The 281157-nt window shown below is 51.2% G+C and overlaps 9 protein-coding genes across 12 annotated transcripts; 5 read left to right on the top strand and 4 right to left on the bottom strand.

Annotated features, from left to right (window-relative positions):
• The first annotated feature begins 8852 nt into the window (after positions 1 to 8852).
• DMBT1L1 (scavenger receptor cysteine-rich domain-containing protein DMBT1) lies at positions 8853 to 65179 on the top strand. Its single transcript, XM_053922669.1, has 55 exons — positions 8853 to 8949; positions 11294 to 11359; positions 11741 to 11800; positions 13184 to 13213; positions 15547 to 15858; positions 17081 to 17125; positions 19055 to 19096; positions 20150 to 20530; positions 21142 to 21157; positions 21738 to 21788; positions 22359 to 22906; positions 23518 to 23533; positions 24113 to 24163; positions 24734 to 25246; positions 26747 to 26796; positions 27276 to 27605; positions 27795 to 27803; positions 29666 to 30031; positions 30642 to 30657; positions 31236 to 31286; positions 31857 to 32384; positions 33608 to 33658; positions 34229 to 34741; positions 36241 to 36290; positions 36770 to 37150; positions 37762 to 37777; positions 38358 to 38408; positions 38979 to 39526; positions 40139 to 40154; positions 40734 to 40784; positions 41355 to 41902; positions 42514 to 42529; positions 43109 to 43159; positions 43730 to 44277; positions 44890 to 44905; positions 45485 to 45535; positions 46106 to 46653; positions 47263 to 47278; positions 47860 to 47910; positions 48481 to 49028; positions 49638 to 49653; positions 50237 to 50287; positions 50858 to 51405; positions 52016 to 52031; positions 52614 to 52664; positions 53235 to 53731; positions 54144 to 54170; positions 54782 to 54814; positions 56016 to 56045; positions 56274 to 56424; positions 57779 to 57987; positions 58872 to 59056; positions 60626 to 61014; positions 62801 to 63072; positions 64508 to 65179. The coding sequence occupies exons 1-55, from the start codon at positions 8892 to 8894 to the stop codon at positions 64519 to 64521; spliced, it is 10098 nt and encodes a 3365-aa protein (XP_053778644.1). The 5' UTR covers positions 8853 to 8891; the 3' UTR covers positions 64522 to 65179.
• Positions 65180 to 91219: 26040 nt separating this feature from the next.
• LOC123479290 (scavenger receptor cysteine-rich domain-containing protein DMBT1-like) lies at positions 91220 to 112197 on the top strand. The gene is made up of 9 exons (XM_053922667.1): positions 91220 to 91329; positions 94517 to 94849; positions 97383 to 97712; positions 100224 to 100553; positions 103062 to 103391; positions 105915 to 106244; positions 108768 to 109097; positions 111619 to 111948; positions 112175 to 112197. Exons 1-9 carry the CDS (start codon positions 91272 to 91274, stop codon positions 112195 to 112197), a joined length of 2394 nt encoding a protein of 797 aa, XP_053778642.1. The 5' UTR covers positions 91220 to 91271.
• Positions 112198 to 112757: 560 nt separating this feature from the next.
• LOC112300168 (scavenger receptor cysteine-rich domain-containing protein DMBT1) lies at positions 112758 to 145956 on the top strand. 4 transcript variants are annotated; one of them, XM_053922489.1, is made up of 22 exons: positions 112758 to 112781; positions 113366 to 113392; positions 114563 to 114886; positions 117428 to 117757; positions 120280 to 120609; positions 121413 to 121442; positions 122026 to 122052; positions 123223 to 123546; positions 126092 to 126421; positions 128944 to 129273; positions 130077 to 130106; positions 130690 to 130716; positions 131883 to 132206; positions 134953 to 134979; positions 135590 to 135622; positions 136813 to 136842; positions 137071 to 137221; positions 138558 to 138766; positions 139651 to 139835; positions 141406 to 141791; positions 143578 to 143849; positions 145285 to 145956. In XM_053922489.1, the coding sequence occupies exons 1-22, from the start codon at positions 112775 to 112777 to the stop codon at positions 145296 to 145298; spliced, it is 3747 nt and encodes a 1248-aa protein (XP_053778464.1). In that variant the 5' UTR covers positions 112758 to 112774; the 3' UTR covers positions 145299 to 145956. The 4 variants fall into 4 exon arrangements, with proteins under 4 accessions (XP_053778464.1, XP_053778465.1, XP_053778466.1 ...); XM_053922490.1 differs by lacking the exon at positions 113366 to 113392; XM_053922491.1 differs by lacking the exon at positions 122026 to 122052.
• Positions 145957 to 146729: 773 nt separating this feature from the next.
• Positions 146730 to 155887, bottom strand: C4H10orf120 (chromosome 4 C10orf120 homolog). The gene is given in 3 exon segments (XM_053922666.1): positions 146730 to 147470; positions 148158 to 148233; positions 155802 to 155887. Coding segments are annotated over 3 exon segments (903 nt in total).
• Positions 155888 to 165139: 9252 nt separating this feature from the next.
• On the bottom strand, positions 165140 to 184272 carry LOC139440873 (uncharacterized protein DDB_G0290685-like). Its single transcript, XM_071221344.1, has 4 exons — positions 184214 to 184272; positions 177572 to 179675; positions 165463 to 165600; positions 165140 to 165349 (listed from the first exon to the last, which is right to left on the bottom strand). Exons 1-4 carry the CDS (start codon positions 184270 to 184272, stop codon positions 165140 to 165142), a joined length of 2511 nt encoding a protein of 836 aa, XP_071077445.1.
• A 120-nt stretch (positions 184273 to 184392) lies between these two features.
• Positions 184393 to 234893, top strand: LOC112300433 (scavenger receptor cysteine-rich domain-containing protein DMBT1). Its single transcript, XM_053922665.1, has 40 exons — positions 184393 to 184435; positions 185230 to 185547; positions 186843 to 186881; positions 186998 to 187145; positions 188282 to 188472; positions 189644 to 189673; positions 190310 to 190351; positions 193937 to 194254; positions 194810 to 194842; positions 196037 to 196069; positions 197524 to 197677; positions 199245 to 199462; positions 200334 to 200651; positions 201002 to 201043; positions 201452 to 201478; positions 201949 to 202102; positions 205345 to 205562; positions 206284 to 206595; positions 207384 to 207416; positions 208601 to 208754; positions 209554 to 209771; positions 210408 to 210719; positions 212479 to 212517; positions 213355 to 213666; positions 214207 to 214236; positions 214864 to 214908; positions 216644 to 216688; positions 217266 to 217580; positions 217862 to 217891; positions 220553 to 220585; positions 220745 to 220783; positions 220965 to 221003; positions 221452 to 221490; positions 223346 to 223384; positions 224113 to 224151; positions 225806 to 226117; positions 227658 to 227690; positions 228302 to 228477; positions 230845 to 231227; positions 234430 to 234893. The coding sequence occupies exons 1-40, from the start codon at positions 184393 to 184395 to the stop codon at positions 234716 to 234718; spliced, it is 5592 nt and encodes a 1863-aa protein (XP_053778640.1). The 3' UTR covers positions 234719 to 234893.
• Positions 234894 to 240145: 5252 nt separating this feature from the next.
• Positions 240146 to 251893, bottom strand: CUZD1 (CUB and zona pellucida like domains 1). The gene is made up of 9 exons (XM_024555340.3): positions 251555 to 251893; positions 249426 to 249576; positions 247088 to 247299; positions 245517 to 245667; positions 244946 to 245163; positions 244272 to 244444; positions 242868 to 243259; positions 241838 to 242106; positions 240146 to 240318 (listed from the first exon to the last, which is right to left on the bottom strand). The coding sequence occupies exons 1-9, from the start codon at positions 251634 to 251636 to the stop codon at positions 240146 to 240148; spliced, it is 1821 nt and encodes a 606-aa protein (XP_024411108.2). The 5' UTR covers positions 251637 to 251893.
• Positions 251894 to 254574: 2681 nt separating this feature from the next.
• On the bottom strand, positions 254575 to 256849 carry FAM24B (family with sequence similarity 24 member B). Its single transcript, XM_053923560.1, has 3 exons — positions 256586 to 256849; positions 255782 to 255908; positions 254575 to 254774 (listed from the first exon to the last, which is right to left on the bottom strand). Exons 1-3 carry the CDS (start codon positions 256665 to 256667, stop codon positions 254585 to 254587), a joined length of 399 nt encoding a protein of 132 aa, XP_053779535.1. The 5' UTR covers positions 256668 to 256849; the 3' UTR covers positions 254575 to 254584.
• A 5430-nt stretch (positions 256850 to 262279) lies between these two features.
• On the top strand, positions 262280 to 280249 carry C4H10orf88 (chromosome 4 C10orf88 homolog). Its single transcript, XM_053922857.2, has 6 exons — positions 262280 to 262879; positions 263678 to 263881; positions 264245 to 264314; positions 266370 to 266576; positions 267759 to 268213; positions 274143 to 280249. The coding sequence occupies exons 1-6, from the start codon at positions 262716 to 262718 to the stop codon at positions 274375 to 274377; spliced, it is 1335 nt and encodes a 444-aa protein (XP_053778832.1). The 5' UTR covers positions 262280 to 262715; the 3' UTR covers positions 274378 to 280249.
• The last annotated feature ends 908 nt before the right edge of the window (positions 280250 to 281157 follow it).

Here is a 281157-nt window from a genome sequence, read left to right as displayed (position 1 = left end):
CCCATCAGAGAATCTCAGAGAGGAGGAGCGGTGAGCATCATCGGGGGCTTTTATAGGGTCTGAGTCGTGGGCTTGTCCACAGCCCTCCTCACTCTCCTCTTACTTGCCGTGATCTTGGGCGTAAGCACCTCCCCTCCAAGAGCCTCAGTTGTCTCTTTACCTGTGAAGCGGGGGTAGCAATGGCTGTTTGTTGCAGCCAAGCCTCACCTGGACGGTGTGTGTGTCACCCTGGTGTCAGGTAGACACAGGGAGAGAGAGTGTGAAGCTGAGAGTGAGAGTCCTGTGTTACGTCCTCACGTGCGGGTTGCAACCTGGCTGGGTGTGCAGTGCTGGGGGGTAGAAGCTGTGGTCCCTGATTTCACATGAGGACACATGACGGTCATGCACAAAACACCTCGAACTCACCCCAGCCTGGCACGTGAGCTCGAAGGAGACGCGGAGTGAGTGGGGTGATGGCGGTGCAGCACTGGCCATGGTCAGAGAGGAACGGCTTCATGGAGGGAGGCTAGACAGAGAAGGGAAAGAGGTCTGAGTAAGTGTCTTTGGGTTAAAGGAGTTAGGGTTCCAGCCCTTCCCATGCCCCGGCACTTTCGGCAGGAGGAAAGGAGTGGATGCTGGCATGTGTCCCAGTCTGGGGCCCCTCTCCCTGCTGGGCCCAAGCCACCAATGTCTCCAGAGTGACCCCGAGGGGGCGGGGTGGGCAAGGCTGCTCCACTCTGAGCTTGGGTAGGAGAGGCTCCTCCAGGGGCTGGCTCTCCCAGCCTGGGGCCCCTCTCCCTGCTGGGCCAACTCCCAGTGCTTATCTCTCAGCCTGATGACAAGTACCCTGCCAAGCTGTGAAAATAATGTTCATCCAATTCTGACACCCAAAAGGTCGGCCGGGAACTTCCTGGGGGGCGCATGTGCCCGCCCAAGTGCATTCACACGCTGGCTCCCTGGGCCTCATGTCCTACAAGGAAGAAGGAAGTGTGAACAAAATGTTTCTCACTCAAGGAACTGGGGTGAGAGTCAGTGGCAGCTCTGTGAGGCCACAGCGGTTTCCTCCTTCTCAGGTCCTGCATAAGGAGCTCATTATGGCCACCTCGCTCCTGAGCCCCAAGGACCCTGGGAGCACTTTGTTTTCCTTGGTGTGGCTGAGCGTTGGACGCTTGTCACTGGCCTGTATGCATTTAAGACCCTTCCTTTGTTCCGGTTTCCTTGGACTGAGAGTGTTGTTGTGGTTTTCAACATCACCTGTCAAGGCCATGGCAAAGACTCACTAGGGGGTTGTTGGTGAACAAAGCAGAGGATTTGAATCACTTCAGGAAACCCGGTGTGACCCAGCTCTCCAGACTGGGGGGCCATGGTGACAGCCTCCAGGTCCTTGGGGCCATACCTGCCACCTGAGTTCACTCTGGGACTCCAGCAAGCTCTTCAGTAGCTGGGCAACATGATTCTTCATTTTTTGTCTTTTTGTTGTTGTTGTTGTTTTAAGAAAAGCTTTCCTTAAACGGTGATGGGTGTCCTTTGGGTTTCTCCACTTGGCCCATGCTGCCTGTAGTTCAGAGCCACTGCCCCCGTCCTCAGAGTCAAAATGAAGCCTGGGCAGAGTTGGCGTCTCCAAGGGGGATAACAGGTGGCTTGGGCCTGGAGGCCCGATGGGGACCCTCCTGGACTTCTACTAAAAGCTGAGTTCTCATGCTTTTCCATCAGTTTGCGGCACAGTGAAGTGTGAGGGTCCTCAGCACCGGGGATAGTCAGACTGGGTCGGAATCTGGGTCATTTATCACTGGTTTCCGTCACCCTACGGAGCCCACGCTGCTTTCCTGTGTGCTCCGGTTTTCTCTTCTGCTCTTCTGTTGTTTCAGGGGCTTGAAAGGCTCATAGTCCTTGCTGAAGGAAGGAGAGCGAAGTTGGTGGTCAGACTTCCAGATCCCGAGGGAAAAGGGGGTGTGATGCCCTTGAGCACAGGCAGAAAGGCCAGGCAGGCCAGCCACGCTGGAAGCTGGAGGGCAGGGGCCAGATGTGGATCGGTAATGGCTTTTGGGGAAGATGATACATGATGTCATCCCTGTGGGACTATGGAGAAGGGGCAGGATATTTCAGAAATCAGGCCCAGAGGTACGAAGTAAGACACAGGATTGTCTCAGGACAACTGGACACCTGTTCCCTACCTATAGGATCTGGTGCAGAGCTTGGTCTTTGGATGGAGTACACGAGGCTTACCCCTGGAGGCTCTGGGCAGGCAGACAATGGATCTGCTTTGGGGTTTCTAAAGCTCACTCCATCTCTGTGTGGATGGAAAATAGGAGAGGGGGAAAGGAGCTATGAGACAGGCCTGGCATGGGCAGGGCGCTGAGCCTGGGGCTGCCCAGTGAGGGAAGAAGGGCCTCCCATGGCTGACACCCCGGCCTGGCTTTGCTGGGAGTGCTCCTGTTGGTGACAGCCGCTGACCCCCTGCCACTGGCCATGGACAGCACACTAGGGTGGAGGTGGGTCTGTTTGTGGCAAAAAGAGATAAAAGGCCCCTTTTTTGGGAAGACTGTCCTGGAATCTTATCTTCTGTCCCCCCACCTCTTGTGGTTAACATGGCCAGTAGTTTATGAAGTGAAGGTGACAAAAATTGCACTTTAAAAACATCTTTATTTTTACCAAATTAAAGATGGCAGCCCATGTTAGTGCCCCATGTAGAATTTGTTTGAAAAATTAATGGGTCATAAAGTCAGATGTTTGGAAACAACAGGTCGTCCTCATGCCCAAAGGGCAGCGCCCAGCATACAGCTCAGATCACCCTTTGGGGAGACTCTGACCTCAGGACCCCGAGATTTCTAAAGTAACTGAGCTCCAGTCTCTTGATTTAGCAGGAAGACCACCGAAGGCCGCCCTTCTGAGACAACTTGAATCAACTCTGAATGATTATGAAATAAACCGGAGTGGCTCTGGCCCACGTTCAGCCGTGCTCTGGTTTGTTGGTGGCCTATTTAACAGTCTCCTGTGTCTCTTACCTGCCAGGGGTCCCACGTCTGTGATTTGGGAGGACAGTCATGAGGACAAGCACTCAGAGGTGCCCAGGGCAGTCCTTTATGAAGAGACTTCCCAAGAAAGGACAAGGGCATGCTTCAAAATCCTGACAAGTTTCTTTTGGACACCACTCAGCTTCCCTGTTCTCATTCTTTGCTTCCCCCCCAAAAAACTATTGGTATATAACCTGATCTCTCAAGCAGACTAATTCTGGGGCCAAAGTATACACCTATTGTAAATGAATAAACCTCCTGGCTTACCAATTAGTGTCACGTGAGTATACGTGGTGTAACTGGATTTCTTGAACCTGATCCCCCAGGTGAACTGAACTGGAAGAGGCTAACATTCCACCATACTGCCAACCCTCATGAGGCCCCTCATGTGGCCACCCTCCCCCAGACACCCCCCCTCAGGTGCCCTTCACTTTGTCATGGGGCCTCCCCTCTAGGGGTCCCTGCTCAGCCACAGTAACCCCCGGGGAGAGGCAGTGTGCTGGGCTTCACCGACATTATGTGCCTTATTGGGAAAGAGTTGTAACTGCACTGGGGATGTTGGGTTTTGGTGGAAAAGCAGATCCCGGGCATCTGAGGGTGAGGAGCAGAAGGGGCCCAGAGAGCATCATCACTTTTAGCATGTGGTCTGCGCCCAAAAATGTAGGAGTTAGCCCTGTGTGAACAGGTTGGGTCCTCTTCTTCCAGATCTGCTCACATTCATTCTGTCAAGTAAATATTTCTTGAGCACCTACTATGTGCTGAGCATTTTTCTAGGTTCTGGGGATACAGCAGAGAGCAAACAGATACAAACCCCTGCCTCACAGAGCTTGCATTTTAGTGGGAGCAGACAGCCAAAAGAACGAGGAAGTTGGACATATGAGGCCAGATGGGAAGATGTGCTATGGAGAATGTGAGCCAGGAAGGGCCCGGGGGTGTGGGGGAGGTGTGGTCAGGAAAGGCTACACAGAGGAGAGGATGGGTCAGAAAATCTAAGGAGGGGAGGGAGTGAACCTGCAGATTTCTGGGGAAAATTCTTCTGGGCAAAATAACCCCCAGCAAGTGCAAAGGCCCCAAGGCTGGACTGTTGCTAGAGTGAGCTCAGGGGGAGAGAAGCTGTGGGGACGGACATGTGGGGCCTGGTAAGCCTTGGTGAGGCCCTCGGCCCTAGTCTGAGAAAAATGAGAGGGGATCAGGCTTCTGGCTCTCCAGGGTTGTGAGAGGCTGAGTTTGTGCTGTTGGCTGTGCCCTGATAAAGGGCAGCTCTCTCAGCCCTCCTGCTCTCCCCCCTTCTGATGGGAGGCAGTGTCTGCTGAGAATGCTGCCTGGACATGGGCCGGCTCTGTGTGTCCCTTCCCCTCTCTGGACCTGAGGGTCCCCAGCCCAAGGCCACATGTTAGTAGCCCTGGGACACAGGGCTGGACCTTGCTGTCCACACCCATCTTCAACTGCCTAGAGCATCTGCTCTGCTGGCGACACTGATCACTGGGAGCAGGGGGACAGGGATGAGACTCAGCTTTGGCCTTAAAACATGGAGGGGTGGGGGTCCTAGTGAACTTGTGTTTTTAATGTAATTAATTCATTATGTTTTTTAAAGTGTATTTATTGATTATGCTATTATAGTTGTCCCATATTTTCCTCTCCTTTATTCCCCTCCACCCTGCACCCTGTCCACTAGCATTTCTCCTCTCTTAGTTCATGTCCATGGGTCATACTTATAACCTCTCCAGCTTCTCCATTTCCTATACTGTTCTTAACCTCTGTCTATTGTGTGCCTACCAATTATGCTTCTTGTTCCATGTACATCCCCCTCCCCCTCGCCCGATAACCCTCCATGCGATCTCCATTTCTGTGATTCTGTTCCGGTTCTAGTTGTTTGCTTAGTTTGTTTTTTAGGTTCAGTTGTTCATAGTTGTGAATTTGTTGTCATTTTACTGTTCATATTTTTGATCTTCTTTTTCTTAGATAGGTCCCTTTAACATTTCATGTAAGGGCTTGGTGATAATGAACTCCTTTAATTTGACCTTATCTGGGAAGCACTTTTTCTACCCTTCCATTCCAAATGATAGCTTTGCTGGATAGAAGAATCTTGGGTGCAGGTCCTTGCCTTTCATGACTTCAAATACTTCTTTCCAGCCCCTTCTTGCCTGCAAAGTTTCTTCTGAGAAATCAGCTGATAGTCCTATGGGAACTCTTTTGTAGGTAACTCCTTTTCTCTTGCTGCTTTTAAGGTCCTCCCCTTATCTTACTCTTGGATAATGTAATTATGATGTGCCTTGGTGTGTGCTTCCTTGGTTCCAACTTCTTTGGGACTCTCTGGGCTTTTGGACTTTCTGGAAGCCTATTTCCTTTGCCAGATCAGGGAAGTTCTCCTTTATTATGTTTCCAAATAAGTTTTCAATTTCTTACTCTTCCTCTTGTCCTTCTAGCACCCCTATAATTTGGATATTGGGACGTTTAAAGTTGTCCTGGAGATTCCTAAGCCTCTCTTTATTTTTTTGAATTCCTGTTTCTTCCTTCTGTTCTGGTTGAGTGTTTATTTCTTCCTTCTGGTCCAAATCATTGATTTAAACCTGGTTTCCTTCCCTTCACTGTCGATTCCCTGTATATTTTTTCTATATTTCACTTTGCATACCATTCACTTTTCCTCTACTTTGTCAGCATACTCAGCCATTTTTGTGAGCATCCTTATTACCAGTGTTTTGAACTCAGCATCTGATTGGTTGGCTATTTCTTAGTTACTAAGTTATTTTTCTGGAACTTTGATCCGTTCTTTCATTTGGGCCATATTTTGTTGACTCTGCACACCTATTATGTAATATGGGTCAGAACCTTAGGTAGTCATTCACCAGGGCGGGGCAACCATGTTGCTGCGTTGTGGCACGGGATGTAGAGGAGGGTCCGAGAGGGAACAATGCCACCTGCTTGGTTCTTGACAGGCTTTCAGTCACTTCCACCACTACCCACAAGCCAATTGGGCCATTCTGGTGCTGATACCCAAGTGGGAGGGACCTGTTCCTTCTAGGAACCTGTGGGTCCCTCCAACAAACTCTTCTGTGAGGCTGGGAGTTTATTCTGGCACCTCAACCCCCACAGATTTTTACCACCAGAGGTTTTGAGGCCTTATTTCCCCATGCTGGAACCCTGGGTTGCATGGTCTGCCTCACTCCTCAATTATTCCTCCTATTTATCTGCATGCAGATATGGGACCACCCGGCCTCCCAGCCACCAACTTGCTGCACTGCTCTCAACCGTGGCTGCCCATCTCCACCCCTCCTACCAGTCTGGATGAGTGTTTCTTCTTTAACTCCTTGGTTGTTGGACTTCCATGTAGTTCAATTTTCTGGCAGTTTTCATTGTTCTTTTGTTCTTAAATTTGTTGTTGTCCTTCTTTTGATTGTGCAAGGAGGCAAAGTGTGTCTACCTAGGGCTTCATCTTGGCCAGAACTCAAATTTATTTCTTAAATAATGGACACAACTTCAAAGTCCAGAGATCCCATGTGAAAACTAAGCTTTTCAGCTTTTGGTGAGTCAGGAGGCTCCCAGCTCCTCTGCTGGTTGTTTCCTGTTGTTGTTAATGGCAGTTTCTGTTGTAAGTGGAGCCCAGTAGCCCTGGCCTGCCACCTAGATGTGCTGTTGACACAGATGCCTCTAGCCAGGGGCAGGGAAAAGGGGGGCCTGCTGGGAGAGAGCTGACGCTGCTGGAGGGGTGGGTTCCTCCCGAATCTGCTTCTCCACACCAGAGGAAGACCTCTCTGAACAGGGTTTATGAACCACCTTGGGACAGGTCGGGCTCAGGTGGCCCATGGGCCCATCGTGTTCTCCCTGCACGTCTAAGACCTCCCTGCTCCAGTGACATCACCTGTTTCCCATCTGGGGCACATCCCCAGGCAGCTTTGAAATGACAGGAAGGTTCCCTCCACTTCCTTCTCTCTGGTGTCTTCTGAACAAAAGCTCACAAGCCCTTGTTGTCTTGGGACCTGTACTGCTAACCACAGGGGGAAAGGTCAGGCTGACCAAAAAGACAAAAATGGGGAAGTCATGCCAGTGGGGAAATCTCACCGAGCTCCGCAGCAGGATGTTCCTGGTCTGAGCTGAGCTATTGACGGGACTGACTCTGCGGTCCCCTGGCAAGGGCTCTCCATGTCTCCATTCACACTGTCCTGGACAGTCAATCCTGTTTCTCATCCAGTCTTCCCATGCTTGGTTGCAAATGGCTCCTGTTTATGTTTCAGGACTCTGTGTAAGAAGTCACCTTCTCTGAGCTATTACCCCTGCCATCAGATTTGGGTGTTTTTCCTGTATGTTTCCATAGAAAGTTGTCTTAATACGTACTACCCCCTGTTACAGTTGTCACCGTACAGGTCTGTCTCTCAGCCCAGGCAGTGGTTTCTGTGGGGGAAGAACACATTCTACCACACAGATATTTAGTATTCCTATAGCACTTTTCTAGTTGTGCTCAAGGCAGACATGACTAATCTGTTACAGCTCTCTCTTTTTGATGATCCCAGACCTAGCTCCATAATCACTCTCAGCCCAGCACTTCTGGGACCAATCATCGCCCCTGGCAAGAGGAATCCATTGTGTTGTCTGGTCTGGGGCATTCCCTGGCATGTGTGTATCTTGTCACCTGACACTTACCAATTGTTGGAGAGATGGGAGAAGAGTGAAAAACAAGGAGCCTGTCCTGGAAAAGTGTCCATTCTCATCAAGGGGGGAGGGGAATTGGGAACAAGAGGGAGAGCTGTAGGATTAGAAAAGATATCCAAGGGTGAATGCATTTCATCTGGATGAAGCCAAATGCAGATAGATGTTCAGCCCTAAATCCTGACTGGGGGCTGATGGAAGCCTGGGCTCATGGTATCCTTCCAGAATGAGGCACTAGGAGACTGAATTCACAGCTCATGGCAAGGAAGCCCAGGTGGCACCTGATAGCCTCAGGACCTCACAACATTGCTCATCCAGGCTAGCACAACAGAAGCAAGTCCCGCAAAGCCATATGTTCCTAAGCAAGAGCCACCAACCACTGAGAGTGTTTTGATAAAAATAAATGACTGGCAACCTTCTTGGTAGATGGTGGGGGCTTTACCAGAGTCTGGTTGTGAAGACTGGGGTCTCAAAGGGCAAAGCGGTAACTACAAAACAAAACCAAGGAGCGGGATTGTGTGCAAGGCAGGAAGAGATCAGGGCTGGCGTTGAGGGTCTGCCAAGCTCCAAGCCTCCTGCAATGTGGATGCCAAGAGCAAGATATTAAACCTGTGAAGTGGGTGGAGGTGGTTCAGTCTGAGGCCCCACGTTTCTCAGTTCCTGGGCTACGGAACTAAGGTGGCACCCAGAAGTTGTGGCTCAGGGTAGCACGGGCCTGTGGACTCCATGGTCTCATCCCACTGCCTTCCACTCAGCAGCTGTATCTGCATGAAGGCCACCCTCCTCTTTCCAAGTCCAGGGGCCAAGGAGAGGGTGCCCTGCCAGGACAACTCAGCCCAAAGAGATGCTTTTCACATTGGCACCAGGTCCTGTATTTGCCCAGCAGCCCACATCCTGCTCTGCCCCAACCCTTGGGGCTGACTTCCCACCTGTGAATTCAGATTCTCCAGGAGTAAAATGAAGCCTATGTTCAAGGAACATTTGAGAATCTTGGAGGCTCACCTAGAAGGAAGTTGGAAATTGTCTCACGAATGTCAGTGCTTTTGCAGTTGGGGAGTAGCCAGATTATTCATACAGCAATCAATCTAACACACCTAAATTGTTCCCACAGATTAGCTATTGACTGTTAGCAAAGTCCCTCACTTCCTTTCTATTGATTTATGGCAGTGATGGGATAGGAGACACGCCTCCTTTCAGCTAGGAATCTATAAATACCAAGGTATTTTTTATTCAATGTGAGAAGAGCCCAGCAAAATGGGGATCTCCAGAGTCATCCTTGAAATGTGCCTATTGGGTCAAGTTCTGTCTTCAGGTATTGTATCTAATTGCTATGTTTTTGCTAATTTCACTCCTGCCACTCCAAGTCATGGCAAATTCTATCTCCTTGTTTGTGGGTGCCAGACTTTCGTTTTCGAGGGGGGTTTTATATCAGGGAGGAGGCAGATCTTTGCTGATGGTTGTCATTGCAAGTCTAGAAAAGGAATGGCTCTTTTCACTTTGTTTCTGGCTGTGAAGGGCAATGGTTGTGGTGGGAAAAGGCCAATCACTAAGTCAGTATTTTCAGTGAGGCACGCAGCCCTACAATCGATCAACTGGTCTTAGAAAAATTCCTGAGGTGGTCGTGTACTATTAGGAGGCCCTAAAACTTTGCCATACATTTGGGTCCTGTGGAAACGGGCAGGATAGATGGCCTCTGTCAATGCTCGTTATGTGACTTCTTTCTGCAGGTGTGTCTGGCTTCATGATTTTCTGAGCAAAAGTGGATGCAGAGCACAGACAAGATCACTAAGGGTCTGAGTGTGTGTCTGTTGCCCACTGCTTTGGATAAGTGACTTGAACTTGGTAGCTCAGCATGTCTTTGTGTTCTTAGAGCGTCAAGGTGTAAAACGTACGTGAAAGAGTCATGAGCAAATCAGAGGGACCGTAGTAGCTTAGTGTCATTTTGCGGAGAAATTAAGTGAACAGGGTGATTACCAGCCGGCCTGTTATCTCTCTCCCTGCCTCTTGGTTCCTCCTACTCTCCTCATCTCTTGGCATCTATTCTCTCCTCCCTTCCTTTCCTCACTTTTTCCCTCTGTTTCTTCCTTCTTTTTCATTCTCTTTCCTCCTTCTTTCTCTGCCTCCCTCCCTCCCTTCATTCATTCATTTTTTCCTTCCTTCTTCTCTTCCACTAACCCCCCACCTTGATGTCCCTTTTGCTACATTCATGAATTTCAGAAACCAAGGCAAAAATATTCTAATTTCCAGAAAACTTCTAGAACTCTCCCTCCAAACCCCAGGCTTCTAGAGGACACTCTAAACATGAAGTTTCATTTGGGGAATTGCTTTCATGAAAGCAGGACCCCAAACCCAGCCCTCAGGGCCCTGGAGTTGGCCACATGGTGTGACATGTGTGCACCACATGGTGACACCAGCTGGGCAGCTAGAGAACGCCACCTTCCCTTCCTGTCAGGAGGACCTGAGGGGGTGCTGGGTCTCTGCAGCCTGGGGCTGGAGGTCGTGTTTCCATGGGAACATTTGAAAACAGGTGGCAGTGTTCTTAGCTCTGGATTTATTGGCACAAAGTTCGTCCCTGGATTTGTACTGAGTCTGGAAAGGGACACAGGATGCATGTCAGCCCCTAAAGGGCAGGGAGAGAGTTGCCCGTCCTCATCCACAAAGGGGTGGAAGCTGGCGGTGCTCTTGGGTGGAGGCAGCCCGGGGTTTTACCATGAAGTTTTGGGTGCTGCACACACAGACATGCACACATGTGCACACATGTGCTTGTGTTTGCGGTCCAGAGGTGGACTTAACCCTCTGCAGTGCACTCACTTTGCACCAGGCACTCAGGTAGACAATGCACCCATATCTCTTGTCTAAAATCTGCTAACAACTCCCAACTTCGGTCTCTTTATTTCCACATCGCAGCAGAGGAATCTGAGGCTCAGAAAGGCTCTGTGGCTCGTCCAAGGTCAGCAGCTGGTGGGGGAGGGTGGGAGGGTGGCAGCTGAGAACTTGCGTTTTTGACAAGTTCCAGGGCCTGGCTGATGCTACTGCTTCATGGAACCCACTTTGAGAACCATTGCTCTACAAGAAATCTTTTCTAACGTGACTGGGACAGCTAGTTTGGTTACTCAACAAATGTTGTCTAAAATAGGATACATACCCATTTAAAATATTCCGCTTTAGCTGAAAACATACAAACACACTTTGATTCCCCCGCTCCTTGCTGGAGAGGCCCCTCTACAGAGTCTGCACTGGGTTCCCAGTCTGGCTGCCAGAGCCTCCGAGCTCCAGAGCACGGAGCCTTACTCCCTGTGGCCGGTCCCTCCTTTCTCCCCGACTTTCAGCGCAGTGCCTCATGTGTAGTCAGAGATCAGCCCCTGGTCCCTGAGTGAATTAATGTGGCAGTCCCAGCCTTAGGTTGCGGGTTTGATCCCTGGTCAGGGCGTGTACTGGAGGCCACCAATTGATATATCTCTCTCACATCGATGTCTCTCTCTCTAAAATCAATAAATATATCCTTGGGTGAGGATTTAAAATAAGTAATAAAAAATAATGTGACAGGCCCTGCTAACCCTCCAAGTGTACCCCCCACCCCTGCTCTGACCAGCAAGGCGGTCAGATTGAATGCTCACTTTTAGAGGCACTCTCGTTTGGCCTTCTTTTCCTTGTAGCTTTTGTAACACCAACAAGAGAAGACAGCCCGGAAACCACTTTTGGAAAGACACGTGCATCACCTGGTAACTCTAAACCCTGGGACTGTGTGGTTGTGGGGCCCAAGGCCACCCACAAGGACTCGGGGTCGGGGACTGCTGCAGAGAATCCTGCTGGGTCTGAGATGTAGGACAGGAAGGACGTCCTCTGATGGGGTCCCCCTGGGCCTTCAGCTTCTTCCTCTAGATGTTCCATGCTGACCAGAACACAGACTGAGTCTCCACGCTGGCCTCTGCCTAGCTACACCTTTTTTCCTAAGATCTCTGCCCTCCTCACCCTTACGCTGCCTCACTGGGTGTGCAGCAGGGGTTCTAGCTGGTCAGCAGGGAAGCAGAGGCAGGTGGGGACAGTAGCACCCAAATGGGGCTCTCTGGTATAATCACTTATTTTTTTCTCTTCTTTTCTAGTTTTCTTTACACGTCTTTGGGAAGTGTCGAATGCCTCTGCTTCGGTCGATGCGTCAAGTGGTAACTTCTCAATAGTTCCTATCTGATTATACTCCTGCCAGCCTGTGCAAAAGTGCAGATCGTAATTTGGACCAAAAATACGTACCAGGAGGCAGAACAGTGACATGGTTAAGAGCAGCTGCCTGCCCCTGGCACTCACCAGTCAGTCGGCCTTGGGTCACCCCCCTGAGCTGCAGTTCCCCCCACAGGCCTGTTTTGAGGATGAGCTGAGGTAATACACATAAAACTCTTGGACAGGATATGAGGTTCCCATGTCAGGGGAACATCAAAGTCACCTGCCATGATTAAGCTTTAAAAGTTGACACCCTTGGCTGTGTGTGAGGGAGAAGAGAGGTCACAATGTAGAATTTTGAGGGGCAGGGACATAGGAATCTTAGAAGCTTGCTGCGTGGAGGGTAATTCCACCACAGTGCACATACTGGGCACTCCCCCTGGATGGGGGCAGGGGTGGACCATGGGCACAACCAGCTTGTCATGATCAGAACTGGACTTGAGTGCTCAGGCCAGAGGCGTAAGTGGTCCTAAAAGTGACGTTTCCACAAAGGTCCCCCCAAACACAAGTTTGGCCGAACTCCACTGAAGACGCAGGAAAGTTTAGCCCGTTATGTTGAGACCCTAAAACATGCTGAGGAATCGGTTTCATTGCTCTGTCTTTTCTGAATCCTCAGTCACTGTGAAGGGCTCTCTACCTCACATGGGTCTGACACCTTGTCCCTCGGAAGGGACAGACGGGGACATCTCTGTGCCTCCCTCTAGACTGGGCCTTGAGACCGGTGAAAGGAGGCAGCTGTTGTCAGGGTGCGGGGTGGTTGTGCCAGGTGGCACATTGCTTACCGCTGTCACACACAGTGCCCCAGGGCCCTGGGGACAGGGGGCTCTAGCATTCGGTGTTCTTCAAGGCAGCATCAAGACTTCTTGGGGTTTGAGGAGACGGACCAGGATATCTGATGTCAAAACATTAAGCTATTGAGGGGGCCTCTGAGTGGCTGTTCCCATTGCTGACCCGACTGCATTTCAGCCTGGAAGGTGCAGTCAGCTGCCTCCTGGAACCCCGGACACTCAGTGTGCACTGCCTTCTCTTGTCCAGCCCTCCTCTCCGAGCACAGATAACCTCCTGAGCCTGTCGACTGTAGCATTGAGGGACCTGGAAAAGAGACAGGTCTTTTATTACATCTAACATAATTGCACATCCCATATCCAACACATTGAAATTTAGTATTGCAAACCCCCAAACACTTTAGTGAGAACACAGGGGACACGCAAACCCAAGGTGGAAACCACAGCGCCCCCTGGTGGAACTGGAGGTGAAGCTCAAGCCAGTGTCTGTAGATGATCTATAAAAAGCAGAACCTCCTTTCTAAGAAGCAATTGGTTTCTTTCTAGGTCAGTGGACCACCCAGACTACAGACTATGGTAAGACCCTTTTAAAAAAAAACTTATATTCCCAGGGTGTTGCTCACTGCCTGGGTCCACTAGTTCTGCTGCTGCAGCTGGTGGCTAGTTGAGACTGATGCCGTCTTGGATACAGAGCCAGTGCCTGCCGGCCCTTTAGAATGTAGGGGTGGGGAGGGAGAGGTCACAGAGTGCCTGAGACCTTAGGCATGTCCCACCTGTCATTCTCCTTCATTTGCTCTGCCTCTCGGTCACTCATTGCAGGAGGTTGGTTACCTTAGTTTGGTGTTAGGAGAGGTGGTGGTGGTTGGGGTGGAGGGGTCAGTGTCTGCTGTCACAGTTAATGAAACTATCTTGAAGATACCTAACATGCCCCAGGCACTTGCTGTGTATGCTGCACAAAATTGTCTTCATACACCCAGTCAGTTACTATATAAAAAGCATTTGGAATACTGCCTGGCACATAGTATGTGCCCAACTAATGCACACAGTAAGTCCTGTTATCATGAGATCATCCCAACAACACTTTGAGGGAGTAAGTTGTACCATGGCCTCCATTTTGCAGATGGGTAAAACAGGGCATCGTTAGGTACCTTGTCAACAGTTCCATGTTTAGGGTCACAGGGTGGGTAAGTGGCTGGGCAGAGATTTGAGTCCAGAACAGATGCTTTTGCTTCTGTCCATGATTCTTACTAAATGCGTCCTCCTCTCCTCATTCTCTGCAGTGAGGATGTGCACCCTTTGCACCAAATTTGACGGGTCAGGGTCCTTTCTGTGCTCACTTGGGTCAGCTGACCCCGCCATTGAGTTCCTGGCTCTGTTGAGGACCCTGTTCCGCCCTTTTGGAGCATGCCCTCACAGTCTGGAAGTGGCCTGGGAGGGGCTGCTTGAGGGGCAGCTTCCTGGTGATTGATGCCCAGCAAGGGGCAGGCTGAGGCTGAGAGACTGAGAGCTCTTTGGCAGGGACCATTCACAGGAGTGACCAGAAAGGGGCAGCAAGAAGGGTGGGGAGGCCTAGAGTGCACCCTAGGAATTCCCTAGACACAGCCCAGTTGGCCTTTCCTTACCCTTTCGCTGACCCCTCCCCTTAACAGCCACCGCAGCAACCACCCGCCTCTACCTTCCACCCCGTTCCAGCCTCTCTGGTCACTCCCTGACCACAAAGTTCTCATAGCCTCGCACTAAACATTGAGAAGCCACACCCAGCACTGGGCTCCTGCAGTCAGTACGCTGGGCTGGATCCCTTGGGACCCGCTGCCTGCTTCCCTTGTACAATCTGTGTGGGGGGTTAGCAGGATCGTGTCGGGCAGGAACGGGGCACCTACAGACTCCCAGTCAACATCATCTTTATGGTGAGATGCATCTTTATGGTACAAATCTCTAAGCCCCTCACAGGAGGCTTGAAATGTATCTGGAGACCCACTCTTGCACAAATGCGACCTTGGACTTGATCCAAATGGAAGTAGAGTACATTGAGGAATTCTGAGCAGTGACATGAACCTGGCTGTACATTATCAGGATAATGTACAGCCTGGGTGAGTCAGATCCCATCAGCACAGGGGTGAGCACAGAGTGGGCACTCCATGAATTCTGGTTGAATTAATGAACGTGCATGGCTTAGAGAAAGGAGGAGAGCTGCAGGGAGGTCCACTGGGAGGCTGCTGGAGGAGGCCGGGCTCCAGAGAAGGAAGATCTAACCTAGCGCAAAGGTGGTGGGGATAACAGAAAAAATGACCTTGGCCGTAAGTTGAATATAAGAGGTGAAGAAAGGGAGGAGTTAACTATGGCAACCACATTTCCAGCACAGTTGTTGTGGAGCATGGTGATCCCTTTAACTCAGGTGGAGGAGAGACACTGTGTTGAGTCTGGGGGTGCGGTGGGGTACCCAGGAGGCCACTGAAATGTCTGCAGGGGTATCCAACCCACAGCCAAGGCCATATGTGGCCAAGGATGGCTATGAATGTGGCCCAACGCAAAATTGTAAATTTACTTAAAACCGTATTTTGCTCATCAGTTTTTGTTAGTGTTTGTGTATTTAATGTGTGGCCCAAGACAACTCCTCTTCTTCCAGTGTGGCCCAGAGACGCCGAAAGGTTGGACACCCGTGGTAGAGTCTGGGGCTGGGGTCGTCTGGCTGATCAGCACTGGAGAGCTGGATTTGGGGCTGTTTCTGCAAAGCTCCTCAGGGGGTTGAGACAGAACTTGGGAGAGCAGCGATGTCAGGACCCCAAAGAGGAACAGAATCCATGAAGGAGACGGGGCAGTGCTCAGAGAGAGGAGGACATGGAGAGCTGGGTGGTGGCAGCCAGTGGGGCTGAGAGTGAACACAATGGTTCTCCACTGTGTCCACGCAGGTTTGCCTGTGCGGCTGGTGAATGGAGGTGACCAGTGTCGGGGCCGGGTGGAGCTCCTGTACCAAGGCTACTGGGGGACTGTGTGCGACGACAGCTGGGACACCCAGGATGCGGACGTCGTCTGTCGGCAGCTCGGCTGTGGCCATGCGGTGTCGGCCCCAGGAGGGGCCCTCTTTGGTCAGGGCTCCGGGAACATTCTCTTGGGCACAGTGGACTGCTCGGGATGGGAGTCCTCCCTGTCCAGCTGCCCCAATGGCGGCTGGTACCACCACGAATGTGGACACAGGGAAGACGCGGGAGTCGTGTGCTCAGGTAGTGCAGACATCGCCTCACACTGTCACCTGTGCTACTCTGGGGACAGGGGCTCCTGTGGTCCCTAACATCATGGTGCATGCTGGGATGCTTTGCAGTTTACCTGCTCTACTCTAAGTCATATCTTCTTTGATGTTAGAGGGCAGATATTGTGGTACCTTTTCAAGCTAAAGAAATGGAGGCTGACAGAGGGCAAGTGACTTGGCTGAAGTCCTAAAGCTGGGATATAGTGGGGGTGGGATTCGATCTCAGGCTCCTCCAGAGCTAGCTGATGCAATCACCCCATGGGCTCATTCTGATGGGCAGCATCATAACTGTCCCTGGCTTAGGATGAGCAAATACTTTCTCGAGTGGCCCTTTCTCTTCCTTTTCAAGGTGGGGATGAGGAATCAAATTGAGGAGTCAGTAATGTGGTCTCTTTACTGGGGATTAAATGACAAGCAAAATATATTTGCACCTTCAGTGGGAAAGGAAAACTGTCCCTGGCCCGACCTAGCAAATGTCAATGCTGCAAGTCACCTGCTCACAGCGCGCAGGTAGCTGTTCTCCCCAAAGAGCCCTCTGCAGAGACTGCCCACCGTGTGTCCCCCAGAGGGGAGCTTCTAGTTAATTGTCACCTTTAGAGCATCCTCTGGCATTTGCTATGTGGCCTGGTGTGTGCACATGCCACCACGCAGAGGATGTGACCCTGATGATCTGACCACCTCACGAGAAAGGCTTCCCCAGGAGAGTGGGGCACTTGGAGCGGTCACTCTGGGGCGGGTTTTTTCAGCGTGTGGGGATGCATCATGAGAAACAGCTTTTCTTCTGGTTGGGGCTACCTTCTGAGGAATCTCTCAGTGGTGATGGATATTTGACATTTGAGGGTATGTGGGAGCTGCAGAAACAGGCAGTTGGTGTTTGATGTCCGACCTTGTGGCTAGGGGGATGTTAATCAACTGGGTGATTTTGTGGAAGGAGACTGTGGAAGCTCAGGAGGGGAGGGACGGTGACAGGGGCAAGGGATGTCCCTAGTGGCATCCCAGCATTGAAAGGAGGCCGGCAAAAGGGCAGAGAGATGAATTCTGCTTCACAAGGAGGAAACATAGGCATTTAGCAGTGGGCGGGCTTCTCGATCTCTGCCTCCAGCCCCTGTTTCAGGGCAGGGCTGACGTGGCTGAAGGACAGCCCTCCTCAAATGAGGGCTAGCATCAAATGACCTCTTCTTCTCTCCGCTCTGTAGCTTCTTTGCTTTCCACGGAGGAGCCCCTGATGACAGCTGTAGAAGGTAATGTTTGTTACGTGGGATCCCTGTGGGCTCTTTACCCCACTGCACCCTGATCCAGGAGAGGGACAGAAGGCGTGAGAGATGGGGGTGCTCAGCTCCAGAGAGGGATCCTCTGAACACGGCCTCAGGCCTGAATGGGTATCCTTTGTATGGACCGTATGCATGAGATGAAGGAGGAATGAACCTGCCAGGTGTCTCCAAGGAGCTCCAAGTTGGAGCTAGGTGTCCTATCTTCACAGGTCCTGTTGTCCATGCTCAGGGCCCACTCCTGTGGTTCTCACCAAACTTGCTGCATCCTGCCCAGGCTGAGGTGCTGGGTTTCTAGCTGCAGGACCTGGAGAGACAGCATGCTGAGCAGTGTCCTTGCCTGTGTCCTCTTCTCAGCCCATATCAGGACACTCGGTTCCATCTCAGTATAGAAGGACCACAGTCCTTTACCTTGTGGGCAGCAGAGGTCCCATGCATCCCTCTGCAGGGCCTCTAGTGGGAGAGCTGGGAGGTGTACTCCATGGAGCCTGAGGTCCTGGCAGCCTGGGCTTTGAGAAGGAAAGTCACTGCCCATTTTCCATGGGAAACTTTGACCCTAGAAACTCTGACCAAGGCCCCTGAAAGAACCCAGCGTGGATCAGCTGGGAATCCTAATGGTACATGCATCAGGCATTTCTGTCCCTAAGGCCCATGGAGCAAGGCCTGACTTTTCCTTCTCTTTCTGTTCCCTCTGATTAAGGACACAGATGTCACTAGAGCTGAGGATGAGACGTTGTATTCTATGTGAGCCATGTCTCTGCCCAAAATTCTTATTTGCAGCAGCTGTAACAGAAGAGCCCCTTCCCTCTGTAACGATTTCCCCTGTGAATCCTGCTGTGTGTTAGGAATACCGGCCAGGCCTGGCAAGATTTGGTACAACTCGTAGGGCCAGGAGGGCAAACGAGGGGCCAGAGGGGTTTGGCCATCTGCCTATGGCACAGGACAGCCAACAAGACTTATCTAGTGCTGTTAGAGCCTCCAGTGAGGGTGGAGCTGGGGCAGGGGGAAGTCACACTTCTTCTACCTCCAAAAAGACCTCATGTAGCAGCCCAATAGATGACAATTCAGACAAAAAATGAGGGATCTGGTTGCAGTGGGTTAAGATTAGCTCTCAGGTCATCTTCTCTCCAAGTCCTAGCACCAAGTAGGCTCTTGCTGGGGCCTTGGACAAGCACCAGAGCTCCTTGAAGCAATTCGAAAACCACAAGCTTAAAGCTAGAATCCTACCTAAAGGGGAAACATTAGAAGCATTTCTACTAGAGTAAAAAGCAAAACAAGTATGCCCTTCAGCACCCTCCCCCCAACTGTTCAACATTGTATTAAAGAAGCTAGCCAATGCAATTAGATAAGAGAAATGATAAGAAGCACAAAGATGTGGACATTATTTTTGCATTCATTTCCTGGAACCCTGCATAAGTCATATGTGGGAAGGTTGAAATGAGGCTCCAGTAGGTTGATACAGAGATACCCCTCTTCCCTCAAATAGCCTTTTAAAACAGAGTTTTATTTCTTTTTAGAGTGGAAAAGAGGGAGAAAGAGAGGGACAGTAAACATCGATGTGTGAGAAAAACGTTGATTGGTTGCCTCTTGCATGTTCCCAAATGGGGACCTGGCCTGCAACTCAGGCATGTACCCTGACTGGGTATTGAACCGGCAACATTTCAGTTGGCAGGCTGTCACTCGATCCACTGAGACACACCAGCCAGGGACCAAATAGCCTTTTAAAGGGAAACAACTCAAGGCTAGATAGCTTTGTTGACTTTTCCAACATCACACGGGAAGACAAAATCCAGATCAGAAATGACATTGTGTACCAGATTCAAGTTTACTTTTAATCATTTATTCTTCTCAGAGGAAAGCTAACTATATATTTCCATTTCTTCCCTGTTCTGCAATCTGTAGCAGAGACGACTACAACAAATACCAAGACTACTTCTGCAATAGGTAATGAACAATTTTCTATGGGTCCTTCTCTGCAGGTCATGGTACCAAGTATACCATGGGTGTGACTCTTACACAGGAGAATGTTAGGGGTAGGGAGAGAGGGAATGCTGTAAGCATGCGGTGCAAAGGGAGATCTTTGAGACAGAGGACCCGGCTTGGGTGGTAGCCTCCTTTGTCATCCATGTCCCAGTGGGTGGGGAGGAGTCAGGGGTTTCCAGGACTCTCTGTGCTTTGGCTCAGAGAACACAGACATCAATGTCAAGACCACAGAGCCAGCTCTGTCATCTCCTCAACTCTGTGCTGGCCCCAGACACCTTAGCCCCAATGACCTGGAGGAGGACGGGAAGGAGCATGTGCAAAATGCTCTCAAATAGCAGATCCCCAGATAAACGTCCGGGCTGCTCCCAGGAGAGGCAGGTCTCATCAGAGTTCTCTCCAGCATGGGGTGGTCAGGGGACACATGGGACATGACAGGGAATCTCTGCCCTGCCCGCAGTCTTCAGAGAGATGAAACATGTGGATGGTCTCCAACCCTCCCGGGGTAGTCACCCGAGGAACATTCTCTTCTCACTAAATTTCAAGTAGCTTGGGGGGAGGGCGGTCATTGTAATCTCACCGTGAAGAACTCTGATTAAAACATGTTCATAGTAGAGCCCAGGTAGAGACACTCTTAGGGAACTTTGCTTATGTGAAGCACGCCAAATGGCCTCAAGCATTGAGACCTCATGAGACCTCAACAGGAATGTGTAAGAGGAAAGCTGGAACTACAACGTAGGGTAGAATTACATTGCCACATGTAGGGTCCCAGTGGTACTCCCACACACCTCCTGCTGGGGGTGTCATGGGTCCTCCCATACATGGCAGCGGCCGTACCCTGGCCAGATAGGACGTCCATGCTCCTTTCCCGTGATGAAGGTGAACCGGTACACGTGTCCAAAGCTGACTGCTTCCCCGGGTGGTCGGGCCATCAGGGCGTCCCAGGGACCTGGGACCTGCCTGGGGCCTGGTGGCTCAAGAAGGTCCCAGAGAACATGTTCCTGTGCCTTCCTCTAGGATTCGGGACCGAAGGCACCTTGGACCTGAGGCTGGTGAACGGAGGTGACCGGTGTCAGGGCCGTGTGGAGGTTCTCCACCAAGGCTCCTGGGGGACCGTGTGTGACGACAGTTGGGACACCAACGACGCCAACGTGGTGTGCAGGCAGCTGGGCTGTGGCTGGGCCACGTCGGCTCCGGGAAGTGCCCGTTTCGGCCAGGGCTCGGGGCCCATTGTCCTGGACGACGTGGGCTGCTCAGGGCACGAGTCCTACCTGTGGAGCTGCCCGCACCGAGGCTGGAACTCGCACAACTGCAACCACGGGGAGGACGCCGGCGTCATCTGCTCAGGTGGGCCTCACCCCTGGTGGGTCTCCCTTTCGTGGGGTGATGTTGCTCAGAGCTGACGAGATTGCCACGGCGGCGCCCCTGCCCGAGCCTCGTAACGTTGGCCTTGGCGCTGAACTTCATTGCAGGTCAGCGGGTACCCAAGGGGTTGTGTCACCTGCGTTGGTTGGGAAAGCAGCTTGGTGCGAACAGGACCCAGGAGTTCTCTAGGAATTGCCTGCAGGCTGTTGGAGGGGACTGGGCCACCAGATTCCTGCTCACGGTCAAGGTTCCTGAGGCCAGAGCGGGAGGGTGTGGGGGGGGGGGGGCCTTTTCCTTCGCCCTCCACAACACGGGCTGACGTCCCACCTCAGGTCCTCCTACGGCGAAGCTCTTAGGCAGAGCACTTTGTGGGGAGTGCGGGTGGGTAGGAAGCTGTTTTCTCTGAGGAGCACTGTGCCTGGGGCTCTGCCAGAATGTGACTCCGAGGAAGGGACCCATGGGCACAGAGCTCCTTGTGAACTACACAGGGGGTGGTGGCCGGGGGCGGGGCGAGGGGTGAGACAGCTGGAGGCCAGTGAATAAACGCTGGCGAGCCAGGCAGGGAGGGCTTTTGGGCACGGTGGCACGCTGCATGGGGTAGCTCTGGAAACTGCAACAGGGGGACACCGTCATCACGCCTCAAGGCGAGACCATTGGCAGGTACCGCAACCCAGTCCTTAGGACTAGGGTCAACCCCTGCTGGGTGTCAGCCAAGGCCAGGGTGGCCTGTTTCGGGCATGGCCCTGGCTCTGAAAAACAGGAAGGTCAGCCCTCGGGCCCCGTGAGGCAGCTGATGGGAAAGACACAGAGGATCGGGGCAGCCAGCGGGCAGTGTCCACAGCGAGGGCACGTGCGAGGGGTCCGCTCGGCGGGGGGGGGGGGGGGGGGGTGTAACACCAGGGTCATCAACCTTGGATGTGGGTCGGGTAATGGCGTGCTCCTCGGCTACCGTTTTCCTTCTGTTCCTCCCAGCTGCCCAGTCCCATCCGGCACTGTGGCCAGGTGACTGGCCAGCGACCTCCGTCATTTGTGTCTTCTCTTGCTGCACCGCCATGCATGTCTGGGGGATTTCTAACGGGGCCTTGGACCCCACAGGCCTAGCAGCAAAAGAGGCTTGTGCGCATTTAGGCGGGAAGCAGCGGGATGCACATGGGCAGTCGTCCTGATGCCCCCACAGAGATGCAAAAGGGTCAGTATTGGTGACCCCTAACTGTGGCTTTCCCTCTGTTGTCACTTGTAGACACGTGGCCAAGCACTTCTGCGCCTACACCTCTCGCAAGCACAGACCCAGGTACATATTCCTGTCACCCACTGCTCCCGGGGCCCTGCCTCTGCTACAGATTCAAGGCTGGGGTGGAAGGTGACGGGAGGAGGTTCCTCGTGGGCCGTTGGCCCCCTCGGTCCTTATGGTGGGGCTTGCAAAGGAAAGAAATAGCGTGTGCGGACAGGTCCTACGTGTGATGTAGTGGCACCAGACCCACTCTCCAGTCAGATGGTAGGCAGAGGCCCAGCAGAGACCCCCTTCCACGGCTGAGTGTCTGTGCCGGGGGCCTGGCCAGTCTGTCCCGCTGAGGCAGGGGTGCGGGGTCAGGCCTCTGGCTGCTGTCCCGACAAGAGGGGGAGAAGGTGCACGTGTGACCCCTCTCAGGCAGACTTCCCATGAGCTCCTGGGGCCGTGGCTTGGTCACCCGGGAGCATGGGGGAGCCCGCGGGTGCCGAGCAGGGGGAACGGCCCCCACAGCTATGGAGCTTTGCTCAGGGTGGGGGCCTCATGTGGGGCATGGATGCGGTCCTACTCACCTCCCTGGTTGCCCTCCCGGAGGCTCCCGGACATGGCAGCGGCCTTGCCCTGGCCCCATAGGACATCCCTGCTCCTTTCCCGTGATGAAGGTGAACCGGTACACGTGTCCAAAGCTGACTGCTTCCCCGGGTGGTCGGGCCATCAGGGCGTCCCAGGGACCTGGGACCTGCCTGGGGCCTGGTGGCTCAAGAAGGTCCCAGAGAACATGTTCCTGTGCCTTCCTCTAGGATTCGGGACCGAAGGCACCTTGGACCTGAGGCTGGTGAACGGAGGTGACCGGTGTCAGGGCCGTGTGGAGGTTCTCCACCAAGGCTCCTGGGGGACCGTGTGTGACGACAGTTGGGACACCAACGACGCCAACGTGGTGTGCAGGCAGCTGGGCTGTGGCTGGGCCACGTCGGCTCCGGGAAGTGCCCGTTTCGGCCAGGGCTCGGGGCCCATTGTCCTGGACGACGTGGGCTGCTCAGGGCACGAGTCCTACCTGTGGAGCTGCCCGCACCGAGGCTGGAACTCGCACAACTGCAACCACGGGGAGGACGCCGGCGTCATCTGCTCAGGTGGGCCTCACCCCTGGTGGGTCTCCCTTTCGTGGGGTGATGTTGCTCAGAGCTGACGAGATTGCCACGGCGGCGCCCCTGCCCGAGCCTCGTAACGTTGGCCTTGGCGCTGAACTTCATTGCAGGTCAGCGGGTACCCAAGGGGTTGTGTCACCTGCGTTGGTTGGGAAAGCAGCTTGGTGCGAACAGGACCCAGGAGTTCTCTAGGAATTGCCTGCAGGCTGTTGGAGGGGACTGGGCCACCAGATTCCTGCTCACGGTCAAGGTTCCTGAGGCCAGAGCGGGAGGGTGTGGGGGGGGGGGGGCCTTTTCCTTCGCCCTCCACAACACGGGCTGACGTCCCACCTCAGGTCCTCCTACGGCGAAGCTCTTAGGCAGAGCACTTTGTGGGGAGTGCGGGTGGGTAGGAAGCTGTTTTCTCTGAGGAGCACTGTGCCTGGGGCTCTGCCAGAATGTGACTCCGAGGAAGGGACCCATGGGCACAGAGCTCCTTGTGAACTACACAGGGGGTGGTGGCCGGGGGCGGGGCGAGGGGTGAGACAGCTGGAGGCCAGTGAATAAACGCTGGCGAGCCAGGCAGGGAGGGCTTTTGGGCACGGTGGCACGCTGCATGGGGTAGCTCTGGAAACTGCAACAGGGGGACACCGTCATCACGCCTCAAGGCGAGACCATTGGCAGGTACCGCAACCCAGTCCTTAGGACTAGGGTCAACCCCTGCTGGGTGTCAGCCAAGGCCAGGGTGGCCTGTTTCGGGCATGGCCCTGGCTCTGAAAAACAGGAAGGTCAGCCCTCGGGCCCCGTGAGGCAGCTGATGGGAAAGACACAGAGGATCGGGGCAGCCAGCGGGCAGTGTCCACAGCGAGGGCACGTGCGAGGGGTCCGCTCGGCGGGGGGGGGGGGGGGGGGTGTAACACCAGGGTCATCAACCTTGGATGTGGGTCGGGTAATGGCGTGCTCCTCGGCTACCGTTTTCCTTCTGTTCCTCCCAGCTGCCCAGTCCCATCCGGCACTGTGGCCAGGTGACTGGCCAGCGACCTCCGTCATTTGTGTCTTCTCTTGCTGCACCGCCATGCATGTCTGGGGGATTTCTAACGGGGCCTTGGACCCCACAGGCCTAGCAGCAAAAGAGGCTTGTGCGCATTTAGGCGGGAAGCAGCGGGATGCACATGGGCAGTCGTCCTGATGCCCCCACAGAGATGCAAAAGGGTCAGTATTGGTGACCCCTAACTGTGGCTTTCCCTCTGTTGTCACTTGTAGACACGTGGCCAAGCACTTCTGCGCCTACACCTCTCGCAAGCACAGACCCAGGTACATATTCCTGTCACCCACTGCTCCCGGGGCCCTGCCTCTGCTACAGATTCAAGGCTGGGGTGGAAGGTGACGGGAGGAGGTTCCTCGTGGGCCGTTGGCCCCCTCGGTCCTTATGGTGGGGCTTGCAAAGGAAAGAAATAGCGTGTGCGGACAGGTCCTACGTGTGATGTAGTGGCACCAGACCCACTCTCCAGTCAGATGGTAGGCAGAGGCCCAGCAGAGACCCCCTTCCACGGCTGAGTGTCTGTGCCGGGGGCCTGGCCAGTCTGTCCCGCTGAGGCAGGGGTGCGGGGTCAGGCCTCTGGCTGCTGTCCCGACAAGAGGGGGAGAAGGTGCACGTGTGACCCCTCTCAGGCAGACTTCCCATGAGCTCCTGGGGCCGTGGCTTGGTCACCCGGGAGCATGGGGGAGCCCGCGGGTGCCGAGCAGGGGGAACGGCCCCCACAGCTATGGAGCTTTGCTCAGGGTGGGGGCCTCATGTGGGGCATGGATGCGGTCCTACTCACCTCCCTGGTTGCCCTCCCGGAGGCTCCCGGACATGGCAGCGGCCTTGCCCTGGCCCCATAGGACATCCCTGCTCCTTTCCCGTGATGAAGGTGAACCGGTACACGTGTCCAAAGCTGACTGCTTCCCCGGGTGGTCGGGCCATCAGGGCGTCCCAGGGACCTGGGACCTGCCTGGGGCCTGGTGGCTCAAGAAGGTCCCAGAGAACATGTTCCTGTGCCTTCCTCTAGGATTCGGGACCGAAGGCACCTTGGACCTGAGGCTGGTGAACGGAGGTGACCGGTGTCAGGGCCGTGTGGAGGTTCTCCACCAAGGCTCCTGGGGGACCGTGTGTGACGACAGTTGGGACACCAACGACGCCAACGTGGTGTGCAGGCAGCTGGGCTGTGGCTGGGCCACGTCGGCTCCGGGAAGTGCCCGTTTCGGCCAGGGCTCGGGGCCCATTGTCCTGGACGACGTGGGCTGCTCAGGGCACGAGTCCTACCTGTGGAGCTGCCCGCACCGAGGCTGGAACTCGCACAACTGCAACCACGGGGAGGACGCCGGCGTCATCTGCTCAGGTGGGCCTCACCCCTGGTGGGTCTCCCTTTCGTGGGGTGATGTTGCTCAGAGCTGACGAGATTGCCACGGCGGCGCCCCTGCCCGAGCCTCGTAACGTTGGCCTTGGCGCTGAACTTCATTGCAGGTCAGCGGGTACCCAAGGGGTTGTGTCACCTGCGTTGGTTGGGAAAGCAGCTTGGTGCGAACAGGACCCAGGAGTTCTCTAGGAATTGCCTGCAGGCTGTTGGAGGGGACTGGGCCACCAGATTCCTGCTCACGGTCAAGGTTCCTGAGGCCAGAGCGGGAGGGTGTGGGGGGGGGGGGGCCTTTTCCTTCGCCCTCCACAACACGGGCTGACGTCCCACCTCAGGTCCTCCTACGGCGAAGCTCTTAGGCAGAGCACTTTGTGGGGAGTGCGGGTGGGTAGGAAGCTGTTTTCTCTGAGGAGCACTGTGCCTGGGGCTCTGCCAGAATGTGACTCCGAGGAAGGGACCCATGGGCACAGAGCTCCTTGTGAACTACACAGGGGGTGGTGGCCGGGGGCGGGGCGAGGGGTGAGACAGCTGGAGGCCAGTGAATAAACGCTGGCGAGCCAGGCAGGGAGGGCTTTTGGGCACGGTGGCACGCTGCATGGGGTAGCTCTGGAAACTGCAACAGGGGGACACCGTCATCACGCCTCAAGGCGAGACCATTGGCAGGTACCGCAACCCAGTCCTTAGGACTAGGGTCAACCCCTGCTGGGTGTCAGCCAAGGCCAGGGTGGCCTGTTTCGGGCATGGCCCTGGCTCTGAAAAACAGGAAGGTCAGCCCTCGGGCCCCGTGAGGCAGCTGATGGGAAAGACACAGAGGATCGGGGCAGCCAGCGGGCAGTGTCCACAGCGAGGGCACGTGCGAGGGGTCCGCTCGGCGGGGGGGGGGGGGGGGGGTGTAACACCAGGGTCATCAACCTTGGATGTGGGTCGGGTAATGGCGTGCTCCTCGGCTACCGTTTTCCTTCTGTTCCTCCCAGCTGCCCAGTCCCATCCGGCACTGTGGCCAGGTGACTGGCCAGCGACCTCCGTCATTTGTGTCTTCTCTTGCTGCACCGCCATGCATGTCTGGGGGATTTCTAACGGGGCCTTGGACCCCACAGGCCTAGCAGCAAAAGAGGCTTGTGCGCATTTAGGCGGGAAGCAGCGGGATGCACATGGGCAGTCGTCCTGATGCCCCCACAGAGATGCAAAAGGGTCAGTATTGGTGACCCCTAACTGTGGCTTTCCCTCTGTTGTCACTTGTAGACACGTGGCCAAGCACTTCTGCGCCTACACCTCTCGCAAGCACAGACCCAGGTACATATTCCTGTCACCCACTGCTCCCGGGGCCCTGCCTCTGCTACAGATTCAAGGCTGGGGTGGAAGGTGACGGGAGGAGGTTCCTCGTGGGCCGTTGGCCCCCTCGGTCCTTATGGTGGGGCTTGCAAAGGAAAGAAATAGCGTGTGCGGACAGGTCCTACGTGTGATGTAGTGGCACCAGACCCACTCTCCAGTCAGATGGTAGGCAGAGGCCCAGCAGAGACCCCCTTCCACGGCTGAGTGTCTGTGCCGGGGGCCTGGCCAGTCTGTCCCGCTGAGGCAGGGGTGCGGGGTCAGGCCTCTGGCTGCTGTCCCGACAAGAGGGGGAGAAGGTGCACGTGTGACCCCTCTCAGGCAGACTTCCCATGAGCTCCTGGGGCCGTGGCTTGGTCACCCGGGAGCATGGGGGAGCCCGCGGGTGCCGAGCAGGGGGAACGGCCCCCACAGCTATGGAGCTTTGCTCAGGGTGGGGGCCTCATGTGGGGCATGGATGCGGTCCTACTCACCTCCCTGGTTGCCCTCCCGGAGGCTCCCGGACATGGCAGCGGCCTTGCCCTGGCCCCATAGGACATCCCTGCTCCTTTCCCGTGATGAAGGTGAACCGGTACACGTGTCCAAAGCTGACTGCTTCCCCGGGTGGTCGGGCCATCAGGGCGTCCCAGGGACCTGGGACCTGCCTGGGGCCTGGTGGCTCAAGAAGGTCCCAGAGAACATGTTCCTGTGCCTTCCTCTAGGATTCGGGACCGAAGGCACCTTGGACCTGAGGCTGGTGAACGGAGGTGACCGGTGTCAGGGCCGTGTGGAGGTTCTCCACCAAGGCTCCTGGGGGACCGTGTGTGACGACAGTTGGGACACCAACGACGCCAACGTGGTGTGCAGGCAGCTGGGCTGTGGCTGGGCCACGTCGGCTCCGGGAAGTGCCCGTTTCGGCCAGGGCTCGGGGCCCATTGTCCTGGACGACGTGGGCTGCTCAGGGCACGAGTCCTACCTGTGGAGCTGCCCGCACCGAGGCTGGAACTCGCACAACTGCAACCACGGGGAGGACGCCGGCGTCATCTGCTCAGGTGGGCCTCACCCCTGGTGGGTCTCCCTTTCGTGGGGTGATGTTGCTCAGAGCTGACGAGATTGCCACGGCGGCGCCCCTGCCCGAGCCTCGTAACGTTGGCCTTGGCGCTGAACTTCATTGCAGGTCAGCGGGTACCCAAGGGGTTGTGTCACCTGCGTTGGTTGGGAAAGCAGCTTGGTGCGAACAGGACCCAGGAGTTCTCTAGGAATTGCCTGCAGGCTGTTGGAGGGGACTGGGCCACCAGATTCCTGCTCACGGTCAAGGTTCCTGAGGCCAGAGCGGGAGGGTGTGGGGGGGGGGGGGCCTTTTCCTTCGCCCTCCACAACACGGGCTGACGTCCCACCTCAGGTCCTCCTACGGCGAAGCTCTTAGGCAGAGCACTTTGTGGGGAGTGCGGGTGGGTAGGAAGCTGTTTTCTCTGAGGAGCACTGTGCCTGGGGCTCTGCCAGAATGTGACTCCGAGGAAGGGACCCATGGGCACAGAGCTCCTTGTGAACTACACAGGGGGTGGTGGCCGGGGGCGGGGCGAGGGGTGAGACAGCTGGAGGCCAGTGAATAAACGCTGGCGAGCCAGGCAGGGAGGGCTTTTGGGCACGGTGGCACGCTGCATGGGGTAGCTCTGGAAACTGCAACAGGGGGACACCGTCATCACGCCTCAAGGCGAGACCATTGGCAGGTACCGCAACCCAGTCCTTAGGACTAGGGTCAACCCCTGCTGGGTGTCAGCCAAGGCCAGGGTGGCCTGTTTCGGGCATGGCCCTGGCTCTGAAAAACAGGAAGGTCAGCCCTCGGGCCCCGTGAGGCAGCTGATGGGAAAGACACAGAGGATCGGGGCAGCCAGCGGGCAGTGTCCACAGCGAGGGCACGTGCGAGGGGTCCGCTCGGCGGGGGGGGGGGGGGGGGGTGTAACACCAGGGTCATCAACCTTGGATGTGGGTCGGGTAATGGCGTGCTCCTCGGCTACCGTTTTCCTTCTGTTCCTCCCAGCTGCCCAGTCCCATCCGGCACTGTGGCCAGGTGACTGGCCAGCGACCTCCGTCATTTGTGTCTTCTCTTGCTGCACCGCCATGCATGTCTGGGGGATTTCTAACGGGGCCTTGGACCCCACAGGCCTAGCAGCAAAAGAGGCTTGTGCGCATTTAGGCGGGAAGCAGCGGGATGCACATGGGCAGTCGTCCTGATGCCCCCACAGAGATGCAAAAGGGTCAGTATTGGTGACCCCTAACTGTGGCTTTCCCTCTGTTGTCACTTGTAGACACGTGGCCAAGCACTTCTGCGCCTACACCTCTCGCAAGCACAGACCCAGGTACATATTCCTGTCACCCACTGCTCCCGGGGCCCTGCCTCTGCTACAGATTCAAGGCTGGGGTGGAAGGTGACGGGAGGAGGTTCCTCGTGGGCCGTTGGCCCCCTCGGTCCTTATGGTGGGGCTTGCAAAGGAAAGAAATAGCGTGTGCGGACAGGTCCTACGTGTGATGTAGTGGCACCAGACCCACTCTCCAGTCAGATGGTAGGCAGAGGCCCAGCAGAGACCCCCTTCCACGGCTGAGTGTCTGTGCCGGGGGCCTGGCCAGTCTGTCCCGCTGAGGCAGGGGTGCGGGGTCAGGCCTCTGGCTGCTGTCCCGACAAGAGGGGGAGAAGGTGCACGTGTGACCCCTCTCAGGCAGACTTCCCATGAGCTCCTGGGGCCGTGGCTTGGTCACCCGGGAGCATGGGGGAGCCCGCGGGTGCCGAGCAGGGGGAACGGCCCCCACAGCTATGGAGCTTTGCTCAGGGTGGGGGCCTCATGTGGGGCATGGATGCGGTCCTACTCACCTCCCTGGTTGCCCTCCCGGAGGCTCCCGGACATGGCAGCGGCCTTGCCCTGGCCCCATAGGACATCCCTGCTCCTTTCCCGTGATGAAGGTGAACCGGTACACGTGTCCAAAGCTGACTGCTTCCCCGGGTGGTCGGGCCATCAGGGCGTCCCAGGGACCTGGGACCTGCCTGGGGCCTGGTGGCTCAAGAAGGTCCCAGAGAACATGTTCCTGTGCCTTCCTCTAGGATTCGGGACCGAAGGCACCTTGGACCTGAGGCTGGTGAACGGAGGTGACCGGTGTCAGGGCCGTGTGGAGGTTCTCCACCAAGGCTCCTGGGGGACCGTGTGTGACGACAGTTGGGACACCAACGACGCCAACGTGGTGTGCAGGCAGCTGGGCTGTGGCTGGGCCACGTCGGCTCCGGGAAGTGCCCGTTTCGGCCAGGGCTCGGGGCCCATTGTCCTGGACGACGTGGGCTGCTCAGGGCACGAGTCCTACCTGTGGAGCTGCCCGCACCGAGGCTGGAACTCGCACAACTGCAACCACGGGGAGGACGCCGGCGTCATCTGCTCAGGTGGGCCTCACCCCTGGTGGGTCTCCCTTTCGTGGGGTGATGTTGCTCAGAGCTGACGAGATTGCCACGGCGGCGCCCCTGCCCGAGCCTCGTAACGTTGGCCTTGGCGCTGAACTTCATTGCAGGTCAGCGGGTACCCAAGGGGTTGTGTCACCTGCGTTGGTTGGGAAAGCAGCTTGGTGCGAACAGGACCCAGGAGTTCTCTAGGAATTGCCTGCAGGCTGTTGGAGGGGACTGGGCCACCAGATTCCTGCTCACGGTCAAGGTTCCTGAGGCCAGAGCGGGAGGGTGTGGGGGGGGGGGGCCTTTTCCTTCGCCCTCCACAACACGGGCTGACGTCCCACCTCAGGTCCTCCTACGGCGAAGCTCTTAGGCAGAGCACTTTGTGGGGAGTGCGGGTGGGTAGGAAGCTGTTTTCTCTGAGGAGCACTGTGCCTGGGGCTCTGCCAGAATGTGACTCCGAGGAAGGGACCCATGGGCACAGAGCTCCTTGTGAACTACACAGGGGGTGGTGGCCGGGGGCGGGGCGAGGGGTGAGACAGCTGGAGGCCAGTGAATAAACGCTGGCGAGCCAGGCAGGGAGGGCTTTTGGGCACGGTGGCACGCTGCATGGGGTAGCTCTGGAAACTGCAACAGGGGGACACCGTCATCACGCCTCAAGGCGAGACCATTGGCAGGTACCGCAACCCAGTCCTTAGGACTAGGGTCAACCCCTGCTGGGTGTCAGCCAAGGCCAGGGTGGCCTGTTTCGGGCATGGCCCTGGCTCTGAAAAACAGGAAGGTCAGCCCTCGGGCCCCGTGAGGCAGCTGATGGGAAAGACACAGAGGATCGGGGCAGCCAGCGGGCAGTGTCCACAGCGAGGGCACGTGCGAGGGGTCCGCTCGGCGGGGGGGGGGGGGGGGGTGTAACACCAGGGTCATCAACCTTGGATGTGGGTCGGGTAATGGCGTGCTCCTCGGCTACCGTTTTCCTTCTGTTCCTCCCAGCTGCCCAGTCCCATCCGGCACTGTGGCCAGGTGACTGGCCAGCGACCTCCGTCATTTGTGTCTTCTCTTGCTGCACCGCCATGCATGTCTGGGGGATTTCTAACGGGGCCTTGGACCCCACAGGCCTAGCAGCAAAAGAGGCTTGTGCGCATTTAGGCGGGAAGCAGCGGGATGCACATGGGCAGTCGTCCTGATGCCCCCACAGAGATGCAAAAGGGTCAGTATTGGTGACCCCTAACTGTGGCTTTCCCTCTGTTGTCACTTGTAGACACGTGGCCAAGCACTTCTGCGCCTACACCTCTCGCAAGCACAGACCCAGGTACATATTCCTGTCACCCACTGCTCCCGGGGCCCTGCCTCTGCTACAGATTCAAGGCTGGGGTGGAAGGTGACGGGAGGAGGTTCCTCGTGGGCCGTTGGCCCCCTCGGTCCTTATGGTGGGGCTTGCAAAGGAAAGAAATAGCGTGTGCGGACAGGTCCTACGTGTGATGTAGTGGCACCAGACCCACTCTCCAGTCAGATGGTAGGCAGAGGCCCAGCAGAGACCCCCTTCCACGGCTGAGTGTCTGTGCCGGGGGCCTGGCCAGTCTGTCCCGCTGAGGCAGGGGTGCGGGGTCAGGCCTCTGGCTGCTGTCCCGACAAGAGGGGGAGAAGGTGCACGTGTGACCCCTCTCAGGCAGACTTCCCATGAGCTCCTGGGGCCGTGGCTTAGTCACCCGGGAGCATGGGGGAGCCCGCGGGTGCCGAGCAGGGGGAACGGCCCCCACAGCTATGGAGCTTTGCTCAGGGTGGGGGCCTCATGTGGGGCATGGATGCGGTCCTACTCACCTCCCTGGTTGCCCTCCCGGAGGCTCCCGGACATGGCAGCGGCCTTGCCCTGGCCCCATAGGACATCCCTGCTCCTTTCCCGTGATGAAGGTGAACCGGTACACGTGTCCAAAGCTGACTGCTTCCCCGGGTGGTCGGGCCATCAGGGCGTCCCAGGGACCTGGGACCTGCCTGGGGCCTGGTGGCTCAAGAAGGTCCCAGAGAACATGTTCCTGTGCCTTCCTCTAGGATTCGGGACCGAAGGCACCTTGGACCTGAGGCTGGTGAACGGAGGTGACCGGTGTCAGGGCCGTGTGGAGGTTCTCCACCAAGGCTCCTGGGGGACCGTGTGTGACGACAGTTGGGACACCAACGACGCCAACGTGGTGTGCAGGCAGCTGGGCTGTGGCTGGGCCACGTCGGCTCCGGGAAGTGCCCGTTTCGGCCAGGGCTCGGGGCCCATTGTCCTGGACGACGTGGGCTGCTCAGGGCACGAGTCCTACCTGTGGAGCTGCCCGCACCGAGGCTGGAACTCGCACAACTGCAACCACGGGGAGGACGCCGGCGTCATCTGCTCAGGTGTGCCTCACCCCTGGTGGGTCTCCCTTTCGTGGGGTGATGTTGCTCAGAGCTGACGAGATTGCCACGGCGGCGCCCCTGCCCGAGCCTCGTAACGTTGGCCTTGGCGCTGAACTTCATTGCAGGTCAGCGGGTACCCAAGGGGTTGTGTCACCTGCGTTGGTTGGGAAAGCAGCTTGGTGCGAACAGGACCCAGGAGTTCTCTAGGAATTGCCTGCAGGCTGTTGGAGGGGACTGGGCCACCAGATTCCTGCTCACGGTCAAGGTTCCTGAGGCCAGAGCGGGAGGGTGTGGGGGGGGGGGGCCTTTTCCTTCGCCCTCCACAACACGGGCTGACGTCCCACCTCAGGTCCTCCTACGGCGAAGCTCTTAGGCAGAGCACTTTGTGGGGAGTGCGGGTGGGTAGGAAGCTGTTTTCTCTGAGGAGCACTGTGCCTGGGGCTCTGCCAGAATGTGACTCCGAGGAAGGGACCCATGGGCACAGAGCTCCTTGTGAACTACACAGGGGGTGGTGGCCGGGGGCGGGGCGAGGGGTGAGACGGCTGGAGGCCAGTGAATAAACGCTGGCGAGCCAGGCAGGGAGGGCTTTTGGGCACGGTGGCACGCTGCATGGGGTAGCTCTGGAAACTGCAACAGGGGGACACCGTCATCACGCCTCAAGGCGAGACCATTGGCAGGTACCGCAACCCAGTCCTTAGGACTAGGGTCAACCCCTGCTGGGTGTCAGCCAAGGCCAGGGTGGCCTGTTTCGGGCATGGCCCTGGCTCTGAAAAACAGGAAGGTCAGCCCTCGGGCCCCGTGAGGCAGCTGATGGGAAAGACACAGAGGATCGGGGCAGCCAGCGGGCAGTGTCCACAGCGAGGGCACGTGCGAGGGGTCCGCTCGGCGGGGGGGGGGGGGGGGTGTAACACCAGGGTCATCAACCTTGGATGTGGGTCGGGTAATGGCGTGCTCCTCGGCTACCGTTTTCCTTCTGTTCCTCCCAGCTGCCCAGTCCCATCCGGCACTGTGGCCAGGTGACTGGCCAGCGACCTCCGTCATTTGTGTCTTCTCTTGCTGCACCGCCATGCATGTCTGGGGGATTTCTAACGGGGCCTTGGACCCCACAGGCCTAGCAGCAAAAGAGGCTTGTGCGCATTTAGGCGGGAAGCAGCGGGATGCACATGGGCAGTCGTCCTGATGCCCCCACAGAGATGCAAAAGGGTCAGTATTGGTGACCCCTAACTGTGGCTTTCCCTCTGTTGTCACTTGTAGACACGTGGCCAAGCACTTCTGCGCCTACACCTCTCGCAAGCACAGACCCAGGTACATATTCCTGTCACCCACTGCTCCCGGGGCCCTGCCTCTGCTACAGATTCAAGGCTGGGGTGGAAGGTGACGGGAGGAGGTTCCTCGTGGGCCGTTGGCCCCCTCGGTCCTTATGGTGGGGCTTGCAAAGGAAAGAAATAGCGTGTGCGGACAGGTCCTACGTGTGATGTAGTGGCACCAGACCCACTCTCCAGTCAGATGGTAGGCAGAGGCCCAGCAGAGACCCCCTTCCACGGCTGAGTGTCTGTGCCGGGGGCCTGGCCAGTCTGTCCCGCTGAGGCAGGGGTGCGGGGTCAGGCCTCTGGCTGCTGTCCCGACAAGAGGGGGAGAAGGTGCACGTGTGACCCCTCTCAGGCAGACTTCCCATGAGCTCCTGGGGCCGTGGCTTGGTCACCCGGGAGCATGGGGGAGCCCGCGGGTGCCGAGCAGGGGGAACGGCCCCCACAGCTATGGAGCTTTGCTCAGGGTGGGGGCCTCATGTGGGGCATGGATGCGGTCCTACTCACCTCCCTGGTTGCCCTCCCGGAGGCTCCCGGACATGGCAGCGGCCTTGCCCTGGCCCCATAGGACATCCCTGCTCCTTTCCCGTGATGAAGGTGAACCGGTACACGTGTCCAAAGCTGACTGCTTCCCCGGGTGGTCGGGCCATCAGGGCGTCCCAGGGACCTGGGACCTGCCTGGGGCCTGGTGGCTCAAGAAGGTCCCAGAGAACATGTTCCTGTGCCTTCCTCTAGGATTCGGGACCGAAGGCACCTTGGACCTGAGGCTGGTGAACGGAGGTGACCGGTGTCAGGGCCGTGTGGAGGTTCTCCACCAAGGCTCCTGGGGGACCGTGTGTGACGACAGTTGGGACACCAACGACGCCAACGTGGTGTGCAGGCAGCTGGGCTGTGGCTGGGCCACGTCGGCTCCGGGAAGTGCCCGTTTCGGCCAGGGCTCGGGGCCCATTGTCCTGGACGACGTGGGCTGCTCAGGGCACGAGTCCTACCTGTGGAGCTGCCCGCACCGAGGCTGGAACTCGCACAACTGCAACCACGGGGAGGACGCCGGCGTCATCTGCTCAGGTGGGCCTCACCCCTGGTGGGTCTCCCTTTCGTGGGGTGATGTTGCTCAGAGCTGACGAGATTGCCACGGCGGCGCCCCTGCCCGAGCCTCGTAACGTTGGCCTTGGCGCTGAACTTCATTGCAGGTCAGCGGGTACCCAAGGGGTTGTGTCACCTGCGTTGGTTGGGAAAGCAGCTTGGTGCGAACAGGACCCAGGAGTTCTCTAGGAATTGCCTGCAGGCTGTTGGAGGGGACTGGGCCACCAGATTCCTGCTCACGGTCAAGGTTCCTGAGGCCAGAGCGGGAGGGTGTGGGGGGGGGGGGCCTTTTCCTTCGCCCTCCACAACACGGGCTGACGTCCCACCTCAGGTCCTCCTACGGCGAAGCTCTTAGGCAGAGCACTTTGTGGGGAGTGCGGGTGGGTAGGAAGCTGTTTTCTCTGAGGAGCACTGTGCCTGGGGCTCTGCCAGAATGTGACTCCGAGGAAGGGACCCATGGGCACAGAGCTCCTTGTGAACTACACAGGGGGTGGTGGCCGGGGGCGGGGCGAGGGGTGAGACAGCTGGAGGCCAGTGAATAAACGCTGGCGAGCCAGGCAGGGAGGGCTTTTGGGCACGGTGGCACGCTGCATGGGGTAGCTCTGGAAACTGCAACAGGGGGACACCGTCATCACGCCTCAAGGCGAGACCATTGGCAGGTACCGCAACCCAGTCCTTAGGACTAGGGTCAACCCCTGCTGGGTGTCAGCCAAGGCCAGGGTGGCCTGTTTCGGGCATGGCCCTGGCTCTGAAAAACAGGAAGGTCAGCCCTCGGGCCCCGTGAGGCAGCTGATGGGAAAGACACAGAGGATCGGGGCAGCCAGCGGGCAGTGTCCACAGCGAGGGCACGTGCGAGGGGTCCGCTCGGCGGGGGGGGGGGGGGGGGGTGTAACACCAGGGTCATCAACCTTGGATGTGGGTCGGGTAATGGCGTGCTCCTCGGCTACCGTTTTCCTTCTGTTCCTCCCAGCTGCCCAGTCCCATCCGGCACTGTGGCCAGGTGACTGGCCAGCGACCTCCGTCATTTGTGTCTTCTCTTGCTGCACCGCCATGCATGTCTGGGGGATTTCTAACGGGGCCTTGGACCCCACAGGCCTAGCAGCAAAAGAGGCTTGTGCGCATTTAGGCGGGAAGCAGCGGGATGCACATGGGCAGTCGTCCTGATGCCCCCACAGAGATGCAAAAGGGTCAGTATTGGTGACCCCTAACTGTGGCTTTCCCTCTGTTGTCACTTGTAGACACGTGGCCAAGCACTTCTGCGCCTACACCTCTCGCAAGCACAGACCCAGGTACATATTCCTGTCACCCACTGCTCCCGGGGCCCTGCCTCTGCTACAGATTCAAGGCTGGGGTGGAAGGTGACGGGAGGAGGTTCCTCGTGGGCCGTTGGCCCCCTCGGTCCTTATGGTGGGGCTTGCAAAGGAAAGAAATAGCGTGTGCGGACAGGTCCTACGTGTGATGTAGTGGCACCAGACCCACTCTCCAGTCAGATGGTAGGCAGAGGCCCAGCAGAGACCCCCTTCCACGGCTGAGTGTCTGTGCCGGGGGCCTGGCCAGTCTGTCCCGCTGAGGCAGGGGTGCGGGGTCAGGCCTCTGGCTGCTGTCCCGACAAGAGGGGGAGAAGGTGCACGTGTGACCCCTCTCAGGCAGACTTCCCATGAGCTCCTGGGGCCGTGGCTTAGTCACCCGGGAGCATGGGGGAGCCCGCGGGTGCCGAGCAGGGGGAACGGCCCCCACAGCTATGGAGCTTTGCTCAGGGTGGGGGCCTCATGTGGGGCATGGATGCGGTCCTACTCACCTCCCTGGTTGCCCTCCCGGAGGCTCCCGGACATGGCAGCGGCCTTGCCCTGGCCCCATAGGACATCCCTGCTCCTTTCCCGTGATGAAGGTGAACCGGTACACGTGTCCAAAGCTGACTGCTTCCCCGGGTGGTCGGGCCATCAGGGCATCCCAGGGACCTGGGACCTGCCTCCGGCCTGGTGGCTCAAGAAGGTCCCAGAGAACATGTTCCTGTGCCTTCCTCTAGGATTCGGGACCGAAGGCACCTTGGACCTGAGGCTGGTGAACGGAGGTGACCGGTGTCAGGGCCGTGTGGAGGTTCTCCACCAAGGCTCCTGGGGGACCGTGTGTGACGACAGTTGGGACACCAACGACGCCAACGTGGTGTGCAGGCAGCTGGGCTGTGGCTGGGCCACGTCGGCTCCGGGAAGTGCCCGTTTCGGCCAGGGCTCGGGGCCCATTGTCCTGGACGACGTGGGCTGCTCAGGGCACGAGTCCTACCTGTGGAGCTGCCCGCACCGAGGCTGGAACTCGCACAACTGCAACCACGGGGAGGACGCCGGCGTCATCTGCTCAGGTGGGCCTCACCCCTGGTGGGTCTCCCTTTCGTGGGGTGATGTTGCTCAGAGCTGACGAGATTGCCACGGCGGCGCCCCTGCCCGAGCCTCGTAACGTTGGCCTTGGCGCTGAACTTCATTGCAGGTCAGCGGGTACCCAAGGGGTTGTGTCACCTGCGTTGGTTGGGAAAGCAGCTTGGTGCGAACAGGACCCAGGAGTTCTCTAGGAATTGCCTGCAGGCTGTTGGAGGGGACTGGGCCACCAGATTCCTGCTCACGGTCAAGGTTCCTGAGGCCAGAGCGGGAGGGTGTGGGGGGGGGGGGGCCTTTTCCTTCGCCCTCCACAACACGGGCTGACGTCCCACCTCAGGTCCTCCTACGGCGAAGCTCTTAGGCAGAGCACTTTGTGGGGAGTGCGGGTGGGTAGGAAGCTGTTTTCTCTGAGGAGCACTGTGCCTGGGGCTCTGCCAGAATGTGACTCCGAGGAAGGGACCCATGGGCACAGAGCTCCTTGTGAACTACACAGGGGGTGGTGGCCGGGGGCGGGGCGAGGGGTGAGACGGCTGGAGGCCAGTGAATAAACGCTGGCGAGCCAGGCAGGGAGGGCTTTTGGGCACGGTGGCACGCTGCATGGGGTAGCTCTGGAAACTGCAACAGGGGGACACCGTCATCACGCCTCAAGGCGAGACCATTGGCAGGTACCGCAACCCAGTCCTTAGGACTAGGGTCAACCCCTGCTGGGTGTCAGCCAAGGCCAGGGTGGCCTGTTTCGGGCATGGCCCTGGCTCTGAAAAACAGGAAGGTCAGCCCTCGGGCCCCGTGAGGCAGCTGATGGGAAAGACACAGAGGATCGGGGCAGCCAGCGGGCAGTGTCCACAGCGAGGGCACGTGCGAGGGGTCCGCTCGGCGGGGGGGGGGGGGGGGGGGTGTAACACCAGGGTCATCAACCTTGGATGTGGGTCGGGTAATGGCGTGCTCCTCGGCTACCGTTTTCCTTCTGTTCCTCCCAGCTGCCCAGTCCCATCCGGCACTGTGGCCAGGTGACTGGCCAGCGACCTCCGTCATTTGTGTCTTCTCTTGCTGCACCGCCATGCATGTCTGGGGGATTTCTAACGGGGCCTTGGACCCCACAGGCCTAGCAGCAAAAGAGGCTTGTGCGCATTTAGGCGGGAAGCAGCGGGATGCACATGGGCAGTCGTCCTGATGCCCCCACAGAGATGCAAAAGGGTCAGTATTGGTGACCCCTAACTGTGGCTTTCCCTCTGTTGTCACTTGTAGACACGTGGCCAAGCACTTCTGCGCCTACACCTCTCGCAAGCACAGACCCAGGTACATATTCCTGTCACCCACTGCTCCCGGGGCCCTGCCTCTGCTACAGATTCAAGGCTGGGGTGGAAGGTGACGGGAGGAGGTTCCTCGTGGGCCGTTGGCCCCCTCGGTCCTTATGGTGGGGCTTGCAAAGGAAAGAAATAGCGTGTGCGGACAGGTCCTACGTGTGATGTAGTGGCACCAGACCCACTCTCCAGTCAGATGGTAGGCAGAGGCCCAGCAGAGACCCCCTTCCACGGCTGAGTGTCTGTGCCGGGGGCCTGGCCAGTCTGTCCCGCTGAGGCAGGGGTGCGGGGTCAGGCCTCTGGCTGCTGTCCCGACAAGAGGGGGAGAAGGTGCACGTGTGACCCCTCTCAGGCAGACTTCCCATGAGCTCCTGGGGCCGTGGCTTGGTCACCCGGGAGCATGGGGGAGCCCGCGGGTGCCGAGCAGGGGGAACGGCCCCCACAGCTATGGAGCTTTGCTCAGGGTGGGGGCCTCATGTGGGGCATGGATGCGGTCCTACTCACCTCCCTGGTTGCCCTCCCGGAGGCTCCCGGACATGGCAGCGGCCTTGCCCTGGCCCCATAGGACATCCCTGCTCCTTTCCCGTGATGAAGGTGAACCGGTACACGTGTCCAAAGCTGACTGCTTCCCCGGGTGGTCGGGCCATCAGGGCGTCCCAGGGACCTGGGACCTGCCTCCGGCCTGGTGGCTCAAGAAGGTCCCAGAGAACATGTTCCTGTGCCTTCCTCTAGGATTCGGGACCGAAGGCACCTTGGACCTGAGGCTGGTGAACGGAGGTGACCGGTGTCAGGGCCGTGTGGAGGTTCTCCACCAAGGCTCCTGGGGGACCGTGTGTGACGACAGTTGGGACACCAACGACGCCAACGTGGTGTGCAGGCAGCTGGGCTGTGGCTGGGCCACGTCGGCTCCGGGAAGTGCCCGTTTCGGCCAGGGCTCGGGGCCCATTGTCCTGGACGACGTGGGCTGCTCAGGGCACGAGTCCTACCTGTGGAGCTGCCCGCACCGAGGCTGGAACTCGCACAACTGCAACCACGGGGAGGACGCCGGCGTCATCTGCTCAGGTGGGCCTCACCCCTGGTGGGTCTCCCTTTCGTGGGGTGATGTTGCTCAGAGCTGACGAGATTGCCACGGCGGCGCCCCTGCCCGAGCCTCGTAACGTTGGCCTTGGCGCTGAACTTCATTGCAGGTCAGCGGGTACCCAAGGGGTTGTGTCACCTGCGTTGGTTGGGAAAGCAGCTTGGTGCGAACAGGACCCAGGAGTTCTCTAGGAATTGCCTGCAGGCTGTTGGAGGGGACTGGGCCACCAGATTCCTGCTCACGGTCAAGGTTCCTGAGGCCAGAGCGGGAGGGTGTGGGGGGGGGGGGGGCCTTTTCCTTCGCCCTCCACAACACGGGCTGACGTCCCACCTCAGGTCCTCCTACGGCGAAGCTCTTAGGCAGAGCACTTTGTGGGGAGTGCGGGTGGGTAGGAAGCTGTTTTCTCTGAGGAGCACTGTGCCTGGGGCTCTGCCAGAATGTGACTCCGAGGAAGGGACCCATGGGCACAGAGCTCCTTGTGAACTACACAGGGGGTGGTGGCCGGGGGCGGGGCGAGGGGTGAGACAGCTGGAGGCCAGTGAATAAACGCTGGCGAGCCAGGCAGGGAGGGCTTTTGGGCACGGTGGCACGCTGCATGGGGTAGCTCTGGAAACTGCAACAGGGGGACACCGTCATCACGCCTCAAGGCGAGACCATTGGCAGGTACCGCAACCCAGTCCTTAGGACTAGGGTCAACCCCTGCTGGGTGTCAGCCAAGGCCAGGGTGGCCTGTTTCGGGCATGGCCCTGGCTCTGAAAAACAGGAAGGTCAGCCCTCGGGCCCCGTGAGGCAGCTGATGGGAAAGACACAGAGGATCGGGGCAGCCAGCGGGCAGTGTCCACAGCGAGGGCACGTGCGAGGGGTCCGCTCGGCAGGGGGGGGGGGGGGGGGTGTAACACCAGGGTCATCAACCTTGGATGTGGGTCGGGTAATGGCGTGCTCCTCGGCTACCGTTTTCCTTCTGTTCCTCCCAGCTGCCCAGTCCCATCCGGCACTGTGGCCAGGTGACTGGCCAGCGACCTCCGTCATTTGTGTCTTCTCTTGCTGCACCGCCATGCATGTCTGGGGGATTTCTAACGGGGCCTTGGACCCCACAGGCCTAGCAGCAAAAGAGGCTTGTGCGCATTTAGGCGGGAAGCAGCGGGATGCACATGGGCAGTCGTCCTGATGCCCCCACAGAGATGCAAAAGGGTCAGTATTGGTGACCCCTAACTGTGGCTTTCCCTCTGTTGTCACTTGTAGACACGTGGCCAAGCACTTCTGCGCCTACACCTCTCGCAAGCACAGACCCAGGTACATATTCCTGTCACCCACTGCTCCCGGGGCCCTGCCTCTGCTACAGATTCAAGGCTGGGGTGGAAGGTGACGGGAGGAGGTTCCTCGTGGGCCGTTGGCCCCCTCGGTCCTTATGGTGGGGCTTGCAAAGGAAAGAAATAGCGTGTGCGGACAGGTCCTACGTGTGATGTAGTGGCACCAGACCCACTCTCCAGTCAGATGGTAGGCAGAGGCCCAGCAGAGACCCCCTTCCACGGCTGAGTGTCTGTGCCGGGGGCCTGGCCAGTCTGTCCCGCTGAGGCAGGGGTGCGGGGTCAGGCCTCTGGCTGCTGTCCCGACAAGAGGGGGAGAAGGTGCACGTGTGACCCCTCTCAGGCAGACTTCCCATGAGCTCCTGGGGCCGTGGCTTGGTCACCCGGGAGCATGGGGGAGCCCGCGGGTGCCGAGCAGGGGGAACGGCCCCCACAGCTATGGAGCTTTGCTCAGGGTGGGGGCCTCATGTGGGGCATGGATGCGGTCCTACTCACCTCCCTGGTTGCCCTCCCGGAGGCTCCCGGACATGGCAGCGGCCTTGCCCTGGCCCCATAGGACATCCCTGCTCCTTTCCCGTGATGAAGGTGAACCGGTACACGTGTCCAAAGCTGACTCCTTCCCCGGGTGGTCGGGCCATCAGGGCGTCCCAGGGACCTGGGACCTGCCTCCGGCCTGGTGGCTCAAGAAGGTCCCAGAGAACATGTTCCTGTGCCTTCCTCTAGGATTCGGGACCGAAGGCACCTTGGACCTGAGGCTGGTGAACGGAGGTGACCGGTGTCAGGGCCGTGTGGAGGTTCTCCACCAAGGCTCCTGGGGGACCGTGTGTGACGACAGTTGGGACACCAACGACGCCAACGTGGTGTGCAGGCAGCTGGGCTGTGGCTGGGCCACGTCGGCTCCGGGAAGTGCCCGTTTCGGCCAGGGCTCGGGGCCCATTGTCCTGGACGACGTGGGCTGCTCAGGGCACGAGTCCTACCTGTGGAGCTGCCCGCACCGAGGCTGGAACTCGCACAACTGCAACCACGGGGAGGACGCCGGCGTCATCTGCTCAGGTGGGCCTCACCCCTGGTGGGTCTCCCTTTCGTGGGGTGATGTTGCTCAGAGCTGACGAGATTGCCACGGCGGCGCCCCTGCCCGAGCCTCGTAACGTTGGCCTTGGCGCTGAACTTCATTGCAGGTCAGCGGGTACCCAAGGGGTTGTGTCACCTGCGTTGGTTGGGAAAGCAGCTTGGTGCGAACAGGACCCAGGAGTTCTCTAGGAATTGCCTGCAGGCTGTTGGAGGGGACTGGGCCACCAGATTCCTGCTCACGGTCAAGGTTCCTGAGGCCAGAGCGGGAGGGTGTGGGGGGGGGGGGGCCTTTTCCTTCGCCCTCCACAACACGGGCTGACGTCCCACCTCAGGTCCTCCTACGGCGAAGCTCTTAGGCAGAGCACTTTGTGGGGAGTGCGGGTGGGTAGGAAGCTGTTTTCTCTGAGGAGCACTGTGCCTGGGGCTCTGCCAGAATGTGACTCCGAGGAAGGGACCCATGGGCACAGAGCTCCTTGTGAACTACACAGGGGGTGGTGGCCGGGGGCGGGGCGAGGGGTGAGACAGCTGGAGGCCAGTGAATAAACGCTGGCGAGCCAGGCAGGGAGGGCTTTTGGGCACGGTGGCACGCTGCATGGGGTAGCTCTGGAAACTGCAACAGGGGGACACCGTCATCACGCCTCAAGGCGAGACCACTGGCAGGTACCGCAACCCAGTCCTTAGGACTAGGGTCAACCCCTGCTGGGTGTCAGCCAAGGCCAGGGTGGCCTGTTTCGGGCATGGCCCTGGCTCTGAAAAACAGGAAGGTCAGCCCTCGGGCCCCGTGAGGCAGCTGATGGGAAAGACACAGAGGATCGGGGCAGCCAGCGGGCAGTGTCCACAGCGAGGGCACGTGCGAGGGGTCCGCTCGGCGGGGGGGGGGGGGGGGGGTGTAACACCAGGGTCATCAACCTTGGATGTGGGTCGGGTAATGGCGTGCTCCTCGGCTACCGTTTTCCTTCTGTTCCTCCCAGCTGCCCAGTCCCATCCGGCACTGTGGCCAGGTGACTGGCCAGCGACCTCCGTCATTTGTGTCTTCTCTTGCTGCACCGCCATGCATGTCTGGGGGATTTCTAACGGGGCCTTGGACCCCATAGGCCTAGCAGCAAAAGAGGCTTGTGCGCATTTAGGCGGGAAGCAGCGGGATGCACATGGGCAGTCGTCCTGATGCCCCCACAGAGATGCAAAAGGGTCAGTATTGGTGACCCCTAACTGTGGCTTTCCCTCTGTTGTCACTTGTAGACACGTGGCCAAGCACTTCTGCGCCTACACCTCTCGCAAGCACAGACCCAGGTACATATTCCTGTCACCCACTGCTCCCGGGGCCCTGCCTCTGCTACAGATTCAAGGCTGGGGTGGAAGGTGACGGGAGGAGGTTCCTCGTGGGCCGTTGGCCCCCTCGGTCCTTATGGTGGGGCTTGCAAAGGAAAGAAATAGCGTGTGCGGACAGGTCCTACGTGTGATGTAGTGGCACCAGACCCACTCTCCAGTCAGATGGTAGGCAGAGGCCCAGCAGAGACCCCCTTCCACGGCTGAGTGTCTGTGCCGGGGGCCTGGCCAGTCTGTCCCGCTGAGGCAGGGGTGCGGGGTCAGGCCTCTGGCTGCTGTCCCGACAAGAGGGGGAGAAGGTGCACGTGTGACCCCTCTCAGGCAGACTTCCCATGAGCTCCTGGGGCCGTGGCTTGGTCACCCGGGAGCATGGGGGAGCCCGCGGGTGCCGAGCAGGGGGAACGGCCCCCACAGCTATGGAGCTTTGCTCAGGGTGGGGGCCTCATGTGGGGCATGGATGCGGTCCTACTCACCTCCCTGGTTGCCCTCCCGGAGGCTCCCGGACATGGCAGCGGCCTTGCCCTGGCCCCATAGGACATCCCTGCTCCTTTCCCGTGATGAAGGTGAACCGGTACACGTGTCCAAAGCTGACTGCTTCCCCGGGTGGTCGGGCCATCAGGGCGTCCCAGGGACCTGGGACCTGCCTCCGGCCTGGTGGCTCAAGAAGGTCCCAGAGAACATGTTCCTGTGCCTTCCTCTAGGATTCGGGACCGAAGGCACCTTGGACCTGAGGCTGGTGAACGGAGGTGACCGGTGTCAGGGCCGTGTGGAGGTTCTCCACCAAGGCTCCTGGGGGACCGTGTGTGACGACAGTTGGGACACCAACGACGCCAACGTGTTGTGCAGGCAGCTGGGCTGTGGCTGGGCCACGTCGGCTCCGGGAAGTGCCCGTTTCGGCCAGGGCTCGGGGCCCATTGTCCTGGACGACGTGGGCTGCTCAGGGCACGAGTCCTACCTGTGGAGCTGCCCGCACCGAGGCTGGAACTCGCACAACTGCAACCACGGGGAGGACGCCGGCGTCATCTGCTCAGGTGGGCCTCACCCCTGGTGGGTCTCCCTTTCGTGGGGTGATGTTGCTCAGAGCTGACGAGATTGCCACGGCGGCGCCCCTGCCCGAGCCTCGTAACGTTGGCCTTGGCGCTGAACTTCATTGCAGGTCAGCGGGTACCCAAGGGGTTGTGTCACCTGCGTTGGTTGGGAAAGCAGCTTGGTGCGAACAGGACCCAGGAGTTCTCTAGGAATTGCCTGCAGGCTGTTGGAGGGGACTGGGCCACCAGATTCCTGCTCACGGTCAAGGTTCCTGAGGCCAGAGCGGGAGGGTGTGGGGGGGGGGGGGGCCTTTTCCTTCGCCCTCCACAACACGGGCTGACGTCCCACCTCAGGTCCTCCTACGGCGAAGCTCTTAGGCAGAGCACTTTGTGGGGAGTGCGGGTGGGTAGGAAGCTGTTTTCTCTGAGGAGCACTGTGCCTGGGGCTCTGCCAGAATGTGACTCCGAGGAAGGGACCCATGGGCACAGAGCTCCTTGTGAACTACACAGGGGGTGGTGGCCGGGGGCGGGGCGAGGGGTGAGACAGCTGGAGGCCAGTGAATAAACGCTGGCGAGCCAGGCAGGGAGGGCTTTTGGGCACGGTGGCACGCTGCATGGGGTAGCTCTGGAAACTGCAACAGGGGGACACCGTCATCACGCCTCAAGGCGAGACCATTGGCAGGTACCGCAACCCAGTCCTTAGGACTAGGGTCAACCCCTGCTGGGTGTCAGCCAAGGCCAGGGTGGCCTGTTTCGGGCATGGCCCTGGCTCTGAAAAACAGGAAGGTCAGCCCTCGGGCCCCGTGAGGCAGCTGATGGGAAAGACACAGAGGATCGGGGCAGCCAGCGGGCAGTGTCCACAGCGAGGGCACGTGCGAGGGGTCCGCTCGGCGGGGGGGGGGGGGGGGGGGGTAACACCAGGGTCATCAACCTTGGATGTGGGTCGGGTAATGGCGTGCTCCTCGGCTACCGTTTTCCTTCTGTTCCTCCCAGCTGCCCAGTCCCATCCGGCACTGTGGCCAGGTGACTGGCCAGCGACCTCCGTCATTTGTGTCTTCTCTTGCTGCACCGCCATGCATGTCTGGGGGATTTCTAACGGGGCCTTGGACCCCACAGGCCTAGCAGCAAAAGAGGCTTGTGCGCATTTAGGCGGGAAGCAGCGGGATGCACATGGGCAGTCGTCCTGATGCCCCCACAGAGATGCAAAAGGGTCAGTATTGGTGACCCCTAACTGTGGCTTTCCCTCTGTTGTCACTTGTAGACACGTGGCCAAGCACTTCTGCGCCTACACCTCTCGCAAGCACAGACCCAGGTACATATTCCTTTCACCCACTGCTCCCGGGGCCCTGCCTCTGCTACAGATTCAAGGCTGGGGTGGAAGGTGACGGGAGGAGGTTCCTCGTGGGCCGTTGGCCCCCTCGGTCCTTATGGTGGGGCTTGCAAAGGAAAGAAATAGCGTGTGCGGACAGGTCCTACGTGTGATGTAGTGGCACCAGACCCACTCTCCAGTCAGATGGTAGGCAGAGGCCCAGCAGAGACCCCCTTCCACGGCTGAGTGTCTGTGCCGGGGGCCTGGCCAGTCTGTCCCGCTGAGGCAGGGGTGCGGGGTCAGGCCTCTGGCTGCTGTCCCGACAAGAGGGGGAGAAGGTGCACGTGTGACCCCTCTCAGGCAGACTTCCCATGAGCTCCTGGGGCCGTGGCTTGGTCACCCGGGAGCATGGGGGAGCCCGCGGGTGCCGAGCAGGGGGAACGGCCCCCACAGCTATGGAGCTTTGCTCAGGGTGGGGGCCTCATGTGGGGCATGGATGCGGTCCTACTCACCTCCCTGGTTGCCCTCCCGGAGGCTCCCGGACATGGCAGCGGCCTTGCCCTGGCCCCATAGGACATCCCTGCTCCTTTCCCGTGATGAAGGTGAACCGGTACACGTGTCCAAAGCTGACTGCTTCCCCGGGTGGTCGGGCCATCAGGGCGTCCCAGGGACCTGGGACCTGCCTCCGGCCTGGTGGCTCAAGAAGGTCCCAGAGAACATGTTCCTGTGCCTTCCTCTAGGATTCGGGACCGAAGGCACCTTGGACCTGAGGCTGGTGAACGGAGGTGACCGGTGTCAGGGCCGTGTGGAGGTTCTCCACCAAGGCTCCTGGGGGACCGTGTGTGACGACAGTTGGGACACCAACGACGCCAACGTGGTGTGCAGGCAGCTGGGCTGTGGCTGGGCCACGTCGGCTCCGGGAAGTGCCCGTTTCGGCCAGGGCTCGGGGCCCATTGTCCTGGACGACGTGGGCTGCTCAGGGCACGAGTCCTACCTGTGGAGCTGCCCGCACCGAGGCTGGAACTCGCACAACTGCAACCACGGGGAGGACGCCGGCGTCATCTGCTCAGGTGGGCCTCACCCCTGGTGGGTCTCCCTTTCGTGGGGTGATGTTGCTCAGAGCTGACGAGATTGCCACGGCGGCGCCCCTGCCCGAGCCTCGTAACGTTGGCCTTGGCGCTGAACTTCATTGCAGGTCAGCGGGTACCCAAGGGGTTGTGTCACCTGCGTTGGTTGGGAAAGCAGCTTGGTGCGAACAGGACCCAGGAGTTCTCTAGGAATTGCCTGCAGGCTGTTGGAGGGGACTGGGCCACCAGATTCCTGCTCACGGTCAAGGTTCCTGAGGCCAGAGCGGGAGGGTGTGGGGGGGGGGGCCTTTTCCTTCGCCCTCCACAACACGGGCTGACGTCCCACCTCAGGTCCTCCTACGGCGAAGCTCTTAGGCAGAGCACTTTGTGGGGAGTGCGGGTGGGTAGGAAGCTGTTTTCTCTGAGGAGCACTGTGCCTGGGGCTCTGCCAGAATGTGACTCCGAGGAAGGGACCCATGGGCACAGAGCTCCTTGTGAACTACACAGGGGGTGGTGGCCGGGGGCGGGGCGAGGGGTGAGACGGCTGGAGGCCAGTGAATAAACGCTGGCGAGCCAGGCAGGGAGGGCTTTTGGGCACGGTGGCACGCTGCATGGGGTAGCTCTGGAAACTGCAACAGGGGGACACCGTCATCACGCCTCAAGGCGAGACCATTGGCAGGTACCGCAACCCAGTCCTTAGGACTAGGGTCAACCCCTGCTGGGTGTCAGCCAAGGCCAGGGTGGCCTGTTTCGGGCATGGCCCTGGCTCTGAAAAACAGGAAGGTCAGCCCTCGGGCCCCGTGAGGCAGCTGATGGGAAAGACACAGAGGATCGGGGCAGCCAGCGGGCAGTGTCCACAGCGAGGGCACGTGCGAGGGGTCCGCTCGGCGGGGGGGGGGGGGGGGGGGGTGTAACACCAGGGTCATCAACCTTGGATGTGGGTCGGGTAATGGCGTGCTCCTCGGCTACCGTTTTCCTTCTGTTCCTCCCAGCTGCCCAGTCCCATCCGGCACTGTGGCCAGGTGACTGGCCAGCGACCTCCGTCATTTGTGTCTTCTCTTGCTGCACCGCCATGCATGTCTGGGGGATTTCTAACGGGGCCTTGGACCCCACAGGCCTAGCAGCAAAAGAGGCTTGTGCGCATTTAGGCGGGAAGCAGCGGGATGCACATGGGCAGTCGTCCTGATGCCCCCACAGAGATGCAAAAGGGTCAGTATTGGTGACCCCTAACTGTGGCTTTCCCTCTGTTGTCACTTGTAGACACGTGGCCAAGCACTTCTGCGCCTACACCTCTCGCAAGCACAGACCCAGGTACATATTCCTGTCACCCACTGCTCCCGGGGCCCTGCCTCTGCTACAGATTCAAGGCTGGGGTGGAAGGTGACGGGAGGAGGTTCCTCGTGGGCCGTTGGCCCCCTCGGTCCTTATGGTGGGGCTTGCAAAGGAAAGAAATAGCGTGTGCGGACAGGTCCTACGTGTGATGTAGTGGCACCAGACCCACTCTCCAGTCAGATGGTAGGCAGAGGCCCAGCAGAGACCCCCTTCCACGGCTGAGTGTCTGTGCCGGGGGCCTGGCCAGTCTGTCCCGCTGAGGCAGGGGTGCGGGGTCAGGCCTCTGGCTGCTGTCCCGACAAGAGGGGGAGAAGGTGCACGTGTGACCCCTCTCAGGCAGACTTCCCATGAGCTCCTGGGGCCGTGGCTTAGTCACCCGGGAGCATGGGGGAGCCCGCGGGTGCCGAGCAGGGGGAACGGCCCCCACAGCTATGGAGCTTTGCTCAGGGTGGGGGCCTCATGTGGGGCATGGATGCGGTCCTACTCACCTCCCTGGTTGCCCTCCCGGAGGCTCCCGGACATGGCAGCGGCCTTGCCCTGGCCCCATAGGACATCCCTGCTCCTTTCCCGTGATGAAGGTGAACCGGTACACGTGTCCAAAGCTGACTGCTTCCCCGGGTGGTCGGGCCATCAGGGCATCCCAGGGACCTGGGACCTGCCTCCGGCCTGGTGGCTCAAGAAGGTCCCAGAGAACATGTTCCTGTGCCTTCCTCTAGGATTCGGGACCGAAGGCACCTTGGACCTGAGGCTGGTGAACGGAGGTGACCGGTGTCAGGGCCGTGTGGAGGTTCTCCACCAAGGCTCCTGGGGGACCGTGTGTGACGACAGTTGGGACACCAACGACGCCAACGTGGTGTGCAGGCAGCTGGGCTGTGGCTGGGCCACGTCGGCTCCGGGAAGTGCCCGTTTCGGCCAGGGCTCGGGGCCCATTGTCCTGGACGACGTGGGCTGCTCAGGGCACGAGTCCTACCTGTGGAGCTGCCCGCACCGAGGCTGGAACTCGCACAACTGCAACCACGGGGAGGACGCCGGCGTCATCTGCTCAGGTGGGCCTCACCCCTGGTGGGTCTCCCTTTCGTGGGGTGATGTTGCTCAGAGCTGACGAGATTGCCACGGCGGCGCCCCTGCCCGAGCCTCGTAACGTTGGCCTTGGCGCTGAACTTCATTGCAGGTCAGCGGGTACCCAAGGGGTTGTGTCACCTGCGTTGGTTGGGAAAGCAGCTTGGTGCGAACAGGACCCAGGAGTTCTCTAGGAATTGCCTGCAGGCTGTTGGAGGGGACTGGGCCACCAGATTCCTGCTCACGGTCAAGGTTCCTGAGGCCAGAGCGGGAGGGTGTGGGGGGGGGGGCCTTTTCCTTCGCCCTCCACAACACGGGCTGACGTCCCACCTCAGGTCCTCCTACGGCGAAGCTCTTAGGCAGAGCACTTTGTGGGGAGTGCAGGTGGGTAGGAAGCTGTTTTCTCTGAGGAGCACTGTGCCTGGGGCTCTGCCAGAATGTGACTCCGAGGAAGGGACCCATGGGCACAGAGCTCCTTGTGAACTACACAGGGGGTGGTGGCCGGGGGCGGGGCGAGGGGTGAGACAGCTGGAGGCCAGTGAATAAACGCTGGCGAGCCAGGCAGGGAGGGCTTTTGGGCACGGTGGCACGCTGCATGGGGTAGCTCTGGAAACTGCAACAGGGGGACACCGTCATCACGCCTCAAGGCGAGACCATTGGCAGGTACCGCAACCCAGTCCTTAGGACTAGGGTCAACCCCTGCTGGGTGTCAGCCAAGGCCAGGGTGGCCTGTTTCGGGCATGGCCCTGGCTCTGAAAAACAGGAAGGTCAGCCCTCGGGCCCCGTGAGGCAGCTGATGGGAAAGACACAGAGGATCGGGGCAGCCAGCGGGCAGTGTCCACAGCGAGGGCACGTGCGAGGGGTCCGCTCGGCGGGGGGGGGGGGGGGGGGGGGGTGTAACACCAGGGTCATCAACCTTGGATGTGGGTCGGGTAATGGCGTGCTCCTCGGCTACCGTTTTCCTTCTGTTCCTCCCAGCTGCCCAGTCCCATCCGGCACTGTGGCCAGGTGACTGGCCAGCGACCTCCGTCATTTGTGTCTTCTCTTGCTGCACCGCCATGCATGTCTGGGGGATTTCTAACGGGGCCTTGGACCCCACAGGCCTAGCAGCAAAAGAGGCTTGTGCGCATTTAGGCGGGAAGCAGCGGGATGCACATGGGCAGTCGTCCTGATGCCCCCACAGAGATGCAAAAGGGTCAGTATTGGTGACCCCTAACTGTGGCTTTCCCTCTGTTGTCACTTGTAGACACGTGGCCAAGCACTTCTGCGCCTACACCTCTCGCAAGCACAGACCCAGGTACATATTCCTGTCACCCACTGCTCCCGGGGCCCTGCCTCTGCTACAGATTCAAGGCTGGGGTGGAAGGTGACGGGAGGAGGTTCCTCGTGGGCCGTTGGCCCCCTCGGTCCTTATGGTGGGGCTTGCAAAGGAAAGAAATAGCGTGTGCGGACAGGTCCTACGTGTGATGTAGTGGCACCAGACCCACTCTCCAGTCAGATGGTAGGCAGAGGCCCAGCAGAGACCCCCTTCCACGGCTGAGTGTCTGTGCCGGGGGCCTGGCCAGTCTGTCCCGCTGAGGCAGGGGTGCGGGGTCAGGCCTCTGGCTGCTGTCCCGACAAGAGGGGGAGAAGGTGCACGTGTGACCCCTCTCAGGCAGACTTCCCATGAGCTCCTGGGGCCGTGGCTTGGTCACCCGGGAGCATGGGGGAGCCCGCGGGTGCCGAGCAGGGGGAACGGCCCCCACAGCTATGGAGCTTTGCTCAGGGTGGGGGCCTCATGTGGGGCATGGATGCGGTCCTACTCACCTCCCTGGTTGCCCTCCCGGAGGCTCCCGGACATGGCAGCGGCCTTGCCCTGGCCCCATAGGACATCCCTGCTCCTTTCCCGTGATGAAGGTGAACCGGTACACGTGTCCAAAGCTGACTGCTTCCCCGGGTGGTCGGGCCATCAGGGCGTCCCAGGGACCTGGGACCTGCCTCCGGCCTGGTGGCTCAAGAAGGTCCCAGAGAACATGTTCCTGTGCCTTCCTCTAGGATTCGGGACCGAAGGCACCTTGGACCTGAGGCTGGTGAACGGAGGTGACCGGTGTCAGGGCCGTGTGGAGGTTCTCCACCAAGGCTCCTGGGGGACCGTGTGTGACGACAGTTGGGACACCAACGACGCCAACGTGGTGTGCAGGCAGCTGGGCTGTGGCTGGGCCACGTCGGCTCCGGGAAGTGCCCGTTTCGGCCAGGGCTCGGGGCCCATTGTCCTGGACGACGTGGGCTGCTCAGGGCACGAGTCCTACCTGTGGAGCTGCCCGCACCGAGGCTGGAACTCGCACAACTGCAACCACGGGGAGGACGCCGGCGTCATCTGCTCAGGTGGGCCTCACCCCTGGTGGGTCTCCCTTTCGTGGGGTGATGTTGCTCAGAGCTGACGAGATTGCCACGGCGGCGCCCCTGCCCGAGCCTCGTAACGTTGGCCTTGGCGCTGAACTTCATTGCAGGTCAGCGGGTACCCAAGGGGTTGTGTCACCTGCGTTGGTTGGGAAAGCAGCTTGGTGCGAACAGGACCCAGGAGTTCTCTAGGAATTGCCTGCAGGCTGTTGGAGGGGACTGGGCCACCAGATTCCTGCTCACGGTCAAGGTTCCTGAGGCCAGAGCGGGAGGGTGTGGGGGGGGGGGGCCTTTTCCTTCGCCCTCCACAACACGGGCTGACGTCCCACCTCAGGTCCTCCTACGGCGAAGCTCTTAGGCAGAGCACTTTGTGGGGAGTGCGGGTGGGTAGGAAGCTGTTTTCTCTGAGGAGCACTGTGCCTGGGGCTCTGCCAGAATGTGACTCCGAGGAAGGGACCCATGGGCACAGAGCTCCTTGTGAACTACACAGGGGGTGGTGGCCGGGGGCGGGGCGAGGGGTGAGACGGCTGGAGGCCAGTGAATAAACGCTGGCGAGCCAGGCAGGGAGGGCTTTTGGGCACGGTGGCACGCTGCATGGGGTAGCTCTGGAAACTGCAACAGGGGGACACCGTCATCACGCCTCAAGGCGAGACCATTGGCAGGTACCGCAACCCAGTCCTTAGGACTAGGGTCAACCCCTGCTGGGTGTCAGCCAAGGCCAGGGTGGCCTGTTTCGGGCATGGCCCTGGCTCTGAAAAACAGGAAGGTCAGCCCTCGGGCCCCGTGAGGCAGCTGATGGGAAAGACACAGAGGATCGGGGCAGCCAGCGGGCAGTGTCCACAGCGAGGGCACGTGCGAGGGGTCCGCTCGGCGGGGGGGGGGGGGGGGGGGGGTGTAACACCAGGGTCATCAACCTTGGATGTGGGTCGGGTAATGGCGTGCTCCTCGGCTACCGTTTTCCTTCTGTTCCTCCCAGCTGCCCAGTCCCATCCGGCACTGTGGCCAGGTGACTGGCCAGCGACCTCCGTCATTTGTGTCTTCTCTTGCTGCACCGCCATGCATGTCTGGGGGATTTCTAACGGGGCCTTGGACCCCACAGGCCTAGCAGCAAAAGAGGCTTGTGCGCATTTAGGCGGGAAGCAGCGGGATGCACATGGGCAGTCGTCCTGATGCCCCCACAGAGATGCAAAAGGGTCAGTATTGGTGACCCCTAACTGTGGCTTTCCCTCTGTTGTCACTTGTAGACACGTGGCCAAGCACTTCTGCGCCTACACCTCTCGCAAGCACAGACCCAGGTACATATTCCTGTCACCCACTGCTCCCGGGGCCCTGCCTCTGCTACAGATTCAAGGCTGGGGTGGAAGGTGACGGGAGGAGGTTCCTCGTGGGCCGTTGGCCCCCTCGGTCCTTATGGTGGGGCTTGCAAAGGAAAGAAATAGCGTGTGCGGACAGGTCCTACGTGTGATGTAGTGGCACCAGACCCACTCTCCAGTCAGATGGTAGGCAGAGGCCCAGCAGAGACCCCCTTCCACGGCTGAGTGTCTGTGCCGGGGGCCTGGCCAGTCTGTCCCGCTGAGGCAGGGGTGCGGGGTCAGGCCTCTGGCTGCTGTCCCGACAAGAGGGGGAGAAGGTGCACGTGTGACCCCTCTCAGGCAGACTTCCCATGAGCTCCTGGGGCCGTGGCTTGGTCACCCGGGAGCATGGGGGAGCCCGCGGGTGCCGAGCAGGGGGAACGGCCCCCACAGCTATGGAGCTTTGCTCAGGGTGGGGGCCTCATGTGGGGCATGGATGCGGTCCTACTCACCTCCCTGGTTGCCCTCCCGGAGGCTCCCGGACATGGCAGCGGCCTTGCCCTGGCCCCATAGGACATCCCTGCTCCTTTCCCGTGATGAAGGTGAACCGGTACACGTGTCCAAAGCTGACTGCTTCCCCGGGTGGTCGGGCCATCAGGGCGTCCCAGGGACCTGGGACCTGCCTCCGGCCTGGTGGCTCAAGAAGGTCCCAGAGAACATGTTCCTGTGCCTTCCTCTAGGATTCGGGACCGAAGGCACCTTGGACCTGAGGCTGGTGAACGGAGGTGACCGGTGTCAGGGCCGTGTGGAGGTTCTCCACCAAGGCTCCTGGGGGACCGTGTGTGACGACAGTTGGGACACCAACGACGCCAACGTGGTGTGCAGGCAGCTGGGCTGTGGCTGGGCCACGTCGGCTCCGGGAAGTGCCCGTTTCGGCCAGGGCTCGGGGCCCATTGTCCTGGACGACGTGGGCTGCTCAGGGCACGAGTCCTACCTGTGGAGCTGCCCGCACCGAGGCTGGAACTCGCACAACTGCAACCACGGGGAGGACGCCGGCGTCATCTGCTCAGGTGGGCCTCCCAGACATCAGGGTTGTTCATATGGTTTTCTCCAAGCACTTGCTCCTCTTTGTACTGTGCTGCTTACCCTGGACTTCCCTGGGAGATTGGCAATTTCCTTGAGAGTCTCAGCTCTAGCTGTTGGTGACCCTGATTTTATTTGTGGGTGCTGCATGATCCCTGGGTGACATCCTAGAGCAGACAATGGTTTAATGTACAAATTCCCCCAGAAATGTTTCCCGGAGTTGAACCCCTGAGGTTTACCTTTGCTACTCAGCTCTCCTGCAGAGCCTACAGAAGCATTTCGCAGTGGCAGGAAGGGCACAGGTCTGAGGCATCTGCGCCTGTGTCTCAGTATCTTGCTGGCATGTTCCAACACGTCCTGGGCACTGAGACTGACCACGCTTCCTTCTCTTTCTTGCAGCTTCACAAAGCAATCTATCTACCCCAGGTGAGTCACTGCAACCCAGCCTTCTTCTCTGGACCTCCACCCTCTTGTGTTTCCAGAAGCAGGAGAAGATCAGTCTCCTTCTGAGGAATGACTTCTCTCTGATGACTCTGGGCTTTGTCACAATGACCAGCTGAGTCCCCAGGACCTTGGCTCTCACTGAGTTCGGCCTGGTGAGCCCCTGAGAGTGCTGCCATCGCCGTCTACCTGTCCTCATCAGGAAAGGGTGTGATAGAAGGGGTTTTGGTGGTCTAGTCCTTCTCAGTGCCACTCACTGACCCAGACAGCCCATGAAGAATCGGGACCATTTTAGAAACACAGCCAAGTAAAACCCTCACACATGTTCATCCATGAAGGAATTCCTTCATGTTGAGAGCACAGCCCCCAAAGTGCCCTTTGTGTCATGTAATGAGATGGAAATGTCCAGTGCCAGATGTGTTGGGAAGTGCCTCTGTGTGGCTCTTCCTGGCCACTCAGTGGACAGTGGAATGAGTGGTCAAGGCTCTGAGACACCCTGGAACCAGGAAAAGGATTTCGCTTCTTCTTTTAACTGGTTGACCATTGATTTTAAACATTTCCAGTAAAATCCTAAAATCACTTCATTGTCTTTCTAGGTTGGTGGCAGCCATCCTTGGTGACCACTCAGGGTAAGTCTCAGGTTTCTCCCCCTCATGCATAGGCTTGGCTGCCCATGGTGCAGATGTGGGTGGGTGCACAGCCTCTCTCAGCCTGCACACTCCCCACCCCCAGGCCAGCCCCACCACACCCAGCACCCCGCCTGCCCTGCATGCTCACAGCCAGCATCTCACTGGCTCACATGCCACCTTCACATTGCCCGTGACAGCTGGGTCACGTTTGCTCCGTCCCCTTCTAAGTAAATGACATAATTGATTCTTCAGAGAACAGAAATAAAGGCTTTGATTTCTTGGAGTGTCACCGATGCTGTGGGAGGAAGCAGGGATGTGATAAATGGATAATTTTACAAATAATCATGCTTTTACCTGCAAGTGTTACCTGGTGACATGGTTACAGCTCAGGAGCTTTTTATTGCCCTTAAGAAATTGCTCTCGTCATCATTTTAAATGTCCGTATTATGTTCTTTTGCACAGCTGTGCCCACAAATTATTCAGCTAGTCCCCAGGTGTTGGACATTTTGGTAATTTATATTTCTTCATTATTATGAATGATTCTGTGATGAAGAATACCGTTATAAATAAATGTGCGCCAGCCTCTTTTTTAGCTTTAGAATAGGGATGGATTTACTGGACTGAAGTTAACGTAGTGTCTGGTATCTGGAATACACTTTAAAAACACAAAATCTTATCATGTTAATTATTTTAACGTCTTAGCTGTGCATGTGGCCACATGACCCTCAAGAAAGGTTGTAAAATTATAGTGTAATGAAAAAGAGCAACTAACCTCCTCCCTCAGGTAGAACGTAGTATGAAATATTTATTTCAGAATTAATGATATACAGTTGTGACAGGTGTTTGAAAGGGAAAGATCAGTGGGCAAAGGGCGTATCAGCAGGGGCTTCACTTGATCCAGGGGAAAGCAGAAGTTCTGCATGAAGCTGAGGATTACGAGAAAAGCAGACTCATTTGCTCACCCTGAATGTGGAGTCAACGCTTTGGCTCCCATCTGCCCACTGTGTTATAATTCACTCTATTGCATTCACTCCGTTCCAGCTACTCCCTCAGACCATGAAATCCCTGAGGGTGTGGCCTGCAGCCAGCATCTCCATGTGGCCCCAGGATTGGCCCATTTCTGGCACAGAGCAAGCCAGTGCTCCTCAAGTGTATCAAGGATGCCAGGAAACTCATCAATATCTTTTCTCTTTGTCAACAGCGCCTTCCCACATTGTCACCAGCCCAACCAGTAAGTGCTGAGCACCCCGACGAATCCCCTCTCCCTTGCTCTCAGTGACAGTAGCATTGGGGAGAAATGACGGGATGATGAGCAAAGGGCATCCCTAAGTGTAGCTGCCGAGGAAGGGCATCCCGCTGACTCTGGGTGGACAGGCCAGGTCGAGACCACCTCCTGTTGGCATTCAGTCTGGTCAATTGTGTGCTCTGGGGGCCACAGCTTTCTGTTTTGTCCCAACAGCAAATTATTCCTGCGGAGGCTTCCTGTCCCAGCCGTCAGGACACTTCTCCAGCCCGTTCTATCCTGGCAGCTACCCGAACAATGCTCAGTGTGTGTGGGACATCGAGGTCCAGAACAACGACTGCGTGACCATTGTCTTCAGAGATGTGCAGTGAGTGTGTGGGCACAGAGTGGGCCGTGTGGGGCCTCACAGACATTTTAGAAGGGAACAGACAGGACCTGGCACTTCAGCACATGTGCTTTTCCTTTATTTGTGACGTGTTCAATTTTTGACCCAGCACGAAGATGGCCTAGGAAAGTGGGGTCAGGACAAGGACCTTGGCCTCAAGTCTCAGTTTGGCCACTAATTTGCTGTGTGACCATAGGAGATCCCTTAAGTTTCCTCAGCCTCTGAAAAGAGGAATAAAATACCTGCTCGCCACTCCCCAATCACTGGTTATTGGGAACATCACAAGAGAGAAATAAATACATGAAGATACTTGGAAAATGTTATCCAGGGGAGGGACTCTGTTGAGGCAAATAATAATAATGCAAAGGACCCTGTGAACAACCACACCAGCAGTTCTTTTCTCTCCACTCCCTCTTTATCAGGGGGCAGGTGCCAGGGCTCAGGCAGAAGTGGAAAAGCCATTGTGTTAGGCAGAGGAGACATCATCAAAGCACATTAATATGAGAGTGGTCCTGGGTGTGGAGCGGCCATGCAAGGCGCAGTGGTGTTTTTCATGGTCCTGGAGAGAAGGAACCATAACTCCTTCCCTCAGAGCCACCACTGAGCCACATCATTTCCTCTCTGGATTTCTCATGTGCAGTGTCCTTGGGGGGATGTCCCTGCCCTAGAAATATATGTGGAGTCTTGCAGAAATGTATGATTCCGATTGCCTTATCATTACAATTCACATGGAATTCGGGGACTCCACTTAAAGCTCATGAAGTCCTGTGGGGGAGGTTGACCAGGACTGGTTCTTTAGGCAGCATCTGACCAGCAATGGCCACAGCACTTACTCTGTGAAGCACTTTCCATGAGCTATTCCATCTGAGCCTCACAGGAACGCTGGGCATGGACAGGATGACTCCCCTTGTTGGCAAGAACCCAGCCTTCAGGGAGGGTATTTGACTTGTCCAGCCTGTGCCCATTCAGTAACTTATCTCTATCTCCATGAATTCATGGATATTCATTTCAGTCTAGGGGAAACCAGGCTCTTTTGGATTGAAGAAAGTCTAAGGAAGGATGGGAGTCTTTCCTGCAATGATGCAAAGGGCTGTCAAGAGAGGGCTGTACATGTCAAATGTGTGACCCCAAAAGGCAGGAAGGACTAAGACCCATGTATCCATGTTTGCAGGCCATGGGGGGAGGAAACTCCGCTGTATTTGAGAAAATCTGTTATTTTCAGTAATTAAGTTTTGTTAGTTTCTGGTCCAGAGGGGTGGCCCCATACCCTGGCCTGACCTCCTGCCCCAACTCCTGGCAGAAGGTGAAGCCAAAGCCATGTGTCCTTTGTCTACAGGCTCGAGGAGAACTGTGACTATGATTACATCGAAGTGTTCGATGGCCCCTACCATAGCTCCCCTCTCGTTGCCCGGCTTTGTCACGGGGCAGGGGACTCCTTTACTTCATCATCCAACTTCATGTCCGTCCGCTTTGTCAGTGATGGCAGCGTCACCAGGAGAGGGTTCCAGGCTGACTACTACTCTAATCCCTCCAACCACAGCACCAGTAAGTCCCCAGGCTCATCAGGGGTGGGGCACCCTCGAGAGCCCTCTGCTCCTCAACCATTCTGTGGTGGTGGGACAGGAACCTGGAGCAGCCCTGGTGGGTCACCAAGGCTTGATCTGGTGCTGAAAGGGAATGGGGGCTGTGGGTCTTGGGACTCCAGCTGCCCAGAAACGAGGTCAAGGGAGAGAACTGACCAATAGGCTGTGTACTGACATTACTAATGTTGTCAGTAGGGACTCAGTAGGATGTGCAAGACGATGCCTTCAGCAGATAGTGAGACATCCATGCCTAGGGCAGAAGTGAGCCCTGCTTGAGGCCTTGTGACCATTCCAGAGCATGGGACACTGTGACCATGTCCTGAGACTTGGCTCATTTGGCTGCCATCTCAAAGTCACTGGTCACTCAGCCACTTCCTGCAGAGTCTCATGGCCACAATTCAAGCCATTAAATGGACTCATTTAAAGGCTGGCCAGGGACTGGGCAAGGTGATGGTCAAGTGCTTATTTTCAACCTGGATTTTAAGCTTTGAACCTGCTCCATAGCTAAAGGACCTTATTTCACAGTATCCCCACAATTCAACTGGAGTGTTACTTTACTTTCTAGATAATGGTACATTGGCCAAACATTTCACTCCTTTCACATCCTGCCCCCATTCTTCATCTGAGGAGTCCCCACTGCCTGCGTCTTCATGGATCTCTCCTGGGAATGAGACTCACTGGAGCCACAGGGCACCTCGGGGTGGGAGCATGTGGGAGCCTATCCTAATGTGGACTGTCTTTGTCAGCCACCTGGGTACCTGCACCTGTGTATGGGAGGAGCCCATAGTGGGACTTGCTGGGGTGTGGGGGCTCTGACTGACTTCACTGTCTTCCCTTGGCCACCAGAGCTGCTTTGTCTGTCAAATGAAATGCAAGTGTACGTGAGCAGGAGCTACCTGCAATCCCTGGGCTATTCCGCCAGTGACCTTGTCATTCCCAACTGGAACGGAGTCTACCAGTGTCAGCCCCATATAACGTCAAGCCAGGTGACCTTCACAATTCCCCACTCAGGCTGCGGCACCACCCAGCAGGTAAACCTGGGCCTTCCACTCTACCTCCTACTGAGAAAGCTTTCTTACAGTGATGTGCACTGTGTTGCTGGAAACCTGGGGACCCAGATGACATGATTATGTCTGTATAACCAGATGTTATTGGGGTGATTGTATAAATCTGTTCTTTGCCACATCCAAAGAGAAGGAAGGAGGACAGGGTGAGGTCAGCAGGCAATGTGTCCAGCACTGTCCAGCACTAAGGGGGCCCGGCCGTCCACCACTCACAAGAGCAGCTTCCAGGGTTGGAAGCTTGTACAGTTTGGTGTTGGGTGGGTGAGAGGGGCTGGCACTTCATTAAGTGAAAGAATGCAAACATAACTTACTCCTTCTTCTTTGATAAAGTATCAGGATGCCTTACATTCTGGGGTTTGCATTTAGGCCGCTATGGTGGTATTGGGCTCTTCCTTGTCAAAGCACCAACCCCTTGTGGGAACTCCGACCTGGCTAGAAGTTTGCTTCTGACCATCCTAGCATTTGGGAAGGGAAGAGTTTTCCCCAGTCTCCTTCTGGCCATGCCTCACTTGGCCTCACCTCTCTCAGGGCCAGATGATCATGGCCATGGACTTCCGGGAGACCTTTTTCACTTGTGTCCTCTTGGTTATTGGGCCAGTGGGGAAGCTTCTCTTGGCCCCATCCTTGTCCACCCCAGTGCTTTTGTTTGACTTCCATCCCCTGTCCCTGTCGTCCCTTCCAGGGATGTTTATTGATGTTACTGATGCTATGATTGACAGCATACCAAGCCCTGGGAAGAGAAAGCATCCTTTGCTTGAGATGCTCACAGACCACAAGATGCAAGGTTCTCATCCCCAGAAAAGTCACTCTCACTAGATGGTAGGCACATCAGATGATGCAACATTCTCATGAATCTGTTGCTTGATGAAAGTCGGAAATAACCCTGTGGTGTAGGAAATGAAAAAACAGAGTGTGACAGAAAGTGCTCCACCTTGCCAAGCCCACCCGACTGTCCATCTGAGCTCTGGGGAAGACCCTTTACCTCTGCTGCCAGAGACCTACTGCAACAATAACTCCCATGTGTCACCTTCAGCCCTAGCAGCTTCAGACGCCACGATGCAATAGCTACTGACCCATCCAAACAGCACAGTGAAAACTAGTGCAGGCAGCCCCTCTCACAAGTACACGCCTGTCTCCCCTGATTTCTCCTAGCAACAGGGAGAATGAAACAGAACAAACCAGTAAGGTCCTGAGCCCTGGAGTCCACACTCAGCTTAGTCATACTGCAGGGCAAGTGATTACCCAGACACACCCAGCTCCTAAGAGGAGCAGCTCCCAGGAGGCCCCAACACCTGGTCCCCATGGTGGTCCCCTGTCACATGGTAGAGAAGAGGGGATTGTGAAAGGAGGGTCTTGCTAGTTAAGCAGTATGCCCATCCCAGGTCATGGTGGCCCTGGCAGTAGGCATGTGCCACCTCTGGTTCTGGGAGGGTTCTTGAAGCCTTGTTGAGTCACTTCCCTCTCATTCTAACCAAAATGAGAGTCTCTTAGCAGGAGACATGGGCTTGACTCTGCTCTCCTGCCTGCCTCTCCCAGGTCAATAATGATACCATCACCTATTCCAACGTCCTCAGAGCAGCTGCTTCAAGTGGCATCATCAAGAGGATCAAGGATGTCCACATTCACGTCAGCTGCAAAATGCTCCAGAATACTTGGGTGGACACAATGTACATCGTTAATAATAGCATCGACATCCAGGAAGTGCAGTATGGCAATTATGACGTGAACATTTCCTTTTATACATCCCCTTCATTCTTACATCGTGTGACCAGCAGCCAGTACTATGTGGACTTGAACCAGAATTTGTACCTTCAGGCTGAAATCCTTCATGTCAACACCTCTCTGGCCTTGTTCGTGGACACCTGTGTGGCATCTCCATATTCCAATGACTTTACATCTTTGACGTACTATCTCATCCGGAGTGGGTAAGGAATGTCTTCAGGGCGTGGACATTAACCTTTCACTGATCACCCGAACATGAGTAGCCCAAAGGCTTCTGAATGCAGAATTTCGTCCTACTAGCTCAAGCTTAACCAGGCAGGTTGTCACCTCTGGGGAACATGCAGACAGGTGGGTGTCTGATGAATTGAATGACTCACGAGGGGTCACCAAGCAGGTTGGCTGTAAAGTGGGATTCAGCCCCAGGTCCCTGGACTCGAGGCAAGCCTTAGTATCAGAAGGACGTGGGTGTAGTAGGAAGTATTCATTTTGAAGCAGATGGAGACTGAGATGCCAGCTCTGCCACGTCACCATCCGTAGCACTCTGGGCAGGCAGGGGCTCCTCTCTGAGCCACTTTCTTTGCCCATCAAATGAGCATGGTGGTGCGCACACCACAGGCTGCTGGGAGGATTAAATGAGAAAGAGCAGGTGAGCATTTGGGCAAAGAAAACGCACAGCAGGTGGTCCACAATGAATGTCCCACTGAAGGTACAGAATGTTGACCTATGTCAGTTGGGCATGGAGCTGCTCAGGGTCCAGGGTTCCCATCAAGCTCAAAGATGCAGAGGCAAGGCCAGCGGTGCCCAGGCCTGGGTCCATGGTGCCCAGGCTGGGCTGTCTTACAGAATCTTGTTTTTCTAGGTACAGGCCTCTTCTGAGCTCACAGAGGGGTCCAGGGACCCCAGGATGTGCTGCTGTGATGACTAGCCTTCCATGTCTGCCCATTGGTGTTCACATCATTTCTTGGCTTATAATTTGACCTTGGCAACTCAGTAACAATTGCGTCACACAGAAGTGGTACTGACAGGGGAAGGCGATCTGCTAGGACTTAGGGCCAGAAGGTTAAATTTCACTCTCCTTGAGACTAAAAACAGCATCTCCTTCTGGTCACAATTTTCATTAAGTGTCTATTTGGTAAAAGTGGGTTCAGGTTTGTCAGGCTCCTACACAGTGGTTCAATTCATAGCTGCCTCGTTGGCAGCCAAGATGGGAAGAAGTTTCCCCAGATCCTCTTTTTACAAATAGTCAAAAGGTGAAGATTGAAGTTATGTCCAATGATTGGGATTAATTCCAGGGAGTGAGTGGTTTGGCTCTTCTTTATTAAAGGCACCTTTTTGGTCAAATTCTGGCATATATATGTATATAAGATAATGCAATTTTATGGGGAGGGAGGATGTTCATATGGGGATACATGTGTCCCAACTGTACCTGGAGCTCAGGGACTCATGGGCTACACCTGGGCAGCAACTGAATCACCCACCTGAATGTCCATTAGAATCTCTTTGAGCTTCAGACACCTGCAGGGTCCCTAGACCATGCTGAGGTGAGTCAGGAGACAGAGCCCTGGAGAGGGGAAGGCACCAAAGACACCAGAGGGTAGCCTGGTGTCACCTTGCCTGACCCTGAGACCTGGAGAGGGAAGGAAATGCCATCTTCCTTCCTGTCCTCTCCCTGGGTCCTGTCACTCCCTGACTCACCTGGATAAGCTGGGGCCATTCAACACATGGTCACTGTGCAATATGGGGCCACTTGTCAGTGTGGACACCCGGGCAGGCTTGCAGCTTTAAGATGCTGCTGATGTGCTTGAACTCCAGGATTTTCCTGCTCGGCTGACAGTCACTGTGGGAACCACATGTTCTGAAGGAGGCAGTGAGGCGCCACAGGAGGTGTGGCCCCAAGATCTGGCTGTTGAGTTCCACACCCAGTGCATCCAAGTCACAAGGGCTAAGAGCCCTGGTGAGTGTGAACAGGGTCCTCCTGTCTTCCTCCAGGTGTGTGAAGGACGAGACCTATGAATCCTACACTCAGCCAGCGCCACACATTGTCCGCTTCAAATTCAGCTCCTTCCACTTCCTGAACCGCTTCCCCTCCGTGTACCTGCAGTGTAAGATGGTGGTGTGCAGGGCCAACGACTACTCCTCCCGCTGCCACAGAGGCTGCATGGTGAGGTCAAAGAGGGGCGTGAGCTCCTACCAGGAGAAGGTGGACGTCGTCCTGGGACCCATCCTGCTGCGGCCCCTGCACGCTGAGAAGAGGAGCCTGGGTAGGTGGCCGCCCTCCCAGCCCACTGCCCACAGGGGCCCAGTCCCATAATTCTGAAACAGAATAATAACCCACAGGGACTCGGGGTGTTTCAGTTGGTGTGGTGTTCCACCTAGAACTGGGCATCTACCGTGCACCTGGCATGCTGTGTGCTATGCCCAGGGAGGCAGAGTTCCACTGAACCTGCCTCCCGCCTTCTCCCAAGGGCTCCTGGTCTAAGGGGGAACAATACACGAGATTTGGCCAAGAGAGTTCTGACCTGGGACGCAAACCCACCCAACCCCTCTGACCTCTGGGAGCTGGACTCCTCATGTGTAAGACCAAACTGTCCACACTTACCTCTTAGCACAGATGAGAGAGCTGCCTGAGATAATGTTAGTTAAACTGTCATGGCCTCTGCCTGGTACAGCTACCGAGAGTGATGAACGGTGGCTTTTGTTACAGTTGTTATTGTCACCGCTATTAACAATGGTAAGGAGAAGATTATTACTCATGATGGTGGTGACAACTGCAACCTGTAGTCCCAGGGACAGGAAGTCAAGGTGTGGGCAGGCCTCGGGGTACAGGCAGGACAAGTGTGTCCTGACAGATCCCAGGGGCTGACATCTGCCAAGCTATTTCCTTTTCATCACCTGGAGTGGGGACCATGTGTCCCACTGTGCTGTTCTGTTGTCCTGTGGATGCAGAAGTTTCTTCAGAGGGAGCCCCAGAGTTTCAGGTGCAGGCCAGGGCCAGGTCACCAGAGGTGGTGGCTCCAGGGACAGGGGCAGTGTTGGGGTAGCATTAGTTGTCACCAACCATTCCCTGGGTGACAGGGCTCCACCCCCTGGAACATCTTTGACAGCTCTCTCTCCTCAAGTCCTGTATTGAGGCTGTCCCATATGGGGCTGATTCCAGTCTCTTTCCTTACTTACTCATTCATTCCATGCATATCATTTGAAGGCCTACTATGTGCCAGGAGACAAATAACTAAAAACAGAAATAGGTCAAAGGCCTGGCCCCTAAAAAGCTTATCATTCCAGAGGGAGAGGACGGTGCAGAGTAACTCCAATGGGAGTCGGAGTTGTGGGGAGAGCAGCAGGGCAGGGAGATGAGTGTGGTGGGGTGACAGGGACCCTGCTCACTCCTCTCCTCTCCCTTCTATTCCAAGGGGCACCACAGTAGCTGGGGGCCTGGGTACCACCTGCCTGGACTCATATACCCATTTCCCAATTGGTCTCAAATGCGCCATCTCTCTCCCCTCTTGTCCATTCGAAGCCTCCAGCCAGATTGATCTCCCAAAGCCCCACTCCAGCTACCTGCTCAAAAGTCTTTCCTACTCCCATGGCTGATGAGATACAGGGACTCTCCCTGCCCCACACTCAGCTGCCCTTTGTGTCTGGCCTCAGCTTCCTGTTTGGCAGTTCTCTCTCTAAGTCCTTTTCCTCTTCCCCCAGACAACCAGTACTGATGACATCAGCCTGCCCTGGGACCACCACCCTCTCTCGTCTCCTCTCTGTCTCTGCTGGGCTTGCCTGGTCCTGATGCTCTCTCCTTCCCAACCTGCCAGTGTCTGGTGTGGAGGTACAGGTCAGCACCCAGAGGGGCGCCCACAGCTCTACCATCTCCGCTGGGGTCTTCCTGGCAGTGGTTGTGGGCCTGGTGGCCTTCACACTGGGGAAGACCACCCGGCATCCCCCAAGGCTGGCCTCTGTGCTCTGTGATGTGACATCAGGAGAATGAAGGCACAGGACAAAGCTCAGACCTGGGTCCCAAGAACCCAAGTGAACAAGCCAGAAACGTGTGCTCTGAGCTTGGCACCCAGCACCACCCTGACTCTGTTCACTCTGGCCCAGGCTCATGGTGGATGGGGGTTGAGATGGGGGTGGGAAAAGTCAGGGGCAGCTTTTCCTAAAACCAGGCTTGGTGCTGGGGCAGAATGTCAGTCCAGCAGCTGCCATATCTACAACCCTGCGTGTGACCGTGTGCCAAATGCTCACAGGTGCAGAGCTTCCTCTGGAGAGAATGATGCTTCTGACCTTTTACAAACTCACTTCTTAGACCTGTAGTGTACATATTAACCTCTTGATTTATAGGACAAGCTGAATAAAGAAATTTTTTCAAGCAAGTATCAGTTTGATCGTTGTTTGTAGTGGCTCCCCTAAGCACTGGATCCCTTCAAATGAAGCTAAGTAGGCTGGGCTGTCCAAAGAAATGATCAAGGCCAATGACCTCTGCCCTGTGGTTTCCAGAACCTTCTTGAGAATGAATAAGGTGTCCTCCTTTGTCCCTGGCACGTTTTGGTTCTGCTGGGCGCAGGGTATGCTTTTGCTTGGCCAACAGAATGTGGCACCATGGTGGTGTGCCAGTTTGGAGTCTGGGCTTCAAGGGCTTGTAAAGTTCCACTTACTCTCTTGGGTCCTGCAATGGCCCTGTGAACACTCTTGGGCTAACCTGCTGGAGGGAGGAAACCTGGCCCAGTCACTCCCATGGACCCAGCTGATGGTTGTCACCCCCCAGGGGAGAGCCCCCTACCTGAAGTCAGTTGACTGCAGACACATGAGGACCCCAGCTGAGACCAGGAGAACCTCCCAGCTGAGCCCAGTCTAAATTGCTGACCCACAGAATTACAAGCTAAATTAGTGATTGTTGTTTTAAACCCCTAAATTTGGGGTCCCTGTGGGAGAATGTGAAGAGGAGGAGCCTGCATCCTGGAAGGGAGGTGGGAGCCACGAGCCAGGAGTTCCTGAAACCAGGAAGCCTTAGCAGGTAGGTCATACCTTGAGGACGCCCGGCATTTGCATGCCAAGAGAAGACAGGGAGGAAAGGCACCCAGGCAGGCAGAGTGGCAAGAACAACAAGGATCATGACACTCAGTTGGCCATGGGCAATCAATAAACCTTTAATAATGGTGAGATGCTGGTTTTCCCGTGAACTCTCTCCAGACACTCTCTCCCTCCAGGCAGTTGGCCTTTGTCACCTCACTAGGGTGGATGCCTCGTGAGAGACAGGCCTGGTTCATCAGCAGTAGGTCTCCTGGGAATTCAGCCAAGGGAAAAAGATTGCGGTTCGTTAAGCCGGTGATGGACCGTTCCTCTTTCTTTGTGGGAAAGAATGGTTTCAGGTCTCTGGGCTGGTATGTCAAACATTTTTTGTTTTTTTCTGCCTTGAAAATCACATTCATTTTTATTTCTTGTCTTTTTGCGGTTTTTTTCTCTCTCTCCTCCTGCGTGTCGTCATTGTCGTTGTCCTCCTCACCCTCGTCTTGCCAGGTGTCGTCTCTGGTGGTTGGGCCCAGGCCCCCTCTGCACAGAACTGAAGGGTTCCTAGCCCTCAAAACGAAGGGTAGCTGTGGATCACTTCTCAGGGCTAGGGCGAACTGCATGCGCTCCTTGTGCCTGCTGATGTTGCGCCGCTCTCCTCGCGGCATTTTCAGCTCTTCTGGGGGCAAGACCACCCTAGCTGTCCATATTGCTTCTGTAGGCCAGCAGGTGGAACAAGTTGAAGAATGTCGTTTTTTATATTCTACCACCTGTTTGTAGTCTGAAGACAGCAACTGGAGTTTCTTGACCATTTTCCGTTCCTCCTCTTGCTTATAAGTCAGGAACTTTCTTGACGCTATGGTGTGGACCCCACCTAGACGCTGAGAATGGGGCAGGGGTTAAAATGTGCCCAGGACAGGAGCAGAGGCGTCCGTGGGAGGAATTACCTAGTGGCACCTTCTCCCCTCATTGCTGAGTGTGTCTGAGCCCCTGTGTAGTGGGCAAGAGGGTGTGTATTTGGGGTGAGGCAAGCCTGGGGTGCACTCCTGACTCTCCTTACCTACTACGAACATGAAAGGACCTCACTGACCCACAGAACCGCTGTTCGCCTCTGGAGAACATCATCTACCCGAGCAGTGAATGCAAGGTAAGGGCTCAAGAAACGGTGTCTCCGTCATTTGTTATCACTTACAGTCCTATTCCTAATTGGGTCTTTGAAATAGGACAGTATTTTACTATGTGAGCGTAAAAGCCACTGGCAGACTCAGCCCACTTGAGTCCTATTTGGGAGATTTACATCTCTGCTGTTGGTTGTTTGGGAACCTCTGGCTCCAAACCAAAGCCCATGGATAGCTATAAATTTATAAAATCGTGATTTACTTAAAACCTCATGAGATTTTTGTCTGGGTGATTATGTGTCGTAATGTGTTTAGTATGTGGCCCGAGACAGCTCTTCTTCTCCCTGTGTGGCCCAGAGACACCAAAAGGTGGGACACCCCTGCCCTAGGGTAACAGCCTGCCTTCAGTAGGGCCTCGCTGTGTATAAATGTCAGGACACTTACTAGGATCTCTTTCTCCAAAGGGGAGTATTTCCCGAGGGCCATGCATGGGTCTGATTGGCAGAATTGGATCCATGTCCTGGAAGGCAAAGACATAGGTGTATGAGAACTCTGGGGAGGGTCTTCCGAGGTCCCCCTTTGGGAATAGGAGCCCTTACAAAGAGTAATTCTCCATTAGTCAGGCCAGGGCCACAGTGACCCAGGTTTCTGCAGGCTCAGGGTGGGCTCCTCCCCTTGGCCTTGGTCTGAGATGGATGGGAAGGAATGGACAGGAAACACAGCTACACTCACCCCAAAAGTGAAGTGGAACATCGATCCTGAGGGCAACTCAGGGAGTCTTTGCCCTGAAAAGAATCACCCGTGTTCAGTGTTCTGGCTGGTACTCCATTCTTGCTTGGCTTCCCCTCTGCAGTCTTCCTTTCTTGGGCCCCTGGATCTCCAGGACACTGTTTTCCAGTCTTCTGACAGCCATTCTCCCACTCTCTGATCATACTCTGGCAATAGATTAGGATGGGAAGTGTCAATGCCTGGAGTTAATCTTTCTCAGACAGTTTCATGGGAAATCAAGGGGCAGTCACTACCCCTTCTTGCATCATAACTGGCCCACTTGGGAGCTATTGTGAGGTCTGAGTTCAGGCATCAAAGGATCTCCTGGGGTCAAATTGGTGTGCAGAGGAAGGGAGTGGCCACAGAGATGATCTGACCATATCACTGCTCCTTACAAGCGTATAAAGACCACTCAGTTCTTTCGGGATGAAGGCTCAGTCAGCTCAAATCTCTCTCTCTGGTATGGGCTTGCCTCTCCAATCTTAGTGTCTCGTGCTCCATTCTGGGCCACTATCCATGGTTCTTGAAATGATCTTCTAGGCTGCCATTCCTACTGCCCTCATGTCTCAAATACCTGTCTCCTTTTTGGCAACTTGTTTGTCTTTCAGAACCCAGCTATTCCCCTGAGCAGTGAGCCTGAGCTTTGATGATTCCAGTCTGGTCTTGACCATAAAGTTACATTTGGGGCTGAAGGGAGGGAGGAGGAGGGAGAGCGGGTAGTGCCTCCAAGGCCAGGACCCCAGGGTTAACAGCAATTAGTGAGACACGCCCAAGAGGAGGTGAGTCCCAGAAGAGAGGACTTGGGTGAGGTCCAAGCATGAGATCTGGGCTTGAACTGATCACTCTACTGAGCAAGCAACCTCTGTACTAACTCCTGAAGGACAAGTCAGGTAGGCAGGAGGCATGGGCCTTCCACACACAGGACACAGCAAAGGGGGAGAGTCTAGGAGAGCCTGGGGTGCTCAGGACACTGGAAGCAGCTTAGGTTTGCTGGAGGAGTGGGGTAGGGAAGGTGGTGGGGGAAGAGGCCAGGAAAAGGGGCAGGCAAGGATTGGAAGAGCCTAGGCCACAATGAAGAGTTGGCTCTTTTCCCCTGGGAGCATGATGCTGGCATAACACCCACCCCTTGAAGGAGGTGGCATGCTCAGCAGTTTAATTTTTTAAAACTTCATTGAAAATTATCATAAAATTCGCCTGTTTTAGACATGCAGTTCAATGATTTCTAATAAATTTACCAAGGCATTCAACTCCCTCCATATTCAATTGTGGAACATTTCCATCTCCCCCAAAAGATCCCTTGTGCCTCTTTACAGTGAACCTGCTGACAACTACCAGTCTAACAGTCTACTTTCTGTCTCTACCGATCTGCCTTCTAACGTCTTCATATTAGAACAAAAAGGCCTCAGCAAATGAGTGGACCAAAAAACTATGGTATATTTACACAATGGAATTCTATGCAGCAGAGAGAAAGAAAGAGCTTATACCCTTTGCAACAGCATGGATGGAACTGGAGAACATTATGCTAAGTGAAATAAGCCAGATTTGAGGGACAAATACCATATGATCTCACCTTTAACTGGAACATAATCAACAGAAGAAAAAAGCGAACAAAATATAACCAGAGACACTGAAGTTAAGAACAATCTAACAATAGCCAAGGGGGAGTGTGGAGGGGACAGTGAGGAGAGGGGATTACAGGAACTACTATAAAGGACACATGGACAAAATCAAGGGGGAGTGTGGAGGTCGGGGAGGGAGGGGGGTTTGGCTGGGCTGGGGTGGAGTGATGGGGAGAAAAGGCATACAACTGTAATTGAATAACAATAAAAATTTTTTAAAAAGGCCAAAAACTGTACTTGAACAACAATAAAATTCAAAGTATTTAATTAAAAAGAAAGAAGAAAAATAAAAAAATAAAATGATCCTTTCCTTTCTAGCTTTAAATTACCCTTTCCTCTTTGGCTTTCTGCTGTGGGGTGGGTTGGGTATTTTGTTGGCCCTCTTTCACTGCTGGAGGTACCACACTATGTCCATGGCTAAGACACCTGCCCTCTTCCCTTGAAACCGGAAGTACATGCCTGAGCTTGTAGCTGGACTAATGCCTGAGCTCACTGGGGTTAATGGCTTCCCTGGAGAGTTGGGGCAGAGATCCGCTTAACTTCCCATAGGCTAACACACAGGTGACTGAGCAGTTCTGAGACTCCATCGGATTATGGAGGGGTGTGTGTCCTGTGGTTTCCCTTATGCTTATGTAACAGCCTCCTGTGTTAGTCTGGCATGAAGACGGCTCCAGGCAAACCCAGCTGTGGTTCTGCTGGTCCCACTACAACCAGACAAAGAGATAGACAAGGCAATGGGCAGCCTTCCTGTGTTTGGAATGCTCCTTCCTGCCTGTCAGTCCTTGTGAAATCTGGATGCAGATAAAACAGAAGAAAAGACCCTTCTTCCTGGAGCCACACCAAGTCAAGATTGTAGGGCTGAGGGGTTACTCTCCCTCCCATGATGGGGAACAGTAGGAATAGGCAGGGCCCAGCCTCCATTCTTGTCTTGTATTCCTTGCCCAAGGACATGTTTGTTTCAGCTTTGTCTCCTACTGGGTTGCTGCACACCCCCTCTGAGAAGTAAACCACTGAAAAGAGAGTGTAGGGGGAGAGAAATTGGCCCTCTGGGAGGTCCACTCCACCTAGCTGACCAGATGAAGGCTTACTGGGGGTCATCCACCTGCAGAGAATTAAAGAGAAAGGGCTGGAAAGGAGTCACTCAAGGCCATGTGGGCTGGTGGCAAATCTGGGCCCCGGAGCAAGGTGGAGACACCCATAAGAGAGGCCACGCCTGGCACATTCACTGCTGGGGTGGAGTGACAGGACAAGACTGGCATTTGCCTGGTGTGTGGACAAACTGATCACTTATTTCCTCTTCCCCACGGAAGCACTTTGTGGTGATGCACTAACCACTAAACGTTTGTTTGGAATGTTTTGCAAGTACTGACATTACTGGCAAAACCTGCCAACATAGATGCTTGTTATACGCGGAGGAGACCAGGATATTTTAGCCTCCTTACAGTTGGTGCTCTCTAAGGGAGAACACTCTTCTCCAGACAGGCTTTCTTTAGTATCCACACACCTGTACGTGCGTGCACTCCAGCATGCCATGAGCTCAACTCCTTGCTAGCTGGGGATGATACCGAGATGGATGAGACCAGGTCCCTGCCTCCTGGAAGATCTCGGAGGGGGGTGAGACAGGCATTTAGAAGGTCAGTGCACAATATGAGTCACTGTAATAACAAGCGTAAGAAAGGAGGTTCTGTTTGTGCTGTGACAACACTGGGCAGACTCTGAACAGCCATGGGCAAGAGAAAATTCCCATGGGGAGAATCTATGGATCCCCAGAAGTAATAATGTACAAGAATTTGGGGAAAGAGTAAACATGCACATGTTTATCCACCTCCCTGGTTTCTCTGTGAATTGCTGGCATGGAGCAGACTCTACAAATGGCTGTGGGCCTGGAATCAGTAGAGATGGATGAAGAGAAGTGAGGTGAAGCACCTTCTATTAGGGGAGACTCAGTTGGGGGGATGTCTCTTCTTGGCTGTGGAGACGTAAGCAAGGGAGGTTTAGTCACTCCCAATGCCTCTGTCTTCTTCAGTGGAACCACAGTATTCATGGCATTTGCTATCAGGAAGATAGAGATTAAATTCGCCATTGTCCCAGGAAGTTTTCCTTCATCCTGGAATGCCAGGTTCTTGCATACCCTCAGTGGCCTCATTAAGCAGCTCCCTTGACATCTGACTGTGGCACCAGAGCGCCCCTGCTGAAGACACCAGCTCTGGCCACTCAGCTTCTCTATGTCCTGTCCCTTCAGGAGAGTCCCTGGGGCCAGCACTCTGTCCCCAGGGGGGACTTCGAGTTCGAACTTCCTTATTCACAGCCTGACTTACTGAGGGAGCAAATCCTATCCTTTGTGTCCAGGATACAACTCTATGCCAGAAACCCAAGGAGACGGAACTTGGGTAGGTCCAGGGGTGCCTAGGGCAAGTTGAGACCAGATGAAGGAAGACTTCCAAGGCAGCTCCCTACTTCTTGGTGTCATCTGGATTTTAGAATTTGCTGATCCTTCATTGCTCTGAAATATAATTCGAGTGATGATCTGCCAACATCACCTTTAAAAACGTGTCACTTTTTATTTATTTGTTTAACTATATTTTATTGATTATGCTATTACAGTTGTCCCATTTCCTCCCCTTTATTCCCCTCTGCCCTGCACACCTCCTCCCACCTGCATTACCCATCCCCACTGCTTAGTTCATGTCCAGGAGTCACACATATAAGTTCTTTGGCTTCTACATTTGCTATACTATTCTTAACCTCCTCCTGTCTATTTTCTACCTTATCACTCATGCTACTTATTCCCTGTACCTATTCCCCCATTCCACCCCTCCCCTTCCCAGCTGATAACCCTCTACTTGATCCCCATTTCTGTGATTCTGTTCCTGTTCTAGTTGTTTGCTTACTTTTTTTTTTTTTTAAGGTTCAGTTGTTGGTAGTTGTAAGTTTGTGGTCATTTTACACTTTGCATTTTTGATCTTCTTTTTCTTAGATGAGTCCCTTTAACATTTTATATAATAAGGGCTTGGTGAGGACAAACTCCTTTAACTTGATCTTATCTGTGAAGCACTTTATCTGTGCTTCCATTCTCTTTTTAAAAATTATTTTGCTGTTCGAGTACAGTTGTCTGTATTTAGTCCCCCACACTGCCCCCCCCACAGCCATCTCCATCTCCCTCCCCTGCTTCCACCCCCCTGCTTTGTCCATGTCTCCTTTATAGTGGTTCCTGAAAACCTTTCCCTCCTTACCCCCCATTATTCCCTCCCACCTCCCCTATTGTTACTGTCAGATTATTCTTAGTTTCAATGTCTCTATATTTTGCTTGCTTGTTTGTTTTGTTGATTAGGTTCCACTTAAAGGTAAGATCATATGGTATTTGTACCTCACCGCCTGGCTTATTTCACTTAGGATAATGCTCTCCTGTTCCATCCATGCTGTTGCAAAGGGAAGGAGCTCCTTCTTTCTTTCTACTGCATAGAATTCCATTGTGTAAATGTACCATAGTTTTTTGATCCATTTATTCACTGATGGGCACTTAGGTTGCTTCCAGCACTTGGCTATTGTAAATTGTGTTGTTATGAACATTAGGGTGCATAGGTTCTTTTGGATTGGTGTTTCAGTGTTGTTAGGATATAATCCCAGCACCAACTTACACCATACACAAAATAAATTGAAGATGGATAAAAGACTTAAATATAAGCCTTGACACTATAAAAGTACTAGAGGAAAACATAGGCAGGAAAATCTCAGACATTCCACGCAGCAATATTGTCACCAATAGGTCCCCTAGAGCAAGGGACATAAAGGAAAGAATAATCAATGGGACCTCATCAAATCAAAAAGCTACTGCATGGCTAAAGAAAACAGCATTAAAATGAAAAGAGAACCAACTATATGGGAAAACATATTTGCCAATGATACCTTGGACATGGGTTTGATCTCCAAAATATATGAAGAACTCACATGATTCCACTCCGGGGAGACAACCCAATTAAAAAATGGGCAAAAGACTTGAACAGACACTTTTTCAAGGAGGACATACAAAGGCCCCAGAGACATATGAAAAGATGCTCAGCTTCACTAGCCATCAGAGAGATGCAAATTAAAACCACAATGAGATACCACTTCACACTGGTAAAAATGGCCATCATTAACAAATCAACAAACAACAAGTGTTGGAGAGGATGTGGAGGTAGGGTTCAGAACCCTAGTGCACTGTTGGTGGGAATGCAGACTGGTGCAGCCACTGTGGAAAACAGTATGGAGTTTCCTCAGAAAACTAAAAATGGAACTGCCTTTGACCTGGCAATTCCTGTGCTTCCATTCTAAACGACAGCTTTCCTGGATAGAGTAATCTTGAATGTAGGTCCTTGCCTTTCATCACTTTGAATAGTTCTTTCCAGACCTTTCTAGCCTGCAAATTTCTTTTGAGAAATCAGCTGATAGTTTTATGGGAACTCCTTTGTAGGCAACAGTCTCCTTTTCTCTTTCTGCTTTTAAGATTCTCTCCTTATCTTTAATCTTGGGTAATGTAGTTATGATGTGCTTTGGTGTGTGCTTCCTTGTGTCCAACTTCTCTGGGACTCTCTGGGCTTCCTGGATGTTCTGGATTTCCTGGGCTATCTGGGCTTCCAGATTGGGGATATTCTCCCTCATTAGTTTTTCAAATAAGTTTTCAATCTCTGGCTCTTCCTCTTCTCCTTCTGGCACCCCTATGATTTGGATGTTGGAATGTTTAAAGTTGTCCCAGAGGTTCCTAAGCCTCTCCTAATATTTTTGAATTCTTGTTTCTTCCTTCTGTTCCAGTTAACTGTTTATTTCTTCCTTCTGTTCTGAATCGCTGATTTGAGTCCCAGTTTCCTTCCCTTCACTGTTGGTTCCTTGTATATTTTCCTTTATTTCCCTTTGTATAGCCTTCACTTCTTCCTTTATTTTGCATCTGTACTCAATCATTTCTGTGAGCATCCTGATTATCAGTGTTTTAAACTCAGCATCTGATGGATTGGCTATCTTCTTACCACTGTTGTTTTTCTGGAGTTTTGACCTGTTCTTTCACTTGGGCCATATTTCTTTGTGCTGGTTCACTTGTTGTGCTATAGGGGGTGGAGCTTTATGTACTCACCAGGGTGGGGCAACCCATGTCACTGTATTGTGGTGCTGTATGTGGGGGAAGGGTCAGAGAGGGAATAATGCCACTTGCTTGGCTCTTGCCCTGCTTTCAACACTTCCCCTGCAACCCACAAGCAAATTGGCTGTTTCTGGTGCTGATTCCCAGGGGGGGTGGGTTTGTGTACATTCTAGGACTCTGTTGGCCCCTAAAACAGACTCTCCTGTGAGACTGGGTGTTACTCTTCCCACTGCACCCCCCACAGGTTTTTACAGCCAGAGGTTTTGAGGCTTCATTTCTGCACACTGGAAGCTTATGTTGTGTGGTCTATCTTGCCCCCCAGTTGTTTCTCCTGGTTTATGTGAATGTGAATGTGGGGCCATCTGGTCCATCAGGAACCATCGTGCCGTGTATCCTCTCCACTCTGTCTGCACATCTCCACCCCTACTACCAGTCTAAATGAGTGTTTCTTCTTTAACTCCTTCTTGTCTGACTTCCATACATTATGATTTTCTGGCAGTTCTGGTGGTTTTTTGTTTTTAAATTTGTTGTAGTCCTTCTTTTGGTTGTGCAAGGAAGCAAAGTGTATCAACCTATGTCTCCATGTTGGCCAGAAGTCCACTCCTTTTTTGTTTAAGTCAGATTTTGCCCTAGATATCTTTGTGGGCTTCTGGTACTAGACTCTGGACTTGATTTTAACAGCAAGGGGGACGATAGTTTGAGGCTCTCTATAACCATAGTGCTCTTTGGTTCCCATAGGCAATGGCAAATGCTCGTTACCATGGGGAGAGCAGAGAGAAGGTAGTGGTCAAGCTGGCAGGCCTGAAACCCCTTAGACTTGGGACAGCATCCAAGCGTTCACACTTATCATTTGTAACAATAGGCTACTTAGTTAACTTTCCCAAGCCTGTATCCTCATCTGTAAAATGGGTAGTATCAGTTCTAGTCTTAAAAGCTGTAGGAGGGCAAATGAGATCCTACAGCTAAGGTGCTTGGCACGATGCTTGGAGCCTAATAAAGCTTATTGCCACCTGGACTTCCAGAGCAGGTGGGCACCCTCCTGTGGGTGCCCATGATTGTGGAGCATAAACTCACAGCTCTGCTTCCTGCAATTGGGCCTCTGCTGATAGTAGCTACTTGGGGGAGATCATCAGCCTCTAAAGCTCGATTCTTCCGTGAGCTGGATGAAAATCATGAACTCTACACCTAGGAAAATGCATGCTCGCCCTGCATGTTAAGTGTTCATGGGGCCCATAAGCCCCTAGGTCCATGGGACCAGGTTTAGGATCAGCTGTCTCAAAGGAAGTTAATATTTCACTAAAGGGATTCTGGAGCACTTACAGTGCGCCATGACTGACGTTTGTCAGGATGCACAAAGGCCCTGGCAGTTACTGCTTCTCACCAGCCCTTTACTCTTTTGAACCAGAGTTACCAGTGGGCCGACCCCAGTCATGTTCCCTGAATCACAAAGCCAGCCACTGTCAGAATGGGTCATCAGTGGAGGGCAGCCTCTCTTGGCTCTCTCCCTCAGGGAAAGGTCAGGGAGCTCAGATTAGAATACCCATCATACTGAGAATCGCCTTCATGTCCTTTAACTCAAGTGAGACGCTTTTCTGTTGTCAAGTTCACACAAGCTAGCTCAGCAAACCCCTTAAAGGGAAGGATTTGGCAAATCCTGCACAGTTTCCTTTGTTATTTTCTGGCGGTTGATAGTTACATCCAAATAAGTGAGTTGGGTGACTAAAGCGCACGAGAAGTGGATCAGGAGAGAAGCGTGGGTTCAGTTCCCATTTACTTTACATTTGCCTTTTAATCATTCCTTCTTTAGTCTGGAATTCCCAAAAGGCCAGGGCTTTTGGTCCTTGCTCAGCACACAGTGCCTGGGACATAGTAGGTGCAGTAAGTATTTGTGGACTAAATGACAGCCGCTGATTCTGCTGTTTCATGGCGGAAATTCTAACATCAACTGGTGGAAATGCTTCCATGGGCCTGTTTGTGGGGACTAAGGTCCATGAAATGATTTTGACGTCTCCATTTTGCTGTAGAAAAGTGATTGAGAGAAAACCCATAAGTTCATGTAGAGCATCAAGCCATCCAATACATCTTCCCCAAAATCCTTCCCCAAAACCTAAACTAGCAAGGCTGATGCAGTTAATGCTGATAAAACATTTCCTTTATGGTCACATGGTCAACTTTGCCTCATGAGCACTTGCTGAATCCATGATTAATTTGTTGGTGATTTCTTGGCCAAGAGCACAACATCTAACTGTAAGATTGTTTTTATAAGCTTCTTGGTCATTTTTCATGAAAACTTGAATAGCTGTTTCTATTACAAATATATTTTTTTATGTGCAAGAGATTCAACATGATGCCAAGTTCCATCCAGTCAAAGGGAAAGTCCCCTCATAGATTTCTGTTGTCACTTTCCCAGGGGAAACCTCTTCGTATCTTGCTGTTAGGTGAGTCTGACCTTTATGGGGGTGAGGACTTGCTAATACGTCTGCTAGGTGCGGAGATGACCCACTTGGCAATGCTGCAACCAGTGTGAAATTGTCTGCATCTCAGAGCGAGAGGGACCCTCGTCCATCCTCTTGCACTCCGTCTGCTCAGTCAGGGCGTCTCAGTTTGGTGCTAAGTCCAAGGTTCGCCTTTTAACAAGGACAGAGCACACTGCTCAGGTTCTGACCCATGTCAACCCGACCGAGGTTTTGGAAAGTGGAGAGTGTCATTGTGAGCACGCACCCCACATCCGGGGCTCACGGCTTAGCTCAGGAGAAGAGAGGTGAACATGTAACAGATGGATGATGCCAGGTGGTGTGTATGAAGCGGCAGATTAGTAGGCAGATCTTTTCTCATGCTCCACCAAAGTCAGTGGGTGGAGGTGGGTCTTGGAGGATGGACCAGGCTGCAGAGGGAGAGCTGGGCTGGAGTGTGGAAATGAGAAGGGCTGAAGAAGGGGAAGGCCAGGGTGAGGATGCGGGTTGGCCGGGAGATGAACGTTTTTGCACAGGTAGGTAAATCGGATGGGGATGGTGGAGGGCCTTCAGTGTCCAACTTGGAAGTCTGTCCTGTAGACAATGGGCATTGAAGGCTTCTAGAACATTTGTGTGATGGCAGCTGGAAACAGGTCCAAAGGCTAAAGCATTGATTCAAAGCCCAAAGAAGATAAAGCAAAGAGGTGGGTATCACAGGCCTCTAGATTCACGACAAATTGGTGCAGAGACAAGCAGAGCCCCTTCTACACCCTCACAACACTGCTTGTCCTCTGTCAGGTGCTCACAGGAGGCCCACCCTCTGGCTCCTGCTTGCTTCTGATGCCTCATTGCTCACACTTGCCTCTCCCACTTTATGCTTCACTTGCAGTTCTCGAGTGTGCCTGCGGTTCCTCACATCCTTGCACCTTCACAGCCCTGCGCGAGTTCATCCCCCTGCCCCAAGAGTACTCCCCACGCATCCCTATCCCACTTCCTTCCTACCTACTCCTTTTTCATACCTGAGCTCAAGTGTCACCTTTGTGACCGATGCTGTTGCTCTGTGCCACTCCCTCCAGCACAGGGCCTCTCCTGGTACCCACAGTGCCTCTTTGGTTACCTTGTCACACGGTAGGGTTATGACCTACTTGGTCAGTCTCCCCACTGCATCTTAAGCTCTTCAAGGGCAGGACTTCATTTTACTCAATTTGAATCCCAGTGCCTAACCCAGGACCTGACCTGGAGCATGCAGATTAACTATTCATGTTTTTCCATGCAGAAACTGACTTAAGCTAAAGCACAATGTTATGAAGGAAAACTTCCAGGGCGAAAGGATAGTAAGACCCTGGCACCATGGTTCTCCAGCATTAGTCTGAGGAACCTCGATGTGTTATGAACTCTTCTCAAAGGGGGTCAGTCGAGTTGGATAAACACTTAAACACATCTTTGATTAAGAAGAGACACATATGCTGTAATGGTGGTGCTGATCCTACACGCAACGAACTAAGCAGGGCCTTTGAAGCGAGGTAGCTTTTGTCCTCCTCTTACTTCAAAGAAGCATTAAGAGGTTTCACGTACAGTGGAGTCAAACACAGATGTGGATGTGAGTGTGGAAGGGAATACAGTCCGGGCAATACATTCCTGATCAGCCAGCAGTGGGGGGTAAAAGGCAGTTAAGTGACTATCACAGCAACTGTGGGTGCCCTTATAGACAGCACGCCAACTCTGTTGTCAACTTTAGTGTTGTTTGGAGTCTTTTATTCTTTAAGTTCCTGCCAAAATTCTCAGTGGGGACCACTATTCCAGGAGGAGTTCCTGCACGGTGACTAGGTCGCCAGGCTACAATCAGTAGGCACCAGATCTTAGGGCAGAGACCATGGGAAATATTAGTGGCCTTCTTGTTCCCTAAGCTTCCTGCCATTAAGTTAGGCCAATCAGAGTCCTTCCCCGATATTTTTGAAGGGGAAAAATAGGGCTTGTCCTGTCTAGTCACAGACGCTGTGGTGGCTCGTGTGTGGCACCATCAGTGTGAGCACTAACTCCACAACCCACAGTGGATGAGAAAGGAGAGACAACAAAACTCTCCAAAAGGCAATGGTGGAACGGCACCTGGCTCTTCGGGAGTGGGGACTAGAAAGAATGCAAGAGTGTGAGCAAGCAGAAGGGCCGGCCCGCGTGGTCAATGGAACATGCTGCATTTAGGGAGGAAAATTCTTTTATGCATAAAGTACGAATGATTTCCACTTTTCTGTGAGGACCTAAAAAAAAAAAAGGACTTTCTGAATCGTAATCATTAGCTCCCAAGGAAAATGGTGTTAACAGTTAGAAGGCACCAGATGTTGAACCTGGGCTCAATGACCTTGGTTCATCTACCTCAGTTCTTGAGTTGGGCTAAGGAAGAATTCAGAGCCAAGGAACTGGGATACAAACGAAAGTTTCTTCAGAAGGCCACAGAGGTGGAAGAAGTGAGCAGAGGCAGAAGAATGGCCCTTGGAGCTTAGGAGAAAGAGAGGCAAAGCAAATGCACCTGGGGAAGGTGAGGGGGAAGGCACAGGTGTGCTCCAGAGATAGAAAGACACTGTCTCCTTCATCTTTAGGGCTTTTATCTGGAGCTCTTGGGGGAGAATCTCAATGGAATATGCATCAACTTCCTAGGTGTGTCCTTTCAGGGTCATGAGTGATCTCCTGTGATTGGTCAGTGCCAGGCTAGGGGGTCATTCATCATCACAGCTGGTCCTGAAGTCAGCCATGGCTCACCCTGCCTGGCCTTGCTGATTTTCTGGGCCTGGAATAGAAACGCAACTGAGGCCTAGAGATTATTTCTGTTTCTACCAAGACTCTGCCTCCAACAGACCCCAAGGCTTTGTTCTTAAGACGATCTGATGCAGGTCAGAGCTTCATGGTCCTGAGGGCTGAATGCTCAAGGGAGTGGTCATGCCAGGGCTTGTCTGGGAGCTTGTGAGGCTCTTCTCTGGCCCCTTGTTCCTCCTCTAAGGGGGTCTACCCCATACTAGTGACATGCCAGGGGAGGAAAGGTCACATGCCAGGGGGCGAGGTCCTACAGTACTTATTTTCCCAGTTCTGTCTGTTGGTAGGTATCAGGGCTTTCCCCTCCGGTGACCTTCTGTATCTGGCCTATCTTTCCCACTCTGCTCATGTCTTCCTAACTGCTCATTCTATCAGTGGGACTCAGCGAGGTCCAGAAAAGTGTGTGCACACAGAGATATGCCGCCATGTGGAGAAAGACAGAGGAGGAAACTTCGGGACAGAAAGATAAAGCCACAGTGAGATAGGACAAAAGTTTATGAAGTCAGGAAGGGGTGACATGAGCAGACAGAGTTAACCTTTGCAGTCCCTGAATGAGGTCCATTTAGAACAAGGAAAGAAACCATGAAATATCTGAGGTGGGAGGAGGTAAGTTCATGTAACATGTCAACCTGAGCGCTGATGCTGTCTAAATATCATATTGAAAATAGATTTTGAAAGGTACTGAATGAGAGGCCTGATTGAATATCTGGCTGCCACCTGAACCTCTTGCCATCCCCTGTGTGTGTTCATGTGCACATGTGTGTGCACACACATGTGCACAGGAACACATGCACACGTGTTTATTTCAGGCAGAGGGTGCACCCCAGCCAGGTGAGAGGTGGTGAAGCTAGAATCAGGGCCAGCCCAGGTCCTTCCTGTCTGCTGCCTCGAGGAAGAGGAGTGAGCATCGGCCCTGCAGAGCAGGGACAAAGGGAAAGGGGTGTTTCTCTTTCCTCATTTTGCATAGTGTCGATCAACGTCGATTCTCATTTCCCAGGAGAAAGGGTGACTAAGAGAAGTGGAACCTCATTTTTCACTGTCTTTCAAGACATGTAGATTTCACCATCTGGGGGTGGTTCAGAGACATATTCTAACCTGAAGACTGCGGGGTGGGTAAGTCAGCTTCTTGTTCAGCCCCCTCTTGTCCAAAAATCCCCGGATGTTACACATATGTTGTTCTGTGATGAACACGGCGCGGCTAGCCAGCCCCCACCAACGCCCTAACGGAGGGCACCTACGTGCACACCCCAAGCCTATGAGTGTCAACTCACAAGCTCATGATGACAGGTGGCTACAACACTCAGGACATGTCCCGAGGGAAAGAAAAGCAGAGTGGGGTGTAGGAGTCTATGAAAGGGACGGCCATGGAAGGATTCCTGCCCCAGGGACATGCCAATAGGAGAGTCACCAGGATGGGGACAGGCAGGTACCAGTGGAGCTGGCACATCCCAGGCCAGGCCAGGGAGTAGAAGCCCAAGGCTCCTCAGCAGGACCACATCTGACTTCTGAGATGGGGCTGCGCAGACCCGGAGCGAGCTGGTGAGAGGGCCTGAAGCAACCAAGGAGAGCGGGAGGCTAGGAGGCCTGCTGCTTTTGGTCCGGAGAGCATGCCAAAAAGAAAGACAGAGGCCAGCCAGCCAGGAAGGGGCTGGAAGGGACGAGGCCCTGCAGCAAGGAAAGATAGGCTGTGGGTGCCGACTTGGCGAGGTGACAGCTGAGGTGAAGGGGGGACTTGGGCAATCTCTTTTGGCAGCAAGAACAGGAAGCTGCCCCTTGATTCCTCAGTGACCTCTGCCACAGTTACTGCCACACAAAGAATGTGAAGATACAATGCCCCTTGTACCTGGGCTTCCGGGACAACAGCCGGGGTGGTGGAGGAGTGTGGTGGATACTCATTAATAGTTTGCTCAGTCCTTCTTCTGGAACACTCCCTCATGTTCCCCTGCCCTACAGTGGCCTGTGGGTCCTCACCTCCAAGTCACACATGTCCTCCAGGGATCCAGCAGGGGGACAAGCAGCTTTCTGCCCCCTTGCCAGCACAGTGACCAGTGGGAGGCAGGAGGGGCTGGACCTACTCCTTTGAATTTGGGCCGGTGGTGCTACCTCCCTGAAGCTCTGCTCCCTCATCTGTGAGATGGGGGAAGGAGACTGGAGGGTGTGGCTGTTTGCTGAGGTCCTTGCTGGCTCTGGGGTCCTGTGACTTAAGGGAACCTTAATGCAGGTGTGGCACCCACACAGGGTGGGACAGCAGCCATGCCTCCTGTGGGCCCATGACTGGGTGCCCCTGCTGGCTCTCCCCTTCTAGCCCAAGCAATTTGCCTTTTCATTGCCATTTCCCAGCCAGAATGGGAAGGAAAGTATAAGGAAACTAGAAAATTAAAGAAAAGGAAACTAAACTTTTAGCAGCCCAGTGCTGAAGAAGCCTGCTTTACCCTCAAATCACTAGGAAATGATTTTGCAAAATACAAGCGAGGTTTTGATGGATTCCTTTAAACGGCCAGTCCCCCTGGTGGCTGTGGAGATAGGGTCCAGGTCACACAAGGTTGCTCACAAAATTTCAGGAGCAGCTGTGTCCTGCAAAGAAAAACTGTATGAAGATCCTTGCCAGGGCCACGTCCTTTGGGAAGAGGTACGAACATGTGAAGGATGGGAAGCCAATTATATCATTATTTTGTGAATTACTTGGAATTTGTATTTGTCCTTTAAGAGTCTTCTTGTATAATTGATCCATTGAACAAACACAGTCCGTGGTGTAATCAAAACACAAATTGATCTTTTTGTCTTTGCCCTTAAAAAGTGTAGTTGCTGGGGTAGCCAGGAAGAGTGCTTGGGCTGGACCTTGTTCAGAAATAGAGTGTTATGGTCATTTCATGTCCCAAACTAGAGCTCGGGGGCTGCCTGCCTGGGGTCCAGTGAAGTCCTGGGCACCCGGCCCGGGGTCTTAGACTCTCGAGTCACCCATGACTGGGTGAGCCAGCTGGCCTGGGCAGAGAGCGGGTCAGCAAGATCTGCATGTACAAAGCTACAATGATGGGTGGGTGGGGAGGACCAGGGTTAACACAGTATCAATGAACCATGGAGAGGTTGGGGAGTAGGGGAGGAGCAGTGGGCTGAGGGAAGACTTGAGACTACTTAGGGAGAGCCTGGGACTCGGTATCATCCTAGGAGGCAGGAGACCCTTTCAGGAATGGTGGTGTTGACCTTCTCAGCAAGACAGGGTGCAAATGAAGGATGAGAAAAACATCAGATCCCATCAGAGAATCTCAGAGAGGAGGAGCGGTGAGCATCATCGGGGGCTTTTATAGGGTCTGAGTTGTGGGCTTGTCCACAGCCCTCCTCACTCTCCTCTTACTCACCGTGATCTTGGGTGTAAGCACCTCCCCTCCAAGAGCCTCAGTTGTCTCTTTACCTGTGAAGTGGGGGTAGCAATGGCTGTTTGTTGCAGCCAAGCCTCACCTGGACGGTGTGTGTGTCACCCTGTTGTCAGGTAGACACAGGGAGAGAGAGTGTGAAGCTGAGAGTGAGAGTCCTGTGTTACGTCCTCACGTGCGGGTTGCAACCTGGCTGGTAGTGCAGTGCTGGGGGGTAGAAGCTGTGGTCCCTGATTTCACATGAGGACACATGACGGTCATGCACAAAACACCTCGAACTCACCCCAGCCTGGCACGTGAGCTCGAAGGAGACGCGGAGTGAGTGGGGTGATGGCGGTGCAGCACTGGCCATGGTCAGAGAGGAACGGCTTCATGGAGGGAGGCTAGACAGAGAAGGGAAAGAACTCTGAGTAAGTGTCTTTGGGTTAAAGGAGTTAGGGTTCCAGCCCTTCCCATGCCCCGGCACTTTCGGCAGGAGGAAAGGAGTGGATGCTGGCATGTGTCCCAGTCTGGGGCCCCTCTCCCTGCTGGGCCCAAGCCACCAATGTCTCCAGAGTGACCCCGAGGGGGCGGGGTGGGCAAGGCTGCTCCACTCTGAGCTTGGGTAGGAGAGGCTCCTCCAGGGGCTGGCTGTCCCAGCCTGGGGCCCCTCTCCCTGCTGGGCCAACTCCCAGTGCTTATCTCTCAGCCTGATGACAAGCACCCTGCCAAGCTGTGAAAATAATGTTCATCCAATTCTGGCACCCAAAAGGTTGGCCGGGAACGTCCTGGGGGGCACATGTGCCTGCCCAAGTGCATTCACACGCTGGCTCCCTGGGCCTTGTGTCCTAACAAGAAGAAGGAAGTGTGAACAAAATGTTTCTCACTCAAGGAACTGGGGTGAGAGTCAGTGGCAGCTCTGTGAGGCCACAGCGGTTTCCTCCTTCTCAGGTCCTGCATAAGGAGCTCATTATGGCCACGCTGCTCCTGAGCCCCCCCATGAATGACACTGGGTCATTTATCACTGGTTTCCTACCCCACGCAGGGCCCACGTTGCTTTCCTGTGTGCTCAGTTTTTCTCATCTGCTCTTCTATTGTTTCAGGGGCTCGAAAGGCTCATAGTCCTTGCTGAAGGAAGGAGAGCGAAGTTGGTGGTCAGACTTCCAGATCCCGAGGGAAAAGGGGGTGTGATGCCCCTGAGCACAGGCAGAAAGGCCAGGCAGGCCAGCCAGGCTGGAGGCCGGAGGGCAGGGGCCAGATGTGGATCGGTAATGGCTTTTGGGGAAGATGACACACGTGTCATCCCTGTGGGACCATGGAGAAGGGGCAGGATGTTTCAGAAATCAGGCCCGGAGGTACGAAGTAAGACACAGGACTGTCTCAGGACAACTGGACACCTGATCCCTACCTATAGGATCTGGTGCAGAGCTTGGTCTTTGGATGGAGTGCACGAGGCTTGCCCCTGGAGGCTCTGGGCAGGCAGACAATGGATCTGCTTTGCGGTTTCTAAAGCTCACTCCATCTCTGTGTGGATGGAAAATAGGAGAGGGGGAAAGGAGCTATGAGACAGGCCTGGCATGGGCAGGGCGCTGAGCCTGGGGCTGCCCAGTGAGGGAAGAAGGGCCTCCCATGGCTGACACCGCAGCCTGGGTTTGCTGGGGGTGCTCCTATTGGTGTCAGCCGCTGACCCCCTGCCACTGGTCATGGACAGCACACTAGGGTGGAGGTGGGTCTGTCTGTGGCAAAAAGAGATAAAAGGCCCCTTTTTTGGGAAGACTGTCCTGGAATCTTATCTTCTGTTCCCCCACCTCTTGTGGTTGACATGGCCAGTAGTTTATGAAGTGAAAGTGATAAAAGTTGCAATTTAAAAACATCTTTATTTTTACCAAATTAAAGATGGCAGCCCATGTTAGTGCCCCATGTAGAATTTGTTTGAAAAATTAATGGGTCATAAAGTCAGATGTTTGGAAACAACAGGTCGTCCTCGTGCCCAAAGGGCAGCGCCCAGCATACAGCTCAGATCACCCTTTGGGGAGACTCTGACCTCAGGACCCCGAGATTTCTAAAGTAACTGAGCTCCAGTCTCTTGATTTAGCAGGAAGACCACCAAAGGTCGCCCTTCTGAGACAACTTGAATCAACTCTGAATGATTATGAAATAAACCGGAGTGGCTCTGGCCCACGTTCAGCCGTGCTCTGGTTTGTTGGTGGCCTATTTAACAGTCTCCTGTGTCTCTTACCTGCCAGGGGTCCCACATCTGTGATTTGGGATGACAGTCATGATGACAAGCACTCAGAGGTGCCCAGGGCAGTCCTTTATGAAGAGACTTCCCAAGAAAGGACAAGGGCATGCTTCAAAATCCTGACAAGTTTCTTTTGGACACCACTCAGCTTCCCTGTTCTCATTCTTTGCTTCCCCCCAAAAAACTATTGGTATATAACCTGATCTCTCAAGCAGACTAATTCTGGGGCCAAAGTATACACCTATTGTAAATGAATAAACCTCCTGGCTTACCAATTAGTGTCACGTGAGTATACATGGTGTAACTGGATTTCTTGAACCTGATCCCCCAGGTGAACTGAACTGGAAGAGGCTAACATTCCGCCATACTGCTAACCCTCATGAGGCCCCTCATGTGGCCACCCTCCCCCAGACACCCCCCCTCAGGTGCCCTTCACTTTGTCATGGGGCCTCCCCTCTAGGGGTCCCTGCTCAGCCACAGTAACCTCCTGGGAGAGGCAGTGTGCTGGGCTTCACCGACATTATGTGCCTTATTGGGAAAGAGTTGTAACTGCACTGGGGATGTTGGGTTTTGGTGGAAAAGCAGATCCCGGGCATCTGAGGGTGAGGAGCAGAGGGGTCTTGGAGAACATCGCATTTAGCATGCAGTCTACACCCCAAAATATAGGAGTTAGCCCTGTGTGAACAGGTTGGGTCCTCTTCTTCCAGATCTGCTCACATTCATTCTGTCAAGTAAATATTTCTTGAGCACCTACTATGTGCTGAGCATTTTTCTAGGTTCTGGGGATACAGCAGAGAGCAAACAGATACAAACCCCTGCCTCACAGAGCTTGCATTTTAGTGGGAGCAGACAGGCAAAAGAATGAAGAAGTCGGACATATGAGTCCAGATGGGAAGATGTGCTGTGAGAATGTGAGCCAGGAAGGGCCCGGGTGTGTGGGGGCGGTGTGGTCAGGAAAGGCTGCACAAAGGAGAGGATGGGTCAGAAAATCTAAGGAGGGGAGGGAGTGAACCTACAGATTTCTGGGGAAAATTCTTCTGGGCAGAAAAAAACCCCAGCAAGTACAAAGGCCCCAAGGCTGGACTGTTGCTAGAGTGAGCTCAGGGGGAGAGAGGCTATGGGGACGGACATGTGGGGCCTGGTAAGCCTCTGGGAGGCCCTTTGCCCTAGTCTGAGAAAAATGAGAGGGGTTCAGGCTTCTGGCTCTCCAGGGTTGTGAGAGGCTGAGTTTGTGCTGTTGGCTGTGCCCTGATAAAGGGCAGCTCTCTCAACCCTCCTGCTCTCCCCCCTTCTGATGGGAGGCAGTGTCTGTTGGGAATGCTGCCTGGACATGGGCCGGCTCTGTGTGTCCCTTCCTCTCTCTGGACCTGAGGGTCCCCAGCCCAAGGCCACATGTTAGTAGCCCTGGGACACAGGGCTGGACCTTGCTCTCCACACCCACCTTCAACTACCTAGAGCACTTGCTCTGCTGGAGATACTGTGATCACTGGGAGCAGGGGGACAGGGATGAGACTCAGCTTTGGCCTTAAATCATGGAGGAGGTGGGGGTCCTAGTGACCTTGTGTTTTTAATGTAATTAACTCATTATGTTTTTTAAAGTGTATTTATTGATTATGCTATTATAGTTGTCCCATATTTTCCTCTCCTTTATTCCCCTCCACCCTGCACCCCATCCACTAGCATTTCTCCTCTCTTAGTTCATGTCCATGGGTCATACTTGTAAGTTCTTTGGATTCTCCATTTCCTATACTGTTCTTAACCTCCCTCTGTGTATTTTCTACTTACTAATTATGCTTCTTATTCCTGTACCTTTCCCCCATTTTCCTCTTTCCTCCTGCCAGCTGATTACTCTCCATGTGATCTCCATTTCTGTGACTCTGTTCCTGTTGTAGTTGTTTATTTAGTTTGTTTTTGTTTTTGTTTTTTAAGTTCAGTTGTTGATAGTTGTTGGGATTCTTGTGATTTTACTGTTTATACTTTTGATCATCTTATTTTTCATAGATAGAGTCCCTTTATCATTTCACATAATAAGGGCTTATTGATGATGAACTCCTTTAACTTGACCTTATCTGAGAAGCTCTTATCTGCCCTTCCTTCTCAATGACAACTGTATTGCATAGAGTAATCTGGTGTAGGTCCTTGCCTTTCATGACTTCGAATACTTCTTTCCAACCCTGTCTTGCCTGTAAGGTTTCTTTTGAGAAATCAGCTGGTAGTCTAATGGGAACTCCTTTGTAGTAACTCTCTCCTTTTCTCTTGTTGCTTTTAAGATTCTTTCCTTATCTTTAATCTTGGGTAATGTAGTTATGATGTGCTTTGGTGTGTGCTTCCTTGGCTCCAACATCTTTGGGACTGTCTGAGCTTCCTGGACTTCCTGGAAGTCTATTTCTTTTGCCAGATTGGAGAAGTACTCCTTCATTATGTTTTCAAATAAGTTTTCAATTTCTTGCTCTTCCTCTTATCCTTCTGGCACCCCTATGATTCAGATGTTGGAAAGTTTAAAGTTGTCCTGGAGGTTCCTAAGCCTCTCCTCATTTTTTGGAATTCTTGTTTCTTCCTTCTGTTCTGCTTGAATGTTTCTTTCTTCCTTCTGCTCTAAATCATTCATTTGAGTCCCAGTTTTCTTCCCTTCACTGTTGGTTCTCTGTACACTTTCCTTTCTTCACTTTGCATTGCCTTCACTTTTTACTCTATTTTGCAACCATATTCAACCATTTCTGTGAGCATCCTCATTACCAGTGTTTTGAACTGTGCATCTGATAGGTTGGCTATTCCTTTGCCACTTAGTTGTTTTTCTGGAGCTTTGATCTGTTCTCTCACTTGGGCCTTATTTTTTTTCTCTTTGTGTACCTGTTACATCATAGAGGGCAGGGCCTTAGGTATTCCCCACGGCGGGGCAACCCACATCTCTGAGTTGTGGCACTGTACATGGAGAAGGCATCCAAGAGGGAACCATGATGCTTGCTTGGCTCCTGGCGGCTTTCAGTCACTTTCCCCACTACTCACAAACAAATTGGGCCCTTCTGGTGCTTATTCCAAGGTGGGTGGGTTTGTGTACATTCTAGGACATGGTGGGTCTCTCCAACGAACTCTCCTGTGAGGCTGAGAGTTTCTCCCAATACAACAACCTCCGGTGTTTACAGTCAAAGGTTTTGAGTCTTTATTTCTCCACACTGCAACCCTGGGTTTTGCGTTCTTGCTCCTCAGTTATTCCCCCCAGTATATCCGCATGCGAATGTGGGACTTCTCCCATCCTCCAGCTGCAGCCTTGCGTGCCTGTTCCTCCAGCTGCCAACTTGTCACATGTCCTCTCTACCCCAGCTGCCCATCCCCACCCCTCCTAGTGGTCTGGATGAGTGCTTCTTCCTTAACTCCTTGCTTCTCTGAATTCCATACAGTTCGATTTTCTGGCAATTTGGTTGTTTTTTTGGCCTTAAATTTGTTGTTGTCCTCCTTTTGATTGTGCAAGGAGGCAAAGTGTGTCTACCTACAGCTTCATCTTGGCCAGAACTCAAATTTATTTCTTTTTTTTTTTTTTTCAAATTTATTTCTTAAATAATGGACACAACTTCAAAGTCCAGAGATCCCATGTGAAAACTAAGCTTTTCAGCTTTTGGTGAGTCAGGAGGCTCCCAGCTCCTCTGCTGGTTGTTTCCTGTTGTTGTTAATGGCAGTTTCTGTTGTAAGTGGAGCCCAGTAGCCCTGGCCTGCCACCTAGATGTGCTGTTGACACAGATGCCTCTAGCCAGGGGCAGGGAAAAGGGGGGCCTGCTGGGAGAGAGCTGACGCTGCTGGAGGGGTGGGTTCCCCCCGAATCTGCTTCTCCACACCAGAGGAAGACCTCTCTGAACAGGGTTTATGAACCACCTTGGGACAGGTCGGGCTCAGGTGGCCCATGGGCCCATCGTGTTCTCCCTGCACGTCTAAGACCTCCCTGCTCCAGTGACATCACCTGTTTCCCATCTGGGGCACATCCCCAGGCAGCTTTGAAATGACAGGAAGGTTCCCTCCACTTCCTTCTCTCTGGTGTCTTCTGAACAAAAGCTCACAAGCCCTTGTTGTCTTGGGACCTGTACTGCTAACCACAGGGGGAAAGGTCAGGCTGACCAAAAAGACAAAAATGGGGAAGTCATGCCAGTGGGGAAATCTCACCGAGCTCCGCAGCAGGATGTTCCTGGTCTGAGCTGAGCTATTGACGGGACTGACTCTGCGGTCCCCTGGCAAGGGCTCTCCATGTCTCCATTCACACTGTCCTGGACAGTCAATCCTGTTTCTCATCCAGTCTTCCCATGCTTGGTTGCAAATGGCTCCTGTTTATGTTTCAGGACTCTGTGTAAGAAGTCACCTTCTCTGAGCTATTACTCCTGCCATCAGATTTGGGTGTTTTTCCTGTATGTTTCCATAGAAAGTTGTCTTAATACTTACTACCCCCTGTTCCAGTTGTCACCATACAGGTCTGTCTCTCAGCCCAGGCAGTGGTTTCTGTGGGGGAAGAACACATTCTACCACACAGACATTTAGTATTCCTATAGCACTTTTCTAGGTGTGCTCAAGGCAGACATGACTAATCTGTCACAGCTCTCTGTTTTTGATGATCCCAGACCTAGCTCCATAATCACTCTCAGCCCAGCACTTCTGGGACCAATCATCGCCCCTGGCAAGAGGAATCCATTGTGTTGTCTGGTCTGGGGCATTCCCTGGCATGTGTGTATCTTGTCACCTGACACTTACCAACTGTTGGCGAGACGGGAGAAGAGTGAAAAACAAGGAGCCTGTCCTGGAAAAGTGTCCATTCTCATCAAGGGGGTAGGGGTATTGGGTATAAGAGGGAGAGCTGTAGGATTAGAAAAGATATCCAAGGGTGAATGCATTTCATCTGGATGAAGCCAAATGCAGATAGATGTTCAGCCCTAAATCCTGACTGAGGGCTGATGGAAGCCTGGGCTCATGGTATCCTTCCAAAATGAGGCACTAGGAGACTGAATTCACAGCTCATGGCAAGGAAGCCCAGGTGGCACCTGATAGCCTCAGGACCTCACAACATTGCTCATCCAGGCTAGCACAACAGAAGCAAGTCCTGCAAAGCCATGTGTTCCTAAGCAAGAGCCACCAACCACTGAGAGTGTTTTGATAAAAATAAATGACTGGCAACCTTCTTGGTAGATGGTGGGGGCTTTACCAGAGTCTGGTTGTGAAGACTGGGGTCTCAAAGGGCAAAGCGGTAACTACAAAACAAAACCAAGGAGCGGAATTGTGTGCAAGGCAGGAAGAGATCAGGGCTGGTGTTGAGGGTCTGCCAAGCTCCAAGCCTCCTGCAATGTGGATGCCAAGAGCAAGATATTAAACCTGTGAAGTGGGTGGAGGTGGTTCAGTCTGAGGCCCCACGTTTCTCAGTTCCTGGGCTACGGAACTAAGGTGGCACCCAGAAGTTGTGGCTCAGGGTAGCACGGGCCTGTGGACTCCATGGTCTCATCCCACTGCCTTCCACTCAGCAGCTGTGTCTGCATGAAGGCCACCCTCCTCTTTCCAAGTCCAGGGGCCAAGGAGAGGGTGCCCTGCCAAGACAACTCAGCCCAAAGAGATGCTTTTCACATTGGCACCAGGTCCTGTATTTGCCCAGCAGCCCACATCCTGCTCTGCCCCAACCCTTGGGGCTGACTTCCCACCTGTGAATTCAGATTCTCCAGGAGTAAAATGAAGCCTATGTTCAAGGAACATTTGAGAATCTTGAAGGCTCACCTAGAAGGAAGTTGGAAATTGTCTCACGAATGTCAGTGCTTTTGCAGTTGGGGAGTAGCCAGATTATTCATACAGCAATCAATCTAACACACCTAAATTGTTCCCACAGATTAGCTATTGACTGTTAGCAAAGTCCCTCACTTCCTTTCTATTGATTTATAACAGTGATAGGATAGGAGACACGCCTCCTTTCAGCTAGGAATCTATAAATACCAAGGTATTTTTTATTCAATGTGAGAAGAGCCCAGCAAAATGGGGATCTCCAGAGTCATCCTTGAAATGTGCCTATTGGGTCAAGTTCTGTCTTCAGGTATTGTATCTAATTGCTATGTTTTTGCTAATTTCACTCCTGCCACTCCAAGTCATGGCAAATTCTATCTCCTTGTTTGTGGGTGCCAGACTTTCGTTTTCGAGGGGGGTTTTATATCAGGGAGGAGGCAGATCTTTGCTGATGGTTGTCATTGCAAGTCTAGAAAAGGAATGGCTCTTTTCACTTTGTTTCTGGCTGTGAAGGGCAATGGTTGTGGTGGGAAAAGGCCAATCACTAAGTCAGTATTTTCAGTGAGGCACACAGCCCTACAATCGATCAACTGGTCTTAGAAAAATTCCTGAGGTGGTCGTGTACTATTAGGAGGCCCTAAAACTTTGCCATACATTTGGGTCCTGTGGAAACGGGCAGGATAGATGGCCTCTGTCAATGCTCGTTATGTGACTTCTTTCTGCAGGTGTGTCTGGCTTCATGATTTTCTGAGCAAAAGTGGATGCAGAGCACAGACAAGATCACTAAGGGTCTGAGTGTGTGTCTGTTGCCCACTGCTTTGGATAAGTGACTTGAACTTGGTAGCTCAGCATGTCTTTGTGTTCTTAGAGCGTCAAGGTGTAAAACGTACGTGAAAGAGTCATGAGCAAATCAGAGGGACCGTAGTAGCTTAGTGTCATTTTGCGGAGAAATTAAGTGAACAGGGTGATTACCAGCCGGCCTGTTATCTCTCTCCCTGCCTCTTGGTTCCTCCTACTCTCCTCATCTCTTGGCATCTATTCTCTCCTCCCTTCCTTTCCTCACTTTTTCCCTCTGTTTCTTCCTTCTTTTTCATTCTCTTTCCTCCTTCTTTCTCTGCCTCCCTCCCTCCCTTCATTCATTCATTTTTTCCTTCCTTCTTCTCTTCCACTAACCCCCCACCTTGATGTCCCTTTTGCTACATTCATGAATTTCAGAAACCAAGGCAAAAATATTCTAATTTCCAGAAAACTTCTAGAACTCTCCCTCCAAACCCCAGGCTTCTAGAGGACACTCTAAACATGAAGTTTCATTTGGGGAATTGCTTTTATGAAAGCAGGACCCCAAACCCAACCCTCAGGGCCCTGGCGTTGGGGAGGAGGCCACATGGTGTGACATGTGTGCACCACATGGTGACACCAGCTGGGCAGCTAGAGAACGCCACCTTCCCTTCCTGTCAGGAGGACCTTAGCCAGTGCTGGCTCTGGACAGTCTGGGGCTTGAGGTGGTGTTTTCATGAAAACATTAGGAAACGGTCGCATATTTTTAGCTCCAGATTTATTGGTATAAAGTTCCCCCCTGAATTTGCACTGAGTGTAAAAACTGATGGCTCTGGTTGCAATGAATTAAGATTAGCTCTCAGGTCATCTTCTCTGCAAGTCCCAGCACAATGTAGGCTCTTGCTGGGGCCTTGGACAAGCACCAGGGCTCCTTGAAGCAATTTGAAAACCACAAGCTTAAAACTAGACTCCTACCTAGTAGGGAAACATTAGAAGCATTTCTACTAAAGTAAAAACAAAACAAGTATGAGCTTCAGGACCCCCACTCTCAACTATTCAAAATTGTATTAAAGAAGCTAGCCAATGCAATTAGATAAGAGAAATGATAAGAAAGATAAAGATGTGGGCATTATTTTTGAATCCATTTCCTGGAGCCCTGCATAGGTTACATGTTGAAGGTCAAAATAATGTCAATAGGTTGATACAAAGATACCCCTCTTACCTCAAAGAGCCTTTTAAAAAAGATATTTATTTCTTTTTATAGGGGAAAAGATGGAGAAACAGAGGGAGAAAAAATTGATGTGCGAGAGAAACACTGATTGGTTGCCTCTCGCACGTTGCTAAATGGGGACCTGGCCTGCAACCCAGGCATTTATTGTAGACTGGAAAGTGAACTAGTAACCTTTCAGGTAGCAGGCTGGCACTCAATCCACTGAGCCACAGCAGCCAGGGACCAAATAGCCTTTTAAAGGGAAACAACTCAAGGCTAGATGGGTTTGTTGCATTTTCCAAAGTCACACGGGAAGACAAAATCCAGTTCAGAAATGACACTTCTGTACCACATTCAAGTTTACACTCAATCCTTGATTCTCCTCAGAGGAGGCCCAACTATATTTTCTGTTTCTTCTGTGTTCTGCAATCTGTAGCAGAGATGACTACAACACATACCAAGACTACTTCTGCAATAGGTAGTGAACAATTTTCTATGGGTCCTTCTCTGCAGGTCATGGTACCAAGTATACCAGGGGTGTGACTCTTACACAGGAGAATGTTAGGGGTAGGGCGAGAGGGAATGCTGTAAGCATGTGGTGCAAAGGGAGATCTTTGAGACAGAGGACCCAGCTTGGGTGGTAGCCTCCTTTGTCATCTATGTCCCAGTGGGTGGGGAGGAGTCAGGGGTTTCCAGGACTCTCTGTGCTTTGGCTCAGAGAACACAGACATCAATGTCAAGACCACAGAGCCAGCTCTGTCATCTCCTCAACTCTGTGCTGACCCCAGACACCTTAGCCCCACTGACCTGGAGGAGGACAGGAAGGAGCATGTGCAAAATGCTCTCCAATAGCAGATCCCCAGATAAACGTCAGGGCTGCTCCCAGGAGAGGCAGGTCTCATCAGAGTTCTCTCCAGCACGGGGTGGTCAGGGGACACATGTCCAAGGGAATTGAAACAATGTTCACAGTCTGCTTAGAGATGAAACACGTGGATGGTGTCCAGACATACTCGGGGTAGCAACCCAAGGAACATTTCCTTCCCGCTAAACTTCTAGTAACTTTGGTTGGAGGGAGGGAAATATAATGTTACCATGAAGATCTCTGATTAAACTCATGTTCGTAGTGAAACCTACTTAAAGATATTTGTAGGGAATTTCCCTATGTTAAGCACTCTAACAGGCCTGAAGCAAGAGGACACAAGAGGAGCATATAAAAGGAATGCTCTAACTATATCTAAGGATGGAATAAAGTTGCTCCATGGGGCGTCTGACTGTCAGTTCTGCTCACCTCCCTGGAAGCTGCCAAGGGTGCTTCCTACATCGGAGCAGATGTGCCCTGACAGGACAGGACCTAACAGCAGCTTTCATGTGATAAACATGACCTTCGGTGCATATCCAAAGAAGAAAGTTTGCCCCTGGTGATTAGGTTTTGAAGGTGGCCAGGAGACTGGAAGGTGCCCAGTCCTGGGAACACAACACATTCACAGAGAAGGTATCTTTCTGCACACAGTAGGGTTCGGGACCGAAGGCACTTTGGATCTGAGGCTGGTGAATGGAAGTCACCAGTGTGTGGGCCGGCTGGAGGTTCTCTACCAAGGCACCTGGGGGACCGTGTGTGACGACGATTGGGACATCAACGACGCCAACGTGGTATGCAGGCAGCTGGGCTGTGGCGAGGCCATGTGGGCCCCGGGAAGTGCCCGGTTTGGTCAGGGCTCTGGGCCCGTTGTCCTGGACGACGTGGGCTGCTCAGGGAACGAGTCCCAACTGTGGAGCTGCCCGCACCGAGGCTGGAACTCACACAACTGCAACCACGGGGAGGACGCCAGTGTCATCTGCTCAGGTGGGCCTCCATCACAGTGGGTCTCCCTTTCATGGGGCAACAGTGCTCGGTAAGGACTGAAGGGATTCCCACTGCAGCATACCTGCATCAGCAGGGGAGCACCCGCCCTGGTACTGGACCTGATTCCAGGGCAGCAGGCACCCAAGGGTTTGTGCCAGCTGCTCTGGTAGAGAGAGGAGGTTGGTCTGTACAGGACCCTGGCAATCACTCGGAATTGCCGGCAGGTTGTAGGAGGGGACTTGTGGCACCATGTTCTTGCTCAGGGTCAAGGTTTCTGAGGGCACAGCAGGGAGCTTTTCCATTCTGTCTCTGTAACAAAAGCTCAGCTTCACCTCAGGTTCTCCAGGGGTGCAGCTGTTTGGCAGAGCCAAGTCGAGGTGGTGGGGTTGGGTGGGAGGCCCTGTAGTGAGACAAGTGCACTGCTTGGGGCTCTGCTAGACTGTGTCACTGAGGACATGACCCCTGAGTGCAGAGCTCCTCTGTGAACTTCAGGAGAGTGGCAGGGGGTGGGGTGAGGTGTAACAGTGCAGGTGGCCAGAGAAAGGAATGCTGGGGAGCCAGACAGGGCCTTGGGGACAGAGGAATGATGCACAGGGAGACTCTAGAAATTGCTCTAGATGACCACTGTCTCTACACCTGCAGGCTGAAGAATTGGTGACTGGAGTTCCTTACGGTCATCCCCAGGTAGTTCCCCGGCTATAGGCCAGGGCCCCAGTTGTCGGTCTCAGGCATGACGCTGGCTTTGACAAACACAAAACGCAGTCCTTAAGCTCAGTGATGGAGCTGATGGCAGCAGCAGAGGTTCGGGCAGCCAGCGCTAGTGCCCACAGCAAGAGCATATGGGAGGTGTCTGCTCAGTGGGCATCAGACCAGGGTCATAAACCTTGGGTGTGGGCTCGACAACTGCGGGCTCCTCATCTGCCATGTTCCTCCTCTTCGTCGCAGCTGCTCAGGCCCATCCCATACACTGGCCGGGCAAGTTGCAGGTGACCTTCACAGAGAGTGCTTCCTTCCTACACACCAGCAACTCTCTTTCCCAATCTAGGTGAACCACTTAACACTCCTTCAAACCCCATTAAGGCCCAGGCTCTTGCCCTTCATCCCTGAGATGCCCAAGACCCCCTGTATCATTCATCAAGGGCTGTTCCCCACCCATCCTTGGAGGCTGTCTCGAAAGATCGCCACCAATGCTCAGGGTGAGGACCTCCACTGCTATGACAGACTCTGTCCAGGCTGATGACCATTCTGAGGGACAATGGACATTCATAAACCTGTGATGCCTACCCCAAAGGACGTGAGACTTCTGTCTCCTCGCCAACCCTCACACTGTCAGACCCTGAGATTCACTAATGGCAGTGCCCAGGGGAAGGAGGAGCAAGATGAGTATGGCCTGTGCACATTAGATAGGCTGCAGGTTTTCTCCACACGACCCTGATGCTTTGGGTCCAAGCTTTAGAGTCAGGTCAGCCTCTGAGATGTCCCAATCAGCACATGACACAGGGATGGCAGTGGTGAAAGCCGTTTCGGTTCAGAGGACCACACATCGGGCCTAAGGCCTAAGGATTTAAGGAATCAGTTGGATTTCTAACAGAGCCTGGGACCCCACTGAGCTCACAGAGACAACAGGCCTGTGAACATTAAGGGAAAGAGCGGCAGGATGCACACGGGCAGTTCTCAGGATGCCCCCACAAAAGTCTGAAAGGGTCCGTATTGGTGACCCCTGATCGAGGCATTTCCCTGTGTGGTCACCTGTGGACACATGCCCGAGCACTTCCACAACTTCCAAATAGGCAAGCAGAGACTCGGTATATATTCCTGTCACCCCCTGTCCCCGGGCTCTGCCTCTACTCCTGATTGAAGACTGGGATGGCACATGATGGAAAGAGGTTCGACTTGGGGCTTCGCAATCTTCGTCCCCGTTTTAGAGCCAACAAACAAGGTATGTCCAAGACCAGGTTCCACATGCGACAGCACTGCAGAGAGACCCATCTCTTGTGAGATCTTGGGCAGAGGCTCAGCAGAGAGCCCCTTCCTTGGCTGAGAGTGAGTGCTGGAGGCCTGACTAGTATGTCCCACTGAGACCAGGGCTGCAGGCTGAGGCCTCCGGGTGCAGTCCCGAGAAGAGGGGGTGAGAGTGCCCATTCCTGTCACAAGAGGCAGACGTCCCCTCAACACCTCACACCTGGCGGAGGTCACCTGGGACCCCAGGGGGAGCGAGTAAGTGCTGATCACTGGAAATGGCCCCCAGAGCTATGGAGCCCTACCCTCTGGGCACCTGAATGGGGTGCTGAGGAAATGCCGATCTCCTCCCCGGGGGCCATCCTGGAGGCTCCCGCACATGGCCGAGGCCTTGCCCAGGCCAGATAGGACATCTCTGCTCCTTTCCCGTGATGAATGTGAACCGGAGCAAGTGTCCAAGGTTGACTGTTTCCCTGGGTGGTCGGGCCATGAGGGCGTCCCCGGGGTCTGGGATCTGCCCCAGGCCTGGTGGCTCAAGAGAGTCATGGAAGAACTGTTCCTGTGCCTCCCCTAGAGTCCGGGACTGAAGGTACTTTGGATCTGAGGCTGGTGAATGGAAGTGACAGGTGTGCGGGCCGGCTGGAGGTTCTCTACCAAGGCTCCTGGGGGACCGTGTGTGATGACGATTGGGACATCAACGACGCCAACGTGGTGTGCAGGCAGCTGGGCTGTGGAGAGGCCACTTGGGCCCTGGGAAGTGCCCGGTTTGGCCAGGGCTCTGGGCCAGTTGTCCTGGACGACGTGGGCTGCTCAGGGAACGAGTCGCAACTGTGGAGCTGCCCGCACCGAGGCTGGAACTCGCACAACTGTAACCACGGGGAGGACGCCAGTGTCATCTGCTCAGGTGGGCCTTCGTCACGGTGGGTCTCCTTTTCATGGGGCGACAGTGCTCTGTCAGGACACACAAGATTCCCACTGCAGCGACCCTGCCTCAGCCGGGTAGCACCTGCCCTGATTCCAGGGCAGCAGCTACTGGACCTGATTCCAGGGCAGCAGGCATGCAAGGGATTGTGCCAGCTGCTCTGGTCAAGAGAGAAATTCGGTCTGTACAGGACCCTGGTAATCTCTCAGAATTGCCCGCAGGTTGTTGGAGGGCACTTGTGGCACCCTGCTCTTTCTCAGGGTCAAGGTTCCTGAGGGCACAGCAGGGAGCTTTTCCATTCTGTCTCTGTAACAAAAGCTCACCTCCCACCTTGGGTCCTCCTGGGGCCCTGTTCTAAGGCAGAGCCAAGTCAAGGTGGTGGGGTTGGGAGGGAGGCTCTGTGGCATGACGAGTGAAGTGCTTGGGGCTCTGCCAGAATGTGTCACTGAGGACTGGACCCCCAGGCACAGAGCTCCTCTGTGAACTACTTAAGAGTGGCAGGGGGTGGGGTGAGGTGTGACAGCGCAGGTGGCCAGAGAACGGAATGCTGGGGAGCCAGGCAGGGCCTTGGGGACAGTGGAATGATGCACGGGGAGACTCCAGAAATTGTTCTAGATGACCACCATCACCACACCTGTAGGCTGAAGAGTTGGTGTCTGGAGGGCCTTAGGGTCATCCTCTGGTAATTCCCCAGGTGTGGTCCTTGGCCATGGTGTCCAGTCTCAGGCACGAAGCTGGTCTTCACAAAGAGCAAAGTCATTCCTCGGGCACAGTGAGGCAGCGGATGGCAGCAGCAGAGGTCGAACAGCCAGCGCTAGTGTGCACAGCCAGGGCAAGTGTGAGGCGTCTGCTTGGTGGAAGTCAGACCAGGGTCATCAGCCTTGGATCTGGGCCAGAGTACTGCTTGCTCCTTGTCTGCCATGTTCCTCCTCTTCGTCGTAGCTGCTCAGGCCCGTCCCACATGCTGGCTGGGCTAGATGCAGGCCAACTTCTCAGAGAGTGCTTCCTTCCTGCACACCAGCAAGTTCCTTCCCACTCTAGATGAACCACTCAATGCTCCTTCAACCACCATTAAGGCTCAGGCTTTTGCCCTTCATTCCTGAGATGCCCAAGACCCCCTGTGTCATTCATCCATGGCGGTTCGCCACCCAACCTTGGTCGCTGTCATGAAAGATCGCCGCCAATGCTCAGGGCGAGGGTCTCCCCTGCTATGACGGCCTGTGTCCAGGCTGCAGACCATCCTGTGGGACAATGGACATTCATAAACCTGTGTTGTCCGCCCCACAGGACGTCAGACTTCTGTCTCCTCTTCAATCCTCACAGTGTCAGACCCTGAGATTCACCAATGGCAGTGCCCAGGGGAAGGAGGAGCAAGATGAGTATGGCCTGTGCACATTAGATGGGCTGCAGGTTTCCTCCACACGACCCTGATGCTTTGGGTCCAAGCTTTAGAGTCAGGTCAGCCTCTGAGATATTCCGATCAGCATGTGACGCATGGATGGCAGAGGTGAAAGCCCTTTCGGCTCAGAGGAGCACACAGCAAGCACAGGGATTTAAGGAATCAGTGGGATTTCTAACAGGGCCTGGGACCCCACTGAGCCAGCAGAAAAAACAGGCCTGTGCACATTAAGGAAGAGAAAGGCCGGACGCGCATGGGAAATTCTCCTGATGCCCCCACAAAAGTCTTAAAGGGTCCATATAGGTGACACGCGATCATGGCCTTTCCCTTTGCGGTCACCTGTGGACACATGGCCAGGACTTCCACGCCTTCCAAATCGGCAAGCAGAGACTCGGGTATATATTCCTTTCACCCCCTGTCCCGGCTCTGCCTCTGTTCCTGGTTGAAGGCTGGGATGGAATGTGATGGAAAGAGGTTCCACTTGGGCCTTTGACATCTTCGTCCCCATTTTGGAGCCAACAAATGAAGTGTCTCTGAGACCAGGTCCCACGTGTGACAGGGCTGCAGAGAGACCCGTCTCTCATGAGATAGTGGACACAGGCTCAGCAGAGACCCCCTTCCATGGCTGAGAGTTAGTGCGCAGGCCTGGGTCATGAGTCCTGCTGAGACCTGGCCTCCAGCTGCTGTCCCTAGAAGAGAGGGTGAGAGTGCTTACGGCCCTCACGTGAGGCAGACGTCCCCTCACCTCCTGGCGCCATGCCTGAGGTCTCAGGGGAAACAGGCGAGTGCTGACCAATGGGAATGGCCCCCAGAGCGATGGAACCCTACCCTCTGGGGCCCCAAATGGGGTGAGGAGGAAGTACTGCTCTACTCCCTGGGGGCTGTCGTGGAGGATCCCTCTCATGGCAGTGGCCTTGCCCTGGCTAGATAGGATGTCTCTGCTCCTTGACTGTGATGAAGGTGAACCTGTGCATGTGTCCAAAGCCTACTGTTTCCCCGGGTGGTCGGGCCATAAGGGCGTCCCAGGGGAGTAGGATCTGCCCCAGGCCTGGTGGCTCAAGAGAGTCACGGAGCTTTTCCTGTGCCTTCCCTAGGGTCTGGGACTGAAGGCACTTTGGACCTGAGGCTGGTGAATGGAAGTGACAGGTGTCAGGGCCGGCTGGAGGTTCTCTACCAAGGCTCCTGGGGGACCGTGTGTGACGACGATTGGGACATCAATGACGCCAACGTGGTGTGCAGGCAGCTGGGCTGCGGCGAGGCCACGTGGGCCCCGGGAAGTGCTTGGTTTGGTCAGGGCTCTGGGCCAGTTGTCCTAGATGACGTACGCTGCTCAGGACACGAGTCCCAGCTGTGGAGCTGCCCTCACCGTGGATGGAACTCGCACAACTGTAACCACGGGGAGGACGCCAGTGTCATCTGCTCAGGTGGGCCTTCGTCACGGTGGGTCTCCTTTTCGTGGGGCGACAGTGCTCTGTCAGGACACACAAGATTCCCACTGCAGCGACCCTGCCTCAGCCAGGTAGCATTGCCCTGGTACAGGACCTGATTCCAGAGTAGCAGGCACTCAAGGGTTGTGCCAGCTGCTCTGGTTGAGAGAGGAGATTGGTCCAACAGGAACCTGGCAATCACTCGGAATTGCCCTCAGCTTGTTGGACGGGACTTATGGCACCCTGTTCTTGCTTACTGTCAAGGTCCCTGAGGGCATAGCAGGGAGCTTTTCCATTCTCCCTCTGTAAGATAAGCTCACCTCCCACCTCAGTTCCTCCTGAGGCTCTGCTCGTAGGCAGAGCCAAGTCGGGGTGGTGGGGTTGGGTGGGAGGCCCTATAGCGTGATGAATCCAGTGCTTGGGGCTCTGCCAGTATGTGTCACTAAGGACCGGTCCCCCAAGCACAGAGCTCCTCTGTAAACTACAGAACAGTGTCGGGGGGTGAGGTTAGGTGTGAGAGCCCAGGTGGCCAGAGAAAGGAATGCTGGGGAGCCAGGCAGGGCCTTGGGGACAGTGGAATGACGCACAGGGAGACTCCAGAAATTGCTCTAGATGACCACCGTCACCACACCTGCTGGCTGAAGAGTTGATATCTGGAGTTCCTTAGGGTCATCCTCTGGTAATTTCCCAGGTGTGGGCCGAGGCCGCGGTGAGAGGTCTCAGGCATGAGGCTGGTCCTGACAAACAGTAAATTCAGTCCTTGGGCACAGTGAGGCAGGTGATGGCAGTGGCAGAGGTCGGACAGCCAACGCTAGCGTCCACAGCGAGGGCAAGTGCGAGGCGTCTGCTTGGTGGGCGTCAGACCAGGGTCATCAGCCTTGGATCCGGGCCAGAGTAGTGCTTGCTTCTCATCTGCCATCTTACTCCTTTTCGTCGCAGCTGCTCAGGCCCATCCCACACACTGGCCGGGCCAGTTGCAGGCGACCTTCTCAGAGACTGCTTCCTTCCCGCATGCCAGCAACTCTTCTTTTCACTCTAGATGATCCACTCAACACCCCTTCAACCCCCATTAAGGCCCAGGCTTTTGCCCTTCATCCCTGAGATGCCCAAGACCCCCTGTATCATTCATCCAGGGCTGTTCCACACCCATCCTTTGTCGCTGTCCCCATAGATAGCCGTCCATTCTCAGGGTGAGGGACTCTACTGCCGTGATGGACTGTGTCCATGCTGATGACCATTCTGTGGGACAATGGACAATCACAAACCTCTGTTGTCCTCCTGACGGCATGTGAGACTTCTGTCTCCTCGCCAACCCTCACACTTTCAGACCCTGACATTGACCATGGTCAGTGGCCAGGGGATAGAGGAACAAGATGAGTATGGCCTGTGGACATTAGATGGGTGCAGGTTTCCTCCGCACGACCCAGACGCTTTGGGTCCAAGCTTTAGAGTCAGGTCAGCCTCTGAGATGTCCCGAGCAGCACGTGACGCCGGGATGGCAGAGGGGAAAGCAATTTCGGTTTAGAGGAGCACAGCAGACTTAGGCATTTAAGGAAGCAGTGGGATTTCTAACAGGGCCTAGGACTCCACTGAGCTCGCAGAGAAGACAGGCCTGTGCACATTAAGGGAGAGAGCAGCAGGATACACATGGGCAATTCTCCTGATGCCCCCACAAAAGTCTTAAAGCATCTGTATTGGTGAAGCCCAATTGTGGCCTCTCCCTATCAACAGTCACCTGTTGACACATGGCCAAGCTCTTCCACACCTCCAAAGTGGCAAGCACATTCCTGTCCCCCCCAGACCCTGGGTACTGCCTCTGCTCTGGTTTGAAGGCCGGGATGGAACGTGATGGAAAGAGGTTCCACATGGCCTTCGATATCTTTGTACCCGTTTTGGAGCCAGCAAACGAAGTAGTGTCCGAGACCAGGTCCTACATGGGACAGCGCTGCAGAGAGACCCGTCTCTTGTGAGATCTTGGGCAGAGGCTCAGCAGAGACCCCCTTCCTTGGCTGAGAGTGAGTGCTGGAGGCCTGGCTAGTATGTCCCGCTGTGACCAGGGCTGCAGGCTCAGGTCTCTGGGGGCTGTCCCAAGAAGAGGGGCTGAGAGTGCCCATGCCCCTCACGAGAGGCAGACGACCCCTCATATCCTGGCACCCTGCCGAGGTCACCCGGGACCCCAGGGGTAGCGAGACAGTGCCGACCACTGGGAAAGGCCCCCTGGGCTATGGAGCCCTACCCTCTGGGCCCCCCAATGGGGTGCTGAGGAAATGCAGCTCTCCTCCCCGGGAGCCATCCTGGAGGCTCCCGCACATGGCCACGGCCTTGCCCAGGTCAGATAGGATATCTCTGCTCCTTCCCCGTGATGAAGGTGAACTGGAGCAAGTGTCCAAAGCTGACTGTTTCCCTGGGTGGTCGGGGCATGAGGGCATCCCAGAGGTCTGGGATCTGCCCCAGGCCTGCTGGCTCAAGAGAGTCATGGACGAAATTTTCCTGTGCCTTCCCTAGGCTTCGGGACCGAAGGTACTTTGGATCTGAGGCTGGTGAATGGAAGTGACAGGTGTGCGGGCCGGCTGGAGGTTCTCTACCAAGGCTCCTGGGGGACCGTGTGTGACGACGATTGGGACATCAACGACGCCAACGTGGTGTGCAGGCAGCTGGGCTGCGGCGAGGCCACGTGGGCTCTGGGAAGTGCCCAGTTCGGCCAGGGCTCTGGGCCCATTGTCCTGGATGATGTGGGCTGCTCAGGGAACGAGTCCCAGCTGTGGAGCTGCGCACACCGAGGCTGGAACTCGCACAACTGCAACCACGGGGAGGACGCCAGCGTCATCTGCTCAGGTGGGCCTCCCTCATGGTGGGACTCCCTTTTGTGGGGCAACAGTGCTCAGTCAAGACTGATGAGATTCCCCTTGCAGCGCACCTGCATCAGCGGGGGAGCGCCCGCCCTGGTACTGGACCTGACTCCAGGGCAGCAGACACCCAAGGGGTTGTGCCAGCTGCTCTGGACGAGAGAGGAGGTTGGTCTGTACAGGACCCTGGCAATCACTCGGAATTGCCCACAGGTTGTAGGAGGGGACTTGTGGCACCATGTTCTTGCTCAGGGTCAAGGTTCCTGAGGACAGAGCAGGGAGCTTTTCCATTCTGTCTCTGTAACATGAGCTCAGCTTCACCTCAGGTTCTCCAGGGGTACAGCTGTTTGGCAGAGCCAAGTCGAGGTGGTGGGGTTGGGTGAGAGGCCCTGTAGTGAGACAAGTGCACTGCTTGGGGCTCTGCTAGACTGTGTCACTGAGGACACGACCCCTGAGTGCGGAGCTCCTCTGTGAACTTCAGGAGAGTGGCAGGGGGTGGGGTGAGGTGTGACAGCCCAGGTGGCCAGAGAAAGGAATGCTGGGGAGCCAGGCAGGGCCTTGGGGACAGTGGAATGACGCACGGGGAGACTCCAGAAATTGCTCTAGATGACCACCGTCACCACACCTGCTGGCTGAAGAGTTGATATCTGGAGTTCCTTAGGGTCATCCTCTGGTAATTTCCCAGGTGTGGGCCGAGGCCGCGGTGAGAGGTCTCAGGCATGAGGCTGGTCCTGACAAACAGTAAATTCAGTCCTTGGGCACAGTGAGGCAGGTGATGGCAGTGGCAGAGGTCGGACAGCCAACGCTAGCGTCCACAGCGAGGGCAAGTGCGAGGCGTCTGCTTGGTGGGCGTCAGACCAGGGTCATCAGCCTTGGATCCGGGCCAGAGTAGTGCTTGCTTCTCATCTGCCATCTTACTCCTTTTCGTCGAAGCTGCTCAGGCCCATCCCACACACTGGCCGGGCCAGTTGCAGGCGACCTTCTCAGAGACTGCTTCCTTCCCGCATGCCAGCAACTCTTCTTTTCACTCTAGATGATCCACTCAACACCCCTTCAACCCCCATTAAGGCCCAGGCTTTTGCCCTTCATCCCTGAGATGCCCAAGACCCCTATATCATTCATCCAGGGCTGTTCCACACCCATCCTTTGTCGCTGTCCCCATAGATAGCCATCCATTCTCAGGGTGAGGGGCTCTACTGCCGTGATGGACTGTGTCCATGCTGATGACCATTCTGTGGGACAATGGACAACCATAAACCTCTGTCGTCCTCCTGACGGGACGTGAGACTTCTGTCTCCTCGCCAACCCTCACACTTTGAGACCCTGATATTGACCATGGTCAGTGACCAGAGGATGGAGGAACAAGATGAGTATGGCCTGTGGACATTAGATGGGCTGCAGGTTTCCTCCGCACGACCCTGATGCTTTGGGTCCAAGCTTTAGAGTCAGGTCAGCCTCTTAGATGTCCCGATCAGCACATGATGCAGGGATGGTAGAGGTGAAAGTCCTATCGGTTCAGAGGAGCACACAGCCGGCTTAGGGGTTTGAGGAATCAGTGGGATTTCTAACAGGGCCTAGGACTCCACTGAGCTCGCAGAGAAGACAGGCCTGTGCACATTAAGGGAGAGAGCGCAGGACGCCCATGGGAAATTCTCAGGATGCCCCACAGAAGTCTTAAGTGTCCCTATTGGTAACCCCCAATTGTGGCCTCTTCCTGTGTGGTCACCTGAGGACACATGGCCAAGGACTTCCATGCCTTCCAAATCGGCTAGCAGAGACTCGGGTATACATTCCTGTCACCCCCTGTCCCCGGGTTCTGCCTCTGCTCCTGGATGAAGGCTGGGATGGAACATGACGGAAAGACTTTCCATTTGGGCCTTCGATATCATCGTCCCCGTCTTGGAGCCCCAAACGAACTAGTCTCTGAGACCATGTCCCACGTGTCACAGAGCTGCAGAGAGATCCGTCTCTTGTGAGATCGGGGCAGAGGATCAACAGAGACCCCCTTCCTTGGCTGAGAGTGAGTGCTGGAGGCCTGGCTAGTATGTCTGGGTGAGACCAGGGCTGTACACTTAGGCTTCTAGCTATTGTCCTGAGAAGAGCAGATGAGAGTGCCCATGCCCCTCATGTGAGGCAGAGGTCCCCTCACCTCCAGGTGCCATGCCTGAGGTCGCCCTGGACCCCAGGGGGAGCCAGCGGGTGCCAAACACTGGGAATGGCTCCTGGAGCTTATGGAGCCCTACCCTCGGGGCTCCGGAATGGGGAGCGGAGGAAGTGCCGCTCTCATCCATGAGACCCATCCTGGAGGCTCCCGCACAGGGGAGCGGCCTTGCCCTGCCCAGATAGGACGTCTCTGCTCCTTTCCTTTGATGAAGGAGAACCTGTGCACGTGTCCAAAGCTGACTGTTTCCCCGGGTGGTGGGGTCATGAGAGCATCCTAGGGGTCAGGGACATGCCTCAGGCCTGGTGGTTGAAGAGAGTCACAGAAGAACTGTTCCTGTGCCTTCCCTAGGTTCCGGGACTGAAGGCACCTTGGACCTGAGGCTGGTGAATGGAGGCAACCAGTGTCAGGGCAGGGTGGAGGTTCTCCACCGAGGCCTCTGGGGGACCGTGTGTGACGACGATTGGGACATCAACGACGCCAGCGTGGTGTGCAGGCAGCTGGGCTGTGGTGGGGCCACATCGGCACCCGGAAGTGCCCGGTTTGGTCAGGGCTCTGGGCCCGTTGCCCTGGACGACGTGGGCTGCTCAGGGAACGAGTCGCAACTTTGGAGCTGCCCGCACCGAGGTTGGAACTCGCACAACTGCAACCATGGGGAGGACGCCAGTGTCATCTGCTCAGGTGGGCCTCCCTCACGGTGGGTCTCCCTTTCATGGGGCTACAGTGCTCAGTCAGGACAGACCAGATTCCCACTGTAGTGCCCCCGCCTCAGCCTGGCAGCGTCCGCCCTTATTCCAGGGGAGCAGCTGGCGGACCTGATTTCAGGGCAGCAGGCACCCAAGGGTTTGTGCCAGCTGCTCTGGTCGAGAGAGGAGGTCTGTCCAACAGGACCCTGGCAGTCCCTCGGAATTGCCCTCAGCTTGTTGGAGGGGACTTGTGGCACCCTGCTCTTGCTCAGGGTCAAGGTTCCTGAAGGCACAGCAGGGAGCTTTTCCATTCTGTCTCTGTAACATGAGCTCACCTCCCACCTCAGGTTCTCCTGTGGCCATGCTCTTAGGCAGAGCCAAGTCGAGTTGTCGGGGTGGGTGGGAGGCTCTGTGGCATGACGAGTGCAGTGCTTGGGGCTCTGCCAGAATGTGTCACTGAGGACAGGACCCCCGAGCACAGAGCTCCTCTGTGAACTACAGAAGAGTGGCAGGGGGTGGGGTGAGGTGTGACAGCTCAGGTGGCCAGAGAATGGAATGCTAGGGAGGCAGGCAGGGCCTTGGGGACAGTGGAACGATGCACGGGGAGACTCCAGAATTGCTCTAGATGACCACTGTCACCACACCTTCAGACTGAAGAATTGATTACTGGAGTTCCTTAGGGTCATCCTCTGGTAATGCCCCGGGTGTGGACCAGGGCCCACATAGCTGGTCTCAGCATGACGCTGACCTTGACCAACAGCAAAGTCATCCTCAGGCACAGGGACGCAGGTGATTGCGGGAGCAGAGGTTTGGGCAGCCAGAGCTAGCATGCACAGCGAGGGCATGTGCCAGGAGTCTGCTTGGTGGGCTTCAGACCAGGGTAATCAGCCTTGGGTGTGGGCCGGAAAACTGCGTGCTCCTGGTCTGCCATGTTCCTCCTCTTCGTCGCAGCTGCTCAGGCCCATCCCACACACTGGCCGGGCCAGTTGCAGGCGACCCTCTCAGAGAACGCTTCTTTCTGCATGCCAGCAGCTTTCCTTCTCAATCTAGGTGAACCACACTCAAAGCTCCTTCAACCCTCATTAAGGCCCAGGCTTTTGCCCTTCATCCCTGGAATGCCCAAGACCCACCGTATCGTTCGTCCAGGGCTGTTCCACACCCATCCTTTGTCGCTGTCCCCATAGATAGCCGTCCATTCTCAGGGTGAGGGACTCTACTGCCGTGATGGACTGTGTCCATGCTGATGACCATTCTGTGGGACAATGGACAATCATAAACCTCTGTCGTCCTCCTGACGGCATGTGAGACTTCTGTCTCCTCGCCAACCCTCACACTTTCAGACCCTGACATTGACCATGGTCAGTGGCCAGGGGATAGAGGAACAAGATGAGTATGGCCTGTGGACATTAGATGGGTGCAGGTTTCCTCCGCACGACCCAGACGCTTTGGGTCCAAGCTTTAGAGTCAGGTCAGCCTCTGAGATGTCCCGAGCAGCACGTGACGCCGGGATGGCAGAGGGGAAAGCAGTTTCGGTTTAGAGGAGCACAGCAGACTTAGGGATTTAAGGAATCAGTGGGATTTCTAACAGGGCCTAGGACTCCACTGAGCTCGCAGAGAAGACAGGCCTGTGCACATTAAGGGAGAGAGCAGCAGGATACACATGGGCAATTCTCCTGATGCCCCCACAAAAGTCTTAAAGCATCTGTATTGGTGAAGCCCAATTGTGGCCTCTCCCTATCAACAGTCACCTGTTGACACATGGCCAAGCTCTTCCACACCTCCAAAGTGGCAAGCACATTCCTGTCCCCCCCAGACCCTGGGTACTGCCTCTGCTCTGGTTTGAAGGCCGGGATGGAACGTGATGGAAAGAGGTTCCACATGGCCTTCGATATCTTTGTACCCGTTTTGGAGCCAGCAAACGAAGTAGTGTCCGAGACCAGGTCCTACATGGGACAGCGCTGCAGAGAGACCCGTCTCTTGTGAGATCTTGGGCAGAGGCTCAGCAGAGACCCCCTTCCTTGGCTGAGAGTGAGTGCTGGAGGCCTGGCTAGTATGTCCCGCTGTGACCAGGGCTGCAGGCTCAGGTCTCTGGGTGCTGTCCCAAGAAGAGGGGCTGAGAGTGCCCATGCCCCTCACGAGAGGCAGACGACCCCTCATATCCTGGCACCCTGCCGAGGTCACCCGGGACCCCAGGGGTAGCGAGACAGTGCCGACCACTGGGAAAGGCCCCCTGGGCTATGGAGCCCTACCCTCTGGGCCCCCCAATGGGGTGCTGAGGAAATGCAGCTCTCCTCCCCGGGAGCCATCCTGGAGGCTCCCGCACATGGCCACGGCCTTGCCCAGGTCAGATAGGATATCTCTGCTCCTTCCCCGTGATGAAGGTGAACTGGAGCAAGTGTCCAAAGCTGACTGTTTCCCTGGGTGGTCGGGGCATGAGGGCATCCCAGAGGTCTGGGATCTGCCCCAGGCCTGCTGGCTCAAGAGAGTCATGGACGAAATTTTCCTGTGCCTTCCCTAGGCTTCGGGACCGAAGGTACTTTGGATCTGAGGCTGGTGAATGGAAGTGACAGGTGTGCGGGCCGGCTGGAGGTTCTCTACCAAGGCTCCTGGGGGACCGTGTGTGACGACGATTGGGACATCAACGACGCCAACGTGGTGTGCAGGCAGCTGGGCTGCGGCGAGGCCACGTGGGCTCTGGGAAGTGCCCAGTTCGGCCAGGGCTCTGGGCCCATTGTCCTGGATGATGTGGGCTGCTCAGGGAACGAGTCCCAGCTGTGGAGCTGCGCACACCGAGGCTGGAACTCGCACAACTGCAACCACGGGGAGGACGCCAGCGTCATCTGCTCAGGTGGGCCTCCCTCATGGTGGGACTCCCTTTTGTGGGGCAACAGTGCTCAGTCAAGACTGATGAGATTCCCCTTGCAGCGCACCTGCATCAGCGGGGGAGCGCCCGCCCTGGTACTGGACCTGACTCCAGGGCAGCAGACACCCAAGGGGTTGTGCCAGCTGCTCTGGACGAGAGAGGAGGTTGGTCTGTACAGGACCCTGGCAATCACTCGGAATTGCCCACAGGTTGTAGGAGGGGACTTGTGGCACCATGTTCTTGCTCAGGGTCAAGGTTCCTGAGGACAGAGCAGGGAGCTTTTCCATTCTGTCTCTGTAACATGAGCTCAGCTTCACCTCAGGTTCTCCAGGGGTACAGCTGTTTGGCAGAGCCAAGTCGAGGTGGTGGGGTTGGGTGAGAGGCCCTGTAGTGAGACAAGTGCACTGCTTGGGGCTCTGCTAGACTGTGTCACTGAGGACACGACCCCTGAGTGCGGAGCTCCTCTGTGAACTTCAGGAGAGTGGCAGGGGGTGGGGTGAGGTGTGACAGCCCAGGTGGCCAGAGAAAGGAATGCTGGGGAGCCAGGCAGGGCCTTGGGGACAGTGGAATGACGCACGGGGAGACTCCAGAAATTGCTCTAGATGACCACCGTCACCACACCTGCTGGCTGAAGAGTTGATATCTGGAGTTCCTTAGGGTCATCCTCTGGTAATTTCCCAGGTGTGGGCCGAGGCCGCGGTGAGAGGTCTCAGGCATGAGGCTGGTCCTGACAAACAGTAAATTCAGTCCTTGGGCACAGTGAGGCAGGTGATGGCAGTGGCAGAGGTCGGACAGCCAACGCTAGCGTCCACAGCGAGGGCAAGTGCGAGGCGTCTGCTTGGTGGGCGTCAGACCAGGGTCATCAGCCTTGGATCCGGGCCAGAGTAGTGCTTGCTTCTCATCTGCCATCTTACTCCTTTTCGTCGAAGCTGCTCAGGCCCATCCCACACACTGGCCGGGCCAGTTGCAGGCGACCTTCTCAGAGACTGCTTCCTTCCCGCATGCCAGCAACTCTTCTTTTCACTCTAGATGATCCACTCAACACCCCTTCAACCCCCATTAAGGCCCAGGCTTTTGCCCTTCATCCCTGAGATGCCCAAGACCCCTATATCATTCATCCAGGGCTGTTCCACACCCATCCTTTGTCGCTGTCCCCATAGATAGCCATCCATTCTCAGGGTGAGGGGCTCTACTGCCGTGATGGACTGTGTCCATGCTGATGACCATTCTGTGGGACAATGGACAACCATAAACCTCTGTCGTCCTCCTGACGGGACGTGAGACTTCTGTCTCCTCGCCAACCCTCACACTTTGAGACCCTGATATTGACCATGGTCAGTGACCAGAGGATGGAGGAACAAGATGAGTATGGCCTGTGGACATTAGATGGGCTGCAGGTTTCCTCCGCACGACCCTGATGCTTTGGGTCCAAGCTTTAGAGTCAGGTCAGCCTCTTAGATGTCCCGATCAGCACATGATGCAGGGATGGTAGAGGTGAAAGTCCTATCGGTTCAGAGGAGCACACAGCCGGCTTAGGGGTTTGAGGAATCAGTGGGATTTCTAACAGGGCCTAGGACTCCACTGAGCTCGCAGAGAAGACAGGCCTGTGCACATTAAGGGAGAGAGCGCAGGACGCCCATGGGAAATTCTCAGGATGCCCCACAGAAGTCTTAAGTGTCCCTATTGGTAACCCCCAATTGTGGCCTCTTCCTGTGTGGTCACCTGAGGACACATGGCCAAGGACTTCCATGCCTTCCAAATCGGCTAGCAGAGACTCGGGTATACATTCCTGTCACCCCCTGTCCCCGGGCTCTGCCTCTGCTCCTGGATGAAGGCTGGGATGGAACGTGACGGAAAGACTTTCCACTTGGGCCTTCGATATCTTCATCCCCGTTTGGAGCCCCAAACAAATTAGTCTCTGAGACCAGGTCCCACGTGTCACAGAGCTGCAGAGAGATCCGTCTCTTGTGAGATCGGGGCAGAGGATCAACAGAGACCCCCTTCCTTGGCTGAGAGTGAGTGCTGGAGGCCTGGCTAGTATGTCTGGGTGAGACCAGGGCTGTACACTTAGGCTTCTAGCTATTGTCCTGAGAAGAGCAGATGAGAGTGCCCATGCCCCTCATGTGAGGCAGAGGTCCCCTCACCTCCAGGTGCCATGCCTGAGGTCATCCGGGACCCCACGGGGAGCCAGCAGGTGCCAAGCACTGGGAATGGCTCCTGGAGCTATGGAGCCCTACCCTCGGGGCTCCGGAATGGGGAGCGGAGGAAGTGCCGCTTTCCTCCATGAGGCCCGTCCTGGACTCTCCCACACAGGGGAGCGGCCTTGCCCTGGCCAGATAGGACGTCTCTGCTCCTTTCCTTTGATGAAGGAGAACCTGTGCACGTGTCCAAAGCTGACTGTTTCCCCGGGTGGTGGGGCCATGAGGGCATCCCAGGGGTCAGGGACATGCCTCAGGCCTGGTGGTTCAAGAGAGTCACGGAAGAACTGTTCCTGTGCCTTCCCTAGGGTCCGGGACTGAAGGCACCTTGGACCTGAGGCTGGTGAATGGAGGCGGACGGTGTCAGGGCAGGGTGGAGGTTCTCCACCGAGGCCTCTGGGGGACCGTGTGTGACGACGATTGGGACATCAACGACGCCAACGTGGTGTGCAGGCAGCTGGGCTGTGGCTGGGCCACATCGGCTCCGGGAAGTGCCCGGTTTGGTCAGGGCTCTGGGCCCGTTGCCCTGGACGACGTGCGCTGCTCAGGGCAGGAGTCCCAGCTGTGGAGCTGCCCGCACCGAGGCTGGAACTCACACAACTGCAACCACGGGGAGGACGCCGGCGTCATCTGTTCCAGTGAGCTTTACACCTTGCGGATCTCTTCTTTGCGGGGTGGTGTTTGGTCTGACGTTTTTCTTCAGTTCCATTTTTCAACAAGGTCTTTTAGAGGGTGTTCGTTGCTTCATTGAATCTTCCTTGGCCCTCATGCTAGGTCACTATTTGTCTTAATCTGGTGCCAGATATTGACAGCTGAATTTGTGTCTACTCTGAAAGTGTGAGTCAATCCTTTTTTCCCTGTTAGGGTCCCGCCGGTCAATGGCATGAGTTAGCAATCGAAAATGTCAGGGACGGGGTGTGTGGGCTAGTATTTCAGTGATCCCTTTGACACTGTGGTATGCTTGGGTTTTACGGGTCCTTGACTGTAAGTTTCTTCAGCCAATTTCCACGCAATCTCTGCACACCAGGGGTCCTCTGCCAAGGGCAGTGGCCCCTTCGAGGGGTGGCAGGAAACATCTTGGACTCAGTTGCTAGGTTGGGCCTGAAACATTTCCCATTGTTTTGCCCCTTAGCTAGACTCCTCACTCTTCCCTCTCAGCAAACTGCTACTAGCTCCTTGGTGGACATTTTTCTTGTGTCCTCTCTGTCCCTCTGTCTGCACACAGGATGATCACTCTGACATCAGAAATAATTGCCCAGGTTGTTCCTGCTTTCTGTCGAGGGTATCCTTCCAGGGGCAGAGGGCAAAATCCCCGTCCCTCCCCACCCCCTGTGGCAGGGGACAGGTGTGCCTGAGCATTTGATCTGCTCAGTTTCTTCTGTGTTTCTAGCTGTGCCACCTTCTGTGCTTCGTTTCTGATGTGACCCTCTCTCCCTCACAGCTGCCAGGTCCCAGTCCACAGCTATGCCAGGTGAGTCCCACTGGCCCTGACCGCTGTCTCGCAGCTCACCTCAGCAGCCCCCCACCAGTAGCTCCAGGAGGGGCCTGTGGAGGTTTCTGCCTTGCAGTCCCTTCTCTGATCACTCCAGAGGTTAGATGGGATAGTGGAGCCCCTGACACCCTGATCCGCTGGTCTGGCTCAGTGGGATGAGTGCATTGGGGCTGCACTGCTTATCCATAGCTGGTGACTGAGGAGGTTCTGCCCTGGGGTCATTTCTGCTCCAAAGCTTTCCCTAGGCCAAATGTTATGTGTGATGAGAGAACATAGCTCCTTTATGCCAGAGACTCTCTCCAGAGCTGCCAGGACGCTTTCACAAGGCAGCAGTGTGTGAGGAGAGCCCTGTAATTGCTCTTATAGATTGTACCACCTCGTGATCATCGTGACGGACAGTCAAGGCCATGGTTTTGGCTCAGTGCAAGCTGTCAGAAAAGGCCTCCTTCTCCCCCATCCACAGAGCCCCCCTCCCCCCACCCCCACTGTCCTTGACTCCAGATCACTAGACCCAACCTTGATTCTACGCCCTCCTTCCTGAACTTGCTTTGTTTCCTCTCCAGGTTGGTGGTACACGAGTCCTTCCTACGGTGAGCAGAATTTGGACCCAGCCAAAGCCCCGCACTCAACACTGTAGTCAACGTGCTCGAATCTTGGGTTAAAACCCTTGCGCTCTCATCACCTCATGCAATGTGTTGGGGTCCCTCAACCTTCTACCTAACAGAGTCATGGGATATATTAGTCAGGGCATTTTGGTTTGCAAGTGACAGGAACCCAACTCACACTCTCTGGAGCTAGAAAGGATCCCCACGGCTCACATATCTAGGACATTTAGTGGTAGCTCTAGCTTCCGGTAGAGCTGGGTGCAGAAGTTCCAAGGGTGTCCCATGCACTCTCCTCACCTCTACCTTCTTCTGTGTATGGCCATCACCCTCAGCTTGCTTACTACACATGATGGGCGTTTGCCACCCCAACTCTACATCCCACCAAGACATGGATTCTGTGTGTCCCGGTATCTCAGCGGCCAAGTCCTAGGAGGCCCCTGAGCAGCTTGCTTGGCACTAGGTGCCTTCTCACAAATCGTTTCCATTTGCTCTGATGGCCAAATAGGGTCTGATGCCCACCTTTCCCATCCCCGGGGGAGAGGGGGATGATGTGGCGCTAGGTCTTCCTTGATCCTCATGGGGATTTTTTTGGGTTGTTGTTTTTTTTCCTTTTAGTAGGAAGGAGGGTTTCTACTATGATAAATATCAGGGCCAGCTGTGGGGGCTCAGTGGAGAATGAGTCTCCAGACCTAGCCTCAATCCCAGAGGAGTGGGGTCCCCTTGTACAGGTATGAGTCATGTGAAGATGGAGTCTCCAAAGTGAGGCCCGAGGGCTGCTCCCTGGTGGGGGCTGGGAAGCTGTCCCTGGTGGTTTCCTGAGGCAGGTGCCTACATTGATCCCAGTGGTTACTGCTAAGGCAGCTGCTGGCTTCCCTGCTTCCCCCCTTGCATTCCGGGGCTTGCCTCGGCCATTGAAAGGCTGGGCACTGTGGAAACCAACTAGAGAACATGCGTCTCAGCTCACACTCAGGGTTGCATTAAAAAGCCTCTTGAGGATAAAGGATGACAAACAGGCTTCGATCAACTCTTAATGCCGCAGAACAAAAACCTGAACACAAAGTCTTGGGCCCAGAAGGCTTGTGAACCTGGCTCACACCATAGAAGCCGTTCCTGCAGGAGATACAGGAGAGAGTGAATTTTCATGTCCCCTTCTAGGATCCGATCCTGGTTTGGCCCTGAGGCTGGTGAATGGAGGTGACCGGTGTCAGGGCCGGGTAGAGATTCTCCACCGAGGCTCCTGGGGGACCGTGTGTGACGACGATTGGGACATCAATGACGCCACCGTGGTGTGCAGGCAGCTGGGCTGTGGTGGGGCCACATCGGCACCCGGAAGTGCCCTGTTTGGTCAGGGCTCTGGGCCCGTTGCCCTGGACGACGTGGGCTGCTCAGGGAACGAGTCCCAGCTGTGGAGCTGCCCGCACCGAGGCTGGAACTCGCACAACTGCAACCACGGGGAGGACGCCGGCGTCATCTGCTCAGGTGGGCCTCACCCGTGGTGGGTCTCCCTTTCGTGGGGCGACAGACTCAGTCAGGACAGACCAGATTCCCACTGTAGTGCCCCCGCCTCAGCCTGGCAGCGTCCGCCCTTACTCCAGGGGAGCAGCTACTGGACCTGATTGCAGGGCAGCAGGCACCCAAGGGTTTGTGCCAGCTGCTCTGGTCGAGAGAGGGGGTCGGTCCAACAGGACCCTGGCAGTCCCTCGGAATTGCCCTCAGCTTGTTGGAGGGGACTTGTGGCACCCTGCTCTTGCTCAGGGTCAAGGTTCCTGAGGGCCCAGCAGGGAGCTTTTCCATTCTGCCCCTGTAACATGAGCTCACCTCCCACCTCGGGTTCTCCTGTGGCCATGCTCTTAGGCAGAGCCAAGTCGAGGTGTCGGGGTGGGTGGGAGGCTCTGTGGCATGACGAGTGCAGTGCTTGGGGCTCTGCCAGAATGTGTCACTGAGGACAGGACCCCCGAGCACAGAGCTCCTCTGTGAACTACAGAAGAGCGGCAGGGGGTGGGGTGAGGTGTGACAGCGCAGGCGGCCAGAGAATGGAATGCTAGGGAGGCAAGCAGGGCCTTGGGGACAGTGGAGCAATGCACGGGGAGACTCTAGAAATTGCTCTAGATGACCACCGTCACCACACCTTCAGACTGAAGAATTGGTGACTGGAGTTCCTTAGGGTCATCCTCTGGTAATGCCTCGGGTGTGGGCCAGGGCCCCTGTGGCCGGTCTCAGCATGACGCTCACCTTGACCAACAGCAAAGTCATCCTCAGGCACAGGGACGCAGGTGATTGCGGCGGCAGAGGTTCGGGCAGCCAGCGCTGGCGTGCACAGCCAGGGCACGTGCCTGGCGTCTGCTTGGTGGGCTTCAGACCTGGGTCATCCGCCTTGGGTGTGGGCCGGAAAACTGCGTGCTCCTGGTCTGCCATGTTCCTCCTCTTCGTCGCAGCTGCTCAGGCCCATCCCACACACTGGCCGGGCCAGTTGCAGGCGACCCTCTCAGAGAACGCTTCTTTCTGCATGCCAGCAGCTTTCCTTCTCAATCTAGGTGAACCACACTCAAAGCTCCTTCAACCCTCATTAAGGCCCAGGCTTTGCCCTTCATCCCTGGAATGCCCAAGACGCACCGTATCGTTCATCCAGGGCTGTTCCACACCCATCCTTTGTCGCTGTCCCCATAGATAGCCATCCATTCTCAGGGTGAGGGGCTCTACTGCCGTGATGGACTGTGTCCATGCTGATGACCATTCTGTGGGACAATGGACAACCATAAACATCTGTCGTCCTCCTGACGGGACGTGAGACTTCTGTCTCTTCGCCAACCCTCACACTTTCAGACCCTGATATTGACCATGGTCAGTGACCAGAGGATGGAGGAACAAGATGAGTATGGCCTGTGGACATTAGATGGGCTGCAGGTTTCCTCCGCACGACCCTGATGCTTTGGGTCCAAGCTTTAGAGTCAGGTCAGCCTCTGAGATGTCCCGATCAGCACTTGATGCAGGGATGGTAGAGGGGAAAGTCCTATCGGTTCAGAGGAGCACACAGCAGGCTTAGGGGTTTGAGGAATCAGTGGGATTTCTAACAGGGCCAGGGACCCCTCTGATCCAACAGAAAAAAACAGGCCTGTGCACATTTAAGGGAGAGAGCGGCAGGACGCACACGGGCCATTCTCCTGATGCCACCACAAAAGTCTTAAAGGGTCCGTATAGGTGATAGCCGATGGTGGCCTTTCCCTTTGCGGTCACCTGTGGATACATGGCCAAGCACTTCCATGCCTTCCAAACCGGCTAGCAGAGACTCGGGTATACATTCCTGTCACCCCCTGTCCCCGGGCTCTGCCTCTGCTCCTGGTTGAAGGCTGGGATGGGACGTGATGGAAAGAGGTTCCACTTGGGCCTTCGATATCTTCGTCCCCGTTTTGGAGCCCACAAACGAGGTGTCTCTGAGACCAGGTCCCACGTGTGACAGCGCTGCAGAGAGACCCGTCTCTCGTGAGATCCTGGGCAGAGGCTCAGCAGAGACCCCCTTGCTTGGCTGAGAGTGTGTGCTGGAGGCCTGGCTAGTGTGTCCCGCTGAGACCAGGGCTGCAGGCTCAGGCCTCAGGCTGCTGTCCCGAAAAGAGGGGCTGAGAGTGCCCATGCCCCTCACGTGAGGCAGAAGACCTCTCACCTCCTGGCGCCATGCCTGAGGTCACCCGGGACCCCAGGGGGAGCCAGCGGGTGCCTACCACTGGGAATGGCCGCCAGAGCTATGGGGCCCTATCCTCTGTGCTCCCGAATGGGCTGCGGCGGAAGTGCCGCTCTCCTCCCCTGGTCCCGTCCTGAAGGCTCCTGCACAAGGCAGTGGCCTTGCCCTGGCCACATAGGATGTCTCTGCTGCTTTCCCGTGGTGAAGGTGAACCGGTGCATGTGTCCAAAGCTTACTCTTCGCCTGGGCGGTCGGGCCATGAGGGCATCCCTGGGGTCTGGGATCTTCCCCGGGCCTGGTGGCTCAAGACAGTCACGGAAGAACTGTTCCTGTGCCTTCCCTAGGGTCCGGGACAGAAGGCACTTTGGACCTGAGGCTGGTGAATGGAAGTGACAGGTGTTGGGGCCGGCTGGAGGTTCTCTACCAAGGCTCCTGGGGGACCGTGTGTGACGACGATTGGGACATCAACGACGCCAACGTGGTGTGCAGGCAGCTGGGCTGCGGCGGGGCCACGTCGGCCCCGGGAAGTGCCCGGTTTGGACAGGGCTCAGGGCCCGTTGTCTTGGACAACGTACGCTGCTCAGGGCACGAGTCCCAGCTGTGGAGCTGCCCGCATGAAGGCTGGAACTCGCACAACTGTAACCACGGGGAGGACGCCGGCGTCATCTGCTCAGGTGGGCCTCCCTCACAGTGGGCCTCCCTTTCGTGGGGCGACAGTGCTCTGTCAGGACTGACAAGATTCCCACTGCAGCGCCCCTGCCTCAGCCGGGTAGCGCTGGCCCTGGTACTGGACCTGACTCCAGGGCAGCAGGCACCCAAGGGGTGGTGCCAGCTGCTCTGGTCGAGAGAGGAGGTCGGTCCAACAGGACCCTGGCAGTCCATCGGAATTGCCCTCTGGTTGTAGGAGGGGACTTGTGGCACCCTGTTCTTGCTCAGGGTCAAAGTTCCTGAGGGCCCAGCAGGGAGCTTTTCCATTCTCCCTCTGTAACATGAGCTCACCTCCTGCCTGAGGTCCTCCTGGAGCCGTGCTCTTAGGCAGAGCCATGTGGAGGTGGTGGGGTGGGTGGGAGGCTCTGTGGCATGACGAGTGCAGTGCTTGGGGCTCTGCCAGAATGTGTCACTGAGGACAGGACCCCCGAGCACAGAGCTCCTCTGTGAACTACAGGAGAGTGGCAGGGGGTGGGGTGAGGTGTGACAGCGCAGGTGGCCAGAGAATGGAATGCTAGGGAGGCAGGCAGGGCCTTGGGGACAGTGGAGCAATGCACGGGGAGACTCTAGAAATTGCTCTAGATGACCACCGTCACCACACCTTCAGACTGAAGAATTGGTGACTGGAGTTCCTTAGGGTCATCCTCTGGTAATGCCCCGGGTGTGGGCCAGGGCCCCTGTGGCCGGTCTCAGCATGACGCTCACCGTGACCAACAGCAAAGTCATCCTCAGGCACAGGGACGCTCGTGATTGCGGCGGCAGAGGTTCGGGCAGCCAGCGCTGGCGTGCGCAGCCAGGGCACTTGCCAGGCGTCTGCTTGGTGGGCTTCAGACCTGGGTCATCCGCCTTGGGTGTGGGCCGGAAAACTGCGTGCTCCTGGTCTGCCATGTTCCTCTTCTTCGTCGCAGCTGCTCAGGCCCATCCCGCGCACTGGCCGGGCCAGTTGCAGGCGACCCTCTCAGAGAACGCTTCTTTCCGCAAGCCAGCAACTCTACTTCTCAATCTTGGTGAACCACAGTCAAAGCTCCTTCAACCCTCATTAAGGCCCAGGCTTTTGCCCTTCATCCCACAGATGCCCAAGACCCACCGTATCGTTCATCCAGGGCTGTTCCACACCCATCCTTTGTCCCTCCCGAAAGATAGCTGCCCATTCTCAGGGCGCGGGGCTCTACTGCCGTGACGGCCTGTGTCCATGCTGATGGCCATTCTGTGGGACAATGGGCATTCATAAACCTCTGTCGTCCTCCCGACAGGAGATGAGACTTCTGCCCCCTCGCCAACCCTCACACTTTCAGACCCTGACATTCACCATGGTCAGTGCCCAGGGGATGGAGGAACAAGATGAGTATGGCCTATGGACTTTAGATGGGCTGCAGGTTTCCTCCGCACGACCCTGACGCTTTGGGTTCAAGCTTTAGAGTCAGATCAGCCTCTGAGATGTCCCGATCAGCACATGATGCAGGGATGGTAGAGGTGAAAGTCCTATCGGTTCAGAGGAGCACACAGCAGGCTTAGGGGTTTGAGGAATCAGTGCGATTTCTAACAGGGCCCTCAACCCCAGTGAGCTCGCAGAGAAGACAGGCCTGTGCACATTAAGGGAGAGAGCGGCAGGATGCACACAGGCAATTCTCAGGAAGGCCCCACAGAAGTCTTAAGTGTCCCTATTGGTAACCCCCAATTGTGGCCTTTTCCTGTGTGGTCACCTGAGGACACATGGCCAAGGACTTCCATGCCTCCAAACTGGCAAGCGGAGACTCGGGTATACATTCCTGTCACCCCCTGTCCCCGGGCTCTGCCTCTGCTCCTGGATGAAGGCTGGGATGGAACGTGACGGAAAGAGTTTCCACTTGGGCCTTCGATATCTTCATCCCCGTTTGGAGCCCCAAACAAATTAGTCTCTGAGACCAGGTCCCACGTGTCACAGAGCTGCAGAGAGCTCCGCCTATGCAGTGAGATCAGGGGCAGAAGCTCAGCAGAGACCCCGTCCTTGGCTGAGAGTGAGTGCTGGGGGCCTGGCTAGTGTGTCTGGTTGAGACCAGGGCTGTAGGCTCAGGCCTCAGGCCGCTGTCCTGAAAAGAGGAGGTGAGAGTGCCCATGCCCCTCACGTGAGGCAGAGGTCCCCTCACGTCCAGGTGCCATGCCTGAGGTCACCCGGGACCCCACGGGGAGCCAGCAGGTGCCGAGCACTGGGAATGGCTCCTGGAGCTATGGAGCCCTACCCTCGGGGCTCCGGAATGGGGAGCGGAGGAAGTGCCGCTTTCCTCAATGAGGCCCGTCCTGGAGGCTCCCACACAGGGGAGCGGCCTTGCCCTGGCCAGATAGGACGTCTCTGCTCCTTTCCTTTGATGAAGGAGAGCCTGTGCACGTGTCCAAAGCTGACTGTTTCCCCGGGTGGTGGGGCCATGAGGGCGTCCCAGGGGTCAGGGACATGCCTCTGGCCTGGTGGTTCAAGAGAGTCACGGAAGAACTGTTCCTGTGCCTTCCCTAGGGTCCGGGACTGAAGGCACCTTGGACCTGAGGCTGGTGAATGGAGGCGGACGGTGTCAGGGCAGGGTGGAGGTTCTCCACCGAGGCCTCTGGGGGACCGTGTGTGACGACGATTGGGACATCAATGACGCCAACGTGGTGTGCAGGCAGCTGGGCTGTGGCTGGGCCACATCGGCTCCGGGAAGTGCCCGGTTTGGTCAGGGCTCTGGGCCCGTTGCCCTGGACGACGTGCGCTGCTCAGGGCAGGAGTCCCAGCTGTGGAGCTGCCCGCACCGAGGCTGGAACTCACACAACTGCAACCACGGGGAGGACGCCGGCGTCATCTGCTCCAGTGAGCTTTACACCTAGCGGATCTCTTTTTTGCGGGGTGGTGTTTGGTCTGACGTTTTTCTTCAGTTCCATTTTTCAACAAGGTCTTTTAGAGGGTGTTCGTTGCTTCATTGAATCTTCCTTGGCCCTCATGCTAGGTCACTATTTGTCTTTATCTGGTGCCAGATATTGACAGCTGAATTTGTGTCTACTCTGAAAGTGTGAATCAATCCTTTTTTCCCTGTTAGGGTCCCGCCAGTCAATGGCATGAGTTAGCAATCGAAAATGTCAGGGACGGGGTGTGTGGGCTAGTATTTCAGTGATCCCTTTGACACTGTGGTATGCTTGGGTTTTACGGGTCCTTGACTGTAAGTTTCTTCAGCCAATTTCCACGCAATCTCTGCACACCAGGGGTCCTCTGCCAAGGGCAGTGGCCCCTTCGAGGGGTGGCAGGAAACATCTTGGACTCAGTTGCTAGGTTGGGCCTGAAACATTTCCCATTGTTTTGCCCCTCAGCTAGACTCCTCACTCTTCCCTCTCAGCAAACTGCTACTAGCTCCTTGGTGGACATTTTTCTTGTGTCCTCTCTGTCCCTCTGTCTGCACACAGGATGATCACTCTGACATCAGAAATAATTGCCCAGGTTGTTCCTGCTTTCTGTCGAGGGTATCCTTCCAGGGGCAGAGGGCAAAATCCCCGTCCCTCCCCACCCCCTGTGGCAGGGGACAGGTGTGCCTGAGCATTTGATCTGCTCAGTTTCTTCTGTGTTTCTAGCTGTGCCACCTTCTGTGCTTCGTTTCTGATGTGACCCTCTCTCCCTCACAGCTGCCGGGTCCCAGTCCACAGCTATGCCAGGTGAGTCCCACTGGCCCTGACCGCTGTCTCGCAGCTCACCTGAGCTGCCCCCACCAGTAGCTCCAGGAGGGGCCTGTGGAGGTTTCTGCCTTGCAGTCCCTTCTCTGATCACTCCAGAGGTTAGATGGGATAGTGGAGCCCCTGACACCCTGATCCGCTGGTCTGGCTCAGTGGGATGAGTGCATTGGGGCTGCACTGCTTATCCATAGCTGGTGACTGAGGAGGTTCTGCCCTGGGGTCATTTCTGCTCCAAAGCTTTGCCTAGGCCAAATGTTATGTGTGATGAGAGAACATAGCTCCTTTATGCCAGAGACTCTCTCCAGAGCTGCCAGGATGCTTTCACAAGGCAGCAGTGTGTGAGGAGAGCCCTGTAATTGCTCTTATAGATTGTACCACCTCGTGATCATCGTGACGGACATTCAAGGCCATGGTTTTGGCTCAGTGCAAGCTGTCAGAAAAGGCCTCCTTCTCCCCCATCCACAGAGCCCCCCTCCCCCCACCCCCACTGTCCTTGACTCCAGATCACTAGACCCAACCTTGATTCTATGCCCTCCTTCCTGAACTTGCTTTGTTTCCTCTCCAGGTTGGTGGTACACGAGTCCTTCCTACGGTGAGCAGCATTTGGACCCAGCCAAAGCCCCGCACTCAACACTGTAGTCAACGTGCTCGAATCTTGGGTTAAAACCCTTGCGCTCTCATCACCTCATGCAATGTGTTGGGGCCCCTCAACCTTCTACCTAACAGAGTCATGGGATATATTAGTCAGGGCATTTTGGTTTGCAAGTGACAGGAACCCAACTCACACTCTCTGGAGCTAGAAAGGATCCCCACGGCTCACATATCTAGGACATTTAGTGGTAGCTCTAGCTTCCGGTAGAGCTGGGTGCAGAAGTTCCAAGGGTGTCCCATGCACTCTCCTCACCTCTACCTTCTTCTGTGTATGGCCATCACCCTCAGCTTGCTTACTACACATGATGGGCGTTTGCCACCCCAACTCTACATCCCACCAAGACATGGATTCTGTGTGTCCCGGTATCTCAGCGGCCAAGTCCTAGGAGGCCCCTGAGCAGCTTGCTTGGCACTAGGTGCCTTCTCACAAATCGTTTCCATTTGCTCTGATGGCCAAATAGGGTCTGATGCCCACCTTTCCCATCCCCGGGGGAGAGGGGGATGATGTGGCGCTAGGTCTTCCTTGATCCTCATGGGGATTTTTTTGGGTTGTTGTTTTTTTTCCTTTTAGTAGGAAGGAGGGTTTCTACTATGATAAATATCAGGGCCAGCTGTGGGGGCTCAGTGGAGAATGAGTCTCCAGACCTAGCCTCAATCCCAGAGGAGTGGGGTCCCCTTGTACAGGTATGAGTCATGTGAAGATGGAGTCTCCAAAGTGAGGCCCGAGGGCTGCTCCCTGGTGGGGGCTGGGAAGCTGTCCCTGGTGGTTTCCTGAGGCAGGTGCCTACATTGATCCCAGTGGTTACTGCTAAGGCAGCTGCTGGCTTCCCTGCTTCCCCCCTTGCATTCCGGGGCTTGCCTCGGCCATTGAAAGGCTGGGCACTGTGGAAACCAACTAGAGAACATGCGTCTCAGCTCACACTCAGGGTTGCATTAAAAAGCCTCTTGAGGATAAAGGATGACAAACAGGCTTCGATCAACTCTTAATGCCGCAGAACAAAAACCTGAACACAAAGTCTTGGGCCCAGAAGGCTTGTGAACCTGGCTCACACCATAGAAGCCGTTCCTGCAGGAGATACAGGAGAGAGTGAATTTTCATGTCCCCTTCTAGGATCTGATCCTGGTTTGGCCCTGAGGCTGGTGAACGGAGGTGACCGGTGTCAGGGCCGGGTAGAGATTCTCCACCGAGGCTCCTGGGGGACCGTGTGTGACGACGATTGGGACATCAATGACGCCACCGTGGTGTGCAGGCAGCTGGGCTGTGGTGGGGCCACATCGGCACCCGGAAGTGCCCTGTTTGGTCAGGGCTCTGGGCCCGTTGCCCTGGACGACGTGGGCTGCTCAGGGAACGAGTCCCAGCTGTGGAGCTGCCCGCACCGAGGCTGGAACTCGCACAACTGCAACCACGGGGAGGACGCCGGCGTCATCTGCTCAGGTGGGCCTCACCCGTGGTGGGTCTCCCTTTCGTGGGGCGACAGACTCAGTCAGGACAGACCAGATTCCCACTGTAGTGCCCCCGCCTCAGCCTGGCAGCGTCCGCCCTTACTCCAGGGGAGCAGCTACTGGACCTGATTGCAGGGCAGCAGGCACCCAAGGGTTTGTGCCAGCTGCTCTGGTCGAGAGAGGGGGTCGGTCCAACAGGACCCTGGCAGTCCCTCGGAATTGCCCTCAGCTTGTTGGAGGGGACTTGTGGCACCCTGCTCTTGCTCAGGGTCAAGGTTCCTGAGGGCCCAGCAGGGAGCTTTTCCATTCTGCCCCTGTAACATGAGCTCACCTCCCACCTCGGGTTCTCCTGTGGCCATGCTCTTAGGCAGAGCCAAGTCGAGGTGTCGGGGTGGGTGGGAGGCTCTGTGGCATGACGAGTGCAGTGCTTGGGGCTCTGCCAGAATGTGTCACTGAGGACAGGACCCCTGAGCACAGAGCTCCTCTGTGAACTACAGAAGAGTGGCAGGGGGTGGGGTGAGGTGTGACAGCGCAGGCGGCCAGAGAATGGAATGCTAGGGAGGCAAGCAGGGCCTTGGGGACAGTGGAGCGATGCACGGGGAGACTCTAGAAATTGCTCTAGATGACCACCGTCACCACACCTTCAGACTGAAGAATTGGTGACTGGAGTTCCTTAGGGTCATCCTCTGGTAATGCCCCGGGTGTGGGCCAGGGCCCCTGTGGCCGGTCTCAGCCTGACGCTCACCTTGACCAACAGCAAAGTCATCCTCAGGCACAGGGACGCTCGTGATTGCGGCGGCAGAGGTTCGGGCAGCCAGCGCTGGCGTGCGCAGCCAGGGCACGTGCCAGGCGTCTGCTTGGTGGGCTTCAGACCTGGGTCATCCGCCTTGGGCGTGGGCCGGAAAACTGCGTGCTCCTGGTCTGCCATGTTCCTCCTCTTCGTCGCAGCTGCTCAGGCCCATCCCACACACTGGCCGGGCCAGTTGCAGGCGACCCTCTCAGAGAACGCTTCTTTCTGCATGCCAGCAGCTTTCCTTCTCAATCTAGGTGAACCACACTCAAAGCTCCTTCAACCCTCATTAAGGCCCAGGCTTTTGCCCTTCATCCCTGGAATGCCCAAGACCCACCGTATCGTTCATCCTGGGCTGTTCCACACCCATCCTTGGTCTCTGTCCTGAAACATCGCCACCAATGCTCAGGGCGAGGGCCTCCACTGCCGTGACGGCCTGTGTCCAGGCTGATGAGCATTCTGTGGGGCAATGGACGTTCATGAACCTCTGTCATCCGCCCGACAGGACGTGAGACTTCTGCCCCCTCGCCAACCCTCACACCATCAGACCCTGACCTTCACCATGGTCAGTGCCCAGGGGATGGAGGAACAAGATGAGTATGTATGGCCTGTGGACTTTAGATGGGCTGCAGGTTTCCTCCGCACGACCCTGACGCTTTGGGTCCAAGCTTTAGAGTCAGGTCAGCCTCTGAGATGTCCTGATCAGCACATGACCCAGGGATGGTAGAAGTGAAAGTCCTATTGGTTCAGAGGAGCACACAGCAGGCTTAGGGTTTAAGGAACCAGTGGGATTACTAACAGGGCCAGGGACCCCTCTGATCCAACAGAAAAAAACAGGCCTGTGCACATTTAAGGGAGAGAGCGGCAGGACGCACACGGGCCATTCTCCTGATGCCACCACAAAAGTCTTAAAGGGTCCGTATAGGTGATAGCCGATGGTGGCCTTTCCCTTTGCGGTCACCTGTGGATACATGGCCAAGCACTTCCATGCCTTCCAAACCGGCTAGCAGAGACTCGGGTATACATTCCTGTCACCCCCTGTCCCCGGGCTCTGCCTCTGCTCCTGGTTGAAGGCTGGGATGGGACGTGATGGAAAGAGGTTCCACTTGGGCCTTCGATATCTTCGTCCCCGTTTTGGAGCCCACAAACGAGGTGTCTCTGAGACCAGGTCCCACGTGTGACAGCGCTGCAGAGAGACCCGTCTCTCGTGAGATCCTGGGCAGAGGCTCAGCAGAGACCCCCTTGCTTGGCTGAGAGTGTGTGCTGGAGGCCTGGCTAGTGTGTCCCGCTGAGACCAGGGCTGCAGGCTCAGGCCTCAGGCTGCTGTCCCGAAAAGAGGGGCTGAGAGTGCCCATGCCCCTCACGTGAGGCAGAAGACCTCTCACCTCCTGGCGCCATGCCTGAGGTCACCCGGGACCCCAGGGGGAGCCAGCGGGTGCCTACCACTGGGAATGGCCGCCAGAGCTATGGGGCCCTATCCTCTGTGCTCCCGAATGGGCTGCGGCGGAAGTGCCGCTCTCCTCCCCTGGTCCCGTCCTGAAGGCTCCTGCACAAGGCAGTGGCCTTGCCCTGGCCACATAGGATGTCTCTGCTGCTTTCCCGTGGTGAAGGTGAACCGGTGCATGTGTCCAAAGCTTACTCTTCGCCTGGGCGGTCGGGCCATGAGGGCATCCCTGGGGTCTGGGATCTTCCCCGGGCCTGGTGGCTCAAGACAGTCACGGAAGAACTGTTCCTGTGCCTTCCCTAGGGTCCGGGACAGAAGGCACTTTGGACCTGAGGCTGGTGAATGGAAGTGACAGGTGTTGGGGCCGGCTGGAGGTTCTCTACCAAGGCTCCTGGGGGACCGTGTGTGACGACGATTGGGACATCAACGACGCCAACGTGGTGTGCAGGCAGCTGGGCTGCGGCGGGGCCACGTCGGCCCCGGGAAGTGCCCGGTTTGGACAGGGCTCAGGGCCCGTTGTCTTGGACAACGTACGCTGCTCAGGGCACGAGTCCCAGCTGTGGAGCTGCCCGCATGAAGGCTGGAACTCGCACAACTGTAACCACGGGGAGGACGCCGGCGTCATCTGCTCAGGTGGGCCTCCCTCACAGTGGGCCTCCCTTTCGTGGGGCGACAGTGCTCTGTCAGGACTGACAAGATTCCCACTGCAGCGCCCCTGCCTCAGCCGGGTAGCGCTGGCCCTGGTACTGGACCTGACTCCAGGGCAGCAGGCACCCAAGGGGTGGTGCCAGCTGCTCTGGTCGAGAGAGGAGGTCGGTCCAACAGGACCCTGGCAGTCCATCGGAATTGCCCTCTGGTTGTAGGAGGGGACTTGTGGCACCCTGTTCTTGCTCAGGGTCAAAGTTCCTGAGGGCCCAGCAGGGAGCTTTTCCATTCTCCCTCTGTAACATGAGCTCACCTCCTGCCTGAGGTCCTCCTGGAGCCGTGCTCTTAGGCAGAGCCATGTGGAGGTGGTGGGGTGGGTGGGAGGCTCTGTGGCATGACGAGTGCAGTGCTTGGGGCTCTGCCAGAATGTGTCACTGAGGACAGGACCCCCGAGCACAGAGCTCCTCTGTGAACTACAGAAGAGTGGCAGGGGGTGGGGTGAGGTGTGACAGCGCAGGTGGCCAGAGAATGGAATGCTAGGGAGGCAGGCAGGGCCTTGGGGACAGTGGAGCAATGCACGGGGAGACTCTAGAAATTGCTCTAGATGACCACCGTCACCACACCTTCAGACTGAAGAATTGGTGACTGGAGTTCCTTAGGGTCATCCTCTGGTAATGCCCCGGGTGTGGGCCAGGGCCCCTGTGGCCGGTCTCAGCATGACGCTCACCGTGACCAACAGCAAAGTCATCCTCAGGCACAGGGACGCTCGTGATTGCGGCGGCAGAGGTTCGGGCAGCCAGCGCTGGCGTGCGCAGCCAGGGCACTTGCCAGGCGTCTGCTTGGTGGGCTTCAGACCTGGGTCATCCGCCTTGGGCGTGGGCCGGAAAACTGCGTGCTCCTGGTCTGCCATGTTCCTCTTCTTCGTCGCAGCTGCTCAGGCCCATCCCGCGCACTGGCCGGGCCAGTTGCAGGCGACCCTCTCAGAGAACGCTTCTTTCCGCAAGCCAGCAACTCTACTTCTCAATCTTGGTGAACCACAGTCAAAGCTCCTTCAACCCTCATTAAGGCCCAGGCTTTTGCCCTTCATCCCACAGATGCCCAAGACCCACCGTATCGTTCATCCAGGGCTGTTCCACACCCATCCTTTGTCCCTCCCGAAAGATAGCTGCCCATTCTCAGGGCGCGGGGCTCTACTGCCGTGACGGCCTGTGTCCATGCTGATGGCCATTCTGTGGGACAATGGGCATTCATAAACCTCTGTCGTCCTCCCGACAGGAGATGAGACTTCTGCCCCCTCGCCAACCCTCACACTTTCAGACCCTGACATTCACCATGGTCAGTGCCCAGGGGATGGAGGAACAAGATGAGTATGGCCTATGGACTTTAGATGGGCTGCAGGTTTCCTCCGCACGACCCTGACGCTTTGGGTTCAAGCTTTAGAGTCAGATCAGCCTCTGAGATGTCCCGATCAGCACATGATGCAGGGATGGTAGAGGTGAAAGTCCTATCGGTTCAGAGGAGCACACAGCAGGCTTAGGGGTTTGAGGAATCAGTGCGATTTCTAACAGGGCCCTCAACCCCAGTGAGCTCGCAGAGAAGACAGGCCTGTGCACATTAAGGGAGAGAGCGGCAGGATGCACACAGGCAATTCTCAGGAAGGCCCCACAGAAGTCTTAAGTGTCCCTATTGGTAACCCCCAATTGTGGCCTTTTCCTGTGTGGTCACCTGAGGACACATGGCCAAGGACTTCCATGCCTCCAAACTGGCAAGCGGAGACTCGGGTATACATTCCTGTCACCCCCTGTCCCCGGGCTCTGCCTCTGCTCCTGGATGAAGGCTGGGATGGAACGTGACGGAAAGAGTTTCCACTTGGGCCTTCGATATCTTCATCCCCGTTTGGAGCCCCAAACAAATTAGTCTCTGAGACCAGGTCCCACGTGTCACAGAGCTGCAGAGAGCTCCGCCTATGCAGTGAGATCAGGGGCAGAAGCTCAGCAGAGACCCCGTCCTTGGCTGAGAGTGAGTGCTGGGGGCCTGGCTAGTGTGTCTGGTTGAGACCAGGGCTGTAGGCTCAGGCCTCAGGCCGCTGTCCTGAAAAGAGGAGGTGAGAGTGCCCATGCCCCTCACGTGAGGCAGAGGTCCCCTCACGTCCAGGTGCCATGCCTGAGGTCACCCGGGACCCCACGGGGAGCCAGCAGGTGCCGAGCACTGGGAATGGCTCCTGGAGCTATGGAGCCCTACCCTCGGGGCTCCGGAATGGGGAGCGGAGGAAGTGCCGCTTTCCTCAATGAGGCCCGTCCTGGAGGCTCCCACACAGGGGAGCGGCCTTGCCCTGGCCAGATAGGACGTCTCTGCTCCTTTCCTTTGATGAAGGAGAGCCTGTGCACGTGTCCAAAGCTGACTGTTTCCCCGGGTGGTGGGGCCATGAGGGCGTCCCAGGGGTCAGGGACATGCCTCTGGCCTGGTGGTTCAAGAGAGTCACGGAAGAACTGTTCCTGTGCCTTCCCTAGGGTCCGGGACTGAAGGCACCTTGGACCTGAGGCTGGTGAATGGAGGCGGACGGTGTCAGGGCAGGGTGGAGGTTCTCCACCGAGGCCTCTGGGGGACCGTGTGTGACGACGATTGGGACATCAATGACGCCAACGTGGTGTGCAGGCAGCTGGGCTGTGGCTGGGCCACATCGGCTCCGGGAAGTGCCCGGTTTGGTCAGGGCTCTGGGCCCGTTGCCCTGGACGACGTGCGCTGCTCAGGGCAGGAGTCCCAGCTGTGGAGCTGCCCGCACCGAGGCTGGAACTCACACAACTGCAACCACGGGGAGGACGCCGGCGTCATCTGCTCCAGTGAGCTTTACACCTAGCGGATCTCTTTTTTGCGGGGTGGTGTTTGGTCTGACGTTTTTCTTCAGTTCCATTTTTCAACAAGGTCTTTTAGAGGGTGTTCGTTGCTTCATTGAATCTTCCTTGGCCCTCATGCTAGGTCACTATTTGTCTTTATCTGGTGCCAGATATTGACAGCTGAATTTGTGTCTACTCTGAAAGTGTGAATCAATCCTTTTTTCCCTGTTAGGGTCCCGCCAGTCAATGGCATGAGTTAGCAATCGAAAATGTCAGGGACGGGGTGTGTGGGCTAGTATTTCAGTGATCCCTTTGACACTGTGGTATGCTTGGGTTTTACGGGTCCTTGACTGTAAGTTTCTTCAGCCAATTTCCACGCAATCTCTGCACACCAGGGGTCCTCTGCCAAGGGCAGTGGCCCCTTCGAGGGGTGGCAGGAAACATCTTGGACTCAGTTGCTAGGTTGGGCCTGAAACATTTCCCATTGTTTTGCCCCTCAGCTAGACTCCTCACTCTTCCCTCTCAGCAAACTGCTACTAGCTCCTTGGTGGACATTTTTCTTGTGTCCTCTCTGTCCCTCTGTCTGCACACAGGATGATCACTCTGACATCAGAAATAATTGCCCAGGTTGTTCCTGCTTTCTGTCGAGGGTATCCTTCCAGGGGCAGAGGGCAAAATCCCCGTCCCTCCCCACCCCCTGTGGCAGGGGACAGGTGTGCCTGAGCATTTGATCTGCTCAGTTTCTTCTGTGTTTCTAGCTGTGCCACCTTCTGTGCTTCGTTTCTGATGTGACCCTCTCTCCCTCACAGCTGCCGGGTCCCAGTCCACAGCTATGCCAGGTGAGTCCCACTGGCCCTGACCGCTGTCTCGCAGCTCACCTGAGCTGCCCCCACCAGTAGCTCCAGGAGGGGCCTGTGGAGGTTTCTGCCTTCCAGTCCCTTCTCTGATCACTCCAGAGGTTAGATGGGATAGTGGAGCCCCTGACACCCTGATCCGCTGGTCTGGCTCAGTGGGATGAGTGCATTGGGGCTGCACTGCTTATCCATAGCTGGTGACTGAGGAGGTTCTGCCCTGGGGTCATTTCTGCTCCAAAGCTTTGCCTAGGCCAAATGTTATGTGTGATGAGAGAACATAGCTCCTTTATGCCAGAGACTCTCTCCAGAGCTGCCAGGATGCTTTCACAAGGCAGCAGTGTGTGAGGAGAGCCCTGTAATTGCTCTTATAGATTGTACCACCTCGTGATCATCGTGACGGACATTCAAGGCCATGGTTTTGGCTCAGTGCAAGCTGTCAGAAAAGGCCTCCTTCTCCCCCATCCACAGAGCCCCCCTCCCCCCACCCCCACTGTCCTTGACTCCAGATCACTAGACCCAACCTTGATTCTATGCCCTCCTTCCTGAACTTGCTTTGTTTCCTCTCCAGGTTGGTGGTACACGAGTCCTTCCTACGGTGAGCAGCATTTGGACCCAGCCAAAGCCCCGCACTCAACACTGTAGTCAACGTGCTCGAATCTTGGGTTAAAACCCTTGCGCTCTCATCACCTCATGCAATGTGTTGGGGTCCCTCAACCTTCTACCTAACAGAGTCATGGGATATATTAGTCAGGGCATTTTGGTTTGCAAGTGACAGGAACCCAACTCACACTCTCTGGAGCTAGAAAGGATCCCCACGGCTCACATATCTAGGACATTTAGTGGTAGCTCTAGCTTCCGGTAGAGCTGGGTGCAGAAGTTCCAAGGGTGTCCCATGCACTCTCCTCACCTCTACCTTCTTCTGTGTATGGCCATCACCCTCAGCTTGCTTACTACACATGATGGGCGTTTGCCACCCCAACTCTACATCCCACCAAGACATGGATTCTGTGTGTCCCGGTATCTCAGCGGCCAAGTCCTAGGAGGCCCCTGAGCAGCTTGCTTGGCACTAGGTGCCTTCTCACAAATCGTTTCCATTTGCTCTGATGGCCAAATAGGGTCTGATGCCCACCTTTCCCATCCCCGGGGGAGAGGGGGATGATGTGGCGCTAGGTCTTCCTTGATCCTCATGGGGATTTTTTTGGGTTGTTGTTTTTTTCCTTTTAGTAGGAAGGAGGGTTTCTACTATGATAAATATCAGGGCCAGCTGTGGGGGCTCAGTGGAGAATGAGTCTCCAGACCTAGCCTCAATCCCAGAGGAGTGGGGTCCCCTTGTACAGGATGAGTCATGTGAAGATGGAGTCTCCAAAGTGAGGCCCGAGGGCTGCTCCCTGGTGGGGGCTGGGAAGCTGTCCCTGGTGGTTTCCTGAGGCAGGTGCCTACATTGATCCCTGTGGTTACTGCTAAGGCAGATGCTGGCTTCCCTGCTTCCCCCCTTGCATTCCGGGGCTTGGCTCAGCCATTGAATGGCTGGGCACTGTGGAGACCAACCAGAGAACATGTGTCTCAGCTCACACAGAAGGTTCCAATAAAAAGCCTCTTGAGGATAAAGATGACAAACAGGCTTCGGTCATGTCTTAATGCTGCTGAACAAAAACTGAAGTCAAAGTCTTGTCTCCAGAACACTTCTGAACTTCGCTTATACCATAGAAGCCGTTCCTGCAGGAGATACAGGAGAGAGTGAATTTTCATGTCCCCTTCTAGGATCCGATCCTGGTTTGGCCCTGAGGCTGGTGAATGGAGGTGACCGGTGTCAGGGCAGGGTGGAGGTTCTCCACCAAGGCTCCTGGGGGACCGTGTGTGATGACAGTTGGGACACCAATGACGCCAACGTGGTATGCAGGCAGCTGGGCTGTGGCTGGGCCACGTCGGCTCCAGGAAGTGCCCATTTCGGCCAGGGCTCTGGGCCCGTTGCCCTGGACGACGTGGGCTGCTCAGGGCACGAGTCCTACCTGTGGAGCTGCCCACACCGAGGCTGGAACTCGCACAACTGCAACCACGGGGAGGACGCCGGCGTCATCTGCTCAGGTGGGCCTCACCCGTAGTAGGTCTCCCTTTTCGTGGGGTGATGTTGCTCCCCACAAGATTGCCATGGCAGTGCCCCTTCCCGAGCCTCGTAACATTGGCCTTGGCACTGAACTTCATTGCAGGTCAGCGGGTACCCAAGGGGTTGTGTCACCTGCTTTGGTTGGGAACGCAGCTTGGTGCGAACTGGACTGATGAGTTCTCTAGGAATTGCACGCAGGCTGTTGGAGGGGACTGGGCCACCAGATTCCTGCTCCGGATCAAGGTTCCTGAGGGCAGAGCAGGGAGACTTTTCCTTCGGCCTCCACAACAAGAGCTGATGTCACACCTGGGGTCCTCCTGGGGTGAAACTCTTAGGCAGAACACTTTGAGGGGTTTGGGGGGTGGGTAGGAAGCTGTGTTCTCTGAGGAGCACTGTGCCTGGGGCTCTGCCAGAATGTGACTCCGAGGAAGGGACCCATGGGCACAGGGCTCCTTGTGAACTACACAAGGTGTGGTGGCCGGGGGCGAGGCGAGGGGTGAGACAGCTGGAGGCCAGTGAATAAACACTGGTGAGCCAGGCAGGGAGGGCCTTTGGGCACAGTGGCACGGTGCATGGGGTAGCTCTGGAAACTGCAACAGGGGACACTGTCATCACGCCTCAAGGCGAGACCATTGGCAGGTACCACAACCCAATCCTTAGGACTAGGGTCAACCCCTGCTGGGTGTCAGCCAAGGCCAGGGTGGCCTGTTTCGGGCATGGCCCTGGCTCTGAAAAACAGGAAGGTCAGCCCTCGGGCCCCGTGAGGCAGCTGATGGGAAAGACACAGAGGATCGGGGCAGCCAGCGGGCAGTGTCCACAGCGAGGGCACGTGCGAGGGGTCCGCTCGGGGGGTGTAACACCAGGGTCATCAACCTTGGATGTGGGTCGGGTAATGGCGTGCTCCTCGGCTACCGTTTTCCTTCTGTTCCTCCCAGCGGCTCAGTCCCATCTGGCACTGTGGCCAGGTGACTGGCCAGCGACCTCCGTCATTTGTGTCTTCTCTTGCTGCACCGCCATGCATGTCTGGGGGATTTCTAACGGGGCCTTGGACCCCACAGGCCTAGCAGCAAAAGAGGCTTGTGCGCATTTAGGCGGGAAGCAGCGGGATGCACATGGGCAGCCGTCCTGATGCCCCCACAGAGATGCAAAAGGGTCAGTATTGGTGACCCCTAACTGTGGCTATCCCTCTGTTGTCACTTGTAGACAGGTGGCCAAGCACTTCTGCGCCTACACCTCTCGCAAGCACAGACCCAGGTACATATTCCTGTCACCCACTGCTCCCGGGGCCCTGCCTCTGCTGCAGATTCAAGGCTGGGGTGGAAGGTGACGGGAAGAGGTTCCTCATGGGCCGTTGGCACCCCGGTCCTTATGGTGGGGCTTGCAAAGAAAAGAAATAGCATGTGCGGACAGGTCCTACGTGTGATGTAGTGGCACCAGACCCACTCTCCAGTCAGATGGTAGGCAGAGGCCCAGCAGAGACCTTCTTCCATGGCTGAGTGTGTGTGCGGGAGGCCTGGCCAGTCTGTCCTGCGAGACTGGGCTGTGGGGTCAGGCCTCTGGCTGCTGTCCCGACAAGAGGGGGTGAAGGTGCACGTGTGACCCCTCTCAGGCAGACTTCCCATGAGCTCCTGGGGCTGTGCCTTGGTTACCTGGGAACATGGGGGAGCCTGCGGTGTCGACCAGGGGGAAAATCACGCACAGCTATGGAGCTCTGTTCAGGGTGCCACGTGTGCGGCATGGCTGCAGCCCTGCTCACCTCCCTTTTTGCACTCCTGGAGGTGCGGGTACATGGGAGTGGCCTTTGCATGGCCAGATAGGATGTCCCTGCTGCTTTCCCGAGATGAAGGTGAGCCTGTACACATGTCCAAAGCTGATGTTTCCCCGGGTGGTCGGGCCATGAGGGCGTCCTAGGGGTCTGGGACCTGCTTCAGGCTTGGTAGCTCAAGAGAGTCACAGGGGATGTTTTCTGGTGCCTTCCCTAGTGTCCAGGACTGAAGGCACTTTGGACCTGAGGCTGGTGAATGGAGGCGGACAGTGTCAGGGCAGGGTGGAGGTTCTCTACCAAGGCTCCTGGGGGACCGTGTGTGACGACGATTGGGACACCAAGGATGCCAACGTGGTGTGCAGGCAGCTGGGCTGTGGCTGGGCCACGTCAGCTCCCGGAAGTGCCCGTTTCGGCCAGGGCTCGGGGCCCATTCTCCTGGACGACGTGGGCTGCTCAGGGCACGAGTCCTACCTGTGGAGCTGCCTGCACCGAGGCTGGAACTCTCACAATTGCAACCACGGGGAGGACGCTGGTGTCATCTGCTCCGGTGGGCCTCCCAGACATCAGGGTTCTCTTTTCGTATGGTTCTCTCCAACTACATGCTCCTCTTTGTACTGGGCTGCTTCCCCTGGACTTCCTTGGGAGATGGGCAGTTTCCCTGAGAGTCTCACCAATAGCTGTTGGTGACCCTGATTTTATTGCTGGCTGCAGCATGATCCCTGGATGGACCCTGAGTAGACAAGGGTTTAATGTACAAATTCCCCAAGAAATGTTTTAGGGGAAACGAACCCCTGCGGTTTACCTTTACTACTCAGGTCTCCTGCAGAGCCTGCAGAAGCAGTTCTCAGTGGCAGGAAGGGCACAGGTTTGAGGCATCTGCGCCTGTGTCTCAGTATCCTGAAGGCATGTTCCAACACATCCTGGGCACTGAGACTGACCACGCTTCCTTCTCTTTCTTGCAGCTTCACAAAGCAATCTAACTACCCCAGGTGAGTCACTGCAACCCAGCCTTCTTCTCTGGACCTCCACCCTCTTGTGTTTCCAGAAGCAGGAGAAGATCAGTCTCCTTCTGAGGAATGACTTCTCTCTGAGGACTCTGGGCTTTGTCACAATGACCAGCTGAGTCCCAAGGACCTTGGCTGTCACTGAGTTCAGCCTGGAGAGCCCCTCAGATCCCTGCCATCGCTGGCTGTTTGTCCTCATCAGGAGAGGGGGTGGTAGAATGGGTTTTGGTGGTCTAGTCCTTTAGGTGCCACTCACTGTCCCAGTCAGCCCATGAAGAATCGGGACCATTTTAGAAACACAGCCAAGTAAAACCCTCACACATGTTCATCCATGAAGGAATTCCTTCATGTTGAGAGCACAGCCCCCAAAGTGCCCTTTGTGTCATGTAATGAGATGGAAATGTCCAGTGCCAGATGTGTTGGGAAGTGCCTCTGTGTGGCTCTTCCTGGCCACTCAGTGGACAGTGGAATGAGTGGTCAAGGCTCTGAGACACCCTGGAACCAGGAAAAGGATTTCGCTTCTTCTATTAACTGGTTGACCATTGATTTTAAACATTTCCAGTAAAATCCTAAAATCACTTCATTGTCTTTCTAGGTTGGTGGCAGCCATCCTTGGTGACCACTCAGGGTAAGTCTCAGGTTTCTCCCCCTCATGCATAGGCTTGGCTGCCCATGGTGCAGATGTGGGTGTGTGCACAGCCTCTCTCACCCTGCACACTCCCCACCCCCAGGCCAGCCCCACCACACCCAGCACCCCGCCTGCCCTGCATGCTCACAGCCAGCATCTCACTGGCTCACATGCAACCTTCCCATTGCCCGATAGCTAGGTCACATTTGCTCCATCTCCTTCTAAGTAAACAAAATAATTGATTCTTCTGAGAATAGAAATAAAGGCTTTGATTTCTTGGAATGTCTCCAACGCTTTGGCAGGAAGCAGGGAGGTGATAAATGGATAATTTTACAAATAATCATGCTTTTACCTGCAAGTGTTACCTGGTAACATCAGGAGCTTTTTATTGCCCTTAAGAAATTGCTCTCGTCATCATTTAAAATGTCCGTATTATGTTCTTTTGCACAGCTGTGACTGCAAATTTTGTAACTAGGGCCCAGGTGTTCGAAATTTTGGTAATTTATATTTCTTCATCATGAATGATTCTGTGATGAAGAATACCTTTATGAATAAATGTGCGCCAGCCTCTTTTTTAGCTTTAGAATAGGGATGGATTTATTGGACTGAAGTTAACATAGTGTCTGGTACCTAGAATATACTTTAAAAACACAAAATCTTATCATGTTAATTATTTTAACGTCTTAGCTGTGCATGTGGCCACATGACCCTCAAGAAAGGTTGTAAAATTACAGTGTAATGAAAAAGAGCAACTGACCTCCTCCCTCAGGTAGAACGTAGTATGAAATATTTATTTCAGAATTAATGATATAATTACAGTTGTGATAGGTGTTTGAAAGGGAAAGATCAGTGGGCAAAGGGCATATCAGCAGGGGCTTCACTTGATCCAGGGGTTAGCAGAAGTTCTGTATGATGCTGAGGATTACAAGAAAAGCAGACTCATTTGCTCACCCTGAGTGTGGAGCCAAAGCTTTGGCTCCCATCTGCCCACTGTGTTACGATTCACTCCATTGCATTCACTCTGTTCCAACCACTCCCTCAGACCACAAAATCCCTGAGGGTGTGGCCTGCAGCCAGCACCTCCATGTGGCCCCAGGGTTGGCACATTTCTGACACAGAGCAAGCCAGCGCTCCTCAAGTGTATCAAGGATGCCAGGAAACTCATCAATATCTTTTCTCTTTGTCAACAGCGCCTTCCCACATTGTCACCAGCCCAACCAGTAAGTGCTGAGCACCCCGACGAATCCCCTCTCCCTTGTCCTCAGTGACAGTAGCATTGGGGAGAAATGACGGGATGATGAGCAGAGGGCATCCCTAAGTGTAGCTGCCCAGGAAGGGCATCCTGCTGACTCTGGGTGGACAGGCCAGGTTAAGACCACCTCCTGTTGGCATTCAGTCTGGTCAATTGTGTGCTCTGGGGGCCACAGCTTTCTGTTTTGTCCCAACAGCAAATTATTCCTGCGGAGGCTTCCTGTCCCAGCCATCAGGACGCTTCTCCAGCCCGTTCTATCCTGGGAGGTACCCGAACAATGCTCAGTGTGTGTGGGACATCGAGGTCCAGAACAATGACTGCGTGACCATTGTCTTCAGAGATGTGCAGTGAGTGTGTGGGCACAGAGTGGGCCGTGTGGGGCCTCACAGACATTTTAGAAGGGAACAGACAGGACCTGGCACTTCAGCACATGTGCTTTTCCATTATTTGTGACGTGTTCAATTTTTGACCCAGCACGAAGATGGCCTAGGAAAGTGGGGTCAGGACCAGGACCTTGGCCTCAAGTCTCAGTGTGGCCACTAATTTGCTGTGTGACCATAGGAGATCCCTTAAGTTTCCTCAGCCTCTGAAAAGAGGAATAAAATACCTGCTCGCCACTCCCCAATCAGTGGTTATTGGGAACATCACAAGAGAGAAATAAATACATTTCTCTATGGGAGGGACTCTGTTGAGGCAAATAATAATAATGCAAAGGACCCTGTGAACAACCACACCAGCTGTTCTCTTCTCTCCACTCCCTCTTTATCAGGGGGCAGGTGCCAGGGCTCAGGCAGAAGTGGAAAAGCCATTGTGTTAGGCAGAGGAGACATCATCAAAGCACATTAATATGAGAGTGGTCCTGGGTGTGGAGCAGCCATGCAAGGCGCAGTGGTGTTTTTCATGGTCCTGGAGAGAAGGAACCATAACTCCTTCCCTCAGAGCCACCACTGAGCCACATCATTTCCTCTCTGGATTTCTCATGTGCAGTGTCCTTGGGGGGATGTCCCTGTCTTAGAAATATATGTGGAGTCTTGCAGAAATGTATGATTCCGATTGCCTTATCATTACAATTCACATGGAATTCGGGGACTCCATTTAAAGCTCATGAAGTCCTGTGGGGGAGGTTGACCAGGACTGGTTCTTTAGGCAGCATCTGACCAGCAATGGCCACAGCACTTACTCTGTGAAGCACTTTCCATGAGCTATTCCATCTGAGCCTCACAGGAGCGCTGGGCATAGACAGGATGACTCCCCTTGTTGGCAAGAACCCAACCTTCAGGGAGGGTATTTGACTTGTCCAACCTGTGCCCATTCAGTAACTTATCTCTATCTCCATGAATTCATGGATATTCATTTCAGTCTAGGGGAAACCAGGCTCTTTTGGATTGAAGAAAGTCTAAGGAAGGATGGGAGTCTTTCCTGCAATGATGCAAAGGGCTGTCAGGAGAGGGCTGTACATGTAAAATGTGTGACCCCAAAAGGCAGGAAGGACTAAGACCAATGTATCCATGTTTGCAGGCCATGGGGGGAGGAAACTCCGCTGTATTTGAGAAAATCTGTTATTTTCAGTAATTAAATTTTGTTAGTTTCTGGTCCAGAGGGGTGGCTCCATACCCTGGCCTGACCTCCTGCCCCAACTCCTGGCAGAAGGTGAAGCCAAAGCCATGTGTCCTTTGTCTACAGGCTCGAGGGGAACTGTGACTATGATTACATCGAAGTGTTCGATGGCCCCTACCATAGCTCCCCTCTTGTTGCCCGGCTTTGTCACGGGGCAGGGGACTCCTTCACTTCATCATCCAACTTCATGTCCGTCCGCTTTGTCAGTGATGGCAGCGTCACCAGGAGAGGGTTCCAGGCTGACTACTACTCTAGTCCCTCCAACCACAGCACCAGTAAGTCCCCAGGCTCATCAGGGGTGGGGCACCCTCGAGAGCCCTCTGCTCCTCAACCATTCTGTGGTGGTGGGACAGGAACCTGGAGCAGCCCTGGTGGGTCACCAAGGCTTGATTTGGTGCTGAATGGGAATGGGGGCTGTGGGTCTTGGGACTCCAGCTGCCCAGAAACGAGGTCAAGGGAGAGAACTGACCAATAGGCTGTGTACTGACATTACTAATGTTGTCAGTAGGGACTCAGTAGGATGTGCAAGACGATGCCTTCAGCAGATAGTGAGACATCCATGCCTACGGCAGAAGTGAGCCCTGCTTGAGGCCTTGTGACCATTCCAGAGCATGGGACACTGTGACCATGTCCTGAGACTTGGCACATTTGGCTGCCATCTCAAAGTCACTGGTCACTCAGCCACTTCCTGCAGAGTCTCATGGCCACAATTCAAGCCATTAAATGGACTCATTTAAAGGCTGGCCAGGGACTGGGCAAGGTGATGGTCAAGTGCTTGTTTTCAACCTGGATTTTAAGCTTTGAACCTGCTCCATAGCTAAAGGACCTTATTTCACAGCATCCCCACAATTCAACTGGAGTGTTACTTTACTTTCTAGATAATGGTACATTGGCCAAACATTTCACTCCTTTCACATCCTGCCCCCATTCTTCATCTGAGGAGTCCCCACTGCCTGCGTCTTCATGGATCTCTCCTGGGAATGAGACTCACTGGAGCCACAGGGCACCTCGGGGTGGGAGCATGTGGGAGCCTATCCTAATGTGGACTGTCTTTGTCAGCCACCTGGGTACCTGCACCTGTGTATGGGAGGAGCCCATAGTGAGACTTGCTGGGGTGTGGGGGCTCTGACTGACTTCACTGTCTTCCCTTGGCCACCAGAGATGCTTTGTCTGTCAAATGAAATGCAAGTCAACGTGAGCAGGTGCTACCTGCAATCCCTGGGCTATTCCGCCAGTGACCTTGTCATTCCCAACTGGAACGGAGTCTACCAGTGTCAGCCCCATATAACGTCAAGCCAGGTGACCTTCACAATTCCCCACTCAGGCTGCGGCACCACCCAGCAGGTAAACCTGGGCCTTCCACTCTACCTCCTACTGAGAAAGCTTTCTTACAGTGATGTGCACTGTGTTGCTGGAATCCTGGGGGCCAAGATGACATGATTATGTCTGTATAACCAGATGTTATTGGGGTGAATGTATAAATCTGTTCTTTGCCACATCCAAAGAGAAGGAAGGAGGACAGGGTGAGGTCAGCAGGCAATGTGTCCAGCACTGTCCAGCACTAAGGGGGCCCAGCCGTCCACCACTCACAAGTGCAGCTTCTAGGGTTGGAAGCTTGTACAGTTTGGTGTTGGGTGGGTGAGAGGGGCTGGAACTTCATTAAGTGAAAGAATGCAAACATAACTTACTCCTTCCTCTTTGATAAAGTATCAGGATGCCTTACATTCTGGGGTTTGCATTTAGGCCGCTATGGTGGTATTGGGCTCTTCCTTGTCAAAGCACCAACCCCTTGTGGGAACTCCGACCTGGCTAGAAGTTTGCTTCTGACCATCCCAGCATTTGAAAAGGGAACAGTTTCCCCCAGTCTCCTTCTGTCCATGCCTCTCTTGGCCTCACCTCTCTCAGGGCCAGATGATCACGGCCATGGTCTTCCAGGGGACCTTGTTCACCTGGGTCCTCTTGGCCATTTGGGACACTGGGGAAGCTACTCTTGGCCCCATCCTTGTCCACCCCAGTGCTTTTGTTTGACTTCCATCCCCTGTCCCTGTCGTCCCTTCCAGGGATGTTTATTGATGTTACTGATGCTATAATTGACAGCATACCAAGCCCTGGGAAGAGAAAGCATCCTTTGCTTGAGATGCTCACAGACCACCAGGTGCAAGATTCTCATCCCCAGAAAAGTCACTCTCACTAGATGGTAGGCACATCAGATGATGCAACATTCTCATGAATCTGTTGCTTGATGAAAGTCGGAAATAACCCTGTGGTGTAGGAAATGAAAAAACAGAGTGTGACAGAAAGTGCTCCACCTTGCCAAGCCCACCCGACTGTCCATCTGAGCTCTGGGGAAGACCCTTTACCTCTGCTGCCAGAGACCTACTGCAACAATAACTCCCATGTGTCACCTTCAGCCCTAGCAGCTTCAGACGCCACGATGCAATAGCTACTGACCCATCCAAACAGCACAGTGAAAACTAGTGCAGGCAGCCCCTCTCACAAGTACACGCCTGTCTCCCCTGATTTCTCCTAGCAACAGGGAGAATGAAACAGAACAAACCAGTAAGGTCCTGATCCCTGGAGTCCACACTCAGCTTAGTCATACTGCAGGGCAAGTGATTACCCAGACACACCCAGCTCCCAAGAGGAGCAGCTCCCAGGAGGCCCCAACACCTGGTCCCCATGGTGGTCCCCTGTCACATGGTAGAGAAGAGGGGATTGTGAAAGGAGGGTCTTGCTAGTTAAGCAGCATGCCAATCCCAGGTCATGGTGGCCCTGGCAGTAGGCATGTGCCACCTGTGGTTCTGGGAGGGTTCTTGAAGCCTTGTTGAGTCACTTCCCTCTCATTCTAACCAAAATGAGAGTCTCTTAGCAGGAGACATGGGCTTGACTCTGCTCTCCTGCCTGCCTCTCCCAGGTCAATAATGATACCATCACCTATTCCAACGTCCTCAGAGCAGCTGCTTCAAGTGGCATCAAGAGGATCAAGAACGTCCACATTCACGTCAGCTGCAAAATGCTCCAGAATACTTGGGTGGACACAATGTACATCGTTAATAACAGCATCGACATCCAGGAAGTGCAGTATGGCAATTATGACGTGAACATTTCCTTTTATACATCCCCTTCATTCTTACATCGTGTGACCAGCAGCCAGTACCATGTGGACTTGAACCAGAATTTGTACCTTCAGGCTGAAATCCTTCATGCCAACACCTCTCTGGCCTTGTTCGTGGACACCTGTGTGGCATCTCCATATTCCAATGACTTTACATCTTTGACGTACTATCTCATCCAGAGTGGGTAAGAAATGTCTTCAGGGCGTGGACATTAACCTTTCACTGATCACCCGAACATGAGTAGCCCAAAGGCTTCTGAATGCAGAATTTCGTCCTACTAGCTCAAGCTTAACCAGGCAGGTTGTCACCTCTGGGGAACATGCAGACAGGTGGGTGTCTGATGAATTGAATGACTCACGAGGGGTCACCAAGCAGGTTGGCTGTAAAGTGGGATTCAGCCCCAGGTCCCTGGACTCGAGGCAAGCCTTAGTATCAGAAGGACGTGGGTGTAGTAGGAAGTATTCATTTTGAAGCAGATGGAGACTGAGATGCCAGCTCTGCCACGTCACCATCCGTAGCACTCTGGGCAGGCAGGGGCTCCTCTCTGAGCCACTTTCTTTGCCCATCAAATGAGCATGGTGGTGCGCACACCACAGGCTGCTGGGAGGATTAAATGAGAAAGAGCAGGTGAGCATTTGGGCAAAGAAAACGCACAGCAGGTGGTCCACAATGAATGTCCCACTGAAGGTACAGAATGTTGACCTATGTCAGTTGGGCATGGAGCTGCTCAGGGTCCAGGGTTCCCATCAAGCTCAAAGATGCAGAGGCAAGGCCAGCGGTGCCCAGGCCTGGGTCCATGGTGCCCAGGCTGGGCTGTCTTACAGAATCTTGTTTTTCTAGGTACAGGCTTCTTCTGAGCTCACAGAGGGGTCCAGGGACCCCAGGATGTGCTGCTGTCATGACTAGCCTTCCATGTCTGCCCATTGGTGTTCACATCATTTCTTGGCTTATAATTTGACCTTGGCAACTCAGTAACAATTGCATCACACAGAAGTGGTACTGACAGGGGAAGGCGATCTGCTAGGACTTAGGGCCAGGAGGTTAAATTTCACTCCTCCTTGAGACTAAAAACAGCATCTCTTTCTGGGCACAATTCTTTAAGTGTCGATTCAGTGAATGTGGGTTGAGGTTTGTCCGGCTCCTACACAGTGGTTCAATTCATAGCTGCCTCGTTGGCAGCCAAGATGGGGAAGAAGTTTCCCCAGATCCTCTTTTTGCGAATAGTCACAAGGTGAAGTTTGAAGTTATGTCCAATGATTAAGATTAATTCCAGGGAGTGAGTGGTTTGGCTCTTCTTTATTAAAGGCACCTTTTTTGTCAAATTCTGGCATATATATGTATATAAGATAATGCAATTTTATGGGAAGGGAGGATGTTCATATGGGGATACATGTGTCCCAACTGTACCTGGAGCTCAGGGACTCGTGGGCTACACCTGGGCAGCGACTGAATCACCCACCTGGATGTCCATTAGAATCTCTTTGAGCTTCAGACACCTGCAGGGTCCCTAGACCATGCTGAGGTGAGTCAGGAGACTGAGCCCTGGAGAGGGGAAGGCACCAAAGACACCAGAGGGTAGCCTGGTGTCACCTTGCCTGACCCTGAGACCTGGAGAGGGAAGGAAATGCCATCTTCCTTCCTGTCCTCTCCCTGGGTCCTGTCACTCCCTGACTCACCTGGATAAGCTGGGGCCATTCAACACATGGTCACTGTGCAATATGGGGCCACTTGTCAGTGTGGACACCCGGGCTGGCTTGCAGCTTTAAGATGCTGCTGATGTGCTTGAACTCCAGGATTTTCCTGCTCGGCTGACAGTCACTGTGGGAACCACATGTTCTGAAGGAGGCAGTGAGGTGCCACAGGAGGTGTGGCCCCAAGATCTGGCTGTTGAGTTCCACACCCAGTGCATCCAAGTCATGAGGGATGAGAGCCTAGGTGAGTTTGAACAGGTTCCTCCTGTCTTCCTCCAGGTGTGTGAAGGACGAGACCTACGAATCCTACACTCAGCCAGCGCCACACATTGTCCGCTTCAAATTCAGCTCCTTCCACTTCCTGAACCGCTTCCCCTCCGTGTACCTGCAGTGTAAGATGGTGGTGTGCAGGGCCAACGACTACTCCTCCCGCTGCCACAGAGGCTGCATGGTGAGGTCAAAGAGGGGCGTGAGCTCCTACCAGGAGAAGGTGGACGTCGTCCTGGGACCCATCCTGCTGCGGCCCCTGCACGCTGAGAAGAGGAGCCTGGGTAGGTGGCCACCCTCCCAGCCCACTGCCCACAGGGGCCCAGTCCCATAATTCTGAAACAGAATAATAACCCACAGGGACTCGGGGTGTTTCAGTTGGTGTGGTGTTCCACCTAGAACTGGGCATCTACCGTGCACCTGGCATGCTGTGTGCTATGCCCAGGGAGGCAGAGTTCCACTGAACCTGCCTCCCGCCTTCTCCCAAGGGCTCCTGGTCTAAGGGGGAACAATACACGAGATTTGGCCAAGAGAGTTCTGACCTGGGACGCAAACCCACCCAACCCCTCTGACCTCTGGGAGCTGGACTCCTCATGTGTAAGACCAAACTGTCCACACTTACCTCTTAGCACAGATGAGAGAGCTGCCTGAGATAATGTTAGTTAAACTGTCATGGCCTCTGCCTGGTACAGCTACCGAGAGTGATGAACGGTGGCTTTTGTTACAGTTGTTATTGTCACCGCTATTAACAATGGTAAGGAGAAGATTATTACTCATGATGGTGGTGACAACTGCAACCTGTAGTCCCAGGGACAGGAAGTCAAGGTGTGGGCAGGCCTCGGGGTGCAGGCAGGACAAGTGTGTCCTGACAGATCCCAGGGGCTGACATCTGCCAAGCCATTTCCTTTTCATCACCTGGAGTGCGGACCATGTGTCCCACTGTGCTGTTCTGTTGTCCTGTGGATGCAGAAGTTTCTTCAGAGGGAGCCCCAGAGTTTCAGGTGCAGGCCAGGGCCAGGTCACCAGAGGTGGTGGCTCCAGGGACAGGGGCAGTGTTGGGGTAGCATTAGTTGTCACCAACCATTCCCTGGGTGACAGGGCTCCACTCCCTGGAACATCTTTGACAGCTCTCTCTCCTCAAGTCCTGTATTGAGGCTGTCCCATATGGGGCTGATTCCAGTCTCTTTCCTTACTTACTCATTCATTCCATGCATATCATTTGAAGGCCTACTATGTGCCAGGAGACAAATAACTAAAACCAGAAATAAGTCAAAGGCCTGGCCCCTAAAAAGCTTATCATTCCAGAGGGAGAGGACAGTTCAGAGTAACTCCAATGGGAGTCGGAGTTGTGGGGAGAGCAGCAGGGCAAGGAGATGGGTGTGGTGGGGTGACAGGGACCCTGCTCACTCCTCTCCTCTCCCTTCTATTCCAAGGGGCACCACAGTAGCTGGGGGCCTGGGTACCACCTGCCTGGACTCATATACCCATTTCCCAATTGGTCTCAAATGCGCCATCTCTCTCCCCTCATGTCCATTCGAAGCCTCCAGCCAGATTGATCTCCCAAAGCCCCACTCCAGCTACCTGCTCAAAAGCCTTTCCTACTCCCATGGCTGATGAGACACAGGGACTCTCCCTGCCCCACACTCAGCTGCCCTTTGTGTCTGGCCTCAGCTTCCTGTTTGGCAGTTCTCTCTCTAAGTCCTTTTCCTCTTCCCCTAGACAACCAGTACTGATGACATCAGCCTGCCCTGGGACCACCACCCTCTCTCGTCTCCTCTCTGTCTTTGCTGGGATCACCTGGTCCTGATGCTCTCTCCTTCCGAACCTGCCAGTGTCTGGTGTGGAGGTACAGGCCAGCACCCAGAGGGGCGCCCACAGCTCTACCATCTCCGCTGGGGTCTTCCTGGCAGTGGTTGTGGGCCTGGTTGCCTTCATACTGGGGAGGACCCCCCGGCATCCCTCGAGGCTGGTCTCTGTGCTCTATAATGTCACATCAGGAGAATGAAGGCACAGGACAAAGCTCAGACCTGGGTCCCAAGAACCCAAGTGAACAAGCCAGAAACGTGTGCTCTGAGCTTGGCACCCAGCACCACCCTGACTCTGTTCACTCTGGCCCAGGCTCATGGTGGATGGGGGTTGAGATGGGGGTGGGAAAAGTCAGGGGCAGCTTTTCCTAAAACCAGGCTTGGTGCTGGGGCAGAATGTCAGTCCAGCAGCTGCCATATCTACAACCCTGCGTGTGACCGTGTGCCAAATGCTCACAGGTGCAGAGCTTCCTCTGGAGAGAATGATGCTTCTGACCTTTTACAAACTCACTTCTTAGACCTGTAGTGTACATATTAACCTCTTGATTTATAGGACAAGCTGAATAAAGAAATTTTTTCAAGCAAGTATCAGTTTGATCATTGTTTGTAGTGGCTCCCCTAGGCACTGGATTCCTTCAAATGAAGCTAAGTAGGCTGGGCTGTCCAAAGAAATGATCAAGGCCAATGACCTCTGCCCTGTGGTTTCCAGAACCTTCTTGAGAATGAATAAGGTGTCCTCCTTTGTCCCTGGCACGTTTTGGTTCTGCTGGGCGCAGGGTATGCTTTTGCTTGGCCAACAGAATGTGGCACCATGGTGGTGTGCCAGTTTGGAGTCTGGGCTTCAAGGGCTTGTAAAGTTCCACTTACTCTCTTGGGTCCTGCAATGGCCCTGTGAACACTCTTGGGCTAACCTGCTGGAGGGAGGAAACCTGGCCCAGTCACTCCCATGGACCCAGCTGATGGTTGTCACCCCCCAGGGGAGAGCCCCCTACCTGAAGTCAGTTGACTGCAGACACATGAGGACCCCAGCTGAGACCAGGAGAACCTCCCAGCTGAGCCCAGTCTAAATTGCTGACTCACAGAATTACAAGCTAAATTAGTGATTGTTGTTTTAAACCCCTAAATTTGGGGTCCCTGTGGGAGAATGTGAAGAGGAGGAGCCTGCATCCTGGAAGGGAGGTGGGAGCCACGAACCAGGAGTTCCTGAAACCAGGAAGCCTTAGCAGGTAGGTCATACCTTGAGGACGCCCGGCATTTGCATGCCAAGAGAAGACAGGGAGGAAAGGCACCCAGGCAGGCAGAGTGGCAAGAACAACAAGGACCACGACACTCAGTTGGCCATGGGCAATCAATAAACCTTTAATAACGGTGAGATGCTGGTTTTCCCGTGAACTCTCTCCAGACACTCTCTCCCTCCAGGCAGTTGGCCTTTGTCACCTCACTGGGGTGGATGCCTCGTGAGAGACAGGCCTGGTTCATCAGCAGTAGGTCTCCCAGGAATTCAGCCAAGGGAAAAAGATTGCGGTTCGTTAAGCCGGTGATGGACCGTTCCTCTTTCTTTGTGGGAAAGAATGGTTTCAGGTCTCTGGGCTGGTATGTCAAACATTTTTTGTTTTTTTCTGCCTTGAAAATCACATTCATTTTTATTTCTTATCTTTTTGCATTTTTTTTCTCTCTCTCCTCCTGCGTGTCGTCATTGTCGTTGTCCTCCTCACCCTTGTCTTGCCAGGTGTCGTCTCTGGTGGTTGGGCCCAGGCCCCCTCTGCACAGAACTGAAGGGTTCCTAGCCCTCAAAATGAAGGGTAGCTGCGGATCACTTCTCAGGGCTAGGGCGAACTGCATGCGCTCCTTGTGCCTGCTGACGTTGCGCCGCTCTCCTCGCGGCATTTTCAGCTCTTCTGGGGGCAAGACCACCCTAGCTGTCCATATTGCTTCTGTAGGCCAGCAGGTGGAACAAGTTGAGGAATGTCGTTTTTTATATTCTACCACCTGTTTGTAGTCTGCAGACAGCAACTGGAGTTTCTTGACCATTTTCAATTCCTCCTCTTGCTTATAAGTCAGGAACTTTCTTGACACTATGGTGTGAACCCCACCTAGATGCTGAGAAAGGGCAGGGGTTAAAATGTGTCCAGGACAGGAGGAGAGGCGTCCGCGGGAGGAATTACGAATTACCTAGTGGCACCTTCTCCCCTCATTGCTGAGTGTGTCTGAGCCCCTGTGTAGTGGGCAAGAGGGTGTGTATTTGGGGTGAGGCAAGCCTGGGGTGCACTCCTGACTCTCCTTACCTACTATGAACATGAAAGGACTTCACTGACCCACAGAACCGCTGTTCACCTCTGGAGAACATCATCTACCTGAGCAGCAAATGCAAGGTAAGGGCTCAAGAAACGGTGTCTCTGTCATTTGTTATCACTTACAGTCCTATTCCTAATAGGGTCTTTGAAATAGGACAGTATTTTACTATGTGAGCGTAAAAGCCACTGGCAGACTCAGCCCACTTGAGTCCTATTTGGGAGACTTACATCTCTGCTGTTGGTTGTTTGGGAACCTCTGGCTCCAACCCGCAGCCCATGGATAGCTATAAATTTATAAAATCGTGATTTACTTAAAACCTCATGAGATTTTTGTCTGGGTGATTATGTGTCGTAATGTGTTTGGTATGTGGCCCGAGACAGCTCTTCTTCTCCCTGTGTGGCCCAGAGACACCAAAAGGTGGGACACCCCTGCCCTAGGGTAACAGCCTGCCTTCAGTAGGGCCTCGCTGTGTATAAATGTCAGGACACTTACTAGGATCTCTTTCTCCAAAGGGGAGTATTTCCCGAGGGCCATGCATGGGTCTGATTGGCAGAATTGGATCCATGTCCTGGAAGGCAAAGACATAGGTGTATGAGAACTCTGGGGAGGGTCTTCCGAGGTCCCCCTTTGGGAATAGGAGCCCTTACAAAGAGTAATTCTCCATTAGTCAGGCCAGGGCCACAGTGACCCAGGTTTCTGCAGGCTCAGGGTGGGCCTTGGTCTGTGTTGGATGGGAAGGAATGGACAGGAAACACAGCTACACTCACCCCAAAAGTGAAGTGGAACATCGATCCTGAGGGCAACTCAGGGAGTCTTTGCCCTGAAAAGAATCACCCGTGTTCAGTGTTCTGGCTGGTACTCCATTCTTGCTTGGCTTCCCCTCTGCAGTCTTCCTTTCTTGGGCCCCTGGATCTCCAGGACACTGTTTTCCAGTCTTCTGACAGCCATTCTCCCACTCTCTGATCATACTCTGGCAATAGATTAGGATGGGAAGTGTCAATGCCTGGAGTTAATCTTTCTCAGACAGTTTCATGGGAAATCAAGGGGTAGTCACTACCCCTTCTTGCATCATAACTGGTCCACTTGGGAGCTATTGTGAGGTCTGAGTTCAGGCATCAAAGGATCTCCTGGGGTCAAGTTGGTGTGCAGAGGAAGGGAGTGGCCACAGAGATGATCTGACCATATCACTGCTCCTTACAAGCGTATAAAGACCACTCAGTTCTTTCGGGATGAAGGCTCAGTCAGCTCAAATCTCTCTCTCTGGTATGGGCTTGCCTCTCCAATCTTAGTGTCTCGTGCTCCATTCTGGGCCACTATCCATGGTTCTTGAAATGATCTTCTAGGCTGCCATTCCTACTGCCCTCATGTCTCAAATACCTGTCTCCCTTTTGGCAACTTGCTTGTCTTTCAGAACCCAGCTATTCCCCTGAGCAGTGAGCCTGAGTTTGATGATTCCAGTCTGGTCTTGACCATAAAGTTACATTTGGGGCTGAAGGGAGGGAGGAGGAGGGAGAGCGGGTAGTGCCTCCAAGGCCAGGACCCCAGGGTTAACAGCAATTAGTGAGACACGCCCAAGAGGAGGTGAGTCCCAGAAGAGAGGACTTGGGTGAGGTCCAAGCATGAGATCTGGGCTTGAACTGATCACTCTACTGAGCAAGCAACCTCTGTACTAACTCCTGAAGGACAAGTCAGGTAGGCAGGAGGCATGGGCCTTCCACACACAGGACACAGCAAAGGGGGAGAGTCTAGGAGAGCCTGGGGTGCTCAGGACACTGGAAGCAGCTTAGGTTTGCTGGAGGAGTGGGGTAGGGAAGGTGATGGGGGAAGAGGCCAGGAAAAGGGGCAGGCAAGGATTGGAAGAGCCTAGGCCACAATGAAGAGTTGGCTCTTTTCCCCTGGGAGCATGAGGCTGGCATAACACCCACCCCTTGAAGGAGGTGGCATGCTCAGCAGTTTAATTTTTTAAAACTTTACTGAAAATTACCATAAAATTCGCCTGTTTTAGACATGCAGTTCAATGATTTCTAATAAATTTACCAAGGCATTCAACTTCCTCCATACTCAATTGTGGAACATTTCCATCACCCCCAAAAGATCCCTTGTGCCTCTTTACAGTGAACCTGCTGACAACTACCAGTCTAACAGTCTACTTTCTGTCTCTACCGATCTGCCTTCTAACGTCTTCATATTAGAACAAAAAGGCCTCAGCAAATGAGTGGACCAAAAAACTATGGTATATTTACACAATGGAATTCTATGCAGCAGAGAGAAAGAAAGAGCTTATACCCTTTGCAACAGCATGGATGGAACTGGAGAGCATTATGCTAAGTGAAATAAGCCAGACGGTGAGGGACAAATACCATATGATCTCACCTTTAACTGGAACATAATCAACAGAAGAAAAAAGCGAACAAAATATAACCAGAGACACTGAAGTTAAGAACAATCTAACAATAGCCAAGGGGGAGTGTGGAGGGGACAGTGAGGAGAGGGGATTACAGGAACTACTATAAAGGACACATGGACAAAATCAAGGGGGAGTGTGGAGGTCGGGGAGGGAGGGGGGTTTGGCTGGGCTGGGGTGGAGTGATGGGGAGAAAAGGCATACAACTGTAATTGAATAACAATAAAAATTTTTTAAAAAGGCCAAAAACTGTACTTGAACAACAATAAAATTCAAAGTATTTAATTAAAAAGAAAGAAGAAAAATAAAAAAATAAAATGATCCTTTCCTTTCTAGCTTTAAATTACCCTTTCCTCTTTGGCTTTCTGCTGTGGGGTGGGTTGGGTATTTTGTTGGCCCTCTTTCACTGCTGGAGGTACCACACTATGTCCATGGCTAAGACACCTGCCCTCTTCTTCCCTTGAAACCGGAAGTACATGCCTGAGCTTGTAGCTGGACTAATGCCTGAGCTCACTGGGGTTAATGGCTTCCCTGGAGAGTTGGGGCAGAGATCCGCTTAACTTCCCATAGGCTAACACACAGGTGACTGAGCAGTTCTGAGACTCCATCGGATTATGGAGGGGTGTGTGTCCTGTGGTTTCCCTTATGCTTATGTAACAGCCTCCTGTGTTAGTCTGGCATGGAGACGGCTCCAGGCAAACCCAGCTGTGGTCCTGCTGGTCCCACTACAACCAGACAAAGAGATAGACAAGGCAACGGGCAGCCTTCCTGTGTTTGGAATGCTCCTTCCTGCCTGTCAGTCCTTGTGAAATCTGGATGCAGATAAAACAGGAGAAAAGACCCTTCTTCCTGAAGCCACACCAAGTCAAGATTGTAGGGCCGAGGGGTTACTCTCCCTCCCATGATGGGGAACAGTAGGAATAGGCAGGGCCCAGCCTCCATTCTTGTCTTGTATCCCTTGCCCAAGGACATGTTTGATTCAGCTTTGTCTCCTACTGGGTTGCTGCACGCCCCCTCTGAGAAGTAAACCACTGAAAAGAGAGTGTAGGGGGAGAGAAATTGGCCCTCTGGGAGGTCCACTCCACCTAGCTGACCAGATGAAGGCTTACTGGGGGTCATCCACCTGCAGAGAATTAAAGAGAAAGGGCTGGAAAGGAGTCACTCAAGGCCATGTGGGCTGGTGGCAAATCTGGGCCCCGGAGCAAGGTGGAGCCACCCATAAGAGAGGCCACGCCTGGCACATTCACTGCTGGGGTGGAGTGACAGGACAAGACTGGCATTTGCCTGGTGTGTGGACAAACTGATCACTTATTTCCTCTTCCCCACGGAAGCACTTTGTGGTGATGCACTAACCACTAAACGTTTGTTTGGAATGTTTTGCAAGTACTGACATTACTGGCAAAACCGCCAACATAGATGCTTGTTATACGCGGAGGAGACCAGGATATTTTAGCCTCCTTACAGTTGGTGCTCTCTAAGGGAGAACACTCTTCTCCAGACAGGCTTTCTTTAGTATCCACACACCTGTACGTGCGTGCACTCCAGCATGCCATGAGCTCAACTCCTTGCTAGCTGGGGAGGATACCCAGATGGATGAGACCAGGTCCCTGCCTCCTGGAAGATCTCACGGAGTGGGGTGAGACAGGCATTTAGAAGGTCAGTGCACAATATGAGTCACTGTAATAACAAGCGTAAGAAAGGAGGTTCTGTTTGTGCTGTGACAACACTGGGCAGACTCTGAACAGCCATGGGCAAGAGAAAATTCCCATGGGGAGAATCTATGGATCCCTAGAGGTAATATGTACAAGAATTTGGGGAAAGAGTAAACGTGCACATGTTTATCCACCTCCCTGGTTTCTCTGTGAATTGCTGGCGTGGAGCAGACTCTACAAATGGCTGTGGGCCTGGAAGCAGTAGAGATGGGTGAAGAGAGTGAGCTGAAGCACCTTCTATTAGGGGAGACTCAGTTTTGGGGAGAGGTCTCTGCTTGACTGCAGAGACGTAAGTGAGGCAGGGTTAGTCACTCCCAATGCCTCTGCCTTCTACAGTGGAACGAGGGCATTCGTGGCATTTTCCAACAGGAGGACGGAGGTAAAATCTGCCATTGTCCTGAGAAGAGGCTGGGATTCATCCTGGAATCCCAGGTTCCCACATCCCCTCAGTGGCCTCTCTTAAGTCACTCCCCTGACTTCTGACTGTGGCACCAGAGCGCCCCTGCTGAAGACACCAGCTCTGGCCACCCAGCTTCTCTCTGTCCTGTCCATCCAGGAGAGTCCCTGGGGCCAGCGCTCTGGCCTCAGGGGGCACTTTGAGATTGAACTTTCTTATTCACAGCCTAACTAACAGGGAGGAAATCCTACTCCTTTGTGTCCAGGATACAACTCTATGCCAGAAACCCAAGGAGACGGAACTTGGGTAGGTCCAGGGGCCTAGGGAAAGTTGAGACCAGATGAAGGAAGACTTCCAAGGCAGCTCCCTACTTCTTGGTGTCATCTGGATTTTAGAATTTGCTGATCCTTCATTGCTCTGAAATATAATTCGAGTGATGATCTGCCAACATCACCTTTAAAAATGTGTCACTTTTTATTTATTTGTTTAACTATATTTTATTGATTATGCTATTACAGTTATCCCATTTCCCCACTTTATTCCCCTCCACCCTGCATATCCCTTCCTACCCACATTACCTCCTACCAGTTACTTCATTTCCATGGGTCGTACATATAAGTTCTTTGCTTTTACATTTTCGTTAGTATTCTTAGTCTTCCCCCCAACCCCGACCCCGCTGTCTATTTTCTACCTACCATTTAAGCTACTTATTCTCTGTACCTTTTCCCCCATTTTGCCACTCCCCCTCCCCACTGATAACCCTCCAGGTGATCTCCATTTCTGTGATTCTGCTCCTGTTCTAGTTGTTTACTTAGTTTGTTTTGTTTTTGTTTTTTTAGGTTCGGTTGTTGATAGTTGTGAATTTGTGGTCATTTTACACTTTGTATTTTTTATCGTTTTCTTAGATAAGTCCCTTTAACATTTTGTGTAATAAGGGTTTGGTGAGGATGAACTCCTTTAACTTGACCTTATCTGGGAAGCACTTTATCTTCCCTTCCATTCTAAATGATAGCTTTGCTGGATAGAGGAATCTTAGATATAGGTCCTTGCCTTTCATGACTTTGAATACTTCTTTCCAGCCCCTTCTTGCCTGTAAGGTTTCTTTTGAGAAATTAGCTGACAGTCTTATGGGAACGCCTTTGAGGTGACTGTCTCCTTTTCTCTTCCTGCTTTTAAGATTCTCTCCTTATTTTTAATCTTGGGTAATGTAATTATAATGTGCCTTGGTGTGTGCTTCCTTGGGTCCAACTTCTTTGGGACTCTCTGAGGTTCCTGGACTTCCTGGAAGTCTATTTCCTTTGCCAGATCGGGGAAGTTCTCCTTCATTATTTTTTCAAATAAGTTTTCGACTTCTTGCTCTTCCTCTTCTCCTTCTGGCACCCCTGTGATTCAGATGTTGGCACATTTAAGGTTGTCCTGGAAGTTCCTAAGCCTCTCCTCATTTTTTGAATTCTTGTTTCTTCATTCTGTTCTGGTTGAATGGTTATTTCTTCCTTCTGCTCCTAACTATTGATTTGAGTCCTGATTTCCTTTCTGTCACTGTTGGTTCCCTGTACATTTTCCTTTATTTCACTTTTCATAGCCTTCACTCCTTCCTCTGTTTTGTGGCCATATTCATTGAATTCTGTGAGCATCCTGACTACCAGTGTTTTGAACTGTGCATCTGATAAACTGGCTACCTCTTCATTGCTTAGTTGTAATTTTTCTGGAGCTTTGATCTGTTCTTTCATTTGGGCCTTTTTTTGGTCTCAGTGCTGTGACAAAAGGGGTGGAGCCTTAGGTGTTCACCAGAGCAGGGCAACCCACAATGGCTGAGCTGTGGAGCTGTTGTGGGGGAGGGGTCCAAGAGGGACTAATGCTGCTTGCTCAGCTCTCGATGGCTTTCAGTCACTTCCTCAGTACCCACAAGCAAATCGGGTCCTTCTGCTGCTGATTCCTGGGTGGGTGGGTTTGTGTATGTTCTAGGACTCTGTGGGTCTCTACAACGAACTCTTCTGTGAAGCTGGGAGTTTCTCCCACCACCTCAATCCCCACAGGTTTGTTTGGTCAGAGGTTTTAAGGTTTTATTTCCCTGTGCTGGAACCCTAGGTTGCGTGGTCTGTCTTTCTCCACAGGTGTTCCTCCCAGTTTGTCCGTACGCAGATGCGGGACTACCTGCTCCACCAGCCACCTCCTCTCCTGGTCCACCAGCTGCCACTTTGCCACATGTTCTCTCTGCCCCAGCTGCCCATCTCATCCCCTCCTACTGGTCTGGATGAATGTTTCTTCTTTAACTCCTGGGTTGTCAGACTTTCATACAGTTCGATTTTCTGTCAGTTCTGGTTGTTTTTTATTTTCTAATTTGTTGTTGTCTTTCTTTTGGTTGTGTGAGGAGGCATAGCGTGTCTACCTATACTTCCATCTTGGCCAGAAGAAAAAAAAATGTAATTAAAAAAAATGAGGTAGTATTGGTTGGTTAATCAACATTATATAGGTGTCAGGTGTATGACATTATAATTCAATATCCATATACGCTATCGTGTACTCATTTTCAATGTAACAAATGGTACTTGTTCATAGTTCTGGCATTGAGATATGAGAATTGCAAATTCTTTGCTACAACTGGACACATTTGGGAATTATTTTTGGCTTAAGGTGGAGGCAGGGGTGGTCCAGCACGTCTGGGATATTAGACAGTGAAGGTAGGCAAGCCTTAGCTCCTCTCTATGCAAATGCCACTAGCATCTCTTTCTGGCAGAATCCAGTGCAAATGATTCTTCGCTGTCTTTTCAGTGATCATGAATTTGGATGCAACATATGTCAGTGTTAAATGTTATTTAGGTTGTAATTTAAGATGAATCTTTCTGATTCTGTGGTCACATCGTCTTTCTTTCCTTCTCCTTTCTCAGTCTAAGTCACATGAAGTTTGGATCACAGTCCTTTCAGGCAGCATATGGGGGTTCCTATGAGGACTTTTCCTCTGGTGACTTCCTCTGCATGTTTGTTAAATACCCCATAGCTCTAACGTTCATTCAGGTCTTTCTGGCCTTTCTCCTGCAGTCATTTCGGCCGGCGGTCTCTGGCTGTGCTTCGCTGTGTGCAAATGAGGTTTGCTTGGGGGGGGGGGGCATAATTTAGAAAAGACTAATTGAAGCCTAAGTACAGTTGTAACTATAGACCACGGCTTTAAGATATCCTGGGCTTAGGCAACTAGTATGATGATTAGGCATGGAAAACTAATAAAAGCAACATACGTTAGATGTAAAAGCCACCAAAACATAACCACAGCATTCTTCTCCTTTAGGAAGTTTGTATTTATGATTTATTTTTAAAACAAGTTTCTCCATGAATGATATGCTTATCTGAACTATGACCTCATGTAGCAATTATTGGAGGGAAATATTCCACCATTCTAAAAGATAAGGAGGCAGAAAAGAATGTTTGCTCTTCAGATGGGTGGTGCTCTCCAACTTATCTCAATGGTTTTTGTTTTGTGAACTGTAGCAAATTCCTTTTCAAATATCGAAAAGTTCAGTTATAGTTTCAAGGACATTGGTTTTGGGCACATTAAAGCAATGTGAGGTGTTTTAAGTGCACGGGGAAAATAAAGAGTGACTTTGCCTGACTGTGGCTTCTAGCCAGACTTGGAGTAGTTCACACTGGTCTTGTCCAGGTTCTCAAGTGCAGAGATGGTAGCCGCATCACCACCTTCCACAGCTCCTGGGGACATCGTGCCATCGACCAAGAGTAAGAGGACTGTCATTCTGCAATTTCAGTTGATCCAATCCTGACAATGCTTCACAGAGAATTTCTACGACTCTGAGCAGTCTTCTAAATTCTGGACTTTTGAATAAAATGTAGCATGGATACTGTAAAATGATGTGGAGCACGACAGAGTAGATAGAGGTCAGTTCGAGCCAAAGTAAATAGCCACAGGGACACTTGGGATACAGATTTTTGTTTTATTCTACCAAGACTTGATACATTATGCTTCAGAATCAATCACTCTTATAATTTTTACGACCTACACATATTCCTCCCTAATGTTTAAATAAGATACAGCATTCCAAGAAGTAAGAATAAAAGGTTACCTGTTTTATAGACCAAATGCAAAGACAAAAGATAGCTTTTTAAAAAGGTGATTAATTGAAGTGCAGATAAGGAAAAACAAGCAATTTCTGTCCTCAAACTAGGTGCTTGGTACACTAGCAGTGGACACTCACCTTTGCTGATGATGACCTAAGACCTGTAATAAGGCAGAGCCCTGGTCACAGCGACAGTAACCCCTACAAATGAGATAGAAGGAAGAGAAGAAGCTCAGGTGTCTTCATTTTGAGAAGAAATGTATCCCTCCTCAGTGAAGGGGTTCATCATAGATTTAGTGTCAGCTCTGCCATTCCCGATGTGTGGAAGCTCCGATGATGAGGTCAAGGTAGTGAAGAAACGATGGGAAAACTGTATTAGAATCAAATTACAAGGAGAGAGAAATGTTCCAGAGAGAGAACCTACTCCTCCTCCCAACACACACACACACACACACACAGAGAGAAATTGCAAATACAAGCGATTTTGCATTTAGAGAGTCTTTGCTTCCAGGAAGGCCCCTGTGTCAATCCGTGGGGAGGACCCACAGCAGCTGCCAGAAGCCGGTTCCCCTCCTCCTCCTTCTCAGGAGGTCCATTGAAGGGAGTTTGACAGACAAAGGAACCCCTGTACTGAGGGTGAGTTTCAATGATTTGCCCAAGGTCACACTATGTAAAGTTAGAAAAAGCAAAATAAAACAGAAAACCACCAATCTCAATATAATCTGAGCTTAGATTCCCCAGGAAATGGTGTGGTGACCTAAACGATGCAAATCTGGCTGATAAGGAGATTAACATTGAATACAAACAGTGGAAACTCGCCCAGGAAAACACCGAGAGGCAAGGGGTTAGCTGTGCCCAGTGCCACTACCCTCCAATGGCAGGTCCGGTCTGAAACCAGGATCGCCACCAAGGTTAAACCATTATTGCATTTAAATATGCATATATATTTAAAATGATGTAAAAGTTCTAGGAGGCATGTGCTTCTGAAACATGCCAGACAGAGAGTTTTAGTCTGCTGCCCTGGTCAGCTGGGTGATATTTGAAATACTGATGTCCTGGTACAGGGCCACCATAGAGATGACTGGTCTGGTTGCTGTGTTTACATTTTGTGTTGGGGAGGTCTGGGCTCAGGAAAGCGGGTGGCGTTCCAAAGGGTTATAAGGGGTAGCGGGGGGCTCATTACCCACCAGTAAGAAAGATCTGCCATCTTTTCACAATGGCACAACAACAGTGCTCTGGGCTGGTGGACACCAGCCCTGTTGGTAGGTGTCAATCCTGAAACACCATCTGCTTTTCAGGAACCGTCACCAGGTATCACCATTATGTTGGGGGCGGAGTCTTCCACACCTTTCATAAAATGCAGGGCGTACCCTCCCCCTCCACCACCCCTACAATGATCTCTTCCTGCCTGGAAATGCAATGTGTTCTCTATCCGGAAACATCTCTGTTGCTTCCCCTGGGCTTTCAAATGTGTGTATGAAACGCTGGTCTTTTCCACAAACTGAGTTGTTTTAAGGGCTTGAGCTTCTCTCCAGCCCATGAGAGGACAGTGTACACAGCTGGTCTCTGTCGGCAGGTTAGACTTGTGAGAAGCATCAGAATTGTCATCTGAGGTCACTATTTAGTTGATTCAGAAGAACCCACAACAGTGGTTTTTAGAAAGCGTGCCCAGCCAGTTTTCCATGGGAACATCTCTGTTCTTGGTCCATTTGATTCTGAAGCCCTTGCAAGTTAGGAGTTTAAAATATCTAGTCATATATGTTCCTAACATGAGCTGATTGGTGGTTTATATGACCAAGGAAATACAGTTGTATGAAAGCACTGGGGTGGTTTTCCAGAAGAGGGGCCTGGCCTGCCCCTCCCATGCCCCACCCTCCCAGGGAGCAGTCTTCAATCAGGTGGGATTTTGTCTTCCAGGAGCTGCCCTGTGGGCTGGGGCCACCTGCCAGCCTTGTCTCTCAACAATCACATCATACATGTGCTAGGGAGCCAGGAATAAGAGGTTTTCTTGATGACTTGGGTTTTAATTTTGTTTTTATTGTGCCTGAAAAAATACAGTTATCTGATGGTTCCTCAATTATGTTGTTTTAATAAAATAAATTAATTGAAAAAAGTCATGCTTTTATCACTAGAGGATTAAATATTTATACTTTTTATTTTAAAAAAAATAATAGATACCATGCTATCCCTTTATACAGTTGGTGTGAGAAGCAGCGGTAACATCCGTTTCACAGCCACGTTCTCTGCAAGGGTCTGGTTAAGTGCTGGGTTGGTGGAGTCAGGTGACAATGACCGCCACATGCACAATAGTATCCACCCGAGTTACAGATCTGAAGTTGAGGAGGATCCCAGAAAGTATACTAAATGTGTAATACAACTTAGAGAAGCAGAGGACCCGCTTGTCTCGTGTGTCTTTTCAAGGACACAGAGGCAGAGAACAGCCAGCCTGAGTTCTCACCATATGGCTTCAAGCTGTCACCAGCTGACCTTGGGCATGAAAGTCCATCTCTCCATGCCTCAGATTCCCTGCCGATGAAATGGACATATGACTTACTGTTCTAACTCCCAGAACTATTAAATGAATTAAAAGGAAATAACAAATGTGAAACACTCGATGATAATTAAGTTCTAGGCAAATATCAGGAGTTACCTATTATTTTACTTTATTCCTCTTATTGAGGCTTCACTTAACTAAACTGCATAGTCTGCCCAAGACAGAATGGGGGTTCCAAAGAGAGACTGAGTCACAGAAAAGCAAATAGAGATTCACGTTTGGCCTATAAATATTACACCAGCTTTGGTTACTCTTGTCTGTGGAATGCCCTCTCTCCCTTTATACCCACCTTTTTCCTGCCTTGGCTGAATTTCACTGTATTTCTGGTCAACGGCATTGAGACCATTAGAAAAGCCCGAACACTGTTAGGAGGACATCTATTGAGAAAGAATAAACTTGCTTGTGAAATTTATAGATCTCTTAGAGACACCTAATTTTACTGAATCCTCCCAAGAACCCTCTAGTGTGAGCAGGGCAGGTGATATTATCTCACCTTTTCAGATGAGGAAACCAAGGCTCGGAGGAGCTAAGTGCATTACCCAAAATCACAGGGGAGGAATCAAGACCCAGGCGTCTGAACTGAAGTCACAGCTCTCAGCCCTCCTACCCATGATCCAACTTGTCTATCATGAGCAGATGTAGACCTGGCTGACCTTGGGTGTCCTACACACAAGAGAAGCCCAGAAGCCATTCCTGCAGGACATGGTGACCAACACATTGGATTCACCCAGCTTGCAGAGTGGTCTTAATAAGAGAATAGATTGAGTATTCCTTTGGAAAAATCCTTCCTTCCAAAACCTTTTCACAATCCAGGGCTCTCTGAGTCTACGAACACTTCCTGTCCTTCCCACTATTTCATTCAGGCATGTAGAGTTAGACGCATGCTCCAGAAGAGGTGTTGGCTGTCGGAAGACTGTTGTACCCTAAGGCTCAGAGCAGAGGGGAAGCCTTTGAAGTCTTGGGATCATCTGTTGCTATCAGCCAATTTTCTGAGTCGAGATAAAATACCTGTTTGGGAAGCAATAATTTGAAGAGCATCAGGTGTAAATGAGTACTTCCAAGTTCAATTCCACAAATACTTAAGTTCAAGGCATTATACTAAGTAAGCAATGTTATAAGTAGGACCAGAAATAATGTAAAGAGAAGTCCTTCCCTCAAAGAGTTTACAGGCTAATAGGAGAAACAGGGCAAAAGCACTATGAACTGTAATTAAGGCAGAATGTATTAAGGGTTATAAGAGAGGTACCAAGTGGGTGCTGTGGGAATTGGAGAACATATTCGGGGAATAAGGGAAAACTTCTAGAAGGGAGGAGAGGCAGGCATGGACATTGAAAGATGAATGGATTTCAGCAGCTTCTTCCTCTGGGCACTGCCACATGCCAAAGGAAATGATGCCTTTGGTGAAATCCAGGGCCCCTGGAACCACAGGATGGAACCACCTGCCCAGCCAGGAGCCAGCACGTGATTTGTCTCATCAGCCCTCTGGTCACACCTTCAGACTCTTCCATGGAATGGCTCCGGGAGGCAGAATCACCTCTCCTCCATAGCAAATACACACAAAATGCCGAAGCAAGTGAGCCGTCCCCCGCTCTGAGTGCCAGGCAATCCAAGCCTGAAGAGAGCATCAGATTGCAGGGCCCGCCCCACATGGGAGCCTGGAGAGGATATAAAGCTGGAACCAAGGATTCTCCAGTAGCTGGAATCCTTCCCAACATGGGCTGCCCAGCCCTCCTCCTCGGGCTGCTGCTCTTCCCTGTGGTCACTCCACATGAAGCAGGTACCACAGTGGATGCCCCTGGGCCATTTTGCTCATGCCTGGTTCCAGGCTTGAAAGGGAAAGTGTGGGTATTTCCGCATAGCCCACCAGCCACTGTGGGGAAGCTTAATATGCAATCCCGACAGACAGAGCTTTTCCGCCTACTGACTGAGATGCTGCTGGGATGGTCCCTGAATGCGCCATCATGATCGATGTGGGGGAGTTGGGTCAAGTATTCTCTGTAAGATTCACTTTTTGTGAACAAGACACTAGCCCATGTATTGCTCTTTAAGCTAGACTCTGTTTTTAGGGTTCTGGAGAGATGGATAAGGAGGGAATGCTTGGCTGTGGGATAATTGGAGGTTTGGAAAATGTTCTTCGGCCTGTGTATTGATTTTAGCAGTGGAGGTGTCGAATGGCTGTCAGGGTTTCCTTCTTTTGTTGCTGACTGGAGCTGAACATAGAATATGTTGGAGCTGTACCATCATAGAATATCTTAGCCTGAAATAGCTGACATGACGTAAAGTTATGTGGAGTTGATTCATGAAGGCTTCTAATCTGAAAACCTATACCTTTCTTTTTTTAAAAAAATATCAATTTGATATTCTTAGCCTTAATCTGTACTGTACCTCTAGTCCTCTTAAGGAAATTTTAATTTAATTTAGAACTATACTAATTTAAACTATCCACATAAATTCAATTATTTTTACCATTATTTTGTGACTTTGGGGAGAAATATTGAAGTCCTTTGTTACTTAGCTTTCCTACTTACACTAATAAATAGAAATTTGGAAATACTCCGGACCAATAAATAGCTTGAATATAATGTTTATTCACTATAAAGAAAAAGCTAACTCACCACCCACAGAATAATGTTTGATTATAAATTTTATATTCAAGCTCTTTTTCTGTTCTACAAGTAATTGAATAGATATGTTTATGCCAGTTACCTACTCAAACATATTTGTTTAAACATACCAGAGTGTTAAGAAGGATTTAAGTGATCTCTTGAATCCTTTGGGATCTGGGGCCTGGTTTTTCATTTATATGTCCGATGATGTGTGAGTCTGGGAATACGGCTGTAGGGCTAGAAAAGTCTGCATAATTCAAGCCCTAACTCCATATTTTCTGACCGTGTGCATTTGGGCAAATTTTTAATTTCTCCATACTGCTGTTTCCTCTTCCATATAAAGGAGATAATTCACTGGATTGTTGGGGAGGTTTAATGAAATGACGTTAGATTACTTGGAAGAGTAATCTACAAACTAGATTACTACAAAATGCTAAATCAATGTTAACTGTTATTATAGATGCTATAAATTCTAAACTGTGTATTTGAAACCAAGAAGAGAGGAAAATATAGATGGTCAGATTCAGATTGTAATATTCACCATGATGCATCCATTCCCCAAGGAACCAGGGTATTTTCCTCTTTCAATATTTCAGTAATAGGTTTCAAGCAATAGATTTAATATTTTTAGCATACCTAGCAGGAAAAGAGTTCTTTTTCCCAGCACATCAATGCTAGTAGGTACTCTGGAGAGTTATGACCTATACCAAGTGGAAAATGGATGGGGCTTTCTGAAGCATTATATTTTTCAAATTTTTGAGACAATTCAAAATACAAGTTCATCATATTGGTTCCAATGTGGCAAAGATGATGCTGGTTTCGACAGTGCTGAGAGTAACAAAGTATGGGCTTCGGGAATGCAGTTATAGGCTTGGTTTATAGTGACCCCCAGAACAAACTGGAATGAACCTCAATGAGTTCTGCCCCAGGACCTCATCTGAAGTACATTGGTGCTCTTGGGAAGTAGAATTGGACTGTGACTTCATCTGTTTGGAATCAGATGTCCAAAGGGTTTAGGATAGATGTGGGGAGGGAGATGGAAAGACAATCTTCAGTTTGGGACAAGTGACTTTAATGATTTCTGGGAACTGCAAAAAAGCCACCCTTGGAATCCAGTGATTCTAAAACTACACCTCGCTAACTACTCGATAATGTGTTGGAAACAGCAGACAATAGGTCCCTGGTCACAAAGATCAGCCTCACTTCTGGGCCCACCCCCTCCTTCCATCACACTGAGAAATCAGGTCCTAGTGGCAAAATCAGCCAAAACATGGGCTATTATTACACTGAATTGAGTATTTTGATAATCCAGTTAAAACAATATCCAGCCACAATATCCAGCTCTCTTCTTCCTCTGCTATATTCTGCTCTCCTTGAAATTCGCAAACTTATACTCCAATACTCGCCACACTGAGGGCGCACAGTGCTCAATAACGCCAGGGACCCACGTCCTAGCACAGATGGTGGCATAGCAGAGGGAGGGCACGCCATGGATAGTCTGAATAAATGAATGAAAGACAATGACCAAGACTATTACACCACTTATGTCTGCCTACGAGATCCTCCCAGAATAAACACAACAGGATTCCGGGGGGTGGGGTTCCCCTGAGTGGCTTAAATCTCAGGGATGTTTGAGAGGCCCAGTAGGTCTTACAGACAGAACTGGCAAGTATCAGCTGTCACCGGCGCCACTTTCTCAAGGACTGTCTGGCTCCTTCTTTATCTGTGCCCCTTCTCCAGTGCTTTTGTCCACACTTGCACTCCCCCCTCCCCCTCCCCCGGGTAGTGTACTTCACTCTACCAGCCACAGAAGAGTGTTCTTGAGCTTCCAGGGGCATGTGGATTTGTGATATGATATGCCCTCAGGGTGTTTATAGGCTCCTCCTGCTGTTTGCACAAGAGTCTTAAAGACAATGGGGCCAGTGAGCCCTTCCGGGTACAGCCACCAGGAATACAACCTTGGGTCAGTGCCAGTCTCCCTGCTATCAGAAGGGATTTGGGGCCCACAGACCACTGCTGCTTGGTTGGTACTAATGCGATTCACAGCCAACATGCTGTGAGGAGGAAGGGCAACTTGTTGACCACCGGAAAAGGACGGGCTATTTCTGGAAATGTGATTGTTCCCTGGTGTAACAGTTATCTGATCAGCACAATCCAAGTTAAACAGCGACAAGAGTCGCTAAGAACCACCTAGCGATCTATCAAGTTACACTCTGTTCAGCTGCGGTCCTGCACCTGCTCTGCCTCCAGGTCTGACACTGACCACACCCCTGTCCTTCCCGCAGGCCTGCAGACATCAGCCCCCAGCTCCCACCCCCAGGGCCACCATTGTCAGGAGGGGAACCCATGGTGTCAGATCGCAGCTGGGCCCACATGGTGTCCTGCAGTCTTGTTGACCCCCAGTCAGACTTCCAGCAGGCATCACACCTTCTTATGCAGCTTGCAAGGCCGACAGCTCTGAGGGTGGGCCTCCCGCCACACATACACACATGCACACACACCCACACATGTATACACTTGACACAGATCTCGGCCTGCAAGATCTGCTGTTGAGGTTTCAGTATTCCAATACACATACACACGGACTACAGACGTCCTGTGGGGGTAAAGGGATGGTGAGGCCACTCTCTCAAGAGGAGAGTGCCTCTGATTGCCTCGGCCACTCCCTCAAGGGGAGAGCGCGCCACCACCACCACCGAGCCTTGACCAGCCTTTATAGGTTTTTCAGGACCTTAACATCAAAGAATGTCCTCTTTTACAATACAAGGTTTGTCTTGGGTGGTTATCTTTTTCTGACAACAGAGAGGATGTCACTGAATACATCAAAGGAGGACATTTGCAGCGTAAAAGGAGAAGTGGTTGAAAGGGCTGTGTCCCATACCTGGAGGGTCTATTCCAGATTCTGTAAAGATAAAAATACTCAGTAAACATTTGCTTCCTCAATTCAGGGTGAGGGAGTTTTAGCAAGAGCAAGTCTCATAGCAGTCTGGGTACAATGCAGGCCTGACTTCCCACTGGAGAACTTATCCATGGATGTGGGTCCTGCCCGCCAACCTCGCTCCCCACTGGCTTTTCCGAGTGGGGGCTGAGCCACATTTCCCACGCTTGGAACGGTTCCCCACATACACTCTCACATACATACGCACACACACACACTCAGGACCAACTTGTTTCACCTGTCCTTTCCTTCTTGTTCCCAGCCCAAAGGAAGCCCTGTCTCTCCTTGTCCCCTGTCCCCAGTGCCAACCCCTCTCTTACTAGGCTATCCATTATCTCCTCACTCATAAACCTCTGCTTTTTTCACTGAGGAAGACTCTGCCCCCACCCCATCCCTCTCTGTCTACTTGACTTCTTCCTGCTCTTCTTCCAAGACTCAGGTGCATCATCACTTCTTAGGAAGGGTGTCCTGGAACCCCACCCCCATCATGCACTCCTAAACCATTCTGAGTATCTCCCCCTTGCTCCTTAGCACTTAGCATAGCTGTAAATGTAATCTTAGTTTTGGATAAATGTGACTGCCACCTCCAGCTTCCGTAAACTAGACTCCAGACTTGGTGACAGCAAAGACCAGGTGTGTTCTATGAACACGGTGCTAGCTAGTGTCCCCAGGACGTGTGCTGTAAGTACTTGTTACACAGTTAAACAAATGACTTGATGTCCAGAATATGTTCCTTCTCCTAACAGGCAATATTTTTGTGTCTTTGAAAGGCTGGCCACAATTGCAACTAGTGAATGGGTCAAGCAGATGTTCCGGACGTGTGGAAGTTTTCTACCAGGGCCAGTGGGGCGGGGTGTGTGATGACCAATGGGACACGAAGGACGCTGATGTGGTGTGCCGGCAGCTGAACTGTGGCCATGCCCTCGCCGCCCCTGTGGGGGCCCAGTTTGGTGGAGGTGAAGGCGACTTTCTGCTGGATGATGTGGACTGTACAGGAGAAGAGACTTTTCTGGGACAGTGTCCTCATGCTGGCTGGTCCCTCCATAACTGCAGTACTGGAGAAGATGCCAGTGTCATCTGCTCAGGTAATGGTCCCCTCTTCCTCCTGGCTGCACATCTTACCCTGCTGGCATCTCCACAGATCTCATTAGCGATGCTTGCACCGATGATGTCATCATAGACCACCTCTGACCACCTTTCTGAGCTGAAAGTAAAGAGGCCTCGGTCATTTGAGAGCTTCGGCTGGAGCTCAGGAATTTTCTAATTGCAGGATGTTGACATGGGTTTTGTGCAGAGAAAAACAGGGGGAGATATTCGCAATGACTGGTACAAACACAACGGCAGTCAACAGCGGCACTGACCACTCACTGAGCGTGCTCCACCTTTCTTAAGGACGCTGTGGGGAACTAAGACATAAGATTTTTCCCACTGAAACTTTGCAGTCTGATGAAGGTGAAGGAATGAGACATTTATAAATTGAAATAGCACTGACTTCTTTTTTGTCCTCTTGATTGTGAGTCCAGGCCATGTATTGCTAATTACAAATCTTTGACCAATTAGTAATTATCATGATCAGGGGCCAGGTTTCTCAGCCTCAGCACTGTGGACGTCAAGGCCATGTGACCCTTTGTGGTAGCAGCTGTCCTGTGCACTGTGGGCAGCTTAGCCTTTCCCTAACCTCCACCCACTGAACAATAACCGAGAATGTCTTCAGACATTGTCAAATGTCCCTTGGTGGGGGGCAGGGAGAGGTGGTAAATTGACTCTGACTGAGAACCTCTGGTCTAGATATACAAATGAATTTCCACCAAACACACAACTAATATTCAGCATATTGGCAGTGATGAAAAACATCCATGTACGCCAATGGGAAATAGTGGACATAATTTCGTGGGTCTAGAGCAGTGAACTTAGCCCCTTGCTAAAAATTCCAATTGCATCCAGCCAGGAAGACTCTATCTGTGTGACACTAATGAAATTAATAAGTTTTTAAAGTCAATTCAAACGCTCAAATATTGGGGGGGGGGATGGTGTTGTGTGTATGTTGGTTTGTTTACATGTATTTTTGTTTTTCTCCTTTTCCCTTTGATTTAGCTTTATGTTGTTGGCTTTGGGGTTCAGAATGCTATCAGAGCAGTTTATTCTGTAAAGCCAGGAGGGTTCACCTGTTCTGTGTGCGTGTGATGAGTGTCTGACGCCTGTTACAGAGTCTGCAGGCGGAACGCTGCGCGGCCACAGCTCAATGGAACACGTGTTATTAGACACATTTGTATGCTGGATGGTTAATTAATAGTCTTCTGAACTGAGGGTGGAGAGTCAACATTTTTAGTTCTGGGAGTCATAGTCTTTCATTTTAAAATGTGTTTTAAATGGGAGCATTTCTAGAAAAAATGGCCCTCTTCTGAAGTGATCTTTTCTTTCCCCACATATTAGCGGAGATGGAGTATTTAAAGCCTGCTTTGGGTAAGTTCCTGCTTTTGTTTTTATCAGCCTGACTTTCTCCCTCTCTGATCCACCTGGGCAGGTAATAGGTGGATCTTACAGGAAAACATGGGGTAAGTACTGGGAGGGGTCAGATTACCACCTTTGGACAGTCATTATTTGTCATTTCCACATTCCTGGGCTGTTAAGATGACCCCACTGCTAATTGAAAACGCTGCAGGGCCATGTCCTTCCACAGGAGTGGCTTTATGTTCGTTCCAGTCGTGAGGGTCTTCAGTTATTTTCTAGCACGGACACTTTTATTTTTCCCGTGGAATTGCTGTTAAAAGCACTATTCCTATCACCATGTTAAGGAAAAGTCTTGGCGAATTACTCGTGTAGCTTCCGCAACTGTTTAACGTATTCCTTCCCACTCTGGGGGCTTGCTCTGGCTGGTGCGGGGGGATGAATCCTTGGACATCCTAGCAGCCACTGAAGTCTCATCCCCTCTGCCTGCAGAGAATGCTGAGGAATCGCTGCCGATGCCCCAAGGTAGGAAGTTTTCATGTTGAATTTGTCCTTTTTGGGGGCACATTTTCCTTTTAGTTTAAAACAAAAACTTTTTTGTTGGCCTCGCAGAAACACATGCGTGGAAAGAACATTGCACATACTTTGTCCATGAACTATTAGTGTGTACTGGCAAACTGACGAGTCCTGCAACTAGTGAATCCAGTGGGATAAAGGAAAAACACTGGGTGTGGCAGCGAAGGTCTGAGTTTAAGTTCCATCTGCCACTTATTTAGTGTGAACTTGGGCAGGCCCCCTGCTCTGTGTTTTAAAGAGGGGATAAAATCATCTACCTCACAGAGCTCTGTTTGGGTTAAATGAGATCATATACATGCAGTGATAACAAGAGCCACCTTTTCCTGACTGTGAATGATGTTCCAGGCGCTGTTCTAACACCTTTACCTGCATCATTAGCAAGGCGCACAGCTGCTAGTCTGTTAGATGTTATGATACCTTGTTTGGCTTTTATGGAAAGCCAGTGTTCAAAATGGACATAATCTTCCCATTCAGTTCATTGCTCAATCCAGAAGTCCTTGGAGCTTCCCTTGCCCTATCTCCATACAACCAACACATTAGAAAATCCTCTGGCTCTGCTTCCAAAATATATGCTGAGCCCATTAGCCTCTCCCAAGTCCACTGTTACTGCGACCATCCAAAGCCCCACCAGCTTTCATCCTGGTCATGGCTACAACTTTCTAAATTGTCTTCTACCTCCCCTCTTCACACCTCCAGCACACACATAATGTAATCTTGTCCCAGAAACTGGAACAGGCTGGTAAACTGTAAATCATACCATTTCCCTATACTTAAAACTCTCCAAAGACTTTCTATCCTGTTTGGAGTAACACCCCAATCTTTGACCGTGACCCATGAGGCCCCGCAAGATCTTACCCTTGTCTGTGTTTCTGACCACTGAGGCAACACCTCGTCTTGCACAGTGCCCCCCACTGGCTTTTTCCCGGTGCCTTAAAATTGACAAGGGCGTTCCTGACTTAGAACTTTGGCACTGGCTCTTTCCTTTGTCTGGTGTCTCTTCTAGATTTTTCCTCAGCTGACTTCTTGTAATCAGGTCTCAGCTAAAATGTCATTGCGTCAGAGAGCATTCACCTGAATACACAGTCCAGAATGTGCTCTCTCTGTCATGTCCTCTTTGATCAACCTGCTGTGTATCCCTTCATAGGACCTACACCACCTATGATGGTCTTTATATTTTTATTTTGTTCATGGGCCCATCATAGGTCCTTCCTGCCCCTCTTCCCAGAATGTAAGTTTTGTGATAGCAGAAACTTTGGCAAGTTTACGGCAGAGCCAAAGACAGGGCCTAGTACATAATAGGTTCTAAATAAATACCAGATTAAAAAAATATACAGACGTGTGCTGCTAGCATTCTGACTCTCCTACAAAACTGCTGGTGTGGTCCTCAAAATGCCCAGTGGGCCCTCTAACAAAGGTGATGACTTCCTGATACTGCTCGTCAGGCAGTGAGAATTCCATTGTGCGCCATAATTTTCATCGCCCTTCAAATTCCGGGAACTTCAGAGCTTCATTGAATGATCAGTTCTAAGAAATTAGCTAAGAGTTTTGTTGATTGGTTGGTTGATTGGTTAGTTGGTTGTTTTTCTCATTCCTCTTTTGTCCGTATGATGGTTAATCATGTATTTTGATTTTCTCTAGTCTTCCTATGCAGATATGTACACATTACTGTCAGTCATTTGAAATCTGTAGCAGGACATATGTATATATATATATATAAATGTTCACCAAGGGCCCGGGAGGGATGTAGGATGCCAGTGGGTCCTGAGAGAGGCATGAGCTGCGGAGGAGCTCAGATGTGGGCATGCACGGTCACCCTGCTTCAGTCCCGGTTGGGAGCCCCTGCCCTGCACAGGCAAGTGGTGCTGAGCTCCAGTGGTGACAGCCTTGCACTCGGTGTGTGGCGTTCTGAAGAGCTAGTGTTACATGTTAAAGCTATAACCTCTAGGTCTCCTCAAAGCAATCACGCCAGCAGATACGTCTGCCTGCCTGTTACGTCCAAGGGACTCTATTTCTCCTGGAGTTCACTGTAGTTTGCATTTCATATGTTTGACCTGTCATGTTAAAGGTTTGTTGAATGTCCATAAGTAGGTAAGGTAAAAGTTATTCAATTTAATTAAATAAACACATTTCTATTTTTCTTGTACCAATAGGTGATGGAAACTCAGCAACCATTTTATCAGGTAAGAGAGGATTTTTGTGCTGTTTTCCCTGGGATATTTCTAATTGCCCATCCACATACAGAAAATAAGTAAATAAAAGAGTTGCTGTTGAGTTATTCCTCCTCGGAGACTCTTGTAGTTGAGTTTGTATAGGGCTAATTTTCAGGGTATTGCCCCCCAGTAGATTCTAAAACAAACAAATTCTAAATTCTAAAACAAACAAAAAAACCCCAATGCCATTGTTTTGGCTAAATACTGAAAACCATTTTGACCACAGCGGCTTTGTAATTGTCTTTAAGTGTCATTGTGGCCAGCAGCTCTGAGAGTATTCAAATTCTTTCAATTTTTATAAACAATATATTACAACTTCCTTCAGAAGAAATATCACTTGGTCACATGTAATATTTGCTGATGTCTGAGTTTCCTATGCTTTTGCAACAAATTGCCACCAATTTAGTGGCTTAAATGACACAAATTTATTATTTTTAGTTCTAGAGTCAGAAGTCCAAAGTGAGTCTCCCTGAAATCAAGGCATCATCAGAACTCTGTCACTCCGGAGGCAGTCAAGAAGGGTCCACTTCCCTGTCTTTTCCAGTTTCTAGCGGCTGCCTGCATTGCTTGGCTCATGGCCTCCTTTCTCCGTCTTCAAAGACAGCAGAGCAGTGTTTTCTAATTTCTCTCTGACTCTTCCACCTTTCATTTCCACTTTTAAGAATGCTTGTGATTATGCTGGGCCCACCCAGGTAATCCAGGATAAAGTCCCTATTTTAAGGCAGCTGATTAGCACCTTAATCCCACCTGCAGCCTTTATTCCCCTCTGCCAGGTAATCTGACCTAGTCACAGGTTCTAGGGATTAGGGTGTGAGCATCTTTGGAGGTGGGGGAAGTATTCTGCCTCCTACCCTGACTTAACAAATACAATTCTGTAGTTGCTTCTGCTCAGTGGCACCGACATGGACATCACTCAGGACATACATTGAAATATGGTGACCCAGGTCAATACAGAGATAAGCAGAGGTGGTCTACCCACTGTCATTTCTTCTGCCAGTGTTCCTTATGGATATGACAAGTACCTCCCATGGTTGGATAAGGAGTGGAGTCAGTCTGGGGGCAGGAGAGATCATGGGATACTACGGATCCATGGAGAGCTTTCATGCTGGAGCAATACCGACAAGAGAGACGTGTCAGCAATAAAACAGGCTAAGCAGTGAAACACGCAGAACAAGTCAATAAAAGTACCAGGGGGTCCTGATGGTCCAGGCCACCAAGCGAACACTTAGGGAGAATATTAAGACCCCAAACTCATAATTCTTATCACAAAATCCCAAATACCTGCGCTTGGATGTAGGGTCTGGGAGACAGAGACAGTGGGGACGTCGGAGCTGAGCAGGACTGAGGGTTGGTGACTAAGGGGTGACTTAGCATTTCTATCACTTACATAGTGGTCACTTCAGAGTTGAGGCAAAACTTCATCTTGTGGAATCACAAGGGGCCCTGGATGCTCACACCTCTCTCACGTCATCGTGAGCACTTACTGTAACGAAGGTTTCTTCATTACAGTTCTGCCTGCTGCCATCTCAACTCACCTCCCTCCTATAATGGTGGCGCCTTCAACTTTGCCAGGTAGGACCCCTCCCCACCCACCCCTCCCATGGTTACCGAATTTATCCCAGCTCCCGAGTCACAGTCAGTGACTCCTCCGACGTGACAGTCAGTGGTGCCCATCGCTAGGTAAGTCTAGTGTTCTACCCGCGATGGCATGATCGGAGAAGGACAAGAGGGCCCCGAGGTGTCTGGGTTTCAGGCTGTCCAGCTTCACTCTGTGTTTGATTATTGATAATCTTACTGTCAAAGGACATCATAACACAAGGCTCCTCGTTTCACACGTTTTCACAAATATAAAGGGTAAGCGCAAAAGAGGCACGTGTGGGTCTGCGTGTGTGTGTTAGGGTGAGCGATTACTGTAAGGGTCACCTCATAGTTCTGGAATCTAAGAAATAAACTAGAGCATCTGGACTAATATCTAGGAAGTGTCCCACTGGAAAGACTTGATTATTTTCCTGTATCAGTGAGTCCCACAAACAGGGGTACTCTGCCTGGTCACGGTGAGCAGTGGTGACCATCACGGACGACTTTGTTTTGTCAGTATGTTGCTCGATGCTGCCTCCACTCCTCCATCATTTGTAACTGTGGGCATGTCAATCATACCATCATATGATTCATATTCTGACAATACCGACGGCAGTGTTTAGTGAGCCCTAGACTCGCACTGTCCGTGTGGCTGCCAAGGACCTGAAATGTGGCCTGGCAGGTCTGACACCCGGTGTGTGTGTCAAATACACACTGGATCTTTCAAAGACTTGTACAATGAAAAGCAAGTAAAATTACTCTCATTGACATTTATTATATTGATTATGTGTTGAAATGATAATGTTTTGGATATGTTGGACTAAATAAGATTTATTACTCAAATTAATGCCACCCATTTCTTCTGACCTTTTAAAATGTGGTACCAGAAAATCTAAATTTACAGACATAGCTTGTGCCTTCTTTCTACTGGACAGAATTGCCTCGCGCCATGTCAATCTCTGTGTTGAGTGCCTTATGAGGGTTTCTTACGTCCTCCTTCTCCAACACCCAGATGGGGGGACTTCTATAATCCCCATTTCCTGAAAGGGAAACTCATGCTCAAGTAGGTTAAATGTTCTCCCCAAGGTCAACGGATTAATAACACGAACACTTTGACATCAGAGCCCAAGAGCTCAATCTCTGGACTATTTTAACTCTCTAAACCACATTTAAAACCTATGAACTACTAAAAAGAGTGACTAGGCATGTGGTCTATTGAGAAACTCTGAGGATCCAGCTGAGACAAGGGAAGCTCAGGGTAAAAAGGTGGGCTACTCTCTGAGCCAGGCCAGCATTTATTTTCTTGCTCCTTTACTGACTGCTCCCCAAACCCACATGCACATTGTCGATAGGGTGCCCACCCCCCACCCCAGCCCCAGGTGTCCAGTCTGAACCTCCCCATCCCAAGCTGGCAGCTCCTAGCCCCCTGTGGCTCTTTATCTGTGCTCACCTGTAGCTCCTACTCCTCTCCTGTGCACTGGGGGGTGGGGGGTGTGTTCACTTGTTTCTCTAATGACATTGTCAGTCTGTGGAGCAGAATCCATATCTTGCTCATCTGTGAGTAAGAGCAGACATTGTCCCTGACCACATGCGTGTGCACACACACAATTTCAACAACCACACACTCTTTGGTGGGTATTCAGTGCCAGTTAAATTATAAATAAGTAAATGCTTGAGTACATGCATACCACTCAGCTGATCCCAGATTGTGTATTTGTGTTCATTTCTAAATATTAGCAGAAGAGAGAGCAAGCACACCAAATTCTCAGGTCTCATATCCAAGTGACTAAGGATTCTTTTGAAACCTGGGTGGCACTTTCCACTTACTCGACAGGGAAAGGCTCAGAGGCAGCTGCTGGACTGCTGGGTTTAGAGCCACACTCTCCTACCTCCCTCATCAGGTTTATTCACCCCTTCATGCTTCACTTTCCTTACCTGAAAAATAGGGATAATAACAGCATATTTCTTTTTTTAAATTTATTTATCAATTTTGGATAGAGGGGAATGGAGGGAGAGAGAGAGGGAAACATCAATGTGAGAGAGAAACATCAATCAGTTGTCTCTTGCAAGCACACCAACTGAGACTGAACCCAGGCCAGGCATGTGCCCTGACCAGTGACCTTTCGGTTTGTGGGATGATGCCCAACCAACTGAGCCACACCAGCCAGGGCAAAAGCTGAATATTTCAAGGAGTTGTGAGGTGTAAGTCAGTGAGTTCATAAAGCTACCGACTGTCTTAGCAAAGAGCCCGGTGCATAGTCAGGCAGAATGAGCACTGACGTCTTCTCCGCCTCGTTGGGTGTCCTGTGGAATGGCGCTCTTCAAGGGTTCTGCTCCTGACTGCTGAACTGTGGGGAGAGGGTCCAGCATTTCTGCTCTTTGCTAATAGCCATGGCTATTGTGTCACAATTCCTCTCCCCAGAACCTGGCTATCACTAACCCACTTTCTGTCACTATGGACTGACCTATTCGGGATACTTCATATAAAAAGTGTCATACAGTATGTGGCCCTTGGGTCTCACCTAATGTTTTCAAGAATGCTGTTTCCTTTAAAATTCTCTCTGCTGAATGAGCTTGCATGAAGCTAATTGAATTCTTCTCCTGGGAACATGAAGCAGACGAGAAAAGTTCTCTTTCCATTCAGGACTCCATATCAGAGGTCATTTTCCTTATATTGTTGTTTTCCCAGCAGCACTCCTAACTTCCTCCGTCCCAGAAGACATGAACCACCCAACCACATCTTCAGGTAGGTCAATGAGCTACGAGCTCAAACAAAAAATGGGCATGATATGTTGTATATGCCATTTCCAGCACTTTAAGACAATAGGAAGGATGAGCTGAAGCTCAGGGCCCAGGAAAATTCACTACCCAGGGCTCTTGGGACAATGTGATGATCCATGTTACCTTCAGCACCAATTTTAAGCCCCATGAGGATAAGGGTTTCATGTGCCTGCATTTCTAGCACCTATCACAGTATTATAGGCATCCGATACAAGTTGATGGAATCAATAAAATATGTAGGTGGCACATGAATGACCCCTCTTGGGGTGATGTTGGTCTTGGCTAAGAACAGTCCTGCTTGTCAGTGCACAGTGGAGACAAGTCCTCTGATCAAGGGACACAGGTTTCTCACTGGAAAATGCCCTCAGCCCCTGTTTGTACTATCGCCCTCCTCAGAGAGAAGCATTAGCATTTCCCACATAAGGAAATTAGTGAAGCCAATCCTTCTAACAACAGTTTTATTTTTTAGCCTTGGCAGATCGTGAAAAGTTACCGACCATCTTATCAGGTAGAGCCATGCTTCCGTCACTGGTCCTATCGATTCGCACTTCACCACCCAGATGGGAGGTATAAGCAGATGGATCCTGTCGCTAGGTTATACAGCATCCTCCTGGGGGTTATCTGAGATAATCTGTATCCTTATCAATACAATGATTTTTGAAACTTTTACCCAATTCTTCAACGGCTTATTTTACTACTGCTGAGCACCCTTATGCAGAACCTGGAGTCAACGTAGGTTTAAAGGAGGTGAGGCATTTGGGGGCAGCAGGATGACATTTGGGAACTTTCTATCAGCCACCTGGACTTGACTCCAAACCCATCAGAAAGCAGGTTGGTCTTTATGAACATGTGGCCAGTCCAGGTGCTTTGGTAAGGTGTGGAATAGCTGGTGGTCTTCACCAGCTACTGGCTGAGTTCTTCTCTGGTGTGTCCTTGTCTGTCTCAGGAAGAGAAGTTTCGGTCCTAACCACCATTTCCATGTTGTTGTAGCACTACCTATGGCTGATTCACCACCATCGAGTCGTAGAACCAAAGTTCCTTGGCCCAACACATCAGGTCAGCTATCTTCCTCACAGGACATGCGTCTTTGCTGGTGAACCCCAGGGGAGGAGCCTGGGGAGCTGACAGTCAGAGGCCTCAGAGGTGCATGGGGACTGCAGTGAGAGGACATAGCCCTAGGACCTGGCCTAGTAGCTGAGCTTCCCATGTGGCTGGCACCTGAACATCCTTCTTTCCTGCTGTTCCACAGAAACATTTTAAATGTTTCTCAGACAACACAGAGAATAAGAAAGCCGATAACCATGTCCCCTTTACCTACTCTTGATTGTTGCTCACATTTTGTTATACTGATTTTCCAGTCTTATCAAGAAATAAAACATTATAGATACATATGAAGTTCCCCCCAAATTACCCATTCCCACTCTCTGTTCTCTCCTTCTTCCTCAGACAAAAACACTATTGAATTTTGTATATATCCTTATAGTTCACTTTTAATATTTTTATAAATATGAATTATGTGATCACTATGTATGTTAATGTGTTTTTCTTTTACACAAATGGTATCAGTCTCTGTATAACATTCAGTCCCTTTTATTCATTTTTTTCTTTATTTTCTTTTACTTTATTTTTTAAAAATTTTATTGAATTTTTCCATTACTATACTATATAACCCCCTTATAGCCCCTTTCCCCTGCAATCACTATACTGTTGTCCATGTCCATGAGTAATTTTTCCATTTTGCTCAAACCTTCCTCAATGTTATGTTTTTGAGATTCATGCATGTTGACATATATATAAAGATATATAGAGAGATAGATTTTACTGCTTTTAACAGCTATAGTGTTAAATATTTTAAATAAACCACTTAATTTACACATTTCCCCACTGACAGAAATACATTTCCTTAATTTTTCATGTCTGTCCTACTCACCAATGCATGAGAAATACATACTCTACAATCTAATCGGCTTTGTCAAGTGACTAACAGAGGACACATCACACAATGGTGGAGTCATTAGGCAGTATTTTTCTAGAATGTGCTCATAAATGTGGAGTAATCAAAAAATTCCCCCTAATTTGTAAGATAGGAAAATAGGATGAGGGTAATAGGCAAGTTTCAAAAATGTACCTTTATTTTTATTTTTGTTTTCACAGAAGCCTGGCCCACGATGAGGCTCATAAATGGTACCGGAAGGTGCTCTGGACGGGTGGAAATTTTCTACCAGGGCACCTGGGGGTCAGTGTGTGGTGACGGCTGGGGTCTGAAAGAGGCACAGGTGGTATGCAGGCAGCTTGGGTGTGGCCAGGCAGTTTCTGCCCCACCAGGATCCCACTTTGGCCCTGGCTTTGGGAAGATTCTCCTGGACAATGTGCACTGCAGCGGTGAGGAGAGCCACCTGACTCTATGTATCCATGACACCTGGTTCACTCACACATGTGGCCATGAAGAAGATGTCGGAGCAATCTGCTCAGGTGAGGCACCTTTTACACTCTAAGTGACTCATGGACAGAATGGACTATTCCAGAAAATGGGAAATGAGCCAGTGGCCTCCCCCTGGGAAGACTGACATTTTCCTCTGTCCACTCTCACAGGTTCTCTTTCGGCAGCCCTTGCCCTAAGAGTAAGACTGATTTGGGCTATTTCTTTTCTCTTTAAAAATTTTTTTTATTGATGTTCAAATACAATTGGGCTATTTCTATGTCCCTTTCTACTTCTACTTCCATCTGGCTGATATTTATTCTGTGTGGTAGAAATGGAATGAAAACAACCCTGTTAAATGAAGCTCTAAACAGTTTACAGAGGCTGGTTTGATTGGTCCATTTTACTTGAAGCCTAAAAGGCTTCCCTAGTCTCTATGTCAACCAATCCACCATAACAGATGGAGCTCAGAACTCCGATCTGTGGTGTTGACCTTGGTCTCCTGTGCTCAGGCTCTCCTGCTAATCCTGGCCTGAATGGCCCCTCTTCTGAGCAGCTGCCAAAGGGTAAATCCCAGGTACCATTTAGGGTGTGGCTTGGAGGAGAGCTCAACATTGAAGAGTAACATCAGCAAAAGGGAATTTGGGAATTAGCTAGCAGTACACAATCAGCCAGGTGCAGGAAACTTCCCAAGTCAGAACTAAGTTACGGGGGAGGTGCTGGCAAGACAGGACTCTTCTGGGACCATTGAAGGACTGTAATTAATAGTCATTGACTTTAGAGTATATCAATAGTTTTCTATGACTATGCCCATCAAGCATCACAAATCACAAATTTGAGAGAAAATTGCTATTCATTTTCCAGAGAGATTAGATCAGAAAATTATCTGTCTGGAGTCTGTGAGGCTTGAATTTTTTTTTAACAGGCAATGAAACAACATCACTTGAAAAATTTTAGTTATGTGATTTTAGTGTGACTTTGCCACTAGGAAACACCATCGGGCTATTTCAATCCTTTCTTTTATATCCTAAAGCAGTGGTTTTTTACCTTTACTTTTCATCATAATTACCTTGATAATTTATTAAAAACATATACTGTTGGGCCTCACCCAGAGTTTCTGATTCAGTAGGCCTAGAGTAGGGTATGAGAGAGATGCTGATACTGTGGTCTGAGAACCACACTCTGAGAAATGCTGCCTTAAAGAAAAAATCATCTTTACATCATCTTTTTTTTTATTCTCATAAGCAGAAGCAGAATTATCATCATCTGCATCATTGCCATCTTTGCCATTGTCAGCAATGTCATCATCTTCATCATCATCACCCTTATCATTATCATTGTCATCCTCATTGCCATCATTATCATCAACACTATCATCACCACCATCATCTTCATCATCATCACCATTGTCATTGTCATTATCATCAGTATCATCATCACCAGCACTGTCATCATCAATATCACCATTGTTAACTTCATCACCATTGTCATCATCATCTAAATCATCATTATCATCATCATCACTGTCATCATCACTACCACCATTATCATCACCATTGTTAACTGCATCATCATTGTCATCATCATCAACACTGTCATCATCATTATCCTTGTTAAATTCATCACCATTGTCATCATCCAAATCACCATTGTCATCATCATCAACATTGTCATTATCACCACTGTCATCATTACCATTGTTGACTACATCACCATTGTCACCATCGCCACCATTGTCATCATCATCATCACCACTGTCATCAACATCACCACTGTCATCATCAATGTCGCCATTGTTATCATCATCATCATTGTCATCATCAACACCACCATTGTCATCAATATCACCATTGTCATCATCATCACCGCTGTCATCATCAATATCACCACTGTCATCATCAATGTCACCATTGTCATCATCATTGTCATCATCATCACCATTGTCATTATCATCACCACTGTTATCATCAATGTCGCCATTGTTATCATCATCATCATTGTCATCAACACCACCATTGTCATCAATATCACCATTGTCATCATCATCACCACTGTCATCATCAATATCACCACTGTCGTCATCAATGTCACCATTGTCATCATCAACACCACCATTATCATCAATATCACCATTGTCATCATCATCACCACTGTCATCATCAGTGTCACCATTGTCATCATCATTGTCATCATCATCACCATTGTCATTATCATCACCACTATCATCAACATCACCATTGTCATCATCATCACCACTGTCATCATCAGTGTCACCATTGTCACCATCACCACCATTGTCATCATCCATATCACCATTGTCAACATTATCATCAACATTGTCGTTATCATCACCACTATCATCATCATCGTCATCAACACCACCACTGTCAACATCACCATTGTCATTATCATCACCACTGCCATCATCACCATTGTCATCATCACCACTGTCATCATCAATGTCACCATTGTCACCATCGCCACCATTGTCATCATCATCCAAATCACCATTGTCAACATTATCATCAACATTGTCGTTATCATCACCACTATCATCATCATCACCATTGTTAACTACATCACCATTGTCATCATCATCACCACTGTCTTCATCAAAAACATCCTTGTTAACTTTATCACCATTGTCATCATCATCAACATCATCACTATCATCAACATCACCATTGTTGTCATCATCATTGTCATCATCATCTAAATCACTATTGTCACCATCAACATCATCATTGCCATTATCAACACCATCACCGCCACTGTCATCATCATCAATATTGCCATTGTTAACTTTATCACCATTATCATCATCAACTACATCATCATCATCATTGTCGTTATCATCAACATCATCACCACCACCACTGTCATCATCATCATCACCATTGTCAGTATCATCATCACTGTTGTCATCATCATCACCATTGTTATCATTACCACTGTCATCAATATCACCATTTTTAACTTTATCACCATTGTCATCATCATCTAAATCACCATTGTCATCTTTATCATCAACATTGTCACCATCATCACCATCATCACCATTGTTAACTTCATCACCATTGTCGGTATCATCTTCACCATTGTCATCATCAACTACATCATCATCATCATTGTTGTGGTTATCATCATCACCATTGTCATCATCATCATCACCACCACTGTCATCATCATCATCACCATTGTTAACTTCATCACCACTGTCATCATCATCATCACCATTGTTAACTTCATCACCATTCTCATCATCATCACCACCATCATCATCACCATTGTCATCATCATCAACGCCATCATTATTAGCCTCACTGTTACCAGCACCAGCACCATTATCAGCCACAACTGGTAAGTTAAACTTTGTATTTGTGAATCACTTCCCTGGCTATTTTTAGTTTATGTATTTTTATGGTTAAGTATATAGAGAGCTAAACATTCAAATAAGAATATTTAAGTGAATTTTTAAGATTATCTGCAAACATCTGTATTATGCAAACAGGTCTCTGTGGATGAATTAATTTTCCATTTAGAGCTAAGAGACTAAGGTTGCATTTATGGCCTTCTCTTCACCTGACAACCATCATATGATCCAAATCCTCGTCACCTCTTCTGCCTGAGGACCACAGGCTTCTCCTCACTGGCTTCCCTGCCTATAGGCTCCAAACATTCTAACCCATTGTTTACATGACTCAAAGTTACCTTTTTTAAATTATTATTTTATTTTATTGTTGTTCAAGTACAGTTGTCTGCATTTTCCCCACACCACAGCCATCCCCACCTCCCTCCCCTGGTTCCACACCCCCTTGGTTTTGTCCATGTGTCCTTTATAGTTGTTCCTGAAAACCCTTCCCCCCTTTCTCCCTACTACCCCTCCTACTTCCCCTCTGGTTATTGTCAGATTGTTCTTAATGTCAACGTCTCTGGTTATATTTGGCTTGTTTGTTTGTTTTGTTGATCAGAGTTATCTTTTTTTAAAAGTCAGCCTTAATTGAGATATAATTCATCTTCAGTAAAAATCACCATGTAGTTCAAAGAATTTTGATAAGTGGTTACACAACTGTAACCATCAGCACCATCATTATATAGAACATTTCCATTACCTTGAAAGAGTTCTTTGTGCCCCTTTATAGTCAATTCCCTCTCCTGACCCCCCAGATCATGGCAACCACCAACGTGACTTCTGTCTCCATAGGTTTGCCTCCTCCAGAATGTTATGTAATGCAATCAGACAATATGCAGCATTTGGTGTTGAGCTTCTTTACTTAGCATAATGCTTTTTGACACTCTCCCATGTAGGTCCATGTATCAGACAATCATTCTTTTTTATCTGAATAGTATTCCACTGTGTGGATGTAGAAAAACTTGTTTATCCATTCACCACTGGATGGGCATTGAGCTTACTTCCAATTTTGACTATTATGAGGAAAGCTGCTAAAAACATTCACATACAGGTTAAATTATTTTTCAAAGTGTCTGTACCATTTTGCTTTCCAACCAGCAAAATATGAGAGTTATGGTTGCTCTACATCCTTATCTACATTTCAAATTTTCTATTTTTTGATTAGCCGTTACAGTCTGTCTACCATAACAAGATAGTGATATCTCTATGTGGTTTTAATTTGCCTTTCCCTAATGACTAATGATATGGAGAATTGTTTCATGCACTTATTTGCATCTCTTCTTAGGTGAAGTGTGTGCTCAAATCTTTCATCCTTTTTTAAAAACTGGGTGGTCTTTTTATTATTATGTTATTATATTAGATAGTTCTTCATCTGCATATGAATATTTTCTCAGATATGTGTTTTACAAATTTTTTCTCTCAGCCTATTATGACCTGTCTTTTCATTTTCTTAGCTGTGTTTTCTAAATAGCAGAAATTTTTGAATTTTAATGAAGTTGAATTTACCAAGTTTTTTTCTTTAATAAATTGTGCTTTTGTTTTTTATCTAAGAAATCTTCACTTAACTAAATGTCTCTCAGATTTTCTCCTAGAAGTTTTAAAGTTTTAGGTATTTTGTTTAGCTCTATGATGCATTTTATTTGACTTTTTAATATGGTTTAAAGGTATAGCTCAAAGTATCATTGGCAGGCACTCACACAGCAATAGTTCCTTTTTGGTTTTTTGGTCACGTGCTCATAGAAGGGAGGCAGTATAGGAGATGGAAAGGGCTCTGAGCTATAGGAATCTGGTCCTGGCTGGTCTGTCACCAATGAAATGACCTTGGCCCCAGTCTCCATGTCACTAGAACAGGTGTGCTGGATTCCATGCCCCCTAAGAATCTATGCCTTTGACGTTCTGTCACCAAGAAGAGGAGAATAAGCTGTCATGTGGGTTAGCTGAATTAACTAAGCAGCCATGTGCCACTGGGGAAAGCAAGAGGTTTTTGTCATAAAACAGAGGTATAGGCTTTATAGTAGAAATAGAGGGACACATTCCCCTCCAACATTTTATTATAAAAATATTCAATCATACAACAAAGTTTGAAGAATTTAACAGTGAAATTCTACCTAGAGTCTATGATGAATTTATCCATCCTTCTAGCATCTCTCTATTCATCCATTGACTCATCTTATTTTTTATTAAGAATTGGCTTCTTTACCATAAAATTTACCCATTTTAAGGTCAAGTTTGGTGAGTTTTGGTGACTGTGTAATCACAGTCAAGATATAGAACAGTTTCCTCACCCTCAAAAGCTTTCTCCTTCGTCTCAGAGTTGTCAGCCTCCCCCCTACATCCTGCCCTGCCCCCACCCCTCACGAGAAAACGAGTAAGGCTTGCCTTGCTTTGTTCAGGTGAATTGCAGCACACCTGGGAGAGGGCAGCAAAGAGAGAGACGAGGGCCAACCGATGGCCTCTCGCACAGCAGGCCACTCAGGGCTCATTGCCCACAAGCTTGGCTTTGGCTAATGGCCATGCAATGCTCGTTCATTAGTTTGTCAACAGGCAGTAATGTCATGTTCTTTCCCAAGTGGGCATGTGAGGTCATTGGCCCTGGAATGCAGCATCATCATTATACTCCTGCTGAATCCTGGGAGGAGGCAGGTGCCCCCTTGACACCACTCCGTATCCTCTCCCAATGTTCTGACTGCTCCCTGATGATGGTCCTTCCCTTGTGCCCATCAACAGCCTATGAGAACTCACTTCCCACGTCGCCAGTGACAGCAGTGGCTCAACACCCATCTTCTGCACCCGCAGGTAAGGCTAGTTCTTCTTGTATCATGTCTTCTGATCAATTTTGCCCACTTGACAATGAACGAGTGAATGAACATATGTCACTAAGGACATACAAGGATGGGCAAAAGTAGGTTTACAGTTGTGAGTACACAAAACGCAGACTTTATTCTTGTATTATTATTTTCCATATGAACGACTGTCAACCTACTTTTGCCACACCCTGGATAGTGTCGCTGGGGATATATATATAGCAACGAACAAAACAGACCCCCATGTAGGCTACGTCCACCAGAAGGGGTGTGTTAGCACTGTGTGGTGAACACTGTGATGGGGGAGCACAGAGTGCCCAGAAGAGGGTGGTGAGCACTGTGTGGTGAGCACTGTGATGGGGGAGCACAGAGTGCCCAGAAGAGGGTGGTGAGCACTGTGTGGTGAGCACTGTGATGGGGGAGCACAGAGTGCCCAGAAGAGGGTCTCCATCCAGACCTGAGGGTCCAGGGCAGGAGGAAATAATATTTAAGCCAGGAACTGAAGGGTGAGGGGCATCGGGATTGTGCCAGGCCAGGGAGAAACCAGGTGGTTAGACCCCCCATGGGCTGCGGGGTGGGAGGCGTTAACGTGCTTTCTGAATTAGAACACGGGGCTGGCCAATAACCGGACAGAATTAGTGAAGAGAGCAAGGTGACTCTTCAGGATGGTTTTTTGCTGTGATCAGGAATGAGTGATATTTCAGGATATTGAGCCTTGAGTTGGGTTTTGGTTTTTGACAAATTAGGTCCAGTGTTAGGTCAGATAAGGCAGGAGTAAAACAATGGACCCCTCAGTCTCTCTAGCTGTACAGCTAAAAGATTTAGGAGAAGCCATTGTCATTGCCCTGGGGTCCGAGGGCAGCCCTGGCGAAACGGCTCTTGGCCATTGGCCATGGTCTTGGGAGCGTGGCCATCACCAGAAGTCCCATTGTTGGCCCTGTGAGTTTTAACTACCTGAATGCACCCTCCACATCTTCCTTTTTTTATGTTAACATTTTTAATGTATCTGTCCAAGCTCTCTTCTTTGCATTCACTGTTTTAAACTTCTTTTTAAATTGAGGTATAATTCAGATATGACATTATATTTGTTCCCGGTATAAACATAAGGATTCAATATTTGTGTATGTTGACAAATGAGCAGCACAATAAGTCTAGTTAACACTCGTCACCACACAGAGTTCCAGATTCTTTTTCTTGTGATGAGAACCTTTAAGAGCTACTTTCCCCCACATCTTTCTTTTCTTCATTTGCTTCATCACTTTTTATCTTGCATACCTACTGTGTGCTGAGCACTGAGCCAGGTGATATAGTGCATGGATAGGAGACCCAGCCGTAGTCTCACTTCTTAGGGAGTCTGCAGTTTAGGAGGAAGACAAGTCTTGTACACGGAAAGTCATGCAGAGGGAGAGATGGTCTATGATATGAAAGAGCCCCGTGTGCTCTTTCTGCACCTCCCTGCCCCCCCCCCCCCCCCCCCCCCCCCCCCCCCCCCCCGTCTCCACCACGAGGATTATTCAGTCAGGGGAGAACAATCAGGAAAGGAAGTGAGCTGTTAAGAGCCATTCCCTCTCACCCTGGCTTCTCCTTCCTCCCTCTTTTTTTCCTGTTAGGTACCATTATTGTGAGCAGCTTCTCTATCACTTACCCATTCATGCACAACTCATTGATGCTGCCCCAAGGGGACACAGCAAACCCTGAGTCCATGTGACCTTCCAATCCTCTTCCCAATTCCAAATAGGCAGCAGAGAACTTGGCCCAATTCAGCCCATGCATCAGTTCCTCTGAAGTCAGACGTGCACTCAAGCTGACCAGGCAGATTCAACCATGGGGCACACGGCACTGACCCCACGGCCTCTCCTGGCTTTGGGTAGGACAGGTTATCTAAGAAGGGGGTATGGATGAAGAAGACATATATGAATTATCTATTGCCATGTAAAACCACTCCAAAACACAGTGGCTTAGAACCACCACCATTTGTAATTGCTCATCAGTCTGTGGGTCAGCTGGGCAGTCCTGCAGAGCTGGGGTAGGCTTGGCTGGCCTTGGCTGACCTCAGCAGGCTCTCTCATGCATTTGTGGTTAGCTGGAAGGTCAGTTGGCCTCAGATGCTGGCCTAGGATGGCCTCCCTCACATGTCCTACGCTTCCATAGCTGTTATCTGAGATGACAGAGGTGACAAGGTCGGGTGTCTTTTATCACTTAGTCCAGTACCTCAAGCTTATTCACATGATTGTTTCCATGGAGACCTCCTGAGACCTCTTGGGCTCTGCGTGGGTGCACCATTATTATTGCTATATTTTATTGGTCAAAACAAGTCACAGGCCAGAAACAAGGGGTAGGCAAATAAGCCTGACCTTTTGAGAGGGGGTGCTATAATGTCACATTGTGAAGAGCCAGGCTGTAAGGATGAGAACAACAGGGGCCATTTGTGTTAACAGTTGGCCACAGTCAAGCAGTCTTCAGACAGGGTGTGGATGAGTAGGACGTTACAGGCTTCCTACCTGGGGGGTGGCAGGGGATCTCTCAAGGCAGCGGGAAGGGTGTGAGTAGCAAAGTCATGGGACACAAGGAGAGCTGGGTTGGGGAGAAGGTCGTCCAGCCACCAATGAGCAGAGGGCACTTTTCTCACCCTGTGACCCTCTCTCCCCCCACTCTCCCCAGGAGGCTGGGCTTCAGTGAGGCTGGTTGGCAGCCCTGGGAGCTGTGCAGGCCGAGTGGAACTTTTCTACCAGGGTGACTGGGGGACCGTGTGCGATGACCTCTGGGACCTGCTGGAAGCGAACGTTGTCTGCAGGCAGCTGGGGTGCGGCTGGGCTGTGGCAGCCCCTGTTGAGGCTTACTTCGGGGAAGGTTCTGGAAAGATCCTGCTGGACAACGTGCACTGCAGGGGAGATGAGCAGCACCTGGAAGAGTGCACCCACATTGGCTGGCTCTCCCACAACTGTGGGCACGGGGAGGATGCCGGCGTGGTCTGTTCAGGTGAAACCCCGTTCCCCTCCCAGGCAGCACCCAGCTTTGGCTCTTCCAAGACAGCACTCATAGCAGGTGGTTTCATCTCTCATACTTACAGATGCTGAACACTGGGCCAACATGCCACCAGGTAGGGAAGGTGACATCTCCAGGTGCGGCTTATCAAAACCTTGGGGAGGAGCCTCTTCTGAAAATGAGATGTTTCTTACCCTCCAGCTGGTGGAGTGACTGAGATGTGGAAGCCCCTAACTGCCCAATGGAGAGATGGAGAGAACCTTAGAAAGCTTCTAGTGCTGGCCCACTACCCGCCCCTCCTTCTACTCCACATAGGAAGCAGATTCAAAACTTCTCAGACTTCTGCGTAGCATTTTCTGTTCATCAGTTCAGAAGGCTGCATGGGGATGGCAGTGAGACATGGGTGGGGGGTGGGTAAGATAGAGAGGCAGTTAAGGACCCTTCCTGCCCAGGGGCAGATGGCTGGTGGGCCAGACCTGGCCAAAGTCAAGGTGACCCAATTCTGTCCCCACCCTCTCCTTGCTTCTGCCTTGTTCCTGGTGCAGCCCTGGCCCCACAGGGCTACCCTTACTGCTGGTTTCCCACATGCTCTCAACACCAACACCCAGAGCTTTTCATGCCAAGCACCGTCTCTCCTTCCTTAACCCCCAGGCCCCTGATGCCCCACCTTTAGCTCTCTGTCTGAGTGAGTCACGAATGAAGCGGAGTGGACAAGGTCTAGTAAAGCTTCAGTCACATCCCCTCCTGGGGACCAGGAGGTGGGAATGGATTGGTCCTGGGAGAGAATCTCCAATGGGAGGTTCTGGGCCAAGTGTCACTGGTTGGACAGATGTTGGGGACATGGAGGAGGATTCTTAGCATCCTTAGGCCCTGACTCACTGTCTCTGAGCAGCAGATCAAAGGGATCATGAATCAGTACCTCTTGCTATTCTTACATTGAAGCCTTGTAACTCCAGGCTCTTGGGTCACTGGAATTGGCTACAGGAGCCAGAATTTTGCATCTTTCATTTTCTTAACCACCCTCCCAATTTAATATCTTATTTGTGTATCTGACAAGAGACTAAGGCACCAACATCTGGGATGACCCTAGATCAGTGCTTCTCCCCCACACATTAACCCCTCTCCATGCTCTGGCCTCTCCCCCAGAGACTGACTCTGTAGTTCTCGGAGGGGCCCACGCAGTGTGTCTGTTACAAGCCCCCTACCCCTTCCCCTGGGTCTCATGTGCAGACGAGGGTGGGGACCTCAGTGCCCGCTGACAATTTGTATGTCCTCTGTGTGTTTGACAGGCCAGCCACTGACTGTCAAGGAAGGGACTAGCACTGCAGGTGAGACCTTGGTCACAAAAGTGTCTGAATTTTGAAAAAAAAAAGTGTGTGAATTGCAAAATTAGTGAACTGATTCATGAAAAAATGGAAATTCTAAACCATCTTTCTGCCTGTAGGAAAATCCCAGTGTGGCAAGGTTATTACCAAGTCATCTGGAGCCATTAGGAATCCCCCACAGAACAAAATGCACGACAACATAACCTGTGTCTGGGAGATCAGGGCAAACCTGTCCGATCACATACTGCTGGCGTTCCCGTACCTCAAGTGAGTCCCAAGTCCGTGACTTCAGCCCATGGTGTACTTTGAAATTCCAAGCACTGATTTCCTCAGTTGGTTCTCACAACTAAAAGAGTCCTTCCTGCCTTTAAGTTTTGTTTTGAAATAATTATAAACATATAAGAAGTTTCCCAAAAAATGAGTTCTGTGTACCTACCCTTCACCCAGTTTCCCCCATTGGTGGTACCTTAATATAACTGTAGAACAATATCAAAAGCACAAACTTGACATTAGTGCAATACTGTTAACTTGACTATAGACTTCTTATTCAGTTTTCACCATTTTTACGTGGATGTGTGTGACAGACCCTAGGACTGAGATTAAGACACAGTGTGTATGTGTGTGTGTGTGTGTGTATTTCAGCCTGCTGGTTAAAGATGCAGATTCCAGGGACCCACAGGCCCAATAAATCAGAAAATTTCAGATTTTAATGTCGTAGTCAAGGTTGACGTCCTTCATAGGTGAATGTCTTATGGAACACCCCCCAGGAACAACTTGAATTATATATTACTCTTGAATTTTGCTTAATGGAATGATGACTTGGAGTGGAGGGCTCATGAGCTGAGCCGTGGAAATGGGTTTCTGATGATAGCACTAGCAGCCTGTAGACAAAACTTCACCACACACCACAGAAGACAACAGCTGCTGAAATCAGGCGGCTTCCACGAAGCCAGCCGGCAGATTAGTATCCAACTTCCCTCTAGACAGGTCGGCTGTCAAAAGCTGACACATGGCTTGTTCAGAACCTGGAGCCACATCCACTAGTGGCAGATGGAGCAGCCTCTGCCCCCCTCTTCCCAGAAGATCGATTAGCTTGGTTTGCCTGGCCCTGCCCTTGGCCCTAGGCTTTGAGGTGCCCTGCCACCTTGGCCTCAGCAGGGGTGCACCTAGAACTTCAGCCTCCTCTTTCCTGTTCCGGGGAAAATCCTGTTCCTTCTTGGAGAGAAAAAGTGAAAGGAAAGGAATCCACCCTTCCTTTTACTAACTGACAAGCTTTTAATCTATTCCCAGCCTCTTTATAGTAACCACCTGGAGGGTGGCCTCACAGCATACCTTTCAGGTCTGCTGTGGAGGAGACTGGGAGACACCCACCCCTCACCCCCCATCTCTGTGTCCTTCCCCAGCCTGGACTGCACCAACGAATATTTTGAAATCCTGGATGGTCCTCCACCCTCAGCAAAGTCCCTGGGGAAGACCTGCTCTGGCTTCTACCTCACCTACTCGTCCTCCTCCAGCTCAATGACCCTCAAGTACTTCCGAAGCTTCAACAACATAGGAAAAAACTTCATTGCTTATTATTATTCCACAACCAAAGGTAAGAATGGTGGGTGAGAGCAAGCACCTGGAGCTGGACTGTGTGCCTGGGAACAATTATAGTCCCATCACTACTCTGGGACCTTGAGACTTACCTCCCTATGCCTCAGTCCCTTCCCTGTGGAATGGGAACAGTAGGGCAGCCTTACTGCTAGGTTTGTTGTGTGGCTACCTGAAATGACGCAAGTAAAGCACTTATTGTGGGACAGCAGAAATGCTCAGTGATTGGCAGCTGCACCATGAACTATGTGGTTTTACATAAGCATCTTGTTAAGGTCAACTCAGTAGGAAGCCGTGTCTGCAGTTACTCCAGATCCCAGGTGGGTGTGTTAGCTCCTACACAAGAAGGTGTGGTGTCAGCCTTGGAGAGGCTCATGCACAACGCAGAGTGAGTTCCAGACAAACTTGGGTGACACAATTAGAAGACAAAAAGAATATAGTAGATTAAGGCAAACAAACGGAATATACTAAATTAATGTGTGCATGCCTCTCAGCTAAAGACATTAGGAAAGAGAAACCGATTTATGGTACAAAAAAGTGTTAAAGAAAATACAGGAAACAACCTCAGATTTGTTTCAGATTGTGTCTAAATCCAGCAAGGCTGTGAATAGAGCAACAGGACGTAGGCAAGGCAGGTGAGAGAGCCATGTGAGCGCACAGATGAGAGGGATAAGGTATGTGACGAGAAGGCAGACAGGAGCTAAGTCAAGGGTTCTGCTGAAACGCAGGGTACTCAAGGTCAGGTCATGACCACAGCGGTGATCAAAATAACAGCTGGCACTTACTGAAAGCCTATTTAGTGCCAGACAGCATTTTAAGCACTCCTCATGTGTTACCTTCTTTAATCCCCACGCAAACCCATGGTTCTTCCCCTTTTACAGATGAGGGTTCTGAGGCTTGAGAGAGTCATTAATTGTCCCAAGGTCACCCAATGATGGGTCCCACACTATTTACCACTGAGAGAAGACACTGAGCTTGTGGATGGTTCTTGTAGCATCTGCCTTGGCCTGTTCAAATGGTCTCCTTTTAGCAAGCACCAGGGTGACTCACTGAGAAAGTGTGGGAAACACGCTATGGACACAGCAGGATGTTCTATGTCACAAAGCAGATCGGGGAAACTCACCGTCATTGACATTAATCAGTTACTGATGATGGTTTCCTCGTATTTGCAGAGCCAGTTCCACAGACCCCGCACCTGATCGGTGAGTCGAGTTTACCACTGCTACATGATCTTCACCCCTGGTTCATGTTTCTTCCTCTGTCCCACTCCTGGTGCTTTTACTGTCACAGATTGATCTCTTTCACACATGTCTCTAATTGCCTGCACAAATCTACCCGAGCTGAGGGATTCTGTCCACACACTTTTGCACAAGTGTAATGCTCATTCACAGGGGAACAAAGTCACATATCATCTGGGTCACTGATCATTGTTGATTTGATTCCCTATCAAAACAATGAAACATACCTAATCAGACAACTCCACATTTCGGGAAAGTCGACAACAATAAAATGAAGCTGAAGCATGCTGAGAAACGGCTCTGTTCCCCAGAAGAACCTGATGGTGAGTGCATTTTAGCACAGAAGGGCACAAATTGTAGTATTTCCAGTGACTGGGCAGAAAAGGAGAATATTGTTTCCATTAGATCCCACATACCTGAAAAACATCAAGACCTGCACGTAAAGAAGGTCTGATTTCAGAGGTTACCTCTTATAAAGATGATAGGGAAAAGGGATCTGCCAGAATCTTCGAGTTGAGCGGAGAATTATCTCAGAATGCTGCCATCTTGTCTTGTCCAAGTTCTCCCTTTTTGTTTAAGAATATTTTCTTGTATCCACAGCAATCCCAACAGCAACACCCAAGATGGTAACAGCGAGACCAGGTAAGCCCTGGAGTGCATCCTTATTCTTTACCAGGTGTCCTTTCCTCTTGGCACCTGCATTCGTATCTACTTCAGAGGCAGAAACTGGACCAACTGCAAGTGGTTTGTCTATTTGCAAATGGACCAGTTGACTGTAGCCAAACTTTTTAGGGCCATTCAAAACTATTAGGAACTTTTGTCTCTAGCATCCCAGGGTGAACACAAAGTTCATTTTCTCAGAGCCTTTCAATGCTATGAAACTGAGCAGGTTACAACGCCTTCTAGTACGATTTGATCTTTTCTTTACGTGGCTAGTCGCAATCATAGTTAACCTCATATCCACGTCACTCATAGATTTTTTTTAAAGGAAATGGAGTGTCAGAGCCATTCCAGAGGCAGTGAGATAGAATAATGGAGAAGAAAAGAAAAATGGTGAACTTTGGAACTAAGAGACCTGCAACTCACATGTGAGATGTGGGGTAACTCACTTTGCCTCTCTATCAGTTTCTTCAGAGATAAACTCGGCATGCCTATCCTCCCACGAAGCACCTCACAAAGCCACACGCCACTGTGCACATTATTTATAATGCTCTTCTGCATTTACCTGAAACAGATTGTTACATCTCTTTGACCCCATAGCTGCTCAGTTCGTGACCGTTTTAGGTTAAATGGTATTTTGACCATCCTGATGATCTATCAGACCTCCAACCAGGAGGTTGACCACTTGACTGACCTTTACCAAGTTCTCCAACCCTAATAGGAATGTAGGGGCGGGAAGCTCAGCCAGCTCACGGGAAGTGTATGCTGTCTCCAGAGGACAGTGGTCACCGGGTCTCTGCCTGCAGGGAACTGGCCAGAGCTTCGGCTGGTGGGCGGCTCAGGTCGGTGCTCAGGACGTGTAGAGGTCCTCTACCAGGGAGCCTGGGGCACCGTGTGTGACGACCTATGGGACCTGAATGAAGCCGAGGTTGTGTGCCGGCAGCTGGGCTGTGGTCGGGCTGTGTCTGCCCTTGGGCAGGCCCACTTTGGTCCGGGATCTGGAGACATCCTCCTGGACAACCTCCAGTGCGCTGGAGTGGAGCGCTACCTGGGCCAGTGTGCCCACTCAGGCTGGGCGGAGCACAACTGCGGCCACCACGAGGATGCTGGTGTCACCTGCTCAGGTATCCTCTCCTCTTTCACAAAATCACTGCCAGTTTCAAAGAATTTCAAGACCTCACTGCTGGAATTCAGAGTCATCCAGGGAGAAGACAGGATGTTCAAACACATATTCGATTTCACTTTAGTTCTTCTGACTTGGTTAAATAGATAAGATTTTAAGTGTTAGCCTTTCAGAATAACACCTCCTCATTTTCTGATTTGGTAGTAAGAATTACCAAAGGTGTGTATTCTTGACTGGATACAGACACGTGAAAAGCAGCTGTTTAATTATGGGAATTGTTTATATATTTTTTAAGATTTTACTTATTTATTTTTTTAGAGAGGGGAAGGGAGGGAGAAAGAGAGGGAGAGAAACATCAGTGTGTGGTTGCCTCTTGTGTGCCTCCAACTGGGGACCTGGCCTGCAACCCAGGCATGTGCCCTGACTGGGAATCAAACCAGTGACCCTTTGGTTTGCAGGCCAGTGCTCAACCCACTGAACCACACCACCCAGAGCTAGTTATGGCAATTTTTAAGGAACCTATCAGCAGACTTTCCCTTCAAAGGGCAGCTGGTGTCCTCCCGTTAGGGAAGACTTCACAGCTGGAAAGAACTGAGTCTGGACCTGAGAGCCGTTGCCAACACTCCACTGCACCGGCAACAAGGGGCTCCCAGTCTCATCATCTGTAAAGTGGGGAGACTAATGGCGTTTTTGCAGAATTCCTGAAGGTTTCACCCTGTCTTCTGTAAAGCCCTGTCGCAGCACCGGGCCAGGGGCTGCATATTTGGCAATTTTCACTACCATTCTCCTCACTCCGTCATGCTACCAAGGAAATCAGTTATCGAAAATGGATCTATAACTCAATATTTTAATTGCCTGTGACAATTTTAAAAAATATTGTGGACTTATGTGCAAACAATTAGTTAGGAATAATTGAGTCCCCTCTGGAATGTCTATTAATACTGCTCTCTGATAATGGGATGCTTTTCATAAACTAGCAGCCGTAATGCCTAATTCGACTAGATAAATCAGTAGCCAAAACTCAAAGTGGCCCTTGTCACAGAGTTGCCCGTGTGAGGAGCAGCTCAGTCATATGTCAGTACCTGCTACCTGTGACTTCTGACTGGGGGCACATACTTATAACTATTGCCTTGTTTGCTGTGCATTCATTTGTCCATCTTTTTGCTTTGTGGCATCTTGCCATGTATGGCCTGACAGCCTCGTGGGGGTGGGGCACATGTCATTCCCAAGTTTTAATCATCTGGAGGGTGACTGTCTAAATCTGAGGTGCCCCCAAAGACTTCCTGAAGTGAAGCTCATCTGCCACAGAGTCGGCCCTTTAAGCCGTGTCATCACAAGCATGCCCGTTACGTCTGGCCACCTTCTCCAAACGCCAGAGCAGACCAGCCACCAGACCAAGCTTCCTGCCAGGCCTGCGGGGAAACCCACTTCTCCCCAGATAATGTCAGTTAAAGGCACTAACAGTCCCTGTGTCCGATCAATACACTCTTATAATGATGTAATGAAAACCTTCATCTTTGGTTATGAAAAAGCAAGATTTCTAAAAAATACTGACCTAATGATTCTCTGTGTGAACAGATGCAGAGGAATCACTTATTAACAATCCAGGTAGGTCACACTTTTAAAAAAATTTTTGATGGGACTAAGATGCAGCAGTCTTGATTAGTCCTTGGCCTGTTTCTTCTTCTAGCTCAAAGTTCATCCTCTCTCTAGAGTGCAGAGATTTTCTCACCTTTGAGAAGTCATTCAAAAGTCTCATTTGGATTTATCACTTCTGATTTTTTTACATGTGCTGGTGCCCGAATGTGTGAGAGCCACAGATACATGCAGGAATGAAATGGCGTTTCAGGGTTTTTTGCGTGCGCTTTTCCCTCTGGCTCAAAGGCTTTTCCCAACTCCCTCCCTGACCAGCTCCTTCTCCCTGTTTTTCCATCCAAGTACTAACCAGGCCCTACCCTGCTTAGCTTCCGAGGTCGGACAAGATCCGGAGCACTCAGGGTGGTGGCCGTAGACTACTTCTCCCTGTTTTAAGAGGGTCTTCCCAGCCCAGACTGCCTCCCCACATTAGTCTCTTCCCTTAGGGAGTCTGTTCTTTCTCTTCACTGCATCGATCACAGTGTGGAACAGTTAGTGCGTTGGACTCGTGTCCGTATAGGACTAATATGTAGGCTTTAGGATCCCCAGGGTGGGAACCATTGCTCTGTGGTTTAAGCAGCATCATCAGTGCCTGACAGGAAAGAACCTCTCAGAACCATTGAAATAAAATTAAACCGGCTAAAGATACCTGCAACTCAGAAGCACAGGAGCAACATGGGGGACAGGACCCAAAGCTGAAGATCAGGCCATGTTCTTCCCCGACCCTATAGCTTTTCGGCCTTAGAGGCCTGGTGCTGGTGGACACCAGGTGGGTCTTTTGGGGACTCACACCCCATCTTTGCCTGCAGGGGACTGGCCAGAGCTTCGGCTGGTGGGCGGCTCAGGTCGGTGCTCAGGACGTGTAGAGGTCCTCTACCAGGGGGCCTGGGGCACCGTGTGCGACGACCTGTGGGACCTGAATGAAGCCGAGGTCGTGTGCCGGCAGCTGGGCTGCGGTCAGGCCGTGTCTGCCCTCGGGCAGGCCCACTTTGGCCTGGGATCTGGAGACATCCTCCTGGACAACCTCCAGTGCGCTGGGGCAGAGCGCTACCTGGGCCAGTGTGCCCACTCGGGCTGGGCGGAGCACAACTGCGGCCACCACGAGGATGCTGGTGTCACCTGCTCAGGTAGCCTCCCCAACTCAGGCAATAATTCCCATGCGGTAGATGAAGGCACTTTGAAACCATGCATCCCAGATGAAATTTTCATCCGCCCATGCATCAATTCTTTCACCAAACAATCCTTAGCTTCTATCCTGGCCCTGGGCTCAGACCCGGGTCCTGCCATGGGCAGCTCCAGGTTGCCCAGCACCACCCAGGGCATCACAATGCAGAATCCATGGCCCGACCCCAGAGGTGATGACTAACTCAGTTTGAAAAGGGCTATGGAATCTGCATTTTAACAAGTACTCCGGTGATTCAGCACTGGAGGGACCACAGGCAAGCCAACCCTGACTCCCGAGAAGCAGTCCCCCCAGCTGCTGTGCCCCGCCCCCTGAGACCAAGCACCCTGCCAGAGGAGGGCCGGAATTGCCCAGGGGGAAGTTCTGGTGCTCTGTTTTCATGCCCAGAAAGACCATGGTCCTTTCCCTTCATCCCCCACACATGCCTCTCTTACCCCACATCCTCTCTGCTTTGAATTCACTAAAGCGAGTGACCTGTTGCCTTTCTTCATGCACCCAGATGCAGAAGACCTGCCTCCTCCCACACCTCCAGGTATGTCCATATTTTTCTAGTCTAAGCAACTTAATAATAATGATACTAATGGTGTCAGATACATGTAAATGTTGAGAACCAGATGCTGTTCTGAGTTTTTGCATTAATAATTCATTTAATCCCCACAATAACTCTTGAGACAAACACTTTGACTTTTCCCATTTTCCAGATGGGTAATTGAGACAAGAAAGTTAGCAGTGTATCTAGGACTAGCCAGTGGACTTGCATTCAAGCTGTGGGTGCCCTTGGGCACCAGTCTCATTTACTACACTTGTCCCTCGGTCCTGCTACACAAACACCAGGCAAAACTAGAGCAGAAACGGGGAGACATTTGGCTTGGATCATCGGTGATCCCCAGGCCAATACTGCAAGAAGGGCATTTGTTATTATATTTGACAGAAGAGAAATGTGAGATGCAGGAAGTTTAAGTAGCTTTCCTAAGCTCGCTCGGCAGGCTGATCAACCTGACCCCTAAGAACATGCTCTTGGGGATTTTATGACCTTCATCTGTTTTCAAAGCTCTTATAACTTAATGGCCAAATGATATTCATCTGTAATAAAAAGCAAAGATTAGAAAAAGCAGACCAACACCTGTGGTGTAAATTCTGAAATGATGCTGGGGGTGAGTGAAAAGGCATCTCCTTGTACAGCAACAGACACTTCTGAGCTTCCGTGCGGCAGCAGGCATCCTGCCAGGGGTTTCTGCACAAGTTGTTTATCTAATCTTCGCTGCTGAGGGCTAACTAAATGGAGAATCCTACCGAAGATAACTCAATTACACAGTTCAGAACTGGCATTGTCAAGCCCTGTCTCTTGCTCTTCGAATGCAAAGAGCTGTCCCCACAGAGCCTCAGAGAACACATACAGGTCACAGGTCATTGGCAGAGACATCTCTCTTGGGCACTTGTCTGGAGAGAACCTTGATGTGTTCTTGGCATTCCTGGGGATGGCCAGCTTTATGTGTTGTGGTCATGAGAGGGAGGGGGAGGGCTGCCTAAAGTCAAAGGGCCATGGTTAGGGTCAAGGGCAATGGATATTCAAATGAACATTCATCTGTAGTTCTCTTATTTCATGTAACTCAGCTAAACTTAAAATTCCGTGGAAGACAGGGAAATGAAGAAGGCCACATTGAGAGAAATGAGCCACCTGGCTATCATTGTTATCTCCCCCCCATGCCCGTTTTTTCCCTTCTAGGTCTCTCTACAGCTTCTCAAGATCATATAACAGGTAATCACTTGTTTTACATTGAAATGGTAACTCCATGCTAAAAGAACCCTCGAACTAGATGCTGGGCAGTGTGCCCAGGCCATGGCACAAGGAGACTGGCATGGTGAAAGCCAGGGCAGCCAGGGCCTCAGCTGGAGGAGCCCCTCCATCCTCACCACAGCCTTGCTGAGGGACGTGGCATCAGGACATCTGATGCCTGTTAATATTGACTTTTTTAACCAAAGGAGTAGGCTGGGAAGGGGACATGTGGATCTGCCCAGGTCCAGAGCAGGCAGGAGGGTGACCAGAGACTTGAAAAGCATGTGGCTCAGTCCATCTGGCCACACTCAGCCTGCCTTCCCTGGGTGCAGCCCTGAAGTGGCACCCTGACGGGCGCCAGTCCATCGTCCCCTGCTGTGCGTAGAGGTTTTGGGAGGTCCGAGTCCCAGTGTGAGTCTGACCTGACCCTGGTTATTGGAACCTACAGACGCAGTCAACACTAGAACTATCGGATGACTGGGTGCCTCCCCACGTCCCACGTCCATCGCAGAAAAGACCAGGAATCTGTGGGATTCTGGGACAATTACAAGATGGCCAGGGTGGGGGGACAGAAAGAATATAATTAAGTAACTTAATAATTTAGGGAGCAGGTCCGTAAAGTATACTGTGTGTTCAAATTTTCTCTAAAATAATCTAATGATTCTGTGTCCTTTTTTATGTGGCATGCTGCTTTACATGTATATTTTACATTTACATATGTATTATATATATGTGTATGTGTAAGTGGAATCTATTTATATTAATAAGACAATTTATATGGAAGGATTAGATCTCACTGTTATCTTGTTTAACCCTTATAAATCCAAAAACCTTTAAGTTCCAATCTCAGTAGATACTGAGTAAAGGAAGCACAGCCTACCCAGAAAGAGTGATGAAAAGTACTTAAAAGGAGGTCCCAGTCATAACCTCCCCAAACAGTCCACAACATTCCCCTCTGTGTCACCCATTTTTCAGGCCACAAAATTGTTCTAGAACCTCTTGTTCCCCAAACCTCCTCTTCCCTAGGCACGTTACAGCCCCTGTTTCTTTGTCCTTCCTCCTGGCCTCTCAAGCCCCTGTGTTTCTCGTGGATTCTACCTCTCTCCCAGCAAGCAAGATGCCTTCCACTTCAGAAAGGGGGAGAGATTGTAAACGGACTGAACAAATATAATATTTTCTCTATCAGATGATGGGGGAGAGGGAAAGGCAGGGAACTCTTCACACATTAATACTTTCTGAGTCATCAGAATCAGAGAGAAAGGACTCTCCTGCCCAGGAGACATTTAGGCTAAAGTTCTATTCAGACAGCCTTGCGTGTCCCCACCTGGGGGCGCTGTTAAGGGCACGCAGCCATGGAGTGGGAGCTGCTCATTGCTGAGGTCACACAAGGGACACCTTGTGGACACACCCTGACGTACTTTGTCTTGCTGTTTCAGGAGGAAGTAACTCTTGTGGAGAGGTCATTTCTGGTCTCTCTGGCTCATTTTCTACTCCCTGGTACCCAGAAAACTACCCAACAGACATCCAGTGTGTTTGGGAGATCCACGTGGATAAAAGATTCCGCATCAAACTCAAGATTCCAAGTTTGAGGTAGGAAAACAACTTTTTTAGGGAAAGAGTTTATCTAAATAAGAATATTGGCTTGTGAAATCATAATAAAGACAGTTATTTTAATGGAAAACCTTTAGAGATAGAACCAGAAGAAACACGAAATTTTTTCTATGTTGAAGCTTGGGTTAATTTTGTAGTGCTAGCCAATGAATTAGTTCTAGCTTGAAAAATTCAGTGTGATTTATTACTATATTTGTTAAAATCTTATTTTATTAGTTTTTCTTTCAATTTTTTTTCTAAAAATGCCACAAAAATCCTCCTCACCAGCTTTGCCCCTGTTGTATACCGGGTACCAATATTTGTCCTCTCGGACTTTCTTTTTCCTTTCTCGAAATTTCAAACAAACAGTAAGAGCCTTTCCACACAAACAATGCCAGCCATGGGCCTGCGTCTTCTAAATGCTGGCACAAAGGAACAGGAGAGAGTGGAGTCATTGCCTCATTTCTGACGTGAAGAGAATACATTTCCCAAAGCCACTGCCATTTTTTATGTCCATGACACAAAATGAGGGCTGACCTGTGTTTAGTGTTAGCTGCGTGTCAGGCTCTGTATTGTGTACTTTGTAACCTTTGTCATATTCCAGCACCATTACAGCCCTGAGGTAGCTGTCCTTGTCGTCCCCATGAGAGATGAGGAACTGAGGCTCAGAGAAGTCACCTCCCTTGTCCGAGGCTAACCCTCACATCCGTCTGAGACCAAAGCCCCAGCTCGCACCACCCTGTAAGCAGATGTCCATGAAGCTCTTCCTCCCGTGTGTGTTACAGACACAGCCATGCTGTCCAACTCTGTGACAATCCGCTGTTCACACGCCCAGTCTATGGAGTCGGACACGCCTATGCCAAAGAATAGCCTAGAAACGTGTTACCCTAAGGACACAGCCTACCAGGAAGTGAAGACCTTGAATTCGCACCCCCAGAGTCTACCATGTTATCATTTGTCTATTCCTTCAAAGTCACCCCTCATGCACATCCCTTCTGAACAATCACCAAGTGCAAGTACTCTTCTATACAGGAGTGGGCACAAGTAGGTTGCAGACGTTAGTATGGAAAATAATATAATAATTAATACACAATAATACAAGAAAAAGCTCTGTTGCATGTACTCACTACTGTAAACCTACTTTTGCCCACCCTTGTATGCTGATGTTATTGTTTGAAAAGCAGTGTTTTCTCCCCAAGAATTTGGATATGGATGTTGTGAAATACAGAGGTAGAAAAAACTGGCTGCAATGTCAATTACATGCTGATCGTTTGCTGAGAATTTTTTTGCAGTGCACATTAGCATTTCTTGATGTTTCCTGTAGGTTCTGATTGGCTAAAAACAGGATTTTAAAATTTCTGTTACTATGGTAAATCACAATTGTCAGTCTCACTCCTTCCTCAGGGAAAGAAAATAAGAGTTCTCATAATAAGGCACCTGAAAAAGTTCACTGGTATTTTATATATACATGTGCAATTTAAAACCTAATCCAAACATTTCATCCCGCAATTGCTTTAAGATCTAGGAAGTTCGAGCGTGCTGCTAACCTCCACTCTGATCCCTGCAGCCTGGAAATCAGCCCCGGGTGCTCCTACGACTCAGTTGAAATCTTCGATGGCCCCAGAATTGCCGCTCTCTCCATGGGGAAGTTCTGTGCCCCAGCAGCTCTGGTGTTTCTGTCCTCCTCAGACATCATGACAGTGGTGTTCCGAAGTGACTCTATGGTCACCAGCACTGGCTTTCACGCTGTGTTCAGCGCGACCCCACAGGGCAGAGGAGAGTCAGGTAGGAAGCGTCAAGGAGTCTTTAAAGGACAGCACAGTTTTCTAAGTTGAGGGACTTCCCTATCAGCAGGTGCCTGAGACACAGTTTTGAAAGACCCTCCCACTTCTGCCCTGGCCAGTGTGGCATCAAGTGGTTGGAATGTCATCCCGTAAAGCAGAAGGTTGTGGGTTCGATCCCCAGTCAGGGCACGGGCCTACATTGTGGGTTTGGTCCCCAGTCAGGGTGTGTGGGAGAGGCAACCAAGCGGTGTTTCTCTTGCATTGCTGTTTCCCTCTCTCCCTCCCTTCCCCTCTCTCCAAAGTCAATAAGCATGTCCTAGAGTGAGGGTTAAAAAAAAACAAAACCAAAAACCCTCACACTTAGGCCCATCAACTCTGCCCCATAGCTGCTGGGTTTTCCCACTAAGAGTGTCACATGGGCAGCTGAAATAAGGCAGGCGCTGACTTCCAGCCTGCACGTGAATGGGCAGGCTGCTAGCTCCCTCTGGGGAAAGGAAGCTGTGTGCTCTGAAGGTCTTACACCTGTGTCCTCACTCCCCTCCATGTTGGAACTGTCCAGAGTGCTGAAACCCACAAGCACAACTTTCCTGAAGACTCCACTTCTCTCCCCAAGCTGCCCCACCCCATACCCTAGACTCACCCAGATGACAGGTCTGGGGAGTCTTTCAGCCATGGCCCTATAGGCTCTCATTCCAGAGCCAAGTCAAATTTCCCCCCAGCAAGCACACCGCCTGCCTATTGTTGGGCCTCTGATGCTCAGAAGCCCTCGTAAGAATCCCCGTAATTTTATCAGAAAGCCACAAACATGGGAACTGGAAATCCTTTCTACTTAAAACATTCCAAGCTCACAAATAAAATCCTGTTCTGTTTAGAAGGTGGACCAGAGCTGCGGCTGGTGGACGGCTCTGGACGGTGCTCAGGACGCTTGGAGGTCCTCCATCAGGGGGTCTGGGGCACTGTGTGCGACGACCAGTGGGACCTGAGTGAAGCCGAGGTCGTGTGCCGGCAGCTGGGCTGCGGTCAGGCCATTGCTGCCCCTGGAAAGGCCCACTTTGGCCCAGGCTCTGGAGGTATCCTCCTGGACAACATTCAGTGCTCAGGAAGTGAGGACCACCTCGGCCAGTGCTCTGGCTCCGACTGGTCAGACCACAACTGTGGCCACCATGAGGACGCTGGTGTCATCTGCTCAGGTAGCCTCCCCCCCATGGCAGGTTCTTTCTGATCTTTCAGCTGGTGACATCTTGGTGATGGGTGGAGAGCAGATGGGTTGTGCCCAGAGCAGGGCCAGGGAAGCTAGGGACTGTGGCCCAACAGATGAATGTCCCTCATCCAGGTTGACAGAAATTCCTGGGAGTCTGATTCTATTCTGCAGTCACACACAGGAGGTCCACAAAATAGGCAGGCAGGTCCTGTTCTCTCAGCCTCTCCCAAAGTCTAAACACGCCTTTGTTCTTGCTTGTGTGACATGAAGCCTGTCTACTTGAGACCCACCCATGCTAGAAAACCACTTCTTTCATAAATTTACCTTTTTTCATGCTAGCAGATGCTGGGGACTGGGATCCAGATGCTCCTATACCCCTAGGTGAGTTGAACATCATATCTCCGCAAAGTGAATTAGAAGTCTGACCTCCATCCTGACCCAGACCCTGATGGTTAGTGACCTAGACACTAAACCAACCCCCCAAGGAGCTTTCAAAATTCCCAAGGTCTAGGCTGCACCCTAGCCCAGTCGCACCAGAAGCTCTAGGGTCACACTCAGCCATTAGCTATATTCAAAGTTTCCCACGGGATTCTGATGTGCAGCCAAGGTTAAGAACCAGTGGCTTGGCCAATGAGCTAAGAGCTACATCTCCCAAATGAAATGACATCCAAAGCTCCTCTCAGGACAGCAGAGCAAGGAAGGGCAGGTTCATTCATTTGGACTTCAGTAGAAAATGATTTTATGATGCTAAGCTCTTTGCTGATTGTTTTGGGGGTTTGATTTTTGCAGCTGCTGTTCCTCAAGCTTCTATACAAGGTAACTCTCCTTCAGTGCAAGTATAACCTGTAAAGGATGGAACCTCTATGGTAATTTATAAATGTAGAGTAATACCTGTCTATCCTGGCCTCGTTGAGAGGGAGAAATTCGTGGGTTGGCGCCCTCACAAAAGGGTTGTGCAGTCACCTGGCTCACACAACAGGAAGCCAGGGAGAGCTTTAATGAAGCATGGGCTGGACACCTCACTCCTACCATATCCCTGTCCAATTTTATCTCCAGTCTCACCTGCAATCAGTTGAGGGTCCTGCCTACATCTTTCCCCCTCCCTCATTCCCCCTGAGTGGTACAGTCACACACCAGCCACACCACAGCCATGTCTACCCCAGCATGACCCATCCCCATTTTGTGATTCACTGTTGAGCTTGGTGAAATTCTGGCTTCTACCCCTGGGGAAATGTAACATGCAGGCCTGAAAACGCTATCTGTGGGCCTCTTGTCTGCTTTTACAGGAGGAAGCGACTCTTGCGGCGGAGTAATTTCAAGTCTGTTGGGCTCCTTCTCCAGTCCTTGGTTCCCTACAAACTACCCCACCAACATGCAGTGTGTCTGGGTGATACACGTGGCTGAGATGTTCTACATAGAACTGACCATCCCGAGCCTGAAGTAAGCAGCTTGGCCTTTGTCTGCTTCAAATGCCGGGTTAGATCAGAATCCATGCTTTCCTCAAAGAGGAGGCATTTCTGTGTCTTAGTCTGTTCAGGATTCTATAACAAAAATGCCATAAACCAGGCAGCTTCATAAACAACAGTCATTTCTTTCTTATAGTTCTGGAGGCTGGAACGTCCGAGATTGACACGGTAGCAGATTTGGTGTCTCATGAGGGATCATTTTGTCATAGATGGTGGTCCTTTCCCCATAATCTCCCATGGCAGAAGGGACAAGGGAGCTTTATTGGGCCTCTTTATAAAGTCACTAATCCCATTTGTCAGGTCGCCATGCTCATGACCTAACCACTTCCCAAAGGCCCCACCTCCTAGTGCCATTACATTGGAGGTTAGATTCCAACATATGAAGTCTAAGGAACACAAACATTCAGGCTATAGCACCGCGTGGCAAATCCTTCTACATTTTAGGTGAAAATTGGTCTGGTCCTCTGAGTTTAGGGGAGCCTTTTCATCAGTGAGCTCAATTTCTTATGCAACTAGAGAACATCTCACAAGCATCCCTGACACCAAGCCAACAAGCCTCAGCCAAGGTGACCCACTGTGAAGACCTCACCCCTCCGCTCTTGGCCAGCTCTACCTGGGCACACAGTCTTCCTCCGGCTGAACCCATATCTGTTCTTCTGTCCCGTGTTCTGACCTACATTCTTCCCTGCGATGCTACACAAAACAGATCTACCCCCACCCCTTCTCTATCAAAGACTTTTCCTCCACAAATTCCATAGTCTTCGTTCACTCATTTCTCTCATCACATGCCTTGGACTTCCCATTTCTTTCTCCAACCATCACCCATTTTTAGAGGAATTCACCCTATTTTAGTGCCTATTTATATGTGTATATAGTCCTATACACATGCATGCACAAGTAACTTTTTAATCAAAATTAGTCTTCCGAATAACATTTAACCCTGGTTTCATCTTTCCACACTGGTTACATGTGGGTCATTCTCTCTTCCTCACATTGTCACACAGTCTGTCCCGGACCTCTGCCACCACCTTCCATCCGTGCTCATTGGCCACAGCAACCAAAGATCTGAATGGCAAAATGCTGCCCTCAAATGTAAAATGGGGAGGCAGTGAGGGATGGAGTCAATATATCAGTCATTCACTCACTCACTCACTCATTCATTCATTTCACACACATTTGCTTGTTGAAAGCAATGTGGGAAGATTTGGTACCATATAGTTCAAACGTATTACATGTTCAGTTCCAGCGTTTTGGGACACAGAATTTCATTTTATCAGTTCTGGAAAACAGCTGTTATTTGGGACATAAGGTTAGTAATTATTTGCTCCAGTGAGTCTCAGCTGGGAACAGTTACACAGCCTCATGAGACATTTGGCTGTGTCTGCTGATATTTTTGATTGTCACCATGGGGGGTTGCCACTGCCACCTGGTGAGTGGAGGCCAGCAATGCTTCTAAGGATCCTACAGTTTGGGGTCCCCAACCCCTGGGCCGTGGACCAGTGCATGGCCTGTTAGGAGCCACACTGCACAGCAGGAGGTGAGGGGCGGGTGAGTAAACAAAGCTTCGCTTGCATTACTGCCTGAGCTCTGCCTCCTGCCTCTACCCCAGCCACCCCCACCTCATCCATGGAAAAATTGTCACAAAGCTGGGACCATTGCCAAGACAGCCCCCACAGCAAGGAATTATCCAGCCTCCACTGTCAGTAGTGCTGAGACAGAAATCTTGATTTGGACCGAAGTTTGCCTCATTTTTTTCTATTTCAGCTTCTATAAGGTTTTGCTTCACACTTGATTTGTCAAAATGATATCCATATTTAAAGTATGCTATTTCATTCTTTCTCAGTGAGTTATGCTCTATTTTCTAATGAAACGATTTCTGAGATTGCAATGTCACCTTCCATAAAAATAGTATCACTTTTTCTTTAAAAACTAAAAATTGGTTCTTTTGAGGCTCTTGGCTCTTACTTCATTGGAACAGATGTGTTCTGCATGGAGCGTGTTTTCAGATTCAGCCGTTTGCATGCAGGTGTAATTGTGTCCATTGTACACATATCAGGCAATGAGCACTTACATGCATCAAAGCCTGCTTACTGTTATTTAAATGCAAATGTGTGTGTCGTATTTCTATCACGTTAGATGAACGTGGATGTTCTTTATTTTTTTGTCTTTAAAATTTTAAATAAAGATTTTATTTATTTATATTTAGAGAGAGGGGGAGGGAGGAAGAAAGAGAGGGAGAGAAAACATCAGTGTGTGGTTTCCCCTTACATGGCCCCTACTGGGGGACCTGGCCTGCAAGCCAGGCATGTGCCCTGACTGGGAATCAAACCAGCAACCCTTTGGTTCACAGCCCACGCTCAGTCCACTGAGCCACACCAGCCAGGGCTCAAATGTTGATGTTCTTTAAATGCGTGTTTATTGAGCGCACTCTGTGGGGGCACCAGTCTAGGAATGGGCTTCTAATGCTGGACACGACAGGCAAGACAGGCTTCACTGCCCTCGCGAAGTTTACTGTCTAGAAAGGGAGACGACTAGCACTTGAATAAAACAAAACCGGATGGGCAGTTTCAGTTAGGGATCAGGAGCTAAGTGCTATGAAGAGAATATATGCATGCGTACATGGGAACCAGACAGAGAGTGACGGGGGCACAGGCAGCACTAGGTGGATGGTCAAGAACAGCTTCTCCGATCACCCAGGTCGGATGAAACGTGTCAGGAGAACACATGAGCAAGGAAGTCGCCGCATGGGGCAAAGAGTCCTACCCAACGGGGCCCTGGAGCTCTGAGAGCCATCGCTGTTTTCCTTGCCCTGGCTCTTGTGAGAGTTTTACTCAATGAGACCTAGTGGATGTCTGCCACCACCCCAGGGAGTGGCAGGGTTTGAACAAAGAGTCAGGGGACCTTCAGGGAACCCTCAAGGCAGAGACGAAGATGGTGGGAAAGACTAAAAGCCCAGAAAACAGTTGGGGGCTGGAGCGGGGGTGTGTGGGGGGGTAGTGCTGACACAGAGCAAGTGAGACGTGATGAAAGGTGGACCGACCTGGGCCAGTCCCACAAGGGAAGGAGAGGGGTAAAGTCCATTGGTGGGGTGTGTGGTTGGAAGGGGGGTGGCAGGGCTGATGGCAGTTTCTGGCTGGATGCGAGGCAAATACTGATTTTATTTAAGACATTTCTGCAGATGTCCTTGGGGAGATTAACTCTGCGTTACCGCCTCAGGTTAGAAGACGTCTATGGGTGCCCCTACGACTTTCTTGAAGTGTTTGATGGACGGCAAGGCGCCTCTTCCTCCTTGGGCAGGTTTTGCGCTGGGGCAGAGCTCAGCTTCCTGTCCTCCGCGAACATCATGACCGTGGTGTTCAGGAGCGACGCTGTGGTCACCAACACGGGGTTTTATGCCCGATACAAAGCCACCCAGCCCGACGAAAGGGAGGGCGGTAGGTATCCTGAAATGTACTTTGCAGAGGCTACAGCTAATTTGGGTCCTTTCCCTTGAAGAGAAGAGGTGCTTCCCAAACCTGGCCTGCGGAGCCCACCTTCATTAGTGATGGCCCGAGGGACATCTGCTCTGACACCAACAGTCCCCAGCTGCCCGCCACCCCCCACCTTGCTCTGACACTCACCGTCGTTTTCCCTCACCAAAAAATTGTCTGGGAAAGCGGGTGGCTGAGTCTCCCACTGTGCCCGGGCTGTGTGTGCACGTGGGGGACCCAGATGAGTACCTCACTGCTCTCCAAGGAAACGGAGCATGCAGTCGGCAAAGCCTCTGGAGCAAAACTATGTCCAGCTGCAGCTACCCACCCACCTGCCTCCGGCTGAATCAATACAAAAACCACCCAGACACTTACACAGCAGGACATGGGGACATTTCAGAGCTCTCAGTGGGTTATGCTTAGGGCAACCATGTAAGTTATCCTCCAACTGGGATACTTTTGAGAATTTTAAAGGGTCTCTAAAATAATGAACAGGTATTCGTGTATCTGCAACAGCCATAAACCAGGACTATTTTAGACAGACCAGGACATAGGGCCACCCTCTCTAGAGTCCAACAGCAAATACGGGGACATGTGCCCAAGTGCTGGGAATTCTCTATCTGAAGAAGGTCCTAGAGTCTGGTGACAGCACCACACCTCAGAAGCCTGCCTTTCTGTCCCCCAGGTGTGTCCCTGAGACTGGTGAATGGCAGCCACAGGTGTGAGGGCCGGGTGGAGGTCTTCTACAATGGCACCTGGGGCACCGTGTGTGATGACAGCTGGGACCTGAGAGATGCCAGCGTGGTGTGCCGGCAGCTGGGCTGCGGCAAGGCCTTGTCGGCCCCGGCTCAGAGCTTCTTTGACAGAGGGACTGGCCACATCACACTGGATGACGTGCAGTGTACCGGGGACGAAGCCCAGGTGTGGCAGTGCACACACAATGGGTGGCTCTCCCACAACTGTGGGCACCATGAGGATGCCAGTGTCATCTGCTCAGGTGAGCCCCGTGGAGCACAGCAGCCCTCAGATTGCCACTCAGCAGCAGCCTCTGGGAAGGGAGAAGTCGACACCAGTAGGCAGTTACTCAGAATGGAGCGCTGAGCTTTGAGCCATCTTTTTAAGTCTACTTGCTTAAGAATTCATTTTCTTTCCCTTCAATTCTGGTATCTGTAAAATTGTCAAGGTTCCCACCTTGAAGGTTGTGGGGATTCACTAGAGGGTGTGAGTCACCAGACATCCCATCCTGGATAGACTTGCCACGGTGTTGGTGCCAATCCACACTCCTGAGTAGGAGTAGTAGCTGGTGTGCAAAGAATACCTAGCACCTGCCAGGCTCTGCACTGAAACCAAAGCACATTCTTGGTTCATCTCCACAACCAGTGAAATAGAGCCCACTAGCATCCTTGTTTCATGGATAAGGCAGCAGAGGCACTGCCAAGACCCCAAGGCAGGCTGTACTGTGCCAGTATGGCCTCCAAGGAGCCCTGGGAAAGAAGGAACTCAGCTCTTTTACCAAAGTGCCTTCAGCCACATCAGTGAGCATAACTGAAGAAATGTGAGTTTCCAATTTCAGTGCTTCCAGCAGCTACATGAGCCCTCATGAGCCTGAAAACCAGTGGGCACGAACGGGGGTGGCCAAACTTGAACCAATGCGGATTATTTCTGACACTACACTCACAACTGCCCAAAACAGAATGTGCTAGATCCTAACAAAAAGTGTCTGATTTTCTTTTATGGAGGATATGATGGTGTTAATGTGTCTATCTCTCTTCTGTCTTTGCGTAGGTGTCGATGGCAATCCCGAGGCAGGACCCTCAGGTACTGCTCTCCTGTGCGCTTCAACCCATCGCCAGTCCCCTGATACACATGAATTCTAGCTACTCTTCATCCTGAAGTTGGGGCCTGAGCAAATTAAATTCTCTGTGTCTAAGTAATGACAGCAATGCAGCTCATTAGCACTGACATAATAGTGGGGCTGGGAGCCACAGAGGATAGGGAGAAGGCAGGAGGGAGGGAGAGCTCAGAGTCACCAGCAATGCAGTTTCTGGGCCAGTGGGGTTCCGATTCAGTGCCTGCAGAGAGGGGTGCTATAGGCCTGCAGTGCCAGTATCGCTCTGGACGCTGCCCAGAGCGGGAATATAATAGAAACACAGGCTCAGCCCTCCACGGGCTGTAGCAAACTTCACCCGTCCACACCCATGGTGTGCAAATGTCCAAACTTGTGAAGAGCCAGAGTCCTCTCTGCCCACAGGGGCACAGAGAAATCACAGCTTTGAGTGTCAATATTTCTGAGTATCTGAAAGGAGTGTTTATTCTGGATAAAAGGCCTCACTCACAGTGTCATTTTTCTCTCTGTGTATTTTCGGGGTCAACTGGTGACAGCCCCCCTACAGGTGCTTCAGCTTTATTTAGACCCTTTGTGTGGTTTCTGTTTGCTTTGCTTTCGATTTCAGCACTTGCCGCAACTCGATGCATGCTCTTTCCTCCTTTTATATGTGAGAAGCTGCAGGAAAGAGGGGCTTTTAACAAATTCCACACTGATTCCAGTATTCCAGACATGAGTTGGATGCTTTAAGTAATCTTGGTCCTGATCTCAGCTAGGATTCGTGTATAACACGAGGGATCTTCTACTGAAAGCTGCTTGAGAACCCGTCGTGCTGAGGAAGGATGCTGCGGCTTGCATCATCTTTTCATCCTTTGTACTAACACGCGTGCTGAGACCTGTCTGCGCGTGTGGGTTCATAAAGCCCTTTCAACCGTGTGTCATGATCATTCCTTCTCAGAGAAGCCCTGTCACCACGGGACACCCACAATGCTCTGAGATGACAAAGAGCAGCATGGGAAACTCCGAGGGGTCTCCAAAGCTAACTTTCTGGCTACCAGCCAAAGCAGCCCTAGAACAATTTCCTAGAACAATTTCCTGCCCTCGCTCTTGACCCCTCTAAACACACCAGCAGAGGTCAGAGCCCCTCCTCATGGGGTTTCGTTGCTGTGTCTTGCAGATGAAAATTTCCACTGTGGCGGTTTGCTCACAAATGCTTCGGGTTCCTTCACCAGCCCTTGGTACCCTAAAAAATACCCCACAAACGTGACATGTGCCTGGGACATACAGGTGGACGATAGGGCTCATGTCAACCTAACATTTGACGTGCTTGCGTGAGTAAAATTTTCCTATTTTTTACTTTACTCTTCCGTATCTTGTTCTGGCCCACACCCACCTACCCATCCCCTGCAAAAAAATAAACAACTTCCCTATTTAATTCGCAAAGGTGAGGCAAGCCTTGGAGGCCCACTTAGGAGCAGTGATCAAAATTTGACTACACAGACCTTTTAACCCAGCAGTTCCAGTTCCAGGAACTTGGTCCCTAGAGAAAGCCTCATGGCGGGGAGGACCATCATGGGGCATCTCACGGGAGCAATGGACTGGAAACGACCTGATTGCCCATCAGTAGCAGGTCCGTTAACTAGACTTGGGCACACCCACGCACTGCTGCCTTGCATGGGGGATGGGTTGCTATGGGACGATCTGCAGGAAACCACAGGTACCGGCCCCGAAGCTGCCATCTGTGCCTAGGCTGTCCGTGGAAGGAAAGAGAACCGTTCATTCTAGCTGCTTCTGGGAAGGGGGATGAAGGGAGAGGGGGCAAGTCAGGGGGTGGGAGAAAAACTTACCTTTCACCAAAACACCCGTCAATACTACTTAAATTCTCTTCCTTGCACTTGTAATAAGTATTCAGAAAATACAGTTGAATGAAAACATTCAACATGGAAACGTTTTTAGAACAGAAAGGTACATACTGCCTGCATCCACAGGGTCTTCATTTCCTCCAACCTGTGTGAAGAGATGCAGGTTTCAGACAGCTTTTCCAGAACCTCCCCTGAACGAATAGGAGTAGCGCTGACTGCGGGAAAAGCCCCCAGTGGTTTGAAACTGAGTGATATCGTTACTTCACAGGCTGGAAAACATCCACGGCTGTCCGTACGACTTTGTTGAAATCTTCGATGGCCCACGGAGCGAATCTTTCTCTATGGGGAGGTTCTGTTCTGGTATAACCCCAGTATTTACCTCCTCCTCAAATCGCTTGACAGTGGTCTTCCACAGCAACGATATCATCACCGAAAGCGGCTTTCATGCCACCTATGAGTCCCTCATGCAAGATGAGAATAATATTGGTAGGTCCTTCAGTCACCTTAGCCCCTGGTCCTGCGGGGTAATGATGGTGAGGTTGGACAGCCAACTCTGTGCCTGGGGACTAGGGATGGGAAAGGGGTCCCCTTGCTCCTTAGTTTACCCCCAAGATCTACCTGGAGGAGGTGGCTGAACACCCAACACGGGTGACTGGACCACACACACCTGCATTCCGATATCAGTGTGCATCCTCTGTGCTGAGAAGGGGAACAGGGCTCTTGCTGGCTTTGAGCCCGCTGCACTCCAAATGCATGGGGAGTTCCTCTCCTCCTTCCCAGAGGATGCTGCTCCTGGCCAAGGGCAGGAACACTGAGCATTCATGTCCCTGGTGTGTCCCACTTCACAGAGGGCCTCCAGGGGCCTTCTTTGGCCTCTGTCAAGTAGACAATCTTGTCTGGGAAAAAAGCTTTAAAAACAAAAAAATCCCACTGACATAAACAATTGCACCTGAACTACCTTGGCAGCCACTCCAACCCACCGCAGTTCCCTTCCCCAGGTAAGGGCAGAGCCTCCCCACTTCCAGAGCTGGTCAGCTCAGAGAAAACGCCAGGTCTTCCTCAAAGGCAGTGACAAGGGGGTGGGGTCCCCACTGCGATGGCCTGGTATGTCTGTGATTCCAGATGTGGCCCTCAGGCTGACCAATGGCAGCCACCGGTGCGAAGGCCGAGTGGAGCTGCGCTACAATGGGACCTGGGGGACAGTGTGTGATGACGGCTGGGACTTGCGTGATGCCCAGGTTGTGTGCGGACAGCTGGGCTGTGGCAGGGCTGTGTCAGCTCCCAGGGGAGCCCATTTCGACCGAGGCTGGGGTGCCATCGCTTTGGACAATGTGGAGTGCACGGGGACTGAAGACAGACTGTGGCAATGCCTGCACGGTGGCTGGTTCTCCCACAACTGCGGCCACCACGAAGATGCCAGCGTCATCTGCTCCAGTGAGTTGAATCTCAGGCAGCAGGTGGGAAACATGACATCCCCCACTGCACTGAAGGGAACTCTTGGGCTGCCCCTCGGCCACTGTTTCCCAAATGCCAGCCATGTACAGGTGTCCCTGCACGACCCCTGCTACACCCAGAGTCAGGCCTCTGGGAACCATCCCTGTGGTTCAGTACCCGGACCCTCCTTGAGTTTCTGCAAATACGTTCAGTAGTGGGAGTTGAGAGCCCCCATCTATCTCCATATCCTTCCAGGTTTGGCTAGGAGGAGGCAAACTGGACCTGGCCAGTTTGACAGGAGGAAGGGCAAGCAGGAGGTGGGGCTACTGGAAGGTTCTGGGAGGAGAGGAGAGAAGCCAAGGGACAGAATCAGTGTTCTGAGCAAAGCAGGACGGGGGGGGGGGGGGGGGGGGGGGGGGGGAGGGCGGTGCTAGAGATCAGGGAGGTTTGGAAGCAGGGCCCAGGGTGGGTCAGGGGTGAGGGAAAGGTCACAGGAAGCAGCTCTGAGTCCTCTTCCGCCACCCCCAGGCCCTGGAGCTCCTGGCCCAGGTCCACACCCACTCCCTTCAGCTCCCTCCAGGTTCTGAAGGTGCCAGTGCTTGTCTTTGAGACAGCGTGGCTCTGCCCTTGGGAAACTGACATGTATTCCAGGAGGCAAGAGACACATACCCAGGAGAATTACAAACCCAAAGCCACCAGCAAGATAGGTGCTCCTCACTAGATGACCGTGACTGTGGCCATAGTTTGCCCCAAAAAAGAAAAAAATAAAATCCCAAAATGACATTGCAGTGTCCAGTGGCAGAACAGAAACAAAAGCAATGCCATCTGGTGGCTGTAACCATGGCAACTCGGGGCAATTCTTAGATCCCCAACTGGGAGCCGCTTCTCCCCACACCAGCCATGGCCCTCATGATCCAATAGGCAAGTCGACCTCTTGGGTTCAGGAAGAATGAGGGGCGTGAGCTGCCTCACCTTTTGGTTTGTTTCCCCCAGCCGCCCTGCCTTCCTCAACACCACCCGCTGTGACAAGTCCCCCAGCTCCAGGTGACTTCACTTGTTCTCCACTCATGGTCTGTATCTTGCTGTGACAAAGTGCGTGCGAGGGGAGTGGCTCAGGGGCCGAATGCCCTGGGAGTGTCGTCCTGGCTTCATCATTGACTAGCTGGGGGACCCCCAGTGAGTGTCGGAGCCACTCGAGGCCTCAGTTTCCTCCTCTGTATGCGAACGAGGAGGCGCTAGCATTTGCTTCCTGAGGCCGGGTGGGGTTCCACGGATCTCCCTGGGCAGAGGCGGGAAAGCAGTGTGGCCATGTGGGGCTGGCTGGGTGTCAGCCGGGCAGTGATCTCTGTCCGCTGCTCTCCCCTCGAGTGAAAGCGCCGCTGCTTACTGTTTCCCTGACTCTGATTGGCCAGGAGGTGTCACATTTCGGCTGCTTTCCCATGGCAGGTCCTTAAGAGTGAAATACAATAAGCAGAGGAGAGTTGGGGAAAAGGGGAATGGCCCCGAACCTTCAAAGGAAGCACTGGAGGAGGTTATGCTAAACAGCAGTGATCCCTGGAGGATGCTTTCTTGACTTGAAAATACGTCTGTTTTTTAAGACTGTCTAGCAACCACCATGCTTAGCTTTTCTTGAGCTTGTATCATTTGGCGGTAACTGATTCACAAGGCAGAGAGCCCACCAAAGGTGATTGAGACTTCGATATGTTTGACACCTAAGATCTTGTGTAACTTGCTGCTTTCCCTTTTCTATCTGTTTTAGCATATTTTTCAAAGCCAACAGAGGTGCCCATGCCTACAGGTAATCTTCCCTTCTCTTCAGTGCCTTCCCACTGTAGAGTTTTGGCTCAGAAAACCTTCAGCATTTCAGTGGGAGGAAGTGTCCCTGTGGCAACCATGCTCCTCCACAGCCTCAGGCCACGCGCAAGCCTGTGCCCCAGGAAGGGCCCATAATGTCCGGGTTCACCCACAAAATCTGTGATTGCAAAGTGAGAGGAGAGAAGAAACTGGGATAGAAGAATGGCTAACTGGGGCTGGCTAGAAGGGGAATGGGGTACCCACCGACACCAGATCCCTACCCATTCTGCTGTGAGCTCAGCTGGGCTGTTCTGAGCACGGCCAGTCTCTGCCCTTTCTGGTAACTGCCCATTGAACGTGGGGGTCAGCCTGTAGTGACTGCCCAGCCTGTCTTCACATATGTCATTGTACCTGATCTTAGAACGACACAGAGGGGAAGCGTTGCTGTTGACATTGGATGGGCGTGTGCAACGGCACATAGAATCATACTTACTTACACACCACGATTAGAGTGTGCGCGATAGGTCCTCATGGGGAATCCAACCACCCCGTGAGTGTCAGGCCCAAGACTTCAGGGTGCGGTGAAAGGGAAGGGGACAGTGACACCATGATGCAGGTCACTGGGCCAGCCGGCTACAGAGCAAAGTGCTTCCTAACCAGTTGTAACCTTGACTAGCACACTGAGTAAATAATACCCAAGGCAAGAAATGAAATGAAATGAAACGAAATGAAGGGGCGTAGGCTTGTTATTATCAATAGCACAGTTTCGTCCTGAGTTTCTCTTCTAGCGACCTCTCTGGATGAGCCCTGACAGAGGTCGTTGTTTGGAATGTCCGCCAAGGTCTGGGCCTGCGGCTGGCGAACGGGGCGAGCAGATGCGAGGGCCGAGTGGAAGTCTACCACGCCGGCACCTGGGGCACGGTGTGTGATGACAGCTGGTCCATAGAGGACGCCCATGTGGTCTGCAGACAGCTGGGCTGCGGCCTGGCTGCGTCTGCCCTCCCGGGGGCCAGCTTCCCCCCAGGGTCAGGCAGCATCCTCCTCGACGACGTCAACTGCACGGGGAGCGAGTCCTCTCTGGGGCAGTGCCCACACAGCGGCTGGTTCAGCCACAACTGCGGGCACCAGGAGGATGCCGGCGTCATCTGCTCAGGTGAGCACAGGTGCCCCTTGTGAAGCTGCCCGGGTCATGCCTGGAATTTGCAAATAGAGTCTGGAAATGCCTCCCTGCCCCAAACCGGCCCCCACGCCTGGGACAGCAGATTTCTGCTCTGACTCTGGAAACAGGGCCTGCGGTTTGAGGTAGGGGAGGGCATTCAACTGAGTGTCTACAAAGGTAGGTCACTTGCAGAGAAAAGAAAATAATGGTACCTTCCTCATAAGGTTGTTGGGAGGATTAAACAGACCATTTAGTCAAGCACATGACCTACAATAAACGCACAAGAACGTTAACTATTTTGCTGATCCAGGTCATGGTATTTTCGTTGCCAAGTCAAATTCTTTCAGAATCAGTGCCTCAGAGTTTCCAGCCAGGCAACGCAATCCACACCCGTCTGTAGAAGCCTTAGGTGCTTAAGAACATTGATTACTCCAGCTAGTCAAGTCACATTTCAACTAGACATTGATCTCTGAGTGTCCCTACCACCCTGGTTTCTACTATTCCACCACCGCCCTGTTGCCTTTATCTCTGCAGAGTCTGCAGCCGCTGGACATCCGGGGATCTGTGAGTTCACACCGATTCTATTTGCTGATTGCTGACTAGCCGACTAGTGCAGAGTCTGTCTCCCTCGCCAGCCTCCACTTTCCTTGGCCATGCCCTGAGCCCCAGGCCCTCCCACCCTTCCAGCAGGCGAAGACCCAGGGCTGTTTCAGAGTCCCGCAGGGCCCTGCTCTTTCTGTCCTGGGTGTTCACAGGTTCATGGGCCATCCCTTCCACATACAAGGTCTGCACTTCAGCAGGACCCTGAGATCCCCGCTCTTGACCCAAAGTGGTCATTCATGCACCAGAGGCTGAGGCAGGGCAGAGAGAGCAGATGGGCCTGGGGCAGGTGGGCCTGGGGCAGCCTTACCTGGGACCCAGGATGCTGAATGCTGGTTCTGGCCACGTGACCCAGGCCTATGGGCCACATGTGCGTAATCCCAACATTGATTGTATTTCTTTTGTTTTCTTAATCAGAGCAGTGTGTGCTACCATCACACTTCAGCTGTTAACTGTTTGTTTAGCAATTGGATGGGGTTTTGTAAAGGCCAACTCCTGCATGTGATGTCGATGGTGTTTGAGAGGAGTATGACATTTCACTGCTTGTTTGGAATGTGCTTATGACGACTGTTCCTCTTTTTCCCGGTACAGTTCCTTCACCTCCTGGGGAACAGCCGGGCGGTATCTACCCACTAGGTACTTTTTCCATGATTATTCTCTGTAACTGTCTTCCTTAGGCTGGGTCCTGCCAACAGTATTTTCGTGGCCCTGGTGCTGCGTGAAATAGACGTGTGCTCATTAGGGGCGACCCGGCAGTGGTGGGGGTCTCCTCGTGTGGATTCTCCTTTTCAAGGACAGTCAGCTCACCCCCTGCCCCTGCAGCCTCCTTGGAAAGCTTATATTGAGGCCCTGGCCCTGGCTGGGCCGTTATGGGCCCTTCTCAAGGGGACCCCTTGAATCAGCCCCAGTCCCTGCGGGTCTGAATCTGAGAATCACCTTCAGCTGGTTTGGGTTCAGGGGACAGTTTCACTTGGCCAGTCCCTTACCTTCCGGCAGCAGCAGCACCATCTCCCCCTCTGCTTGTTCTTCCAGTCCCCAGCTCTTCCATCACCCTCCAATAAACACTTTATAGTTTTTAAATTCAAGTAAAGTGAACTTAATGTTGTCCTGAGAATTTCATAATAGTCCCCAGAGACCTGGGTTAGAAATGCCAAGTCTGAAACCTAGACGCGCAGCTGACTTATTTTGAGTTTTTAGAGAAGCAACATAAAAAGGATACCCCCAAAGAGGATGAAAGCAGAAGGTGATTTTTAAGTGTTTATGTCTCTGCGAAGATGACCTGTGGCCTGGATTCCCGTAGAAAAACTGCCCTGTGAGGAGAAGCATTGTAGTTTGTGCTAAATTTCAGTTACAAAGCAGTCATCTGGTCTCCTCTGCACATCAGTTCCCCCGGGACCTATGCAGCCGGGTCAGCAACCTGCAGATGGGGTAGAATTCTCCCACCAGAAACACAGTCTCATTTGAGAGGAGAGGGAACTTTCTCAAGCCGATGTGGCTCTTGGCACCTACAGATCCACCCATGGTGAGGCTGGCGGTGGGGCGGAGCAGGTGTGAGGGCTGCATGGTGATCCAGCACAATGGCACCTGGGGGACCATGTGTGACAACCTCTGGGGCCTGCCCACCACCCAGGGGCTGTGCCAGCAGCTGGGCTGTGGGGGGGCCCTGGCGGCCCCGAGGAGCAGTCTGTTTGGTGATGGCTCTGGCCCCATCTTCCTGGATGGCGTGTGCCTTGTCAGGGTGGCTGGTGGAGTGGGCTGTGAGAGAATTCACAAAGAGAAGAACTTGCAGAGAGCAAGAGAGGGAGAGTAAAAATAGTAATCTAGTAATCTCTCCAGCCCTGAGAATAGCGGCTCAGAGAAGCGACAGTTCATTATGCCTGACAGACTCAAGGAGAGAGAGCTAGCTAGCGCTCATAAGAAGGGCCTGAGGTGGGGTCTTTTTGTCCCTTCACATATTTCTATCACACTGTGTTGTTCCGTAGTTTTTTAATCTGAAGAGTGGGTGCTGAACATTCCCAACACGTCATGGGATCTCCTGATGAAAACCCTGGACTAAAGAAAGGGCATCAAACGCTCATCTGTCTATTTTGTAGCCTCAAACCTCCCAAGGGCTCCTCCCCAGAAACACTCAGATGGGTGCTTCCAGTTAGCATCCGAAAGCCAGGGTGTCACCCAGGTAAGGGATGGTGGTTCAGAGACACTACCTGGTTTGGACTCCAGCCTTAGAGACGCTGCCCAGCCTGTGACAGAGCTGCCTTAGCCACAGTGTCCTCAACACCACCCGGCACGAGTGTGACTCGGGTGCCCACACGGCTGTGCCCATGAGCGTGCTAAATCCACTCACATCAATGCCTCGGGCTTTCTCTTTTAGCTACCGACATCACCCCAGAACCAGCAGAAACGGCTCCTACAGACGGTAATCCTTTGTCTCTGTCCCGGGTCCTGGTTGCTGAGTGTGTCTAGCAGGCTCCCTGAGGTTATAGCCAGCGATGTCAGGGCTCCCACCCCTGGATTCATGCCTCCCCAGGACTGAGAAAACACAGGGCTGGCCTGGAGGCAGAGTTACCAGGTCATGTGGCCGCTTGTCTGGTCCCTGGTGCTACCCGGATTTCTGAACTTTGACCCTGGGCCAACAGACTAGTTTATCCTAAGTAAATAACAACAACAACAAAAAAAATGAGTTTGTACATTCCAATGTTGTTGCTTAGCAATCTGACGACCTGAGAATCTGAGAAGTAGAATAACATTTTGCCTCTCCCCGCATTTGCCATAGCCAAGGATGGCAGTGTGGAACTAAATACGTGAAACAAGAAATAGTCTGGAAAAGCCAGTCACTGTGCTTATGAGCACTTATTTGACTTCTTCCCATGGGGCCTAGGAAAAGGGAAACAGGAGACTCTACACAACGAGAGCTAAGAACAGTCCCGCTAGAAATGACTTGCCAGAATTGCTGATCACATTCCAGTAATAACCCCTGAGTCTCTCTCTCCCAGACTTGCCCATCATCAGGCTGGTGGACGGGAGGACCCGCTGTGAAGGACGCATCGAAGTCTACCACAATGGCACGTGGGGGACAGTGTGTGACGACCTCTGGAACATCAGTGCTGCCCACGTGGTGTGCCGGCAGCTGGGCTGCGGGGAGGGCATCGGCGCCCTGGGGAACGGCCACTTTGGGGCGGGCACGGGGCACATCCTGCTGGACAACGTGCAGTGCCGGGGCGACGAGGCCACGCTGGGCCAGTGTCAGCATCTGGGCTTGTCTGTCCACAACTGTGGCCACCACGAGGACGCCGGCGCGGTTTGCTCAGGTACTCGCCCTTGGTTTCCCCGGAGACTGCAGGGGAGGGTGAACTGCTCTCTGAGCCACTCAGCGCTTCTCACTTCCTGCGCCCTCTTCTCCACTTCAGTCTCATCCAAGAAACCTGTCTTATTTTTAATTTCACATTCAGAAGTCACATTTATCTAATTTCACTATCCCCGAAGTATATATTTTTAAATAAAAAAGTATCTTTTACATGTCCTATCTGTGGGTGGGATTCTTGTTTGGATTTTGTCTTATTTTAGTTTCTGTTTTGTTTGACAATTTCAGCCTCAGCCACAGGAATGGCCGCCTCACCTGGTAATTCTATTTTCTTTCTTGCTTGTATAAATCACGGATGTATAGCTTGCCTTGCATGTGGTCAGGGTCGGAGCTTATACCTCGTGCGAAACTACATCTCAAGCTCCTATCAAACTAATATGAGGGTCTCGTATAGTCACTGAATGAGATAGTAAGTTGAACAGACAGTGATTGCGCACCTCTCATACAGAGCACACGGTGTGTCCAGTTTGCTGCCCCGCCTCCCCCCACCTTGTACACCAGCAGGTCTCTGAAATCAACACGGGGTGAAATGAGCTTCCTTCACGTCCCCCGCAGTGTTCACACCCTGGGGATTCAGTGAGTTCATTTCTTTAAACAGTCACAGGACTTCGGGCATCTCAGGCAGCATTATCCCTTTTGTGCACATTTTCAGAAATTAATACAGCACCACGTCTCCCACACACGTTTCCCAGTCCAGTCCGCCAACCCAGTGACACGCAAACTTGAAAGAAGAACTTTCCTGGCCGAATAGTTGGGGAAATAGCACATCCCTCTCTTGTAGGCTCAGTCAGTTGGCAGGTTAAAGTCACTGACAAGTCCTGCAGCTGCGGATCTTTTTTAGCCTGGCTTAGCCCAGTGTCTCTCAAACTTCTCCGACCACTGGAATCTTTTCCGTGGAAAAGGAGCGTCACAGAGTTTACAGCCAGACACCCTGGGATTATGTTCTGGCTCCATCCTTGACCAATAGGGTGGCAGCAGGGGAGTCCCCTCACCCCTCAGAGCCTCGCTGTTTTCATCTGAGAACAGGAGGATGAACCTTGTCCTGGGGGTGGGGCAGCACACACTTGGGCAGGCTCACCATCGTGGGCGCCTGATCACGTTCCCGACGGATGTGTGCGCTGCTGCCGAGACCTGCCTGGCTCTCTAATGTGTCCTTCTGTGAACATCCCTCTTCTGGACACTCTGGGGTTCATCCCAAGGCTTGAGTTGATTGACACAAGGCTAGGAAAGTTGGAGAAATATCACCTCAATTCAACGTAAGTTTTCTCTGAACTGTAAACAGCTATGAAAGTAACCCATGGCCCCTGTTTCCAAAAATCTCACATCCTCCTGCCAGGCTTGGTAGAAACTGACCTCTAAGGAAAACCAGACAACGGACACATTTCTCCTGTGGTTGGGTCTGTGAAAAGCCGGCCTCCAGATCTCATAGGCAAGGACAAGTTCAACATGGCACCATCATGGTGTAACATTTTTCTGAGCGTACAAAGAAACATTAGAGACTGTTCAGCCCAGAAGTCCCAAACAGGCAGCCAAGGGCCAATGTGGGCCCTTGCATGGGTTTAGATTCAGATAACAGAGTCTCCCCATGCAGTCTTTTTTTAAGATCACATTTTTTTAAAGGGAGATTTCATATAAAAGTATAGATTCCAAGCTTTGATGGAAAAACCAGAGGATGGGAACTACTAGCTTGAATTTTGGCAGAACACCAATTGCCTGGGCTCAGCAGGGACAAGGTCCCCTTCACATGGGTGTGCTCTGTCCAGCGCCCTCCTGGCAGACACCAGTCATCTCTGGGCCAGGAGGCGACTCCATTCAGATGCTTGGTGCTCCTCAAACTTTGACGTGCATGTAAGTCACTTGGAGGTCTTGTTAAAATGCACATTCTGATTCAGTAAGTCTGGAGTGGGCCTGAGAGTCTGTATTTCTAACCAGGTGATATAGATGCTACTGGTCCATGAACTAGCCCTTCGGGTACGGCAGCTGGGAGATGCAAAAAAAGAAGGGACTTGCCCGAGGTCACCTGCTTGGTTACACAAAGAGCAGAGACAAGAACCCAGGTCTTTTGGGTCCTGGACCCATGTACCACCTCCTCCATTATTTATTTCCCTTAGCTCAATGAAACAGAGAATATAAACTCTCACTTTCTTACGTGCCCAGCAGTCGGCTCTCTGGTCTCCCTCCTGGCGGAATATCATGTGAGACAGCAAACTGGGGACGGGGTGACCACACAGCAGAGCCACATTGGTGCCAGCAGTAAATGCTAACAGATGCTGGTTGCAATTATCCGAGGAGTTCCTGACGTGACTTCAGGTTTAAGAATTTCACAAATACGGCATCGGAGGTTTATCCAGGGAAGGACCGTAAAGAGGGTGCTCTCCCCTCCTGTAGGTGCTAAAGCAATGAATAAGTCAAACATAAGAGTCAACACAAAATACAGCCTTTATTATTGATAAGGCTGGGGTGTAGGGCAAATGGGCCTCCACCCCCTCCTCACCCTCCGTCTAGATCTCCGGACAGCCCACCTGGGGAAAGTTCCTGTGTGCAGAGCTGACCCCTTCCTAGGTGAGGGAGGGACCAGGGACAGCAAGTCCCCCATTTACAGAATCTCTGTTAGATTGTCCCCATGCATCAGGGGAACTTGGGTCAATGGTTGTTGTCCCCTGAACAGATCGTCTCGACCTCCAAGGGGAGAAGTAAAGGGCGGGCACAAGGCATAGAGACCCAGGGAGTAGAGGGGTAGCCTGGAGACAGTGGAGGATCTGGAGACCTGCTGTAGACCCCCGTCTGGAAAGCAGAAAAATAGGTCGAGCCAGTCACACAAATCTATGGTAGCCATCTTTACATCTCGAGTGTCTCATAGAAACACATGTGCCCGATACAGCTGTCTTATTGCTCTCGTGTTCTTTTTGTTGCTTACAGCTTCAATCTCAACTGCTCCGACCTCCATACCAGGTAAAACACTGTCTGCTGTCCCATAAGGGCCTCTTCTTGGAGTTCCACTGATCGGACAAGGCTGTTCCTGGGCATTTTGTCCCCAGCACAGACTCAGTAAAAACAGAAACCCAGGTGTCCTCTCCATGGATATTTATGTTCTTTCCTCTTTTCCTATAGATGCCTCTGCAATCTCAGCAGAAGTCACCTTTTCATCTGGTAAAGACTCTCTCCTTGTGATGTTTTAATTAATGAGGCCAGCTTCTTACTTGCCATGTTCTACTTAGAAAATGAACCCACTGAATGACCATTCTGACCACAAAGTAAAACCTCAATGAAAAGACCAACGGAAGTGTCCTTTCTCCCATTTTTAAATGTCCTCTTCTCTGTTCCTACACAGATGCGCCTTCCACCTCTGCCGAAGTGGACTCCCCCTCAGGTAATGTGTTCTGGTGCCACATTGCTCAAGTTAAATATGGTCAACTCCTCCTCTTTCTGTTTAACAAATAAATATATGCACCAAATATTTTGCCTACAATATAAACCCCAATGTAAGCTGAAGTCCCAGCATTCTTGTCCAGAAATTAAGCTTCATGTTGTCTTTATTCATCCAGGGACACAGACTGGCCCCTCCACTAGGGAAGGCCTTCTGCTTGTTGCACTGGTCTGAATCAGAAGTGCCCAAGGGAGGCAGGAGAGGGCTGGGGGCCACACCTCACCTGCACAGCAGGTGGCGCTTTGACCTTCCAGCACAGCAGACAGGCATGCTAGAGAGCCGGCTTCTATAGCATCGGCTCTGCCCATTCGCTCTTCTGTTTTCTACCACACCATTGTTCAAAAAATATTTCTTTCACCGATCTTTGAGTCCGGGTCTTCTTTGTTTGCAGATCCAGCTCCCACTTCAGGCGAAGCGTCGTCCTCACCAGGTATTCTCTCCGCTCCTTGCAGCAGTCCTGCTGAGTGACTCCCTGAGAAACCCCAGCCCAGCAAGTCTACAGCCAGAGCCAACAGACACTTCTGTTCCCCAGGAGGCGGGAGGAGGGGGAGGTCGGGCAGGTTCCAGGCCACGCCCCCTCCACTAGTCACAGTTCTGAATAAAGGCAGATGTGGGGCCAGGATGAACAGGATAAAATAGCATCAGATCCCAGCTCTGGAGGAGGCTGTAGAGGCGGCCTACACCAGCCATTCTCAAATGTTAACGTGCAGGTAAACGGCCTGGAGAACTTGTTCAAATGCAGATGCTGATTCAGTGGCTGTGGGTGGAGCCTGATTCTGCATTTCTCATGGGCTGCCAGGTGGTGCCCGTTCAGGGAGTGAAGACACTGAACACTCACCCTGTTTTGGAGGAAAATGAGGCCCAAAGAAGGAAGAGTCTTAGTCAGCCAGGACTGCTATAACTAAGAACTGCAGACTGCGCGGCTTATACAACAGACATTTATTTCCTCACAGTGCTGAAGACCAGAAGTCCAAGATCACGGTGGCACCAGGGCTTAGGTCTGGTGCGGGCTCCTGCTTGGGTTGGAGACGGCCACCTTCTCTCTGCATGTCCACAGGGCCGAGAGAGAGGGGAAGAGAAACATGCTCTGGTGTCTGTTACAAGAACACCAAGCCTATCAGCTCAGGGCCCCACACTTAGGGCCTCAGTGAACCTTAATTACTTCCTTAGAGGACCCACCTCCAAATGCAGCCACACCGGGGGTTAGGGCTTCAACATATGAATTTTGAGGGGACACAGTTGGGTCCATAGTCACCACAGACCTAGAGCAAGGCAAGGCTTGGTCTCCTGGTTCCCATGCAAGGTCCCGTCTGCTCTCGGGCTTTGCTGGTGCATCCATCCGAGGGATTCCCCCAGATCCCTGTGACCCTGATCCCTTCCAAACAAGGCCTGCTGCTTTCCTCTGTTTTGTTTCTTTCTTTTCAAGTCCTGGTTACCTTGAAGACATTTGGGGTAAAACTCAATGAAATCAAAGGTTAGGACTTCTTTTCAATTACATTTAAGTATCGGCTTTCTTCCTTCCTACCTTTCTTCCTCCCTCTCTCCCTCTCCTACCCTCCCCTTCCTTGCTCTCTCACTTCCTTCATCCTCTTCTTCCTCCCCTCCTTCTTTCCCTGCCACCAACATGACTCTACTTGGGGGAGAATCTTCCTTCACTTGTAGTGCTCACTGGCTCTCGAGTTTTCTCTTAGACCTGGTTGGCGGTAACTGCTTCCCACGCAGACAGGTAGCACTCACATGTTTTGCTCCCTTTATGAAAGCACAACAGCCAAAGTCAGTCCTGTTTCTGCAGGATGCGCCTCTTGAAGTATAAGGACAGATGTGGTGGCTGTCCCTTATTCACCTCACGGAGCCCAGAGTGAATGCAGCTACCGCGTCTTATGCTTCTGAAAGGCACAGAAAGGGTGTGAGCTCTGAGACCCCACGGGTTTGAACTGTAGGTGACCTGGACATGTTGTACAAGCCTGAGAGTCTCCTGTTCCTCGTCTCTGAAATAGCAACTAAACCCAGAACCATCACTGCAAGGATTAGAGATGTGAATTAGACAACCCATTGTAGATGCTCAAAATGAGAACAGTCATTACTCTACCCTGCAAAGTATCAGCTGCTCACAAACCGTTCTGCCCCGGTGCGGAAATCCGCGAGATCAATAGGCAGGGCGGACCCTACTGCCTACAGCTTCTGGAACAGACTTGTTTTTATACACTTGTAGTCTCCAGTATAAAAGTTCAACGAAGCCAAATTTTAAAGCTTTCTTTCACTGAAAAAAACCTTTCTTTTGGCAGCCGCAGATCTGATGTCAACAGAACTGACACCATCACCTGGTAATGACCGTATGCCTGCCACTGGATTAACCCTTAGTTTTTCAGCAGTTCGTACAACCACACTCTATCCTAAAAATCCACTGTTACTTTTTCTACATTGCTCCCCTCTGTATGTTTTCACATGGAATTACACCTCTCTGATATGATCTTTCTCTCTAAAATTTTTTTCTAAGGAATCTGTGTTGATTTTCTTCACTTAATTTTCAGATCTTGTAAAAAAAGTTTCAACAAAATCTAATTCTTCCTTTCAAAAATTCAGTGTATTTATAATGCTTGTTCTCTGACCATTTAATACTTTATTTTATTTTTGGAGAATAAACAGGACACATTACCACTTGTTACACTTCGATGCCAAGAAAATAAAATGTGCCCTGGCTGGTGTGGCTCAGTAGATTGAGCATCTTGCGAGCCAAAAGGTCACCGGTTCCATTCCCGGTCAGTGCACATGCCTGAGTTGTGGGCCAGGTCCCCAGTAGGGGGCGCGAGAGAGGCAACATGTTTCTCTCCCTCTCTTTCTCCCTCCCTTCCCCTTTCTCTAAAAATAAAATAAAATCTTTAAAAAAAGAAAAAAGAAAACATCACAGACAGTATTTCTGCCCCCAAACCAAAGGAGAGACTTAAACAAAGTGTGAGTGTCCAAACTTAGAGACAATGCCTTTCTCAGCTTTGACTCTAAATACGTGACTTTGAGGGTATGCATTTTTAAGCTTAGTTTTTCTTTTTTACAGTTACAATCTCAGTTGGTGAAGAAATGGTCCCTTTACCTGGTAATTTTTGTGTGTCTCTAACATTAGAATGATCAGATCATTATTAGTACTGTTATGATCACATTTATTATTCATTCAAACTTCCTACTTTTTACAGGAAGCTTTTAGGAGCATACCCACCAACCCCTTCGTGGGTTAGAAGCCCAAATTCACCCCCGAGACCTCACTCAGGAGATACTTGCTTTCATCCATAGTTCAGACAAGCATGATTATTTTGCTTCCGAAACACAGCAATGAATTAGACGAGGAGAAAGCAGCCATCCGAGACCAGGCAATTGCAGCCTCAGAGGAACCAAAGCCAGTGGGGTTTACTAGCACCCACCGAGCACCTCTTATGCATGGAGCATAGCAGGAAATTGAAAAATAGTCACTTGCAACCAATTTATGTGAAGACAAGTCATTTGACACATGTCTGGGGGTGTGGCACCACCAACATAATATAGGGCTTTTTAAATTATTTTTACTCTTTAAAAACACTTTTGTGAAGCATAGTTATATGCAGTAAAGTACACACATCCGAGGTTTGTCTAATGTATACAACTGAGTGCCCAGCACCATTATCAAGATACAAACATTTTCATCACCCCGGAAAGTTCCTTCGAACCCCTTTGCAGTAACCTCTCCCACCTCCCCCAGGCAACCACTCTCTATCTCTGCAGTTTAGATTGGCTTTTCTAGAATCTCACGTAAATGGAATCAAATAATAGGTGCTCTTTCATGTCTGAATTCTTTTGCTTAACAAGTTGTTTCTGGGATTTGTCCATGTGGTTCCACAATCAGCACCTTGTTCCTCTTACTGCTTAGTAATATTCCACTGGGTGGGTAGCCACAATTTATTTATCCATCTTCCTGCAGATGGACATTCGGATTGTTTCCGGCTTCTGTCTCTTGTTGAGACTTCTGCTATGTACAAATCTCTCTGTAGACATGTGATTTGCCTGAATAGCTATGTTACATAATATAGGTTTTTAAAAAATTATTGAGATATAACATTATATTAGTTTCAGGTGTACAGTATAATGATTCAATATTTGTATATATTGCAAAATAATCACCACAATAATCTAGTTAACATTGATCACCATACATAGTTACAAAACTTTTTTTCTAATGATGAGAACATTTAAGATCTATTCTCTTAGCAACTTTCAAATATACAATACCACATGCAATCGTTTACACAATAAACTGTATTCAACATATTGTACATTTCATCCCCAGGACTTATAACTGGAAACATGTACCCATGATAGAGCTTTACAGTCAAAAGTTTGGCTTCTATTCATCAAGAGTAAAAGAAATATCTTTGGATAGATCTTATTCGAGGAGTCAGAGCCAGGTCTCGTTTTACAATAACTGTCTTCCAAGATTTAGGTTTTTGCCTCTTTTGTTTTCTTTTGGTATTTAATGTTTTTGTTTAAAGATTGAATTCTTGGGTATCTGAAAAATTATACTGTCCACAATGGACATTCTTTGAGGACTTCAGTTAATTAAGGTTTTATGTTTTGAGAGAGAGAGAGAGAAATACAAGCAGACATAGAATTCGCCCCAGTGTTCTTTCTACTGCAAAAGACCAGGGACCCTGGGGTGCGTCTGGCGGTAGGAACCTGCTCTCCTGGCCTTCCCACCTGACTCACGCTCTTGCCTCCCGCAGACCCGCCCCTGCGCCTAGCAGGCGGGCACAGCCGCTGCGAAGGCCGGGTGGAGGTCTGGCACCAAGGCGTGTGGGGCACGGTGTGCGACGACCACTGGAACATCAGGAACGCCCGCGTAGTGTGCCGCCTGCTGGGCTGCGGCCGTGCTCTCAGTGCCCCGGGGCGCTGCCGCTTCGGCCCGGGCACGGGGCCCATCCTGCTGGATGACGTGCGCTGCACAGGCACGGAGGACACGCTGGACCGCTGCGCCCACTCCGGCTGGGCTCGACACAACTGCTGGCACCGGGAAGACGCGGGCGTGGTCTGCACAGGTACCCACCCCAGGCCCGCGGTCTTCCCCAGGCTCTGCCCCCTGTTTTCTCTCCTAGCATTCCCAAGGTCAGACTTCACCGCGCCAGAAATAAAAGGCTGGCCAAGGCCCCAGATTTTGGGATAACGAGAGCGTATTTGCCACACCACCATTTTGGTAGATGTTTTCATCACACAGCCCTGGGATTTTACGAGTCAGTTTTGTCCAATTGCAATTCAGAGCAATATTTGTTTGGAAACAGGGCAAGAAGATCGTGGGGCCAAAGGAAGAAGTGCCAGTGTCATAAAGTGACACAGAACTTGGTGCTGTCATGAGAATACAATTTATCCAAGTCCCTCTTTCAATCTCAAGGCCACCAAGGGCACGATCCTGGATGGAGTCCCTTCGTCACCTGGCCCTGGCCCTCAGAAGTCAGCACCCCACCATGGCCTGACGTCCCCCTGTGTCCTTTTCGTCCCTACCCCTTCCCTGAAATGCTTTTATCCTCTCCCAGTATCTGTCTTGCCATTCTGACCCCCACGGGTTGACCCCCTTCTGTGTGGGGTAGTGCTTCCTTATATCTTAGATTCACCCACATAAATCTCAAAGAGTTGTGGAACTCTAAGATTTGGTAAACAAGTCTCAGCTCACCTTATCTGTTCCATTCTTAGGGTTTTCTTTTTAATAGGTAAACAAGGTAAAGAAGTCATTGCCATTGCTTTTCTTGATGTAGGAGTTACTCCTGTTCTGCACAGAAATGGGGCCCCAATAGAAAAGTGTTCAGAGCCCCTTGAGACAAACACGAGCCCAGCGGGAGCCATGGAGGATCAGTCTGCCTGGGGTGGTGGGGCCTCTATCTTCCAGATCCTCGCTTTTGTTGGGCCTGTTCACAGTTCCAGCCATGCCTCCTGCTGTCAGGGGCCCCACTGTAAATGATCATTGGTTTTCCATTCTTTTGTTGGGCCTGTTCACAGTTCCAGCCATGCCTCCTGCTGTCGGGGGCCCCACTGTAAATGATCATTGATTTTCCATTCTTGGATTATGCACCAAGGAGTTTCCTTTTCATCGGGTACAACAACCAAAGGACCAGTGGTCTGGGGCCAAGAGTGTCTAAAAGAATTTAGTGAGTCTGGCCAGCCATGCTTTCTGGCCTGGGCCCTGGCCCTAGGTTACTGTCCTGTCCTGCTTCTGGGCTGGGGAGGCCTTTGATAGCCACACACTTGCTATGTCCGAGCCAGAGTTCATGTATGCGACAGTGTTTACAACCTGCAAAGCCCTGTATTTACTAGTCTCTCGCTGCAATAAATCTTCCTGTGGAAAACACCCCTGTTCTCAACATGGCTGCACACATGCCAGAATCCCTCCGTCCGGCTCCATCAGGAGGCCCCAGGCTCTCCTTCCTTTTGCATTGCCCTGGAGTACTTTCATGCCATTGTACCTCGGCTTTAATACCTAAATCAAGTGAGCCTGTTTCCCTACGTTTGTGCTGCTGCTGGCTGCATCGCCGTCTCCCAGCGTTGCTGCACAGCTGACGTTTGCTTTCATCATTCTCTCCTCACCAGGTGGAGCCGACTCTGTCGTGCCCAAGGACCACGGTAAAGTCTTCCATTCTCCTCGGGTCTGAGGCTGTGGAAAGAGGGAGCTAGGAGAGCAGTAGCCCAGGGGAAAGAGCTATGGGGGGACTAGTTTCTGTGTCCCCACTGAGTCCTCTTGTATCTCCATCTACTCATTGGTCTTTAGGAGACTGGGGAAGAAGCCCTTTTGCACCCACCCCCACCCTCTGCTTCCCCTCTCTTTTTCCAATCAGATAGATGCATGTTCAGGCTTAGGGGGTTTCAACACGTGAAGCAAGCTGTCTTTCTTTCTTTTTTTTTTATTGTTGTTCAATTACAGTTGTCTGCATTTTCTCCTGAGTAAGCTGTCTTTAACCCCTTAGAAGAGGCTGTCACTCGTGGCCCATGGCATGCACACCGTGGGTGCGATACCCCATAGATGTGGTGTGACTTTTGGAAAAGGGGGACATAAAGAAAGTCAATGAAAGTCAAGTCCAGTGTTGGGGGTGGGAGGAGAGCTGAGCCCACCCAGGGTGCTGCTGGTACTTTTATAAAGCAAACATACACCCACACCCCACCCCACCCCGCTGATCTACACATCCAGTGTACCAGGTTCTCTCCATGAGTGTCTCCTCATCCTTCTTCCCCTGCAGCCAAGCTCTCCTGCTCGCCTCACCTCTTCCAAGTCACCATTGACCGAGGCTACCTCCGGAGGCTGGGCTACTCCTCCTGGGACGTTCACTTAAATGATGAGCTGTGTCGTCCCCAAGTCACGGGGCGCTACCTGATCTTCAGCATTCCCTATGGCCACTGTGGCACCATCCAACAGGTAAGAAGCTGACACAGTGGTGGTGCCCTGCTGTGGATGGAGGCCAAGGAGAGAGGTTTGGACAATTCAACCACCTATTAAACACCTGAGTGGGGACAGAGGAAAGGCACAAGCCATGACTTTATTTGTGAGTTTAGTGAGACCTGGGACAGCTCACTAATTTGTCTGAAACCTCCCTTCCATTTGGAAATTTGAGATACATACTGACTTTGGAACACACAAGAACAAGTGCTGAGCACTGATGGATGGATGGATGGGTGGGTGGATGGACAGGTGGGTGGATGGGTGGATGGATGGGAGCTCTTCCCTTAGCCCCAAAGCCCATGCACTTTATTTCCAACATGCTTCTTCATTCAGTATCCCCGTGTACACCTACCATGTGCAAGCCATGGCGCTGGGCACGGGGGAGGACAGAGGGTCTGTCTGTCCGACTGCTATGTTTCTAACCAGGTAGCTCGCTATATTTCTCAAACTAGGACATTTGTGTATTGTGAGATGCATATGTTTACTTCAGTCTCCTCAACCACCTGCTTATTGCACAAAACAATGTCACTGAAGTTAAGGAAACAAGAATACTGAAGATATAGGAAGAGTATATGATCACAAAGTCTTTTTTCTCAGTGCATTTAACAGCACAGCATGTCCCAAAGCAGATCCCCATGCTACTCGTCCGTTCTTTGGTATCCGTGTTTAGACACACACACAGAAACCACGACATTGTTGGAGGTTGACTTCATTCACATGGTTGAATTCCATACTTGATATTTTGTCTGTTCAGCTAGGCAGACCATGGTCATTCTTATCCTTCTTGCTCTGGAAGTTTAGTTTTCACCTAGGAAGTGTCTGCCCAGGAGCCATGCTTGCAGCCCCTTGCGTCTGGGAGGAAGGCATCCCTAGAAGTGCCGGGCCATCAGGGAGGACCGTCAGCAGGCCTCTCTGGCCCTGGCCAGCCCACTTCCCCAGCAAGCCTTATGTTCTGACCGCAGTGCTGGGGCCACCCCCAGGCCACCCCCAGGGACACCGCCACCACAGAAAGCTCCTGCATCTGATTCCAAAGTCAGTGAACGAACAACCTTCCAGGTGCTGAGGACACAGCCACCAACAAGACTGACAGGGGCCCGGGCCACTGGAGAAAAGGGAAATCGGGACTGGACAAATGCAGATGAGAGTCCTTTACAGTGAAAAGGGTTAAGAAGACAATAAAACGAGGAAGGGAAAGGAAGACGGTTTGGGGTGGAAGAAAGGTCCCTTTTAATAGGACAGCCAAGGAGCCGAGGCCTGACTGAGGAGTGGAGCTGGGGGAAGGTGAACAGGACCGCTCCAGGCAGAAGGTTGGCAGGTGCAGAGGCCCCGGGGCAGCAGCAAGCTTGGTGGGCTCCAGGAAGGCCTGTGAACATAAGGAAGCCCAAGGTCAGATTGGAAAGGGGCAGGGCCCTGCGGTGGTGGAGTTGAGCTTTTCTTCTAAACAATGTATTCTCAACAAGGGCAATGTCAACCTCGAGAGGGAGGAGAAGTATTCATTCTTAAGGGCAAAAAAGAAAAAGAAATCTTTCATTATGGGTAAAGCACAGATACATGTACAGGACACCTACAGTGGATTGTTGTATTAAATTTTCATAATGGGGGCTGGGGAGGGGGCAGGGTGAGGAGGAAAGAAAATGTCTATGAAGGCAGACCAGTGAGAAACAGTGATATAATCAGTCCTCAGAGGGCTCCAAGACAGAATGTCACAGGGTCTGAATCACACAGACCAAAGATTCCTTGGACATATGTCCCTGACAGGCTGAGTCTCTGGGCGACGCACAGGGCAGTGGGAAGGGGGCCGCGAGGGCCTCACAGCCTTCAGTCCCCTCTCTGCCCCTTCAAGTCGGGCTGGATTGGAAGGAGCAAGGCTGAGAGCGAAGATCAGCAGGGCCAGGCTGCAGCTCGCAGAGCCAGCACTACTCTGGGGTCAAGAGCAGGGAGGAGCCAGAATAAAGGATAAGAGCCCCGGTGGGGGATGATCAGTGCTTGTCTGACAGCACCGTGGGCTGAGGGAGTGGAATATGTGGAGGAACAAACTCAGCAGCAAGCATGGACCTTGCACCCCACCTCAGACCCCCACAGCCTGGTGCTCACAGGAGGGAGGGAGGGACTCCAGGATCACCCATCAGGGGGCTCCCTGCATGCACCCTGAACTCCAAGAGCAAGGTCACCCCATCGTGGCATTAGGCAGCACAGAGGTCAGGCCCAAAGCCTCCTGGCCCGCAGCTCATCGGCAAGCTAGCACCAAGCTGGTGCTGAGCAGAAGAGGTCTCTGCTCACGAAGGAAGGTGCTGCTCAGGGAGCCAGGAGTGCTGGCCACCAACTTGCCTCCCTTCCTCCCAGGAAAGCCTCGGCTCCCTCAGCTACTCCAACTCCATCAGAGGCCGGGTGTGGGACCGCCCTGGCCGAGTCATTGTGCGGCACAAGGTGCCTCAGCTGAGGTTCACCTGCACCGTGGATGGCCCGTCAGCCATTGAAATTGTTCCTGGGGCACACATCCCAAGGCGGGGTGCTGGCTATGATGTGTCCATATCATTCCTCGAGTTGCCCATGTCCCCACAAGAGGGGAGCAAAGGGCCGTACTATGCCAGCCAGAGGAAAGAGGTCTTCCTCCAGGCCACACTCCACAGCCCCGATCACCACCTGAGGCTCTTCGTGGACACCTGTGTGGCTTCTCCAGATCCCCAGGATTTTACAACTGTCAAGTACGATTTGATCCGACAAGGGTAAGGACAATGGAAAGACTCTGGGGTTGACCCTTGTATTCACATGGCATTCCTTTGGGGGACCCTTGGATTCTCAGCTGGTAGTCCGAAATCATGACATTGTGCAAGAGTCCTCGTTGTGCCCCAGAGGTAGAGTTGGGGCCCTCGCCATACCTCTGATTGCAGTTGGGGACAAATAGTTACAGGAAGTGTGGACAACTTCTCTTGAATTTCCAGAGTCCTGAGCAGAGCCCTTGTTCTCCCATCCCACCCTTTCATCCCCTTCCTTTCTCTTTAAGTTTTATGACTTCATTACACTGGCCCTTCCTCAGGGCATTGGGCCCACATTGGTGAGCTGGTGGGTTATCCCAGGCTGGGCCGTTACAGTGGTGAGATTTATTCGGGCTCCTTCGTTAAACAATGGATTTGTCAACTTCGATCTCTGGCAAGTTGTTTGCTTTTATAGCTCCCTGGGCCCTGATTAGGGAAACATGCTTATGAACGGGCAACTGGCAACCAGGGCAAAGAGAACGAAACCTCACCACTTGCTAAAACAGTGAGAAGCATCGTAGTGCCTGTTTCCCAAAGCCCAGGGCAGGCAAGCGGCGGCATCTCCCACAGGTGGAGGGAGCCAGGGCGTGGGCAGTACACAGGTGCAGCATTGAACTTCCTCAGGTCAGAGCGAGAAAGCGCCTCCCTTCAGTTCTCCTCACAAATGTATCAAGGAGAGAGGCACAGTTTGGTGCCAGAATTGAACAACCCCCACTTTTTTCTTCTGCTTGTTTTAGGTTTGATTTTCTCTTCTAATTTCCTAAGGTGGAAGCTTACATTATTGATTTGAGATCTTTCTTCTTTTCCAATGTATGCATCTAAGGCTGTAAATTTTCCCTAAGCAACCCTAGCTGCTTCCTACAAATTTGGGTAAATTATGTGTTCATTTTCACATAGTTTGAAATTTTAAAAAATGTCTTTGAGGCCTTTTTCTTTCATGGAATTGGGTTTGGATTGTTGTTGGGGCGTTCTTCGGTGGGTCCGTCCCTCCAGCTGGTTGGCTGAGGGCCACCCCGCCCACCACACCTTGTGTGCTGTTGTGCAGGTGCACTGCTTTTCCTTTCCGGATCCGTCTGGGGTGATGTCAGGTGTTGACCCCATCTGAACTCAGGCAGCCTGTTCGAGACTTCCAGGGATCTACTGTCTGTGGCTGTCTCCTTCAGTTGTTAATCTAGTCACTCTACACTCAGCAGTCAGGCTTAAGCACCTGAGGGCGGGGTGGAATCCCTCCTGGGGGCGGGGCCATTGTTTCCGGTCAGTCTGCTGCCACTCAGGGGAGTGGTCTGCCTGAGCGGGATGGCTGCTGCCATCAGCACCAGAGTCCCGGAGTCCACTCTCTCCACTTTCTCCCCAAGGCTTCCGCCCCCAGTCTCTCCTCAAGTGTCTCCAGCCCACTCTGGCCCTGCCTTTGCTGGAGCCCAGGGTAAGTGGCTGCGAATGAAAATCTGTGCGTTGGCTCTTTGAATGACTCTTTGTGTCTCCAGCGGTCTGTCTCTGGCAGAGGCAGCCCTTCCGCTTTTTGCCGCTGGTGGTTATCTGGGTACTTTTCGGACTCTGGTGTTCTAGGCTGGGGATCCCAGCTTAGGGTTCAGACCCCACATTTCTCAGGGGGGTCCTACCAGCTGCTTAATCATCCTCCAGCTCTGATGCCGGTGGGCGCCTGGCCAGCCCTCTCGAGTCTCCACCACACTCCCTACCAGTCAGGTTGTGCCGAAGCTGGTTTTCTGTCTGTCCGAGGTCTATGGCTTCTCCCTCGCTCTCATTCAGTTGTTTGTTCCGGGTGGCTTCTCCACCATTGAGATGTAATTCCAGACTGGTCCTGGGGGAGGGTAGAGTGGCTCCCACTCACTCTGCTGCCAACTTGCCCTACCGTGGAGACCTTTCCCTGTGATCTGTGGGTTACTTAGAAGTGTGTTAATTTCCAAATATTTAGGCATTTCCTGTTAGTGACTTTTAGTTTAATTCCAGGGTGATCTCAGGGTATATTTTGTGGGGTTCCTATCCTTGTAAATTTGTTAAGGCATGTTTTATGGTTCGGACAGTGGTCTGTCTTGGTGAATGGCCCCTGTGGGCCTGCGAAGAATGGATATTCTGCCGTTGTTGGATGGGGTATTCTGTAAATGCCAGGGAGGTCTCGCTGATTAATTGCACATTTCAGATCTGTGTCTTTCCTGATTTTCTGCGGGCTGGATCTCTGAACTCCTGACAGAGGAACACGGACGTGTCCAACCATGAGAGTGGATTTATCGATTTCTCTGTGTGGTTCTGTCAGTTTTCGCCTCATATACTTGAACACTCTACTGTTAAGTGCATGTACATTAAGGATTATTATGTCTTATTGAAGGAGTGACCCCTTTGTTATTACGCTGTGCCCCTCTTCGTCCCTGTTATCCTGGCTCTGAGGTCTGTTTCCTTTGAAATGAATATAGCTGCTCCAGCTTTCTTCCGATTAGTACTCGCATTAGCATAGTAACTCTCTATCCCTTTACTTTTAATTTATGTCTTCATACTTAAAATGGGCTTCTTGTAGACAATACATAGTTAGGGCTCAAGTTTTTAAAATCTACTCTGACAGTCTTTGTCTTTAAATTAGTATATTTAGACCACTCACATAATGTGATTATTGATACAGTGGGATTAAAATCTACCATCTTGATAAGTGTTTTCTATTAATAGCATTTGTTCCTCCCCCCCCTCCCCTTTTGCTGCCTTCTCTGGTTTTAGTTGAGCATTTTACATGACTCCATTCTATCTTGGCTCCTATGTACCACTTAGATAGACTTCTTTTTCAGTGGTTGCACTAGGGCTTACAAAATACATTTTTAAATAATCTAAGTTGACCTTCGAATAAGGCAACCCCCACATTTAATGTCCCCTTGTGACAGAATAGAGTGGGCCTTCTGAAGGCAACAGTTCTAGCTAGAATTTAATTACCTTGTTTTATGCATATATGTTTATTTCATAGACCCCTTCAATTTCTGGCCAAGAATAGTGGTTTTTCCACTCGTAGTGGTGTTATGAAAATGTTTTATAGAACAGGGACCAAGTGGTAGTGGGAAGAGCCCCATGTGGAAGGCAGAGTTCAGGGCCCACGCCTGCGTGTGTGCATCAGAGTGAAGTCACACTGCACTTCAAGTTAATCCTTTTGGTCTGGGGCTCTTCTTCCTATCAGCTGCATCAAAGACAATACCTACGTCACCCTTCACTCTCACCAGAACATGGCCCAGTTCAAGTTCGACGCCTTCAGCTTTCTCAGCAGCTACGATGTGGTCTATCTGCAGTGTAAGATCGCCGTGTGCGGAGCGGGGGACCCCTCCTCCCGCTGCTCCCGGGGCTGCGTGGGGCAGAATCAGAGGGGTGCGGACCCCGTGGGGGCCACAGAAGAGCAGGCTGAGCACTTCCAGATGGTGGGGCCCCTGGAAATCCACAGAGGAACTGGTCAGAGCAAGCACTTTGTGTGACTCCTTCAATTTTCCCACCAATCTGTTAGAAATTAGAAGCAACGTTTATTTCTCTTCGATGAACTAGTACATTTGATAAATCAGAGGTTGTCCACGTGGAAATCAGCTAAAAAAGAAACAGCTGAAGAGGTTCCGACTGTGCTTTGTTGCTAATAAATCTTTTCTGATTACTAAACTGCTGTTGGTAATTTGTGGAATTTATTAGGATGAAATTGGTTAATGAAAGTATATAGGTTTCAGGTGTACAGTTCTATAATTCATCATCTGTATATTGTATTGTGTGTTCACCACCCCATGATTACTAAAGTTCTAAGGCCATTGCTCTCTTTGAGGCTAGAAACACTGCATTTTCCCCTGTTCAGTACTCAGAACGTGACTGCTGTCTTAAGCCGTACAAAGTATTACAAAGAAGAGTTATCTCTCTATAACACATCGCCAACTTGAATATTTTTTTAAATTGTCTCCTTCATGTTCAGCTGCTAGTAGGTGGATCTTTTTGTTTCTGTCCCTCTGGTGCTGTGAGAATTTATTTTCAGTTCTCACCAAGAGGCTTATGAAAAATAAATTAAGTGTCTGTCAGGAAGCACCTGCTCTTTTTTTGAAAAAGCTCCAATAACTGGTGGGTTGAATCAAACGCACCATCGTCATTGACTCAACACAAGCTTTATTTGTTTCAAAGCAAACAAATTGGGCCCAGGCTTAGCTGGGTTCTGGTTGTAGCTCTCAAATTAGATTCTGAAACAAAAGCAGAAGAACCGCTCCCAGCTGCTTTCTGAGGCCACACGCACTCAGTCTGTGTCCCAGACCTTCACGGCACAATAGGGACCTGGCACGCGTGTGGGAAGCCTGAAAAGTGCACGAGAAAACATTCCCATCTTCCCACATCCTCCAGGAAAGGGAGGGCAGCGCCCAGCTCACCTAATCTCTTCTTTTGTATTGACAGAAAAAGTCTGCACTAGGCTCCGTACCTTCAAAGCTGTCTGTAAAGAAACAGGCCTGAACGTAGAATTATTTTTTTGTCAAGAAATACTCGGTAGTAATATTGAAAATACGAGTCCTCGACACCAAGAAATTGTTCCCATCTTTGTCAGGAAGTAGCATGTTCCAGATGAGAATCCCAGATGGTGAAGTGCCCCAGGGAGGGGGTGGGGCCGTGTTTGGTGGAGCCTGGGAGTGAACCCTGAAGTCCCGACAGATGGAACTCAGACAAGTGACCTGAAGACAGACGAAGCCTCAAGAGGGGAACATCTCAGTTCCATGCAACCTGCCCTCTATCGACAACTGTCTTGGTAAAAATACAATACTGACGTTCATTTTGATGAGGTCCCCTCTACACATAGTGAGAGCTGACAAAATGGAACCTCTGGTCAGTTTGAAGAAGATGGCATCTCTAAAGCAAAGGCTCAGTAGTTTCATCTTCAGTCCCGTGGAAGAATAATTTTAGCATTTGCCATCTGTTTCGTGCAAATGCTCCAAGTGAATACGTTTTTTCAAAGGACTTTGAGTGGCCAGAGTTTCTACTTTCAAAAGCCCGCCCGCCCGTTAAGCGCACGTCTCCGCGCCGTGTTAAGGAAGGGGGAGGCCACCAGCTCCCAGCATTGAGCGTTTTATGGATTTTAGCAACCCCTATTGTGCAGGTGCTGGCAGTGAAAGGACCGGATGTTAAGACTGAATGAATGAGGGTCCAGGGAACTCCCAGGTGAGGTCCTCTGGGTGGTGTTCAACAGATGGGAGCCAGGGAGCTGCCCTTTCCAAGAGCGCCTCAGGTGAGTGTCAGGGACACTGAAGTTTGAAAATCACAGCCACTGTCCGGCACCCCACACCCCGGGAATCGAAACGCACTTGACAGGGAGAAGCCTGCCGCCCAGAAACACCAGTGGGTTCAGTCAAAAAGCCCCAAGAGAAGCCTGTTATCTCGAGTCAAAGGACAAGCAAAGGCACAGGAAAGCAAGACAGGAAACTTTAGACAATACCTGCCCTGCTCCAAACACCACAGGTGAAGCTGCAGCTCCACCCCGACCCCAGCCAGCAGAAGTGAAGTGGGAAACCTAGACTTCAGCCTGCCCCTAGCGCCCCTTATCTCTCCCCACCCCAGGGTGGTATCAGAGGAGGCAGAGTAGGGAGCTGGGACTTTTGTCACCACCAGGCAGAATCCAGAGCCTGCCCTGCACCCCTGGGTCAGGTGGAGACCAGGTAGGGAGCCAGGACTTCCAGCCCCACAGACTGGTACGAGACACCCCTTTGAGCCTGCTCTGGGGCGCTCTCAGAGGCCCAGCACTTCCTGCCCCACCCAGAGGCACCTCCACCATCCTGGCAGGAGGGAGCGGCCCAGGCCACCCTGCTCAGTGGTGAGGAGGTGACGCCCCCATCTTGTTTGCAGGTGCTGGTGTTGCATGGGCTGACTTTTTCCCCCCTGAAACTCCTTGTTAAGCATGTCTCCTGAATACGGCACGGAGTCAGACTTTACTTGTGAGACATTCCGAAAAGTCTGCTTCTTCAAGAAGTGAGTGTAGTGACCACCCTGGTGTGACACCCGGGTCGCCCTCCCTCCAAGGGAGTCACTGCTTCTTCAAGTTGTTGGGAGCTTGGGTGGCTCAGCACCACTGCTTTTCAGGAATTTCCCTCAGCTCAAGGGACAGGCTAGGCCTTCCACTGCAGCTGCCTCACGGTCCACCCACTGCCCTGCCCGGTCCCGCTCCCCACCCCTCACCCTCGCCCCTCTCAGGGGCGGGTCCTGAGCGTGCTCCCCAGGTGACCTCTGCACACAAAGCTCTGGGTCAGAGGCATTGCCGGGAACCAGCCTGTGACAGTCAGAGGCAGGTGTGGTCGGAGGAAGCCGGCTCTAAAACGGGACTTGGGGGCTGACCATGAGGACACATCAGGGGTGGTCAGTGGGGCACAGAAGCTCCCAACTGCAATGCATTCTCTCATGGAGCCCTTGCTGCCCTCCCAGGGGCCCGACAGCAGTCACTATCCTTATTTGCATAGCAGAAGATCAAAGCCAAAGGTCATCAAGCCAAGGTAACCCATCAGGCAACTGAAAGAACTACAACCCCAGGCCACCAACTCCAGATCCAGGGCCTTTACTCACTTCAATGCAGTTTTTCCTAAAGAAAAAAACCCTGATACTACTATATAGTGATGCTACCTACTGATACCGTGCTGGGGTGGCTCCACAGGGCCACTACAGAGAGTGTTTGAGTCGTTGTGATATAATTATACACTCTCTAGGGAGCCACTGTGCTTGGCAGTTTCCTTAGGATGACCCTGGGGCACCCCGGTGAGCCTCTGGCTACTGCCACACCTGGCCGCCAGAAGCGTCAGTCATTTCCCGACAGAGGCTCAGCTTGTGCTCACCAAGTTCTTCTGTGATTTCACATTAGGTTAGAAAAGAACCTGGCAGTAGTTCCATTCAGGTAACACAGATGAACTCGGAGGAGACTCAAGCATGTGGCCATGTGGGGAACTCTTTGGAAGATCTGTGCGGAAATATTAAAAAGAAAATGGGGGGATCTGTCTCGATTTGGAGCTGGAAATCAGATGAGCCCCCAAGGACCTGTTCTGCGAGGGTAGAGACACTGTGTATCCACTGTGCGTCCTTGCCTCACGCTGTGCACCCAATACACACGTCCAGGAAATGGAGACCGCCTTCGGGCACCCGGGAGTGGGGTTCGCTGTTTGGACGTGTGTGAGAACCTGAAACCACAAGTGGTGGTAGGCGAGGAGGCAGAGCTGTGCTGTTCATCTAGGATAAAAAATTAGGCATGACGTGGGGCGTGTGTACAACTGGCTCACACTGAGGGCTTTAATAATATTTGTTCAGCCAGAGTAGACAGGAAAGTGAAAATCAGGCTCCTCCTTGTTAGAGTGATTACTTTTAGCTTCGGTTATTGGTTATTTAATGATAAAGGGGCAGAGAATTGTTTTATCTTATTCACCCAGAAATGATGGGGTCCAGGTGGGTCTCAGGGCCCCTGAAGGATGGACGGTGCAGGCAAAGAATGAGGGGTCGGGCACCAAGTTTGATGCCGGAGAATGGCTAGCCCTTGTGGGTCTGACCGAACTCTAAGAGTTTAATCAACCTTTATTTTTATAGGGATTTGTTATATGACATCAAAGGAACAGGTACATGGCATGATTTCTCAAGCAGAAAAGGTCTATACAGAAATACCAAGAAAATGTACAGGAAGTTCTACAGACTTATTCATACTAAACAAAGGTTATTTTGACCAGGAGGGCTATCAGACAACCACAAGTAACTACATATTCAAAGTTTCAAATGGCTATTGATCATTTGATGTCTAACAAAGTTTTCAGAATTTGGCATAGGTCAAAAAGATACGCTAGACTAGCCAGCGGTTACATGTGAACTATTAAAGGGCCCATGTGGTTAGGCTTTCTCACTCAGCCATCTATCTTCCTGTCTAGGTTCTTTCTTTATGCATTTTGCAGGGGATGATCTTTGTATTTGTTCCCTCGTGCTTAAAACATAATAGTTCACCTATTTTCCTTGCTTTTTTGCCATCTAGTTCCGTCAATTATTACTCCTGTCCAAGGTATAGGGAGGGTTGTACTAAGGGGGATGTCTAGTAAAATTTTTCTCCATTTTTCGGGCAGCTGGCCTGCCCATTGTCTAATATTAATCTTCCAATAGGTAGGAGAAGTAGGTCTTGGAGGGGTTATAAGGGATGTTTGTTCTATGGCCAAAAAATCATTTTGTACAATTGCATTGGAATTCTGCAGATGAGTGGGCCCGAAATACAAGTGCTCAAAAATCCCACCACCTAGTAATAGCAAAGACAGACGCAAGAAGAGATATACAGGAAGTCCAGCCACAGTTGCCTCTGCTGTGCAGACGCATCTCATCCATTCTGACTGTGTCAAGGGTCAGTTGTTGGTCGGCTCCCGACACAGAAATACACAGAAGCCTCTCCTTTTACAATCAGGTTCTCCTGCCAGAGCCCTCTTCCGAGATGTTCAGGCGTGACGTGCCGAAACTCTGCATTAAATGAAAGGCGGCAGTTCTCTCTGTCACACTTCAGTTTCAGAAGTTTGTGCAGGCTTCAAAAGGGAGCATAGTTGCGTCTAGGACACAATTACATCTAATACTGAAGACTACTTTTCTTAAGTGACAACCACCATTTTCTTATCACCTACTGTCCAGTTAACATCCTTTTTCATAATCATAAACTATTTTTAACACTTGTTAAATAGTTGGGGTGGCTTTGGTTTTTAACACAAGCGCTAACAGGTGACGCTTGCTCATTTCGGTCATCCTGCAAGCAAACCCCCTCTGACCGCCAGAACAGGAAGGAGGGCCCACCTGTCACTCTGACGAGGTCCTCCCCATTTATCCCTGGTGCCCTCGGGGAGCCTCGCCTTCTGCATTTGGGAGAAATGTGTCTCACACACGGCTGAACCTTTTAATTAATAGTCCTGCAGCTGCTGGTATTTGAGGCCTGTTCTCTGGTTCACAAAGCGCCTCACGACAACCACGGCCACAGCCATGACATTCAGAGAAAGGACCAGGAATGAAAACAGGTGTAGACTGCTGATGGGCTGGCTCTGAGTGACTTCTCCGGGCATTTGATTCTGAAATCCTGTAATGGGAAACAAGATCAAAACCACTTAAAGAAAAGTATTACTTGGCCTGACAAAATTTTCATACATTTTTATCTCTATGTAGCCTATGACTCTGATGTATCACTTAATGTATAATATATACTGTTGACCCAACATACAGGAAATGCTATCAACACAACATACATAAACTGTTATCAAATATTTGCTTTAGCTATGTTTATATATAATTTTAGCTATTTTTATATTTAATTCAAAGATAAGATGTCCTTACATTTATTTGTTTAAATGGTTAATTCAGTTTGATTCCCTAACATATGGTGAAAACTTGTGAAATTCAAGCAAAATAGTTAAACAGAAATGCAGGTTCAGTTACTAGTCATCACTACTTCCCACCATTGTCAAAATACACTTGATTGCTGGAGAAAAATTAGTTTCTTCTCTTCAAATGGGAAAGGATACTTTTCTAATGTGTATGATATTTCTATAATAACTTTTATTCACAGCTTTTTAACTAATCTCAAAATAATAATCATAGATGCATTGTCTTTTTAGTGAATATGTTTATAAAATTACTGATTTTTTTTTTTTGCCCTGGCTGGTTTGGCTCAGTGGACTGAGAGTTGGTCTGCAAATCAAAAGGTCACCGGTTCAATCCCAGTCAGGGCACATTCTGGGTTGCAGGCCAGCTCCCCATGTGGGGCGTGCGAGAGGCAACCAACTGATGTCTCTCTCACACATCGATGTTTCTCTCCCTCTCTTTCTCCCTCCCTTCCCCTCTCTACAAATAAATAAATAATTAATTACTGATTTTAATTTTGTTTGTGTTCTTTTGTTTTTGTCATAAAAATATTTTCACAAACCACAATCATGCTCCTTCGTAATCCATTCAAATAATAATAAAGAAGAGATCACTGGATTCTCTTATGCCAAGATCATCTTCACATAAGATAAATTCTTATAACAGTTTTTGTACAATCATGACTTATCCTAGCCCATTTAATCATGGCTTATCCTTAAGGATTTACTGATGCCTCTTTCCCATGCGATGTGCTGGATCTCAGGCTTCAGTCCTTTAGAAAGAGGTAGGGCTAACTTGAAAATATAATATTTTTGCTATTTTTTTAAAAAAAGCTTTTTTTCCAAGTAGGTGATAGCGTGGGATGCTGGTTATCTTATACTCATTTAGGAGTGAAAATACATTGCTTTTGATTTATCTGCCAATGGGATTTATAATAAGGAATCAGGAAGCTAAGGAAAAGTGTTGTGTTTACAAGTGAGGACATTACATTTTTACTCAAAAGCCATATGAATAATGCTAAATTATCAGTGTGTGACTCGCCTAAACTCTACGTGGTTTACATGTTATTGCTAAGGGAAATAAAAATTAATCCTGTGTGCTTACAACTCATAACTTATATAGGGCTTTGCTAAGACTATCTTAAATCTCTGAACTGCACATGTTTTAAAAGGACTACATTCGAGTAGTGATTTATAAGCCACAAAATGTTCTTAGGTGATGAAATAGATTTTTCATACCGGAATTTCCACCTGCCCACCGATCCCTTTTCAGACGAATGGGCCCTATGACGGCATCCGCCTTCCATTTGTGAGAAGAAATGTCTCGTTTTCTTCTGGAGACGCAGCCTTGGCTGCAGCGAGACTGGCGGTCACCACTGTCACATATGAACACCCTGCATTGTATATACACAGAGCCCAGGCTTCGCAAGAATTTAAACGCGTTAAACCGGAATCTTCCATGGTGCACAGATAAGGGATACACCTCACAAGTTTCATCTTGATTACATCTGGAACAGAGTTTATGACACATTTAGAAAGTTTGCAGAGGTTCAGTCTTTTCCATGTTGGAAAACGAAAGTTTTCTTTGAACTGTCTGGTTTGTGGGTCCAGAAATCTTTCTAGAAAGGCAGTGTCTTGACCTCAAGTACCATGACTAAGACCATGGATCTGACTTCTGGGTAAGACGCAGTTCCCTCCAGCAGGGAAATTCCAAGTCCACGTGAATTAATTAGAAAATCAATTCCAACTTATTAGAACCCAAGCCCCTTACTTTACCCACTTGCTATGAATGCACAGTATGTTGGTGTAGTTAAAGTCCCTCAGCTTAAAAAAAAGGAAACTCTCTTTAAAAAAGAACTTTTCAAAAAAAAAGCCACATAAACTTTACTGAATACCTTATATTTATGTTCTAAACTGGGAACACATGAAATAATGTTCTGAGTTTTTGTTGAAAATAACCAAAAGGTAAAAAGGAATTTTTTTTAAAGCAAAAATACACATAAAGCCTTCTTGACAAAAAAAAAGTTTTTATCTATCAGCAAATACTTTGTAAATACACTTAAAATTCTGGTGGATACAGGCTATGTCTGTAGGAATGTTTCAACTTAAATCAATTGTAACTAAACACAGTAACTATTTTATAAAATGATTGGATTTCTTAAATTCCATGGTGGTAGTACTAGAGCTCTAAATTATATACACAGACACACATGCAATATTTCTTCAGGAAAGTAGCCCCCAGAAAGGACTGCCCTGTGTGAGGACGTACCCGCTCTTGATCAGGTCGTAGGTCGTAGATGCGAAGTCAGGCGTGGGCGAGGCCCTGCAGGTGTCCAGAAACACCACCAGACTTGGGTCTGAGGTCTGCAGACTGACTTGAACAAAAAGAGTTTGATTCAAATCCACATAATATGGTGACTCCAGGATCGGCTTTTCAAAGGAATTGGACTCAAAAAGAGCCATGCTTGTGTTGTACGTGCCCAGTGCGCTCTGGTTTTGCAGGACGTCGTCTTCTGTTATGTACATCATCGCCACGGTGGAAGTGTGCTCCATCTCGCACTTCACAATGATCTGCAGGTGCTTCTGACGGGTGATCACTTCGGAAGCAGGGGATGGAGAGTGGGTGATGGTATTGGTGTAAGTAATCAAATGATCCTCGACCTGCAGAACAGAATGGAATTCAAACGTCATACTTTAAGTCCAGAGATATTTTAGAGCGTAGATGTGAATAACACTCGCAGGGAGGGACATCACTTCTTAGATCACAAGGTAATGGTTCTCAGGTCAAAATACCATAAACCTCGAATGTGTTTTATTTAAGAAACATTCTGGGGAGGAAGAAAAAGAGTGCAATGAGAGATACAGCTTGGATTAGAAAGACTGGAAGAATTGGACAGATTTTTTTTTCAGCTACATTAAAAACCATTTTGAATGCAAGTTTCCAGCCCTAGAAGGATGTTGGACCCAATAGCAAGTTGCCTATCATAAGTAGCACCACACTACTGTGGCTAGCGGGGCGGTTTCCCAAATGACTGCAGACAGAGGGCCTGGAATAGGTTCTGTCCCGGCTGCCTTCCCTCGAGATTCACACTGTAATAGCTCAGGTTTCATTTTGGACCAAAAATAAATAAATAAACAAACAAAGAAAGATTTCCTTCCATCCTTATCAATTCCTGTTGTTTAATGACAAGTGAAAAGTTTAGGGTATGTACCCTAAAGGCTTGAAAATGTTAGAGATCTTAAAGTTCTAGAAAATGTACAACAAATCACAGACATCCTTCATGTTTAAAATAAGGATGAGGTTTTTACTTTCTGTCTTTAAAGGGGGAAGCAGAAGGTCATAAAAATACAGCTAGAGTTTTGCTAAATGTGAGATGCAAACATTTTCTAGGCAAGTATTATTAGTAAGCTACTAACTGGGCAGAGTATAGGTGTTCAAACTCTCTCCAGGGGGTTTTCAGAGTTCTTTACCTTTTGGGAAGATATGTACTCTCTAGTTACCCTGAAATCGAAGGCAGTAATTTGGAAGTTGTTCAAGCAGCCAGGAAGCATTACGCTGTCCACACGACCAAACCTACCGTTGGCATTTGACACAGCCCAGCTCACAATACTTCACTTAAAGAAAAGAAATACAATAAAATAAAAGTAACATTTAAAAAATATTCCACTTTACCTTTTTAACTGTACCACATCCATCAAGAGGGATAGAAAATTCCACCACATTTGATACTTGGGGTCTGCAAGTTGGGTCATTTAGCTGCAAGTTATTCTCATTGTATTTGAAAGATTCCAGGTAGGATTTACTTATGATAGCTCTCATCTTGTCAGAGGAGCAAATTAAAGAAGCTGTCCAAAAAAAGGGGGGGTACGATCATGTTATGTCAACTAGGAACTTTGGATCTGAAAAAGCTGTGTGTGCAGGAGAATATATAAAAACTCAAAACCCATTTTGCCCCAAACGGTGATCAGAAGCCTGAGATAACAGAGCAATTGCTCCACCGCTTTCCAATGTTCACCGTGACCTTGGTTGCAGCCAGAATCTATAAATCTAATATTTCTAATTGTGCTTTGCAGACGGCATTCAGGAAACCAGTCCACACTTTCTGCACAAGTCTTTCTCAGGTTAATACAATCATTAATTTCCTCTTGTTCTAAGCAATGCACAGAACTGATTCTCAAGCTTCAGGTTATGAATATTTTCCAAACTATGTGTGAGTCTGTCGTATCCTTTGGTACATGTCTCAGGCTTGCCAACAGGGACAGCCACTCATAGGACAAGAGTGAAGGAGCAGTTTCTATGTACACAATCTTCAAGAGAGCTCCAAATAGCTAAGAAACACGACTTACTTGTGTTGACGTTTTCTGCATAAATTGAAGAGTAGGAAGCAGAGAATCCCCGGTAGGAGTTGGCATAATCTGTAGATAGCACGACGGTCAATGAGTTGGACGAGGACTCGAAGGTGGGCTTCACACGGCCACACACTTGTCCAATCAGGCCAGAGGTGGTGGAGGGGCCGTCATAGACAGCGATGAAGTCAAATCGGCAGTGCTCGTCCACTTCTAGGCTAGAGAAGTAGGGCTGCTGGTGAAAGAGCTTGCAAACCAGTTCAATTCCATTTTCTATAACCCCAACCATCCCAGTCTTTAGTGATGAAGGATTTCTCCTTGCATTGCTATCTCATGTTTGTGATGACAGACCTGGGGCTTCGCCAGTCCCTGACGTGACCTCAGCATCTTCAGGAAAATAGTCAGCTTAGCTCAATGCAATAGTATTGGTGTTTCTTTATACACCCTGTTCTTTGAAAAGCACCCATCTATGGGGGGTGCATGTGACAATTTCTCTTCCCCGGGACCCCCTCCCCTGCCATGTGGGCTTACTGCATGTGCTCCAGCAGGAGAAATAGACCAGAGTACTTACAAAATCTCTTTGAAGTTTAATTTTATCTTGTAACCTTCCTCCACTTGTATGTGCCACACGCAATAGGCCATCTCAGGATGTGAATTCGGGTAGTTGGGGCTGGTAAAGGAACCATCGGGGGTGTCCAGGTACCCACCACAGTTTGGAATAGCTGAAAGGGATGCGAGGTTGACCAGGAATGTAAATCAAGATAGAGACTTCTTTTACTTTCTGTGTTGTGCATTAGTAAGAGCTTAATCCATCTCCCCAGAGTTTTATTCCAGTCCCTCTTGCGAACTGGCCCCATATTGAGATGCTCATCCTTCTCTGTCACCGGACTTCCTGCCCACGGATGCAGAGCAGATGGTGAATGCTGTGCTGCCTCCCAGTGGGTACTATCGAAGTCTCCCTGCGAGGTCTGTCCCAGCTGTACAGACCCTCCATTCCCTGGACTGAGCCATAAAGACTGAAGTCACACTCTGAGGACTGCCACCAAGGCTCTTCCACACTTAGCCCCAGACTAGCTTTCCAGTCTCATCGGCTGCCACCCTGTGACCGGCTGGTCCAGCCTGTCCTTTCTTCCCACGTCTCTTCAGGCTGTTGGTTCCAGCAGATGGGAGTCCTCCCCCCCGACTCCCACCTCTCCCGACCCTGGTGCCACCACTGCTGTGGTTCAGCTCAGATGCAGCCCTCGTGAAGCCACCGTGGTTCTTCCCCACCCCAGAAGGTAAGCGAGCAGCCGGACAAATGAAACACCAAGAAGCCACCCCGAGGGCTCTTTTTAGGGGATTGTAACATGGTTTAGATTGGCTAAAGCACAGGATACATGTCAGGCAGGGGCTGTAGGTAAGACATGGAAAGGTGCTGGGCTGCAGCTTGGGAAACCGTGTCTGCTCCTCTCCAGAGATTTGTTGGCACCAAGGACCCAGTGGTTTAACAGCAGAGTGACCCAGTCCACTCCAGGCCTCAGGAAGGGGCAGAAGGGAGCTTTGCTCATGGACACCGGCAGAACTGCTGGGCCCCCTGCAGAAGCATCTAGGTGCTGTGAAAGCAAAGCCGGGTCCTCAGAGCCTCCGACTTCCCAGTAGGCTTAGGTTCAGGGGTGAGGTCAGAGATTCTCGGCTTGTGCTCCCAGGATGATCTTCTTTATCAAGAATTACCCAGGATCCTTGTTAAACTTGAGGACTCTAAAGCCTCAACCCAGATCTAAGGGATCAGACCAAGGTAGGGGTGCTCCCTGAACAGGCATTTCAAAAGATCTCAGGGTTATTATTAAACAGGGTGAACTTGGAGAGTCTGCTTCGGTCTTTAACATAGGAGAGCTCAACAGGTAGCCATCCAATCAGCCCTGCCCATCTGTCTCACCTGAGAGCTGGTTAGAAAGGAAGTTCATGGGCTCCACTCCAGGTCCCATGAGTCAGGATCTCCCTGGGGGGCCCAGGACCCTGACTTCACAAGCCCTCGTGGTGATTCTCACAAACAGCGTCTGGGAGGGACTAGCCTCAGACTCAGGGCTACAGCACCCCGGGCAGGGGAGTATAAGCGTCTGTGCTCACCGGTGGCGAGCTTCAGGTGTGTAAATGAGAACTTACAGATGCCAGCAGAAAAGAAGTAGTAGAACATGAAGACGGTTCTCTGAACCCTTGCAGAGTCGGTGACTATTTGAAACGTCAGTGTGTTGGATGATTCAAACACAGGAATATAGTCATTTTTGCTGCAGACTTTCCCCAGCAGAGACCCCTGGGTGGAGTTCCCATCAAAAACTTGAATGTTCTCACTTTCACAACTTCCATTTGTATCAAGCCTGAGAACCAAACACACCTGTGGTTAAACAGCCACCAGCAAGGGGCAGTCAGTTGTTCACACTGGCATCACAATTTACCAAGGGGTGGCACTTCTGCTTTCGTTTCAATGTCTCCATGACCACCCTCCCTCAACATCAAACCCCGCCCATCTGTCAATGGCTCAGGGAGCTGAACTGCTCTGCCAACGCCTTATATCACGTAAGTGGGGAAGGTGGGCCTGGAACCCAGGACCCCTGTTCTTCTCCCGATTTCCATCTCTCCTGTTCCCCATGCCCATGGGACTGTTTGGGGGAGGACCTTCTTATTTAAAATTGAGTCCCCTTTGTCATCTGAAATCCGAGGCTGTCAAGGTGGAGCATTTTTCGGAAATGGCCACCTCTCTTAAGGTAAAGCAACTTGAGCATCTTCCTGGTTGTCCCCTCCTTGCCTCACATCGCCCCTTTGTCACGCAGCCCCATGTCCTGCATTGGAAGGGCAGCCCAGGATGACCGTTTCTGCCCATTCTGACAGGGTATCTCCAAATGCCCATAGGAGGCACATTTCCAATGTGACCTAGAGGAAAAACCACAAGGGTAGACAAGCGAAATTTTTCTTCCACCTTGGCTACCTGCTGTATAACTCGGATGAAGGATTTAACCTTTCTTGATTTCAGTTTTCTGGTCCGTAATGTGGGATTATCTCAGCCGACTTCATTCTATGGATGAGGTTTATAATTTTGTGAACCTGAAGCTCCTAGCACACGCCTGGCACACAGGACGTGTCCCGTAATAGTGAAATGTTCACTTCCCCTGCCCACACTTCTGGTCTCGCTTCTCCTCTCTTTTTACACAGCAAAAATAGTGTATGTGTGTCTTAACAGCGCTACCATTCTAGGAAATTTGAAAGTCCCCCTTCTCTGTCGTTTCTTTGGGGGCCACGTGGGAGTCAATTCCTGTTTCAGTGGTATAGGACCATGCCTTTCAGAGTGTGGCACCCTGGCCAGCAGCGGCATCACCTGGGAACTGGTTCCAAACAGGAATTCCCAGGCCCCGCCCACCCCACCTGAATCAGAGAACCTGGGGCTGGCACCTTGCCATTGTGGTTTATGAAGCCCTAATACTCTCTAGTCTTAGAACCACTGGGATAGGGTGAGCGTACATGAGGTCCTAGAATAATGTGTCAGTCATCACGGTTCCATTATAACATGGATGGAACGTTAAGTCTTGTTTATGTTGATTAGCCATGGCGGAATGGGTTTCATCAGACATCACTTTGCTTAAAGTCACAGAAGCCGTTGACGACACTCAGCACAGACTTACTGTGCTAGTTACTAGTGGAGCCTACATGCATTTGGGCTTGAAATGATTAGAACGGAAAATCCAGGCTGGCAGCCAAGGAGGAAGTCTGATAATGAGATGTAGAAAATAGGTGTTCGGCTCTGGAGCCAGGTGGCTCAGATTCAAGTCCTCTCCCACTTTTATTAGTATGTGACTCTGGACACAGTTGAGAGACTTCTGTTGAGTAGGACTGGACTGCATCTGCCCCAGAGGGCTGTTGAGAGGACCAGCTGGGGCAGCCCTCAGGAAGCCCTGAGTCTGGGGGTGCAGTGCCCTGTCTCAGCGGGACCTCCCGCTGCCATCACTGGGGCACTGTCAAACGCTTGTGAGCATACATTCATTTCAAAATAAAAAGTTTAAAAATCAAGGAAAAGCAGACCGGTGCCTCCTGGGTCCCACCCCCAGAATTGTCAGTTGATTGTGTGGGGTGCAGCCCAGGAATATGAGTTGGCTGGAGCTCCCTTGCTGATTCTAATGCACAGCAAGGTGTGGGACCACGAGCTTAGTGCTTTAGGGCTGAGACTCTGGAACTGGACTAGTGGCCCGAACCCTGGTCCTCCTACTTACAGGCAAGTTCCTGAGACAAGTTCCCCCCCTGCCTGTGCTTGCCATCCTTGTACTGACCTCACAGAACCTCTGTGACCAGAGCCCAGGGCACAGGCCTCCGGCAGTGACCATAAGCCGTCATCATCAACACCATGGTCGTGAGAGTCACCACCACCTTGTGGAGCCCCAGACTCCTGTCCCTAGGATGACCCAGTGTGCCCAGAGCTCCACCACCCTCTTCCGAAACTGAAGCCCCTACTTACTGGAAGTGAGAAAAGATGACTCGGACGCTTTTGTTTTCTGGCCTTCCTAGTGTCCAGGTGCAGTTCTCGTTGGGATTGAGCTGCAGGATCAGGGCTTTGTGGGTCTCAGACTCGCTGGCACCTCCCAGGCTGGCCCTGCAGCTGGATTGGCCTGGTGGAGACCGCACAGGTGGCACTGAGGAGAACAGGCAGCCCCTGCCTCCTCCGGGGGCCTGGGACTCTACCCCCCAGGTGGGATATGCACACCAGCATGTCGCTAATTGTGAACAGAATTTAGTTCACTCCAAAGTAAGCCACCAGTTATACTAAGTTCCCTTTCTTGAATCCCTTGGAAGGGATTTCAAGAAATCATAAATTCTTGAAAGAATTTATGATTTCTCTAACTACAGTGTATAAAAGAAAAAAGAATATATTAGGGCCTGCAGAAAGATGATTTTAAAAAGAAGCTTTATGTCTAGAATATATAAAGACCTGTTACAACTCAATAATTAAAAGCCCAATTAAAAATGGACAAAGGACCAAAATAGATATTACTCCAAAGAAGTTGCAAACACATGAAGAAGTACTCAACATCATTAGTCAACAGGGAAATGCAAATCAAAACCACAGCGAGTACCACTTCACACCAATTAGGCTGTGAAACAAAAGCTGGAATCAGAACGGGAAATACCAAGTGTTGGTGAGGATGTGGAAAAATTGGGACCCTGCAACACTGCTCACCGGGATGTAAAATGGGACCGCTGCTGGGAAAAGTACAGGAAACCCCTTAAAAGTTAAACATAGAATTATCATAACCCAGCCACTCCGCTTCTAGGCATATCCCCAAAGGAAATGAAAACTTATCTCCACACAAAAACCTGTACACCGAGGCTTGTAGCTGCACTACTGAAAATAACCAGTAAGTGGAAGCAACCTAAATATCCATCAACTGGTAAATATTAAATACATAAAACATGGCATACCCATACCGTGTAATATGACTCGGTGACCACAAGGAATGAAGTGCTGATAAATGGTACAGCACAGACAAACCTTGTGAACATATTGTGTGATTCTGTCTATATGAATTGCCCAAAACAGGAAAGCCTATAGACAGAAAGATTAGTGGTTGCCTTGGGCTGGGGACATTGGGGAAAATGGAGAGAAACTGTTAATGGGCACAGGAGTTTCTTTGGGGGGCGATGAAATGTTTTCGAATTAGTGATGATGGCTGCACAAGACTGTATACACTAAAAACCACTAAGTTGCACATTTTAGAAAAGCAGGTTTTATGGTGTATGAAATGTATCTCAATAAAGCTGTTATTAAGCAAGAGGAGGAGGGGGAGAGGAGGAGCAGCAGCAACAGCTATAATTGAACAGGAACAAAAAAATTGAATACTTCATAAAGGAAGCTGATTAATGGTTAAAGACTTAGAAACAAAGGTTATTTTCAATTTTACCCATGACAGATAAGTGATATCCCTATAACAATAGTGTTTATTTAGTTTTCCCTAACAGTAACTATTACTATTATGTTTATTAGTGAAGAAATTACAAAGCAAAGACAATTAAAGAGTATAATCTCATCCACCCAGAAACAAATATAATTAAACACTTCTTGTACATACTTCCAGACCCCTTTCATTTTTCTCTTCTACTTGCTGATTTTTTGATACCCAAATGTATATCTTTTAAATATAAACACCATCCTACTTTACAAATTTCAGGTAGGTTTTTTTTTTCTTAGAGTAGATGCCAGGCATCTTTCTCGTAGCTCAGTCTTATCTTTGAGAAGGTGCCAAAGATTATTCCCTTGTATGCATTTAGCATACCTCACAGAAAAAATGATGGAAACTTACACTGCTTTGTAAATTACATCCATGCATAGTACATATGCCTTGGTGCACTTATAGGATTATTGCCTAAATATTCTTAGTAGTGAAATTACCTGGCAAACTTTTTTAATGCTTTTTCATTTTTTATGTTTGATGTCACATAGACCTGAAAAAAAATGTAAGTGCTAATTCAAAATCCCATCAAGAGCACATGTGTCAATATTCTCGGTTTTAGGGCTAACAGCAGGTGTTCAAACACTATGGGAGGAGGTCTCCCCCACTTCGACTGAAAAAAGCAGTCCAATTTCCTTACCTTCAGACTTGGTCACATTAAACTCAGCCAAACATGACGCAATTAAGAGGGTCCAAGGGATGAGCCTCCTCATGGCCTCCATCTTCAGGAGAGGTGGGACAGCCTAGAGGGCCAGCAGGCTTTTATACTTCTCTCTCCTGCCTACCTGCTCTCATAAGCTTCCAGGTGACCTTCGGGGAAGAGTTGGTTTGACCATATAAGGGGTAGATTTCTGTGAGAACATAGCAGCTGTGACCAGCTTGATATCAGCAGTCCTTAACAGTGTTTGCTCTCTCAACGGATTCCCAGGGGCCCTGTGGATAGCACCCAGCTACAGCTCCTGCCGGGGACCTCCAACGCCTGGTACATAGTCGGCACTGAGCAACTCCTCCTGGCACTGATTTGGACTTGGGCCTTTGCCCTGGGATGTGTTCAGATCACCAAGGGGGGAACACCATTGGCACCTCGAGCCTTCCCTGCTCTTCCCTAAACATTAAAGCTTTTGGGGATCCAAAGAATCAAGCTGGGAGGTGGGTGGCACCTGGGCCAACTCTGGGTCCAGCTAGGTCACTCTGGTGCCTGCCTAGTGGCGGACACTGAGGGAGAGGAGGAGGTGGCACGGGATGGGGAGGAAAAAGGAAGTACAGGTCCAGGTTCAGCTCCCACGAGTTTCTAGCTGGTTATGCCCAGAGAGCCTGAAGTGGATGAATCAGAGTCCCATAGGCACTGTGTTTGACAGATGAGAGAAAGGAATCCTGGTGTCCAAGGTGAGACCAGGGCTGCAGCGGCAGGGCCAGCACCTGCAACATTCATTCATTCATTCATTCAACAACTGTTCATTAGCTGCATGAGAAACACAGTCCCTGACCTTGTGGAACTTATCTAAGTGAGGGGGAGACAGACAACAAGCAAAAATAAATTACATATAGTAAAAGGTGATGTAAATATAATAAAACTGCTTTGAGGGGTGGGGAGATGCAATACTAGGGTGGGAAGAAAGGCATCTTGAGAAGATGAAACATGAGCATATGCAGGAAAAGATACACATGCGTGACCTGGGCTTAAGAGATGCATTTCAGGCAAAAGAATAGCAAGTGCAAAGGCCCTGAGGCAGGAATGAGCTGGGCACATCAGCAAGATAAAGGCAGTCTGGCGAGTGTGGCAGATATGAGTGAAGAGGAGGAAGGTGGGAGAGGATGATGAAAAGGAGAGAAAGGTCATGGCAAATGATGAAGAGTTTGTAGTCAGATGAGAAGCATGAATTTTATTCTAAATTCAGTTAGAACTTTTGAGCAGGAAAATGACTGGTCTTCAGAGAATCTTCCCAGCAGGTCTGAGAAGGTGAAGGTAAGTATAGACTGGGTCCTCTAGGTTGAAACCCTTCCCGGTTGTCCTCAACCCTTCTGCGGTGCACTGACTGTCCTCACGCCCAGAACCCCTCACCGGGCTGGAGGATATTGGGGCTGGAAAGGGCACAGGCCTGTTCTGTGACCCACGGGAATCCATTCCAGGTTGGGTTCCTGGACCAGGTGTTTGGGTCCACACCCAGTGATGCAGTGGCAAGGCCAACACCTGAGCCATTGACAAGTTGTATTCTCGAGGAGCTTGGACAGGGACCAAGGCACCCACGTAGCTCCACTCAGGAGCCTGCTGCTGACAAGAGAAAATTGTAGCTCACACAACACCTAAGACGAGGCTGGAAGCAGTAGACTCCAGGAGAAGGAGAAAATACCCAGGGACTCACAGACAGGTCACTTCCAGGAAGGAAGATACGGCCTTGAATTTGTCTCTGAAAACTTGTACTGGGGCTGTTCTGTGAAAGCAGCTCCACTCCCACTGCCCTTCAGGCAAATTCGTCACAATGGAACACTGAATAGTCAGTCCCCCCTCAGCTGAGCCCTCTGCTGGGGGGCTGAATCGCAGCCAGGAGCTGGCCGCTTCCAAAAGCATAGTTCAATTGTTGTTCGCTCCGTCAGCCTAGAGGTAGTAGCGATTTCCTTCACCTATTCCTGCTCTTTTTCATCCCTTTTACTAGTTAATTCTTAACGTTGAGTAAAACAGAGATGCTCACAAAGTTTCGGTGAATGAGAAAATGCACTTATTGTGGTTATGGATGGGGAGTCTGTGATTAGAAAGGGTTCCAGAAGGCCCAGCAGGAAAGAACAGAAACAGAAGGAAGCTGGAGAGCAGAAGGTGAGGGGTGAGCCCATTGCTTATTGCTGGATCAAAGCCCTGACTATCTGGGCTTTGATAGTCAGGGAGGGTTCCTATCAGCCATTAAAGACCCTGCCGGTTGAGTCAGCAGGGTGGGCCCATTGCTTATTGCTGGATCAAAGACCTGACTATCTGGGCTTTGATAGTCAGCCAAGGTTCCTATCAGCAATTAAAGGCACTGATGGATGAGTCAGCAAAAATCCGTGTTAAAAAAGTAATGCAAGGAGGAGGAACTCTGAAGATTTGCAGGGTACCCAGAGGAGGAATCTCAGGTCTTCTAAATGCCCTTTCCACCACTGAGCTCAGCCCATCAGTACACAGATCAGGCAACCTAAACCCAGAGATGTCCCACCTGCTGTTCTCTCTCTTGCCCAGGTTTACAGAGTTCACCTTCAGGACAAGGGACCATAACTGTCTGCCGCTGAGTAGCTGAGAGAGAGTGGAGAAGCCCGGAAGGAAGAGCCTGAATGAACCCTCCAGCCTCAGAAGGTTAGCTGGGTCTGAACTGGAATCGCTCTAAGGTCAATATATCTTTTCCTTCGGGGGCTGGAGATGTGCTTGATGTTTGTTTTCTACTCCCACCCTCCTTATATCACAAGATGATATTACAACCAGTTGCCAAGTCCCAAAGTGGGAAATACACAAAGTTAAGTACATTTATAACTAACAACAACAAAAATACCAGAGGCAGAGAGGATTATCTTCAATACTGCATTTATTCCAAAGTCCATAAATATGTTATATAGTACATGATATAAACATGATAAAACTTGAATAAAAAACATTCTACTAAGAAAGAAATACGTATTGTTCATGAAGATATTTGTGCCCACCAAGTCAGAGACCCTCGTTTATATCACAGAAGCATGGTGGCAGGGGATCAAAGTTATCACACAAGTTACATTCGTCACAGCACTGGAGGTTGGGATAGGACTCAGCGGTTATGGATGAGCCTGCGGCGATCTTGTCCCGGGTGGCCATGAATGGATTACTTTTTAAGGCCAAACAAACAGGTGGCTTTGGAACTCTGAAGAAAAGACAGACACACACATGGGATTAGAAATTTCTTCTTAGTCCATTTCTTACAAAGTCAAGGGTGTCTGAGAACCTTAGGGCTGGAGCCAGCCAAACATATGACACCGGCTTGAGATGAAAGCTCTCTGCCCCTGTCCCAAGTTCTTACCTTATTTATTCCCGTCCTTAGATTGCTAGAAATGTAAAATCAGATCACAGCAAATAAGGGAGAGTGGATTGCAACTATGGATCACCCAGCCGATAACTGCAGGCTCACTAAATGCAGAGCATGATGGGGAAGGTGCCATAGTCAGCTGTTCCCCAGGTTCTGGAATGTACCTTCTAGCTCACAGGTAACAGGCTTACCTTCCCTAGAATGGGAACATCACTTCTTCTGACAACAAATCCCTCCCATATTTGAAGGGTCCTCTCCCCAAAATTCAATTACCTGTCGGATCTACACTCCTTTTCTGGAATCCCCCAGGATCTTCACACAGCTCAGCTTCCCCACAGTCTTACAGGCCCACTTCACCATCCCCAAGGCCAAGGGCAGTGAGTGAGGGAACAGGGTGAGAGCCCCCAGCTCAGGCAAGGGGAGACCAACTCAGCCTGCCTCTGAGTGAACGGGAGGCAGAGACTCAGGGAGTCTGAGACTCAGAGACTCAGGTGGCCTGACCACAGTCTTCAGTCTGCAGTGCCCAGGGAGCAGGGAGGGCCGGCCCCTGAGCTGAGTCCCCCAGCTGAGGGTGCACTCCACAAGGTCAGGTGACAGCAGGGATCACTGACACACACAGCCACCTGCCTGGAGGGCTGAGAACTCTCACCTGTGAGCTCACAAACCCAAGCCAGGAGGGGAAGAAGCCAAGGTCCTGTACTCACCTGCCTTTGCCTTTTCAGACCTGCCTGCTGCTCCTGACCTCAGTCAGGATGTGGCCCCAGGGCCAGGAGTGGCCCTGCTCCAGCAGAGAGCCCCAGGTGTCCCGAGGGAGGGGCCTCATTCACTCTCACCCACTCACTCACCTCAATGCCTTGGCCACTTTGAAGTAAAGTAAGAAGACAACACCTATCAACAGGAACATCGTCACCAGGATACCGCCACCAATGCAGAGCATAATTATCGAGTTGGTTTTAGAAGACGTAGCTTTATCTAGACAGAGAAGTGCAGGCAGGCAGTGAATATGGCTTCCCTCCCCCCGCACCACACAGCAACCTCAATGTGCTCCATCCAGTGGAGGAGGAATGAACCCCAAACCATAGAGGCTTTTGTGTGTAAAACACAAATGAGCCTTCCCAGGGAGGCCCAGGAGGCTCACCTGGCCAACAGATGGAGATGAGGGCTGATTTATGAACGAGATGTAACAAAGGCAAAATCCAGAGAGAAGGAAGTGGAAAGAGCCTTCTCAGGCAGCAATGTGCAGCTGTGAGGAGCCTACAGGCCTGCACCTGAGCCTGCTGGCTTGGCAGGAAATGGTTTTCCTCCCAAACACCTGGGCCTCATAAAATATGTTCGCTTTCAGAGTAAGAATTAACTCCTCACTGTACATCAGACTTAAAAATCTTCTAGGAGGATGAGTAAGAGAATAACTTTTTCAAAATGTTATGTTCAACAACAGTGAGAATATACAACTCCATTTCGTGATATATGTTTTAGGAAATGCGTTTTCAATTCTCCCACTGACAACTGATCTTTTTTTCTCCTGAATCCTAAAGCCTCCCAGGAAATCCAATTTGTGTGGAATAAGCAACTTGTTTAACCTTACTCTCTGAAACTGGGTCAAAGTGAGCCAGGGAAGAAGAGGCAGCCCTCTGCCGAAGCGTACTTACCGTCTGAGGCTTCGCAGCTGGATAAATGCTGACAGTTAAAAACAATGACAATTAAAATAAACTTTAGGGAACAGTAGTACATCTTATCAGGAACTTCTCAAACCTTTAACTTGAGAAAGAAAATATTAGTTATCCTCGTTAGGAGTAGTCGAGTAGAAGTTTGAAGAGCTCGCGTAGGAAGCGCAGTGCCCACTGGAGCTGGCAGAATGGACAGCCACTACCCAGATTCAGCTGGTATGCTAATCAGGCCACAGGCTGTGTGACATCAACACCCTGGACACCAGCTCTCCTCCACGGAGTTCTGAATTCCATTCCGTTCAGATGTACTCTAGCTCCAGTGGAAGTGGGACTGCTCTAAGGCTAATTTAAATCACTGAATCTCAGTCTGGCCTTTTCAGGGTTTGTGTCCTTCGGAGAACCTTTTCAGGTTTGGCTGCTCATCAAGAGGAAATTTGGGTTCATAATAAAAGGACAATAATGTGGAGAGACTAATACCTAAAAAGACTCACATATCTGAAAGTTCAATCACGAAAGACTGATTAGACTTTGTTGTAGCCACACAAGGAAATAATACATAGTTGTAGCCATTTAGTAGGATTCACTATAGATTAACTGGCTTCGGGATATTATCATACTTTATGGTTCAGACAAAAAGATTTCAAAAACTAATTTGAATAAAATACCGGTTCTAAATCAGATTTCTATGATTTCAAGGTGAAACTCACACCCAGCAAAGGTGGTTCAATTAAATAAGGGAATTATTTTAACTACAGAGGTTATTTCTTGCTGCTCTGGCCAAACCCTGGATGAGACCATGAAAAGCAGAGGAGATATCAATAAAAATAGTGGCATAAGAACTCTGAAAATTCTCTTCTCTGTAAAAGCAATAAAAACAACTTGGCAAAATTGTCAGAATCACTTTTTTTTAGGATCTGGAAACTAACTCAAAGCGTATAGCACCTCAGGAAATATTTATTTAAAATGAACTGAATCTCAGTATAAACAGAAAGTTTTGTGACACTGTTCCATGATTCACTCTCCGGCTCCCTGGTAGGCTTCAAAATACCAGCCCAGATTCTCATACAGCCACAAGAGGGAGAGAATAAAGGCAGAGCTCTTTCAAAGCCTCATTTCCAAAGAATTTTCATTACTTGACCTGTCTGCTGGTTACCTGGGAGACCTCACTTGCAACGCTATCTGTTTTTGACCTCATTTGGAGTCTACCCAGTGAAAACAGTCTTCTCCTCAGGGGATTTCAACAAAAACAATTACAGGCTATTGCTTTAACTTCATGGCTGCTTGAAAGAGTGGATAACATTTGGGGCAAATGATAGCCGAAATCTTAAAGGAAAAAGTGGGTAGAGTAGCTGTCCATGGAGATTTTGAAAAGCCCTCACATCTGCCTGGAAGGCTAGAAGGTCATCACATGCTCAGAGCTGGGAGCATGCTCAAGCAAGACATGAGATGGCCTCAGGCACTCACCTCTGGCTGACCTCGAGGCTTTGCCTGAGCAGGACGTAAAGGCAAAGCCACTCAGGCAAAGCCTCTGTTTTCAACCTCTTGGTTGATTACTGAAGATATAATCCAACATGCACACACAGCCTCTCATGGAGGACTGGGAGTTACTGGTTCCAGGCACTTAAGATAATTTTTGTCCAACCTCTAAGCTAATCAACAGACACTTCAGTGTCCACACACAACAAAGAATACAGAGTTTCACAGAATTAGTTGAGAAAAGTCATTAAAAAACAATAACAATTATAACAAGCAGCAACAACAAATCTTGGAGAGTGGGGAAAACTGATTTCCAGAGTTGCCATGTTATATTATTTTAAATGTCCAGTTTTCAACAACAGACTATAGAACTTCCAAGGAACCAAGAGAGTATGGCCCATCAAAATTGAGGAAGGGAAACAATAAAAACTTTCCCCAAAGAACCCCAGACATTGGCCCTACTAGACAAAGACTTTAAACCAGGTATTTTAAATATGTATAAAGGAAACCATGTCTAAAAGAGTAAAGTATGAGAATGATGTCTCCAACAGAAAATATCAATAAAGAGACAGCAAGTAGTACAGAAAAAAAAGAGCCACATGGAAATTAACTGAAAAAAAAAAAATCACCAGAAGGGCTTAACATCAAACTTTAATAGGCAGAAGAAAGAATCAGTGAGCCTGAAGATAGGTCAATTGAGATTATCTATTCTGGGGAGAGAAATAACAAAGTGAATAAAAATGAACACAGAACTTCCAATTTCCACTCCAACATGTAAAGAGCTTGAGAGTTGTCATACTCAAAACAAGAACAAAGCTGAAAAAACTGCAAGTCAACCAGACTTCTTAGGCCAACCAAAGAATTGAAGTTGCAGGGCAAACAGCCACACCAGTGAGAGACGAGTAAATGCAGAGAAATCGGCCAACTGGAAACAGAAGCCACTGCTGGAGCAGCGACTAGTAGGAACCCTTAAATGATGACTCCTGAATTGCCAGAGGCTCAATGAAGACTAGTCTGGGAGTTTTTTTTTTAATTCCCGGTGGTCCAGGGTTTTGTTTTTTGTTTTTTGGCACAGAGGGCAAACTTTCATGAGTTTTACCCCTAGAAGCTCAATTAGATTCTTATGGTTGAGACTGCAGGGAAAAAAATCTCTCATGCTTTGTTCTCCACTGACACCACAGTGGAAATGGCCTTGTTTCCCCTGGGTGATAGTGGCAGTCCTGAATCTCAGCTAGGCCTCCCCTGAGACCACCAAGTTAGGAGGAACAGCAGCTCACTGCCACCGGGTCAGCATGGAAGTCTAGACTCCCCAAGGTCTCCACTGACACCACAGTGGAGGGGTAGGGGTGTTACAGCCCAGATATAAAAGTCTCAGTTCTCTATTCAGCCCATTCTGACACAAACCTGGAACCCTCTTTACAGTCCGGTGATGCTTCTCAGCATCAAAATATCCCACAACTTGAACTGAGGTCATCCAGCCCCTTTTGTTTTGGTATCATCCAGTTTAGGGTGTGGGGCCAGTTTTTGCCTAATTTCCCTTTCACTATATATGTGAGTAATAAACTGTTTGAATCTAGAAGTATATTGTTGTATTTTTACCAGCAAAATTAGTCAAATTTCACCTTGTCTTAAGTGTTCGTGACAGTGCCATGCTATCCACTTTCATCCAGGCCAGTGTTTTAAGACTTGGCATTCTTGGGGAAGAGCAGAGAAGATTTAAAGATTCAATGATGCCTTGACTGGTGTGACTCAGTTGATTGGAGCATTGTCCCATAACCAAAAGGTTGAGGGTTCGATTCCCAGTCAGGGAACATACTTAGGTTGCAGGTTCTATCCCCAGTCCCAGCACATAAGATCCCAGGCTAGGTGCTTACTATGGGAAGCAACCAATTGATGCTTCTCTGTCACGTGGATGTTTCTCTCCCTTCCTTTCTCTCTAAAGAGCAATGAAAAAATGTCCTTGGGTAAGGATTAAATTTAAAAAACTCAATGATGCCAACTCACTTTTAATCTTAACAAAGAGTAGAGAAAAGCAAGAGTGCCAATTTGATTCCACAAGTAATTACTTGTGCCCACCATGTCCTAGGTGTCCAGATTGCCAGTGAAGGCATTTAGTTATGGAACTGCCTATAAACCATTGGTGAATGAGGTAAAGGGAACACTTCCTCTTTCAAAGTTGTTAATGAACAGTCATATGCTGCTATATTCTCACATAAATTTATGAATGGCTGGCATTGATGTTTCCCTGGAGGCCAAAGTTGTAGAACAGGTGTAAGTGACAGGTAGATTAAGAACTTAGGTTTGTCAGCCCTTGTGGTTTTTTTCCTATACACTACTTGGGAAATGTCTCCGCTGAAAGCATCTGGAGAGGTCTTGTCATAATGAGCAGAAAACCCAAATTCTGGGCTGCCATGTCCAATGCAGAGCATGGTGCTAACTTTAACAATGCGGGAAAGGAAGGAGGAGCTGGGGAGATGCTAACGTTTCCTTTACCTACAGTTAGATGCAAATGGTCCATTTAGATTACTTACCTTCCAAGACCAACACCTGGGCAAGGGAATTGTAAGAGAGTCTCAGGGTGGCCATGGAAGAAGAGTTACTTGTCTGACAACTACTTTGTCTTCCAAATGACAAAGGGGGTCAATTGCCAATAAGGTTTGTTATGGGCTGAATGGTGTATCTTCCCGCCCCCCCCCCCGCCCCACAAATGTATATGTTGAAGCCCAATTCCTATCCAATCCCTTCCTCCCCTGTTTTATAAATACGCAATGAGGCTAAAATAAATCAAGGGGAGCAAACTGCAAACTCGGCACCATTCTGCCGCTTTTCGACCTGTCACTAACCAGCCCGTCCCTGCAGGCCTAAAGGTGCCTGTGTGGTGTCCTACTCTGAGGTGGCCAGTGGGAAAATGGGCAGTGACAGAAGCCAATAGTGTTCCTTTGTGTCATGGACAAGACACAGTCTGGTGAAGCCTATGGGCCCTTTTCTGAGTAACACATTTAAGTATGCAACATAAAATATATAGGATTACAAAGGAAACTGAGAAAATTTAAATATAATCACAAAGTATTTTCGAAACCAGATGTATGAAATAGTGGTATCCATGCTTCTTTACAGACAGATGTGGAGCCGGGTGCACTCCTGTCTCATACTCCCACACACTGGGGAGCATGTCCACCCTGGGGTTCACTGTGTAACCACACGCATTTGTCAAAGGGAAAGAAATTCTTTCCTACAAATTGTGACTCTTCCTGTATGTGAATTAAACCTTAATAAAACTATCTCATAAAAGTCGTAGAGGTAGTCTAACAGCTACAATTTTGAAGTTTTGATCACGTTTTAAGAGCGTAAGTACACTAATGCGATGTGAAAATGTCACGAATTTTAGTGACAAATTCCCAGGTGCTGGTGATCCTGCTGGGCTTTGCCATTTTATACCAATCACTGATGTGTAAAATTTCAGCCCGAGATGAGCAGAAATAAAGACGGGGACGTTTTTCCCAGTTTGGGTTGATGGCCCTCATAAAATCCATCCACAGAATGGAGGACACAGAAGGTAAGTGAGGCCGGTTGCGCAGGGAACAGATGGAGAGCTGTGTGGGGTGTCCGTGAACAAGCAGAGTGTCAGCGGCCATCAGACATCAGATGCAGGGACGGGGCGGCCCAGACTGAGGTGAGGGTGACAGAAAGGGGCCAAGAGGCACCATCCTTTACCTCGCTATCCCGTAGGGCATCCAGAAAGTCCCATCTCCTTCAGCTTTTCCAGACTCTTCCAGCCCCAGCTCGGATTCTATTGCACCAGAGACCCCCGCCCCGGTTCTGCTCCCTCGGAGGAGGCCAGCGGTGCAGATCCTGCCCTGGGCCTCCCTTTGGCTCCGGGCTTCTGCTTCCTGCGGCCTGAGCGCTCGGGTCACCACGCCCCCTGCACCACTGCCCGGGCCTGTCGCTAGATGGAGACGGCGCCGGGCCGGCGTGGCCCAAAGCTTCCCTTGACACCACCGTCCCAGCGCCGCCCCGGGACTCCGGTCAAGCCTCCGCCTGCTCCACCTCACCACCGTCTAGGGGGCGCGCGTGTGGGCAGAGAAGGAAGAGTAAAAAGAAAACGCCAGCTCCACGCCCCGGCCCCGTGCCGCCGCGCGCTCCACTGCAGGTGTCGGGGTGCCCGCCGCCCACTCCGGGCGGTCAGCAAAAGGTCCTTCAGGTCGTGCAGAGCGATAACACCACGACTGCCTGACGACACACCCTCCTCGTTGGATCAACCCTCCCAGGCCGCCCAGCAGTCGTCCTCCAGCACCCGTCTTTTTTGCGGGGGCAACCCAGACAGGAAGACCTGGTCCGTGCCCACCGCCCCGCGCCCGAGCACAGCTCCCGCGGTAGGACCTGGCGCTGTCAGCGCGCAGCTCCCCCATGGGGTCTCCCACCAGGTTTCGAGCCCAGGGGCTTAATACGGCCCGGTCCGCGCAGGCGTCCCCACCGCCTGAAGTTCCCTCCCCGCAGCAGCGAGACGCCGCGGCTGCCGGGTCTAAAGCCGGCCGGGCCGGAAGTTGCTCGGCTTTATCTCCTCCCCCTCCGCCCCGGCGGAAGCTCAGGCTCCGGGAGACACGTTCCGGGGCTGCGCTGGCCTGGAGGCGGCCGAATGGAGACCGAGACCGAGGGTGGGCTGTTGACCCGCCGCCCGTCGCTGGCCTCTTCCTGGGATGCCACATGCGGGGCCCTGGACCAGAGCCTCCTTGTCACCAGAGCTGGTGTCGGCGCCCGGGACTTGGAGCGGGATGAGCTGCTGGCGCCGCCTGCCCCCGGGTGCGCCTGGCCGCCGGGGACGGGGCGGCTGCTCTGTGACTGCCACGCTCCCGGGGGCGTTGTGAGGGGAGGCGGGGGCCGGGAGGGGAGAGGGTCTGGGCCCGGCAGCCGGGTGCGGAGCTGGAGAGCCGTCAGTGCGGGGAGCCAGGGCTGGCGTGGGCGAGGGGCAGGGCCCGGGTGACCCGAGGGCCCGGGCGACTGCACCGCGGGAGTGTAGGTGCAGGGGCTTCTGGGCAGGTGACCTGGAAAAGGCAGTGGACACACACGCGGGTGAACCCGTCAGGTCAGCCCTTGGGTGCACCTGTCACAACCGGAATCCGCCTCTCTCCCCAAGTAAACAGAAAGCTGCTGTCCACCTCCCGTCAACCAAAAGAGACGTTAAAAAGTGTCAACAGTTCAGAATCTCCATTCTCTTAATTTTTGAAAAAGATACACTCTGTCTTTTACCGTATTGTGCTTCCCACTCTCATGCACAGAACTGGTGTCCGGTGAACTTGAAATTAAATGAGAAGCAATAACAGGGGATTGAGTAGGATGTCGATGATCAAGGGGAAGACGTAGGGGCAAGCCCTGATGTCTGAAGTATCCATGTCTTGATGGATTTGTATTGAGCATTTGTCGGGGGCTTGGACGGTGCGGGAACCCCAAAGGCATATTGAGCATTTGTCGGGGGCTTGGACGGTGCGGGAACCCCAAAGGCAAATGGAAGTGAACGCAAGAAATACTCAGGGATTAGTAAGTGGGTTAGTGACAGTGTTCAGAGAACTATACTGTATAATATACTTACGTTCTTTTCAGCCAGGGTCTGGTGATGTTGAAAAGGAGCCTGAACAGCCCAGAGGAAACCCCCTGCTTCCTTTTCCTGCGCTGTGACCCTGACGGAGGTGAAGAAATCGTTTCTGTTGGCATTTTAAGTTCGGCGAGAAATATGGAGGTGTATGTAGGAGAGGAGTACTGTGGAACCAGTCGGGGCCAGACTGTTGGTGATGTTCTGGAGAACAGGTTTGTGGCTTCTGCACGTGCAAAGATTCTACCCTAATCTCTCCTTAGCATAACTCAAAATATGGACTATTTTATATATCGTGCATATTGAAACTAAAAGGTACATTTATTGAGCTTTACTATATGCTCTGAGCTGCATGGTTTTATATACATTATCTCATTTAATTCTCTCACTAAGGTAGAAAGAGCAGACACAGTGCTTGCTACCAAATTGCTCTGTTGGGACCCCCCAACTCTTTGTCCCTTGCCAGAAAAATTGAATCTCCGGGTTTAAGTAAAGGCCTAGAAACTGTTTGTTTTTAAGTGTAGCTATTAAAAATGGTAATAAAATTCAAAATAATTTAAATCCTATTTTATTTTTAGTGAACATGAAATTATTTTCTACAAAAAGCATTTAAAATTGGAGTCTCCCACTCTTGCTTGTAGAATCAAGGTAAGTCATCACTAAGTTTTAACTCATGTGACAACTGCAAATGCTTTTGTATAATTTGTACTTACTTTCTGTTGGTTTGGTAATACAGTTAATCCAACTTTGTTCCAGTTTATCTTGATACAAAACTATCTCTTCAGACAACCACAAGTAGTTTTGGCTCCGTTATATATATATTTTAAAAAGAGGAATTAGAGAAGTTATACACAAGAGCATCCGGAAGTTAAAAGAATTTGGACTGGTGTCTTGCATATCAAATATACATCGGGGTGAACTTCTGTGATGTGCCTGAAATCTGGAGAAAGGGTTCTCAGCTGGGCGTCATAAGCCCAGAATGTTAACTCTGCTTTGTTCCATACTAGCTGAGAGACATGGGCAAATCTCTTTGGAACCAATTCATGGGTAAATGAGAGTGCTAAAAAAGTAAATAAATCCTTCCTGTGTACATGAATGTTCATAGCATCATCATTTCTGATAGCCAGAAGGTAGAAACAGCCCAAGTATTCACCGCCCAACGAACGGGTAAATAAAATATGGTACACCCGTGAAATGGAAAAGTGCTCAGTAATAAAGATCAGTGAGTTACTGTTGCATACTACAAGTATGGATGAGCCTTGAAAATAAAAGAAGTCAGTCACAAAGGACAACAGTTGTATGATTCCATATATGTATGAAACACCCGAATAGGCAAATCCATAGAGACTGAAACTCAAGTAGTTGTTGTCAAGGGCTGGAGGGTAGGAGTCGGGGTGCAGGGTGATGGGGAGTGAATGCCAATGATGTAGGGTTGCCTTTGGGGCGATGCTCTAAAATTGTGGTGATGGTTAACACAACTCTGAATATCCGCGAAAAGGAAAGTGTACTAAATTGCACACTGTAAATGGTTGATTGTTGGCATGTGAACTATAATATATCTCAGTAGAAGCAGGCAGGTAATATATGTGCAGAACTGATTATTCCAGGATGCTGTTTTAGATAGTATATAGGAATAGCTACCAAATTTATTTAAGTAAAGTGATTCATTCAATATGAAATACTCATTCAACAAATATTGGAGTGCCTACTAACAACAGATATGGTAGTAAGCATATTAGTGGGTGAGACAGACAGTAGGCCACCTCGAAGAGAAAACTATGTGTGATATTCAGTGGTAAGGAAAGATATGAGGATTAAAAAGCAGAAAGGGGATAGCAGGGAGGTTGGGAGGTAGGAGTATAAATTTAATGGGAGGTCCCTTAGTTATTAAGGACAGTCACCTCTTTGGTACCATGCTCAGAGTTTTCGAATCATGGATACAGTTTGACCTATATCTTCAAGTTACATAGAGTTCGTTCTGTGTGTCTCTGAAGGTAAGTACTTTTGTAACTGTTCTGTGCAAGTACATGGCAGCACAAAGGGTCATTCATTTAGGGAAATTCTAAATCTGCTAAAGCTGGTTCAGGGGCAATAGTAAGTGAAAGTTAAAAATAATAGTTACTGAGCACATTTTTGAACACTGCTGTAGAAGCCAGAAGAGCTAAGTTCCAGGCTTGACTTACGCTAATTGGGTAGCCCTGTGACAAATTAGAAACTCACCCTTAACCTCATCTTTTCTATGTGTGAGCCAGCAGGTCATGTTAGGCCATCTTGACTTTTGCTTAAAATTTTATATCCTAAAACACAGGCTTCTACTTAGGATTTTAGTACATACTTTGCAAGGTCTTCTGAATAGCCTTATTTTGTCTTAGATTATAGCTAGCTGTGGTGTGTTCTCATTTTGAAACAGTTTATTTTTATTCCTTAAGAAAAGGAAACTTTATTTTACCCTTTTCATATAATCTATATTTTTTCAGTTTGAAAATAACATTGTTTTATATAAATAGTTCTTCTAGCCTCATAATAAATTAGAAGTGCTGACCTTTACAATTTTAGGGAACACTTTAACACAAAAATGTACTTGAAGTTTATATTAACTTTCCCAAATACTTCACTACTGCTAATTTGTACAAAAAAAAATTAACCTTAAGTAGTGATTATTACCTAATATTATTTTCCCTGGAACTTTTTGTTTTACAATAGTTGCTCTCCTTTGGTGAAAAGCCATGTGTGTTCGTCAGCAAAGTTGTGGTACACGTGAGACCGGCCTCGGCAAATTCTGCAACACGCTCTCCCGCTGCAGGCGCCCGGGTGGACCTCCAGAGGGTCCAGACCATCATGCGCTCCATGGGGTCCGAGTTGTCGCCTGGAGCTCAGCAACTGATGACTATGGTTAGATTTCAGCAGCAGGTAAGCGGAAGGGAAGATTTTTTCTGGATACCAAAAATTTTCAAAATTAACGGCTTTGTATATAGTATGTACCGACTTAAATTTTTTCTTTGAACTTTTATTATTGATTTGCCTATTATCCATTTACTTCTGTAAAAATTGCATTTTGTAGACCTAATGTCTAACAAAATATTTTTGTTACAGATTTTCACAATTTTTCATAAATTTAGTCATTCACTCATTCAGCAGGTATCCACTACGCCCCTTCTCAGTGACTAAGGCACTTTTTGAGCACTTGAGAAGATTTAAAGATCAATTTTCTATATTGTATCTTTAAGGGTCTTTATAGTCTTATTTTTCTAGCCTGTAAAGAGGAAGGCTTGGATCAGGCAAGCAGATTTGGAGGGATGCACTTGCACAGACAGAAGATAGTTTGGATTAAATCTTCAATATGAAAGGGAACAGGACATAGCTAGGGAATGGATCTATGTCCATTTATGTGGAGCAAAGAAGAGACAGGGGAAGTTTGAAGTGGACCAGGCCTGGGTCACAGGGCTTTGGGTGCCGTTTTTAAAGTCTGTAGGGGTTTTCGCGTTGCCTTTGAAAGACGTGCTAGACCACGCTGTGTGCGGGTGCGCCAGAGGAGAAGCTGACGCTGTCCAGGGTGGGACGACCAGAAGGAGGGCAGCTGCCCGTTACTCCCTCGTCCCCACCAGGGCTCATGAGGGCCCGGTGTCGGACACAGTGGCAGGGTGCGGGGTTGTGGGCTGCCAGCGCCATGGGGCCAGGAGGGCTTGACAGCTCACTGGGTGTCTCCTTTCACGGGTGGAAAGGAGAGTGAGCCATGAAATCGGTGTTTTTACGTGATGACACCAATGTTACACATGGAACCCAAGATAGGAGACTGGGAAAGAAAGCTTTGAATTTTGGGATACTGAATATTAGATGTGAATAAAATGGGTGGGGGGGCATGTTGTGAGCATCGGGAACACAGGTCGAGGGGGGGCAGAGTGGAAGGGAGGTTCACGAGGTGTCCCCCTAGCAGAGGACAGGGACACTTAATATTGGAGAGTAGTGGTAGCGTACCTCCTGTGGTTGTGTTGAGGATCAAATGAAAGAATGCGTATTGCCTGGTTCTACATCACTCCCAAAGGTAGCCGTCATCATTATTGATAGTAACATTTACTTGTTTCCTTGGCTTAGAATTGCATTTCCATCGGAGAGCAGCTGCAGTCGGTTTTGGGAAAGACTGTGTTCACACGAATGATGGGCCTGCAGGCGTCATCTGCATCAGCAGCCAGGGACAGGGCACCCTCCACACCTTTTCCTTTCAGAGCCGGGTTGACTCCTGGAAACGTGACTGGGGACTCAGAAGCTCACACTGACAGCAGTACCCAGCCACCCACTGGAGGAAACATTACAAACCTGGGAGAGTGTACAATTGTGCCAGAAAACCATTGTCTTCCTGAGAATGATCTTAAGAACGCGCTATCTTCTTTCTCACCAAAGAAAGCAAGTGACCACTCAGGTCCACCTAACTCAGAGCTGCTGCCTCTTCTCCAGAATCTGTGTGGTCAAGTGAACGGGCTCCGTGTGGGCCAGAACGCCGAGAGGCCTGGCACCATTTCCAAGCCCAGCGACGGCATCGCTGGTGTCGCGTAAGTATTTATTTTAAGACGAACGTAGTTTAGATTTGGTAGATGGGAGAACAAAGGGAAGGGAAAAGATTTGTCTCAAGGAGTAGTGCTTGAGTACTGAATGAGTTTCCAAAAATAATTTCAGGAGCTTTTACATTTTACCATTAACAGACTTATAAGGAATAACCATTACACAAAGTGAAATTGGTTGCTTTGAAAGAGGTGTGTAAAAGTATAGGTGTTGGGGACGTCTCAGGGATTGTTGTGAAGGAGTCCAACCGTCAGATGGAGGTTGGAGTGGAAAGTTATTTGCATCAAGAGAGAGTAGCTGTGGACTCATAATCTTTACATTGCTTTCATTTGCACTCTTTTTTGGCTGGGTATGTTAGGCATGCCATGGTAATAGATTTTTCTCTTTAGATCATCTTTGACTTAGGCTGATTTTAGAATAATCAAACCTATATTAGGATGACCTTTATTTATAGTAAACAGTCTCTTATCCCCTGATTTTATAGTCCCATGTTTTAGTAGAAAACATATATTTAAGAGATAGTTAAGTATTTAGCATATTCCCTGTCCTTTACATAAACGTAGCATGTCAAAATAGTGTTCTAGACTGGACTTAGGACTCTGGCCATAGTTTTGGCTTAACCACTTCGCCACACTCTTTAATCTCCCGTATTTTAGAGTTTTCACCTGAAAATGCAGTAGCAGCATTAGTTTGGAACTAAAGAATACCATCCGTCAGCGGGATCTAATTTACATGTAGAGAAGACCCCACCAACAGTAGCAGAAAACACATTTTTTCCAAGTGTCCGTGGAAGATTCCCAAGGATAGATTATATCTTATCAGGTAAACCAAAATTAGAAGGATTGAAATCATACAAAGTATGATCTCTGACCATGAATGCATCCAATCCAACTAGAAATCAATGAAAAGACAAGAAAATTATCAAACATTTGGAGATTAAATAACATACTTCTAAATAATCTATGGTTCAAGAAGGAAATCGCAACAGACATTTTACAAAATACATGGTAATTAGTGAAAATGCAACAGATCAGACTTTTGGGGATGCAGCTAAAGGTGCCGAGGTGGATATTTATAGCACTGAGTGCTTGCATTGTAACAGGGGAGAGGTCTCGATAACACAAAACTGTAACCCTCAGCCACGGTGAAGGAGATAATCAGAATGGCCCTATAACCATCGATCAAACTGAATTTTTAATTCAAAAGCCCAGCAAAATAAACCCAAAGCAAACTGAAATAAAGAAATGACAAAGTGGAAATCAACGAAATATAAAATGGAAACTACAAAGAAAATCAAGCAAAATGCTGGGTCTTTAAAAATTTCAATAAAATTGATGTGGTTCTAGTAGGGCTGGCTAACAAGTCTGGCGAAGACAGCAGTCACCAATAGCACAAATGTCACAGGAGGTGTCACTACAAGCTCTCGGGCCATGAAAATGGTACGGGAATAGTGCCAATCACTTTGTGCTCATAAATGACAATTTAGAAGAAATGGATTAAGCCCTCAAAACCCACACACTCCCGAGCTCCACCAAGACCAATGTACACTGAAAGTACTGAGTCATAGTTCGAAAGCGCGTGTGAAGAAATCCCCAGGTCCAGGTGGTTTCAGTGAAGAACCCCACCGAACAGGCAGAGAACACCAAATTTATGGATGAGGAGGGAGGACTTCTCAATTCACTTGACGAAGCCAGTATATCCCCATATCCCTCATGGTCAGAGATCATACTTTGTACTTTTGATGCCAAAAGTACGTTGCTCTAAAGAAAATGAGAGTCATAACAATACATATAAATCCACAGGAAACACACAACTATAGAAATAGTTAAAAATATATCAAAACTTAATATATATGCAGGATCTATAGATGGTAAATTATAAGATGCTGAAGAAATAAATCGGAGAAGACTTAAATAAATGGAGAGGTGTACCATATTCATGGATGTGAAGACCCAACATAGTAAAAACGTCCGTGTTCCCCCAATTGATGTATTTCTATAAAAAGCTGAGGAAGATTTTGTAAACATAGATAAAATTATTCTAAAATTTGGAGATGGAAAGATGAAGGAACTAGAATAGCTGAAATAATTCTGAAAAAAGAATAAAGTGAGAGAAATCACTACTTGATTTCAAGACATAGCTACAATGTTCAAGATGATATTGGCAGAGGGGCCGACGTACACATCAGTGCCACAGAAGACACAGAAACAGCCTCACACAAGTATGGCCAGCTGCTTGGTGATGGAGGCGCAACAGCAGTTCCGTGGGAGGGGCAGTGTCTGTGACCCACGGTGCAGGAGCAACTGGGTGTCCTGGGGGCAAAACGTGAACCATGACCTAAACCTCATACCGTATGCAGAAACTACATCGAAATGCATCATGGACTTCAATGTAAAATGCAAAGCTACACAACTTTTCTAGTAATACCTGGGAGAAAATCTTGGGGACCTAAGACTAGGAAACACCTCTCCTTAGAAATGACAGCAGAAGCAGGGCAATTGAAAATTTGCTGTAGTGGACCCATCAAAATTCAAAACTTTAGCCCAGTGAAAGACCCTGTTAAGAGGATTAAAAAATAAACTACAAAGTGGGGGGGAAATATTTGCAAATAACAAGTCCAACAAATAAAATATTTAAAATACAGGGTGGGGCAAAAGTAGGCTTACAGTTGGAAAATAATACAATAATTAATAAATAATGCTACAAGAATCAGGTGTGGCCCTGGCTGGGTGGCTCAGTTGGAGCATCGTCCCGTACACCAGAATTTTGTGGGTGCAGTCCCCAGTCGAGGCACATAAGAGGGGCCACCGATTGCTGTTTCTCTCACATCAGTGTTTCTCTCCCTTTCTTTCTCTCTAAAATCAATTTAAAAAACCTGTCCTCAGCTGAGGATTAAAAAAAGAATAAACTGTTTCACAGGCTTATAATTAAGCCTTTTTTCCCCCACCCTCTATGTAAAGAACTCTCAAAACTCAAAATTTTAAAAAAAATCCACTTGAAACATGGGCAAAAGAGATAAAGAGACATTTACCGGAGAGGATGTACAAACGGCAAATAAGCACATGAACAGATGATTGAGGCTGACCACCTGGCTATTAGGGAAATGCAAAGAAATACTACAGCAAGATAACACTACAAAGTTATTCGAATGGCTAAAATAGAAAGCTTAAAAAATGGTACAATACCAAATGCTGGTGAAGATGTGGCGAATCTGATCTCATACATTGCTGGTGGGGATGTAAATGGCACAGCCAGTCTAAAAAATATTTTGGCAGTGTCTTGAAAATGAAACATGCAGTTACCATGAGACCCAACAGTCTTATGAGGTCTGTCTAGAAAGTATCCAGCCATGTAATATGAAAAATAGAGACATTTATTAAAGAAAATACAAGAGACATTGTACCAAGGACAATGATGCCTCAGTCCCCTTCAAAGCAGGCACCTTGGGACCTCCCACAGTTCTCCCAGTCGCCATCAGCTGTCCCATCCCATTTTCCTGAGTCTCATCGACAGTCAGAAATCACTTCCCTTTCAAAATTAATTTTAGTTTTGGGAAAAGCCAGAAGTCGCAGGGCACCAAATCTGGGCTGTAGGGGGGCTGAATCACCTGGGTCACTTGATGTTTTGCCAAAAAACTGCACGAGACATGATGCATGAGCAGGTGCATTGTTGTTGTGATGAAGCTGCCAATCACCAGTTGCCCATAGCTGCAGCCTTCTGAATCATCTGAATGGTTTCTGTGGAGGAATGTTCAAGCTTCACACAAAATCTGATGCAGATTCTTTGCTCTACTTGCGCAGTCATTTTGAATGCGACAGCCACACAGTACAACATTCTCACTCAATGTCATCTACCACCCCCGCTGACTAGTATAGTAGAGTCGTCTTTGTTCCTGTGGGCAATCCGGATGTGCCTTTTGGTCCAGTCTCCTTGGCTGCCAGGTTACACTGATGCCATGCAAACCGTTCTCATTAGATTAACAATGGCTGGACTTTTTTGGGACAGACCTTGTACTCCTGGGCATTTATCTCAGAGAAATGGAAAGCTTATGATCACACAAAAACCTGTGCACTGTTATTCATAGAAGCTTTATTTGTATACATTAGCCCCAAACCAGAAACACTCAGAAAGTCCTAAAATGCTTGAATGGCTAAGCAAACAGTGCCATGTCCCTATCGTGGATCATGGATGCTAATCAGCAATTAAAAGGAACGAGCTGTTGATACACACAAAAGTTTGGGTGGCTCTCAGGGGCATTGTGCCGAGTGAGGAGGTCACACACCCTATGATTCCGTCTGCACAGGCATACCTCGGAGGTGTCGCGGGCTCCGTTCCAGACCGCTGTGGTAAAGAGAGTGCAGGAATACAGCGAGTCGTAATGTTTTCTGGTGGAGGCTCTTGCCTCTGATTTGTGAAAAAATGCAACATCCGTGAGGCACAGTAAAGCAAAGCACAGTGAGGTCTGCCTGTTCAAAATGATAGGGATGGGGAACGTGGTCGATGTCACCAGGTGTTACAGATGGGGGGAACTTGCGGAGTGGATGTGACATTGTAGGGGTGGCAGGGGGAAGATGTTTGCGGTTACGGAATAGTTTTGCGTCTTCACTGTGATGTTCCCATGAGTGTGTGTCCGTGTGAGAAAGTGGCACACACACGCTGTCCTAACATCTGTCTCCTGGTTCTGATAGGAAAGGTGCATAGATAGGTAAGGCAGAGCCATTGGAACCATCGGGTGGAAGGTCCTGGGGACTCTAGTATCTTTACAGTTCCCTGTGGATCTATACTTACTTGAAAATAAAGTCGAAAGCCTTCATATATTCTAGAGTAGTGGTTCTCAAACTTTATGATCTTTGCACTCTTAAAAATAATTGAGGATTCTAAAGAAACCTTATTTATGTAGGTTATATAAAATATTTATGTAAAAATATTTAAAAATAACAATAAACCCATTATATAGTAACATAACTTTTATGAAAAAATGTTTTAAGTTCAGTGAGAATTTATATAAATTTATGCAAATCTATATTAGCTTTTGGTTGCATTCTCAAATAGGTTGCATTGTAGCATGTGTAATCAGTGGCTAGTGGACCACAGTAGAAGTAGTCAGAAAAAATGAGTTAATCTCTGAAGAACTACTGCTACCCAAAACCCCCTACCTTAGCAAATTCTAGGAAACAGAAGAATACGTGACCACATGTGCTACGTTAGCCATCGGAGCAATGACATTCTGCATTGTGCAGCCTCTGCTGATGTTGCTGTCCAGTTGGGAGCCTATGCGGATGACAAGTTCCAATGGTATATTAGGGTTACTATGAAAGTAGTTTGATCGTGGAACCCCTAAAAAACCCACAGAGATGCCAGCGTTTTCTGGTGTAGTATGCTGATCTAGTGTTCATCCATTGTGAATTGTAGAAACTGGCGTGTTTTTTATTACGTTTTATTGGCCCAGTCCAGTTACATTTATTTTTAAATGTTTTCAAATTAGAGAAGAGCCGTCCAGTACTTTAGTAAGGTTGTGTGGATGAAAAAAGACAAAACTTAAAATTGCTTGAGGAAGTACTAGGAAGACATACATGGAGACCTTAAAAAATAATTCATCAAGACCAGCTTTGATTTGGAGTTCAAATTCAAGAAGACCATTTCTAAAGACTTGTTCTTTGAGGGTAAAAACTCTATCCTCATTTCACATACTCATTTTAATGGTATGCTTAAGTGTTTATCGAATTAAAGAAATAATGCTTTGGGCATTCGGGTTTGTGGTTGCCTATCATGTCCATTTGAGACTCTAGAAATGTCATAAGGAGACAGCACAGTTGTGACGACAAATTTCAGCAATGTGTATTGGCCGCTTGTTGTGTAGTTTGGTGGTTTTTGTTACACTATTAGGGATACTTAGATTATTTTTTAATTTATTTTTAGAATGGGTGAGCAGCCTCTTTGCTCCTACTTGGAAAAGATTCTTTCTAAAAATATGGAGCTGATGGAAAGGAGACTTACGGACTATATCGATCAGCGAATCCATAAGCTCCAGGAGCACATCGATGGTAAGATTGCTCTGTTGGTGGACTTGCTGCACAATCCCAGCTCCCCCCCCACTGGGACGCCTCTGAGACATTCTGACTCTGGAGAAAGACTTTCAAACGGAGAAAGATGAGCGCTCAACATGCGCAGCGGAGGACAGATTTTGTTAACATATTTATTACAGAGCCCAACCCTAACAGCTCAGGGCAAGTATCTGGTGTCGTTTGAGGATTGCCCTCTTACTTATGTGAGTGACCTCGAGGTTCATTTGAACTGAACTTGCTATTGTAACTCTAGTACTGTACACTACGAGGGAACCTGATTGGGTCGTAAGTTATTTTTTTAATATATTTTATTGATTATGCTATTACAGTTGTCCCATTTCCCCCTACCCTTCCCTGCTGATAACCCTCCTTGTGAGCTCCATTTCTGTGATGCTGTTCCTGTTCTAGTAGTTTGCTTAGTTCATTTCTGTTTTTGTTTTTTTTTAGGTTCAGTTGTTGATAGTTGTGAGTTTCTTGTCATTTTACTATTCATAGTTTTGATCTTCTTCTTTTTTTTATATAAGTCCCTTTAACATTTCATGTAATAAGAGCTTGGTGAGGATGAACTCCTTTAACTTTTACCTTATCTGAGAACCACTTTATCTGCCCTTCCATTCTAAATGATAGCTTTGCAGGAGAGAGTAATCTTGGATGTAGGTCCTTGCCTTTCATGACTTCAAATACTTCTTTCCAGCCCCTTCTTGCCTGTAAGGTTTCTTTGGAGAAATCAGCTGGTAGTCTTATGGGAACTCCTTTGTAGGTAACTGTCTCCTTTTCTCTCATTGCTTTTAAGATTCTCTCCTTATCTTTAATCTTGGGTAATTTTATTATGATGTGCCATGGTGTGTGCTTCCTTAGGTCTAACTTCTTCAGGACTCTCTGGGCTTCCTGAACTTCCTGGAAGTCTTATTTCCTTTGCCAGATTGGGGAAGTTCTCCTTCATTATGTTTTCAAATAAGTTTTCAATTTCTTGCTCTTCTTCTTCTTCTCCTTCTGGCACCTCTATGATTTGAGTGTTGGAAGGTTTAAAGTTGTCCCAGAAGTTCCTAAGCCTCTCCTCATTTTTTTGAATTCTTGTTTCTTCATTCTGTTCTGGTTGAATGTTTCTTTCTTCCTTCTGGTCCAAACTGTTGATTTGAGTCCAGGTTTCCTTCCTGTCACTGTTGGTTCCCTGTACATTTTCCTTTATTTCACTTTTCATAGCCTTCACTTTTTTCTCTATTTTGTGACCATACTCAACCATTTCTGTGAGCTTCCTGATTACCAGTGTTTTGAACTGTGCATCTGACAGCCTGGCTTGTCACTTAGTTGTATTTTTTCTGGAGCTTTGATCTGTTCTTTTATTTGGGCCGTACTTTTTTGTTTTGGTGCGCCTGTTACTTAGTGAGGGGTGGAGCCTTAGGTATTCACCAGGGTGGGGCAAACCACGTAGCTGCGCTGTAGCTGTATGTGGGGGAGGGGTCTGAGAGGAACGATGGCGCTTGCTCAGCTCTCGGCCAGCTTCCAATCACTTCCCCTGCTACCCACAAGCAAATTGGACCCTTTGGTGGGTCCTCCCAGGTGGGTGGGCTTCTAGGACCCTGTGGGTCTCTCCAACAAACTCTCATGTAAGTCTGGGAGTTTCTCCTGCATCCTGAACCCCCACAGGTTTTTTCAGTTAGAGGTTTTGAGGATTTATTTCCCCGTGCTGGAATCTGGGTTACGTGGTCTGTCTCACTCCCCAGTTGTTCCTCCTGGTTTATCTGCATGTAAGTGCCGGACCACCCGCTCTGCCAGCTGCTGCCTCCCCAGCCCAGTCCTCCAGCCACCACCTTGCCGTGAGTCCTCTCTGCCCCGGCTGCCCACTCCACCCCTCCTACTGATCTGGATGAATGTTTCTTCTTTAACTCCTTGGGTGTCAGACATCCATACAGTTCGATTTTCTGTCACTTCTGGTTGTTGTTGGTTGTTTTTAAATTTGTTGTTGTCCTTCTTTTGGTTGTGCGAGGGGGCACAGCGTATCTACCTATGCCTCCATCTTGGCCGGAAGTCCCAGGTCTTAAGCTATTTTGTTCGCAATATGGTTTACTCTTACAGAAATTTATGCATACTTCTGTGTTGTTTAAGTGTTTAAAATTTTTAAGGATTTCTAATGCAATGTATTTGATAGATGTATATTTTTATTTATAAAATACCTTATTTCATAGCCCTGGAAGTATGAAAAATAATGCTCAGAGTGTTTGATAATTTTTTTTTCCTAATTGTTCTTGAAAAATTGGATACTTAAGACTTGGAACCTTTAACTCAGATCACGAATTTACATCTTGTACCGTTTATCTGAGATAATAAGATGCAATGTTTGGCCTCTCTACATACACACTGGGACTGCTGTAGTATCTGTTTCAGTAGAGTGTAGCAGTAAGTAGGACAGAAAAGTCAGAACCAGCCTGTGGCTTGTTAGGGTTATAACTTTAGATTTACTGTTGAATGTAAAGCAAGGGAAGTTGCCTTGTTTTGTGTCAATCCAGCCAGAAAGCATAAGGAGCTCTCCTTTTCTGAGCAGACGCAGGCTCTCCCTCCCGAGCCCTCTCCTGGGACGCTGCAGAGCGACGAGCTGAGGCTCCGTGCTGAAGGAGCAAGGCACGCAACTCAAGGGGAAGGCGGCTCTCACTGGCGGGCCTAATTTTCAGAAACTATAACTATTGCTGTGTGCTGAAGGGGGATGTATTTGCACCTAAAAAATAAATGTGTCCATTTTGGACACTCCTGAGCTTAGGTTAATACAGTTGCTTTATTTGCAGCGACCCTGTGCTTATTCGTATACGCTTTCCTCAGCTTTACGACACTGCACAGGAACACAGCACACGGGACGCATTGCTGCCACAGCCAAGTGAGGGTTTGCATGTCGCTTTTTCTAGTCTTTTCTAGTCTGTGGGGCATTCACAGCATTTATAGCTGCAAGATCGTATTTCCTCCCTGGTGTGGCTCAGTGGATTGAGTGCTGGCCTGTGAAGCAAAGGGTCGCCTGTTCAATTCCCAGTCAGGGCACATGCCTGGGTTGCAGGCCAGGTGCCCAGTAGGGGGCGTGCAAGAGGCAGCCACACATTGATGTTTCTCTCCCTCTCTTTCTCCCTCCCTTCCCCTCTCTCAATAAATTAAAAAAAAAAAAATCTTTAAAATAAATAAACACTTTACAAAAATTTTTTCTTAAAAAGACAATGTTTCCTTTGTCATTCAGGAGCAATCTGTCTCACTTCTTTTTGAGCCCTTCATTAAGCCAGATGTAGCTTCTGGTATCTGTGGTCTCTTCGCTGATTGTAAAATGCCTCCCTGCGAGTATAGCCCCGACCCGCACCTTCAGAGCCAGGACCACGAGCGGAAATAGGTGTAGGTGGTTGAAGATAACGACAGAGTTTTCGGATGAGGAGATATAACTGAGGAGCAGGATCACAATCATTCAAAAAATATGTGGCAACGTGAAATTTAATGTGCCTGTTTAATGGTTTTCCCACACTATGAATTCCACGTGTTTTCGGACTTTGTTAAGTGGAGCACTGGGTGCTGGACAGTGGTCCCCATTTAACAGAAGACAGCGGCAGAAGTTGAAACAGAGGCTTCTCGCTCACAGGCCCTGGAGGAAGTACAGGGCACGCCTTGAGGGCACACGCAAGGAAGTCAGAGGCAGGGCCTTGGGGGGCACGTGCTGTCACTGGCCCGTGGGATGAGTGCTTCGGTCCCGTGGCTAAGGCTGGGTTCGTCAGTTCACACCAGAAAGGGTGGGGCTTTGGTGGCTCCACAGGGAGGCCTGGGGAAGACTGCTGATCGTAGGGGCCGTTGGGGGAGTCACGTCAGGAACATGACCTGTAACTCTCTGGGCTGTTACCATGCGCTTGCAGGAGGGGTCGAGCGTCGGTTTAAGGCCCCCACAGGCCACTTGGCCAGACAGAATGGATACCAAGGCAGCAGGCAAGTTAGGGAGGAGGCTGGCTTTCTGTCTTCGTCTTTCATTTTATACCCTAACTAATACCTCACTGGCAGCCCACACTTGCTGACTCCCTCGGGTGCTGAGAGCGAGGGCGTCTGCAGTGTGACGTGCAGGAGTGGACAGCAGCGGCCGAGAATCAGCGAGCGGAGCTGCGTGATTCCCTCTAGGTTGCAGGGGCTTGTTTTCTTCTCAGCTGGATGTGCTTTGTGAATCCACACCCACAAGGCCGTTCACCCAGGTCAGGTTTTTGGTTGGTTTGTGTGTGTGCTTGTTTGTTTTTGGCAAAGTACCCATCCTGTGTCTACCACCTGGGTCAGGTGGTTGCAGACACTGCGACACCTGCGAAATCGCACCTCTGGTGGCAGAGAGCAGCCCGGATCTCAGGCCACTGGGAGGAAGCCCATGAGCCCCCCTCACGTGGCCCAGGTCTCACCTCAGTGCTTCCTTCATGGCTCCTCCTGCTCAGCTCCCAGGACCTCATCATTCCCTTCGACACCTGCCGGCCCAGGAGCTTGCTACGGCCCTGGCCCTGCCCCAAGGAGTCCAGTGTTGCCCGTGGGAGAGGCACCCCCGGGGAAACCCTACTCCCTCAGAGCCACTTAGTGCTCAAGGCCCCGAGGACACAAACGTGGGACGGACAGCATACCCTCAGATGTCAGCACAGCCCAGTCCGGCCCCAGGGGAGGCAGCCACTCTTTCAGTGTCTGAGAGCAGGGCCACACAGTGAGATCCAGGTGGAACTGACCACCAGGAAAACGTTTGGCTCACTTGGAGACTTCGCTATTCCCTTTCCGCCCAGGCTGCTCTGAAGCTTCACTCTAAACAGGGTTTTCTACTGTTTTTTCATCCCAAGCATCTAGCAACAGTGATTTCCCTTCCTGTTCAAGTGTCTACATGCCTTCTTTTGATTTTCTACTCTCACTCTCCTTATTTTGTCACGTAATATTACAAGCTAGTTGCTCCAAGTCCCAAAGTGGGAAATTTACAAAGTTAAGTACATTTATAACCAGCAACAACAAAAATACCAGAGGCAGAGAGGTTTAGCTTCAATACTGCATTTATTCCAAAGTCCATGAATGTTATACAGTACGTAATAGAATGTAGAAAACTTGACTTGAATAATAGTCTACTAAGGAGGAAATACTGCCCTTTGGATATTTGTGCCCACCAAGTCAGAGACCCTCGTTTGCATCACAGAAGCATGGTGGCAGGGGATCAAGGTCAGCAGGCAAGTTACATTCGTCACAGCACTGGAGGTTGGGATAGGACCCAGCGGTTATGGATGAGGCTGCGGCGATCTTGTCCCGGGTGACTGTGAAAGGATTACGTTTTAAGGCCAAACAAACAGGTAGCTTTGGAGCTCTGAAGAAAAGACAGACACACACATGGGATTAGAAATTTCTTCTTAGTCCATTTCTTACAAAGTCAAGGGTGTCTGACAACTTTAGGGCTGCAGCCAGCCAAACATATGACACCGGCTTGAGATGAAAGCTCTCTGCCCCTGTCCCAAGTTCTTACCTTATTTATTCCCGTCCTTAGATTGCTAGAAATGTAAAATCAGATCACAGCAAATAAGGGAGAGTGGATTGCAACTATGGATCACCCAGCCGATAACTGCAGGCTCGCTAAATGCAGAGCATGATGGGGAAGGTGCCATAGTCAGCTGTTCCCCGGGTTCTGGAATGTACCTTCTAGCTCACAGGTAACAGGCTTACCTTCCCTAGAATGGGAACATCACTTCTTCTGACAACAAATCCCTCCCATATTTGAAGGGTCCTCTCCCCAAAATTCAATTACCTGTCAGATCTACACTCCTTTTCAGGAATCCCCCAGGATCTTCACACAGCTCAGCTTCCCCACAGTCTTATAGGCCCACTTCACCATCCCCAAGGCCAAGGGCAATGAGTGAGGGAACATGGTGAGAGCCCCCAGCTCAGGCAAGGGGAGACCAACTCAGCCTGCCTCTGAGTGAACGGGAGGCAGAGACTCAGGGAGTCTGAGACTCAGAGACTCAGGTGGCCTGACCACAGTCTTCAGTCTGCAGTGCCCGGGGAGCAGGGAGGGCCGGCCCCTGAGCTGAGTCCCCCAGCTGAGGGTGCACTCCACAAGGTCAGGTGACAGCAGGGATCACTGACACACACAGCCACCTGCCTGGAGAGCTGAGAACTCTCACCTGTGAGCTCACAAACCCAAGCCAGGAGGGGAAGAAGCCAAGGTCCTGTACTCACCTGCCTTTGCCTTTTCAGACCTGCCTGCTGCTCCTGACCTCAGTCAGGATGTGGCCCCAGGGCCAGGAGTGGCCCTGCTCCAGCAGAGAGCCCCAGGTGTCCCGAGGGAGGGGCCTCATTCACTCTCCCCACTCACTCACTTCAGTATGTCGATCAGTTTGCACAGAAGACTGGTGACACAGGACATCAGCACAAATATGGCAATCAATAAGGCGACACCAGCAGCAGTCATAATCTTGAGGTCGAACATCTTCCCGTGTAGCACCTGGGCAGGGAAGTGCAGGCAGGCAGTGACTATGGCTCCCCTCCCCCCACCACCACGCAGCAACTCAATGTGCTTCTTTCTCCAGGGGAGAGAGAAGAAACCCCAAATCGCAGAGCCTCCTGCCTGTGAACCACCGAGGGGTCTGCCAGGGAGGCCTCCGAGCCTAAGCTGACCCAGTGTGGGTCTGGGTTGATTTGTGGATGACAAGGACTGAAATGCAGTCACAGAGAAGTAACTCCGCAAAGACACTGGGAAGAATCTTTTCTCTTTCACAGGCAGTAACTGCATCTGTAAGTAAAAAACAGGCCTGCCCTTGAGCAAATGGTTTCTTCCCAAACTCCCGGGTCTCATGAAACGTATTCACTGATAGAGTCGGGATCAACCCCTTGCTGTTCATCTGAGTCAAAAATAC

This window comes from Desmodus rotundus, chromosome 4, assembly GCF_022682495.2.
Source record: "Desmodus rotundus isolate HL8 chromosome 4, HLdesRot8A.1, whole genome shotgun sequence".
In the NCBI taxonomy this organism is placed as follows: domain Eukaryota; kingdom Metazoa; phylum Chordata; class Mammalia; order Chiroptera; family Phyllostomidae; genus Desmodus; species Desmodus rotundus.
Note: the sequence above shows the minus strand (reverse complement) of the source record. Positions and strands in the feature narration are given on the sequence as shown.

What these genes read in the sequence shown, in the direction of transcription:
- LOC139440873 (XM_071221344.1), bottom strand. Translation starts at nt 184,272, where the DNA reads ATGGACTCAGGGTTTGCTGTGTCCCCTTGGGGCAGCATCAATGAGTTG. An exon ending in AGAATAAAAAAAAAGATGAT is followed by an intron (nt 165,601 to 177,571) that starts GTAAAGATGATT and finishes TCCTGCAATTAG; the next exon opens with AAAATTCCTGAGCTCCAGCC. An exon ending in TCTGTGGAGATGCCAGCAGG is followed by an intron (nt 165,350 to 165,462) that starts GTAAGATGTGCA and finishes ACACTGTCCCAG; the next exon opens with AAAAGTCTCTTCTCCTGTAC.
- C4H10orf88 (XM_053922857.2), top strand. Translation starts at nt 262,716, where the DNA reads ATGGAGACCGAGACCGAGGGTGGGCTGTTGACCCGCCGCCCGTCGCTG. An exon ending in CTGGCGCCGCCTGCCCCCGG is followed by an intron (nt 262,880 to 263,677) that starts GTGCGCCTGGCC and finishes CGTTCTTTTCAG; the next exon opens with CCAGGGTCTGGTGATGTTGA. An exon ending in TGGTTAGATTTCAGCAGCAG is followed by an intron (nt 266,577 to 267,758) that starts GTAAGCGGAAGG and finishes TCCTTGGCTTAG; the next exon opens with AATTGCATTTCCATCGGAGA.
- LOC112300168 (XM_053922489.1), top strand. An exon ending in CCAGTCCACAGCTATGCCAG is followed by an intron (nt 121,443 to 122,025) that starts GTGAGTCCCACT and finishes TTTCCTCTCCAG; the next exon opens with GTTGGTGGTACACGAGTCCT. An exon ending in GTACACGAGTCCTTCCTACG is followed by an intron (nt 130,717 to 131,882) that starts GTGAGCAGCATT and finishes GTCCCCTTCTAG; the next exon opens with GATCCGATCCTGGTTTGGCC.
- LOC123479290 (XM_053922667.1), top strand. Translation starts at nt 91,272, where the DNA reads ATGGGGATCTCCAGAGTCATCCTTGAAATGTGCCTATTGGGTCAAGTT. An exon ending in GGGTCAAGTTCTGTCTTCAG is followed by an intron (nt 91,330 to 94,516) that starts GTATTGTATCTA and finishes TTCTGCACACAG; the next exon opens with TAGGGTTCGGGACCGAAGGC. An exon ending in CGCCAGTGTCATCTGCTCAG is followed by an intron (nt 97,713 to 100,223) that starts GTGGGCCTTCGT and finishes TGCCTTCCCTAG; the next exon opens with GGTCTGGGACTGAAGGCACT.
- DMBT1L1 (XM_053922669.1), top strand. Translation starts at nt 8,892, where the DNA reads ATGGGGATCTCCAGAGTCATCCTTGAAATGTGCCTATTGGGTCAAGTT. An exon ending in TCAGGTGGGCCTCACCCCTG is followed by an intron (nt 34,742 to 36,240) that starts GTGGGTCTCCCT and finishes GTCAGATGGTAG; the next exon opens with GCAGAGGCCCAGCAGAGACC. An exon ending in GCTGCGGCACCACCCAGCAG is followed by an intron (nt 59,057 to 60,625) that starts GTAAACCTGGGC and finishes TGCCTCTCCCAG; the next exon opens with GTCAATAATGATACCATCAC.
- CUZD1 (XM_024555340.3), bottom strand. Translation starts at nt 251,636, where the DNA reads ATGGAGGCCATGAGGAGGCTCATCCCTTGGACCCTCTTAATTGCGTCA. An exon ending in TTAAACTTCAAAGAGATTTT is followed by an intron (nt 245,164 to 245,516) that starts GTAAGTACTCTG and finishes CTACTTCTCTAG; the next exon opens with CCTAGAAGTGGACGAGCACT. An exon ending in TGCAGAAAACGTCAACACAA is followed by an intron (nt 244,445 to 244,945) that starts GTAAGTCGTGTT and finishes TTTTTTGGACAG; the next exon opens with CTTCTTTAATTTGCTCCTCT.
- LOC112300433 (XM_053922665.1), top strand. Translation starts at nt 184,393, where the DNA reads ATGGGGCACACGGCACTGACCCCACGGCCTCTCCTGGCTTTGG. An exon ending in AGATGCTCCTATACCCCTAG is followed by an intron (nt 201,044 to 201,451) that starts GTGAGTTGAACA and finishes TGATTTTTGCAG; the next exon opens with CTGCTGTTCCTCAAGCTTCT. An exon ending in TGCTCCGACCTCCATACCAG is followed by an intron (nt 220,586 to 220,744) that starts GTAAAACACTGT and finishes CTTTTCCTATAG; the next exon opens with ATGCCTCTGCAATCTCAGCA.
- FAM24B (XM_053923560.1), bottom strand. Translation starts at nt 256,667, where the DNA reads ATGTACTACTGTTCCCTAAAGTTTATTTTAATTGTCATTGTTTTTAAC. An exon ending in CAGCTGCGAAGCCTCAGACG is followed by an intron (nt 255,909 to 256,585) that starts GTAAGTACGCTT and finishes TTCTCTGTCTAG; the next exon opens with ATAAAGCTACGTCTTCTAAA. An exon ending in AAAGTGGCCAAGGCATTGAG is followed by an intron (nt 254,775 to 255,781) that starts GTGAGTGAGTGG and finishes TCTTTTCTTCAG; the next exon opens with AGTTCCAAAGCCACCTGTTT.